At 39.5% G+C, this 233510-nt stretch overlaps 4 protein-coding genes across 10 annotated transcripts; 1 reads left to right on the forward strand and 3 right to left on the reverse strand.

The window, feature by feature from the left end:
• Positions 1–12328: 12328 nt before the first annotated feature.
• Positions 12329–142175, reverse strand: camkmt (calmodulin-lysine N-methyltransferase). Of its 4 annotated transcripts, XR_015927928.1 has the most exons (12): positions 141845–142175; positions 139390–139568; positions 138324–138388; positions 51822–51882; positions 48842–48896; positions 46493–46556; positions 40950–41016; positions 38262–38336; positions 28917–28980; positions 24481–24612; positions 23334–23512; positions 12329–13667 (listed from the first exon to the last, which is right to left on the reverse strand). XR_015927928.1 is itself a non-coding variant. In XM_088610081.1 (11 exons), the coding sequence occupies exons 1-11, from the start codon at positions 141998–142000 to the stop codon at positions 13575–13577; spliced, it is 1011 nt and encodes a 336-aa protein (XP_088466207.1). In that variant the 5' UTR covers positions 142001–142175; the 3' UTR covers positions 12329–13574. The 4 variants fall into 4 exon arrangements, 2 of the variants coding, with proteins under 2 accessions (XP_088466207.1, XP_088466206.1); XM_088610081.1 differs by lacking the exon at positions 23334–23512; XM_088610080.1 differs by lacking the exons at positions 12329–13667; positions 23334–23512 and adding an exon at positions 13674–21365.
• A 136-nt stretch (positions 142176–142311) lies between these two features.
• Positions 142312–152049, forward strand: prepl (prolyl endopeptidase like). The gene is made up of 14 exons (XM_088610074.1): positions 142312–142861; positions 143426–143554; positions 143820–143886; positions 144415–144630; positions 145025–145151; positions 145513–145729; positions 146383–146571; positions 147642–147845; positions 148471–148646; positions 148813–149029; positions 150090–150239; positions 150721–150844; positions 151475–151563; positions 151808–152049. The coding sequence occupies exons 1-14, from the start codon at positions 142679–142681 to the stop codon at positions 151862–151864; spliced, it is 2145 nt and encodes a 714-aa protein (XP_088466200.1). The 5' UTR covers positions 142312–142678; the 3' UTR covers positions 151865–152049.
• A 227-nt stretch (positions 152050–152276) lies between these two features.
• slc3a1 (solute carrier family 3 member 1) lies at positions 152277–160751 on the reverse strand. The gene is made up of 11 exons (XM_088610075.1): positions 160631–160751; positions 159523–159927; positions 158480–158659; positions 158131–158285; positions 157684–157809; positions 155847–155966; positions 154997–155121; positions 154080–154281; positions 153688–153870; positions 153266–153385; positions 152277–152886 (listed from the first exon to the last, which is right to left on the reverse strand). Exons 2-11 carry the CDS (start codon positions 159923–159925, stop codon positions 152446–152448), a joined length of 2055 nt encoding a protein of 684 aa, XP_088466201.1. The 5' UTR covers positions 159926–159927; positions 160631–160751; the 3' UTR covers positions 152277–152445.
• A 2757-nt stretch (positions 160752–163508) lies between these two features.
• On the reverse strand, positions 163509–216878 carry ppm1ba (protein phosphatase, Mg2+/Mn2+ dependent, 1Ba). 4 transcript variants are annotated; one of them, XM_088610078.1, is made up of 7 exons: positions 216497–216878; positions 184892–185752; positions 182557–182674; positions 176446–176557; positions 173058–173115; positions 167213–167260; positions 163509–165567 (listed from the first exon to the last, which is right to left on the reverse strand). In XM_088610078.1, exons 2-7 carry the CDS (start codon positions 185735–185737, stop codon positions 165538–165540), a joined length of 1212 nt encoding a protein of 403 aa, XP_088466204.1. In that variant the 5' UTR covers positions 185738–185752; positions 216497–216878; the 3' UTR covers positions 163509–165537. The 4 variants fall into 4 exon arrangements, with proteins under 4 accessions (XP_088466204.1, XP_088466205.1, XP_088466202.1 ...); XM_088610079.1 differs by lacking the exon at positions 167213–167260 and having other exon boundaries at positions 216497–216877; XM_088610076.1 differs by lacking the exons at positions 163509–165567; positions 167213–167260 and adding an exon at positions 168459–169903.
• Positions 216879–233510: the final 16632 nt, after the last annotated feature.

The following is a 233510-nucleotide window of genomic DNA, read 5'->3' on the forward strand; positions in this document are numbered from 1 at the left end:
AAATCCCTTTAGATTGGATGGATTAATGCAACTGATCCAAGCCTTTACTGTAACATCCTAGGAATCAGATTCTGCACTTCTAAGAATGAATATCAGTAAAATATTAAGCCAGTGAGTTAAAAGATTTTAGAATCACAACAATTCTGTATAGATACACAGTGAAAGCAACACTTTAATAATGCAACGAGACCAGATTTATCTGGTCCAGAATAAACTTGACAGCTTTAAAGTTTTCTGTGCTTTTTTTTTTGCTCAGCTAATCTTTCCTGAAGTACTGGCTTGTACTACAAAGTAGGGTGTGACAGTTTATCAGCAAGTTGAGTGACAAAAGCCAAGGTTTAATATTACGTTCTCAAACTTCTGAGGCTCCTCTTTGACACTCAGTGAAAGGTAGTGCTGTGTAGATTTAATGGCGAGAATCGCTATCCTCTCTAGTTAAACACCGCATGATACAATGGCAGATCTATGAAGTCAACTCTGCACAGCATGAAGCCAAGAAAGATAAGTAATACCATTAAAAAAAAGCAAGTATTATCAAACACAAGGTCTCAGCTAGTGATTCCTGCAATGCTTTTATCTAGTTCCCCTCTGTAATGCAGTGTATGGGAACATACCAGGAAATGGTTTCTTTTTATGATTTAATAGCATGTATAATTATCAAATATACACTATGAAAATGACCCAAATTCTTTTTTTCAAATTATTTTTACACCGAACAATACACTCTTTATACTTGCAATTAAATACTAAAAAAGGCTTTTATCTGTGTGCACATGCACACAGTGCAGCATTGCATATTGTGCATTTCCATATTGGCAGTGTACAATGTGTTCTAAATTTGTGTATGTCTGAACCAGATCTTTTAATCCTCTGCAAGTTAAAGGACTTGTATGTATTTTAATATCATTACTCACATCTCACTTTCCTTATTTGGTTCTATATCCTGTGCTGCTAGTTCTGAGTACTTCATAAATAAACAGACATGACAGCCTCAGCAAACAGCACAAACTGCACTCCTGCACTAATCCTGATCTCACTGGTGCAATTTCCACTGGAAGGTGTCTCTAGAACATGAAATGCACATCCTACTTCAGGCATGAGGATAAATGATCAAGGTGGGACATGATTACCCATGACCTTCCTCTCTATGTGGTACCATAAGACTATTAAATGTCTTAATATGAACTGAATTGACATTTTTAGTTTGGATTTCTTCACAGACTGCACGTGACTGGGATGTAACATCAAAGCTTGGCAGAGGAAGTGGGCGTCTCCACTTTGAAACAGGACGTGCTCCAGACACCACATTACACAGCTGGTGTGATAAGCTTTCATTAAAGAGCCTAGACTCAAGACTCACTTGATTGTAGCTCTGCGTCACAGCCCACCTTTCCACTACTGTCCACATCTCATCATCAAGTACTGTACCTGGGAATCGTGGAACTAAAACTGCATAAGGTAGAGATTGAGTTAAATAAGGCATGTCCTAAACATATACATGACCTGGATATACATAATAAGTATATTTATTTATATTTGTGAAATATTAATATTATAGCATATATATTGATTTCTACTTTATTTCAATATCATTTACATACTTTTTTCTGTTGGTAGTATTGTAACAGTGAACATGGACACACTATCTTGAGCTCTCAGGACCTTTGTCTATGCCAAATATGTTATAAACATAGGAAAAGCTAGGATGCAAGGCAGGATACTCCCTATGATGGGACAACAGTCATCACAAGGCAATAATGCAGACACACAAACCAAGGACCAACTTTCCCAGAAGGCAATTTACCAGCCTTAAATCAAGGCCAGTTGGTAAATCTGTTCAAGAGAAAATGATCAAATGAAATTACACGCTGGCCTGTTTAATGAAATGTAGTTCAAATTGGAGAAAATGCAGCTAAGAATGACGAGTTAAAAAAAAAACACATTGAAATCCCAACAGGAACAAACAGATCTAGAAGGCTCTGTGACTCTGCTTTTCCTAACCTCCATGAGCCGTTCATCTGTACAGGATAAGAAGCACCGTGTTTGAGAACAAGTAAAGGGGAAAGCTTATCTGCTGCAGGATAGTTTAAAAACAAGTGTTCAGACTCCCAGAGGAGAGCTGCATACAAGAGAAACTGTCCTATTTCTCCTGCATTAGGACAGGAGTGTCAAGACTTAGCACATTGCACCAGCAGATCTGTCTCCTCGGCCCAAGCTGCTTGTCAGTCTCCTACAGCCTAGCACTGTGCTCAGTCTCCCACGTGTTCTCTCTTACAGTACCAGGGCTGCTGAAACTGGCAGGAGTTGTCTTGTGAGCTGTACTCAAGCAAAAAAAGAAAAAAAGCGAGGTTAGCTGATTTTGTTTATATGATACCTGTGATGCACAGCACTGCTTTGCTTGAGATTGCAGTAGAAACCAATTTAAAATTATTAACAATAGTTATTAGTACTTTGCACTTAGAAGAGGACATCCCTTCACGTTATATACAATGATCTCCTCTTTTTCTCACTGTGACAAGGATGGCTGTGTGCTCAGTGCACTACATCCATCCAACCACTTTCTAAGGATTGAAGGGGAGCCAGAGCCTATCCCAGTAAGCAACAAGCACAAAGCAAGGTCCACCCTGGACAGGACAGCAGTCCATCACAGGACACACGCACACAGACAAACCTAGGGACAGGTTCCCCAGAAGTGAAATAACTCCCAGACGTGGGAGCACCTAGAAGATACATGAAGAGAAAATACCAACTTCTTACAGACAACAACCCAGGTCTGGAATTGAACCCAGGGCCCAAGTGCTACAAGGCAGTAACCACTGCACCACCAAGCCACCAGTGCACTATGGCCATGGCCTGGAGAAGCCTGGGGAAGTATACAGTATATTTGTTGGTTTATTTGTTTTATGCTTTTATCCAAAAAATACATCTTATCCAGCAACTTAAATTTCCATTCACCTATGCAGTTTATTTTACTAGAAAAAGACAGGTGAAGTACCTCGCTCAAGGGTGTAATGGGAGTGTCTAATCAGTGAGTTTAACCCCAAACCATACAGTTACAAGTCCAGACTCTTAACTACTGCTCTCCCAGTAGACTTAAATGTTCAGATGAACTGTTCTCATGTTTTGCCATATTCACCAATGGTAAATTATAGTAAACCTATAGAGCACAACAGTGAGTGTTGAATATGGTGGCAAAGTTGTGTCATAGCTAAAGTAAATGTGGTTAGTCTTAAAGAAAGTAATGCAAGAATGGGGGGGACAATGGTCTTCAGCTTCTATTAAAAAATTACATGGTTGTGGCTTTTGTAGTTGTGCTTTTCTTAGATGAAAGAAAAACCTACAATTCCAGCCTAGTAAATATTAAGCGGTTCAACGGACCTGTAAAGCTGTGTCAAGCAGATCCCAAGGGCGAGACAAGTGGGGTGGGAAAGGTCTGAGATCAGGAAGCAGCACAAGTGAAGCCTGGGTGGACTTGGCAGGTGGAGAGCAGGAACGCACGCATACTGCGGAAACTGTAACACACTGTTAGATTTGTTTTTATTCGGAAAACTTTTATCGTGGCCCGAGGTTACAGGTGGGCAGAACATAGGTTCATTCCTTCTCTCCCTGAACTCACGACAAGGAAAATGAGGGTAAAGTCATTGTTTTAGATGTTAAGAAGCTGGAACAAAGCTTGGACAGAGCACTGCTACAGCTGATGCGTGACTGTCAAGCGACTTTGAAGCTGGAATCCACTGTTCCACTGTAGCCTCCAGCCCAAGCTCAGTCCTCCATTAACAATATAATTTGGAAAGCTTGTGAATGGTGCTATAAAACAGGAAACATCAAGCCCTCTAGCAGGAAGACATTGTGATGTCTAGCTAAAACATGAAAAAAATGTTCTTCCCATTTTGGCAGAACAACACAATTTGGCATCATGTATTTTTACAGTAATTGACATCAAAGCGTTTTCTTTTCCTCTGTGTAGGTCATTTGAATTTCCTTATTGGTGAGTCGAAATTTATGAGACTAGGCAGCTGCTGTTAGGGGTGTTCATCTCAGGTCAGGTTCATCTATGGTTGAAATAAGCATGCACAGCTAATGGTTTTTACAAAGGTTTGCTAAAGGTTTGAGATCTTTCCTGATTTCTCAGTTCATACATCCATCCTTCCATTATTTGAAGACCATATATTTCTGGTTAGAGGTTTCAGCAACTTGGAGCCTATCCAACTCAGTGAATCAGTTTACATACAGTTTGTATTGTCTTTAGTCTGGATTGGAAGACTTGTCAAAGATAAGAAAAACACCCTAGTAAGAGCAAACAGCAGTATGAGTGATAGTAATCCTTGTTTTTCCAATTCCTTTTCATTAAACTTCCTTTTAAAATAAAATAATTTTTCACCTGCCTCATACAGTTCAATATTCTGACTTGCCTCTGGCGACACATGTAGTCCATGTGCTTTCTAAACTAATTTTCAGGAATCAACTTAAAAAGAAGCCTTAATGCACTTTAGAATGTAACCTTGATATTTATTCAATTTCTGTTATTTGAAAATGTATTTCAATATAATGAAAAGGGCACTGCTTGGACAAAATGAATGTTATTTGAACTACATTTACATGTACTCTACTCAAAAAAGTAAATAAATAATAATATATTATTATTATTATTATTATTATTATTATTATTTTCATGGCAATAATAATATAAACTCTTTTAAAGGTGAGTTCTACCATTTTGCTATCTCAGTTTCTTAGACAAATTCAGTTCATCATAGTAACAGATCCACTGAGACAGGGCAAGTGGCAGTGATGAAAACCTATAACCTGCAAGCTCTTGCACTGGTTACCTGAGAACTGAGCAAAGAATCAAAGCATCTTCAATCTCACACATGCGTGTACTGCATTACTCATTCATGAGAAACACATTCGGCTGAACACAGTTGTGCTGTTCAGACTCATTCAACTAAGTGAAGTGTGTCTGTTCAAAACAGTGGCAGACATGGGGTATAATCTGAAGATTACTGGGAAGAACCAGCACTTGCTGACCAGATGCTGTCATTTTCTTCAGCACCCTCTTAGGATGACAGTGATGTCTACATTGTGTACACATCTTCTCCTTTGACCCACAGAGCTCTGAAGGCTCATCCATTCATCAGGTAAAGCCTCTGCCCACGTATGACTGACATACAGTGTCCGTGTCATCCTGTCGTACTGTACGTATATGACTGGCCATCAGTGGCTAATGCTCGATAAGGTGCAGTTTAAATGCACGAATCAATGTATGATTAAATAAAACAGATCATTGTGGCAAATCATTCCTCAAAGACTTAGTAAAAATGTTGAAAGAGGAGGAACTCTGGACATGCAAGGTAGAAATCTGAGGGGTACATGGAACTCTGAGTAAAAAAAAAACTGCTAGAAGTAAATAAGTAAATACAAAACCCCATCCGAGACGCAGTTTAATGGGCAGTGCTCACCCCAGGAGTGGAAAGCCAAGTGCTGAGCGCCTGAAACACCGTGTGTGAGCCCTATTAGGCTGCATCCCACTTAAGGCTCTGCAAGCTCCATTTGTGAAGCGACTCAAGCTTCTGAGCAATTTATAAAGCCAACAGTTTAAAGTTTATTATGATGGAAGCACTTAATGATAGCCGTCACTGTGGGCTAAGGGCTTGCAGATTGTCTCAGAGTATTAGGCTTCTGGCGTGACCAGTAATTTCATGTCACCAGCGCTGCCATCAAAATGACCTTTGATGGTTTTACCCTATGAGGTGGACAGCTCTTTTTCACATTAGTGCACTGTAGCTTCTCCTGCAAGTCTATTACGCTGTCTCGGGCTTGTATGGCACAGCCATGAAGTTCAAGCGTTGTCATTAATGGGGAAGTGAGCTCACAAAAGCAGCACCCCACTGCCTTCACTCTCCCACAGCCCCACACACCACCCTGGCAGTGCGCCTGCCTGGAGGGTGCCAGAGCCATCCACTCCCCTCCACTCCCTTGTGTTAGAGCTACATTTTAGCCAAGGATGCACCCTCTCTCTTGAAGGCTGGATTATTGTTTGTGATTTTATTGCTGACAATGAGTCAGAACATACACTGATAAATAAAGCAAATACAAGAAAAAAACACAAGAATGAATTTCCTGCAGGGCAGCCAAGCTTACATTTCCAAGATTAAAGAGCCACTTTTTGTTGTTGTCATTTTGTGTGTGTGTAGAAAATTAGACCAACAGTAGGTGCCCAATTAACACGATCAAACAGTCAATTAGCAGACCTGTGTAGCTAAAGCAAAAAAGCAACGCTGCCTTTTTTAGACTATTGTTGATTCTCAAATCTGTTAAATAATGGTTGCTTGGCTCTCTACAAAGTCTTCTGTGGTATGTATGCAAAACAATTTCACAAATGATGGCATATACTGTGGTTTCGCTTTGAGAATATACTTAGAATTCTTCAAGACTGTCCTGGTAAAGGAGACTGGATCATCTTAATAAGAGAATACAAAACTGAATAACAGGCTAGACACATCTGTGCATTTGAAAAATATTACTTGAATATTTCCATTTCATTTTGTAATGTAATGTTGCTTTCATCAATAACATGTTGTTCCTAAATTACCTATAATGAAATTTACTCCCTGAAATGCTCACCTGGAGAGTGTTAGTTCAATAAAGATAAGAGAGCCCTTCTCCTCAATATTACAGAGAGAGGGCAAATGCAGGTTATTTTTTGTATACCTTATCTGAAGATCTGAATGACGGTGCTCTGAAAGCAGCAATCACTACTCTGTCTTAGCTGGGGTAAGAGCTTCCTTCTTCTCTTTTTCTACTTTTTATTAAAGAGTGCCAGCATTTATTAATCCCTTCAAAATCCCCCCATATATGTTAAAATGAATTTCAGTCTTTGTTCAGTTGTGTATTAAAATGAGCTGAATAAATCCAGCGATTAACTCAATTTTGGAGAGGGCCTATTTTTATTTACAATATATCTGGAAAGACAGCGTTTCTGTTGTGTAGAGGATGTGAATAGCCTTTATTCTGTAAAGTGAAACACTGGAGAACTAAAGCATTTAATCATCCTGTCTCTGTACAGGTGTCAGTAGTGTTAGATCTTAGTGTTTTCTGATTGTAAGCCTTTGTACTTGATGCTTAATAATACCCAGTTTATTTTGGTCTTTCTTACATTACTTGCTTAATATATTTTATGGCATATAGGATGATATATTGCTCTTAAAAGCCTTTGTTCATCATTTCCTAACTTATAGGACTAAATAAGCTACAATGATAGAAATCATTGTGTAGCCAGCTGTTTTCGTTTTTTTACAAAGAAAATATTTGGCACCATGTAGACAGATGTGTGTTTTCCTTTGGCTGTGCTTGCCCTGAGCAGTTTCCAGCAGCTTATGAAAATAAACTGGGCTTTAATTTTAGTCCCTGAAAAACTCTAATTGAGCCTTTTATTATTTTTTAAAGCCTTAAATATATGATTGATGTTTGCTACCTACTGTACAGGGATTTTACACAGAGGTTTCTCAATAAAGCAAATTGTTACTTGACAAACTCATCTGCCACTATTATCATCTGCTGTTTGTGTTGAACAACAGGAGTTCTGCACTGACAAAACTGTAGTAATGGCTGCTCAAATTACTCAGCTGAAAGCTTTTCACCAAAGCAAACAGTATTAATCAGCAGTTCTTATGAAGGTGCTAATTAAAAACAATTTTCCTTCTCTGTTTGCAACACTAAGCAACATTCATTTGCACTGTTTCCTGAATGTTAGAATGGTATGCAGTGTTTCAGCCTGGATTAACTGTTAAGCACGCACTATATCAATTAATTTGTAAAGAAAAAAAAACATTGTTTTTTTACACATACTGTACACACAAAAGCACATAAATATCAGCGACATTTTCTATTTTAATTTTGAAAACATTGTGGCTAATTGACTAAAAACATAACGTCCCAGTAATCAATAATAATGTTTTCTTCGAGGAGAGATCTGCTATCCATTTTCAGTTTCTATGGGATGAGAAAGCCAATAGCCTTGCCACAGAACCTTTTGTTTAAGATTTGCTGGTATGTCAAACAGGTCTGCTTTCAAGCCAGCTTTTATATTAGAATAATGTGCTTAAGCCATCAGTGAGTACCACTGGAACTGAACACTGAACACTGAAGAATAGGGAAGAAGGACAGTTTCACCCTGTTGTTTCTGTAATTATCTCAAGGTTAACAGACAAAGTGGAAGTGGTTCCTTTATTTCCAGACCTCTGCGGATTGTCTCACAGTATTAGACTTCTTCCCAACCAAATTCCAAAATGTTTGCGGTCCAAATAATGTTTTTTTTTATTTGTCATCACAATCGCAACCTGGCCCAAGTGTGCAAACAAACATACAAACGCAGGAGGAAGCAGGGAAATGAAACACCAGCCCACTTTCCCCTGGTGTTAGAAGTATGCTGCACTGAAATTAAACACCTTGGCAAGGAAAGTTCTGCCCACAGCTTCTGACTCCTCTTTTGTTCCTGTGTGCCGGGCAGCTCAGTGACAAGAGGAAGAAAAGCAGTGGCTGTGCTGAGGCTGTACAATGGGGGAGCGCTCAAGGTCAGAGGGAGCAGTGGGTCTTTCACAACAAGCTCTCCCTCCTCCCCTCGCCCCGCACTCCTCACCTCAGGGGCCCCTCTCCCTGTCTGCGCTCCACCCTGACACAATTACCCCCATTACAAGGGTGGTTGTGAAACACGGCCCCTGTGTCACCAGAACAAGGCCTGAGAGACCTCCTGAATTTACTCCACCACAGCTCCTTGTCCCTTCCCAAAACCTCTCACATTTCATGGACCTGAGCAGCAACTACAGGACAAGAGGCTGTCTCCAGATCTCAGGCTCTTGGCAACACATCTGAATTCCTTACACATGATTAAAAATAAGCAGCAGTGGGGTTACAAATATCTGAAAAACAAACACTATTTTATGCAACTAATATACTGTGCAACAACTGTGACTATAAATATATTAAATCCTTTTTAATACAATATCTAACAAGTTACAGTACCTGCAAGACCATACAGTTTCTAATTAAATGACGCCAGTCAGTCAGTTATAAGACCACTAAAACACATTTCTCCCATTTTAATTTGCGTTTGAAAAATGTTTTGAAAGGCCGCTCAGTGGGAAGCAGGTGTAGTACACTGGAGATAGTGTACAGAAAACACACCAGGCAGGGGGATTACCAGGCATGCTGAGATAAGAAATGGATAGAAGAAAAAGAAAAACTTTAAATTAAATTTCATTGCAAAAACACACAAAAGATGACGGTGATGAATAGAAGTCTCTAAGTCCATTTCTATGAAGAGTTTATCCATTTATGTTTTAACAACTTACCGCTGTTTATAAAGAGAGAATGAGTGAGGTTTATGTATACATCATTTTTTTTCCCCCTACTAAAAAACACACAGTAGAATGCACACACATTTATTCCTGGGAGATGCATCTCAGTTCTTCAGCCAACAACACCATCACCAGCGCTGATCGCTCTGAGTGGATTATATAAGCACTCCTTTCCCTTGCCTCCTCTCTAGCCCGTCTGGTTTTTAAGGAAGCAGGTGACTGAATGCTTTGAAACAAAGTAACACCCCAGACTCGGATTTCACATCGACAGAAGTGACAGGAGCATAACGGTCAAAAAGGCAGATCTGTGATCCTATCTGCTCTCTGGCACAAACACCACCACAAAACACCTGAGTGCTGTCTGGCACAGGTAACCACTGTGTGCAACTGAAAAGCAGCTCTGGGACAAAAATGTTGCACACTGTAGCCAAAGAAGGAAAAGCCCAGGCACTGCTTGTCAGCCAGGTAGAGGTAGGAAGAGGATAGCAGGTTCTCTCATATCTGGCCATATCATGTGTAGGGCTATATGGACTGTAAGTGCTGTACAACATAATTTTCCATTTAGATGTAGTTATTACTTCTTAAACATCATCTTCTACCTTATAAACATTACATTGTATAATGACTGATCTTCAGCTTTGAGCCATATCAAATGTTCTTTGGAAACAATGCAAATGTGTGTTTGTTATGATTTATCTATATTGCACCACATAAATGTGAGCTGTTTTCATATTATATCCAATACTTTGTTGGTCTTAAAGGGCTTTCCAAATGACACTATTTTTCAATGCATACCATGCACATTTCACGTCTTTAGTATTTCTAAGACATGCAATGGCAGAGTTACTATCACAACTGGGAACTGCATGGTGAGTAGTTTGTCTTTACATCCCATTTTCTTTACCATTGAGACACAACTTGTTTATTTGGTGATGTGCATTTTGCAGTGATTGTGCTGTGTGAACCGGCTGCGCCTCACTCATCTGACTGCTTGTGTGAGCCACTAATTTGGGTTTATCTGTAATGTGCCATGTTTGGCACTTGTATTTGGGTGCGTGCCCATGTTGTACTCTATAAACAAACACACTGTAATTAAAAACAGGATAAAAACCAAACCGTTTCCAGCTGACTATGTCATCAACTATTGCTCTGCAAAACCTGGATAGGTCTGAACAAACAACAACCAAAACTGATCCTCGCCATATTCTGTCTTCTCCTTTTTAATCAGATAACAACATCAAAAAGAAAAGCAGAATATATTTTAGCATTCCTACCACATGATGGCTAATATTTAGCTAAATATTTTCTATTCTCAACTTTCCTGATATATTTTCATTCTTGCACATAGCACAAGCACTCTTTTGTTTTTTTATAGCAGTCCTCTTGTATTTTGAACACCTTCAAAAAACAATTTATATTTATGCACAATTCTTTGTTTTATAGCCTAGTTAAAGGTACTGAAATCTTTTTAGAAAGTCCTGCAGTTCTTTGCATGGCTTTTGACAAAACAAGGGGATACAACAGCACAACTCCATTAACTTGCACAAAGCACAGCACACAATTAAAACAAGATCTCAGAAACACTCAGGAGCTGATTTAAAACATAAAATCTTTATTTAATATATGGACCGATGCATTTCAGCCATTATCATTGGCCAATGGAACTAAATAATCTGTTTTTTATTTAACATCTGTATCGAGTGTTATAGCCGTTGTCTTTGGCTAACGGCCCTGCATGATCTGTTTTTAATCAGCTCCTCAATGTGACTGAACTCCTCTTTTACATATCAAAATTGTGACAAGACACAATATAAGATATACTGTGTGGGATGTTTAAAGCAGAAAATGCTATCATAATGGAAAATCTATAATAGCATAAATTTATCTTATAAGTATTTTTCTCGTAAGACACAGTGCTGCAGCTGTTGTTCAAAATGCGGATGAAACACTTGCTGAATGGCCTGAGTCTAAGGCAAAAGCTTCTGTCCATCCACTCTGGTCACTGCGCATATTATTGTTTTCATGGACGCCGCCTGGCTAAAGACCCTGTGCCCATAAACTACGGCTGTCATTCCAAGCAGAAGCCTAAAAGTGCTGCTGTCCCTAAACAGATAATGTTCTTTCAGCACACTCCCTCATCTTGACACAGCGTACTGAGCCTAATCACACATAATTGGGTGGGAGGGGCAGGGGGCCGGGCAAGCCTTTGTGTTCAAAGGGCAAGTGGTCAAGTTAATGAGGCCCTTGTCTGACGCAGGGAGCGTACTCTGTAGTTGGAGGGGAGGAGAAAACCATCCTGTTTAAAATATCAAAAGATCGAGCCAGGCCCATATGTTTCCACTGTGCAGCCTGCCGCAGAATTGGGCAAGGATTAGCCACTTGTTTTTTTGAGGGGGGGTTGGTTTTGTTTTTCATTTTATAAAATGGAAAATGGCTCCACTTCAGCAGCAGGATACAGTATTCAACTGAAATCCCCGACCCAAGTAAACGCACATTTTTCCCCCTTGCTGTTTCACGCTGCACACGAACACCAAGAAATTAGTATGGCTCTCTGATCTGGACAGTTTCATGATCTGCTGATAGAACAAAACACTTCAAAATGTTTCATCCAAAACAAAATGGCAGAAAAAACATACTCCAGGTTCAAAAGGATTTCTCCATGATCAAATAACAAAATGCTTACAAACAATAATTGTGGTTGTATAGCGCTTGTCATTACAAATGATTATAAATAGTTTACATACAGTATAGGAGGGGACCCATCTACCACTCAACTGTAGTGCCTACCTGGGTGACATACATCAGCCAAAAAATGAGCATGTCAGAAAAACAACAGTAATAGGAATTAGTTTTTGCTCTGGCTCCATAAAATTATGAGCAGGGTATTTTATTCTGAATGCCACAATAACTGCATGTATCATTTTTGCTGTAGTTTTGATTTTATTTGATGAAAAAAACATTTAAAAAACAGCTTGGGATATTTCCATTTGTTTATTCAAGAGTTATTATAACCATATGATATGGCTAGCACACATAAAACATAATAAATGCCTTCTTAAAATTCTTTTCCATATACAGTACATCTGCATAGTAAAAAGCACAGGTTTTTCAAGATCTCTTGATGGAACAAAAACCACAGATAGTCTGGCTGACAAATAAAAGCTCATAAAGTGCCCTTGGCAATCTAATGGCATGGGATAAAAACAGTGCAGAAAGGTTTTTGGTTTTCCAGGATGGCAGTTTTTACAGCTTGAAACTTAGGGAACCCACTTGATCTCACAGTTAGAACACCAAAAGCAGAAGCTATGTCCTTTCAACTGACACATTATATTAAATGCAAGGGTTATTTTGTGCTAAATCGCACTAAGACGTGGTACCTTTTGGTGCAACTGCTGAGAATTAACTGCTTTTTTGAGAGAGATCAAAACTATGGAAAAAAAGGCAGAAAAGAAAAATGTACAAAGATGGAACTGTACTGAATGATTTCCATATGTTATTTTCTTGCATTGAGCAGTGCACAATTTAGAACTCGTGACACAAGCATCAAAGTATCTCGAGTGATACTTCAAGGCTTTTCTAGATAAATTGCATTACACTGTGTCAAATGGTAAAAATGGTGAAAAATGGCACAGAATTAAAATAATGTTTAGTGTTCCTTGATTTTACACTGTAGATGTGATATATTCCTGGTCCATAAGAAGTGGGCTCCATCTTGTTTTCAGGCCATTAGAGCAGTATGGAATATCCGAGGCTTACTCTGTTATACTGTAAATTAGCCTTATTAAATGTAACAAAAGTAAAAATGTTTGAACTTCTGCCGATGAATTGTCATCATTCTGCGTTGTCCATCATTGTCTTCACCTGCTTTGTGTCATTATTTTACACTTTGCACATTTAAACTGGACACACTTTCACGCTACAAAACCTTGTGAAAGTCCAGGCACACAATATAAAAAATAACAGTAACATCTTTAATACTGATTTTCACCACAATTTGTACTGAACGGTAGGGGAGGGAGAGGGGAACAAGGATAGGGTTTGACTTACAATAAAAAAAGTTTTGTTTTATAAAACACTGAATCAGCTTCTGAATAATAATTGCTAACAAAAATAAAGGAATATAGTACCATACGCAGGTTAACAGTGATCGCAGGGCTGAGGCATAGTGGCAGGTGAGGAGATGGAGGTACGCTGTTGTACCACTGCGAGGTCCTCTGGTCAGGTGTGCGTCTGAGGTTGGCTCCAGGTCAGAGTCAGCAACACAGGGTAGTGGAGATTCTCATCATACGACTGTGACGTCTCACTCTTCATCTGAAAAACGATGGCCAAATGAGGAGGACAGAGACACAGTCAGGAGCCCATTGCCGTAAACTTCCCTACTCAGAAGTAGATATTAAAATACACTTTACAAATCAGCAGCACAGAAATTCATAAATATATACTGTACATACCACACTGTATACACAGTATTTATATTGTAATATCACACGTACTGAACACTTCTATAGTTACACATTCATGTCCGTCTGCATTTTTCAAAAAGGCGAGACAAACCTGCTCTGCTTCAGAACTTGCTTTACAATTAAAGGAAACACACATAGGGTACACGTGCAATTTAAAGCCGTGATTTTTCAAAGTCTGTCCGCTGCTGTTGTAACAGTGTAATAGTGGCAGCCCACACCCACTCTGTCATGCAAGCTTTAAGAGCATTTATGCATCCAAAGACAAAGTATAGATGTCAGTGGCTTAGCTACATAATGCCCGCAATCTGAGGAGCCCAGTCTCAGGCTCAGAGCTTCCTGGACCCCCATTGTCTCCCCAGTGCCATCGACAGCAGAAGGGCCAACCAGTCTTCTCCCTGTTGGCAGAAATATCCACAACGACCTGTCTAATGAAATGAAGACAGACAGCCCTGGGCCCACAGGCTGGGAAACAGCTGCTGGGCTGAGGGACACATACTGCTTCTTGGTCTCTTACTGTCTCCCTGATGACTGCCAGAACCCTACCTGACGGCTGCCTGCCGGGGTCTCTCACCATTCTGCAACTAAGAGCACCGCAAAGCCAGTGGCTAATGGGACCAAACTGAGTGTCGCAACACGGGGCCGCAGTGCCGGAGTGGCTGGTCAAGGGACAAACAGTACAGGGTGGGGGGGGGGATGTTCTAGGATACACAAAGTCTGCGGAATAACAGCGTTTCACTTGGCTAGACTGGCTGCACTTCCTGGTCTAAGAAAGACTGCAAGAAAATAGATTTCACATTTTTCCCCAAGAGCTGTGTTGTAATTTTCTTAAGCACTTTGGGATGACTTACAAATCATGTACAAATACAAGTTCAAAGAAAACCTAATGAAATAAATCAACTAATATACAACACACAGTCTCAAGTTTACAAGTATTATAAAGTTACAGCATTCAGATTCTACAATCCTTCATCCGTTTCAACCAGCAGTTCAAATATATAGCTTAAATAACATTGTCCTTGATATCGACTGAACATTTCTCCATTTTGTAGTAAAAGTTATACTTAAATTGTTTCATAAATAAAATGCACTCTAAAAATTGCTTTATTTTAAGGACACTTACAGTACAAACATGTACATACAGTATCCATGTACATTTAGTGCATTAGTTCATACACCACATGTATTTGTTTGCAATGTGCAGGAAACTGCCAAATGCCATTCTGGGACCTCTACAGTGTCCCAGCCTGCTCCTGTAATGCAGCCTGCATGCCCTCCATAGAGCAGCTCTGGCCCTCACCATCACTGAGTGGCTACAGAGAGTTCACGCTGGGGATGTTTTTATGTCAGTCCATAAATGAGATCTTTAAAAGGCTGGTTCAAGTCTCAGGGGTCCTTACCTTTATGAGCCATTCAGAAAAGGCTGAGCAGGAGGAGGGCAGGAGTGGAGACTTGACTGGCAATTGCAAAAGCAATCTGGCAGTCTAACCCCCTTTTTTACTGTGTTCAGGGTAGACACCACAGACTTCTTGTCTCTGCCATAGGCAGGGCCACTAAAACAAGGACTGCTATCTTCCAAAACCTTCCCCTTGTAGGGGCTGCAGAAATACAGGGGTCGCACACCTAAATACCTTCAAAGAGTCTACTTCATATGCCTGTTTTCTTTTTTTCATATTCTGCATTTTATTTAGAAGTTAATCGGTCCCTGAAGTCATTGAAAGTTGCAAAATACTCCAAATGTTCTTTTCCTTCTAGTATCCTGCTGTTTTCCTCGATGGGTGCCACTGGGCAGGAATGAGATGATCTAGCAAAAAATCCAGCTGCCTCGCCTCCTACCAGCCAGACCCCAGAAGTACCATTTCTCTCTGATCAAGTCATTTTGGCTTGGTATTTTAAGGGCTTGGGGGTGGATTTGAACTTGGCATCTTTAAGCAATAAACTAAGAGAACTAAGAGACAACAAAACGTGTGGAAAGAAGCCATACTGCTCATGTTTACACAAGTAAGTGAGCACATCATTTGAAATCGGATTAGACAAATAAGACTCCTGTGATATCAACACGCAACAAAAGCATACCAGAGGAATATTCTAAATAATAACAATAATAGGATTTTTTCTAACCTTAACCATAACAGAAAATAAAGTGTAATCATGTTCTACATGTACATGGATCAGGCATTTGACCTAAAACAACAAATATACAAATTAATACTTAAAACAAAACCTGTCACGCACACAACTCAATGTAAATTCATTTGAAAAGATAATAAAAGTTTATATATCATCAACACATTACAGTCGCCCAGTCATTTAATTTTGATCGGCTTTCAGTAAGCTGATCACAGCAAAGACTGGGGTCAAGAATTAAACAATTAATAAGAACAACTAACATTACCTTAGTTCATGCAATTAACAGAGGAATGCTGAGAGACAGCACTGATACCAGCATAATATCACAGCTCTTCTGTTACCACCATTGCACACAGGATACCGGCTTATAGACCGCAAGGGCTGAGCTCTGAGGTTTGCAGTCCTGATTCAAGTAAGATAACCAGCATGATTTTCAAGTAAAATCCCCTTTCTTTTAAACGAAAAGATAAATAGACTCCCTCCACCCCTCGATATGTGTTATCTCCTTCCACACCACTCCATGTGCAGGCAGTATTTGAACCCTCGACCTGATTATCTGGAGGCCAGTTGCCCAACACTAAGCCAAGAGAAACCCAGCGGCCTATTCCAGACAGGGACACATTTACATTAAAAATTCACCCCATGCTTAGGAAAGGAAAAATTCAGAGCTAGCAGAGGTGAAAAGTTTAACAAGCAAAGCTGTTCCTCCTGATCACTCGCTGCTAATCGGCTTCATGGGTGGCTGGTTAAATCTGTATTATTTTTAATCGCAGCGCTGCCAAGATGGAAGTCATTTATTTTATTGCCACTCTCTTTTTCTTTGCAAAAAAAAACAGCTCAAGAAGGGGGAACAAGACCTAGGGTGAACGTCCCTGAAGAGGACAGATGCTGAGAAAGACAGACAGAAAGAGCAGGAGGGGTTCAGCAGGAGGCTGCGGAAGATGATCGACACAAGGGGTTAATGCACGGGGGCGAAATTAAAATTCATGAATCTCTTCACAACCATTTGTGTAACAAGATTAAGATGGGACGGCAGAAAATAGCTGCATTATCAGGCTTCTTACAGTTCTCCAGCTGGTTACGCTCTATTCCAAAACAGTGGGGATAAGAGGATAACATGCAGCCTTGAAAAAACGTGGCATCTCCCTGCTTGTCGAGAAGGGCTCATCCGAAAAAGAATAGGGAACGCTGGGCCTGCAGGAACAAACAAGGGGAGGAGCGCCAAGCCACAGGGAAGTCAGGGCTGAGAGCCTGCCAAGACATCCACACAGCCCCGGCTCGGTATCTACCCGGCAGAGAGCACAAACAAATTCAGTCCTTTCAGACAGCTTGAATTACAAACCTTTCAGATCCCAATATTTGTTGCTTTGTATTCAGGACATTTTAATCTAAGGGGAAAAAAAAAGTATGCCTGCATAATGGTATCTTGATTACAGCAAATATCACTGCTATAAATATTTTGAAATTGTTGCATTATTACTTCTGCCTTTTCCAAGAATTGCCCTGTAAAAGCTAAATCTTGTTTGCCTTTCACTCAAACTTAACTGAAAGGAAATGACACTAATTCTTTCTCAATCTGTTGATTTTTTTCCTGAACAAATTGTGCATTTTATTCCACCACAGGGCTGCAGTGGTGAAATCATACAACGGCAGAAGTACAGAGCACTAAAGACCCAACTGCGTCATGAACAGCAGCACTTGGGTATTCCTATTGATAACGTTCATCACAAAGGTGTGGCTTTACTTTTGTATCACTGTGTGTAAAAGGAGCTAAATGAATAAAAAAGGTTAATCAGCTCAGTATAATTAGTATGTAAGAAACATTAATAATTGAAGAAGACATGTAGCTTAACACTTGCAGTTTATTTAAGATTTACTGTATTTCAATGAATTTACAGATAGTTACATCCATCTGAATTACAGATTCTGATACAGTGATAATATAAGCACAACAAAGCTAGCGACTGGGCGTCCTGTCTAAGATGTATATTGCTTATGAAGAGAGATTCACAACATTTAACCAGCCAAACAACTCACAAACTATTGGGGCACAACACCTTGGTGTGTGAATGTTAATCAGAAGATAACACTGGATACCCACTTTAAGATAGTTTCATAGTAATAAAACAATTCTACCTAATTCTACCTAATGTGAGAGTGTGTGAGTGCTGCATAAGGAGGATAAGACTCGGATTCTCCTGTTTTCTGTACCTATCCCCTTCTGTAATTTTAGACTTCAACACAAATGACAGGTAAGAAAAGGTACTTTACTCAGGTTTCCCTTCCTCACAATTCAGAAAACATCATTATCTGAAATGGCAGTGTACCACAGTAGGTGGTCTGTCCTGAACAAAGACCCCACAAGCCTTCAGGTGCATCTCTGTGGGGGGGGTGGGGGTAGGGTGCCCTAAGACTGGTCAAGAGAGGTGTACTGTTCACAAAACTGCTGCCCCCATCAGCCCGATAGCCGATTGTTATGTATCAATCGAAATGTGAATGTTGTAGTGTTCAGCTGTGAACACTGTTTATGCCAGGGATAACTGAAAGAAAGAATCTCCAGTTTTATTCTGCATGCTGCCTGCCATTTGGTATACAGTACAAGGACAAAATGTCTGTCTTAGGATAGACACGGACAAAAAATAAAATAAAAAAAGCAACTGCAAAGGAGATGAGGGACCAGGAAAAGGAAGACAATGAAACAGCGAATGCTAATGAAGTCAACCACCCAGAGTGTTAACAGAAAGAACAAAGTGTCCCTGACTCCCCTGTGTGTTGGCCCTGTGCAGAAGGTGGAACTCTAGTGCACACCTGGGGATCTGGGTGCTAATTCGTATGAAATCCTACCCAACCTGCTAATCCTAGCACTAATGTACATTAAGAGCCACTTATTGTAAAGTGTCACTAAATTTCCATATTGAGCCAGGTATCAGGTGTCATTTCTTTGTGCTCCTAATACCTAGGAAGCAAGTGCTGAGCAACGGCTGCCCTGCACACTGGGCAGCACTCATGCATCAGAAATCAAATCATCCATTAGCACTGCTAAAGCCTGTTCATGGCATACCTGTGTGAAGGTGCAGAGAGGATGCAGAGCCCCTGCTCTGTTGGCAATGATACCTCACTGTGTCTGAGCGAGATAGCCTGTGACATGCCACGCTCGTGAAGGTGCAGTGTGCCTGTGGCACTCACGACAGCCTTCAATGTGGAGGTCAATTACTCTAAGGTCATGGGACAATGACAGCTTCACTCCAGCTTTTCATGATCACTGCCATATGCCCTATCACACTGTCAAAGGGACTTCACGTCAAATTGCTTGATAACATGTTTTTCAGGAGACTTGTCTGCATCGGAACAACCTATCAAGTTGCCCTATTACTTTTCTGTGCACCTGAAGCCGACAGAGCTTGTCTATTGGACTGCACGTGATACCAATCCTATATGAGAAAAAACATCTGATCAGCTATTTAGTAGGTAAAACATGCCATATCAACATGTTCACGATCATCATGTTCATCAATTTAACATTCCATTTCTCAGTATACTGGAATATTCAATATTCCAGTTTGGAAGCCTGTCTCACAGAACTATGATATACGCACTGACACTGTATTTCATATGCAATTATTTATTGGGGAATATATGCCTGGAAATTAGCAAGCATAACTAATATATTTGTACAATATGTTGCTGCCACATTAAATAAGGAACAAGTCATGATGCATTAAATGGGAAATAGTGTGCAAGAACAGTACAGTTACTACATAATTAAAAATACATTGCATTTACTCGTTTTTAGTCAGTGAACGAAAATGATGTGCATTTACCACCAATTTGTTTCAACCACTGCCACAGACAGGACTAACGGATACATCTTCGGTAAAGGGGGAAGCAAGTAGAAGGTCTCACACTTAATCTTCAATAACGCCTCAGAAGGACCTTCAGCCATATATGCCAGAAGACACGATTCACTTTGTGTCTGTGTGCATGAAAAGGGCAGTGTTGCGGCAAACCTCTTTTGCTGATTAGAAGCAGAGCTTTATTTATCCAGGTACATACAGACAGTGCAATCTTAGAACTTCTAATACCCGACTACACAGTTCCAACAGTCTGATACCGTGGCCTAAGTGACATAAGTAATCTTGTCTAGGGCATTTTTACTTACAACAGCATTGCCTTCTGTGCTCAGAAGGGGCTGCTTGGGAAGCACTTTGGAAAGTAAGTGACTTCAGATGCTTCCCGCTTCCAGTCCTGAAGAACTGGACTTTTTCTTTGTGGCTTCTTACACCAGAAAGACCTATGCTTTTCGAAAGGTCATTGAACACAGGGCATTGATTTTTTTTAAAAATAAAATCACATGACATACACACAAAATGCTATAGAAGGCAGTTAATACAAATTCACCACAATTGTTGCAGTTAACACTAGTAGGAAACTAGTATTTCTCAGGTCATATTCAAAGTCTATTGCATTATGTATTTAATAAGTAAAGCTTATAGGTAAGAGGGTAAATGGCAAGATCACTTAACTACTGGAACAGTGCTGACCTCTAGAGTCAAAGCTGGCCACTGGACATAGAGCTGACCACTGTACATAGAGCTGATTATATGAACACATATCTAACCACAGTGCACATAGCTAATCAAAGGTGACTACCGGACACAAAGCTGAATTAGCCAATGGAGTAGAGTACTATGCACTTTAGTAGATGATAGTCTGTGCAGCAGAAGGCAAAGCTGTGTGAACAGGATGGGACCTGCAGAATGGTTTTAGACAGCTTGTGATTCAGGTGCTCCAGCAGAATAAAAAGCCCTCCTCCTTCAGCACTGCTTTGTCTGATTAAGGTGTTTATGCATCACAGCTATAGCACCAGTGCAACAGCAATAGCTGAGATATGCTTGCAAATAAAATAAAAAACTACAATGAAGATAAAAAGGGTTTTATTATTATTTGTAGTAACACAGAATGGATAACTAAAGATCTCTTAAAAAAATGCCTTTTAGTCAGAAACATATCGTTCAGATAATATCAATTTATCAGGTGAGGAGGCAAGAATGTTCGGTGTAAAACGTTCAAAAACATTGAAAAACTAAAACCTTTAAATTTATTTTCTTTCACTGAAAGAATTGACTCAACCTCACCGATACCCTGATTCTGATAAACAATAATCAAAGAGGTTTAAACCTGAGAGTTAAAAAAAAAGATTAAAGACATTTTTTGACATTTCAAAGTGGCTCAGGGTATATTTTTTTTTATAAAGCCATCCACCCCCCCGTCCATTTTCTAACCCCTTCATCCAGTTCAGGGTCACTGAGGAGCTGAAGCCTATCTTGGCAAACCACGGGCACGAGGCAGGATGGGATGCCAGTCCATCACAGGGCACAGTATAGAAGTTCAGGTGGGTAGCTGCGTTAGCATGCGTAGGCTGCAAAGGAACAAGTAATAGGTTTATTCCATGCTGAAAAAAAGAAGAAAGAGAACACAACGTTTCAGCCGTGGAGCCTTCTTCAGGTGTCTTCTTTTCTTCTTTTTTTCAGCATGGAATAAACCTATTACTTGTTCCTTTACAGTATAGAAGTGTCATTCATTTACCTTTTTTGCCCCCTGGTGAGTTTGGGAGAGGTTTGTTACTTGAATATTCTTGCTGGTAATATGATACAAAAGGGAGACTTGAGGCCAGCTGTGCATTCACATACAGTCTGCCTCCGGTCCTGCAATTGCTGTCCTCGGGTCACATGAAAATGGTGGCCTAAATTTAGACATATTTGAAAAAAGCTGGCCTAGGGCCTTTCTAAAATGTAATAAAATGGGTCTGAGAAAAGGACTTTAGAATTGAGAGACCCGGTGAACCCTCTGCTTTCAAGGAAATAAAAATGTTAAAAATTAGATGAGGCTATTCAGCCCATACAGCCTATGTGGCATTTACTAGTTAATTGATCCCAGTATCTCATCCAGGTATTATTTGAAAGAATCCAGGATATTGGGTTCAACAACATGGCTTATTTCCAGCTCCTATACCCTGATGCTGCTACTGGCTGCCAGACATACAGGCACCTAACACACAACCAGTTTGAGCTCTGAAACATCTGAAGGTTAGGAACAGCATAGAAACTTTGAAATGAAACTGTATAGAAAGCAATTTAAGTTATCGTAGGCTTCTAAGGAGGTTCTGCAGTGGTCGTAAAGGAACATTTAAAGTGTTAAAAAATTAAAAGGATCTTTTGTTATAACTGTTTTATAACATAACCTCAAACATGAAAATAAATAAATTGATGTAGGAATGGTAGTCACTTAAGAGAAATTTGTTGTTCACACTATTTTTCCCATCACTGGAACTAATCAGAATATGTGGAAATGGAAATTAAAAGCTAAGTTTAACAACAAAATGATAGACGTGAAGAATCATAGAAAAGGCTTTCTTATCACTGACTTGCATGGGTGAATAAATAACACCGTTGTGCAGATTTACTGTGGTTATTTTTTGGCGTGAAACACTTCAAAATATTTACATTATGATTATGCTGAGTATAGTCAGCTATTCGTGACTGCTCAGCAAGCACCAACAGTTTGAAAGGTACTCCCCCATGCACGAGAAGGATAGCCTCTGATAACAATGAGATTCATCTTCAGTGAATGTCAACACAGACAGTGGACTCAGGCTTTACAAAGTGCTATTAGTAGCTGCCAGTAGGGGAGCTGCACTTTTGCATTGAAAGAACACAACTTCATTTGTTTCTCCAAACAGATATTGACTGCTGATTGTGTTAGGAAGAGCCTCCCTGTGAGGCACAGTGTGGAGAGAAGGAACCACGCTGACAAAACCTGATGTCTCAGTTGGCTGGATTCTTCTCCGGCCCTAAGGCTCCTGCACACATACCGCCATGTTTGTTTGCTTCCTTGCACCATCTGTGGTATCAAAGTCTAGTGAGCTCTGAACTACTTGCCTTCGAGCCAACACATCTTAAATAAGCGCCTCTTTCTATAGAATCCATCTGACTGTGTTCTGCTGCAGAGGATTTTAAATGAAGTCTAAAGACTTCAGGAAGAGAGCTCCAACATCGTTTTGGAAGGCTTGCCTAAAAACTAAATTAGAAAATGTCATCAGAAAACGCAGTCCAAAAAGTTCCGTTTACATCATCGCTGGTCCCACCACAGATGCCAAAGTGACTCAGAAACTAAACCTCTTTCCCACAGATTCACACTTTGCAGCGCAGCCTCAAGCTGCCATAAGAAACTGTTTCGCCTCCTCTGTCAGTTGTGTAAAGTGTGCACCAAAAAGGAAAGGGCAGAAAATCACAAGAAAATTTCCTTAAGCTTTTTAATAAATTTGAAATCACTTTTAAAGGCTTGAGAAGCAGGCAACGTCCTGCTGACAGAACAATTTCCCCCTTACCTGCCCTTCTGAATACTGACAGGCTAGCGCTGGTTAATGACTGCTTTCAAGCCTGCTGCTCTTCCTTCTCCTGCCTCCGTGAAGCTGGGAGCAGCTTGTATCTGCTGTTAAACAGCTGGAAACATCTGTTCTCTGCTGCTTTTAGGTGGTCATTTATGCAGCTGTTTTGAGCAAGAGCACTAAAGAAAAAATAACTAAAATGATTGGGCTGTTTGTTTTCCTCCAGCAGTAATATTTAAGGATGCCTGATAAGCCCGATTAGGTTTTTTTTTTATTTTCATTGTATGCTTTTGATTACTCGGCCTGATAGCTTTTAATCTCACCCGGTTTCTGAAATAAGAAAAACTGTCGACTTTGGAATCTACAGTAACATCTATATTGTTTCATATTTTATAGAAATATGTATAATATTGTTTTTGATTATTACATCTATGTGAGGTGTAACACCTTTATTTAATCAAAAATATATCCTCCTAGGCCAGACTTTAGTTGTCCAATGCATTTCTTTAAAAAATACAGTTTCTCTCATAGAATTGTTATTAAATAAAAAATAAAAATCAACAAAAAACACACGTCTGGATAATGAAATTGGCTGCTTACCTGTTGAAATTTTAGGCTTGCATTTGCTGCGCTCGGCAGCCCCTTCTAAGAATTCTAAGAATCTTTAATTTATAGATGTGGATGTGGAGAACAAACACAATACACATATGCTTATGTTTACATATGTACGAATGCACACATATATGTCATTCTATAAAATGGTGTTTACTGTATATATGAAAAACTGTACAGACAGAAATAATAAATATAAGAATATGTTAAGTGTGTGATGGCAATTCTCGGACCTCTGTATGTATATATGCTGTATATACACATGAAGTTCTTACATGAAAAACCTTGTGAGTGAGGAGAGAAATACAAGCAAGAAACTGCCACTTTAATAATCCGTTCACAAGACAGGGAGATTAGGAGAGGAATTAATCCACTCTGTGGCATAATTAATAAGCAGCAGAAATACCTGCTCGGATGGAGTGGGCTCAGGGAACGCTGTAATCGGACAGTTAAAGTGCCTGTCAGGAGGCCCCTGATCCTTCCCTGACTGGGAGCGGATTGAGGCTGTGTTATCTGGCGGAGGCAGTGCACTAACCTTTGAATGAAGGTTCCAAATGTGCTCGTCGTAATTTTCATATCTGCAAATGGAGAAGCCGGCTCTTTCGGCCAGGCTGCAGAACTGGCCGAGCGTGCCGCCTCGCCGCGGAGCCAACACAATGGCGCTCCCCTGCAGCGAGAGGAGAGAGGGGCTGAGAACGGCGTACAGCCTGCTGGGGACCGCATTCCTGCAGGCTTTCTTCCACAGCACAAAATCGACACCTACATGTTTGTGCACTCGATGTAGCATCTATAGTCCTACACTTCTGTGATATGAAATGGCAAGTACTTGTTGTACACCAGCATTGTTATGCTATAAAACACCATTTTTAATTAACTGAGTAATTTCACATTAGTAAGCCAAAATATGCAATTCTGTTTCACTTTACATATACAAAGGAAGCTGTGTATATTTTACAATTGTTTTTATTTCTTTTCAATTTAAACAAATTGTATTATTTCGTCCTCAACAGTCTTTCATTATAGACAATTTGGTGAACAAAATGCGGCCCTTCATCTTAAAGGGAGCATCTTGCTTTATGGTGTTTCATGCCTTAAGAGATGACTCAGACTCAATGCAATTTTAATGGAAAACATACAGGATGCTTTTAACATTTTAAACACTTCTGAATAACCCAGCGTCATGTTTTCCCCTTGAAAAATTGGCTGTATATTTTTCATTGCTTAACTGCATTGAATTGTATGTGAGGACAGTACTTGACTGATCTGTTGACATACAGTACAGTAGTTTCAAAATAAACGTATCACCTTTAACTGCAATAAATTCATAAACCAGAAACATGACAAACATTATCATGAAGCTAAATAAATATTTGTAATCAACAGAGCTGATCAACAGGAAGTCTACAGTATGAAGTCACAGGATAGTAGCATGTGTGGCCACTACTGTAGGAAATACTAGCTGTACGTCTTCAATGCATGGTTTGCACTAGGCTGAAGATGTTGTTTTGTGGGATTTGTTCCTTTTCTTCTTGTGTAGAGCCTGAACGAGCAGGTGCCTCTGAGTCCTAGATGACATACCTACTCTACACACCCTAGAGGCAGCAGTATAGAGGAGTGGGCAGGGCTGTGGACCATAATATTGTGGGACCTGCCATTGATGTCACAAGCAAAGTATTCAGTCATACTGCTTCAGTAAATTACCCAGCTGTATAAATATAAATCTAACACGCTTTGGTAAAAATCATCAGACAACTTAATTAATAATTTATCAACTCAGCTCATCTCAAAATCTTTGATGTCTTTAATGTTTGTCAAGAAGGGCATCCACTGACTACATGTTACATTCTTATTTCGGAAGAAAGTCAATTTATGACTATCTTCTGAATGCTTCGGTATGCTATCAGCTGAAATTTTATCATGCAGGGATGAGTGTACAGGAAAGTCATCAAGTGGGATCCCAAGACATGGTCAATTTAGCATTGTGCAATCAGGTTGCCATCAATTACTACAAGTGGAGTTCTGTGGTGACTAGACACTGCTGCCCAGACCATCAGGTTTGGCGATCTCCATCAATCTCGTCAAGGAGACCTTATTGGTGATCTCCCTGATCACTGATGGGCTGTGGTTGGTGGTAACGTTGCCGGGCTGACTGTGAACCCCCCCAGAGGGTGAGAACAGTGACTAATATGAGCTGACTTATATTAGCCTCCAACATTTTGATGGGATGAAGCCGATGTTCTCTTGATAAGTAGGGTGTTTTTGTTCATTTCTGTATTCTTGCTTGATTTTCACCTGGCTTGACATTTCACAAACTTAATCACCTCATTTCTTGTGTCTAATCAACTCTTTTCATCAAGGGATGAGTATTTTGGTCAGTATGTAAAGCGTGTTCAATTAATCAAAACGGCACCAAAATCATTTACACAATATCCTAATTCGGTACTTTTCTCTTGTAAAAATGTATACCTTAAATAGAGAAATGTTTCTTTTGATGTTCAGTAGAGATGCTAAGTGTTTTATCTGGGCAGCAGAAGTGATTCCTCTTCTTTGGAATCCCAGCGATCACCTCTGCGGACTGATGGCACTTGCCAAGTGCAATTCTAACCAGAAATATTACTACTGCATGCCTTTTGCCTCTCTAATGCTAAAAACACACACATGGTTTTAGCATGTGAGATGCATAGTAGTGATCTATTTGGTAAATCAGTCAGAGAACCTAATTACTCTGGCCCAACCCTGAAAGGCCACCTGTCTGCACCCCTACAGTTTCTCCTCATTCTAGGTCAGTGCCCTAAGAGTGGCCAGCCCAAGGTTTTTTCCAGGTATTATATTAGATAATAAACAAAAAGATTAAAGCTCACCTAATCCAATCAATACATGGAAACACATCCACACTTTATAGATAAACCAATGCATCCAGTCATGCAGTAAGAGGATTAGAAATAGGTTCAAAGTTTCTTGGGAATCATTTGGCTTTAAATATTATTTTATACCTTGATCATCTTATTGTTTTAATTAAATGGAAAATGGAAAAACAACAACAACCATGCACATGCAGACTGCTTCAACAACAAAAACATCAACTATGCCAATGCAGACGGTCTTATCATTTAATAATGTATTTATTTATTGAAGAAACCAAGTGATTCAGCTGTTCTTCACATATGAAAATGTAATTTTTCTCTGAAAGGTTTGTTACACACAAGTGTATAAAAGTAAATAATAAGAAAACCTAGGCAGAACAGCTGATTGTTTTGGAAGGTGGTAAGTCATTCATTACAGATAAGAGGTGTGTGCACTGATTCTGTTTTGTAATAAAGGATGATCTTTTCTAACAGCACAAAAGCTGTACTTTGCTCTCCCTTACAACACGCAGCAAGGAAGCAGCAAGACCGCTCACCTGACACCTGTCAGTGCTGTCAAACAGGTTTGTGGACAAAGGGTGGACAAAAAAAGTATGAGAAGATCTGCCTGTGGGATTCTGATCATATAAAGAGCTTGGGGGAATTCTGAATACCTGAAGGTCAGGCATGTAGTCCACCCACAAGTCATACTTCACAGGTTGATCAAACACAAGGTAACTGAGACAGTCCAGCAGTGGTGTCCAGCCCTGGTCCTAGAGGAACACTCATGTCTGCAAGTTTTCATTCCAAGTCAGCTCTTATTGAGCTACACCAGCGTGTTACTGACATGTCTAGACCAAGGCAACAGTTCTTTAAGTTCTTCAGGTGCTGTTGTTTCGTTTTGGTCCTGCAATGATAAAAGGCTGGAGGAACTGAACCTTTTTAGTCTTGAACAGAACAACTAAGTGGGGACCTATAACATTTTTTAAATCTTCAAAAGCCTGATAATGTCAATCCAGCAGATTCCTTCAGAATGTGCAATGAAACACAAAGGACAAAAGTGGAGACTATGCTAAAGAGAATTTGAACCAAGAATAGTAAGCACTTCTTTGGTTAGAAGACTGTGGGAGTTTGTAACACGGTACATACTCAATCATGTCCCCCACGACATACGTCAATCCATTCATGCTGTTGAAGCCCTGGCTTCTTTTAAGAAATTACAGGAGGAGATCCTTGAGTCAATGAGCTACAACTTAAAAAGGGACTAGATGGGTCGAATGGTTTCCTCTCATTTACAACTATTATTATTTTCCTACAAGTACCTTAGTCTAACTGGTTTGTACATGAATAAGACAGTGAGCAAAGTATGTTTAAGTAACAATTAAACTATTATAACCTAAATTGTCAGTGAAAAGAACAGTATAAAGTCATGATATTATATTTCTGAGTTATGAAAAACATGAGCTGTTCTCATACAGTACTAAACAGAAAATATACTGTATACTTTAAAAGCTAACAAAGGCCATGATTTCTATTAAAAGGATACACATAGCATTGTCATAGCTTTCATTTTATAGCATTTATTCCTGTAATTCATTTCTTGGATACAATCTTAGGCTGTTTCACTTTACTTGGCCTTTTTCCCACCTGGCTAGTGGGACAGACGGTGCTGTAACTATCTGGAAGTGAGAAAGGGGAAATGAGGGGAAAAAAAAAGAATTTTGAAAGAAGTGCTTAGATCAGGAAGGTTACTGCTGAGTGGATTACAAATGACAGAGGCCAACACAGCAAACCTTGAATGTATTCATTTTTTAATATAAAGACATTTTTATCAAAGCGAATACTTGAAAACCCAGGAGATAAACAGTAATCTCATACTATCTTTGAAGCTTTTTCATTTACTTTGCTTCACACGCCGTGGGTCTTATCAGAAGGCCAAATATAAGAAGTTCCCTAGTTTATGATTAGGAAAGCATCAGATAGATTAGAAGACTCAATTCGAGTTGGACATAATAAGTATTAAAGTATTACATGACATTAATCCTGCCATTCCATTACTGTCTCAATCATTGTATGCGGACTAATTATTCTGAGGCCAGTGCTTTAGAGAAAATTGAAACACACTTACATTTGGTTTGAGTAATCTCTTTATTGCATCAACGAGGCTGGCTCTGTACTGGTCCAGAAAGAGGCTGACATTGAGAGGGGAAGAGGAGAAGCCAGATTAAAATGCATTCCATTGATAGGGGCTAAAGATAAGCAGAAGGCTATTTATTTTCATTTGTTTACAAATAAAACCACAAAGAGAAGAAAAACAATTTGCATGAGTTAGAGTATTTTTTTCTTATCGTTTGTTCCCTTTCCTTCCACAACTGCACACACACACACATCCCGCCCGAGCTGCCCTGCCATCTACAGGAGGGCACGCAGAACAGCAGCCACTGAAACCACCAGCTGCTGCGAGAGGAATTAAATAAAATCAACACCATTTGAAAAGAACTGCCATTCACTCCAAAAATGAATCATGGAATACAAGGACATAAATGTAATTTTGACTGATCTGAAAAAAAAATCTGATCTGAAGAATTCCTGATCAAATTTTAGATTATGGTTGGAAAAATACCCTTATCAATGGATCATAAAACAACTGTTAATACATTTATTAAGTATTATAAATGGAAAAAATACCCCATGCAAATAACCCTAGTATTAAGGTTAGGTGTATTGTTCAGGCTATGGTCAACATTAGGGATTTGTTACAGTTAAGGAATTAATCTACAGCAGTGACTGGTTATGATCTCATTTATGTCACTCAATTCATACTTTACGTGTATGTATGTGTATTCTATTTATAAAATACCAAATTTAAAACCTTTCTTGCTCATATCCGTCTTTCTCAATTGCACGGCTTGAAAGTCAGCTTAGCAGTTATATCAAGAATCAGGGAATGTTAAAATGTATTCTGTGGTCCTGACTTCTGAATATGTTATTATTTGCGTCATCTGATTGGTATCTAAATAGAGGTGAGTGGCCCCAAGGGCTCATCGGAGATATGGGATGAATGTTAGAACAATATTGCCTGGTGTAAAAAGGTGAAGTTTGAAAGGGAAGCACTGCAAGGATGTGGACCAACTACCCAATCACACTCCATATGACTGCAGTGAGTGGCACACTGGTGTGACAGTTACAGTAGCACAGACAGTCCAGAGTGCAGTCCTGTCCATACGACTGAAATAGTGGACCATGTTCTATGAAGGACTGGCATCCTATCTAGAGTGCAGTCCTGTCTTGTACACTTTGTTTCCAGCATAGCCTCTGGGATGTTGCAGCTTTTATTAGGAATAATTGGATTTCAAATAATTCATGGATAACTGCATCCAAATAAAGCAATCCTATCCATGATTCTGTAACAACACATTTTCTTTTATTTTAATTTGTATCTTGCAATTTTACCTATGACAAATAAAAGTTCAAACCCTTATGTTTAATTTCATCCCGAAATTTCAAATTCAGCAGCCATCTCCTCACAAAACCAGCAGCGTTGTGCTTCTGGAGACTAAATTCCAAAGCTACTCTCTGAAACAGTCTTTCTTTCCGTGTCGAAGGGGCTTAAAAGCTCGACAAAAGAGAGAATGCCAACAGTAAAATTGTAATTCTAGGTTGAGAAGCACTCAGTCCTCCACAGAGCGCAAGTCGATGAGGAAATGAACAGGGTAAATATCATTGAAAGACATTACCTCTCACTTCATTGCACCCCATAAGCTACTGAAAATATACTTTGCATTAGCAATCAGATAAAACAACAAAATGGGCTCTATTTAATTCTAGTAATGCCAACACAAGCCCATTACATCCTACTGACGTGCGCTGGTGGTGTTACTCAAATTAAAATTGAAGTGCGTGGTGCACTCTTAATATTCCAATATTATAATAAATTAGTTCACAAGTAATTTCATTAAATGAAACAATACAAGCAGATCCAGATAATCCAAATCTCTACATACCTTCTGTGGAATCAGGGGAAAGTTTCCAGTCACATTAGTCAATGACCTTCCATATGCAAATGGTCTCAATGAGGAAATATCAGCAATAAATCCCTCTTTCCTTTTCTTCAATTTCATGAGAAGTTAACCTGATACATCTAGTATGTCAGAGTAGCTGAATTTGTAATGCAATTATTTTGAATAGTCTACAGTAACATAGGAAAGTTGCACAAGCCATTAATGTGCATATATCAGGAGTAATTTTCCCTACTACATCCTAGAAGCGATATGCATTCTTTATTTTAAAATAATGATTATTATACAAGGCAAGTGATGTATGAATGGCCAATTGGATAGCAAGCAATTTTAACTCAAGACCTAGTAATTATACTTCTCAGCTTTGAGCACAGAGTACTGGACAGGAACGGATGGGCTGAGAGACTCTATTTTTCACTTGCATGACGCACACAGAACGTAACTCCTCCATAGCTTACACATAATCTATGCTACTTTGAAGGACCATGTTTAAAGCTAAAGGATACCCATAATTTCAAAGAAGCTAGCCAACGTCTCTGTTGCCATTTAGAAGGCCTCTCTCTTATTAGCCTCTGCTTTTAACTCTTCTATTTTATAACTAACATGGTCACACTGAAAAAGCTGGAAGTAAGGGTCAGATAGATACAGTCCTTCTTGTTCTGAAAGATTTGTTTAAAAGACCAGCTTGACTTGACCTAAATCAGAGTCACTTGATTATCTTCATTATGACCAGAGTGCAAAGGGCAAAGGCAGAGGGTTACATGGAGATGTGTCACTAAAGAGGTCTATTAAGAATACGGTGTAGTCATCTGTGCAAGGCAATGGGCTCTGCCAGTCCTTATGAGTGACGTGAAGGGAAATAGGTACTGACATCTGAACACCCCTGTGGCAAGGAGTGTTGCAGAGAACCATGATGTTGAATTATTCTCTGCAGAATATGTTTAATTCAAACCAATGCCTTTACTTGTAAACAGGTCTTTACCAGATCCAATTAATTCAATCAAGTTGGACAGGGAAAGAGCTGCTGAGGTAGAATAGATTAGGGCACTAGGTAAAATACATCACGTTTCTCTGACCTCCACACAATGAAGGAAGAAAAAACACCTGCCAGGCCATGACAGTGCATGTTACAAAACTGCTGTATCACAGTCCCACTCATATAATGCCTCTCCAGTGCAATTTCCTAAATTACACATTCATTGAGTTATTACAGTTCATATAAACTGCTGTGACAGTGCAAGTGACGTATTGATTCCAGAGAATCTGGTCAATGTGACACACTACCCAGTTCGCATCCATAGAGCAGCATGAGAAGCTGCTCCCAGTATCTTTAACATAATTATAGCAATGTCGTCTCCATTAGTATCGTGGGCAGACACGTCAATCTAATTATATTACTACTGAACGTGTAATAAGGGTTTGTACAGCACAGAGGCCTCGGGCATTGTTGTGCATTGCTGTGGTATCTCTGCAGAAATAACGGTGTGGAAAAAAAGCTCAGATCAGGAAATCTTTGTTTGACATGCATGAACTGTTGCTCCTGTCATATTTGGAAGCTAAGCTGACTTGTCCTGAAACTGTAAGATATTAATATTACAACCACACTCTTTCTCTTGACACGGTATATTCAGCAGTAGCATTCTATAATCTTGAAATAATAATAGTGCACTCTATGTTTAACTATGTTTGAAATCTTTTCCTTTGTGGTTGTTGTGAATGTATACCACTGACAAAAAGTTAAGTAACCCATGAGTTTCAATGTTTTTTTCCACAAAAGGACTATTTAAGACAACTAACAATGCAGGTGGCAATAATAACATGAAGAAGTGTAGGTTTGAGAAATGGTTTAAAAATGTTGACATCAAAGTTGTGATAAACATTTTACATTGAAATGACATTTGAATAAATGACTCCCTAATCAATCCTGATCAATACATGGTGAAAAGAAAAGCATTTTAAAAGCTAAGGATAATTTCAAGTCTTTTGCAAAAAGAACATTTGAATTCATGGGACCTTTAATTGCCTTTGAAGAATCAGCAGAACATTTGGGGGTGAAGTTCTCCTCTGCCACCATTTTCATTTGTTTGAAAAAACTGCTTCCACTCACGTAAAATACGACGTGGAGAGCAAACTCCAAAGATAAATTTGGAAATGACCTCTTTAAATATTTTAAGGTCATAACTCTCCAAACACACAAGCCGTTTCTTTTTTCCCTTCCTTAATAGGCTCCTGTTTGGAAAGTGGAAGGTCACATTTTAACAATGGCGTTTCAACCAAAAAAGGTTGCAGACTGTGACTCTTCCTGCAGCACACTTGCTGTTCTACAGTGTCTCTGCACTTCGATTTCCTCCACTCCCTGGTCTCAACTCCACTTTGCCGCCCCTGTTAGAAAAACCACACCTCCACATGTAAAAAGAAAACCGGCAAGTGCTTTTTCTCCCCGAGCCCCATTTTTATGTGTCTCCTTTTTTTTTTTTTGATGGTAGTACCATTTTATGAATACTGACTGACACGCGTGGCATGGTGAGCAATCATGAATGTTTGAGAGAGTCGGGAACACAGCGAATGCCTGCTGAGAGGTTTGTAGCAGGGAGCATCACAGAGAACTCTTAAGCGATGTAAGTGATAAACCTGTGAGAACAAAATACAAAAAAAACTCAGAGGGGAAAAAAGGAACCTCCAACGACTTGCCAATCAACCACCTAACCCCAACACGAAAATTTCAGTGTCGGTGCTTTGAAATGAAAGGCTCTGCACCCCCTCTGGCGAAGTGTTCCTATTACCGAACCAAAAACAATACACAAGCACATCCTTCAGGGTGGTTAAGAGACTGCCTGTGTCATGCTGGTCTGGGAAAACAGGCTACTTAAGCCTTTATAAATAGCCAGGGTAGTGCATTACAAAAGTATATTAACGAAAACCTTCTTATGGAGTCTCCCCTCTGTTATCCTTCAAGTACAAAATAGGATGACATGGTGAGAATATCAACAATATGGTGGCAGTGGTGGAGGGGGGGTTGTAGGGAACCAATCTAAGTTATTCCACAATTTGTCTGAAGAGCAATATTTGACTCTAATTTTCTTGGCAGTACCTTGCCTCACCCGTATAATCTGGAGAGCATCCATATGTGAGGCTCATCTAAGCTACGGAGAAGCCCAGTGTCTCCCAATCTAATGGCTGCTGCTCTGACCTGACTTTCATACTTAATCTGGTCTAATCCGGCCCGCATTAACTTCATCTGTGCAATGAAACCTGAAGTATCCATTCTAATATTGGGTGAGGAAGGCATTTACTAAATTACTTGCCGAAATCATATGGTGTTGCTTAGCTGCTTATTTTAATCAGATGATTCATGTTATTGACGATTAGTGAGTAATACCTTCTTTTTTGTATGTGTCTCCATGGTTTGTTTGATTGTTTCGCTGTGATTTTTTTTTCCACAGTACTAATTCTTCTTTCTCCCCAATTGATGAAATGCTTTTTATCAAATGAAATGATTTCTAAAAATAAGCTCCCCCTGCCCCTCCAAGCTCCGGTGAAGGACAAAAGCAGGGTCTCCTTTATATTGAGTAAATAAACAATTAGATAAACGGTGCTCCCAGCTTATTGTGGATAACAACTGAGCGCCTGCGAGTTTGTGCGCACGTGTATTCATCAGAAGAGATGGCTGGGACCATCTGCAGATCAAGTGATTGAGTGAGTAGATTGGAGACTAAGAGATCTGTGCTTCACCGGTGATGCACAGTTGCAGTGACGGTCCTCACTTTGGCTGACTCCAGATTCCTAGCCAAGGAAACCCAGAAGAGCACTGTGGGGAAAGGACAGTGCCTTCCTTCAGTCCGATTAAGAAACTCCAGTGTGGCCTTCCAGGGACACAGACAAAGGGGTTTAACAGAATGCCCCCACATGGGCAGCTTAGACGACCTGACCAGACGTGCCAAAAGTGATATTAGCCAAGCAGACTTAGCTATATTGGAATTCAAGGTTTAAAATTAGAAAGATACTTAAGTAATGAAACTGAGCCAAATGGTTCCTTTGTGTGAGTTGTTTCAAGAGTTTCAACTATTTTATTTCATCTAGCCTACCTGTTTGGATGCAGAACTTTTTTTAATTTTTGTTTTTTAATTACTTGCTATTTAGTACCATGGAAAATGAAGTGTGCTTCGTTAAAAATGTAAATAAGTAAAAAATAATTAAAACTGCCCCGCTATTGCTCCTGTTTTCCTAAACAAAAGGATTATAGAGACCTATGAATTTTAAAAATGTAATTGTTTAATGCACATGTCCACAATACTGGCTTTATCAGACAGAAGGTGAGCAGATAAAGTGATTGTTAGGTATTATTCCAGTGCACCACAGTTGGTACACAAAAATGATCTTTAGCTCTCAAAAATCTCTATGCAACTGTTAGCTCTATGCAACTGTTCTCCCATAGTTAGTGAGGAATTCAGAAAATACTCAATAGCAGTAGAAAAATCTAACATACGTATTCCTCCCATTTAATAAACAGTAAATACAGTGTCAAATTCACCTATCCAATTAACCCTGAAGACTGCTACTATGGCTGTCCATTACAGTATATAAAATGCAAAATATATCAATATGCAAATTTTGTTATTCTTACTTTTAATTAATTCTTACTTTACTTTTAATATGGGCCACGTATGGCCAGAATACATTCCACTAAAAATGAGCTGTCCTCCTCTGGATTTGTTTGTCCGGAGCCTTGAACACAACCATATAAAAAAAAAGTACCAAAGAAAAAAGCATTATTCAGTCAGAAACATCAAATGTAGTTCTGCTCCGTGCCCCCTGCGTGACATTGAGTGCAAATTTAAACAGGAACCGGCTCGTCTGCCTCCACACTGTATTTTTTAGCAATATCATGTTGAGGCAATAAGAGCAACAGTTCCTGAAAGCAGGTTAAAACTGTCTCACTGTTGAACAGAGGGATAACAGGAATAACAGACAGTTTAATAATGCAGACTGACCATATGGTAGCTGAGTGAACATTTTTTAACTGTAAACTTAGGGAACCTTACTAATTACTCCATAAGCCTTATTAAATCATTTTCAGGGATTAAGCATCTGTTACATGCTTGTTATTCATAACATTATTAATCTCCATTTTTCTTTCTGTGTCTCCTCTCAGACACCAACCTAAACTCAGATAGTTTGTCGTTTCTGTGTTGGCATGACCCTTATAAAAATTCATGCTGCATTTCTACCATGGTTTTTCAAAATTGTGCTGTGGATTCCTACAGCTTCCAAATACTTCCGCCCTAGGAATACCATCATAAATGTTTCTAAGCAAAGTTTAGTGTAATGTACAATTGTTTCTGTGGTCTGCTCTGGTAAAAGCACAGTGGAGTCATTTTAAAACTTGGTAAAAAATTTAGCTAAAAATATAGCAAAACTATGGTAAAAGCACAAACAATGATACGTTTATAAAGGTATACTTTCACATGTGGTGCTCAAATCCCAGATCTGAGAATGAGTACCTCAGAAGGCAGGCACGCTCCTTTTGTGCCGCCACAGAATATGGCCAGAAAGTGGAGTGTTTCAATTGTGTAGGCAGGAACGTTTAGTTATTCCCACTTTAATACAAAGCGTGTACCTGGTTTTTTGTTGTTTTTCCCCCTCTGTGTAGTGTAAGTGCTCAATGCACTTAATACAACCTGAACCACTAAATGAAGTCTCTGCTGCCGTGTGCTGTCAGTCCCATGCAAACTGTCCCTACCGTGTGATTGCCTGAAAGACTATAATTAATAACAAGAGAAGTGTAGCTATTGACCTTTTCCAGGTAATCGTCAGCCCTACCGTTAATCACTGAGTGATCACTCTTCTCCTGGCAATTATCAGCTGCCTAGCACCAAGGACCGAAACAACACAGAATAAAACGCCATTGTGTGAATCACTGGATGAAATGTATTATGTGTACAAAATAAATCAAAGCACAATATATTTTTTATGATTGAAATCTGCAATATTTTTTAAAAACTGATTTTCGCCATTGTTATTGTTATTATCATGTTTTTATTACTATTATTATTAAACATGGGAAATTTCAGATCTGAGCAGGGAGAAACTCAAGCTGAAATAGCAGGGGAAATAAAATGACTGACCTCTCACAGAATGTCAGGTCAAGTGAAGGTATTGTTCTGATTGGTTTTGCTCTTCCTGTGTTCATGCAAACATGTAGCTCTGATTGTCTGACGGTGACGGACACACAAACGCAATTGGAGGATGGCAAGGCCTTCATTTGCTATTGAAAGATGACCGTTACACTCTCTGCTTTGTCACAAAAAGTTTAGAATAATGCCTAAATATTCTCCCTTTTTCCTTCAAAAATGATATTGTTGGGCTTCTCCTTAAGGTTCACTTGACTGGCCTGAACCTTTGCAAAGACTGTTAGTCCAATTGAACTTTTTTCAATGGGTTGAGTTGCAGACTAAAGTTTATTCCTCAGTTTCAGAACACAGAAAATCCATCAGTAGCACCCAACAAATCGTAACATGTTTGTGTTGGGAAGAATTTTTCACGCCACAAAGAGTTGGAAAGCACAGCAATACTTAATTAAGTCACATTCTGAGTCCAGGGTTGCAAAGGACAGTACTCAGATATAATCACAAGCAGGAGGTTCAAACTTTAACATACAATTGTAATATAATTAGTCTTTACACTGTGGTCACCTGTATCTGGGGTATCACGGATAATCAAAGTATAGGCTACAGATTTCAGTCCACCACAACATACTCACACCATAACCTTTCTTGTTTCTTTCTGTCTATTACATACAAGCCAATATACAGTAATATATATACACGGACCAATAGCTAGTTCCTCCAGCACAGTCATTATTGAGATTCAGGAAATAGAGAATATACCACTGCAGTCACATAGCAAGAACGAGGAAATTATCTCAAAGAAAAAAAGAGACAAAACAAGTAATGAGCAAATAGGCAATGAAACGAATTCACATTAACACATATGTAGAAGCCCCAGGAGAGAAAAAAGTATAGGATTTAAAAAAAAATACTATTCCTCTATCAGTAGGGAGATCTATGATAAGAATTCAGCTAATTGAGCTGTTTGTGTTGCTACACTCGTTTTCCCTGTACTCTGCTCCTCACTGAGCCATAATTATTTGCAATTTGCCTAAGTCATCCATTTGCTGGTACGTGAAGCATGAAAAAGAGGCAATTTCAGAAAAATGGAAATGCCTCTCAAACTCAGCCTTGGGGAAATAATGTGGTAGAAGTTACTGTCTGATAGAAGACTATCTGATAACTGTCACATGGAGAGGAATATTAATTTGTCAGTGTTAAGGTGGCTTTGTTCCATCTTGTTGACACTGTGGAGCCATCAGGCAGCAATAAGACCTTGGCGTCCAGTGCCCTGGATTCTTTTCATTCTCATCTCATCTCCTCTCCATCAGACCTGTGTGTACCTACCAGTCAGCACAGATTACAATATCAAAATGGCCTTCCAGTGCCGAGACATCAGACTCATCGTCCCATCGCACCACGCTGGGAAGCAAACACAAAAAAGGAATTAGCCACAGTTCTTCCTTATTTAAAGAGGTGTGCATTCCTGCTATTATTACATTTAATATAACTGCTTAAATAAAAAGGACAGTTGTGCTGATTTTTGTAGCCTTTATTTTACCTGCAAACAATAAAAGACATTTTTAAATAGTAAAACATGCACCCTGTACTCCCCCTAAGTGAATATTTAAAATACAGGGGAATACTAGTGCTGAAAAGGCTCAGAGGATAGCCCTTCTAGTATGGTAACAGCCAGAGACCTGTTTTTGAATAGAAATAAAATTTTACCACTAAGGGATCAAATGGATCTGAGTATATACTGCTGCGATACAACTCTTCTATATTAATAATCCCAAACGGCCATTATATAACACAGTAAACATAACTTTCATAAACCTGTCTGTAATGTTTTAAACCTGATGATCACACCGTGAAACACGGTGCACTGCCAGAACAAGCTTTTTTTCTTAGCAGAGAAAACAACACTCGTCACCCTAGGTTTGATTTGAGCAGTATTGCCACGTGCATTTACTTATCAGAACATGGACACTAATCCACCCAGAATTTTCAGTACATTATAACATGAAGACCAGAAATGAAAGGAAGTCTTTCACTCCATTGAGCTAATCTGTTTTTTTTTTCTCTATAGTCCCACAACTAGAACTGGTTATACTGAGAACATCCCTAGGTCTGAAATCCTCTAAGAAACCCCTCTGGGAACCCTAACCAGTATGCCTTTGGGAGGTGTGAAGAAAGTGGGTCACCTGGCGATAACCCTTGTCAACACAGAGAGAACATGCAAACTCCACACAGACACTTACTACAAGCAGGAATGAAATCTAGGGCCCGGAGCTATGAGGCTGAAGTTCTCAACCCCATGCCACTATGCAATACTGTGGGTTTTAAATTCTTCTTAGCAAGGAACTTAGAAGTCTGAAACTGGGGTAAAGCAGACTTTAAATTCTCCATAAAAAGCCTCTGATACATTTTGAGCTCAAGTTTTCTCATTACGCATAACAGTAAAATAAGAAGATAAAAAATCACGGAACCTATCAGGCATTTAACTTTTCTTAGCTAAATAAATTGTCAGTCTCAAAATAGTCTTATTTAATTCAAACCAATCATGTGGCAGTTTTTTTAACAAATGAAAAAAATGGAACAGAGGGCTCTGTTCACAAGGTACTACTCTGATCTTGAAGCAAGCGGCCTTTTCAGTGGGACATGTGTAAGGTTTGAAACAGAAAGCACTTCACACATTTCGTAGCCCGAGAGTTATTTACTGTACAACTCGTACAACTTGCATTATAATACTGGTTTTGTGCTTCTATAACAAGAAACCAGAAAACACAGCTCTGTACTAAGAGCTTCTGAATACACCACACTACATGAAGATAGAACACTGCAATGGCATTCAGGTCTTATTTCTGAACTACTCCTGCGTTCAGAGTGTGATCCAAACTGACCCAGCAATGCCTGGACCTGAGAAGGGAAATACTCTGAAAAGAACCTGGCTTTGGGAGCAGCCCAAGTATGGTACTCAATTAGTTAAAACACTTGACTTTCCTTAAAAGATGCCATATTTCAGACAACAAAATCTGATTATTAATTAGTAATTATTAACACTCAGTAAACAAAAATTATGTCTTGTGGAAACACAATCTTTCTTCCCAGCATGGGGTTGAAATCTATTATTCAGTGACTTCAGAAACAGAAACACCCTCATACAATCGCACATGACCTTCACCCTCCCCATCTCACGTTCTGACAGGAAGCTTAATCTATAAAAAAAACAACCAAAGTAATGCAGCCTAATTATATGTTTACTTTTTCAATTTGCCATCATGGCATAAATATAGGAGGAGGAGAAAAAATAACAACTAGTGATATCGTTTAACTTTAAAATGGCTTTTTGAGATAATTAATTTTATTTCCAGTTCCCTATCCCTACCCTACACTTATGAACAAGGAATCCAGTGCTGTATGTTTCCTTTATAATTATTTCTGGATGAAAGCTTTCAATCAAAAGTTTTCATTCAGCACAGCCATATTCCTGAACTTAAACATTAATTGTAAAGTAAGCCTGAAGATCTGTACTTGCACGGACAGGAATGTACACCTGTGCTCTACGTACTGTACACATTTTATGATGAAAGCTACATCAATGGTATATCAGCGAGAGAAAATAAAGCTTCACTATGAAGTCAGATCTCAGATCTCAGAGGCTAAGAAAAACTGGCCCTCCATAGAACTGGAATGAGTCACCTCTAAAGAGTTCAGTCATTATCATTACAAGATACTGTATAAAGACACAAAGTTCAATGCAACCCAGCCCTGACCCCAGATCAATCAGATCTACAAAAGCAAACAGACTTCCTGTTTAGTCTGATCTCCTAAAATGTAAAACGAATGCTTTGTGCAAATTAGATCTCTGCATTATAAAGCTATACATATTAAAATAAAATGAAAAAAAGTTTGTGGTCATCCTCTTCTTTTAAATTGTAATTAATGACATTGTATACTAGCAGCACTTGAGACAGCTGCATTCAGAGCTATTAAAACACTATGGAACAATTGGATTAAATACTGATGCCTTACCAGCTTGACACAGTGGATGTCTTGAAAACGCCAGCCTTTCTGTTCAGTTCAATGACTTTGCGCACATCTGATTGTCAGTTAAGAAAATATGGAAGTTTTACCCCACACATACACACACAGACAAAGTTGAGGTGAATCAAAAATGTCATGGCAGGGTAGGGCTAACTGTGGAAAACCAAGGCAAAGCACAGTTCTTGCATGCTACAGTACAAGCATTGCAAAACAGCATTTGTTGTTCATATTTACTGATGTGTTTCTTCACAAAAGTAACACACGATATTTACACTGAAATTTAGGCCTATGCTCAATGCTCTGACTAAAAGGCACTGCTCCAGACTGTTTTTATTTTTCTTGAATTGTAAGGTTCAATTCTATATAAACAAGAACAAGAAACAGAATTTAATTCACCTATTTAAAAGTGTATCTGATGTCCAATTACACTCAACAAAACACTCAGCCTGTTACAGAATATTCAGACAAACAAAACAGAAAAGGGTCGGTCCTGGAGAACTTTTATAATAACTATAATTGAGAACTTAGAAGCTAAGCAAGGCTGGGCCTGGTCAGGACAGGGATGGGGCACCTTTAAGGAAATCCAGGGTGCTGCTCTTAAGTCCTGGTGGAACAGTGGGTAGCAATCTTCCTTTGGATAGCATTTCTAAAGAAAGCCAATGCCTGAGTAATGCCTCAATGCCTCTTGTAAGTGGAACTCAAGCTGTAGGAGGTGCGATTTTTCAGAGAGATATGTCAAGGTCATGACTACTTGTTAAATAAAATTCCACAGTTACATTTATAAGAGAAGTGGTATTAATGCTGGTGTCCTGGCTAAAGTACCCTTGGGCCTATAAAGTCTGGCCTATCTAAAGTTCCTGCTTTGCTGTTATCTACCTGATCTGCCATGAAATGGGGCTGTTGGCACATAATGCCTCCTACCCAGGAGGGTGCAGCACCTTATTTTGGCTTCTGTCCCTATACGTAGATCACTTTGGGATCATTTGTAATGAAAAGGATGAAAATATGCCCATGTAAATCACATCAGCAACTTTGCAAAGGGATGTTCAATTTATAATAAAAAGGTATATTTGTTTGACAGACGCAACCCTATTCTATTTATAAAATGCTCTGTAGCTTTAAGGTAATTTAATTAGAACCAAAGAACCTGGACAAATCCTATATATGTATATATAACCAGAGTGGTTGCACAGATCCAATTCAAAGATCAAAGGCTGGAGTTTCTTCAATGTGCACCTTGTACCCTTTTAAAATGTATATAGCTCAGCTGAGCTGTCACTGCTGGAGAAGAGGGGCTTATCTTGTAATCCCATCACTAGCAGTGACCTGGGTGAAAGGTCAAAGAGACCAGAAGTCTCCCTGCTTTACTGTATCCTGCTAAAACAAAGCAGATTGCAGAACACAGACAGGAGACCAGGCAACAGGGCCAATAAAGGTGTTGCATATCTCCCCTACGGTGCTTTCTTCAAAATTAAGTCATATTCTAGACAGAGGAGAGTCTCTCCTCAGCTCCTGCCTGTGAGAAAGTGACGTGTATCAATTATACTTAATGGGAAAATATTGATTGATTTTTAACTATTGGACATTTCAGAATAAAAACATAAAATGTAACTCATAAAGCTGGGTTAAATCCTCAGATGCTTAAAATTTAAACTTTTACAGGTACAGTACAGTGAATCTAATTATGAAGTGTACCATGTGTATTGTTTTTTAGTAGGAAAAAACAAATATTTTTCTCTATTACAAAGGTCTTTGTCAAAAATTCATTTTCAATTGTATTTCTATATTTTTCTCTCCTCAGCCAGCCAAAGTAATGCAGCCTAATTATCATTTAATTTTTTTCTTTATTATTTCCAAGTAGCTTCACAAAAATAATTTCCTTTTGAAAAATATTCTTTTAAACTATTGATAGTCTTCACATATTTATGCATTTCTGAATGGATGTGCTGTTGGTGATGTAGATACTGATTCTCAGAACCGGTTTCAATGGTTGAGACAGAGCCTAGTTTTAGCGCTGAGAGTAACAAGGACAAGGGCTCACAGCATACAGATGCAGGGATGCCATCAGAGAAATAAACTCACCCTAGAGGTAGTTAAAGGGGAAGGATAAAATGTTACAGACCCCACAGCAAAACAAATCAGGTTAAACAGATGTGTTTCATTACGGCACCCAAATACTTTGTTTAGCATTGACAGAAGAGTGTAAGAAGTAGGCATGACTATCAAAACAGTTTTCTGTACCGACACTGTAAACTAGAGAAATGGAGACTGACTGAGAAGGCACAAAGCCCCAGTGGCATTTTCTGTGTTTACAGTCATAGAGATACAGTACAGTTCAGAAGTTTAGAATACCCTACATTTATATTTCCTAAGAATACACAAGTGTATCTTCCTCATCAGAGTTCCTGTGCCCTTTTAAATAAGAGGCAGTTATTTTTTCAGTGATGTCCTGGCAATTTCAGGGATTAGAGTGAGGAATTAGTCAAATTGTCTGGTTCCCCCACCACCTCTGTTACACGGTGTTTCCAATTGTTTGGCAATGGAATTCTAAATATCCAAAACATATTTCTAAACATCTACATCCTTTATTTAGCTACAAAATAAGACTTCACACCTTGAGTCTTCAATGTGTTAACGGACAACCTAAACTACCATTTGCTAGGATAAATGGTTCAGATGGAGGGGTAGTGGCATAGGGAACCGAGGGTTCCCAAATTTGTATTCGGCCCACCTAAGTATTTTAAAGATATTTTAAAAATGTTTCATCATTTGATATACGCGACATAATGGTCTCTCCCAACATCAACAAAAAAAAATCTTATTCAGGCCCTGGTGTTCAATAAGCTCATGAGAAATGTTAAACACTCACAACTGGTATGAAATTAGTGAACAACATTGCTGTAATAAATCACCTCCACAAAGACCTTGAAAATGATTACTGTCGTGCAAATATAGGTTAAGGCCAATGAAGCTTCAAAAGTTTACCTGTATTTTTATGTATGTGAGAATGTCCAGTTATATGTGATGCTTAAAAAATATAGTAATATGGAAAGACTTTAATATGCTTCTGAAGTATTTTAACATGACTTTTCACATTTCCACATCTAAAAGATGAAAAGCACAACTCCTCACATGACTAAAAAGAAAAACGGTTGCTATTTTAAAATAGCTCTTTCAGTTTAAAGATCCAATGACATTTCTTAAAGAGCCATTTATAATTGTTTACACATAATCTGAGATTGTATGACCATCCAAGTTTTTTTTTTAACTTTTTAAAATTCAGATTACTGCAATTCGAAGCATGTTGTCAAAATTTGTATTGTTCCTCTTTGAAAAAAAACTTGCATACTCCAACAATGCCAAATATATAAAATATTAGAGCAGACCTTCATTCGGATAATACAAGCTATAAGTTCAGAATGTATCACTGTTGCGAAGATAGAGTCAAGGACTCTACTCATCAAATTATTTATATGTGATAATCAAAACTCCTTTGTTCAGTTTTGAATGCAGAGCTGATCTCCCTAAATGTTTTTGTTCAATCTTATGCACAAAATATTTTTAATGGACAGTGCAGTTTCAAAGGCAAAGCTCAGTATAATGCTGCAATCATACACTACACAGAACAAAATAATTTCTCCCATTGAGCCTGAAAGTTAAAAATAAATAAATAAAACCAAACCATTATTTTCATGTTGAATGTCCAGTCTGTAATGGTCATACAAATAAAATATTTTTTTCTTTAGAGCACAAATTGAGAGCAAATTGTATATATTTTCAGTCAGTTATTCTATTGTTCACGTCTTTCTAATTTCAATATGAGGACTTACACTGGACCTAGTCATTCTACAAAAACCCACAGTCATTTCAGCACCTTTGTTAAACCCAAAACACTACAATATCTGCATTTTCCTGGTTCTTTCAGGCACTAAAAGCTTTCACTTTGTTTTTAACTAAGGAACTGGCGATGGTTGCAAAGTAATTAACATTTGAGAAGCTGCTATCAGCATTTTAATATGGTACTGTTTGTTAAGACCTTAACCTGAGCTCCCCGCATGTCACTGGAAAAAATACCGTACTGAACAATGGACAGGAAGTTAACATACAACTCAATTTGACAACTTTAATTTCTAGTGTTTGAAGTTAATAAATATTTATTATAAAAACCAGAACATTTGATGACTTCAGGTGTTTACTTTACTGGTAGATTAATCTAACTGAAGGAGGCTCAAATTAATGTGTGTAACGTCAAGGCGCATATTGGTAGATTTTTATGAGGCTGACTTGCAGAATACCATACCATGAGAAACTGTACAGTATCCTCTGATTTGTGTCTTAATTAGGGACATAGGGCATTTGCATAGATTAATGAAAATAGAATCATATGACTGGTAGGACCACAGTAATTTGTTCTAACTATGAATAATGGACTAAACCAAGGGACACAGAGGCAAAACAACTTTCTTTTTATCTTAAGAGACTGACTGATATTTCACAGCACAATTCCAGAGTCCTAGTTTTCTAAAGCATCCTTAATCTGCTGGTTACAATGAGGATTTATTCATTGCTTCCATTTTCAAATATGTTTTATTACCATATAGTTAGTTTTCATTTCTGTCACTAGGATGAGTTGGATGGGACAGGTCTTCCAGATTTCAGTCTAAACTGCAAATAGATTAGTCCTTTGGAAATTAAATTCTACTGTTTCAGATGACTGGCTAATTAAGTAAAAAAAGTCAACATAACCCCACACCCTCTAGAACGAATGAAGAATTTCCAGAAGGCAACAGATTTCTTCGCTGGCTCCCTGCAATGCTTCATGGGTATCAGCTAGCAGATTCCATTAAATTAGTCTACCAACAGTATATATTTACACAGGAGAGAACCGTGAAATATAACATTTCCACACAAGAAGTCAAATTGAGATATTTTGCAATGTTTAGGCAGGTTTTGTGGACCCAGCCTTTTCTGACACTTTGTTAGTGGGACATTCTCAGATGAACACTACAAAGGACATGAAACCATATGGCTGGTATAGCCAAAACTGCAGCGTGTGCACTGCTATTGCTATATAATCAAATGTCATTGAAAACCTCATCTATACAGCAATTGGAAAGCAAAATTATTGTAACATTAACATCTAATTTTCTCTTACATTAGGTCAAGTAAATACTGTAAACAGTACCAATGCAAGGTAGAATTTGGTTGCAGTAAATAAAATCATTTCCATTGAATCAAACAGATTAAAACAGACCAAGATGCAAAGCAACTTAAGTTGGTGGACTGCAGTTTTGTACGTACTGTATATTCCTACATGTACATATTCACATACTGTGGTTTAAACATAAAAATACTGCAAACCTTCTTACGGTTCCCCAAGTTCACAGGATGCAGTTATGCACTGCAGTATTGCATCATATGTAATGTAATACATTAACAGAAATAACCACTTGTGGGTCTGTAGTAATTATAGACAGTATATGAGCACATGAGCACGAAGCTCAGCTGATCCTAAAGCAGAACAAGGATACTCTGGATGGCCTTTTCATTTCCATCTGATAGCAAAACTTCTTTCGCATCAGCAGAAATAGCGATCTGAGAAAAAAAAAAGAGAGAGAGAGAGGGGAAATGAATGTAAGAATAAAAATACACGGCAGCCCCGAGGAGACACCAGCGCACCCCCAGCTCCCGGCTGCTGGCATTCTGCTGCTTCCTCACCTAGCTCTTTTGCAACAGTCTCCGGTCACTCTCCTTTTTTCCTTTCTTTCCTTCTTCTTTTTTTTTTTCATTTTATGTCTGCATTATTTTAATCATTCAATCAAATCAGTCAATACTTTTATCATTCCATTTGCGAGGAGCCTCTATCTTGCTATCATTCTGTTCGGTAATTGCATTGTGACAGCGGATGATGGTATTCTGAGAGGCTTTCATTTGTGGGTTTCTGTTTATCTGGCAGAGCCATCATACAAGCCTGTCACTCTGCCGCTCTGCTTGCTCTGTCTGCTTGCCTGATGCCCTTCATATAACTTTGCATTGCAGGCAGATGGCTTTGTAAGGCTATTTTTTTTTTGCGTTTTCTCTCTCTCTCTCCCTTTTCTTGTATGCATGGCTTTGTCTGTGTGTGTAAGTGAATGTGTGTGTGTGCGGTGTGTGTCTGTGCGTACTCTGACATGCTCCTGCACTGGGGCTGTAACATTGTATAATGCTGTATAGCACCGCGACAGGTTTGTCAAATGCCAATCAGACCCCAAACAATATGCTTTTATTCGTGGGACATAAAAAAAAAGAAAAAGAAACCGCTTTCCTGCCACATAAAATTGGTGCCTGCATAAAAAGTGAGTCACAGGGCTCAGAGAATGCCTGGTGACGGTTCCTCAATGGCTGACCGAAGTCAAAAGAATCTAATTAGAGCCGTGGATCAGTCTTGCTGGTATACAAATGCAGGAAACCATGATGGGCATCATCAGGAAAATTTGGCTGGCCGGTTCATTGGTCATTTATCATCTATCAACACGCACTGCTGTGTTGAGTTTGTATTGAGATGTTTTAATTGTGCAGTTATTTTTTTCCCTCTGCAGTGTACACTGTCACCCACATATGCACATTGCCTTGGACCTATGCAGAGTGACAGTAAGCAAGAGTAAAGGGGGTCGAGAGGTACAGTAGGGTATTCATTCAAGTCAGGCTCAATTTTAGCACAGGCCTCCTTACCAACACTGGCCACTGGACAGGAGAGAAACCTTGCAAATGATTTCAGCATTTAATCTTGCTGAGACCCCTTTTCACTGGTTGACGCTTGCAGCTCATGACAGACAAAGCGCTGCAGAGTTTTGCCCAGTAAACTGGATCAGTTAAAGATCATGACCTGGGGACAGCTCAGCTCAACTCCGGGTCAGACTCCTGTCCTGTCTGCACGTCTTCAGTGGGTTTCAAAGCAAAGGGCTAAAAACAAACACCCACAGAGGGCCTCTAAACATCACAACACCCTAATTACAATTAAAGCAAGAGAAATCTTAACAGCTGTTAATTGTTATATATTGTTTATCTAATGAAAGTTGACATTTCTACATTGTTCTGACACTGAATTTCCATTTGTGATAAAGGCTAGTGATCTTTTCCACGTGTCTGTAGTTCTACAGTATTTCTCCCTATTTACAGCATATATCCACATAGAATAAATATTATATTGCATTATTGAAATAGAATGTATACATTATAGTATAATGCATAAAGTAGATATATATGTCCAAGAAGAGATTGATATTTTAAAATACATACATTACAGAGTCCGTTATTCCAATTATATCAAATATTTTTCTCAATGTCAATTTCACTCTGATTGCCTGGTGGTCAGAGATGGGCTATGCAACAAAACAGCCCAGGGTTAATTGAAACAGATTTTGGTGCTGAAACATGGGCCAAAAAAAGGAGAGGAGGTGCTCCAGAGACAGAAAGAAAAAAGAGAGAGAAGGTGCTTGTACAAATGGCGGCAAGAGAAGAAAAGGTTCCACTGGCGGCCTGCAATGTCACAACAAGAGATATTGACTACACCGAGATAAAATGCTTTTGCTCATCTGAAGCAACCATCAAATCAATATGATTCGAAAGCCAGTCAATCTGGAGGGTCTCTTAAGACTCGGTAGCTTGACCTCGGCTGATGCAGTTGACAATCCCCAAACCTGTCACTTGGAAGTGGTACTTAGGGCTTTTTCTCTTCCAGCACCTTGTGAAATCGTTCAGTGTGTGTGTCAGTGCACGTGTCTTCTCATGTGTACCTGTGAGACAGCGTTGGTGAAATTATGGTGCTTTAGAGGGGCTTTTCTTTGTGTAAATTTATGTTATGATTCTTACTTCTTTTTTTTTTTAAAAGCAGAGCTTACCATAAGTCCAGCCAGACAGGTCATCCCTCCACCCAACTCACACACAGTGACATCCCTAAAATTACAGGAGAAGAAGAAATTAAATATCAGTACCTGTAACTGATCAGCTGCTTATGGAATATAAAGAAAACTGGAGGAAATGTTAATTCAGCTTGTGTGTTGTGCAACGCATGACAACGTACTACTCTGTCACACTAAATTAACGACCTGCCAATAACTCAATCTTCACAGTGGGGAGCCCAATGTTATTCCAGAGTGCCCAGTGATATATTTTTGTGTCTTTAACAGGAATCCCTGAAGGGAAAGTATTTTTCTTTATTTTTTAAAAAAGAGGACTGGCATTTGACATTTTTTCTTTTACACAACCATTTTACTTTTGAAAAATGTCAGATATAGATGGGTGTCCAAGCTTTCGGGCCCAATTGCATATCACTCACACACAAATACACCATCTGGCAGCTGAGGCACAACAGGAACATCCAGGAAGTGGGGAAGAATTGCCAGACCATCTTCTGCTGGCTGTCTTTATCAGAGTGAGAACGAGGAAGAAAAGTCACAAAGCAGTGGCGACAGGGGGGGGCTGCCTCATTAGCCCTTCCTGCAACATTTATACCACTAGGCTGACAGAAGCAGATAAAGCGAAATCTGACAAGGTGTCCTTTTTCTGCAGCTTTTGTTGCTCCTTCTTTTTATTAGTTGCAGGCAATGGGCTGGGCTGCCCTGCTCATGGGCCCAGGGGCAGATGCCTCTTGCACTCTGTCAGCACTGTACTAGTTCAATGGGAATCAATCAAATGCTAATTCATGCCTTGCAAATGATGCCCCTTTGAATGAGTAAAATTTAAAAAAGCACATTTAAAACAATAAAAAGGCAGAAAATACCAAGATAGAAAATACTATTTGGTTCCTTTATTTTACCACATAAGTCAATTGAAAGCAAATTCTGATTTACAGAGACAAACTGGGGACCCTTCTATAATGTATGACATTTACAAAAGCAATCTGAGCAAAGTACTTTGAACAACGGAACAACAGCTGTATCCAACCTGGGATTAGAACCCACGACCCTTAAGAATAGAGTCTAGAACCAACTAAAACAGCTGCTTAACAGCTAGAATATTGTACAGAGGACAGTGGAAAGGTCTCATGCCTTTATAAAATGTGATTTCTTTTTAAAAGCAAGCCTGACATACTATGCCAGCCAGTTGAAGACTGATTGTGACTCACAAGGGTAAATCATGTTCATTTTTGAGGGGAGTACAACTTTCACATCGCCAAAAATCTGGGCACAGTCCATCATTCCACTGTGGATGAGTTCCAGGACCAGTGGCCAGAGCAGCATTCAGGTAGCTCCAAAGTGAACTTGAAGAAACAAACTGAGGGCATTGGAATCGATTGTATTTAGTGTAGTTCTGACTTTCTTTGGCAATAAATTGTTAAATATGAGCAACAACAATTGTTCTTTTTATTGGAGCTGTGAGAGTTTATGATTCTAAACAGAAAAGGCAAATACTTTTAACAAAGTTTAAGGCCACTAATTTTCCAGGAATAGAGGAAACACAATTTTTTTATTTTCACACAAACCTTCAGGATAAAATTGTTTTTTTTATGGTTTAAGTAGAGTGCTTCATAAATATGCCTGTGGTTTAAGCAATGCATTCATCAGTGAAGCACGTTACACATGTTCTTTAGTGTATCCTTAATGTTAATAGACGACAATCCTGGTATTCTTTTTTTTTAAATATGGGAAACTCATTACAATATTGAACCTTCCATGAGCATAAGAAAAAATAACTCAACAATGAAGCCACATTGTTGTAAAATGAGCAATTAAAAATTAATGTGCACAATGGTTCTGGTATAAGCATCAGTTAGGACAAAGGGCTACTGACAGGTAGCTATTTGGCTGTACAGTCTCTTAAAGGGATAAAAAAAAATCCAGTGATATGTTGAAATCCTAGAGCTTTCAGTAAATCTGTTGCTTTTCTTGAGTGTCTCCAGCAAGTTTGAAGAGGGGGTTAGTGAAGACAAGTGACAGCAGCAGGGTGTACTGGTTGAAGCTAACATTATGAAATCCATCATTCCCAGAGGTGGCACATTGGAGCATGTCTCACACGCACACACACACACACACACACACACACACACACACACACACACACACACACACACACACACACACACACACACACACGTCTCTCGTATCCACAGCGCCCCGTGTTCCTGTTTCATGTCACTCTGCAGAGTGTTTCTTGCTGTTATGTTTTAAACACATTTTCCCTGCCCTGGCCATAACAGAACAGTACCCACAAACATTAATCTCATGCAGTGAAGCTCATCCTTTTCTGGCTTAAATCCTATCAACGGGACAAAAACTGTTCTTAATGCAATGCCCACAAATGTCAAATGAGAATTTCTGGGAGTACCCGAATCACTAGACTGGTAAAATAGAGTGTCAAGGGGGCTGAGAAAAAAGGGTTAAGAAGACAGGCAGTTCATCACTTACTGTACTTTATTTTTATATGATGTGTGCATGAAATGTACCTAGAAAGGTTAATGAGCACAGACAAAATACATTCCCCCCAAGGGCTAAGGTCCAACTCCCCTTGTCCCTAACCACCTTGCAGGTCTTTCTTAAAATGCTGTCTTATTTGCAAACCAGTGTTCGCCTGACCTTCAGAATGAAAACCAATCGATCCTCTTTTTCTTCACTCCTGCTTTCTGGAAAAAAAGGAAATCAAAGAGCAACATAACGCCTTGAGTGGAAATCAAAAGTCTCAGATGCCTTTCACCCCAGCCAGGAGCTTGCACTGCAGTATTTGCGCCCACAGGCAGCAGGACGACTGAAGCGGAGAGCAGGGAGTGGGGAGTTGGGGGGGCACCGAGAGCCCTTTGTACTAAACCTCAATCAACACAGTCAGTCAGCAGCTATCAATACAGCAGTGTGCAGGGGAGCACAGGCCAGGCACAGTGAGACTTACCTGAACATGTGGCGGTTCTTCAGGCAGTAATAGGCCAGTACTTCTTCTGATGGCCATACACCTGCAACAGATTAGCACCGAAGAATTTAAAAACTGATGGAAATGAGCAGGGGAAAAAGATGCTTAATCACGATGGAACGTTGTCTAGAGGTTACATTGCTGAAATGGGAGTCAAAATACTAAAAGATGTGTTAAACACCTTCAAACAATACTGCGTGTAATACCGTAATTTTAATATTCTGCTTATAAAGGCTATAAATATAAAATACACTTTAAAACTTTGACCAGATCGCATGTTTTCTTATATGTGCAATTGCCATTTATATTTTTGTAGGACACACAACAGCACCAACACAAGAACCAACGAATGAAGGATTAACACAGATTTCACCACAGGTCCCTGGCTAGTTTAAACCCACCCACCTCAGATGTGCCAGGCCAACAGTGGATTACTGCCTCTGGATTCCTAGTTGCAGTCTGCCAATGACACAGCCCTGACTCAAAATACAACTCCCTGGACTACAGGGCTCAGCCTACACTCTGAACAAGTGTCTGTACTTGTTGAACCACTTAGGAGGTTCTTTTTCAATTGGACAGAGCCTACAGCACACATCCACTGATTGCAGAGCACTGAGATTCAGTCTCTCCATCCTTCACTCCCACCATCCTGGCTAAGGATGAACTTATGTTTTAAAGTCCCAAGGATGATTTGATACAAAAAAGGAAAAGCTGATAAACAGTCAGAAGCCCTGTCGCACAGGCGGAAGTAAAGATATATATTGGACTTGAAAGATTGACGGTGACCAGTAGGTAATCGGTCTTTTCAACCACACTCCACAAGGTGTGAAAGGTGTACTAAAGTGTGCCCAATCCTAAACTACAGCTTCTTTTGTGGCATACAGGAGCTGTTATCAGGAAGTATATTGCTCTGTATGCAAAACTGAGTAACCATAAACATACTTTTAATATGCAACAGAAAGAAGGCACAAATTGTGCCTTGATAAGAGGTTGTATTTTGTTACATAGCTTAGGGAAGACAAAGAAATGTGGAGAAAAAAATAACGATACAACCTTGAGACCCTGCTGCTCTTGTGAATTTTAAATATTTACAGCCTGATTTTTTATGTGATTGATTTGTGGCATTCTGATCTTAAATCCCACATGCTGTTACTCCCTCAGAAAAAAAAAGCTTTTATATTTGCATGTTGAAAAACACAGGATACAAGAGAAGAATAAAAAATGGATGCAGAGCAAATAATCACAAAAGGATACCTCCAGCTCTACACAGTACCACAGCAGCTCTCTTACTAAGCTTCATGAGTATAATTTTGCTACTTAAACATACACCAAGCTCTGAAAAGTCAATATAACTATATATATATAAATATATGCTCAATTCCAGGGAACACCTATCAATTGTAACAGGCAGATGTGCTTATCAGTTACTGTCAGTTGTCCTCGTTTAGTTAAGTAATAAAGTGTTATAATTCCTCTATTGTTTTTTTTTGCATCGAATTTGGCACTGGAAGAAATAAACACTCATTTCTGGCTGTTGGTATCTTTGATGGAGGAGCTCAGCTGCTATTTTCTTGATATCATAGCAGAGAAGCCGAAATTTAAAAAAAAAACACAAGAGAAAAGCAGTCGATATAATAAGCAGCTTAAATGCACCCATCCGCAGTTCCCCATGTCCAGACACAGGGCCGTTCACAGCCAGCACCCACAGCTCCCTGAGTTCCGTGATGAGGTGAAGCAAAAGGGGATTTAATAAATACTTATTGATAATGCGTCAAAGTGTTTCATTCCCATTAAAAAAGGATGCCAGATTGTTTTCTTGTGAATTTATTCTGCGTTCCTGCATGAGTGAATGCGTGGGAGGAAGAGACATAGAAAGCTGTGGTATTTACTGGAAAAACACCTGACTAAGAAAAATTAACAGTAGTTACACTACAGTTAGGCATCAATCTTTTTTCTACAAAAGTTTTTAAGTATATTCTTACACAGAAACGTTATACAGTACATGCATGAATGTGCATCCATTATATTTATTATTTGTATATACAGTATGATGGCACCATACAGTATGTACAAATATAATATACAGGTATTCTACAGTGTATATATACTATGTAATATGTATACTGTACATGCAAACACAAATATTACATTCGTGTTATACACATGGAATTAATGAATAAAAATATAGCTATAAGTATACATACTTTGCACAAACAAAAATGTACACAAAAATTGCGTGTAGAAATATATTAATAGACAAAAGTGCTTGTGCATTAATACGCAGTAATATACAGATGAATACATATCTTCAAATGTGAAAAATAATGTTGAACTACAGCATTCAGCACATTTTTTCCAGTTTTTTTACTCCTTTGATAAAATTATATATTTTGTTTTGATACAACATGATTCTTCAAAATAACATGCCTTTACTTGAGAACTGGATAACAATATACACACAGGTGGAATTCAGAAATAAATTATAGGTACAGTTAGTGGAAAATGAGGGACTGCAGTTTCAGAGGGATGTACTGTAATACATCATCCCTTGAGATGAAACACTCAATTAATTTAGATAGGGTAGACCTGAAAATCAGGTCAGAGGAAGACATACTTCAGTTAACTGAGATGAACAAACGATTTCCGATCTGGACTTTAAACCATGAGATATATTTTCAGACTTATTGACAAACTTGCAGAACATTGTTTATGTTAATCTGTAAATTATGACCAACACAATCAGTTACAAGGAAAGATGAGAAAACAGAACCTTTTTTGAATATTTAAACAAATGTGTTGTTATCCACATGAAACTTGTGGTTTTGATGAAACAGGTTTTTCAGTTAGGCAAAAATAAAGACCTTTGACATACATCTCTTTTGAGGTAGAAACATAGCGGTACACAGTCACAGTACCCATACAATGAGGGTTTAAGTAAAAATTCCATCAAGAGAGTGACCACCTGAGTGGCTGAACTGGTAGTGGTGCTCATCCGAGTATAAATTGAGCTCTGTGATCACAAGTCATTACACTACAGCGACTAGGATTCCTGAAGAAATGGCTTAAACTTAGTGTCTCTGAAGGGAAAGTGACATTAGTTGACCAGGGCTGTTCTGGCTTTCAGAAACACAATGATGTGTGAAGGGACGACTGGCTTGAAGGTGGGTGGGTTGGAAGACACTGCTTGCAGTTCCTCATTCTTTCCCCGTGTGCGGTGGTGGGTTTTGTAACTGCAAGCATGAGACGTGAAAAACAGTTTTTTTAAAACCCACTCTCTTAAAATGGGAAACTTTGTTTCAGACTAAGTCCTGGTGATGCCAAGTGCAACACTAAAGTTAGGTTATTATAAAGAGACTGGCTGCTATAAAGAGATCCAAGGGCACTGCTTTTAGAGAACATAAGATTACAAGCGATCTTTCTCGTCTTCTTATCCATGAACAATACAAAGCAGCATAGCACAGAGCAGCAGAGTCCAGCCAAAAGAAGCATGAAAAAGCCAGTCCTTTCTTAGCGAGACGTGCAATTAAATATAGAAAGTGTACTACAAAGTTCCATTTGGGACACACCTTCCTCATGTTGGAAGATAAACACAAGGTTATATTTAGATGCTTTCAAAATGTTTTCAAAAACGTTCTGCACCAAGAATAAGGGGATACAAGCAGAAAATGTACAAAACAAACAAAAAAACATTCAGAAATGCTAAAAGAACCTTATTTCTTACACGGGCAGTTAAAGCTCAGAGCACTTTCCTTTCGTGTGTTGCTGAAACCAATTCAGTGGAATTTTAGAAAACATGTCAGTTATTCAATTTTTAAATGCAATTAGATAAGACATGAGAGATGTCTGGTTGTCCAGAGGACCTGTTCTTGTGCTGTCAAAGATGGTCTGAAGGCAAAGAAATATGAAGGCAAAAACAGTGTACTGCAAGGGTACCAATTAAAATGTAACAGAAGTGTGACAACACACAGTTAAATTTGGAATAAGCAATTCCAAATTTGCTACATGGTAGTTAACCTGCCCTTATAAGTCTTTGGTGTGGCTGTGCTAGTTTTAAGAGTTGACTCAAGATTATAATTTCAGAAAGAAAATCTTTTATTTTACTAATGTACACATACTTTTGTCACTAGCAACCTCCCTCGGAGTCATCATCCCAAGCTTTCCAGATGATCTGCACATTAACTGAGAAGTCAGATAATTCTTAAGCCTCCTCTGTTACAGATCCAATAATGGATAAGAGAGCATTTCAACATGATCAACTGGCAATCTGTCCAGGCTGCCCGGTACTTTGCTTCAAGTTGAGATTAGCGATTGAAATTCAACAAAACCTCTGCACAAACAAATGGCATTACGACAGCTGAGTCTAAAACCAAGCTGTAGGAAGGAGACCTGGTCCTGAATCTCAGGTCCTCATCCTAATCCAACTCATTAATTCACTCTCCACCATGGCACCAATTATTTCCCATTCTATGTTTTATAGCTCACATTTAAAAAATCTGTATTCATAAAATGGTGCTTACTTAAATGTCCTGTTTACATATTTTGTGAGTGTTTAGCAATGAGGTGCTTTCACTCCATCACAGGTAGAACAGAATTAGAAGAAATCTCCTACTGCATATACAGTACAATCTTCAAATATTTTAATTCTCAGTAGCTGTGCCTCTGAGAGGAATGGGATTAAGTGGAAAGTGGTGTGAGTTGACCAGCCCTATAGGTGGTACCATTCATTCGAAATTCCAAAGTAAGGCAATCGAGGGAGAAGAGTTAGGAAAGTTTGTCATTCAATAAGTTTAATTTTAAAAATGCTGGTCATGTGCTCATCTTAGGACAATGATTCTCAGATTCATACCTCAAAAAATGTTCTGTTTGTTTCTTCCAAGTGTTACTTAACTGATATTCTTATTATTGTTGTTGAAGTCAGTTGATGAGATTTATTGCTATTTAGATTGCAAGGTTTGACCTGTTGGGTTGTAGTAAAGGTAATTCCTTTTCATAATGTGCCAGTGTATGAAATAACACACTATACACAATACTAATGCAGACATCAGTATTAGTATCCTTCATCTGCAACTAGTTTAAACACAAATGTAAGCGTAATAAATATTGACAAACAATACCTATTTTATGATGTAAGTTAATCTAGGAGCTAAGATTTCTTATGAAGACACAGGATGTGAAAATCTGCAACTCCACTTATTTAGTTATATATATGTGCATATAATGATACAGCATATAACGACCTGAGATGTATACTGTGATAAACATTAAAAGTATGAGCAGAAAAATGAGCTCCAAATGAGCTGCATCCCGGAGACTTCTAAAATACAGAACCTGAACTGTGTACATGAGTGTTCTTAAATAAATAATGTGGTTCTTTCAGATAACGCAGCTTTCTCCCTCAGTAAACAACTTTTTGGATTAAGTCTTGTGGCCAGTATAATAAGGGGGCTATCTGTGCAGTGCTGTTGCATTGTCTTTGCTCTCAGGGAAGGCAGTGAAATCTTTACACTGCTATTTATCCCAGCCCCTGATAGCTTAGTTATCTGCCTTCAAATGCCAAGATAGAGGAATCTCATCATCCAGCAGGCCAGCTGCATGATGGGCAGTTAATAGATATATCAGACCTCGGGATATATGCTAAGCTGAGCAGATGAATGGTTGGTTGATACATTGATTGATTAGCATAGGGAGAATGGCTTTCTTTTTGACAACCTAAGATTACAGTTCAGCACAGCTTAAATTGCTTACTCCTCTTCTAGCAGGCTTTCAAATTACAGTCCTGTCACCTGGATTCTGTCTATTTGGGGAATGTTAATGTATATAAACAATTAAGAAAAAAAGGAGATGGGGGTGTTGTCGACTGTGCTTGTGGAGCAGAGGGGATGGGGGGCTGCAGGAGGGTGGGGGTAGGAGGGGGATGGTGACTGCTTGGCCGTTGCTGAAACAAAATGGCTTCATAACACGCAGGTCTTGTACTGTTGTCATTACTTGGTGAAAAATTAATTATGTTAATTTGTGCTGGCTAATTATGGGGGACATATTGGAAGTGGCAGGTTAACAGCACCCCCAGATCTGGTTAAAAAAAAAAGAACCGACAGCACAATACCGAGAGGTTAGCTGAATGATGCTTCCTTTATTTTAACTGGAGTGCTGTCTTCCATCCTTTGCTTTTACTGCACACTCTCAGTGCCCCATCAGGCCAAGCCAAAGCAGTTTTCCTAAAAGTTTCTTCACTGCCTCTCTTTGAAATCCCCTCCTCACCTGACTTCTCCTTTTTTCATGTCCCTCAGCAAAACCAAGGAAAACGAGCTTCTGCAGCTGAAAGGAGCAAGATGGATCTGAAAAGCTGCACACATGCTACGGGAAGGACAATTTACAGCTAGGAGAGTGTTATGAGGTAGATCATAAGTCCGCAAGTGAAGGCCACCCTCAGAGAAAGGAGTCTGAGCTACTTCCTTTTAACATGCAGCTCAGAGCAGTGGCCACCATCAGAACATTAGGCCCATTCTGAAGGTTTCATGAGGTTGCATGCTCATCCTTTTGGATTGATTATTACTGTCTAGATTTAAAACAATAATAAAATTATAATCAAAAGATACCATAGGATTTAATGTTAAATACTGCACCTGTATATTAAATGCAAACTGAGCAAGTGACATTTAACAAATACAACTGTTATTAAATGCTTCCTTAATATAGCCATGACATCACCTATGAAGCAGAGCCTTAATTCGCTAAGTGTAAGAAGTTTAGTTTCTTTTTTTAAAAAAACACAAACAAACAGCGGCCAATTTCACATTACAATTAATGTATTTCATTATGTTTCTCTATTAAGAGCATAAAAATAAAATAAGCTGGAAATAGGCGTAATATTATAATTTTGAAGGAAAGTGCCAGCTCACCAGTGCCTAACTCAAGATCTGCAGTCACGCAGACACATTTCTCCAGTTGTTCCACATATTAACCACCACTAACTTGGAATGTGGAGCTAGAATACAAAGTCTGCAGCTTCACTGCCATACTGGTAATACTGTGTGTGCAGAGAGCCTAACTTTCTCTACAAGACAGATCACAAAAAGCAGTGCACTGTAAGCACTAGATTTACCCAGGACTGCCAAAAAACTAACTTCTGTGTTCAACTCTGCAGTTATCTTTCTTATTATTACTAACTCAGAGGTTTAGAGTTTCAAATGATTAAACAGCATTAAAGAACTCAAAGACCTGGCCATTATCTGCAATTTGAGGACAGTAAAAGCAATTGAAGAACTCATAGTCTCATTCCCCTCGCTACTCCAATCTCAGCTAGCATACACTCCAAGTCCTCTTGATTGCCTCAATAAAACCCAGTGCAGGCACTGGCGCTGATGAGACAGCATGGTCATAATAATAATAACCCACTACAGCTGAAGGAACATTGGAACTGGCAATAATACAAAATCTCAAAGCTTCCTTTACAAAGTATAAATTCCAAAAAGACTTTGCTTTGGTGTAGTGTCCTGACATTTCACTTCACTGCATCTACTCTGTATTTCCTTCATTCAGAAATAACTACACTGTATATATACAGTACAGTACATATTCGGAAAGGAAACTGTGTCTACCAGATAAGGAGAATTACCTTGAATCTGCTTAATTTTTGTGATTCACACACTGTACACACTGCGACCAAACAGAGTTTTTATACGAAAACTATTTTCAAACAACTTCAGAATTTCCTCTAATTTCCATGTCCAAAGCATAGACTTGGTTGATTCATTAGAGTGTATGGTAACTATTCAGGGTTTAAGAAGTTGAGTCACCATTAATTCACAAGAAGAAAGCCTGTGCTCCATACACAGCAATGATCCAATGATCAAGCGTACTCATCTGTTGACGGTGCCTTCAATTGGAATGTCCCAACAGGCTGCTGGCAACAACTTCAGATCTCACAGCAGCACGTATTTTTCTGAGATGTTACATTACTGATCGTAATGCCCTGGTTCCCAGTCCTGGTGACCTTCACACCTGTCGCTTTTTGTTCCAGCCAAGCCCTTAGGTACACGATCAACCCTTCCTTAATAATTACTTAACTTAATACTTAATAATACTTAAAACGTGATAATACTAAAAGTAATTTGAACGGTTTGTTCCCAGCTCTTGAGCACGTTGGAGATTGTGACCGTTGTATTTGGTAAGTGAAAGAAAATCCCAAACTTGTGACTAGAGACAAAATGCAAACATTCAATTGAGAAACTCCTTAAAATCTAGTAAGGCTTCAATGATCTAATGAAGGTGGGGTGGAATGAAAACCAGCTGGACCTGGACCAGGATTGGGCACCACTGGCATCCAGATTAGGACACTTGACATCCTGAGGATGAGGATGTCTATGTACATTACCACTGGCACCAGACAGATGGTTAAAAGTCATGCATCTCCATAGTCACAGATAGAACATATTGATTGCCTCCATGAGCATCTTGCAGTCACTGAAGCTTATGGTTGCCATAGAACTACATTTACAACCCATTCGTGATATTATAGGCCAGGTGAACTCGAAGACAATGAGTGACCTGTATACACCATTTAAGGATGGCTGCATCCATCACTGATTCGGTAATGTTGTGGTACATTTTATACTTTGGCCACTTAGCTATTCCCCATACAGCTCCTGCTTTGCAGAAGTATATAAACACTGTATATGGTGCGTTCTTATTAAAATTAAGCAAACTCACCCATGAAAATAAAATGCAAGAAATAATTTGGAAGCAGCACAACATCCCTGAAAGTATGATTTATGTTAAATTACCCAATACAAGTCTCAAATTGAAAAGAAAGAAGTAAAAATAGAAAATCAATGAGAATCTTCACTCACGAGAATTTTAATTGTGGTTTCAATGCAGAAAAGAATCAAAGAAAATCCACTAAAAACAAAGAGCCTTTTTATTAGTGCCTGATATTTATATTGTAGATGGTAATGAATGTTAGCTCCATGGCTGTTTATTCATTTCATTATATGGTTTAATCCAGAAAGCATTAAATTCATAAAGAGGATTGCAACAATGATTGATGAAGGACCAAAGACTGACTGTATCATATAAACACACACACACACTCTCCACATAAACACTGAATGCACATCAAGTACACATCAAGGAAAATGTGAAGAAAGACTTTTTCCTTTTTACAATCCATTCACTTAAGTCCAATGTCTTAAACACTTCTGAGCATCACACTCCACCAAATAATTCAACTTCTAACACACATAGTATATACATTTGAGCAATACTTTTGGAATCCTGACGTTTGTGGAGAAGAATAATGTAAAGAATGTCAAATCTGAAAAGATACAGAAAATGAAATTGATGGTTGCAGTTCATTGTCAGATCTCGAACACTGACTGGAAAGTGTATGTTTTCATATTTCACTTACCATTTGCAATCCCACACAAAAAAGAAAGGATTTAAAAACAGCCGAAAGAAAATTCCAGACACTGCTGGTTTTATGCCTATATTTATGGAAGTAAACCAAAGTGTCAAAAATATTTCAAGACCCAAATACTGGTCACTTTTATTATGGAACAAATTAACGATTACCTTATTTTTCTTACACCAATCACAATATTTCTGAAATATTTCTGAATATTTCTGTAAGATAAATATCTTCACATGATGTTTAACAAGGTTTTAGGAGTGAAAGTTGCAAGAACAGAATTTGCAATGGACAATTCAGTGAAATCCCTAACTGTATAGGGTATTTCATCATTACTGTGCAGAACTTAAGCAGGCTTAGAAAATCTACAAGATTCACACTGCAGGTACCCGCCAGTGAACTCTGCACATTACACATACTAGTTTGCATGGCCTACTGTGGTGATATTAACATTATTACTGTTATTTGCACAGAAGAGATTCATGGCTTTTTTCCCCGCACACCCCTTTGGAAGTTACGCAGTGTGCCTCTGAACCCTCTGCTTCTTCAGACACGGATGACTTTGGCTAAGAGGTTCACAAAGAGGGTTAAAGCAGCATTACAGAACAGAACCCCCCCCCCAACACTCCATCACCACCCCCTCGCTGTTCCTTTCACATCAGTTAAATGTTGTAAGGGATCAGCTGTTCCTCAAATCCCCAGCTCTCCAGCCTGTGAGACTTGAGTGTGTGGGGTATAAACAAGGTCTGTTTATCGGTGTCTCCTCTACAAATAAAGGCGACCAGGCGTCTGTGCAGCATATGCTTGCTGTAAACTGGAATCTGATTCTCTTTATAAAAATAGATTTAATTCCCCCTACGGTGGCTAGGGCCGCCGTTTTGTTGTATACCAGTAGTGACTAACTTGAAACTGCCTTAAGGTTTTACTTGATGCTTTGGTTTTTTTTTTTAAAAATAAAGATGAACTGAATGATATCTTCAGGCTTATTCGGAGGAAATAAAATTAAACCTGAAATGATTTTAGCGCGCCGTTTGGTGCACTTCCCAGAAGCAATCTCTTGCAGTCCAGATTTTCCAGGAAAAAAAGGCAACACAGAAAAGACAACAAGAAGTTAAAAAGCTGAGCAGCGCAGGTCAGCTGTGACACAACGAGTTATCATTTTCTAGCACTTTCTCTCGGTGAGAAAAGGACTTTAAATTCAGGTGCAAAGATTAGTACTTCTTTCTCTCTCTCTTTCTCTTACCTCTTTTCACATCTTGATGCCTTTTAAATGTCACTTATTTTACATGAGGTACTTTGCCGAGACATGAATCAACAGCAATCAGAACTATTATCCCCCCATGGCGATCCCAGGTCCTAATGCATTACGACACCTTCTCTGGCTGGTCACTGATTTACCTTTTCCGCTTTGCAGAGAATTAAGTGGCATTATGTGAAAACGGTTGTGATCTGAACAGCATGGGCATAACTGGTATTAAATTTACCTCTCAGCCTAAGTGAATTTTCCTCACAACTGCCTAATCAAAGTGAAAGCTGTGGACAAAGCTTGCCCCGCCAGCACTTCTCTGCCCCTGGGGTAAGAGGCTATTTTGTTTTATCTCGTTGTGCCGCTCTCGCTACTAGCTGGAAGAAGTTTAAAGCGGAATGGGGATAATCCGGCGCGGGTGGCTTCTCTGAAATAACATCCTTTACATGAAGAGGCTTTTAGCTGTCTGTCGGAGCCATGCCTATCACAGAAAGTGTGACAATCTCATTGCACTGGGCGTCCCTCTTCTGAAAGGAGGAAATAATAGCCGTAACAGTTATGGCTATTACTGACCTTACATGATCCGTTTTCCACTAAACACTTTTAACACTGCATTTTTACATATGCATGGGGAAATTAAAAGACTATTATTATCGCTTCCCTGGGTATTGAAATCCTCTTCAACATGTGAAGTTTGGGCATTGATATGCTAAAGTCAAGGCAAGCATTCATTTTGTTCCAAGATCAGCCCACGATAAGCGCTGCTTGTTACACAGGCTTAGCGTTCGGAGAGGACTGAGGTACGGCACAGTCAAGGTGTAGGTCGATGCGGCCAAAATGGCATTTTCACGCAAGTCACATAATCTGATGAAATAACACTGTAGGAATGAAAAAAATAAGATAAACCTTTCTCATAACAGCACAATAAACCTGCAAAGGTAACTGATACACAGCTGCCTTAAACATTAAAAATGGCTAAATACTGTATATAATAACAATGCTGATCATTGCCAGGCCTGGCCAAAAATCAAATATTCAACGATTGGAATTAAAAACAAATCTGAAACAACTGTCATAATAATGCAAGTCCACTGAGTGGCCTAAAATTAGATTTTCCTTTTTGGTTATTAAAAACACAGTCTTTGCGCCAGTTTATCTCATCTGTTTTCACCATTCATATAGGCCTGCCCAGTCGTTGGTAACTAGGAATGACATCACACGTCAGCTACAATCATATCCACACCCTGCCATTACCTATCTTACAGAAAAACCCGTAACAAGACTTAAAGCGTTTAAAAAAGGCAATGTCCTAACTTTTATTTTCCACTTCACTCTCTCCTGTTACTAAACAGTCATAATGAACAGAACTGATGATAATTAAGCCCAAGGGTTATACGTTAAGTTTTAGCCCCGCTATAGAGAAAAATTAATTAAGTTTAAAAACGATTTTAGTGACTCACTCATCTCAAGATTGTCAGCTATTTCTTTTACTAAAGAAACCTTTTACCCTTTGAAAATGTTCTATGACTATTAAAAAAATTATGATGTTTTAACAATTTTTAAACAATATTCTGTGTTTGTCAGTTTACCCACAAGTTTCATCATGCCTTGCAAATATGTGTTTTATTCTTGCTTGATGCATTATAACTATTAGTCTTTTATTTCAGGATATGCATTTCAGAAGACACATCAGGAAATACTACAGCCTCATCTTTACTTTTTATACAAATTATTATATAAACCTGTTACACTGTCTCCAACGTTAAACTAAATTCTGATGGAGCTGACTCAATCAAATAAATTGAGCACCACAAAAAGGAAAAGCAAATGTAATATAAAATAACAATCTTAAATTATTACTGAAATTAATGTAAAAAATAAAATCAAGGATTCATTAAGCTAAAAAATAATTTGCAGGCAGCTATTGTGCCAAAGTAAGGCAATATGTATGACATTTACACAAGGCTCGCAAAAACCTTTTTAATTAAAATTATACTCAAGAAAAGAAATACTGATAAAAAAGAAGCAGGTATAGAAAATTAATGTATGTTCTCTAGGTTCTCATTCCTGAACGTTTACAGCCTTTTCCTCCACCCAAACAGTTCCCCTAGTCTTAAGTTTAGGGGAAGCCATTTAGAACACCTACCATTTACCATTATGAAACTGGCTGCAAACTGAAGCTCAGAAATACCACTGGTTCACGTAAGTGTCTTTTTAGCCAGCAGGAGAAACCGTGTTAGATAGCAGCAACCACTGAACCACAGTCACATGACCTTAGGGTCAGTGCTAAATTGGCTTGACAAATAAAAAAGCAGACAATAACTTGATTAACACGCTCTGGCCAAACTAATAGGAACTGTTATTTGCCTTTCTGGCCTTGGTTTCCACTATTTTGGCCTCTCCTTCTACTGATGCTTCCTCCTTTGCTCCAGGTCTGAGCTGGCATCCTACCCTCAGCTCAGTCAACACGTGTTCTACTCCCTACCTTTCGTTACTGCTGCCTGAATTGCAAAGTCACATCTCTGATTTTTCTTCTCTCTTCTCTCCTCTGTCTACCCTTCTACTACTGTTTATACATAATATGGGCCAGGTCTTTTATCCTCCAGTTTTCACTTTTTTGGCCCCTGCTGCTTCTGACATCATCTCTTTGACCCCAGGACTGGCCGGCATCCTACCCTTCGCTCAGTCACCAAGTGTCCTACAATCTCTCTGCTTCTTCATGTCCCCTGGCATTCAATACAGCTCAGTGTCTCTCCCTTCCTAAGACTGGAGATCCTACCTAAGCCCCAACAATGTTGCCTGTATTTTTGTCTTTTCCTCCTTGCCTGCTGGCCTGCTGGCAGTGCACTTGGTGTTGTGTCTGTCTCTGACTTTTTGTCCCTTTTTCAAGAATGGCATGACTAAATGCACATCATTCTGGACTTATTTTTTTATTTTTGCTTAAGACAAAGTATTCCTAATGGGAAGCCTTGGACACTGAACCTGGTGTCAGGTCTCTCTCCTCCAGCATTCGTTCTTCTCAATCTCATTATTCAAAACCTTTTCGCCCCCATTGAACAGCTGAGACTAAAGTAGAGGCAACAGAAACAAATCCCTTCTCCTTTGGCTCCAACTACTGTTGCTACCTCCTGAGCTCACCCGGTGGGCAACCTGTGACCCTTATTCTCTTCACTGACCCCTGGCATCCAACATGACTTATGGCAATGTCCACCTATCCCTAAATCTCAAATTTCATTTTCTGCTCAAAACCCTCAAGCTTTCCTTATACCTCAACACACTTCAGAACCCAAATATACTGTATATGACCTATCTTCCTCAATGTATAATCTAATATTTATAACCTCCCCAGCACTGGGACATACAGGGCCCTACCTCCAGCTCACTCAACAAGCCTCCTATAATGTCTCCTCTTTACATCCTCTGGCATCCAACACTGCTTAATGGGAGTCCCTATTCCCCAGACTCCACTACCTTGTCCAGTACAACTCTTCTAATCTCAATTACCCCAATGCCCTGATTTATCTCTTGACCTAACTCTTTATCTCTTCCATGTCAACTGCTAAAATCTTCAATTTGCTAAATTCGGGTCAACAGACCGCTTATTCATGGCTGAAGTCGGCAATGTTTTGTTTTTTTCACCCCTATGTTTCAACATATCATGCCTCTGAACCACCAGCTTAGTATCTCTTTGGTTGATGCTGCAAGGGAACATTTTACTTTGCAGTCAGGATACCTTTTGCATTACTAATGGATTTTCACTGCAAACCTTGACCTGGCTTCATGTATATATAACAATAGAAAATGGAGGCAGTAATGAAGCAGGACAGATGGCAGATCTTTATTCATCATGGTGCTTTTAATGAAAAAAGTATTTGCCTTTAACCTGGGAGACGGTGGAAACAAGTGAAACAAACTTCAGTCCAAGAGCAAATTTTACAAAGAAGGTATACCACTGTACTACTGCAAGGGAAGAGAACAGAAATCTACTAGCACAAGTACGAGCAAAATAAAACAAATAGACAAAAAGGGAGACTTTTAAGGAAAGCTTGCAAAGATACCAGCAGCAGGTGCAGCAGCAAGATGAGTTCCTGCAGGCTCTGTCATGAGTTGCAACACTTCTCCTTGCTGTGTCTCCTACTAAAACACAGCCTCCACAATGTCACAATAGCGCATGCTATTGATAATATACTGTCATGTTTTGCACAAGGTTGCACTCCACCTGCTTTCAACAAAGCCATACAGTTTAGCATGCCAGCCAAGGGAGGCATTAGCCCCCCTGTTCTCTAATTGTTCTCTGGCCCAAAGCCCCAAGCTTTCAGTCACTTAGAACAACAAGGAACAGCAATGTTGATTCCAGCAGAGCAGCTATTACGGGCTCATTCATGGCTTTACAATGGAGGATGCTGAAACCGCAATTGTTTTTTAGCAGAAAAATTGTGCTAATAGGTATATCTACAGATATGTTAATTGGATAAACATTGCTGCCATGTTGTGTACCTAAATAAGGTCAAATCCTGATTCATCTCTCCTTTTAAAGTCATTGTGTATCGACATGCAGAAATGGGAAAGAGACAGGATTCCAAATAACTTCTGCTGATAAATACAAAGCCAATTACCTTTTACAAAAAAACAATACTCTTTTAGCATATTATTGTTAATAACATACGCTTAATTATTGTCCCTAACACAGGAAACTTTATATACGTCTATTGGCAGTGTCTCATGAAAGAACAAGGAAAATCAGCTCATGGGATATACACAAGACTCCCTTCTGTGGCAGCTCAAGGCAAAGTGTGCAGATTTCTAATCCAAATCATTTTTCACAATACATCCTGAAGTAGAGTCTCTGTCTCTACTTATCTGTTGTGTCCTTTTTCCACTTTACAATTATTCTGTTGTATTCGTCTAGATCTAACTGTCTCTTTATCTTCATTCCATGCTGGGACTCATTACCTGTCTTTAAGAATACCCCTCTACGTATTCTGCATTACTATTTCTGTATTATTAAAGCCTGGGTACACAGCACAGCAGAGAAAAGGACCCAGCTGCATGGAACAAACATTGCAGCCCAGACATGCACGACACAAAGTAACTGGCTTGCACTACAGTGGCCTAAATGGATTCTGTTGGAAAACTTCTGGTGAGCAGAGCAATGTAGCAAAGTTGCTGAACTTCAACAATTAACGCAATTACGAGGGACAAGCACTAAGAGCTGTCTAGCCAGGCTGCCCATGGGACATGTGGCCCTTGCAGATAGGTGCCCTTTGAAATCCCCACTTGCCAAGTGCAGCGTTGTTGTCTGAGGGCTCTAGTTATTTAAAGTGACACTTTAGGGGCAATTTCCATGAACTTTGAAAGAGGGGATCACACCAAATTAGGCAAGAGAAGGAGTCTCACCAAAAATAGGCCAATATTTGAAAAAATCACACCTAATCAGCTGATTCAGGGAGTCTTGGTAGCACGCTGGGCGTCTTGAGGATAATTTGCTAACTAAGTCTAACCCAAAGCAGGGAGATCTTGTTAGTCAGGAAAATCATTTTCCTTCTCCCCCTAAGCTACTGAACTGTACACTGACCATACCCTACAGCAATGCTTGCCAAAGAAAGGCACACATGCACAAAAAAATAACAAAATCTATGTGAATTGTAGTCCAAACATTTTTTCATATTAGTCTTTTTTTCCTGTCTTTCCTGTGGGGATTTAAACACATCATTTTAATTTTTAGTCTTCAGGTTGCTAATATCCAAATGTAGAACTTACCTCAAATATCAGCTACATGGTGGGCTATATTGTAAGTTGCATGCATAAATAAATGTCCTTGCTTGTAAATGTATTTTAGGCAATTTTTCACTGTGCACCTATGCTTCACATGAGTTTGAAAGTCATACAGTACATATAGATATATCTTGCAGGTGCAATCTTACACATTCCACTTCTTGCTTCAGACAATAATCTCACAGTGTAAAAAAGCAGCAAAAAGCAGCCCATAGGTAAAGGATTTCTGTGACAAATGTGCATGTTTCAGAACAGACTTGATTCAAGAAGCTAAACAGACTGGTGTCTTTATCTAAATGAGAAACAAATGTTGCTCAAACCAGTTAGATACCATGGCTCTGAAAAGTATGAGGAGTGACCTAGTATAACACATTCCATTTGTCAGGCCACTTTATGTCATCTAACATTTTTGGAAAACTGAGGTTTTACTACAGAGCATTACCCTTCATCGCAAAGACATTTCAGAGAATGGCAAACTCCATTGCCGTTTCTGATATTAAATAAAGCTAACAGATGACATGTGGACATAATTGGGACCATACTGCTTTTTTAAATATCTCATCTTGCAAAACGATTTGAGAAGAGGTTGTAAATGGGTCCCAGGGGACTACAGCATTGTGTTACTTCTCTTTCCTTTTGTCATTCTTGTGGATTTAAAGTTACTTCGACTGACAGACAAGTCCCTCATTTTCCTGTACTCCGTATAAATTAATTCAAGAGATGCATTCCTAGGTGACAAAGAGTTTACTTTTTTATCTCTTGAATTCTAATTGGAAAAAGCAGTTTCTCCACAAACCCAGAGCACCTGACACAGTTATGATCATGGATAGCCCAGACATCCCTGTCATACAGTACCTCTCAACTCCTTTCCCAAATCTCTCCATAAAGCAAATTCCATATAGCTACTGCTTCAGTGGTGCAGGCACAAACGGCAGAATTGAAGGTAAATCATCTGCGACAGTGTTCTTGCTTTGATGACATTACTGCATGAGCTAAAGCCCCTATAAATTCTGTGATGGTCAGGAACACACAGATCTCTTATTAAATCTCCGTGGCCTCTATATTGATCAAAACACAGAGTAAACACTGCCTATGAGTGACAGCATAATAAAACAAATCCAATCCACTGAATAATACTTCTTTTTTTTTAAGTGTAAGAGTTTATAATTAAGTTGTTCCTTTTTTATTTCCCTATGCCCCGGTGAAAGACAAACGTACAAGTACCACAGTAAGCAATTACCATTGTCGGGGGCCAACCCATATGAGCTGTCAAGCAAAGTTTTGTGCAGTTAGTCTCACACCATCAATGAACCTCAGAATCTCCATATGCATCTCTAGTTTTCATATGGAATCACCAATTGTTCCTCTTCTTATTTTTCTCCCAAACTTCAGTCATCAGTTGTTAACTGATTCAGCTCATCTCTTCATGTCTTGCACCAGCATGAAGGGAATGCAGGTGGATGCTTGTTACCACAACATATGCTTTTCATTTGTCATTTTGCACACTGTGCATCCCAAAGTACCTTATGGGTGAGTTGGCATTGACTGGAGAAGAGATGCAGCTGCCGCCAACAATAGATCAGTCTCAAGTCACTGCCTGGCGGGATATAAACGATACAGTGGCTGACTCAAGCTCACCCAACACTGGCAGGACATGGCCCATTGTGTACCACCTCCTGTAGAACCTCAGTCATGTCCTCCTAATGGGTGTAGCCCAGGCTCAAGACAGCTCTGTCCAGACTGCAGCCTCTGAACAAGCCCCAACCATGTCACTTGTAAAAAAATCTTTGGTGCAAACTTTAAATGTAAAAATGGGCATCAGATTTGTACTCGTTCTTCGTTTTTGTATGCGTTTTACTTTAAAGAAAGGAATTTGGGTGAATTTTATAGTTACACTTGGTATGTTTAATGCTGTATTCTATTCAGTCAAAAGATGTCACAGCTGAATAGCTGAATTGACTCAACTATGGATTTAGTTTGTGATGTATTAAGAAGTACAAGAAACATGTTTATCTAAGGAGTTTAAATTGAGATTACTCTTTGGAACCCATGGCATCTGGATACACAAAGAAGGCCAAACTTTATGTCAATGGGTTTCCCAGATTGACACTTGCTTGCAGCACAGGTTCAGCACTACAGCCAAGACACTGGTAATTTGAGCCTGAGTCACGTCACTAGCCTCCTAGGTAGGGATTCAACAAACAGTGGCGCACAAAGGGCAGGGCTGTGACTGGTCAGCCAGGGTCCTCTTGACATGCCAGCTGCCTGCAAACTTATAGTGATGCCAGTGAGAGATGAGCTTGTCCCCCAGCCAGTGCTAACCCCACTGTTTTACAGGGTGCAGTAAAAACTGAAACGTGCCAAATGAGAAATGAAATGTGCATGTTTACAGTACATACCTCATTCTCTCCTGAGAGAATGACACAATTCACACTTGTCTGAAAGAGTCAAGTCTTAAATAACGGAATATCCATTATTTTAATAATAATAGTACACACAAAAATTGACAATTATAAAAAATATTTAAAACCAAAATGACTGACTTTGCAATCATTACCTTTTGCCAATACACTAGTATATTATTTCCCCAGAAGCTCTGCTGACTGTTGAAAGCACATTATCTCAGTATGGTGGTCTGATTCTAACACCCAAGAAACCTTACACAGTTGCCCACAGACAAGAAGGCCTGTCTCATGCAAAATGATGAACCCTCCTCTTAGCATGTGCTAAAACACACTGACTTGCATTCTAGGACAAGAGGTATATCTCTGTACATGAACAATTATAACCTCTGTTCCAACACTCTATTATAGTCAAGGGTTACTTCTGATTTGGATTTTCAAAGAGTGTCCATTTCATACCCAGGAATACTAAACCGAATAATGAAATGTAATTTACGACCTTTCTTTAATTAAGCACTGTAATACAAAACACTTTCTTACAAAGCAAAATAGCTTATTACAATATAACAATAACAATAGGAGCATTCCATTTACCTTCGAGTGGTATGCTCAAACATTTAAATGAAGATTTTCATTTTAAAACAAAATTGGAGCATAAAAATTACATAATGATGCACTGTATGCTAAGATAATATGCATCTCTCATGATACAAGAGTACCTTCTCGTAAGCTCTTTGGGTAGCAGAAGCACAGATACTTCACTCTGCTGTTCTCTCAACTGCCCATAGAGCTGAGAGAGAAGACACTCTTCTCCAGTGAGGGACAACTCTGTGCTACATACTGACTTATATCACAGGGCTATATATCGCAAGGGCTCTTCTACTGTGTGACACTGGACTGTGAGAGAAGATGGGATGAAATGGAGAGCTCATCCCATGAAGTTTCCCTCCCACTCAATTACTGACCTTGACAACTTGCCATTGTCTGTTCAGCCGTATCATTAGTGTCACTTATGAACTACCACTGCATTTATATATAGAACAATCCCACAGCCAGCCCCAGCCACAGAGCCTTTCATACTGACACACACACACAAATCGAAGGCCCTATAGAACGAGAATTCTTCGTCAGTGAAGCAAACAAATAATAAAAACAATAATAATCGCTTCATATGGTAAGCACAGAGACAGAGATGGAAATGCAGGAGCTGAGAATGAAATGATACTGCCTAGATATTTTCTAATATTTACTTGAAGTGATTGAAAAAAACAAAATGGCACTGTGCATCATTTTCTGTTTGCATGCACATAGTTTTACTCCTGATGACTGCAATACCAGCAGAGGATTTAGAAACAACATTATTATTCAGTAAAACAGTATTTTACTGAGCATTGAACACTGATGAAGATGGCTAAAGATTTCTATTGGGAAACCTTTGTTTCTATGTGTCTGAAAGGGCACTCCACCTGTATATACACATACATGTGTGTATACTGTACAGTATATACAATACATGCATGATACCAAGAGACACTGTAGTTATGCTGCCGGAGACTGGCTTTTATCTCACTCTACAATGTATCTCACTGACTGTCAAGTGACCAGTTATAGATGTGCTACTGCATACAAAAACACAGAAACAGATACCTAAACACACGGTAAAATATGTATAATCCGATAAAAAGCACAGTCTTACAATCTGAGTTCACACAATAAATCCTGGTCCTCAGCTATTGTTAATACATTGATGTTACTTGCAATGCAGTGCAACTTCAGCAAGGACACCGACTTCAAACATATGGAATCACAGGGCAAGTATTCAGAATCCAAAGGAAGGCTCTTTCACTACAGAAATTGAGAAAAATGAGACAAGGGAAAACAGAAAGCGATTTCCTGCACTGCATAGCTAGGAGTCTTTATGCACCACGTAAGAAAATCCTTGATTATACTCTTAGTGTTTGCCTCAGTTTTAGATGGTTACATAATGCTTGCTAATGTGATTTCTTAGCACTTAATAGAAACCTTTGTCTTCAAAATAGTAAAGCTTTTGTTTTCCTTTGGTGCAAAACACACAGAAAAATGGAATGTGGCTATAAGTGAGCAATGGACAAATTCTAAAAAATGGTCTTAAAAAATAAAAATAATACATAAAATCAGTGAAGATGTGCAGTGAAAAACTGTGCAGGTGTTAAACTGAATGACAAATTCAGTCACTGATGCGATTTTCTTTTAAACATGATGGAGGTACATTACTTTGTGTGGAAAGTTATTTTTAGCCATACATATTGATATACCTACATGCATTAATATACCATATTTTACCATCAGTCTCCGAACCGTTCTTCTCAGAACAGCGATGTTGAATTGTAATTTAAGTCAACAGCTAAGAATTACTGCTTGTAGAAGCAAAACCAGCGGGAGGAAGCATTGAGAGGCTCGTCTCTGAACTCTGCTGAAGGAGCCTTCAAATGAATATTTTAAATCTCCATATGAATATTTTAAGCATGACAACCGCATGTAAACACACAGCCAAAGTGCTCAAATCCACTCAAGAAAGACTATTAAGTCATCAGCCAGCTTCTGACAGAATCCTCTGAATATGGCAACAGTGAGAAGTCAAGAGACAGTTGGAATCATTTCAAGACTGCTAATTTAACTTGTCTTAAACCCAACCAATGCGCAATGTGTCATCATCAATGTCATCTCCCCGCAGTCTGAAAAGCCTGCAACCTTACGCAGAGAGGTCCACGGCAGCCGCCCTGCTTGTCTACTGGTTGGAAATCTAATTGGTTCGGCTGACAGGCTTGGGAATTGGTAGAAAAGGCTGCTCAGTTCATCTCCGACGATGCAACACACAGCTCGGGATCCATCTCTGAGCTTTGCTCCCAGCCTGTCGGAGAGGGGCTCCGACGCTGATGTGTGCCGGCTCTTCTGCTCCAGCAAACTGCGACTTTCCACAAGTCAGATTCAATAAAGTTTGTCACTCAATAATCTGAGTGCCACCTTGGAAAAAAAAAAACACTGTTATCTTTGATCAATAGCCCACTTGTGAAGGTGACCTGCTGTAGCCGCGATTAGAACCTGCCTCTTTAAATGTATTTCTCTTCCTGCTATACTGTCAGATGCCTTTCACCTTAAAAAAAGAGAGAACGTTGGAGTGAAAACAAAACCTTTTACAAAGCAGAGCCTCTGTTTCAATAGTGGATAGCTATTCCATAAGACCCGTTTCATTATCTGAGCTGCTGCTTGCTTGGCTGCTGCGCGCTGTAAGTTCTCTCCCCTTTACATTTGTTTTTTATTATTTCAGCTATACGCCAACTCTTTATGCAATAACCTTGGAGAGATGTACCACTTTGCACAACAGGACAGTTGGACTGTAACTGAGAAATGTGTCTATTTGTAAAGGGAGGCTTTTTTTCTCGTTTTTTATTATGCTGCAACTTCATTACAAAAATTGTACAATACTATATTCATTTTCTTGGAATGGAAGGTTAGCATTAAAGCTAACAGAGTGTCACTGCATTGTGCAGAGTGGGTGGCATTTAATGAAAATTGTGTGCTAATTTAGAATTGTATCCAGTCTATTTTAATATAGATTTTGACATAAAGCAGGGCTTAGCACCTGTGACTTCATTTAAAGTCACATAGCACAATAACTTGACACCACAGATCAGAACTGGGACTGCTTCACTTTCACTTGCCACATGTTTTGTACTGTTCTGGGTGGAGAGTACTTACAATTTGATTGGCTACTTCAGCCATATTTTCTCTGGACTAAACCGATGCTCCAAGACTCACTCCATCCCTGGTTAGGGCTCTAGACTCACAGCTGAAAGGCTGTGGCTTCAGATTCCAGGTGTGATACTGCCTTTGCTCCCTCAAGCTCTGCACTTGTTTTCCAAATTCCTTCGGTAATTTGACAACATGTACTGCATAAACGGGTCTAAAGATGTATTGGTTTTGAAAAAAGATTCAGCAAAATAATTTAAACGAATAAATAAGATGATTGATCATCATCATGTGACTCTACTTCTAGGAACTTTCTAAACAAACAAGTATCCAAGTCATGTGGCAATTACCGATTTTGCTCCATGCGTTATGTTCTATAAAAACTGTTCTTTACAGCCAATACTACAGAAATGACCACATTTTTATCAACTTTATCACCACTGTAGGTCTTCCAATGCAAAGTCCCGAACCACAGCTCACGTCACTAGTCATTTGCACACCAGATTACCGCCTTGCCTGCAGTTAATGTGACTGAAACAGATGCAAGTTAAGTGCTTTATTAAAAGTTTATAAGCAAAATGCGCCACAATGAGAAGATGGCTCCACAGAGTGTGGGTGACAGTGTGGAGACCAGCCTCTAGCAAAATGAGACAAAAGCCAGCTGTTTATGGGCCCCGTGAGACCATCTGTGTAGAGACAGAGTAGAGTAAGAAACCCTTTACACAGGAGGGCAGGATTCTGAAATCAATTTGCAAACCTAATGGGAGCCATCATATCTGCCTGATGGGAAGGCACTGCTGCCCACTGCTGTGAACATACAGGGTCTTAATTTCATGATGTAATCCAACAGGCAAAGCCTACCTCTCTCTAAAAGTCCTAAAACCTGTGCCTAAGGAAAAAGAGCACCCCCTGTTGAGCTAAAAATGCAATTTCTTGTTTCAGGGTCACCTAAAACTCTTTGGGATCCTTTGGGATGAGAAGAGCTATAACATTACTTTATTAACCCCTTACAATTTCTTGCATTAGGAATTATCTTTTCGCATACCCAAGGTCGCTCTCCATGAGACACATAGACACACAGATAGGGAGAGAGCCTGGGGTCAGAGCGCAGGGTCTGCCATTGTACAGCGCCCCTGGAGCAGTTGGAGTTAAGGGCCTTGCTCAGGAGCCCAACGGAGTAGGATTCCTCTGCCGGCTGCGGGATTTGAACCTTCCAGCCACAGGCGCAGATCCTTAGCCACAGTGCCACCGCTCCCCCCCAGCTATATAAATTAACAGTATTATTACTACTAGCCAACCCAAACACATTCTCTGGATGTAGGTGTAGGGCACTGAATTGCCAACTGTCCAGAAAGGACACATCTACAATGACTGTAGCTGATCAAAACATACGAAGATTAACCTGCATACTCAAATGCTACCACCTAGGGCTGGCAATAAGACTCCCATTGTATTCACATGCCAATGGCTCTTGCATGAAAGTCATTGCTAAATTGTGAATATTTCATGCTTTTTAATCTAGAGTGAATTTTGTCATACGTACTCGATTTGTGGGAAAGTACCATTTCTGATGTCTTGGTTCACTGGTTTCATACCCCACAGCCTCACCAGGAGAGGATAAAGTGTTGTCAGGCTTCTCCAACCCACCCACAGGCCTTTTAAAACATCACAGGTAACACAGGCTCATTCTGGAGGTTCAGCACTGACTGGAGGGGAGGCGCCAGGGAGGCTGTAGAGTTCACTGGAATTGCTAAAAGAGCCCTATTCTAATTTCTCATCTGAAATGTACATAAAAAGAAAAAAAAAACACACTTGAGTTTCTGCTGAACCAGTACCATTTTACCCAAGAGCCAAAAGTTTCCACAAGTTGAAATAGATCATAATAAATGCTTTAATAAGCATTAATCCCATCCCTTGACACAATTGGAAAGTTGCTGTTTTTTTTTTCTTTTAATGGACACAAACAACTAGCTGAAGGTAAAAGGGTTGCAAAGTGACCTATCCAGGTCCTAGTCCGTTCTGCTTCAGCACTGTGGATGTTTTGATAATAGCGCCTTGCCTTGATGAATAAATATGTTCAGTGAGAAGCTGGATTCTCAGTTCTTTTGAAGGCCAACAGGAAAAGTTTCCTTTATGCTAATTTAAATGGTGGGATACTGCTTTTGATACCATAAAGTTATATTCTTATCTACCTTGGAATAGTCCTTGGTAGTGAAGTGTCTTGAATGAATATTTCAAGGCCATTCTTGACATAATTGCTTTCTTGGTGTATGCATTACATGAAGAGGAAACACACTCCAATGAGACATGTAGTACCTAGGACTTACTCTGATTGTGTTAACTATGAAAAAGCCCTTGCAAAATGTCTGTGAGTTTTTTTTCTTTGTATCTTGTTTTATAAATTGTTTAGAGGATTTTCTTTTAAGAGCCCCAATTAAAAGCTACTTCACTTTTGTATATTTGTTTTTTTTACAATAGTGTCTTCAGACTCCACGGTAAATTTTCAGATTCTCACTCGCAGTTCCCATGGTCATAATTCATAAAGAAGTTATAATCCTTCACAAATTGCATAGGAGTTTACAGGGTTTTCAATGGTACTGAGCACAAGAAAGCCCAATTACAGGTGGAATTCAAACCTAGTCAGTTGGTAACATTTCTAATCATTCACTGGGTTTGTACAACGTTTCTGCCCAGTAGGAAGATAAAGAGAGCACTTATCAGATGTAACAGATGAAAACACACCATTCACAGTATGTTATTCTCTTCATAACGGTGAACAAATAATTTCAGGAGCAAATGTATGTAGTAAAAACTGTCATCTCAGAATGCCGGAATCTCACTTCTTCTTGCAATAGTTTATTGCAGTTTGATATGTATACATAAAAAACAACAAAAGGCTCCCACATGATGCTATGTATACATGCTCCCCCATGTATACATAGGATGTGTATACAGTACATTAAATATAATTTAACAATGTATATAATAATTACTTTTATTGGATAAAATAATGGTGTGCCTACAGTAATAAAAACAATAATGTGGAAACCTCATATAATCAAGTGACTATGAAATATGTCTATGACTATGAGTTTCAAGCCACAAAATTTCACTGTTAATGCACAGTGAGAAGGGGCAGCTTGCTGGGGTTTCAGCCTGAGTGAGTGGCTGTTTGTGTGCTGAAGCAGGGCTCTGGTGCTTTCGCAGGATAGTATTCATCTTGCATAATGATAGGAAGTCCTCCGACTCCAAGCAGGGTCAGGGGAACGCGTAATCACGGCTTCCAGCGAGCTAGGTGTGAGCAAAGAGGTCCGGGTCAACAGGCAAGCAGCCAATAATTTGCCCAACAACACCAAATTTCATCTGTCTACAGCCTCTATCTACTGATTATGCGATCAATACACCTCGGATGACAGGAGCTAACAATTGACCAGGGCAGATCAATGCCAACTAATAAGCATTTCACAAAAAAAAAACAGAGAAAAAAAAGTTTGATACAATTCAGCAGCTCGAGTAAATGGTGTTTCAATTGAAGCTGTATTCATGGTGTTAGTGCTATGATTGGGCTGTTATTACAGGTTTAATGTTAGGCAATCAAGCTATAGTGGTCTAGATATCAACAAACAGCCTAAACCCAACACATCAAATTGTCCTCTTTCTTTTGATACCTTCTGCTTTGACATTCCTTACGCAGACAGTCTCAAATGAACAATACGTAAACAATTCAGCGAAGAATGTGGCATTTAAAACCCGAGGGGAGAAGAGAAAGTAATAGAAACAAAAACAGAATGCACGCAACCAGGAAGATAAATTGATCCATGCTTGTTGCTTTTTTCCCTGTTTTTTTTTCTTTCATTCTTATCCCCTCTTTAATGCATCTACAACAACATGGAAGCCCGCTCGCAGGATAATAACACAGTCAGGATTGCCTTGGCAGCATTGCGTGATTTGATTTTGCGTAAATTACCATGTTTTTACCAGTGTCATTTTCTTTTTCTCAGATTACCTTTCCCATCGCCCTCCGGATCATACAATGGGAAGTGCTCCATGGATACTGATTGCCCGTTGAGGCTCTCGCTGGCGTCAACACATCCAGAGGTGTTAAACGCAGCACTTTTATTATATGTTATTATGTCTGGATTGCAAAAAGCTTGTATGTGAATGAGGATACAGTTCCGTAGAAAGCCACCCGCCTACTTTGCACATTAATAGTGGGAACATCTGAAATTGCAAGGGGCTCCACTAAGTCACAACCCCACATAGTACAGAGGGGATCATATCAGCTCAAAGCCTTCATAAACTCTTCTTCTGATATAACCCTCAGCAATTCAGTCAGTGAAATTTGCTGGTTTCTAAAAACTTCTTGGTTCTGAAGTCTCCCTCATATTTATTTATTTTTAATATTGCCCATCACCTGCCTTTGGAGTCTCCAGTCAAAACTGGAGACCTCTACCTCAAGATCTTGGTTACTTTATGTAAGCTCTATTTAAACACACAATGGGTATAGGATTTATTAGTCATTTTGGATACAGGATTTGCATTAACTTTGTGCTTCCTGAGAATCTGGGCAGTACTCAGTGTTTCAGTACTAGAAAGTACCACATTATGCAGGCCAGGCCTGAGACAGGTAGGCCTGAAAATCATATTTCTATTGCTCTTCTTTCATAATTCCTAAATAAAAGTCACTGCTTATCATTACTTTACCAGGAGTTTGACCAGGTTTTTGCTTTTAAACAGTACCTTGTTAACCTTGATCATGTATTATTTTTCCCTTTTGTACTAAAAAATAAAAAATACTATTTGATGTACAGTATAGGAATCTCTTTGTGGTTATTGGCCTTTACGAGAGGTATTGACAAAAGTGTTTTTTTTCCTGTTGCTATTTGCATTCTTTGTTGTGCAAAAACAATTTCCTGTAAATTGTACTTGTCAACATTCAAAGGAACAAGTGAAGGGTTAAGTGGATTCTACTCGGTGCTCTGCTGTCTCTGATGTCCCCAAGCTCTTGTTGTCACTTAGACCTACGGATTGTTTAAAAATGTAAACAGCTCATGGCTTTGGAATTAACATTTTTATAGTCATGGCCTCACCACCTGGCTCTGTGGGATGAAGAAAGGAGCAGAGTACTTTCCCCGAGTAGTGAGAGAGGAACTTTGGGAGACTTTGTGGAAATAACTCCAATTATACAGCCCAGCAGCTCTGTGACAGCAGCCAAGGCTAGAAAAATGACTGGAGTGGTATCTACATTTAGAGGCAATTTATTCTCCACTCGCCCTGCGCTTCATTGTCACCATGGAAGGAAGCTAGACATGGCACCACGAGGAAATTGGTGCTGTGAAAAGCAAGCACCCTGCCATGTGTCACTTAAAATATCACTTACTGTATTTTTAAAAACTGTATTAAATTTGAGAAAGCTCCCTGAGCTTTTTTTCATTATTATTATTCCACACTAGTGGAGAAGTAACAAAGAAAACAAGTTGCTTTTTAAAGAGACAGAAAACACATGCCAGTGAAATACTAATATCACACCTATTCACAAACAGAGGACTGTACAATCATAGCACAACACCCTCCACTGCCTTCACAGTAGCTGTGTCTTATATTTTGTTGGTGCATTTAAAAAAGACCTTCAATATTTCTGCACATTAATACTTTAATACAATCAGACTCACCTGAAGAGGGCAACAAAGTGGTCAACCTGTGAATTAGTTCATTCAGGGTGAAGGTCCTACTGTCTGAACTTCTTCAAATAATGCTGACTATAGGATTGTCCAAGCAGCAATGCACAACTCACCAACTGATGCTGGCTTTGGGTGGGCTTGAGTTGACTAGAGTCTCCTTGCAAGGCTGATGATCCAGGTGATATCTCTATGAGTCTGAATTACTTTTTTCAGTGAGAGTGTATCACTCCTCCATCTGATGCGAATTCAGCTGTGTGCATGGTGTGAAACATGGTTCAAGCTGTTGTAAGAAAAGTGTGCATTGTCCTGGTAGAAAGACTATCATGGTAAAGCTGAGTTGGTTAAAAATGGATAATACCAGCTTGATAAAGGTTAAACAAAGAAAAACAGAACATTCTGTACAGTATACAGATTATGAAACTTATGGTTAACGTGTGCGATACCACATTTTTACAGAAAAAATATTTATAGGTACAGCAGTGTTCGTTCAATAATTCCTGCAACACTGTTTAGGCAGGGGACAGAAAAATCTACACACTCATTACTTTTATTTTTAATACAGCCTCCATTTAACCAGCTAGGCACCCAGTAAGAGAGACCGCTGTAGAATCTGGATATACAGTAGAATGTACATTATAGGACAGAAGTGGACAGAAGAAATTTTGTTGCAAACTATGTGCACAAACATCTCACTAATACTTGGAACAGCAATTAAGGAGCTTACAGTACCAAGACCTATTGTATTGCTGTTGTATTTATCTACCCCTGCAGTGCAGTTTTCTGTTGCCTTGCAAACTAAAGGAATGAGGCACAACATTGAGTACAGTATACTTAGAGGACCTGATTTAGCAGCAGGAGTATTTGCACTTTAGTTAAAGGAATTTCTCAATTAGAATTCTGGTAAATTGTATCCCTGAACAGCATCTTTACACTTGAATGGAAAAGACAGGGGTATTTCTTGCAGGAGAAGACCCAGTACAAATAGACTGTACATTCTAATCCATTGCCAAACAGATGCAGTATGCGCTATGCTCTACAGTGACATCATCATGCACAAACAGAAAGCTTCAACAACTAAGTGGCATAAAGAATAAAAAAAAGTATACTGATGTAAAATTAAAGGTGCATGCATTTTATTGTGATGGTATGACTGCAAGTTTAAACTATTTACTTTGGCTTGTTAGTGTTGGTGATGTTTTTGTTCTTCAAATTCAAATGTCAAAATGAATTATGGGATGGCAAAAATGTGACAACAGTAGTAATTTTCTCCAGTCATACTGGAATACTTGTTTTACACTTGTGACTGACTGTCACAATATAACCTCAGTTTCCTAGTGGGCAAGAGGATACTTTCTGGAATATGTCTAGTAGCATTTGCCCAATAAAAGGATACTGGAATGCATCATCATGTCTTCTTGTTTGGAATATGTGTTCTAGAAGTAGGGCATGTAGTGCCTGATCCATCAGGTTAGGGAGTCTCTCATCTCTACTAATAGTAAGGGATGTTCTTTTTGTTGTACCTTCCAAGGAGTCATATCCTTGTCTTTCAGCACATCCGTCTTCCTCTGTTGCTCTGCTTCATGCTGCTACCCACCTCAGCCAACACCCTGCCCAGAACCATTTACATCAAAATCCACCTTCTCTTTTCTCCCCCTCTCAAGACAGACCCCAGTTTTGTTATTCAGTGGCAATCTTTCAGATTGACAGGTAAGTGCTCGGTGCTGAAATTGGACCCACACAAGAGCTTTGCATTTCATTTGCTCCATTTCACAGCAATATGAATTGCTGGGCATTCTCTGAGACATCCCTCTATTTGTTTCAAATATTTGACACAAGAAAAAAAACCAAATGACTCCACACCTGACATTTGTGTAACAAATTCCCCAGCCTTAAGAACAAGACCTGATTATATACTATTATATCTGTGAGTAACACAACCTTTTAGCCTAGTCCGGCCAGCAGCTGAGATTGTATAAGCGATCAAATGTCATAGAAACTGTGAATGACAACTCCAACACATACTAAAACATCACGACAAGCAGAGCAGAGATTTGCAAAAGTCTGCATCAGCATTACAACTCATATATTTACTACATATCCAGATCATGGAGGAATGGTGCTCTGGGAGAATTTAGAATTTGGTAAAAATGGTAAATAAAACTTAGATCTAAGAGAACAGGAAAATTGTTTGTGCTATTATCTGACAAATTAAGGAGTTGACAGTATCCTGACATATTCAAGCTAATGTGAACTTCACAGCTGTTTGTGTGGGGACTGAAAGTCTCTTTAAATGGAAATTACATTCCATTGCAAAATTATTTCTTGGATTCAATGCCTGTGTTTTCATACCAAGGGCCAGAAGGCAAATTGACTTTTTCAATATTCAGTAAGGTTTAAGAGGCAAGTGACAAACCTTAATATGATCATCTGTGGCACACAATCTGCAAACTCCAAAATCATTTTAATAGACTTCTTGACTTTTTAACCTTAGCAAAGTTCTATAGAAAGGGGGCCTTGAAAAGCATGTTACATCTAAAAGCATGTCTCACATTATGCTAACAGGGATAGATATATATAACCACTACATATTGAAACTTTAGCCCAGTGAGTATTCTGGGTGCTGGAAACTGCTGTTCATCCCTATGTACTGTACACATCTGAACCTGAAATGGAACATGCAGCCTGATACACTTACAGAGCAGATCACACCATAGTATAGAAGCAAAACAAAGTGTTTTTTACATTTCCATTTCCAGGCACAACACAGCCACATAACAACTGCATTGCTAGGATATCTGTCTCCGTTCCTCACCATCATATATGGTGATCAAGTGATGATCAGATCATTATCAGATCTCACCATTATATTTTATGATATGTTGGGAAACTTATTGATGTAAGTCTTATTGTTCTGCCAAACAGTTTCGCTTTTGCTTGTTAACCTGAACTCATTCATAAAGTTCTATTCATACTAAACACATATAATGTATAAGCAAACAGCCTAGAAATGGGAACATAAAACCATGACATTAAAGAAGTAGGCCTATGCCAACTACCTGGATCAGGAGGTCTGCCCTCTGTACTTCTCACAGAAAAACAAAGATAAGTTCCAGAATTTCAAAGGCACCTCATGAGGCAGTGTGGCAGAAAGTATTTATTATCAGGAACCAGTCTCACTGAGGCTCAGGTTTGTTAACCCCCTTAATAAAAACAGCAGTTTTCTCAGCCAGACACAGTGCTGGGATTCAGGTACTGCTACCTGTATTAAAGATGCTTATGCAAACAACATTTCATTATCTACACTTGGAACTTCACAGGTATACACACAAGTATGGGCATCTATTGCTATATTCTCTATATGTTTTTACACAAACTACTAAGCAAAGAATGACTGGTATCTAATTTTTCTTTGTCTGGCACTACTTTGTTACGTATTATCCTAATCGAAGCCCCCTCATTTCTCTCTCTCTCTCTGGTTTTGTCAGACTGTCTGTGATTTGCATTGGGCACTGCCTTGCCTGTCATTCCCCCCTTGGAAATAAAAGAGCCAAGAATATCCACAAATCACAGAGGAAAAAAAGAACAAATTGACATTTAATTAGGCATAATTTTTCCTTATTTTCCACTCATTACTTTATTTCAGTTGTCACTCTTCACTCTGAGCGGAGGGCGAGAGGTCAGATAAAAAACAGTTTTTTCTGGGATTTTAAGTGGAGCACAGATGTCTTCAAACTGTTTAAAACTGTCATGCAGTGTGACACCTGGACAGTGCACATCTTATTCCTTAACTGCCTCCATTATTTCCTCTGTCATGGTGGAGACACACTCGATGTGTCAATGTCTGCCTAGTGGTCAGCTCTCCTCCCCCTGCCTTCTTCTTTCTGTTATTTTTACCCGAGTTATATTTTTAAGGCAGAAATTCTCTTGGAGACAGAGAAAAAAAACCAAAAGCAACAGTGTAAACAATCCAAACTCTTTTTCCGCTTCGGAGGCAATTTAGCCAACTGCTCTCGGAGAACCTTTAAGGGTTAATAGGTCTGAACTGAAGGCTCCAAAAGAGTATCAGTCAACACGCATACAGTACATCATGTGTCCTTGTGCAGTTGAAAAGGATCCTGTATTAGTGCCCATCAAGGCACTTAATCAAAATCTGCTGAATCCTTTCAATGGTGATTGTCTCCACCATGCAAACACAAGAGAGGCATCTTGACTGTCTGTCCATCTAACAAATCCCACAGCCAGATTTTGTTCCTCACAGTTTATCATTTAACAAACTAACCTGTGAGCATTACAGAACGAAATGATAATGACTCATTACTTAAGATCTTTTTATAAGCATGCTGAAAGATGTCAATGGGTAGTGTGTGAAAAGCATGCAACTTCAAGCACGTTAAGGGCCAGAGGACAGCGAGAGGTTCGACCACAGGGCCTTTCCAGTTCTATTAAATTCTGAATCACCTGAGCCCTGGGCCTCTGCACTGGGAGCTAAGAGATTGTTTAGGGCCAATTCACACAAGCCTAACTTAATGCCTTCTGAATAACACCTTATGACTTATGCAGCTAAGGCTTTTAAGCAGCAGATAACTTTTAATTATAGCAGCATGCATGTTTCAGAGACATACATCTCTCCACCTAATTAAGGTACAAAGCCTGCAGTGCCCTGAAACAAATTATGTAGCAACACAGACAAAGTGTAACAGACATTTCCCATATTCACCCTTAACACTTCCTTTGAATTCTGTTTGGTGTTGCCAGCTTACTGCTTATTTGGTTACCACTGTTCTGATGGTTTCTTTTACATACACACTGTTCCAAGGGGCTATATCAGCAGCCTTACAAGAGTAGTGTCACCACTTAACTCAACTGCAATAGTTCTTGCTTAGTATTTCAGCTCTAAATGCTCTTTAGCTCTCTGCCTTTCCCTTAACCCGACACCTTTCAAAACAGTACTATGATATCTTTGTCTTTTCTAATCATTTCTTATTTCTCTTCCAATTAGCCACACGTTCATTTTTGTATTGCAATTCTGCCAAATGTCTTGTAGTTCACAGGTTTTGTGTAAACACTTCAATTGTGGTGCTCTTTAAGTCCAGGGCCAATGTAATTATTTTGAAAAGTGATGACAAACTGCTTGTACTTTTGATCATGTGTTAGCCCTTAGTAGGACTGCCACTCGGCTCTCCTGTCAAAAGACTTAGCATGTTCACATAGTGGCAGCCATTATATTAATGTGCTAAAAAAATGAAGAAATTAGGGTGAAAAAAAATATCTTTAATTCAAAATTTCTGCTTTTTTGAAGTAGACACAAAGAAGTGCAAAACCAAGAAGCTTTAAGTAAAAATAAAATGTTACAAAAACTTGAAAATGCCTCTGATCTATCGCAAAAAAACAATAATTTAGAAGGTCTCAAGTATGTAAATGTACCATAATGCCTCCAGTAGGCATTGGCATGGGTTTATCTGTGCACTATCCAGCGAGTCACTGGTTTCTTGAATCAAGTACTGCAGGACTGCACTGAGTTGGAATCTTCAAGGCCCTAATCCTCAGATCAGGCATTTTACTTCTTAAATGGCGTCAGTGCTTCTGGTCCTGACCCATAAGTGGCTTAGGACCTCTCATGTTTCCGGAACAGATTGTGCTTCATGTTTAGCCATCGAGAAAACTACATAAAAGTCAGCAGGTTTGGCTTTTTCCAGGGTCATGAACTTGTGAACTTCTGACCCCAGTGCTTTCTTACCCACCAACGCACGTGAAAATAATAGCTGGGACTATACCATAAATGTTTTCATTTGGACTGGGTTCCCCTATGGCAAAAAAGATTACCGCACTAAGGAATGCAGGTCAGTTCTGTGGAGCGCATGAGCTCTGGAAGGTGGCAGCTGTTTCAGGAGAGGTGGCAACTGGTTCAAGCGATGAAGGCAGTAGGCGATATGGAAGAGGGGTGCCAGATTGCACAGACCATGAGGCACAAGGGGAAGTAAAAGCTGATGGCCCTCAATTAGGGAGTAAGGATGGTGTGTCTGAATCTTTTCAACAGGAAAGTGAAACTGAAGGGGCGTGTTTCTTTGTGAGATACCACTGTGGAAGAAGGTAATGTGCGAAACACAGAAACCATCACAGATCACTGATCTCCAATGACTTTACGTGCCCTCTGGCTCACTGCTGGCCCATCATTAACACTCCGTAAGGGGATAAAAAAGTGCTTCAGCTGTAAAATTGTCTAACTGTAAGAATATGCTCTGATAATAATGGCTATTATCCTTACTTTTAGTGCTTAAAACATTAGCATCCAGGAATTCTTAGATTTACACAAACATGATGCCTGAAAGAACAGCTGCATATCAATATAAAAAGCATTTCCTCTCATAGGGGTTTACTGTACCAATAACATGTAGGTGATACAATACAAGTTGTCATGTTAGACAGGTACTATAAAACATAGAGACCACAATTATCAGTTCATCAACGAACACACAGCTGTGCATGGTAGAAATATCTTTGTTAAAAAGAATTTGTATCCCATGAGTTTTCCATTTTCTCGGTGCATGTTTATTCACTTACGCTGCTTGCAGCAAGACATACGCTGTAGGCCAATTTTTGGTATATACTGTACAGTACTTTCAAGAAAACATTTTTTAATTCATAAAGCACCTTTTCATGGCAAGCAACAACATCAGAGCAATTAATATTAAACACTGCGCCAAAAGAGTAAATGTAACAAAAAATAAATGATGAAGGTCCCCATTTCCATTTGTTTGACTCCTTCTAAATGTTATCTTGTGAAGAATTATTTCAGGACGCTTTCTGCCTCTTTTTCAATCGTATCAACACCATTCTACCTTGCAACTCTGCTGCAGAGGTCCTGGGGTACTACTATCTGTGTGGAGTTTGTCCATTTTCCCCACTTTCACGCAAGAAAATGGATATATGGACGTCTGGCATTGACAAAAAAAACTTAGAATCAGGAGTGCAGTCAGCTGAAGAATAGATCTATATCATATAAAATGATTTAAGTTTCTACAGGAAATATTGGTTGAGTAAACATTATTTTTAATAGATCAAAGCAGGGGAATGTTTAATTGATTTTGATGTGACAATTTAATTAGCGACCAGCTCTCTGTTGAAAAAGATAATATTGGTATTACATATTTTAAGGAAAGAGACAGTTCTGTGCTTTAGTCATACCAGTAGCCATGAGAAGCCCTTATAAAGCATGTCAACTCTAAATCTACATAATGTAGAAACAGATTTGTGGCTTCAATTTTATAGTCTCTTCTTAATAAATAGCATGTTTCCATTAGACTCCCATCATTAATTTAAGGCTGATAAGGTTTTGCAGTATGAGGGGCAAAACCGCCCGATTAAAATATCATATTGCAAAAGATCATCAGCTCCATGTCATTGGCTATTTTATTCATGGATCATCTGAACAACCTTTTCTCTCTGCCTCTCTGTTCCTCCTTCTCCTGCTTTCTCTTTTCCCAAACATACCAGCCAAATAATAACAACTGGATAATTACTCAACCTTTTCTTGAACTGCACTTGGGCAACAGCAATTTAGAGCGACATTGAAAGCCTTTTTATTTCGACAGAGATAAAAGCGAAACGGAATCACAGGACTTTGATCAGAAAATCAGACACAACCTTGGCACTAATAGGATTAAAAACACGGAATATAACGGTTCAATAATATGTTGCTATTGGGTACAGAACAGATCATGTTAGACAGCTTTTTTTAAAACAAAATATATAGTAAATTCTGATATTATAAGCAAGCTTATGCAGTGCTTGGCGTGTACAGTAGCACTTCCAACTGAGATGGTAGTCACATTTTTTAATGTCCTCATTCCACTCAAATCTCCTGCTAAACCTACAATTTAATGCTTTTTCTCAAGGGCAGAAAATGTATGATATTTCAATTGCAAAAGAACAGCATGGAATGAAATGCGCTGATTGGAAAATAGAAACACTTTCTGTGTTATTTTACCAACATTTTAACGCATTCAGCCTTGGAGCAAGGCTGAATGTTCTCAGTGCAAAAGCACAGCTGACGTAAAATAACATACTGTAGTGTGGCAGAAAGATTAAATAAATAAATATCATGATCTCAATATAACAATACAGTCACGTCACTGAAAAAACGAAACCAGCAAAAGACAGAAACGCAGGGCAGTCTGGGGATGTGAAAACGACACCTGGGGTCGTACCTCAGCAGTCTAGCCATTAATTGCAAGGGACGTTCTGTAGCAAAGACACTCCTACCCAAATAATCACATTTGGACCTTCCCAATCAGTCTTGGCGAGGTGTTGTAATTCGTTATCATTGTGATCACCTAGTTCACGGCCTGGGTGATCACATTCCATCCCTCCTGTACGTTATTTACAGACAGTGTTTCCTTGTCATTTCATGCAAGTACCCCAGTGACGGTCCACTGACCTAGTCCAGCCTCATACAATACCGATGGCACCAAGGCGCTGTTCTCTGGAGTTCCAGGCCATGTGGGTTTCTGTCTGCGTTGTTGCTTCCTGATTCCTGACAGGCTTACAACTCCTTTACAAATGAGCTGCTTTTAATGCATTGCGATCAGTCGTAAAAGATATGTTAATCAAAATATTGAATCAATATTTTAAATCTGTATACATTATTTTCCCAAAACACGCATCTATAAAAGTGACATGTGTAATATCAATATGACATATTGAACATAACCAGCTGCCGTTGGCTGATTGCACGTGATGCTGTACATTGATTGGTGGTAGAAGGACAGGAGCCATGTAAGCTCGGTATCAGAGGCACGGGTTAGCGTGTTCGGGGTTAGAGTTCTAGAATAAAGCGTTTGTTCTTGAACAACACGTTGTCATCCTGTATCCTCTGTTCAAACACAAAGCGTGTGAAAGAAAACAAGACAATCTTTTTTTTTGGCTCAGAGTGCAGTATATATCACTTTAGTACTAGACTAGAACTGAAAGGAACAATAGAGAAGAGTAAGTTTTAGAATAGACAGGTCCCCTTTGTTTTTATTGTCCAAAGCTACACAGAGACAGGTCATCTGATGTGTGTATAAAACAGACGTATGATTTATTATAAGGCATTGATTTTGTACATCCATTTTCTCTTTCCCTCAGGACCTTCCATCTACTGTACCCCACAGTTGAGAACTCCTGTCTTACATTACATGATAAAATACAATCTGCATTTCTGCCTCCAAGACCCCAAAACATGCCATAATCATAAGCTGTACTTATTTCCAAAGCAATTAAAATATGTTAGAGATGTAATTTATAACAGAATGCTAATGTGTTTCAGTTGGGAAATATGTGACTGCAAAGTATTTAAAAACAGGTGTTGACAGCACACATGTAATTATCCTTTAACCTTGAAAATGACCCTTGATTTCCTTTTAATGGCATAAAACATCCAGCCTCCAAATCAATAGCAGTTAACCTTGACCCTTGACCTCCTTCAAACCATGGGGACCTCCTCTTACTGTAATACTTCGTAATAATTATACTGCCCCCGCAATTACTGCCCGTAGCACAACTCCACAAAAGCTGTAATTTCTGCATCTAAAACAGGTCTCCTTATAATCAAGTTTACAAACATTTATTTCAAATCATCTCACCGAACAGCGAAGTCAGTCTCTGTGCACCGATTATCTGAGTGACACAAATTCAATATGCTATAACATCTGAAAGTGAAGTAATGTCAGTGCTACACTGCACAGCATTCATTAAGATTCAGGGATACTTTATAATAACGCAAAAATAAATAAAAAAGTGTAATTACAGGTATGAAAATGGTATGAAATGAGTTTGGAGAGCACCAGGAAAGCGTTGGGGAGCGTGTCTCCTGATCAAGAAAAGCCAAATGAAAAGGCGGCGAATAGGAGTCTGAAGATTTAAGAACAGAAGCTGAGTGGGACTCACCATTTATACCATTTACCCTTTAGGACAAACAGACCATTATTCACGCAAATGCTACTTTAATGCACTGTAAGATGGAGTGTGATGGTAGATTACCCAAGATTAACACACATCATACAGTGCACTCAGTCATCTGTGACCAACGAGACACAGGGGCCGGCCTTTGTGACTGGATGGACAGATGAATGAAAGGACCTCTATCTGTTGCCTGCATTTCAGATCAATAAGGCACATCTCTCTTTCTCCCTCTCTGCACTGTAACTGCCTCTCATATACTGCTCCTTTTTACACGGGATCTGTGGTATGACCCCAGCCAGACAGGGAAGTGCAGTGTGGCACTGGGGTGCAGGCTGTACAGCTGCCGATGTGTCCATTAGAAGGGTGATGGCCAAGAAGAACAGCCCTGCTTCAGGGGGCAGGAATGGCTCCCCCGAGGCTGAGACCGGGTTATCCAAACCCTGTAGCCGGGATTTATTAGCTGAAGCTTCAATCCCAAAAAGCACAAGAAAGCTTGAAAGACAATTCACTACTGAAGCAACATTTTGGGAAATGACAGGTCCATTCTGGCATTTATTGAGCCACGCACTATGTATACTCCAGTGGGATATACAGCAGCATCTGGTTAGCAAGAATCAACCATGTAAGATCAAAGTCATAGGACACCGAGCTAATTGAGGAGACCTCACCTTCTCAGGCAGAAAAAATGCCACTAGTCTTATGATTCACTGGGCTTCTTCAAAAGGGATTTTGTATTTGTGTTTGGCTGCTATTATGTGGAAACATTTTTCTTTTGTATGCTTTTTGAATGATCTATGCTCTTGAGTGAAGTGACAAAATGCAGGCTTTATGTTATTGTAAGAGTGAAAAAAACTATTTGAATGATGACAAAAATCTCCACAAGATCATCATGCAAACTCCTGAAAACGAAGATGCAATAAGCCACCGAGCCCACAAAGTGACATTGAATAGATTTATTTTTTCAATGACAACTTTTAGGTTTGATGCACCAGAGGGATATCAACTTTTTACTGTATATAGAAAATCCCTGGAGCCGCGTGATCTCTGCCTAGCCAGGATTCCAACTCTCCATCGTGCTCCTGACCCGCAGTGCCTTTGCTAAATGTTGGCACAATCCTCTGCACCAAAAGGGTGGCCTCTTGTCACAGGAGCAGCCAAAAATACTGGCTCTACCAGGGGAACGCCACTATAACATCCACTGAATGCTTTGAGTGAGCCTTGTTATACAGATCATGATCTGTGGCAAAAAAAAAACATACTGGCTTCCGAAAACAGGACTGAGCGGTGATTTTTAAAACACAGTGAATGAGGGAATAAGATAAAGAAGGCTCCTCTGCATGCCAAGATGTCACAGGCAAAAGAGAGAGGATTGAGTAAAAAGGTAGAATAAATCCACACAGTTTAAAAAAAGATTACACATATTGTCGAAGCTATTATTTTATGTATGAGACATCATTACTTTGTAATCTAGAAATCAGAGGGAAAAGGAGAATGTAGTGTTTCTGCTTCTGCATTCTCAGTTTTCAGAGGTGTTTATATACAGATATATTATTTCACAGATGGTGCAACCCAGCACAGGTTTTTGACCTGTAGCTAAAAGCAAAGCCTGCCATGGATCTCCAGTGCATCTTATCAAACTGTCGAGCTTCCTGCAGCTGACAGATAAGTCTGACAATTTAGCTAGAGAATAGAGAATTTGTGCCCAAAAATTGGAACCTTTCACGAAAAAAAAAACAAAGGGGAAAACGAAGGCTTTTCAGAGCACTTAGTTCTAGAAGATTTGCCCTTCCATATCACAGTAATTCTGGTCCAACACACAAGCAGGGAAATAGGCTTGTGAGCATTCTATACGCAGTGACCTCCAGGGTCGGACAGTCAACCGAGGATTTCATCTCCACTATTGGTCAATTACAAGCACAAGAATAGGCCTGGAGAAGCAGCAAATGTGCTCCCAGCAATTCTGTAGTAAAAGCTTCAATGTGTGGCACAGAGCCTGAATAGCAAGGTCTTTCGATTCCACCTTTTATTCTCCTGTGAAGAATGGGTGATGCAGGTCTGGCAGCAAATGAGAAAAAAATAAAAATACAAATAAAACACAAATCGTTCAGATGTTGGACCAGATTAATCACAGCTCAGGCAGGAGGGAGTGTTTGGGGTCGCAACGGACAAGCTGGAATCCCAAGAACTCTCATCAATACCTCCTTACCCACCACTCCTCTAAAATGTATAAACAGTGCAATATAGCATAGTTCTCCAGGCAAAGGACCCCATGCTGACGGATTTCTGCAAACACACATACTAACAGCACATCTGACACATCCTCTACATGTGAACATGGGGTACAACACATTATCAATGGAAAGTACACATTAAAGATGATGGTGATGGTGATATTGACACACACAAAGAATTATTTACCACTACATTCAGCTTTTTTAAACATTCCCTTTGCTAGCCAATATTATTACGTGTTTTAATGTACAAAAAGCCTCAATGTCTTTGGGTCATGAACTATCATGGACTATTTTCAGCCCCCTATTTTATTCCAAATTACTAAGCAAAGCACAGTCCACCTGTGTTTATTAATCCATGTGCTATCTGTGGAAGGCAAGAGCTGCCTTGTTCTTTACAGTAACCCAGGCAAGCACACTGGCATTGTGACCAGCAGGCAGATAAAAGCATAACAAATTAAACTAATAGCCACCACCAGCAAGGGCCATCAGGAAGAGGAGATGGGAAGAAAGGAGCTCTGCGAGGAATGAAATGTCAGGCCCTTGGTGCCAGCCTGGCGCAATTTGACAGCAGGCGTGAAACGACACCGAGTTCTGGCAACTCTTTCCCCTCTGTCTCTCCTCCTTCTTCCTCTGCTTCTATGGTCAGCATCATGGAGCACAGAGCACAGCGAAAATTAACATTACAACTGCCTTGGGACACTTCTACCTAAATTTTGTGATTACACTTAAGTGCTCCCTGTCACAGATATCATAAACTGATTAAATCATTTCATGGCTGACCCCCACTGACTATGCTAAGTGAAAAGGAGGGAGACAGAGAGAGAGAGAAAGAGGGAGGGGAGACAGACTATTAATAACTATCCATTTGTGACAGCTGCCCAGGGGCTATGCAATGCAGCTTTTTTTTTTTACAGCTACAGAATGTCTCTTTCTCTCTGTCTCTTTCCATGCTAACGGAAGAGGCCCAGTATTGATCCATATTATGAGTGTTGTCAAACACTGAGCAGCAGCCCTGGAAGCTGCTGAAAGAGATGGGGAGTGGCAGCTTGAGCAGATGTCAGTTCCTAGCTGCTGCCATCTCCTGGGTGTGGGCAAAGTCGGAATTCGTCACAATTCCCTAAAACAAGAAACTGAGCCAGAAGCCAGTGTAGGGGGCCAGGCGTAACAGTGCAGAGCAGACCGCATCTTACCTCACAGGAAACACAAATGGAGGTGTACCCTGGTAAATGTACAAGGCGAATTTGCAATGTACTGTTCTCTCCACGAGTGGTTGATAATCAGAATCAATTTTCAGTGCCCTCCCCTCAATCTTAAATTGCACAATCATGTTGCTTTAAGTCCCCTGTTGGCTGAAAATTGCATTCTATTGGTTTTTCACAGTGTTGTTAGTTGCAGTATCTCTAGAATTGCCAAAAGCACAGTCTCAACATTCTATATATCCAAATAAAACAATGGTGGCAGGAAGAAATCTGCTTTCCTAATCTGTAGAGCACTGTTTTAGAGAGAGATGTGTTGCAGCACTCCCTCACCAGAGCTGGGGTCAGGGGCTGTTTTGTGTCAAGTGAATCGATACTATCCACTCACCAGACCTTTCTGTGCTACAGAGTCACACCTGCACAGAGGCGGCACAAGTACTGTACAACTCCCAGAAGACTACCTCTGTAACTGAGAATCACATTGTGTGGTTTTACACAGAAAGCATTACTGCTCTCTGAACAATGAGTGGTCCACAGGGCCTCATCAGTTTAAATAATGTATTTTTTTTTCATTTATTGAAGTGATAAACGGTCAGGATAGTTCAGCAACCTTCTTGCTGATGCAAACCTTACAGGGAAAGACAAGCTGTCAGGGGACCATTCCCTGGATTTGCCTGCTAGATAAACTGGGGAGAAAGGGTGGCGGCATTTGCTAAATCCTAACGTATTAGCGTATGAAATTAATAACATTAAAAAAGAAATCAAATAAATCAATAAATATGTTTTTTTAATTTGGAAAGCGTCCGCTTCTTTCCAGGCAGTGACCCGTACAAGGGCGAGCAGTAACCCATTCAGCAGGAAACAAAGCAATTCATCAACAGCGTGTTACATCAGAAGAAGAGCCATGGTAATACCTCACAATAAGCAGCTACAATACCCAGATAATCACATAATCCACAAGAATTATTTAGAACACCTTTAAATTATGATTGCACTGCTAGAAAGGCTCGGAACAAATGAGTTGATGGAGTCAGATTCAAAGCCCTCGGGGTCAGGGGTGGGTGCAGTGACAGACGTCATGCTCTGCAGTTAGTGAGACCAGCATGGACTCATGTTCACTCCTTACAGTGGGCTTCCCACAGAAGACAACAGAAGAAATGTTCATCACCTACAGAAAATTCATAGTCTATTATGTTCAGGAGTTTTCTTCCTGAACTGGCCTCCCTTGCGCCTATCACCTCTTAAGAACACGTTCCTTTAATCCTGAGTCTCCTTGTGCACAACTACTACTAAACTACTGAGTTGAAACAACTTGAATACTAGTTCAATACAATCTTTAATACACAGACCTATACAAAGGACAGACAAATGAGAGAATTAATTAACCGTATTTATGAGAAACTCAGCACGAAACAAATATATTATTTGATAATAACAAGGCTTAAGCCCATCATGTCTTTAAGTGACTTTTAAGTTAAACATTTTAAAAAGATCTGTTATATACAGTATACCATTCACTGCAACCTACTCTATCAACACATTAGTATATACAGTATGTAAAGGAAAGAAGTTTAATAGAAACGAATTTCTTACTTCTGAGGAAGAGGACAACGACTTTTCAGACTGGAGGAAATAAGTACAGATTACTACTGTTAGTGTACTTCAGAAAGTATGATCACTAGTAATATTTTTAGGAATCTGTACTTCCTAAAAATGTATATATAATGTATATATCTGTACAAGATATATTTTCCAAGTATAAATGAAGTGTAACTTTCTTCTGCAGCAAAAAGGTCAATGTCTTGAATTTCAGATAAGCCACTGTCTTTCAATTATTACTTCTAGCAGCAGATGGGCTGATTAACTTCGGCACACCTGAACAATCTGTATATTGCTGTAGTTAAAAAAACACCCAATAAGGTTCAAAAGTACAGTATTTACCAAAATCTGAACATAAAATATTTTTTACTAATGTTGCACAACTAAGATAAAAAACTGACTCCATATTGGCAAGCATACAAAACAAAACAAAAGAGTAAAAACAGCTCATTCTATTAAAAATGACTTCTTGTAAGAAGTATACATAAATGTGAAGAGGTTATTTTCACATTAAAAGTATCTCTTCTTGCACAAATCCTTTAAAAAAAATGAAAATAAAGAACTTCACACAATACTTTAAATGGAAAACCATTCCCGCCTTAGTTTGATAAAATGCTGGGATCTAAAACATGCAAATGTACAGCACCAGAGTTCACAACTAATTCTAATTTTTATAAATCAGATAGCCACAAGAGGGGGATTTCAGTAGTACTATAAACAGCGACTTCAGTCAGATAAGACCAAGAATTAAGGTTTCAATTGCGCCTTGATCCAAAATATCCCATTACTGAAGAACAGTTTCAAGATGAAAGTCTTCTTCTTCACATATTTCCAATATAAAGGCGTGTTATGTGAACAAATACAAACACGAAAATTGTTATTATGGGTCTTAAAAACATGCAATCTGCTTCTTTAAAGATGAGCAGATAGTGCAATGCATTTTATTCCAGCAATACCTGACACAGTAGCCTTTTTTACTAACCTTTACAAAGAAAACACTGTCAGTGACATGGTGTGCATTAGACACTGTCCCTACACATTTTATTCTGGTAGTGCTTGATTAGCTGTCACTTATTCAGGAGGGTCAAGCAGTGTCTTTTAACAGGAGTCTCATTACATTAGCCATGGGTCCTGGCTATCTTTTTTAACCAAGATTAATCTGCCTATTGTTTTAAAGGCAGCATGGTCTATTTACCACAGCAGTATAATTTTGTGAATGATTTCCTTTTCTAAATCTCCAATCACCCTCACCATTCAGGGGGGCCTTGACTTAGAAGCTTAGCCTGGATTGTGTCTGCGCTCTGGTGCAAATAAACAGGTGCTGTATCCTTCTCAAGTGGAGTAATGGTTTACCAGGGGATTTGCAAGTTCTACACCTGTTCTGTCAATAGGCCTTTAGTGCAATGCAAGCGCTAGATAATGGCTTACAGTAGGAGAGAGCGTGGTGACATTAACCTCACGCTGGGATTCCCTATGTCCCCACCAGCCACGGTGCACTGCCAAATGACACCCCACCAGCACAGGGCCCCAAGGGGAGAGGGGGAGGACTTTCCCCAAAAAAACACAGGCACAGCAGTCGGCTCCAACACAGGCCACCGATTCCAGACAGAACATTTTGCAACAAATGTGGAAAAAAAAAACAAAGCGAAGGGAGAGAAAAATAATCAGCTGCATTCAATTTTAAAACCCAGGCATTCAGGAAAATGAGAAAGGCTGCAAATGAGAGAAGGTCATTTGTCCATCTAGCCTGTTTGGTAGTTTGGTACCTAACTGGTTTAAGGATAATCACCCAACCATCTCCAGAGTACCAGCTTCAACAACATGGATGACTGTCTTGTCGATATTCCCACAACTATTAGTTTAAATAGTCCCTGCCAAGAAATATAATGCAGACTTTGGTTGTTGTTTTTGTTGTTGTTCTCCTTGACAGACACATTGTAAAACAAGCTGTGAAACGTACATCATCAGGCTCACAGATGTTTTGGCCTTGCTTCTGCCAGCGTGAAAAAAAAACTTGGATTATAAAATGTTTCAGCTGTTGGTGACCCTAAGGATGTTATTGGTAGTTTCCCATTATAAAGTCAGTTGCTTTTATTTTCTACTTAACTAAGACATGCAGAGGTGAACTTTACATAAAATGATAACATATCAGTCAACAATGAACGTTCATCATATTAAGCTCCTAAAGAACCAGAGCTTAGCAAGTGGTTAAATACCAGCAGAGTGATCGGAACAGCCTAAGACCTCAGTTGCCTCTCCTAACTGCTGCAAATGAAGGAAAATTTCATAATGAACCAATAAAACTACAGAGCTTCACGACAAACACAGCCATCTGGTTCATCTGTGCTTGACCTCTGCCATTAGATTCTCTAATACACATGGTTAAAAAGTTCAAACGTTTTGGAATTATTTGCCTTCTTGACAGCGACATCATATCAAATGACAGGAAGAAAGTGTGACGAAAGAAGAAAGACACCTGCATAAAACAAATTGTAACAGCACCCAAAATGCAGTCATCTTGGTGAGGTGCCATAATTTGCTGGCCAAAGAAACAAAACCTGAGTTCCAGCCTCTTTCATGCAAATTAAAATGCAAAGCAGGTAACGGCACTGTACCACCCCCAGCGTGATGCAGAATAAAACACAGCGCAAAACAAACAAGGAGAAGAATTGTTTTCAGAGAGGCATTTCAGCCAGTCCTTTGTGTTGTTAACCCCTGAGAAAGTGTTAATGTTACACATCTGTTATAATACCTTTTTTGTTGATTGCCACCTACAAATTCCGACACACCCAAAAGAAAAAAAAGCTGGGGTGATCTCACTAAATGTTCCCTTTTCCAGGATTAATAGACAACAACGCCTCCATTGGGAGAGCGAGGTTTGTAATTAATGATCTGTTCAACAGCCACTATCCCTGAATCAATAATGTGAGGGGAGGAAATTAGCAACCAATGGAGAGCACTTGTTAAGGGTTTTTTCTCTCTCTCTTTTTGTGAAAACACCTTTCCACACAGCTCCAGGGGTTAATGACAATTAAGGAGATTAATGTAAAATGTTTATTCTCTGACAATGGCTGCATTTGCATACTTCTCTCCCGCTCTGAATGGGATCTTTTCTCTGGTGGGCTTTGTGGGAGGAGGTGTTGGTGTGTGTATGTACATGTGTGGGTGGAGGCAGTTACCATCTGAAAAGTTCAACAGATTCCACCTACTTGAAAACTGTCCATTAGGTTGGGGTCTTGCCTGCTCTGTAAAAGGCTTGGCATGATGGGGGATGCCAAGCTTCCTGTGCCTAACATGGGTCAGGTATTACTAAAGGACATCAAGGTTTATACATTTATGGGAATATGCATGGTACTGTACATATACAGTATATATATGGTACATGTGCACAACACTAGGGAAAGTTCCTGAAATTGGCAATGTTAGGTAAAAAATTTAAAACATGATCAATCACATTAATTAATGTAGTGTGTGTGTCTTGACCATGCAAAATATTATGTTGCCTCAAAAGCAATTTATCCCAATTGCTTCTGAATTTAAAAACATAGCCTATAAAACTAAGGAACAAACAAGGGTAAATACTGCCCTACAAAAGAGAAAGAAGAAACACAATGCTTCAGCTGTAGAGCCTGCTTCAGGTGTCCACATGTTTCTCCTTTCTATTTTTCAGGGCAGAATTACAGCACATGCTGACACAGCTTCCCCTTGTCTATTAAACGTGTAGCTTCAAACTAATGGATTACCTTGTGAAAGTCATTTTCCTCAGCACTGTGCGTGGTTACACATATATGGATGGACAGAGACAGAGAGATAAACATAAGCCTATGATTGCATGTTTTTAAATGATCAAAATGCTTAATGCCAGCTCCGCAATTATGCAATTATTACATTTTCTATGCAATTCCTGGATGACGGAACATAATTGTGTTAACAAGAACTACACTCAAGACAATCACAGGTGACAGAGTGTATGAAATAGGACAGTTTAACACTCCTCTGTGACTCCTCATATTGAAGGCAGCACTGCAGCAAATCCCCTCTTCATGCGAGTTAGGTTAGGGATTAAGGTGAGGATAGAGTTTCATATGAGGCAGACTGCACCTCTGTGAAACGAGCTTTAGAACTCATCACATATACATTGAAAAGCCTTCCTCACTGCAATTATTCAGGAACTCGCTGTGATATTGCGAAGCACCGTAACACACCAGGACTGCAGAGGAGATTAACGTACCACCGTTGTTCTAGGCCACCTTCTCACTTACCCTTTTGGTGCCCTATTCTAAAAGCTTTAAGTCATAAGTAATTTAAAGACTGATGTTTTTATTTCAAAGCCTATGTGCACTGGCTAAATCATACTTCATGCTGGAGATAATTCTGCACTGTTGTTAGTTTCTTTAAGCACTTTATTAAAAAGCATGTTCATAAAACCTGACATATAAAAACAGAAAAAGTGAACTTCAAATATCTCGCTATAGAAAGCAAAGAGAGTGATTATTTTTATGTGATCTTGGTAAAACAAAAAGTGCTTTTGCTAGCGTCATCAGACAAAGCTTAATTCTGAAGCCAGGCTGAGAAAGGAGATCTTTAATTAGCAATGGCATTATACTAAACTATTAGAGTGCAATTGTAAATTTTACAAAACTGACATCATTTTGCCTACCTATTTCTTCCCCTTGAAAAGGAGCATATTCTTATTCTGCTGCCCCAAGTGTTAGGAAAGGAGCTAGGTTTAAGGCAGGCCCCTGCAGAAAGCCAGATCTGAAACACGGAGGAGAATATTTAGTCAGTGATTACATTTCAACATCCCACACTGTAAGTTCAAATGCCAGCACAGAATGTGTGCAATTGTGGAAGGGAAAAGGAAATTTAAAGCTACTGTTTGCACCACTCCTCAACTACCTCAACCGTCGCGGTCTACTCTAGAATGTGTCGTCTGTCACGTTTCCTGGCTTTTTACAGTTCACAGCCAGGAGAGGCCAGTCCAGCTACTGTACCAGCGAGATGCTGCCCGTTTTTGGGTGCCATGCATCTTCTCCCTGTCCCTTGTGGCAAAGCTGACGCAGGTGCAGCCCTGGGCACTCATTTCTAATCGTTTTAACAGGCTGGCAGCTTTGGAGTTTCAAAATAATTGAGTCTTATTTTTCTGTCCGTGTCCATTACCCTGGCCTATCTGATTATGATATTCACATCACAAGGATTAATCTCGATGCCTGTATCAAATCAAATCAAACAGGTTGTAATTGGACTAAGGAGAGGCTGGTAGAACAGCCCCCTCCTCTGCCCGGCGGATCCAGGTCAATCCAGCCCCATTGTTAGCGAGCCCCACCCCGGACTTCGCTCGAGAAAGGCAGGACAGGAAATGTTGCACACTCACACTCCATGAGGTTTAAAGCCTTTACTTTCAGAATAGCACAATGAGGTTATGAAAAGGGTATCCTGGATTCACTTTTAACCAAACTGTTCAAACTTTCCAAATAAACCCGGTATTTATGGATAACATTAGCTATTCCCCGCTCATGAGCCCTTATATACTATTTTCAGCTGCTGTCTTTGGCTTTATAAACACAAAGTGGAACAGAAAATCTATTTAGATAGTTCATAGAGTTGTGAAACAGGTAAAGCTGATTAATACTCACATTTCCATATAATATATATATATATATTCCCACATAGTTTATATATAGTTTTTTTAACAATCCAGAAATTAATCTAACCACAACTAACCTACAAATTTTACCTTGATTTGCACAGTAAAGATGTATTTCATTTTTCATATCAATATCAGACAGATATTTAATGGATAGATTCAAATAACAGTAATTTTACAGTTATGATGAGTAGTGGGAGAAAACAAACAAGTGCAAAATAATTGTGTATTTTTCAGCCATCTGTGAATTATTTCAAGAGGAATGAATACGCATTTTCAAAAGCCACAAAATCCAGTACAGCCAAATGCATTGAGATCCAACGACAGCTAATTAGCTCTCAGAGTCCAGTTTTTAAACATACATAAGGCAAAGGTGTGTGACCTCTTGGAACTCCGGAAAGCAAGCCGTGCAGGTCAATGGGAAGGGACATGTTTCTGACCTGCCTGTTGTTCGGCTCTGCACCTCCTTGTCCACTCTCTCAATGGAAATGTCTCAGACAGAAGAAAACAGTGAGGAATCACCGCCAAGACAACAAATGGCATTGTGAAAAAAACACAAAGAAATAACTTGCACTTAAGCCGACACATTTCTCTAAAATATAAAAATATGCTATCATGATGGCACAATTAAGGCACCTTTGGTTTTTCCTAAATTCCACTGCTACATACACAAAAACTGGATAATAGCTTTCCGTGTGCAGAAAAGAAACAAGACATAGCGCGTTATTATAGTTTATAATATAAGCCCTCACTTGCCCCAGATTCTGAGCAGGGCTCCTTTGAAAATTGCCAGTGTCAGCACCCTGTACAATAAATTAATCAATAAATCTCTAATCAAAGCTCCCCATAAAGAGGTGCAGCTGAGGCTTTTTATGGCTCACCAGGTACAGTACATGGTGACTGGGGCATTGCGGCATCAATATCAGAGAGCTGGACAGGAGATGCTTGCTGGCGTGTGGGATGAGGTGCCCGCCTTCAGTGGGACTGCCACACTGCTAGTAATCTGCCATGCACTAGGAGGAGGACAAGGATAACTTCCACAACCCCATGACAGAGAAAACATACCAGAGAGAATGTGAAAGTCAGTGCAGTCCCTGAGAAGGTTTAAGGAAAGGTGCACTCACTACTCTGTCAAAACAACATTTCATCCTGGAATAACCTCTGCTAAAATAAAAGTGCTATGAACAACAATCCATTTTGTCCATTAATGCTTGTCGAATTCCTTATTCCGAGTACTTTAAATACAGTACAGTCTACCAGAACTCTAAAAAGGCCTAACAAATACTCTTAGCTAAGGGCACATAGAGAAGCACTTGGTTTAAGAGTGTACCTTGCCAAGAATCCACATTTGGCTATTTTAGCCATTCTGTGACTTTCAGAAAATCTTAATTTCAGATAATGGTTTGAGTGCGAAACAGGAATCGTACTCTTAGCAGAAATCAAAAATAAATATCCAGGTTCAAAGTAGAGACAGCACCTAACTAACATAACAGTGATGGCTGTTCCTTGTAGTTAGTCTGCAGGTTAACTCTGGCTAGCACCGAGCAACAGCAACGTTGAGAGACATGTTGGAAGCTACTATGTGCATACAGTTCATCTATGCTCCTGAAAAGAGTAGTGCGAATGGACTGGGCTACATAAATAAATAAAGCATGTTGCTCCTCTTACAAGAAGACAGAAATTGGAATCCATAAAGCTGCAGGTTATGCCACAGTCAGATCGTTAATTATTTTACTCAATTACCTGCCACTAATAAGGAAAATAACAATCTTCCGCTAGAATGGCATTAGAATGCTCTTGTGTAGTATCGAAGAGAGCGCTACTGGCATCTCCCAGTGCCTGCTGGGATAGGCCTGGTCCACACATCCAGTACAGCAGCTCTCCCACAAAACCTTTAGCTTTTTGGCAATGTGGATTCCCATAGCTTCAGGTTCTTGTCGACTTAAAAAAAGTTATTTCAAAGAACACATCTCTTACAGTATTTGTAAAATTTAAGTCCTTGGACTGGAGAACATACAGTACATGGCTGGTTGGAAGGAGCCATGATCTCTCAAAATGCTGGAAGGAAAGAAGAGTTTTGGCAATGTGCTGTTTGAGGCCCAGATAGAAACTCAGCATGTACTGTATGTGGTGGCTTTAAACAGCAATCTTAACAAATGCTGCAAGTTGCGTCACCTATTATGTGAAAAATCACTCATTGTACTTAGGTTTAATGCTTAGAACATGTTCCGAGATTCATCAGGCTCCCTTTTAAAAAATCTTTCTTATTTGCAGCAGAGATTGCTATTGCTTTAGGGCGCCCTGAAAACATATAGAGCTTGGCTCTAAAAGCTTAAATTAAAGGTCTTGAATATTGCATGTTTATAATGCATTTTAAGGATTGTTAAGACTTTCAAACACCTTCCCAGCCCCTAGAGTCATATTATTATGAGCATACTGGGTATCTGCTAATTAGCCAAGGAAATCTCATGAGTACACCGCTTCTACAAGCCATTTACTGTATGTCCTTCTCTTTCTCTCTCTCCATTTTCCCCAGCACATTCACATGTACTTGTCAGCATTTGAAAAGCTGTCTTCCCCCCTTTCACAAACACAGACTTCCTATTCATTTCTCTAGATTATTTGGGGATTTTTCTGTGTGCAATGCAGAAAGTTTAAACAAAATCTTTACACTTAACACAAATCAAATATGCACTGATTATTAAAAAAAAACTTTGCTTGACATCTAACACACTGATTGATATGAGGAATTTATCAGCTGCTCAAAGAAGATGTCATAATTCTGAACATTCCCCTGTATCGAGTAGTGACAGCAAGATTTACAGAGACATAAACACAGGGCAAGAGTCATCAAGGACTTCACACCACAGAAAATGTTGTCTCTATTTTTTTATTTTTGCAAAAGATAAATCCAATCAGCTGATTGAAGACAGCAGCCAGTCAGCTATTTCTGGGACCCTCTGATGATGAATAAATACTGTACGTCCTTCCCCCCAGGAAATGTCACAAATCAGGGATAATTTTACAACAACTATACTTTTAAAACCTTCTTTTATAAGCTTTATCCATCAAGTATTTTCTTTATTCATGAGCCTTAAGGTTTTCCTCAGAAACACTTTTTTTCTAGTAGTGGTGGTAAACCAACAAGCAAAGAATTATTTCAGCTTTATACTATAAAGGAACAAGTGGAGGCTAATTTCACACTGAAAAGTGAAAAGAACAAAGAAAAACATAACGCTTGAGCTATGGAGCATTCTTCAGGGGTACGGAGAAGCAAAGAGGCTCCATTTTCTCCTTTATCTTTACTGTTCAACATGGAATTAACCTCTATGTCTTCCATTTCAGTTTGCATACTGATACAGATCCCTACTTTAACCTCTTCACAGAATAAATAGACAAATACATGTTTTCCACATGTATATAAGATTTTTAAAAAACACTGTAGACATTTGGAACAAGAGCTGTTGTGAAGGGTGATGTCCTGGAATCTTTAAATAAAAGTCTGTAAAATTCTTGACACCAACAGCTACAAGCAATGTGACAAAGTAGATTGACCAAATGACCTTGTCTTGTGTGTTTTCTTAAGTCCTTACTTATGTTAGACATAAATACATAGAAGTCTGGGCAATTTATTGCTGTAGAATTTCACGCTTGATTCACAAGACCCCAACCCACGGGCGTTATTCATCTCTGTATCTCTTAAATCAGTCGACTGAAGGGTTTAAGACTTCTGTTTTCTGAAAGAGTTTCCACTAGGAAACAGATTCAAAATAAGATTCAGAATAAAGAAAGCTTCTTAGATATAATAAATATAAATACAGCTTTAGATAGTATTAACTCATATGTAATTCTGAGCTTAGGTCAGAGAGAAACCAGAGAGGAGAACTACAAGCACTATACTAAAAAACGCAAGCTTTCAAGATCCCTGTATGCTCATGAGTTAAAAATGAGTAACAAGATCATGAGTTACAAATTACTGCTGATAAAGTGTTAAAGCTTTTGCAAATGAGAATGACGTGAGAATGCATCCATTGCATGTCCTCAGATAGTTTAAAAACAATACCTCGGCTATGGGTGCAACAGCAGGTTAAGGATTTCAGTACCTGCAAAGGCAGCAGTGTTGTTGCACAGGCCTGTCCAGCCTTCCTCCTGTTACCTATGGTGAGCAACACTTCCATCCAAAGTGTGATTATGGTGCAGGTCAGCCCAATGGTCTATTCTCTGGAGGGTGCACTGTCTCTCTGTCTACACTGAAGGAGGACAATGGCCAACATTGCAATACAGTGTTGAACAGGTATGCTCTAGAGATCCAGTGGCAGCACTGGTGCTCCTCCATGGTCAGACGCTCTGCCTTGGTCCCCAGATACACACACAATGCATTTATCTCTATCTGCAAATCATGTGATGATGCAATAAATTGTTGCTGGTTCTAGGAGACCTCCCACCAATCGGAAAACCCAACCCAAAGGTAGGGGAGAGAGACTTGTGTGAGAATGGTGCAGGCCCCGATTCAGAAACCAAAAGGTATATTTTAATTGCAATTAACAATAATGGACGTAAGCCAAAATTTGAAGTAATGCTGTTGTAATAATAAAAACATTAAATAAAGAGTACAAAAATAATTAAAATAAAAATATTTTTTAAATGATCTAAAATAAGACTACTACTGTATGCATGTGTCTCTTAATATTCATTTGGCTATTTCCTCCAAGAAGCTTTTTGTTGACGTCATATACAACAGCTCGGGTTCTGCAGTGGATGAACATGTGAACCCCCCCTGCTCAGGGTTTGGGCTTTTGTGTTAAAGGGATGGGACTCGGCCAGACCCAGACTTGGAATCTAGCTGGCTGTGATGAATCAGTGAATAAATAAATCCTTACATTTACATAGTGCTTTTCTGGACACTCCACTCAAACATATTTACAGATCATAGGGACTCTCCTCCACCACCAGCAATGTGAAGCCCCCATGTGGATGATGTGTCAGCAGCCATAGCGCACCAGTACGATAAAGAACAGAGCAATGAAGTCAATTCACAGATGGGGATTATTGATAGATATAGATAGATGGGGAAATCATGATTGATGAAGGCCCCCGGAAAAATGTGGCCAGGACACTTGGATGACACCCCTACTCTTTTCGAGAAACACAAGGAGTGACAGCTCAGCTCCCAGTCAAAATAACAGGGCTTCTCACACCTCAGCTTGGTCTTCTTTTTTTACATCTCAGAAACTATGTGTGTCACCAGGACCACTTTGTAAAGTGTTACCACCTGAAAGAACTTCTTAACTTTCATTTCTATTGTGAAATGAGAGTCAGAACTGATGTCACTCAAATTAATGACTTTAGACTCCTTGGCAGTTTCACTGAGATTAGATTTAGAAGGCTTATATATAACACAGAATCAAAAGGGTATGCTATTTTTAATTGAGATGGATGAAAAAGAGGCTTTGGTCAGATAACCATAGTCTGCCACCTTCCACCATCAAGACAGTGTTGCCTAGTGGCTGGGCTACTTGCAGGAACTTGATGCAAGCTTGGATGCAATTAAACCTGATTACAGAAAGCATTCAGGGTTCATTTTTTATCTTTCCAAATGAAGCGACAGCCACTATGATCTCTCTCAAATGATGTGAAGCCATGTGGCATTTCATATCTGCACAAGCAAACGTTTGGGGTGGAGAAAACTAGGAAAGTGGGAGCAGGAGGCTGGACATTTAATTCGGATGTTTCTGCCAATTTGTCAAAATGCTTCTTCGCCGATAAGCTGCAGATGTCATCTGTCAAATAAGAAGCAAACAGGCATTAAAAACATGCAGCATTAACCTTACGTTTAACACGATTAAAGGTGTGTTGTGCATAGTGTCATGGCAACTGTTAAACAAATGGTTAAGATGTATGTTTCTTCCACAAAAAGTCTTTTTAATCTCCAGTCAGTTAGGTTCTTTTCTGTTATTACGGTTAACTTTTCTTCCCTCTGTCGCAGTTCTTTTCCACACACGACAACACGCCTGAACAGGGAGCTTGGCTTTCCCTGGTGTCGGGGAGCTCTGCCGATCAAGACTGTGACCAAAGATAACTGCACTCTTTTCAGGGGCGGGGGGCTGCTGCAATCTGTGTGGCTTTTGTAGACTGAGAAGCCTGGCGATCGCACGGGAGAATGGGTTATAAACATGACTTATAAACAGGAGCAATCCCAATTTCCCTTATACCTCACTTTTTGTTTCTTCCCGCACTGTTGCGTTTCGCTCTTTTCCCCTGGATTTCCAGTGAAATGCATTACTCTGAAAAAGCGAGCCAGTGCCGTGCCTCCCTATGACCACTTTAATGCTCTAAGATGTTGTATAGCAGGAATATTATTGATGTTTCTGTGGCAACACAGGCCTAAGCAGAGGATTATACCAGAAACATTCTTGGATCCAGCCCAGTAAAAAAAAAATATATTAGGTTGGGTATGAGGGGAAAAAAAGGGTTTAAAAAAAACTCTGCAGCAGATCACGCTTCAGCTAAGAGCAAAATAGCATGGGAGTAAAGTGTCTTTCTACAGAGGGAAGGCTGGGGATGGGTGGGGGATCGGGCTGCTGATGCAGCACTGTAGTGTGCAGCATTCTGGATCTTACAGAACAGAGCCGCAGTTTTAGAAATCTTTCTCTAAATCCTGACTCCGCGCTGTCTAATATCAATCACATCCTGAAACACAAGTGATCATCTAATTCAAGATTAAGATGTTCTCTGCCAAAACACCCATCTATCGAACTGCAATCTTACTCATTTCAAAATTCTCCTCCACTAGCACTGGACATATATTCTTGGACATATCCCTAGGTTTTCTTGCATGCCTTCTGAGGGAAGGAGAGAAATCACTTCAGAATAAAGTACATGGAGTAAAACAAAGAGCACCTCTAGCTCCTCCATCCTCATTGCCCCTTGTTAACTGCAGTGTCTTACCGAATTCGGAGAAGTCTTTCATAGCCTGTCCAAATGCATAACGGAGGTTCATTTCCTAAAGTGACTGATGTACATGAAAATGGCAACAAACGAAGTAAAATTAAAAAATAATTTTAATTACACACTGCACATACTTGTACTGAAATAAATAGGCTTCCATACTGTGTTTCTCAGCAAAAGAATTAAACTCTGAATTATTCAAATCAACCATACATAAGAAGTGCAAAAGTATAGGTGTGCAACTCAGCCTAAAGAGAGCAGAATTTCTAGAATTCACAAAGTTAGCCTTGAATTAGCCTCCTTGAACAAAGCATGCAAAGCATGGGAAATAGTGTAATGACTTCTTTTAGGTAGTCTGTGTTAATGAATGGCTAAGGTCATTCAAGAGATAAAGAGAAATACTGACCACTAATCAAAATAATTAGTTACATTAACACAAATGTAAAAAATAAGAAAATCACAACATATTTTACGACCCTTAGGGTTTTGACACAACTAGCAGCCTTTGTGATTATTAATAATCCCAACAGTTCAATTTCATTTTATCTGAAACACAATTGCACAGGGTTTCTCTTAAAAGAAAAGACCTCCATAGACACAGGAAGACAGACAATGTGCAATATTCTTTGTTAGAAACTACAGAGAAAAATGACATTGTGATGATGACTTAATAAATGTCTCAGAGTTGTGGATTTACTGTAGCAGCCAGAATTTGATGCACAAATGCCAGTAATCAATAGGCTATTTTTTTTACTACAAAGGATCTCTGATATTGACCCACTCTGATGGAAATATCCACAATGCTTTAACAGAAATCAATCAATTTTTAGCACAAAAAAGAAGTTTACATGTTTAAGTGACACAATATATAATAAACACAGCTTTATTCTACTGCAGTAGGGGTTTGTTGTCTTCTCTAAGAATCTAACAGTTGCATATGAACACTTTACAGACAGCCACATGTTAAATGCATATGTGTAATGGCTTCTTGTTCCTAAATCATGTTAACAGATTAAAATAACCTTGCAATCAGATTGTAAGCACAACATATTCTGATTCATTTTCGGTTAAAAAATCCACAACAATAAATCATAATTAAAAGGTTTTGTTCCTCTTTTTTTAGGAACTTTCCAAAAAGTAGTAACTGCTGCCACCTCCAGGACAGAGACGGTAGTGCCTCACCGTGCGGGGAGCACTAGGTCCCTCTGCTGGGTTTCTCTTGGACTCCCAAGCACCTATTTTTCCAAACAGCAGGTGTCCCCACCATTGTTCACTTCCATCCCCAGGAGCAGTCGCTTTCAAAGACAAACAAGCAGGCCACTACACAAAGTTTAGTTTAAAAGCAATTGCTCAGAATCAAGAAAACTGCGATTTCCACAGAGCTATACACTAGGGAGAACACAATACTGTGGCCCATGCCTAATTTACAGACAACATTTGACCTCAATGCTCATCACATCTGCTGCTCCAGCCTCTCATTCTTTAAAAGGCTTATTTTCTGCTTTTGGGTTAAACATGAAGAATGGAAAACAAAGGCAGAAAATTCTGATAGTGACCCAAATACAGGCTGCTGATTAATAAAACAAATACTCATGTGCAGAGTAATGGGCTCCCTGGGTGTTTCAGATAATCAATTAAACAGCTGTCTACATGCACGGCACTTTGATTAGACAAGCAAATGAAGAAGGAAAACACTTTCACCTCATGCACAAAACGAAGCCTTAGCAGTAAAGAGGTTGGTAAAAACACAATATGCTAAAGGCTCATATTTATATATTGCATCGATTATTTTTTGATAGAAGAACACTCGGCACAGTCCCAGAGTCAAGAGACAAGATTGTACTGCATCATGTTTTTCACACTGTATTCATTATCCACCTTTGTCAAGGCACACATGACACCGTTTGACAGCTTGGAAAGCTGCAAGAACAAATGGATTTAGAGATGAAATGCTGTGCAGAAACAGAAGAGCAGAGCTATAAACCAGTTTAAGAGAGCCCCTGAACTCCATGGCACTTTTCACTGCTTTGTAGGAGAAAAATGTTAACACTGGGAGAACAGGAAATCAAAACTGTCTGATTTAAAAATCTTTGAAGGAGTCAAAATAAAAAGCTCCCACCTCTATCATTATTAAAGCTCTGCTGCGCCGTCTTCAAAATAAAGATGCAAAAGACGTCTGCCATAAATCTATGTTGTGGGGCCCCGATAGGCATAAGCTGGAATGGAAAATATGCAAAGCTCTCTCAGAGGTTTGAAATAATCAGCAGATACAGTATGTTGTACTCACTAGAAAGCACTGAGGAAAAGTTCCCAACTAAAATGCCAAGAACGATAAGACAGCAGTGCTAAGGTCCACTCTACCATCCCTGTCTGCATACACATATATATATAAGTCATATAAATACTCATCTTTTTAATTTTAGGCCAAATGGGCAGATGTAAGATGTGTTACATCCTGCAAAAGATTCCCAGAATAGGCTGTCAGTTTATACTGGAACGTGAAATGATAGGATTATGTCAGGTAGTGTAGTATGATACTGCACACAACCCATGCCAAAGATATTTAAATGTAACAGTACTGGCAATACGGCATAGTCATAGTAGTGGCTCATTCTAGATATCTGCCCTCCTGCATATCAGTAAGAACAAACCAATGCCCAGGAGAGGAGTAGCACGCTGATGAAATCAGAGGTTTCCCAGGTCTCTTAATCTCGGATTCCAGGTGCACTTTCTAAAAACACACCCCAGCACTCCACAAGTATTACAGCACCAGATTACCGCAATCATTTATTTATCTGTGTGGCACTTTACGGGTTAGTCAAAGAGCTTCACAATTGCACTAATATGGAGCAATGCACGTAAAAATAGCAGTTGACAATACAAGAGCTTAATGACTTACGCTATATAAAGGCAAGCAGCTAGAGCCATAATAAATAGGTCATCATGAGAGCACAGGCAAATGCTTGTTGAAAAGGTAGGATTTTCAATCAGACATAATCAGGAAAAAAAGGTGGAGGGCCTTTTGAAACTAAATGATGACAAACACAAATGTCCAACTTTGCTCCCCTGTACTTCCCAATTTTCTCTTCAGTTACTGGAGGAACAAATTATTCTGAACCGCAAAGGAGCAGCACAACCATACAGTGAGTAATTTTAGGGATGAGGAATTATTGGAAATACCAATTATACTTTATAACTTTGACCCTTTTTAAGAGGCAACCAGAGAAGCCCACATTTAAGAGACACTGACAATCATGCAGCTCACAGTTACAGAAGGCAGCTTGTTTCAGGCACTGGAAAGGTCAAATAAACTTTACAGATGACCACAAACAACAAGACATGACAAAAACGACAAAAAATCAGGAATTTAGTGGCCATTTAAATTTATCTGTGAGCAAAACAGAAATCACATAAAGAAGATCTCCTGTAGAAGTTGGGAAAAACTCTTATCCATGACTCACACTGCTTTTCTGCCTGGGTCCAGAGACACATCTTCTTTAGAGGTTTTCAAACCTTTATTTAACCAGATGAGTCAATAATGAAAAACTTTGCAATTGCTAGAAAAATCAGAAGGAGGTATCTTTCTCGTTAGTAAAACATTAGCAACCCACCTGGGATTTGAACCCACAACCCATCAGTATAGAGAGTCCAACCACTCCCCCATAATGCTGCTCACAACACCATAATGTAAAATGCAAAACTAAAGTGAAAGTTCAGAGAAAAAAAGACAATTTTCAGCTGCCGAATTCCATTCCTGGCTCATACACTGATATCTGACTTTGTGGTATTGCCACAATTATGCTTACCAGCCCCATACCCACCAATATAATTGAAATCACATCACATGAAAAATTTTAAAATAAAAAAGGCTTCAATTCTTGTGGAGAGCAGTCACAGCTCTTGAGCCGACATCACCCAGCGCACAGTGAATGAAAAAGATATGCAGGCCAGGCTGCACTGTGACCAGTGTTGCTTCAAGGTGATAGGAAGGGCATCTCGCAGGTTAATGACCACTTGTGAATTCCAAGTGGCCATTAGCCACATGTGATTTAGCCTTTAGTGGCCTTGGAGCTGAGCAATGCAGGTTTCTGAGCTTTTCTTTGAGTGTATAACAGATATTCCAGCATTACCTATGGGGAGGGTAAGCATGGAAAGAATGAAAGGCTGTACAGGCAATTTACAGTTTCTGCAAGCACAGTATAAAGACAGAGAGAGTCTTGTGGATTTTGGCAGGCTGTGCTTAACCACTTACTGAAATAAATTTGGCTTCCAGGTTATATAGTAAGGAAGGTGATAAAAATGGTACACTGTGCTTTCAAAAAGACCCAAGGTCACTTTAATTTAAATGCATAAGCACCTTTATTAAAATGGACCCATATGTTCAGAAAGTGTCCAAGAGCCAGACCTGCTGTTTCACTGGATCTCTCCACTATCGGCATTGCAAATAATCTAGAAGTACTATTACCTGTGGAGAAATAAGGTTTTATTTCCAATGATCTTTAAAATCTAAGATTTATGTTATCAGTAACAAAAACGATTTCTTCAACAGTTCAGACACATAGAAAGCAGCAAATAAAGCTCTAAAGACAAAAACTGCTTGATAATTCTGGTCCCCATATTTCTCCTCTTGCAATAGCTCTTGATTTGAAAGGTATTTTACATGCACTGTACTTACAAATGGTGTCCATGACACTGGGACAATGCTACCTTTCACTACAGACAGCCAGCAAAGCACAAAAAATACACTGCCTGTCCCTCCATCACTTATTTTAAAATTTGGCGCTAGTAAGAGCAGAAAGATGGTTTCAGTCCATACAAAAAACATTAAAATATCCACATAACGATGAACTATGCTGCATTCCAGAGTTAATACAAAACAAACTCTGAATTCTCCAGCCAATAAAGTTTATGCTTCAGTACAGATCGCTTACCCACACTATGACTGCATTTAGAACTGCGGCTCACAAAAAAATATTTCTGGTGCAATATAAGGCATCCCTAACTTTGTGTTTGCCAGTAAATTATTTGTAAATTAAAGATGTTTTTTAGCCATGGTAAGGCTGTGTCTGCTAATCTAGCAATTGGGGAAGAGTTATCTATTCTACACTGCCGGCATATTGCAAACTGGGGTGAAACAGATCCGTTACCATGCTGGGGACAACCTTTATTGTTGATGTGTGACAAAGCGGAGCCAATAAACTCTTCCCAGCTTATTGAGTGATGATTCCGCCTTTTCCAGACATGCCCTGACACAAGGCATAGTACACTGCCCCTTTCCTTTAAGATATTAACTTTAACACTTGTTAACTGAAGTACCTCAGACAGAGGCGAGGGAGTGCAGAGGAGGTCCCTTGTGACCAATGTCCCTGATTGCCAGTAAGACTTAGGAGAGAAGCTGCATCTTACTTTGCTTAATGGATGAGCAATCATCTTTCTGTTTAGATTGGCTGAAGGACGTGCTGCCACCTGAGAAAGGGTTCAGACGGCATGTACGTGTACAGGCATATGTGACCTTTAATCTCCGTTCCAGGAAAAAGTACAGTAGGACAGTCTTTACAGACTCCTGTGCACAGTTGCAGCATTTGTTTGTGAACAGTTCTGCATACTTGATAAGAAGCCAGCCAATCAATGCCAATTCAAAATATAAAAAATACTATTTAAAATTAAAATCAAGCCTGTGATGGACTGGCGCCCGTCCTGAGTGTGCCCTATTTTGCATGCCAGGATAGGCTCCAACTCCCCTGTTACTCGATATCAGATAAAGTGGTTAGGAGATGGATAGATAAAACTAAAGCAAAGGGTGGTATGATGGAGCAGTGGGCGGAGCAGTGGCTCTGTGGCTCAGGATCTGCGCCTGTGACTGGAAGGTTGCCGGTTCAAATCCCGCGGCTGGCAGAGGAATCCTACTCCGCTGGGCCCCTGAGCAAGGCCCTTAACCCTAACTGCTCCTGGGGCGCCGTACAATGGCAGACCCTGTGCTCTGACCCCCAGCTTCTCTCCCTGACTGTGTGTCTGTGTCTCCATGGAGAAAAGCTGGGGTATGCGAAAAGATGAATTCCTAATGCAAGAAATTGTATAGGGCTAATAAAGAACTAATTAACATTAACAGTGGTTAGAATTGCTGCCTTGTAGCACTGGGGCACTGGTTCCTAGGCTGCTATCTGTAAGGAGTTTGTATGTTCTCCCCATGTTCATCTGGGTTTCCTCCCACAGTCCAAAGACATACTGGCGGGTTAATTGGCATCTATGAAACTGGCCTTGGTATGAGTGATTTGTGTATCTGTGTCTGTGTTTGTTCCGTGATAAACCTGTGTCCCATCCAGGGTGTATCCTGCCTTGCACCCGTTGCTGCAGGGATAGGCACCGGCTCTCCCACAACCCTGTATTGGATAAAGCAATTAGAAGATGGATGGATAAATAAAGTATGCAACAAAACTGGACACTACAAGGGTATCTGGTATCTGACATCTGACACCAAAGAAGCAGCTGCCATTGGAGTGAATGCATATTGAACTGGAAGACAGACCGAGAGTGCAAAATATATTAATTCGTTTAGCAGCTGACTGCCATTGGGTCAAGATGGAAGAGTTTCAGACACTGCGGGATATAAAGAAAGAACCTACAAATCCCACCATTTCACCAGCAGCTTACATGTCTGTTACTAGTGGGAGCCCCAGTCGCGAGGAAAAGCCATTCAATCTCAGCCCAGGACAATCCTTCTAAACTCAGCACACGGCCCCGCAAAGGAATATAAATCCCTGTCTCTCTGCTGATGCAATTTATCTCAAGAGCCTGATGTTCCAGGGGAATTAAAATGGATATGAATTTACTTTTTTTGTCAAGTGTAGTCATGTTCTATTAAGTGGATTCTTACTGAAGCCTGATATGTTATCTCTGCAGATTTGCCCTCTGGGCACGGGGAGAAGCCAAATGAAAAGACAGCTCAAGTTTATGTCAGGGCATTTCTTCTTTTGTTTGTTTGTGTTCGTGAAGAGCGGTGCTGCAGAAAGTGTAAAAGATTCTTCAGTTGTCTGTTGCCCCCCCCCCGGCTCACATACAGACCCACCCTCCCACCCTCTCGCCTCTCTAACCGAGCACAGGCTGTAATTTCTGTGGGTTCCACAATGGCAGAGTTAGGCACAGTGCAAATGTCTCTGTGGTTCTTTACCGGTCCAGATCTCAAATGCTACAGTTACGCCACAGCTGCAACAAATCAATACAATGTGAAAACGAGCGCCTGTTATACAGAACGAACAAAGAGAGAGAAAAAGCAGAAACAAATCATTTTGTTGTAAGAGCTAAATCTGTATCTACAACTCTCACATTGGCACGCAACACAGCAGCTTTCTAAAATGTATGAAGCATAGGGAGCCTTGCACCTTTAAGAGTTGCCAAAAAAACAAAAACAATGTTTTTATCTCTTCAGTTATTACTTGCAGTTGATTACTTCGGCCCAGTAATTAATATGTAAATGAATAATGAAAAATTAAAAAGGCGCGTTGTGAGTTTTTGTCTAAAAATCATTCTGCTGAGGAACACGGGAGATTACAACTAGCATTTCAAGAGTGCTTAAAAACGATGATTTTATTTGCCATCTGACTTGCACTTGATAATTTTGGTAATTAGTATGTAAATCAGGAATGATACTGCTGCCGAGAGGAAACATACCCCCTACCTCTCCTGATTCTGTCAGTCAACAAACAGAGGTATATAATCAATACAGAAAGGAAGCAAAACATCAAAAGGAGTGCTTGTATACACTACAGACACTACATTCCACAAACCCTGCCAAAATGCTAAATATTAAGCGGCAATCCAATTTTATCATAAAATAAGACCCTGAGTTGCAGTGCAGCTTAGAAAGAATGCTGTAACCAAACAAGGACTTGTCAAGCCCTGAAAAAATGTACGTATCTGAACATTAACCTTCTGGGCAGTTATAGTTCAATTTTGTTCATGGTTCTGTTTCTTTTTCTACTTTTTTTTTGGTAACACAAGTTATGTTTTCCACTGCACACCTCGCAAGGCGACATTGGCAGACAGTTTGTGTGTCCCAAGGGTTTTAAAACTGTTCTCAGAACCAAACGCAACATTTATATGACCTCTGCCCCCATAAACTATACATTGCATGACCCTTCTCTCATATATAACACACACGCATGACCTCACTCACCAGACATAACATTGTTAGCTATCTATGTTGTCATTTACCTCTTCTGTTTTCTGCTATTTGACATGTCCTGAAATGCAAAGTTTAAATGTGCATGTATTCTAACACCAACAGAGTAAATATTAACTTGCTGATGAGACTTAAAAGGACAACATGAAGTTTAAGGTTTAACACAATAAAATCCTTTTCTTTAGAATGTATTACTTGCAGTAAACAGTGTGGCCTTGTATATAGTGGGTATAGTCTACAAAAACAGTTCATTGAACAGCTATAGGGACTATGCTTGATCTTTGGAAGGTTATCAATTTAGAATAAAGATGACACCCAGATTTGCAATCAGTGAGAGGACTCTCTCCAGCTGCTGTTCTGAGCTCTCTGCTGCAATAAGTGATATACAGTACAAGGTGAACTTACTGCTTATAGTCCTGTATTTAAGGCCATTTCAGGAGTGCTGACTATTTAAAATTTAAAAGACAGAAAGACAGGAAAATAGATTAAATCCAACCCAACACCTTTTAATAAATGAATTTAAAAAGACTGGATACATAACTCAAGTTTATTAAGGAACAAAAAAATAAAGCACACTACGGCTTATGCTTGGTACATACACATTTAATATAGTTTTCAGATGTTGACATGACTATTTGTTTTTTTACTTTTTTATCTTCATTTTGTAATGCTGTTTTTGGTAAAATCATTGTGCATTTTCTTATGTTTATCAAACCTAATTTGAACTAACCAGCATTATTGGCATATATCCGGTGTAAATTACACAGAAAAACAAGTTTCAGTGGCTTTTCTTTTTATCGATTAAAAAGTGTTTTGGAAGCTGGTCGCTTTACATAAAAACTATTCATAACAATGTTACGCCTAACAGTATGTCCTTATTTCATGATAAAAAATCTTCATGTGGCTTCCAAACAAGAACATTTTTTTAATGTATTGTGTTTGAAGAGCACATCTCTTTTCAGTTTATGTGACATACACATTGACAGCTCACTAATGTGTGGTCCAAAGTTTTAACTCTTAAATATTTTCTGTAGAACAGACTGCTTAGATACATGTTACAGAGCAATTTGTAGCATATGTCTAGAACAGCATACTGTTTTCATAAAAGTAATTGTTTTAATGCCTTTTGTAATGGGATAAAGCACATGGATATTCTTTCTCTGGTTCTGCCAATGTTCTAAAGTGAAAAATGCTCCACTTTTGCTACTGACATCTCCTTGTAAGTCTAGCTTTCTAACTGCTGACCAATTAGCTGAGGTTTCAATTCAAGGCTGGAGTTTCTATGGTCACTCAGATACCAGGAAAATATTTCAAGCCTTGACCTGAAATGGATTAAAAACATCAAAAAAATTGCAGCCTAGCCTTTGAGACAGACGAATAATAATTTGTACTTGTCCACCTTCAGCACTTACCAGGGCCTTTCTATGTTCAAAGTACAGAAAGGAAAAAGAAAAAAAAGCTCTGTAAATCACACCACTCCATCACTGTGGATGTCAAGGCGAGACTGTGCTGCTAATTCTGAAGCAATTGCTTGTAAATTGTGTGAATGTCATCTTGCTATTAGAGGTGTGCTATGAGGATCTGGTCCAGCACTAAAATTAGTACAAAGATAATCTTCACAAGTTCTAAAGCGTTGCAGAGCAGTGTGCTATTGATTACGAATCATGCTGTCATCCCCAGCCAATCACACTAATGCATTTTGCACCACAAAAAGAGCTGTATTGCACTTTATATGTGATACTGGATGGAGAAAAAGATCCCGCTGTTCTAGAACAAAACATTACAAAACAGATTCTTACTAACAAAGAATCAATGACATACTGCAAGACAATTTATTTTCACATTGTAATCCTCTTTTTGACATCAGATAACTTCAAAAGCAGTTAAATCTATTTTCTCACATCTCCGTTGTTGTTAAATTATAGCTGAAAGATCTTTTAACTATTTTGTATCAGACTGGTCAAACCATCTTCTGCTGGCATAAAGCCGTAACTGTCAAGAAATAACATTTTTTCCCCAAAAAGAGCTGATAAATAATGCATGTCCACAAATGTCCACTTTCTGTTAAAAACAACTTCAAATATTTTTCCTTTTACTGTTATTTGATGGTGTTCAAGAGGTTATGAGAACACAGAGAGGTCTTATGTTGTCTTTAATATGACTTTAACTTTGACTTTAATTATATTGGTCATAGGAGTTAAAAATTATTATTATTATTATTATTATTATTATTATTATTATTATTATTAAAAATTATGATGTCACTGTTATTCCTTATTCCATGAAGTTAATTCATGAAGCTGTCAATTTATTCATAAGATGCTAGTGAAAATCCATGAACTTTTCCTATAGTTATTATGGTGCAGATGACTAATAGCAATAATTCCTCTACACTCCCACCTATCTGTACTGCAGTACACAGTCCTGTCATCTCTCCGATAGCTTCTGTCATTGTTTCCATCACATCATACCCTCCTGTCCAATAAACAAATTCCTCTTGAGGAAACAAACTGCACAACCAGTACCTTATTCATGAGAAACTTTATTTTCAGACACAATAAGGAAAACTGGACAAAAATGCCTCTGTTGCAATAAATATGACTTGGATTGTAACAACCTGAAACAAAAAGAAAAGAAAAGACATGATCAAGGGCATTAGCAACTTATAAGTTTTGAAACAATATTGTTTTTAAAACTGGCACCAAAGTAAAGGAAAACAAACACTGATGTGCATGTTAAAGGTTTAATACAACACTTAAAAAGCCCTTTTTACTACAAAACCTAAAGCTAGAGTTCCTTGGGTATACCGGCCCGGTGTTCAATGGCACACTTGAGTATAGCAATTTTCCTCATCTCAATAAAAATGAAAGAAAAATGCACAACCACGGATAAAGAGATACATATTTATTGTGCATGGCTCTTGATTTACAGCATTTCCATTTCTTTTAAAGCCAGGGAATCAGAAGAATTATGGATCAATTAAAACATTTGGATCAATTAAAATCCCTGTCCATTGTAGCACAGCGGAAGCACAGCATTGTTCGGCTCCCCAGCTGCTCTCACTCGGCGGTTAAATAACCCTTCTGCTTTGGAAGCACTCGAGGCTCACTTAAGGCTCAGAAAACTTTCACAAAATTCATTTTGCAGACAAGCAGGAAAAAAACTACAAAACCAGCAGCAGTGAAGAATGCATACCAACTTTGCAGCAGCACAGAGAGGATTAGAGCTGGTTAACTGTTATTGGGGATTGTCGGGTTAGTCTGTCTCACTGTATCAGCTCGACCCAGCTTCCACACACTAATGGTCCTCTAGGCTAAAAGCGAAAGCTGATCCATCAGGCTAACATTAGCATAGAATAACACTCAATGCTTATTGATGTGCACTCATCGTAACTACAACCCCCGGCACCCGGCTTAGTCCATTATTTTCATTTTAACTCAAGTCAGTTGTATGCTTGTCTGCCTCAGTTATTGCACTGGCAAGACGGGCGGACTTCAATGAGTTTCTGAGAAAGGAGACTATGACCTTTGAACTTCAGGCACTTTCTATATCATTGCCACTTTCAAACGAAGCTCTTATTAGCATCACAGCCATGATCGATTTCAGAGCGACACCAGGACATCACTTAACGTTCTAACGCTGCCAAGTCAGAAACCATCCTCGCAAATGCACCAGAGCAACAGCCTCTCTCTCACTCTCTTTCACTCTCTGTCTCTCTTACTTTCTCTAGTCTATTCCTCCCTTGCTGGCTCTCTCCCTTGCCCATTAAGGGGGCTCACTTGCAAGGCATAATTAGTGCCGACTGTTCATCAAGTTAAATTTCCATCCCAGTCCTTTCCAGCTGTACTTTCTAATGGGTGACAGGTTACATGATGTCCCCTGACTGCACAGGCTCAGAGCCCTTCTTTTAATAGTGAAGGCACAAACTTCACTTAACCAGCAATAACATCATTGTGAACAAACAAAAGCACTCTGGGACTGCCCCCCCTGGTCTCACATTGCTTCGGTAGAAATGAACAACAAGAGTAGCCTCGTACAAAGCAGGTTCTAAACATAGACTATCCTTTTATGTGAATAAAAGTACAGATTTTGACCAGTCGACTGACTGCTCACTGACTTATTCCTATGCAATCTTTGAGTCACACGACAAATTGGCCCTGACTTTCCAGAAATTTCAAATGTACAATATACAATGTGCAACGCATTGTGAAGACAGTACAGTATACTGTGTGCAGTGTGTCCGTCCCAGGCAGCTCATATGATGAGTCTAATTTCCCTCATGTTATTCCAATTGCTAAAGCTGCTTCTAGTGTTTGGAAGACTTAAGTTAAATGTTTGGTGCCAGGCTAGTTTTAAAAACATAATAATAACTCTGGATGGGTGGAAGACATTCATGCCCTGTAACTCTTCAAAGAGGGCAACAAGAAGCTACTGGGGTGAGGGTTATTTATATTAGTTTTTATTTTGAGATTTGTTACAATTATTTCTGTATTTCAGGCACAACACAAGCAGCAACAGGCAAGCAGTCCCCTAGCTTCAAGCCTGCCTGTGTACACTAGCACTAAAGACAGAAAAGCTGCGGACCCACACTCCAATTTATCAAGTTATACCATCAATTGAACAGCAGAAGCTTATGAATATGAGCCTTATTTTCCCTGTTCAGTATCATCTAAACGAGATATAAAAAATGTCCTTTTTTAAGAGGACTCATTAAGAATGCTCTGATGCAGCTGCACAACTGCGGCTAATACAATTTATCTAAGATATGCTCGTTCCATCAAGGCCATAAACCATATAACTCGGAAAAGCGAGAATGTAAACCCTATTTACCTATCAAATAAGACAAACATTATGCCACTAGCTGAATTTCATTGCCAAGCTGTCACCACGAATATTTTCTGTTTAAAAAATAGCTGTTCATTATATTCTGTAATAGCCTGTCAAAGCACTGCAGTTACTGAACCTAAATAATGCACATACGCAATTGGGCAATGTGCATTATACGTTTAGATTGTAAGTATTCTTTATGGAACCCCAAGGCTAATTTCTAAATGAGATGGTTCACTTGAACTGAATCAAAACCATTTTTATCTTTCTGACCTTGTTCTTTTTTTATTTTTTCATTTTGGAAGAGAGGTCGGGGGAGGGGTGTACCAGTTGGTTGGTTGATTGTATAAAGTTTGCATGAGACATTGCTGAAAAGAGCTTTTTCTCCCTCTTTCTCCGAGGTCACTTATTACAACCCAAAGAGCTGTAGTTCTCAAGGTCTTCTACGATCATTTGGATCCATAATCTGTTCTCAGAAAGGTTACTATCAATAATATATTCCAGATGTTTTCTTATTTAGCTGCAGCATACGCGCTGATGTGAAGACTGGTTGCTTCTGCTCTCCTGTGCAGAGCAGAGTGCTATAACCAATATGACTGTTGCCTTTGTTCATTTCTTCTGCCTCTCCCCATTGGCAAAGTGAATGACACTTATTTTAAATTGATTAGCAAATGCTGGATTTCGTCAGCTTATACTGAATGGGCTAAATGCTTCCAATTGATTTGCGATGCCCCACTTTGGAGCAACACAGTGCAGAAGAGCACATGTGCTTCCAATATTGTAGTTTTAAAGGGACGGTAATAATAGGTCTTGTGTTGACAGCGATGTGTATCTTAGAGAATATTATAATGGATGTATAATGCTGCAAAAAATAACACAGAGCTGTTTTGCCAGATAAGATTTTTGAAAAGGTAACATTTGAAAACTTAAAAAGCAGCTATCAAAAGGGTTATGTAGATCCAACCAATAGTAAAAGTGCTATTTTATCAGTGATTCAGTGGTATTTAAGTGAAAATCTGACAACTGTTGGTAATATTTTAGTATAGAAGAACTCTAGATTGCATGTGCTAGTTATATGTGAATGATATCCTAGAATTTAACACATGGACATCCCATGTGAAAAGTACTGTTACTTCTAGCAGTAATAAATGAATAACAGTAAGTAAATAACTAATACTAACTGTTCACTTATCGCTAATAAGACATGGATCATACTTTTACAAGCACTCGAAAAGCTGTGTCAGTAATAAAGTAGTAGCCTATCACATGCCCTAAAGGCTTCTGCAAGTCTGAAGAGTTCCCTAAGTGTCAGTACAAGTCTGAGGTAAAATCAGGTAAGGTAGTATTTGTGGCAGGATATACTGCCTATTAATCCCTAAACTTGTAAAAATGTCTTTATCCCCTCAGCTGAAGTATGAGAGCCCCCGGCATACTATAAGCCAAAGAAAACAAGGATTCTCTTTACAGCATTGCGGAAGGATGCAGGTATTTTCACCACAACCTAGGAGGCACAATGTCCATCGCTGCCTCCCAGACCGTTACAACAGCTGAAACTCCAAATGGCGACAGGATCTCAAACTGGCACAAATGAGGCTCACCTCGCCAGCAGCCAGGCTGTCAGACACACAGACTGTGCCGTGCACTAGTTCAACCCAAGTCCAGCCGCTAAGGTGGTGGTGACAAACATAATAAAGACGAGGAAGCCAGTTTTGGGGGTTTTTTTCCTCTTTTGGCATTGAATAATATGGACTCCAGCTTTTTTTCTCCAGAACCTTATTATTACTCTTACATGAGTGTGATCGAGCGCAGTGTTTCTCAGCCTTTTGTGTAACAGGACCCATCTCCCCAAGGTCCTCCTCCTTCGAGGAAGCAGTCCATAGCAAGAAGGCAATTTCAACAGTAATGCTACTTAAGGTCATGGAACGGACCGTGAGTTAAGAGTGGAGGAACTAGTACATGCGTTCATATACTGTCCGTACATGTGAAACACCACTCATGCACAAGCCCCCTCTGAAAGCCTGACAGTGGAAGACCCTGCTGCAGCAGAGGATCTGGTCTAGGGAGTGGCGCTGTGCATGCCCGGAGCCTATGAGTGATCGGGTTCGAATCCCCGCAGAGCAGGGAGAGCTGCACTCTTCACACTTGCCAACAGCAGAATAACTCTTGAGGTGGAGAGATGACGAAAATGTAAATCACAGATGGGATTCTTTATCTTTTGCAGCAGGATCTTAGATTAGATCGACAAGCAGTGAGGCTACTGAACATTTACTGAAGATAATGGAATTACCTCTGTGATATCAGTTAATTTATGTGGACTGAAAATATATAAATGTATGTACTTTTTACACAATTTGTCAAAATGCAGAGGAGGCATTTGAAATGTACCCCTACCAATGTTTCTGAACAGCAAAGTAAGAAGAGACCCAATTAGGACATTATACCGATCAATTAACCAGCTCTCCAAACAAAAAAGTAATTAGTATTTCTATTGTGAACAGTTGCGAAAAGCCACTTACAAAGCTGCAAAAACACCTACAGCCGTCAGCACAAGAGAACTGAATAATAGAGGGGGAGACACCTCAGCACTTCTGCACTGGCACGCTGTCAGCCTGCAGGGCTTGAGTGAGGGAGAGAGGGAAAGGGAAAAAAAAATTAAAAAGGCTTGACAAAGGCTATCATTGATAGGCCCCAGAATCCCACAAATAAAATCTGAAAATCTTAACCCAATTCTCTGTCATCCAGCACAACCTACTGCTAGCAGTTTAAAACCCAACTTGTGTCTTCCCCCGGCCTTGTTCATTAAAGAAAACTCCCCAGTCTGCTCCAGCTGATGAAAAGCACAGTTGGAAGGCCTTCAAACTTTAAGTCAGAAGCCTGTTTCAACATAAAGCCCCTGATAATCCGTTCCAGAGCAGCCGAAGAAAAAAAACCTCCTCTAATTCCAAGCTGTGATTATTATATTTAATTCAATACATTTTCTGAAGCATAAAACTCGATGTTGTAATAAATGACTTTTTCTTTCGTAGAAGATTACTTCTAACAGACCAGCTAGTATGGGATCAAATCTGCCTAGTTTCTTCAAAACAAAAGACAAAACGAGCTCAAAAGAGGCACAGAGAAAGACATTAAGAGCATATGTTGGCTGCTCCATGTGCTACTTTAAAAGGCTAGAGTGGATTTTAAAACTCAAGAGTGCTCAACACCGAAATGATCCTAAAAATCAAACATGAAAAACATATGGCTTCTCTATCTATCTCTCTTCTAACTGCTAAAACATGTTCAACTTCAGATAGGCCACTGTGAGTACCACAGAGAAATCAGGTTGGGGATTATTGAAAAATCAGACTCAGATGTTTAGCAAATACCAATTATAAACAATTTTTAGAAATTACAGGGTTCCTGAAATAAAATAAATTAATTTCCGCAAGAGTAAATCTGACAACATTTCACTGTTTTAGAAATAATATCCAATATCAGATTAAAATATAGACTAACATAAATTTCATAATTAATTCTAAGCCAAATAATTAAAAAAAATGAAACCATTCTAAAACATTCTCAAAATTTCAGACACGTTTATGAAAACATAAATTACAAAACATTTGTAAAGCCATCAAGTCCATTTTTGAATTCTAAGTTATCATTGAGATTTGTTTCCAGTTAATGCCATGAGAGAACAAACCATGGGTATAAATGTTTAGGATATAAAAAAAGAAAAAAAAAACAGATAAATATCAACTGGGAGAGAAATTTAAAAGCAGGAAATCCTGTAAATGAAATTAAAATATGTGTTGCTCTCTGTAGCAATGTAGCGGCAGGAAAACATTTTAGATCTAAATGTGAAGCATCACAAATATTTGGAAATAAATAAATTAGAAGATTGTGTCCATAAAGTGTTAATACAACATTCCGGAAGAGAAATGGATTGTAATCTTGTTTCTTATGCTACAAGACTCACAGCTTAGGTGTCATGTTCCAAGCGGGTTTTATAAACATTCCTACTTTTTCAGTTGAATTGGCAGTGTTTGTAGCAAGGCCGTAATTAACACTGAGATCTTCAGAACTCAATGACTGAAAATAATTACTTCTTTTTTTTTCTTTCACTCTTTCTCTTGCTCCGTCTCTCTCTGCGAGGGCTCAAGCCAAGAATGCAGAGTTGACTGGACAAACACAAAGGCCTTGCGGAACAGTGCCCGCTGACATCCCCATTCAAGACGCAGGGAAGAAAGTTCAGGCTTGAATGGCTCTAACCTGCACGCTGGTAAGATCAGCTATCATTGAGACACTGCGTAAGTCAGCACTATTCACTGAGCTCGCTATGACCTTAAAATGGTTGCTCCGGGGGCATGTTCATCCACCAATTAGTCTGTGTGTGTAGAGCTGGCTGACTGGTCGGCTGGCTGGCAGTCCTTTCTCTCCCTTCCACACACACATAGGACACACAAAGACATGCAGAAATGCACAAACGCACGCACACAGAACAACCTATCATGCAATGGAGACATTTTTTTTTTCTTTACAGGTCACTTTCGGGGAATGAGCAACATCTAAAATAGCAGTCATACAATAGGGCCAATAGCGTGCAGAATAAGAGCTCAAACACAAAAGGTGCACATTGCACAGAAAGCATGATCTGTGCAAAGGTGCACATTGCACAAAAAGCATGATCCGTGCAAAGGTGCACATTGCACATAATGTACGATCAAGCAATCAATCAAAATGTTTAAGGTACTTACAAACAGTATGATATTAATCTTTGTTATTACACACCTTTAAACATTTCTCGTTATTTTTTTTGGCAGCTTTCCCTCACAGATTTCTTATGCCTCAACCTGTTATTGTGCAATTATTTTCATTATTGTTTTGCAGATCATCTCAGTTCAGTCAAGCTGTGGTCACTGGAAAATGGAAAGAGGAAAAGAAGGAGGTTTTAGCCCAGAGGTCTGACGAGCTGTTAATTAAATGAAATTATCTACTTTTTGGAGTCTCTGGCGAACGGCAGCCCTGGCGCCTCACCTGAGCCCCACGCAGCTCTCTCCCTGTAGCACACCTCAGTCAAGCACAGAGCACAACAACTAGAACAACCTGCTCTGCGCTCCACAGTATCTGCTGCAAAATTACTCATTTTTGCAAAGACAATTAAGAAAAAGTAAAAATATGTAACACGAGGCAATTAAAGCTGTTCCTCCTTGAATGCTTGCTTTAGTCGAGTATCTCTGAGAGTTTTCCACTCCTCATCTTCAGTCGTTACTATACTTCAACTTACATTACAGCAGTTCTTTAAGTTCATTCTAAATAATTAAAGAAAAATCGAAAATGTGTTTAAGACATGACACTGGAATCGGGTTGCAAATCTACCTGCTATATTTTTATTGGTTGAAGGCGAAGCTGTTTTGTAAGATGAGCTGCAGCACAGATATAAATTTGATAACTAATACTGAATCACTTCAGTTCATTTTCCACTTCAATCGCAGAGTCAGAAAAGGCCCTGGCTGAGACGGTCTCTCTGTGGAGTGTAAGTGCCTGCAGAAGGGTAGTAATCAGAAAGCGAACACATCACAAACAGCGGAGAGACAATCCTTCCTTCTCGAGAAAGTGGTTCACAAATGACACTTTAACCTTTATCACTTTCACCTTTCAAGCTGGTACTTCTACAAACCGCATCATAAGATTCTGATTTAAAAACAGCACAATCAACCTGGAGGTCTCTGATAAATCTTTGATCAAATTTATCATACGCAAGAATTGTGATTAAAAAAAGCCGAGTTTTTCAAAACGGAAAATATGCAAAGTTTCAATTAGAAAAACACAATAACTGAACTTGCTTTGAATTTTTTCTTCAGTATTCTTTTGGAGTTAAAAAAAGGCAGATCTGGGATTCCCGAGTGACTTAATCTGTACAAATTATTGTAATATGGACTGAATTTATAGCAAAAAAGTAAATGCATAAATAGTTATAACATTATAATGTTTATAGGAACAGTTATTTGATAAAAAGCCACTTAAGACAAGTTACATTCTACATTAATGGAAGCATGCTGAAAAATGTGTCAGAGTTTTGATTTTTAAAATTAGAATGGTAAAAACACAACACGGTTCCTTTAAAAGCAACATAATAAGATTAATGTACATGTGCAGTCCAAGTGCTTTTCAAGCACTCTGGTGTAGTAATACCCAATTGTCAACAAAAAGTGTTATTAAAGAGCATTAAAGAAACTACTTACAAAAACAGCCCAGAACAAAAGCAATTTAGTGCAATTTCAACAGCTAGAAATGTAGGAATGCCTACACTCCTCAAAACAAAACAGACTTTCGTTGAGCTTTTTCACATTCTTTATAACATCAATACAGATAGTTCTTAACTTCTAGTTAGTAAAATATGGCATAGTCTTAATAAAGTCATTACACTGTTTCAACAGTGCATTTGTGATATTCTGAAATAAATGAAAAAACATGATAGCATACGAGTTTTTAAGAGAATATTATTGAAGTGCTTTTGAAAGTGAGAAAAACATATGGTTGTATTGCTAAAAGTATTAGAGTCAATCATTAAACACCACCAACATAAAAATCAATAATCAGAAATAAAGAAATAAGAAAAACGAATAAAGAGAAAGGATAAAAAATATAATTACAAATGAGCCCACAGGTGAAAATTACAAACTCAATGCTTGATTTTGATGTTGACTTTCCTGAGGTTTTTAAACTGCACTCAATGGGGAACTGCCATAAGGCGCTAGGCATGTAATTTGCAATTCGGAAGTCTGTCCACCTGCAGTTTAGTCTAGTCCTGAAAGTGCTGAATCACAATTACATTCTGAAAGAGATGTCTTTTCCAGATTTGATCCTCTTCAATCTTGTCAGAAGGTCTAATCACCAGGATTGCCTGATCCATATGGTATCCTTAGTAGTGGGCCTAGTTCCACTTTCCAAGGCTAATGATCCCATTCTAACAAGAGGCACAGGGTTTCTTCTTTCAGAGTGTCCTAGCCCACATTCACTAACGTAAGCCTGCATCAAATCTATGTACAGAAGTGTGAGCATGAGTGTACAAAATCGGCAGTATTACCATACACAATGTGTATGCATATATATACACACCACTGCACAAACAGCATCCGGATGCACCCATGCATTAAACACGAAGCAGAATGGTTAAAACTGATCGCTAATGTGATGTGTCATCTGACTCCCCTTGTGAAAGGTCAGTAAATACGGCACACCTTGCGTGCAGCAATGTGTAAATCACACTTATTCTTCTGCCGAAACCGCAGTGAAACAGGATCACAAAAGACAGTAAACACAATACACAGCCCCTCATATTGATATAATATAGAAACCAACCCGTTCTGCGCCGGAACAATGCAAATGATGTAAATAAATATCTATTTGTTACCAGAAAGCCATGGGGAGTTTCGCAGCAACCCGGAGCCAATCCCGGAATCAGAAGCAAGCGCCAGTTCACTGCAGGGCGCACACACACACAGACACACACACACACAGACACACAGACACACAGACACACAGACACACAGACACACAGACACACAGACACACAGACACACAGACACACAGACACACAGACACACAGACACACAGACACACAGACACACAGACACACAGACACACAGACACACAGACACACAGACACACAGACACACAGACACACAGACACAGACACAGACACAGACACAGACACAGACACAGACACAGACACAGACACAGACACAGACACAGACACAGACACAGACACAGACACAGACACAGACACACAGACACACAGACACACAGACACACAGACACACAGACACAGACACAGACACAGACACAGACACAGACACAGACACAGACACAGACACAGACACAGACACAGACACAGACACAGACACAGACACAGACACAGACACACACACACCAATCAACCCACAACCAGTGTGTCTTTCCACCTAACTCCACACAGAAGAGGATCCCAACTGGAATCGAACTTGGGATGCTGTGAGGCAGCGCCGCTCACCTCCTGTAAACATGCACTTTTTGTGAGGCAGTTTTTACATTGCAGGCTAAATGGGTTTGTTCTTTCACCTTAAATTGCTTTATTTTGGTTCCTTTTGTCTTCACCCTGATATTTTTTGTTACCTCTTTCAGGCTGCTGAAAAACAATCATTTGAACACGAAGTAAACAAAGTACAGCTTCAAGCCAGACAAGAAATGTTGTGTTTTTGATCAGGCTGATTACACACCAAATTGTCATATATCAGTGTTCTAAACAAACCATGAGTTGCGCTTCCAATAAACAAAGAGCTTTGGCATTGTCAATACCCTCCTTGATTTTTTGTTTGGCTACATGCCTAACATCAAATGGTACACAATGATTTGGGGGCTGTGTTCCTGTCCAAGAATTTAATCAGATTAATGATGTATTTATTTTAAAATATCATGAAACACATTAAGCTTCAGAACACCTAATATGGATGCACTGCGGTTGCTAGGCAAGCAGTGCCTCGGTTTTGGCAACAATTAGGAAAAGGGTAAAAATCTTCATTATACAGCCAGTAAAACAAGTTCACCCATCTCCAACACATGGTGCACTGTGATCAGCACATGCCCATTAAAACAACACAGGCTGAAGAGCTACTCTGCTGACAAGCACTTTTCTTAATATATAAAAGCACTTAATTCGACACTTATATTGAGCTATCATGATATGTCTGTTCATCTCTCTTTCTGAGATAGCATTCCCAACACTAGTGAGGCAAGCATAAAACTACATCTAAAGTCAAGACGATGTCCTGCTGGCCATCAGGGTGACACCAGTGCATACTGGCACAATCAGAAAGCACAAAGATCAGCTTCACCATTACAATAACTATCAATACTGTCTGAAATGCAATTCTGAAAATCTGCCACAATTTCATTTTGCATAAAAACGTTCATTAAAAGCAGCACAGATTGGAAATTGTTCGGAGCAATAAAAACTAGATATGAGCCCCCAAAACATCAAGATCCTTTCCTTAATTTTCCAATTCTTTCTTTAAAAAACAAAAATAGAATGTGTGCATTCTTCATGATGTGATGCTTAAAAAAATCAATTTCAAGTAAGGATTATAAATGCTAATACAGGGAGAAAGGGCTCCTGGGGTATGAAACGCTTGCAGGTTGGGAGGTCTTCTTTGTGGGATTTTTTGTTCGAACAGGAAGCAAACTCTTCACCCAAAGAAAAGAAGGAGAGAACAACTACTCGCTCAAATATGGCTTTCTCATTACCCTGTTATTACCCAGCTCTTAATAATCTCTGCTCCCTGCCTATCCCTTGAAAATTTCTCCCAACTTCATTTCCTCTCCTAATCCCAGCTCATTTGCTGTAGCTAATTTCTTGCTGCTGGGTATGCGGTGTTTTGCCGCCCATGTGAGGGTTTTTTTTTTACCGGTCATTTACTTTTCACAGTGTAACCAAAGTATTTGGAGGGGAATGATCGGCGCACAAACCCAGCCCGATGTGGCACTGCGAGGACGGAGCGGGGGGAGGTGGAGGGGGAAACCGGGCCGCTGTTTGTCCTGCATCTTTGGGTCCCTGAATTGAAGCTTTAGAGAGCAGAGTAAGCAATAAACAAAACCCCCTCAGGGACTGGGGAGGAGCAACAGAACCAATTACGTTTAATTAAATCAAAAGACAGGATCCCCAAAGGCTGCTTTTGAGCTGGAGAACAAATCTGCATTAACACCTTCCCAGCCAAACAACAACAGGCAGGGCTCAGAGAGGGAGATTATCGCCTTGCGTTCACTGCATTCTTCAACACAGCACAATCCTCACCCTGACAAATTTAATCCCGGAGCAGCTGTAGCACTAAATCAGCAGTAGCAAGAGTTACACACATTTACATCTGTGCAGTGGTCTCTGACACAAATGAAACACTGCAATCTCCAAGTTCACGGATACAGACAATATGTTTTCTGCATCAGACCGAAATAAACACAGACAGTGTTTTACACTAGAAGTAGGGTTGAAGTACAAATAGGATGTGATTGGCCACATTATACCTCTATATGTACAACATCATTTTACAGAAACTGCATATGGAATTGGGGACAAATGGAACCAACAGATAAACGATCCAGGAAGACCAAGCTTTTCCAAGTGCTCAGAAGTATTAGAACACAGATGTGTGTCTGTCATGTGACATCAACAGGACAAGAACCAATCAAACAGACCCTAAAGGATGGATTTACTGTTTCACTCAATCCCATAAGAGATGCCAACAAAAATCCCCAAAAGTGCCGACATCTGCTCAATCAGGTCACCACCCACATGAAGATGCCTTTGAAAGACAAGTGGAAAACACACTGAGCAATTTTATTTATTTTACCCTTTATTTCTTTCCAGACGGAACATAGTCATGGGATCAAGTCAAGCAAGAGCCAAAAGACAAAATCAGAAAAAAAGGCTTTAAGTCCTCCTTATCCTTTTCCATTAGCCCACACTGCCACCTGTGCACTCCACATATTGACACTGGGCCATTGTTCCACAATACCGGGGCACTCCAGACACTGACACTTGCTTTCACTCCGATAAAACACAAACAACTACTCCAAATGTCTGACTGGGAAAAGCACTTGATTCTCTTATCCAATTAGCATCTACAGTTTTGGTAATTTTGAAATGTTAAATACACATGGGAAGTTCATGAAGATATCATGGCCAAAAGAAAATAAAACTTTAAATAAATGCGTTGAGTCACTCATTTTTAGCTTTAATACTTTAATTTAAATTTAGACAGAAGAAAATTAAAGTGAAGAACCTCTTTTAAAAAAACAGCAGCTCAGAAAAATACATACCAGATACAGACTTGGGTTTCCTGCACAAAGTGACACACGTCAGCTAAATTTCTGGAGGTTTGGTTAGCAGTGCAGCGTACTGGCCAGCGACTGTAGTAGAGTTGGGGGGTGAGATGCTTTTTTAAGTAAATGGTTTGATTTGTGTTCCTTCAGATACTTTCTTTGTAAACATAAAAAGGTAAACAAACATATATGTTATAAATCTGAAGATAAGTTGAAAATATTGATTAGAAAGTACAGAGTAACCAAATAAAATAACAGCCCATTTTTTACAACATCAGGTTTGACTATCCCTGAAACAAAATCATAAAAAATAAGCAGAGTAACAGTTTGACCTACATGGCCTCCACAGATTCATCTTTTCGTCCAACAAAAATCTCTCGTATTTTCCTTTTTGTCAAAAACAGCTGGTGTTCCCAAGTAATATAAATTAATTCATGTACATTGTGTAATTTGTGTATTAATTTGTGTGTTTAACTTTTTTTATACTTTCAACAAACGGATTCCAGCACATCACATTTGCTGCTTGTTAGTATTACTTAAAATGCATTCATTAATATTGCAGATAGTGTAGTGTGAGTGGGCTTCATTACAGACCCAACAATGTTTAAACAGCAGTGTGTAGCTTGCTAATTAATTGTTACCAATACAAAGTTTGTGTCAACAGAGAATGACAGTGTTTCAGCAAAGAACCTTAATGTGATCCGGGTGTAAAGCTATTGTCCAACAGGATATAATTAGTATTATGTGAGTTTAAGATTAGCATAATGATGCGAACAGGAGGCAGAGAGAGGGCCACAGGGGGTACCTCTCCACACAAATCCACCTCCTGCTGCACTCCGGAATGAACTGGCCCCACAGGTCTGCCTTGTTTCCTCACTAAACAAACCACCCAGCTGCCTGCTGGAACACTGCTGGTGCTACAGCTCCCCTACAGGCGGAGGCTGGAGCTGCATCGCAACTAAAGCACAGCGGGAGCCCCCGAAAAGCAAAGGCACTTCTAGCTGGAATGAAAAACTTTTTATATTGACCTTTCTTCTGCTGATAAGAAAATTAAAACGGAGCAGTAACAGGCTTTTTTTAAACAATAACAAAGGGTGGATAAAACTAAAGAGAAAAAGAGGCTGTGTAACTTGCTTCATAGATTTCTTTTTTCAGATATGGAGTCATTTGAGTTGAATATGATACATGTTACCTGAAAATATATCTCATGCTACTACTGCATGAGATGTTTAATTAAAAAGTATTCAGATGAAAAAACTAAATTAACTAGTTAGCGGGCTTCAGAGTTATGTTATAAGCTTTTCACTGTCTCTCACTTATTGAGAAAGGCTCATACTGTCAGACCGCGTTATGATCATCTACATATGTGGACATTATAATCCAAGTGGGGTTTCATTCTAGTACTTTGTGTGGAGTTCACACGATCCCTCCATATCCGTGCACGTTTTCATTAGCTGCTCCAGTTTCTTCTCACCTTCCAAAAACGTGATTGTTTGCGGTCTCCAAATCGTTTGTCATGTGCTTGTCTGTGCGTGTCTTATCACACCATCCAAGTGCAGACCAGCATTGCTTCAAGCATAGGGTCCACATTGCCACATCCCTTAAGAGGAATAAATCACTTTCTGATATTGGACTGATGAATCCAAGGGTGTCCTATTATCATATGACACAGGAATTCAATACCTTTTTAAAAAATGTTCAGTAATGGTGAAAAGCTTTTTTCCCCATTACAACAAGTAGCAACGCTTCACTGACAATCAGCTTTAATATTCCAGCAAATCACAAACATTCTACAATAGATTAGAGCACAGGTGTGTATTTTTGTCATTCCCATGCTCCCAGTTCTGCAAAGAAGACAAGTTAAGTCTACAAACTTCTACATAACTAAGAAACTGTGTTCATGATGGGACTCCCACTGAACCTCTGGAGTGTGGATTACCTTAATCCACACATTTGGTGCACTAATCTGCTATGAGCATTTGTCCATTATTTATGAATAGCTCAAGAAGAATGGAACACATAGGCTTTTAGCTTGTACCATCATTAGGGGGATTTACTATGCAAACGGAGGGGGCAGGTAGTGCAGAAGACCATTTCTTTTAGACAATGAGAGCTTTGCCTATCTGCAGAGTACCTTTTGAGATATTTAGGCCTATTAATGCGTGAGATCAATTAAGTGCTTGAAAGGATGGCTTGAAAAAGTTTGGCGCTGACCCTGCAGCCAGGCGCAGGGCATGCAGAGTGACCCCTCTCGCTGCATAATCCGCTGCAGGACCGAGATATTTATCTCTCCTGTTATCTGAAACCCAAGTTGTATTTGCACAGGCATGTTAAGTTGAGAGTCAAAGGCTGGTCAAGCATTATATAGGGTCAAAGGAGGAAGTGTAAAAAGACTGGAATCCCAGCCAAGCAATAGGCTACTTGAAGATCCTGCACTTGCTTCAAAAGCACATAAAGCTGAGAGAGAGAACACAGTCTGTCCCCTTAAAACGCGTTCCATTGAGCGCTGGCTTCTCTCGCCCGTCTTCACCAATCTTTGCATTTGTACCTTGCAAAACTGACAAATTAGACATTATTTTGTTGGGCTACCGAGCCACAGAAATACTGCCTAAAAGTACACTCTGTTACAATATCTCTTAAAGATACTAAATTATTAAAGAGGAGCCTAATGTAAGAAGAGTTAGCAATAGGCGTTACAAGTATATAGGTGTTTGATAATATTGACGAGCATGGGTGGTTCAAGCCCCACAGAATTACAGAGCTCTGTGCAAAATCACAACAATTAAACAATTACATTCTGCCAATTTATCTGAACATTGCAGCATCAGAAAAATTTTAAATGTGAGGAGGCCAATCAACCCATCAAGCAGATTGCTAGTATTGAAGTGGTCCAACGTGCATCCACCCTTTTTTAAAAGGAACCCTGTGTATCGCCTTTGACATTTATATATGGGGAAACATGTAATATATACACAGTCACAACCCAACACACCTTTGGAAGGATTTGGGTACCTATCTCTACAGTATATGCTGCCTTTAGCAGATACTAATAGAAAGCCTTGGTCCTTTGCATGAATGTCCACATTAAAGCAGTTTTAACCTTGAGAATTCATTGGACTTTCCCAACCGAGTATCATGGATTTTTGAATAAGGAGTTACAGAAGGCATGTATAATAGAGAGGAAGAGCACTCTCCTAAGAAAGAGCTAAAGTCTGCTCTTTACAAAACTTCAGCCATGCGTTAAGAGGTAGTCACCCTACTTAATATTTCTGATTTTAAAAGTACACTTGCATATTTCAGTACTAAATCAATCTCTCACCCAACCAATCTGTTTCATTTCCAACTGAAAAAAAAAGGTTATATAAATAGGTGTACAAATGTGTTGAATCTGGGGAAGGGAGGGGAGCTGGTGTGTGGGAGAAATACCAACACAGATAAGTGAGAAAGAGACAGGAAGACTGACAGAAAGGAAGGAATAAAGAAAACAATCAAATGTATGTTACACAAAAAGATCAATTTTTTCCCCTCTATACACCAGAACAGAACACAACGGAAACCAGATGGCTCGTTATTTTCCACAATCCTTCAATGCCCCCCTCATGCCCCCACAGTGTATTCTGGCTGTGCCACCCCTGGATGCCCTGGAGGTGTCAGCCTGAGGGCTGTAGTTCAGAAGTGCTCTATGGCCGAGGTCTGGCAGGGCTGTGTTTCCGCTCTGTGCCGGTATCAAGCTGCAAGGCTGTCAGATGTTTACGAGAAAATGGGCACAGCAACTCAATTACCCTTTGTGTTTGCTGAAAGGCAAAATGCTTGGAGATGATTTTGGTGACAAGAAGTTTCATTCCATTCCTAAGACGGCATTTTAGCGAGCAGCGGGGGCTCGTGTGGAGATGAAAGCAACGACTCCTATCTCTGACATTAACACCATTCAGGCTGAACGAGCAGATAGCTCAGAGAAAAGAAGCTGTCCCTTTGCTTTGGAAAACCAATGCGAATTCAAAGCTAAAAAAAACAGACTTATTTGTACAGTAAAATATTTACTAAAATGGCTTCCTTACTACAAACAAAATACAAACTACTTATTTCTAGGTCATTAGGTGCTGATTTTAAAACATGTACTGTGCCACACAGATGTACATACAAAAATAAGAAAGTCTGTCTTGTAGAAGCCCCCTGCATGATGCATGTAGAAAATTATTTGAAATCCACAGAATACTACTGAAATACTAGTGTTATTAATAGGGATGCCACCCTATTAATAGGCAGGATCAAACTCAGCAAAATGGGACACTTCTACCACACCAACATTTCCACTCTTGTGCCCCAGTATGGTGACTGGGGACAACATGCCATCTTTCGGGAGAGATAATAAACCAAAGTTCTAACTAAGATCCTGTGAGAACATATTTCATTGTGAGGTCCCAGCTAAATTCCACTCTGGTTTTGCACAATTCGGCCTCCCTAAAATGTATTCATTTCCAATTTCATTCAATTAGTGATGCAAATTCTCACTACTCGATATACTATATAGTGAGGGTGTTGATAGAAAAAGCTTGTCACACAGGTGAATTCTACACTTCAGTCGCGGAAGAAGTGGGTCCCGTCCTATTTTCAAGGTTCTTTGGCAGCCTTTGGCATGAAATATTTATAAATTGTACATTAAATATATGAATACAATTAACTAAGAACTAACTTTTGGATTTGCTAAGAATGTTATGTTGTGACACAATGAGTGAGACACTGCCCTTCACATTCAGAGGGCTTACATTACAGGTTTCAACCACCAGGGGGTGACACACAATTTAGTACTGTACCTCAGAAACAGCAGGAAACAGTAACAAGGCACAGGGGAGGGAGACCTAAGGAACACAGCAAGTATCTCACCAAAAAATCCACTACTGTCTACTGGATTGCATTTTTACATGGACACAGTACTGTTTTCCTTCTATGAACAACATCACAACCTCAACACCGTCTTTGCATCAATCAGAGATGCAAGCTGTATCTGCCTTCAGCCTGAAATCTCTTTTGTTCTTTTTGTTTTGTCACATTTCTTATTTAAATTGACATCTACTCATTGTAATCCCTGAAATAGCAAAACATGAGCTAATGCCTACTCTTGACTGGAGGGGTTTTATTTAAGGCCACCTCTCTCCCTGAAAGCCACAAGGAGGCTCCATTAACAAGCTCTTGCTCAGGACTGGGCAGACATTCCTTTTAAGCGGTCTCTATTATACACTGAGTGCCATATAAGCACAGGGTTATTTACTGCACTTTGATGTAAATATTATGTAAGGTTCATACCTGTAAATATCTGGGTCATACATGTTACTGGGTAGCTGTGACATGCTATTTCACTAAAGAAAACTCTCAGTATGTTTGCTCTTGTGGAAAAAAAAACAAACCATCAAATGTTTATGTGAAAGACTGTGCATGATAAAGAAAAAAAATGTTTTCTGAAACACATAAAGGGAATATAAACTGCTCGCGAACAGGTCTGATGTGAAAGGAGTACTTTAACAATGAATTAGACTGACAATTCCCTTAGGATACAGTGACATAAAAACTTTGCTTTTCAGCCATATATATATAAATGGACATGTATAACAACTAAGCTGTGTGTGTGTGGCTTTACAAGTAGGAGACTAAAACACTCCCCCTTTAGTAACACTAACACCTCTAAAAACACTGATGTAATGTTAAGCAAGGGATATTTTATCACCACAGAGAAACGTTGTTGATCCACTTTTGCTTCCTCTTGTGCGCCAAGGTGCCAAGCAGAAATAATATCTACACCTATTTACAGAGTAATGTTTAACCAGTGAAGTCAAGAATTTAAAGTGTGATGCTGCTGGATCTGTTTATGTAGCCAGCATGTAGAAAGTGTGGGGATTCAGTTTACTGACCCATGCAATACACACACCTTACTCCTTATAATCACACAAAACAGTCGAAAAGTTACAGTTATTGCAGTCTAAAACCAAGAATTATACTTGACATGTAACTTGGTATCAAATGTTGGAACATGAAAGGAAGTGTTGGGAATGTCCAGAGCTCTGGGGTCAGCATTTCATCAGGTACTACTATCTTCCATAAGACAAGTCTACAGCACTTTATTCCAGGTAGCTCTCCCTTATAACACTTATTTCTGGAAAGTGAAGTATTACATTTTCCTCATACAAATTATAAAAATTCTGTGCTGCTATGACACTCTTTATTACACTCTACCCTTTACAGATTTGTATTTCATCCAGCGTATTCTGCTGAAATGTAAATTGTAGATTATTTTAAATAGAATAATATAGACAGAGGGTAACCGCGATAATGTAATGTTCAGCTCAGTTCAGTGCTGCCAGCTAGTGGCATACAATGAGGAAAGGCTAGCTTTATCTATTCACAGCTATCCTATCCCGATGGCCAGATCCTCTCTCTAGTCCAGGGATACAAAACAATTGTGAAATTCGAGATTTCTTCAACAAGGAAAATACATATCCAAAGCATACACCAGAGGGATCCTCACAAAGAAGCAGCTTATACTGCATACACAGAGGAATAGCAGAATGACAAAAAACAGCCTTAACTGTCTTATGTGCAAAATAATAATTACGTCACAAAATAATGTTTAATCTTTAAATTAAAACTTACAACCTTGTGAAAATGTTTCTTTGAAAACAAAACACTTCAAAGTACTCACAGAAATGTAAGCGTTCAGAGAAACATACCCATTTTTAACGGGCCAAGCAAATTGCTAACAGTGTTAAGCAAGTCATTTGTTTTCCTCTCTGAAATTCGTATTCAATAAATACATGAGACCAAAAAAGGAACATTTGAACTTACAGACATTTCCGGTGTTGTCGAAACTGTTGAGCACCTCATTGACTTTGATAGGTCCAAGGTTATCCCTGGAAAGACCAGATTGTAAAAAACTAAGTAAATATCCTCAAAAATACTAATCAAGGAAAACACAAAGTACCATGAAGCACAAAACAGCCATGGTAAATCATAGAGAAGCTTGGTAAAGCTTTAAAAAGGTTGGAAACTATAGTAAAACTCAGTCAAAACATAATATAAGCTTGTTAAAATCATATGAAACCCCAAATGCACCATAAAAGTCTGCTAAATATTAATATACTCTACTGTACATTTAGTTGTCTGACATTTATACAAATCAACTTACATTTAAACCCATTTATATAGTTTAGTATTGTACTGGAACAATTTGGGTGATGTACCTTGCTCAACTGCACAATAACTGTCTCACCAGCATTTGAACTCACACCCTTCCAGCTATGACTCATGAGCTCTCACCACTGCTCCACACTGACCCCATGTTTAATTCCACACAAATTCACTGTCCTGTGTGACGAAAGCAACTGTGCATTATTGTTTAAATGCCTAAAACTCCTTCACCAGCAGCTGCCCTGTGAGAAATAACTCAGCGTTCATTGAGCTCTTGCTAAATTCATCATATATAAAAAAACACTTTAAGTTGATGTAGTGCGTGCACAGAGGCAGGCCGCCACCAGAGGGAGTGGGTGCAGAGGAACTCACAGTGTGGAATTCTGAGTGGGAAAACCCACCTGTAGGGCACAGGGAAACAGCAGCTGACAGACTCCCTAATTCACAACTACTCAACCAGCAACCCCTCTGGTCCTGTCCAGTGCAGAGTGTACCTCTGACCAGCACTGCAATTAAAACTGGTAATCACTAGGATCAATATAACAACGAAGGTGCTAGCTACAAGAAACATCTGCAGTGGAGTGAATCAGAAGGACCACAGGGTGAGTAGGCCTGCACTAAGCCCTTCACAGCAGAATCCTCTCCTCATTACAGGATACCAGTCTGGGAAGAAAACAACTGCGCTGCTTTAAGTTCACAGATATTTCTGTTCCAGAGGGCTCACCTTAAGAAGGCACGGAATTGTGGGAAAGTAGCACTTCTGTATTCAAACCACATCTCATCTCCAGGCTCCTCTATCTCCAGGTCCCTTACTCTGGTTCTGGTGAAAAGATTGAAAGAGGAAAACCTCCTCACAGACACTTGCTGCACCTCTATGTTGTCCAGTTGTTTGTGCTTCAACACCTGGGGACAGAGCAGGAGTTAAGAAGTTAGAATACGTGCAAGGACAGGGATACCTATAATGAGAGGACCTCTGTCTGAGGACAGTGTAGTGTCAAGCATCAGTTTGGAAGAAAGGACTTCTGCTCCAAATTGAAAACTTTCCTGTATCATTCTTTATAATGAAAGCAGAAGCAGGAAAGTAAAGAGGAATGTAAAATATACAGACTGTCAAACAAATAAAACTTACACAAAATACTGAGGAGATAATTATCTAGTGGAAACCAAAGCTTCATGGGAGTAATAATAATTCAGTAACCATTGGGGAAGCAGAAGAACTGTATACCAACAGGGGACAAAAAAGTAAGATCTCTACTCTGTTCACTCCATTGTAGGAAGTGACAGAGGAGATTTCAATTCCAATCTGAATTAAGGTCAGTGCATTAAAACCAAAAGTGACTTTTTTAAAAAGTTTTAGAAACTATGCAGATACTAACAGGAAAAATTTGAAATGAAAGTGTATTCAATGAATATTTCACACCAGATGATTTATTCTTTGGTAAATTACATGCCTATGTTAAGTTAGTTACACAACATGTCTGACTCTTCTATGCTAATGTAATAATAGCATAAAGGAGTCAGAAGTGTTACAGGTACTAGAAGCACTTGCGATAAACAAATCTCCAGGGCCTTCTGGTATTCTATCGATTATATATTAAAGGAGACAAGAGATGCTATTCATAGGACTTTAACAAAACTCTTCCAACATTCGTTCAAGACAGGAATATTACTTATAGACTGAAAAATCTCTAATATAGTGCCCACCCAGACAAACAAATTTGAAACAAGTAATTATAGACAAATAAGTCTTCAGTTACCTGCAAACTTATGGAATGGTTTAATTAGAATTACACTAGATGAAAATTCGATCCTAGGAGATAGTTAGCATGGGTTTGGAAAAGTAAGTCTTGATCAACTGCTGTTAGAACTAGCAACAACAATCACACAAATCACATAACATGGTAAATTTAGATTCTCAGAAGTTTTTTTGATATTCCTCCTCGTTAAAGGATTAGTTTTCAAATTGCAGATAGGATGCATTCAAGGTAATGCTTGGATTGAGAACTAGTTAAGGAATTAGTATTAATATTTAGTCTATAAAGGAACAAGTAAAGGTTTATTCCCTGCAGTAAAGACAAGAAAGGAAACACAACGTTTCGGTCACACACGAAGAAGGCTCCACAGACGAAACGTTGTGTTTCCATTCTTCTCTTTTCAACCGGGAATAAACCTTTACTTGTTCATTTGCAGCCTACACAAGCTGACACAGCAACCTACTGGAACATATTTAGTCTATTACTATCCACGTGGGGACAGAAGGGAAAAAATACTCCCACAAACATAAAAGCTGGCTAACATAAGTTATTTGACATGGAAGGTGCATTTCTAAACCAAAGAGCATCGTCGTTTAACTCGAAAAAGCAAAATTAATTCAGTCTCAAGTAAACCGCAGTGGCTTTTGGAAAACTAAAGGTAGAATAAAAGACAGTGGAATGTCACCACAGATACAGGAATTTCCTATCTATCCATTTATGGGCAGGTTGTGGGTAAATAAAAACTCGGATGCTGCATTATCTGACCCGAGCCAGCAGCCCGCCCTGAGCGTGACGCCCCCCCGCACCGCGCGCTGTGCTGGCGTCACTTCTCCCCTGAAATGAGTGGAATCTGGGACACGGCAGGTGCGCTGTGCTTCGGCTGTACAACAGGTAGCGCGAAAAGAGTTGCAAGAGATGCACAGCTGTTGCTGTACTTTAACTTTATATCCCATTACTTTTTCTTCTTACTGCACTGCAGCTATATTATTTTTACAGCTCAGGGTGTGCACATGTAATTGTTTATCTTTAGGCAAAAAGGCTCTACAGATTTATTAGCTAAAAAGCCATTGGTGTTTTATGCATTTTCCAAGCAGGCATTTTTAGACAATATTTCTTGTTAAAGTAAACACACCCCTCATGTTTTAGGTCGAGAACTGGGCTCTAAGAATGTAAGCTGTACCTTAGCTGTAATCTGCACAAACGCTTCCGAATTCTGACTTGCTTTCCCTTCTGTTCAGCTAAAACACGCAACCGAAGCTGGCAGCTAAAATGAAGGGGCGCAAATGATCATTTGGTTACATAAGAGCAGCTCAGACACCGTGTGTCGAATCAATCACGTTGTCTCACATCTCTACAGTTGCACTGGCTATAATTAACTTATAGCCTATTGTGAAGATCGTGTTAAAATAGTAGAGATTACTTCACCTGACTCAGCAGACTCCAGCGCGCTCTGGCTACGTCAGGTCTGCAAACAGGGTGTTTGTCACTCTGACGGCTAGTGTCTTTTTCTCCTGACATTGCTTGACCCGACAATTCTTCATTTTTGCACAGACCAGAACCACCTGTTGGATTCCCCTCCATAGTCTAACAAACTGAATCGTAAAATTATGGAATGCTTTATTTTTTTGCCTTATCACTGTATTTTTATTTTTTATTTCCATTCATATTAGAAAAGAACAGTACTGCGCACTCCTACCCAACCCACCAACACTCAATGGACACTATCGCAAGCTCAGTGATCTATTGAAAAGCATGCTACTTCCGTACACTTCCTGTTTCTCGTGGAGTCAAGGAAAAGCAATAGATCATTAAGTTCGTCGAGCTCCAACTTAGACCGTGCCGTGCTTCTCCTAAGGGTTTGATTACTGTTGCCTTCACATACGCCATCCAGCAGCGCCGGGTGACTAAAAAACATGGAAATAGCAAAGGCATGACAAAAATGCTTTGCAGAATTATAGCGTGGTTGTATTATGAATTCCATGTTTTAAGCATTCTTTTTTTCCTCTGTATGTGTCAGTTAAACATAAAGTCTTTTTTCTTGAATATTTGATAGATTTGTCCAGTTTAGGCTTAAATAAGTTTAGTAGCTACTTGACAGTTTACTCAACTATTGATAACTTCTTGATACATTTAACCGCGGCAGGTTATCTCGATTGTGTTGCTTTACTGTTTCTCTGATTGCCAAAAGTAGTTACTAAGAAATCTGGAAGGGACCGGGTAACACAAATGGCAGTATTATTGAGGTGATATTATTGCGAGATGTTATTATATGAATTCTGTAATACCACAGCAATGGCTAAATTGACTTCGTTGCTGTTCCACGTTGGCCGGTCGCCTTGCGGGGCTCCGTTGGAAAGTGCAGGGAAAGTTGGGGGGCTCTTGGGTCTGCAGAAACTTGGGTTTGCTGCACCGCGTCGCCAGGCTGCTCGGTTCTATAGGCGGGTGAGAATGATTTCACATTTTTTTGTATGCGTGTCTGCAAATATTAAATTAAAGTTATCGTGCTTACTTAACATTTAACCTGCGCTAAACACTGGTTACATATCGCTTATTGTCTGGAGCCTGATTTTAGCCAGCATAAAATAATCGGAATCAGATGATTTGACGATTTACACTATGACTCTGCAGTTAAACACTGTAACATGCAATAAACCCTTGAGGTAACTTGAAACTACATGGTTCAGTGATTGTAAGAAACTTGCAGTTTATATATGCAGTCTACGATTTACAGGGAGCCAATGCAGTTCACATACGATGAGTTATATACTGAGGTTGAGTAGGTATAGCCCTAGACACAGATATTTGGACATAACGAAGCCGGTTCAGTAAATTAGTAGGTAATCCATAGAGTAAAGCATCGTAGTCATTTAATTTTGATAAAAGACATGTATCAACATTTCAGCATCATAAGACCATTTGTGAGCCCATATCAAAGTATTTGGCCATGTTTATAGTGGCATTTTATTCCCAAGTTATGAAGAAACCATATTTCCTTCTTCCCCACAGGGCATTGTGAAATCTACTCAAGAAGACTCTAAAGTCGAGCTGCGGAAGCTCAGAACCACAGAGCTGCACTTCAAGAGAAGATTAAGAGCAATATACAAGAGGTTTTCAGATTACCCAGACACAACAGTGGTGGGTACAGCTCTAAGAGTGTGTGTCCTCGACACAACTAGCGTTACAATAGAGTAAGAGTCTGCATAATCCTTTATGTGTTTGAGTGTCATGAAATTTAAGAAAATGTTAGCCAGGCTATTGCCATCCACAAGTATCGGACAGCTGTCAGATCACATTGAATAGTTATAGCTCAGTAGGCATCGTTTTGCTGAGACAGGAGCTCAATGAATAAACCTCCCGTGTCAAAAGGAAGAGATATTGCATGTAAACATTTGCCTTGCAGATCCATGGCAGAAACCATGTCTATTTTGAGGAGGGCGGCAACATATACAGAATGAGTCTGATCAATGGTAAGACCTTAGACTAGACCCTACAGTGACTCTGGGGAGAACTGTGCTGCTACACAATCCACCGTCAAAATGTGGTAGTCAGTGGAACATGCACAGTTTTGCTCATTTTGTAACAAAAGATGTGCTAACACTGTCTACAGCTACTTTATACCAAAACTGTAAAAGATGTACTTGTATGATTTTAGCCATTTGAGGATACAGTGAAACGCAAGTTAAATGACTCTTGTATATGCTTACCTGTTACCTAAAACTAATGTTTTTTCCTAATTTAATGTAAATCTTGTGCAGCCATGGAGGACTGTTTACAGACCCACATTAGGCTGTAAAAGAGGCTGTAGTTTTAGTCAGTTCTCTGCAATAACTTGCAGGGCTTGCCGACCATTTTCCTGTTAACATAACAAGTATTTTTGAAAATGCTCTTTTTAGAATTTCGCCCACCTCCCACCCTTTCTTGCAGTCCCTGCGCAACAGGCGTTGTGTATTGCCGCAGCGGAGCAGGGTGTGCCAGTGTGTGACTGTCTGTTGCAGATGCGAGGGGAGCTGAGCCTGTGCTGTGTGTGGATGGCTTGGTGCAGAGGCTAGGCTCCTCTGGCTGGACAGTGCAGCGGGTCCGACTCTCTCCAGGGGAGGCACTCCTGGCCGCGGCGGTGAAGAGCCCCGACATCGAGGAGGCCGTCTGTGTGATTGTACGACTGGGGGTAACACCCCAGCTTCTTCACACAGAGCCCAAAGTCTTCAGTTTTGGTGAGGGTGGATCGATGCAAAAATCTTCCTGCTCGACCAGCGTTGCAAGGTTACAAATGAAAAGAGGCCGTTTGATCATCTGTTGTGTTTAGTTGCTTATTGATCTATGGCTAACCAGCCATGACTTGAAGGACTCTTTGGAATGTGTTGTTCAAAAACAATGCAGCTGGGCTAAAGTACACTTCATGAATGGAAGAATTTGGTTTTGTTCCTGCTGGAATTCCTGAGAAAGAATGAAAAGTGTGCAGTTTTTAAATGCTTCTGAGACATCACATTTTTACCATCTCATTTGTTAATGAAACTTCAATCATACATAATCCTGATTTGTTTTGAAATACATCACTGCTGTTGGGCATAAGCTTGTGTAACTTTAGGATTCTCTCTGTCTTTGAAGAATGGGCCACAGACGGCATCCTTTTTTACACCAGTCAAGAAAATCTGCAGTGCCGTCAAGTTTACCGTCTTGTCCTGAGTGCAGAAGGGATTCAGAGGACCTTGGTCTACGAGGAGAAGGACCCAGCGTAAGACTGTTGTAACTCATCACTGGCTGTGCCCGCCCTATGGGTTACTTTGTCACTTGTTACTTGGAAGAGTGTGCAAGTATGAATTAATTTGTTGTAGTTCTCTTTAGCTGTTCCTGATTTCCTGCTTAGGCAAATCAAAGCAGATGCTAGGTTTTGTGATTTTGTCAAATTGAATTGTAAAATTTCAGAATAGGTCTTTGTTAGATGTTCAGTTCAGTCTACAGTGTGAGTGTGGGTTAAGAGCAAATGTTGACATGATACTTGCATAACAATGTGCTGTCTTGTGAAAGTGCCAACCCCACCAACGTGTGATTTCCACTGCACTGTGCAGAAGAGCCTTTCCTTGTGGATTTTCCAGGTTCTTTGTGGAGGTGAGCAGCTCCATGGACAGGCAGCTCCTGACCATTAACTGCAGCAGTAAACGCAGCTCAGAGGTGCGTGTAACACACTGCAGGTCCCCGCTCCTCTCCCCTGTTCTGGTGCAGCCGCGCCTCCCAGGCCTGCTGTACTATGCAGAGCATGCAGGCTCCCAGCTGTACCTCCTGGCCAACACAGCTCCTGATAATGAGTACCAGGTGAGCTGTCACAGATCCAGATCACTGTATTCGCTTGCCTTTTGTGCATTTTGTTAACATTTCAAAATGATGACTGCAATTTCATTATGAATTCTAATTGCATAATATAGGAATATATGACCCCTTTTCTGATTGTTCGTTCCATGTGTACATTTTACTAACTTTAGCCTTTATGCAAATGGTAGTTTTAAGGCACTATGCATTAATCAATGCTGGAAAATTTTGGAATCCAGATTATTGGTCACCCAATAGTAGCTGATCTCCTGTCTATAGCTTGTGGATATTGATTAGATGTTTTTGGCCCCCATTAGTTAATCACTATTCAACTATGATGCTTTCTAGTCAATTTGACTGTTGCATACTATAAGCATTAAACCACCTCAGTGAGCGATTTAGACTGGACACAGGTGATAGGGTGTCTCCAGTCATCCTGTTGAATGTCAAGTCAGGTGACAATAAAGAAGGAAATCATGTGCCCTGCATGTCAGGAGAACAGTGCCTATAAACTATATGTTTCTTTGAAGTAATCCAAATGTCTGCTCATTAGTTCGCATACATTTTGCAACTGAAGGGTTCCTATCAAAAACAGATTTTTCTCACTGTCATATTATGAACAGTGGCATTTTTTATTTAATTCTTTCAATTTAATTCAGCTACTGCGAGCTCCGCTGACTGCGCCCCGGATGGAGAACTGGCATGTGGTGCACAGGCCCACCCGTGGGACTGGGCTGATAGACTTGATGATGTTGGAGAACTGCAGTGTGATGGCCATGAGAGCCTGCCAGCAGCTCTGCCTGAACATCATTCCCCTCCCGGATCCTACACACATCACCACTGTCAGGGTGGGTGACCAGCACGCCTGTGTACAGTGTATAAGGAGACAGTCTTCCATACTTCTGTCATTGAAACAATTTCAGTGCTCGATTCCCTGCTTCACCTTGTCTGCGTCTTTGTCCAGAAAGCCTGCGAGAGCAGCTTGATTTGTTCAGCAGGTGCAGTATTTCTGTAATGTAAGTAGTCTAGAGAGAAAGGCAACCCAGGCCTGTTTGTCTGGAAGGACTGTGTGATGCATTTCAGTAAAACCTGAAATGCTTTTTGATGGCAATTTAAAGTCAAACACCGATGCAAAGATAAGTATTGCTCTGTGTAAGTGCCATGTTTTTGTCTTGGAGTAACTAGTAATTTTGTTAAATTACATTCTTTGTCATTAACCACATTCAGTGTTAAATTCTAGTGTTTGTCCTTGGCTTTTGTGACACCCAGGAATTATATTCCATCACATCGCCATTATGAGCTGTCATTATGACCTTCCATTTGTAGGTTTTGTATCATTGTCCATGATAAACACTTTCTTCTGGCTTTAAGAACATATTTTCGGCACCTGTTTTGATGGACAAATGATGCAAAATTCTGCACAGAATGTGGTCAGCTGAAGAATCACCAAGTGTCCTTCAGTTAAATGGGATTTTGCTTTTTTCTTATGTAATAATGTCTCACCAGCTGGGAAAGCTGCAGTAGAACAAAAGCTCTGAACATTAATTGTTACAAAGTTTCCAAATCACTGTCTATGGGCCTAGCAGCCAGTGCAGGAAACTCAGATCTGTGCCATTTATAGTGGATGCAGTGGGAGAAATTTGTTTTATCTGGACACAGTACAAGTCTTTCAGATGTTACAGAGTTCTATATGATATGTACACCACACTTTTTTCATGTTACGCTTGAAACTCCTTAGTAGACATAGTAATTTTAAGTATCCTGTAACTGTAATTAGCTCAGTAATTTGAAGTGATGAGAGTAGTGTTTAGTCACAGCACTGATGTTTGTCTATATACAGCATTTGTGAAATACCTCAGTGGATATTACTATTGGAGGGTGGTGCCATGCATTATTAATAAGTATGACCTGCCTGCAGCTCCCTCCCTGGGCCTGTGCTTTCGAGCACGGGGCTAGCAGAGTGATGGACAACCAGACCTTCCAGTTTGTCCTCTCCTCCCCTGTTCATCCTCCCGCACGCTTTCTGTACTCTCTGGGGAAATGCCAGCTCTACTCAGAAGACGAAAACCTGATACCACACCACGCTGCCTACAGTACTACACGAGTGGAGGCCACAAGCAAGGTACTTCAATGAATTATGCATTGACAGGCCGAAGGAGTGAAGGAGTGAAACAAAGGTCAGACTCATGTACTGTTTAGAGTATGTCATGCGAAACCGTCTGTACAAGTAGGTGTTGTCTTGTGTCAAGTGGCTTGAATGGCTGGCTTTGTCTTGGGGTGCCAGTCCACCCCTCCCCCCCATCCCGTAGATGTTTTCCTGAACAAGTGACTGCATGCCTGCCCTTTGGACATGTGGCTCTTTGTGCTACTGTTCAATGCTACGAGCTTGGCTGCAGGAAGGTGACTCCTACATAGTTTTTACAGTCAGGTCCTGGTTGATCTGTGTTATTAATATTATGCTAATTTGACAGATGAAGATGTTCACATTTCAGTTTAACTCCAAATCCTATCCTGGGGAAAAAGAGTTTGAGTTTAGACTTGCTATTGCAGTTAGACATGTCAGAGATGCATTAAGTGATTGAAATGTTCTTTAACTGTCAGCTGGTGGAGGAGTAGGAAAAAAAAACTAAAGGGAACTGAATTCTGATTTTTTTTCATCTACAAAAGAATGGTAACCTAAGATGGGTAATCTCAAATCTTGAGGCATGTCTGAAAATCCTCTTGATAAAGTTCTTCTGTGATTCCAGGACGGGACACTGGTTCCAATGACTGTCTTTCACAGGCATGCCAAGGATCGCCTGGGCAGTGCACCGCTGCTGGTTCACGTGTATGGTGCTTATGGGGTGGACATCAACATGGCTTTCAAACCAGAGAAGAGGATGCTGTTGGACCAAGGCTGGACTTTGGCCTACTGTCATGTCAGGTACTTCAGTGCTTATCTGCTCTTGGGCGCTGCAGATCACAATCTCAGCATAATGTCAAAAAGAAAGAAACAGCATCATTTTCATACTGTATCTCTGGAAAGCAGTGGTGTTCAGGGCTGGGAGCAATACAGCTCTCTGTAAGCCTCTGTGTGCTGTGCTCTGCAGGGGAGGTGGGGAGCTGGGGCTGAGCTGGCACAGGGCAGGGTGTTTGGAGAGGAAGCACCGCGGAGTGGAAGATCTGGAGGCCTGTATCAAGAAGCTGTTTGACCAGGGTATCTCCCAGCCCGCTTTGACTGCCATTACTGCACACAGTGCTGGAGCTATCTTGGTGGGGGCACTGTGCAATGAACAGCCTCAGCTGCTCAGAGCTGTCACACTACAGGTGAGAGAAACCTCTCAGCCACAGATAACATGTCTCTGACCATGTATTAGAAACTTGAACATCTGTATCTTTCTGGAGTAACTGGCAGTCTCAACTTCCACCTCTAGCAGAGCCCTTAAAACATTATACACTTTATAGCCATCTTCATTTTTGCTCCTGTAAATCATATACAGTATGATATATGGAAAGTTCTATTATTTATAATTTCAGTTAATACTGTACGTGTTGTATGCAAGCTAGAATAAGTCACACTAGCAACAAATAATACATTTTACAGAACAGAGAGTACTGCAGCAAGCCTTACATGTCATGCTTCTATTTATGCCCTGTCTGTGGATTCAGAAAAGCACACATTAATGATTTAATTAAACTAAAAACCTCAGTAATAGTGTGTACAACAGTGAAGGAAGGCAGAATGAACAAGCGCTCACAGGATGTGCAGAGCAGTGGGTTCTAACAGTAATATCTCAGAGAAGACAGAAACCCTACAATTGTGATGAATTATATCTGCTGTCTTTGACAACTCATTGAATCACTGTTGAAAATGGTGTGCAGCATGGTGAAACATGTTTGATGAGATCCAAAGGAGATGCATTGTAATAGTTTTTGAGGACGGAGTAATTTTACCCCACTTCTTGTTCATCAATTGCCATCAGCAGCCTCCCACTATACCATACTGTGCTTAAATAACTACGTGATCTTAACTTCGTGATCCCCTGTGTTTTATAGTAGATTATTGTTACGGAATTACTCACTACATACTCAACCTCATCTCTTAGACAAGTTACTATACACATCCATCCAGGATTAGCTGAATGTCTGAGATGAGACATGTCCGGCCTTTGTCTGCTGAAAAAGTGACAGTTTACAGGCCACTGTAAGCTGCTACTCAAACAGATGTTTGAGTCGTGAGACGCGCACCTTTTTGTACTAATGAGATTTGATTTTGTCACTCGAGGTTGTCTAGTGTCAATGTTCTGAATTGTTTTCCATTCTGTGTTTCTTCAACTCCTTTGGATTTTCCCCTTCCCTCATGCCTGCCCCTCCCCCACCCCCACAGGCTCCTTTCCTGGATGTCCTGGGCACAATGCAGGATGCCTCTCTGCCCCTAACAGTCGAGGAACGGGAAGAGTGGGGTGACCCCCTGGCTGACCCCTGCCACTGGGACAGCATCGCCAGCTACTGCCCCTGCCACAACATCACTCCACAGGTCAGCTCACAGCTCACCTCGGCCCCCTCGTGCGAGAGCACAGAACGCTGCCAGACTGCAGCGCCCTGCGCTCCGCGTACACAGCTGTACGGCGCCGATCTCAGGTTTCATGGTGAAAGACTGTGTAGTTCCCAGCTGAACGCTGTAGTGGGAAGTGTAATCCTCAGTGTAGCAATGAGTTGGCTAATCCAGCAGAGGAGACAAAAGTTGATTCTTTCAAGGTTCTTCCTGTGTAGGACCTTTGATAGATGAAGTAATTGAATCCTGTCCTCCCTTCTAATTTCTTGCGAGTAACCCATTTTATTATCCTGTTTAGAAAGATGACAGATGATCAAATCTCTTACTATTGTTAAACATATCAAGCTTTTGATGTTCTTTTATTCTATTTCTTACCACTGTTATGGAGTTTGCACAGATCATTTCATTGTTCTGCTTGCCTGAGAATTAACACTGAACATTGTCAAATGCAATTCTGTTTCAGAGATACCCCTCCATGCTGATCACAGCTTATGAAAGGGATCAGAGAGTACCACTGGCAGGAGTGCTAAGATACATTGAGAGGCTGAGAGCAGCAGTGCAAACACATAGTGGTCACAATAAAACTGGTAAGCAGGCTTGCCCATTAACCTTTGAAACCATATTACAAGGGAAACAAACAAGCCATTTAAAAAAATTGATCTACCCAGACAAGGACATATGCCTATTTATTTTCAGTATTATACTGTAGGAAGCATCTTTTTCATTAATTGTGCCTTTGATTCATCTTTTTATAAATGGCAGAAAGTAAGGCTTGGAGTCAGACCTGGTGTTCTGATTTTGCTCTCCAGATCACTATTGCTAAAAAGCTGATCCCTGTTTCTACATGCTCTAATTTAAGCCTTTCAAGCAAGCATTTCTTACAATTTCTGCAGCCTTACGGAAAAGCCTTACGGAAAATTTCCCCCTGGTTCCTTCTGCTAATGTACTTTCTGTAGTGGTTAAACAGCCACCATCAAATATGAAGTTTACCATTTGTCTGTTCCAGTGTGTCAGGAAAATGGTGACATTGTCATACAGCACAGTAGAGCATCAGCATGACTTCAGATTGTACAGGGTGATTACTCAAGCTCTTGTCCTGACTGAAATAACACGTATCAGACCAATTTCAGAATGCAAGTGTACATGTACACAATGATCTCTGAAACTGAGTTTATTTAAATCTTTAAGGGCTTTTCCATGCTCTGCTCTTATTTTAGAAGCAGAATCTTTGCCGTCAGTTGTTTTAGATGTTCAGCCAGGGAGCGATCACTTTGGCCCTGAAGACCTTGACAAGTCTCTGAATGAGGTAAGAGCGCTGTGATGATTAAATCATACTTAGGGTCCCAATTTACAAAGCTTTACCTGTCCCACATCTCTGAGTTTTACAGTAAAAGTAAAAAAAGTCCAAGGACCTTATTTAGTTCTCCATCATCACTGGTATGGGTTTGTCAACACAAAATAATAAAAAATAACCTTTGTGCTCTGAAATGGGCTATACTGTGCCTGACTCAAGAATGATTTGCTTATTTTCTTTTTGCCCTTCTCCTTAGATTGCCAGGCAGTATGCATTCCTGTACAGAGAGCTGGGGATTGACTGGCAGTATTGAAGAAAGAAGAACAGACGATGCCAAAAACCTGCTTCACGGTGGAAACTGGCCAGACAATGAACGTGGAGGGGGAAATGTTAACCTAAGAGTAATGTTTGAAGTCTGGCAATGACGTGTGTGAACAGACTAGTCAAGCTCAGGGCCACATGAATTAATCACACCTGCAGAAGGCTCCACAGCCCAAACGTGTTTTTTCTGCCTTTTTTAGTACCTATTAACATTTAAACCTATTACTTGTTCCTCCACATTAACTAATGTCATGCAAGTAAGAGTCCCCAGGTCATGTAAAAAACAGCCTTCTCCTGTTTGACACGTTTTAACCTCCTTGTGAGAATTTTGTATAATTTCCCTACGCTCCAGAAGCCCAATAATATCCTTTGAAAACAAGTTACACAACAGAGGAAAAGAAGGATTTTTTTTACTTGCACCTATTTAATTGTAAAGCGAACAGATTGTAAAGCATTGTTCTAAAAACAATCTGATCAAAGAGGCAGAAAAACTGTTATGCTTAGCAAATCCTTCAAGACTCTGTGATTGTCAAACCCCGTCCGTATGACTTTCCACACAAGTCATACGTTGTGTCAGCAGTTCTTGTACAGGATGCCCAGTGTGCTTTGGTAGCAGGCTTTCTCCGAGACAAAGCACTTGTCCTGGAAGGCGGGGCTGTTGTGGACGAGGCGGGTGGCCGTGTACTCCAGCACCAGCCCCTCCCCCCGCTCCGTTTCAAGACGGGCTGCTTGCCGACTCTGGCCGGCGCCCGAGTCGCGGGTGCTCATCCGCACGCTGAGCTGCGCTGGGAGATCCGGCAGCACGGAGGCCAGGTCCGTGGTGGTGCGGTTGGCGAGGTTGAGCACGATGAGGAAGGCTCGGGGGTAGCCGTCCAGCTCCCTGACGAAGGCGAAGATGTCTTGGCTGCTCAGCACAAAGCAGGTCCAGCCCCGGTGCAAGGGGAGCTCGCTCTCGCGCAGGAAGCTCAGGGCACGGTACTGCTGCAGGACGGACCAGCTCTCCGCCTTCTGCGCCTGGTCGTGGAAGAGCAGCAAGGCTCTAATAATACCCCAGCATCCCCATCATCATGGACAGGCAAGAAAGCAAAGCCTTCTGAGCAATGGGGGACATGATCCTCACTGGAGCAGTGATGCTGTACAGGTGTTGAGACCCCATCAGTGTGATGACAGCTCTTGGGAGTAAATGGCAACTAAAGGCATTGCAAAAATTATCAAGGACGACTGGAGACTATTTATGTTGGCTCTATTCCACACTGATGTGTGTTAACACTTTGACTACAGGCTTGCCCATTAATGCCTGCGTCTATTTTATTTTTTATGTGCCATTCTAACACACTCTCCTCATAAAAACCACATGGGGGACACTTTCAAGCCTTTGAACAGCCAGCCTTACCTCTACATTTACAGTCACGTAGTCCGGGTGAACTGAAAGCCAGGTTTTGTTCTTGCTGAACCCAGCATTCTCAGTGCTGTCCCACTGCATCGGTGACCTCGCTGGGTCGCGGTTCTCACTCTTTGAGGAGAAACAAGATCACAAGACAAGTTAATCTCCACCATTTAACTGCTAGTGTATAGGCATCTGAGTTTGTCTCCCACCACATTCAAGAGATCCTGCAAAATGATGTGAGAAATTACTTCTACCTCTATTGTTAGAATGAGATGTGAATAGTGACCAGAACAGCTGTCAAACTACTGAGATATAAGTGGAAAGACTTCTGAGATTTAATTCTGACATAGTTCTGTGTCATAAAAATATATTCAACACTGGCAGGACCTGTATGAATACACTAGAGCCTGCAATTTGCAGATACTTACTATATTGAACTTCCCTAATGGGTCTTGAATCTCACTGACAGACACGTTGATGTTTTCCATACCAATCTCCTCACCATAATATGTAGTGGGAGTACCAGGCAGAGTGAGGAGGAGCATATTGATAACATTGATGTATTCCTTCCCTGTGCGTGATAATATTCGACTCTTATCATGATTTCCAACCTAAAGAAAAAAGATATTATCAGTAATACAGACAGAAACAGTTGAACACTGGACTTTTCTAATCCAATGTTCCTTATTTATAATTGACATGCATTTTTCAGTTTTATAATTCAGTTATTACCAGCAAACTAGAAAAACCTTTCTAGTCTATTTTAAATGTCCTAAATAATACACAATGTACATTTTTAATAGATATAAGAAAGACATACCACCCAGTTTGGCCATTTTCCTTTTGGCATATTAGACATCCATAAATCCACGAGTTTGAAGGCACCATTACCAGACAGGTTGTCAGGAAGATCAATGAGGTAGAAGTTAAAAGGGAAATCGGCTTCTTTTACAAGAGGGGTTCCATAGTACATCATAGACTTGTCAATCTCTCCTTCATCATAGGACTCTGTCACCATAAACCTTGGACACAAGAGTCATTGGTTAGTGTGGGAGGAAGCACAAGATAAAGTACTGGCATCCTTCATTTTTTATTGCTTTCACACATTTCATTAATGGAAGGAAATTTAATCAATTATTCTCTTCTTAATTAAATTTGTTTTTAGTTTTTTCATTGTTTTGTTTTGCATGGAAGAAAATGTGATATACACTTTAAATCCAGACTAAAACTAAACTAAGAAGACTAAGAACTGAGAGATCTCAGTTCTGGAAATTAAGATTCATGAATAGACTCAACATTTCCTGTATGGCTGACATTGGCAGAAAGGTCCAACATTGCCTCATAGCTGCAAGTGTAGCATCATCTTGTAAGCAAACACAATTACCGGGGAGATCCTATTCTATCCAGTATGCTTTTTAAATAAGAGATAATAAATCCACTATTTAGGGCATAAATATTGAGAATGACCATTGATTATCAGCAGTGGGATGCATAGAAGTGCTTGAAGATAATGTGAAAATTAAATGTAGTTAGTACAATTAGGACAACATGATGAAGAGTAAACCTTATTTGTAACTCTTAGTTTTATTCTACAGCCATAGAATTTCCAAGGCATAAAAAGCCCAAGTAGGAGTAGGAGAGTTCATGGGTGCATTCACATCATGCTGTATGCAAATGAACAGAGTGGTTGGTAGGTTGAAGGAGATCAGATAAGGAAAGCTGTGACGGGGGATATACCTGTAGCGGCCTGGCTCTCTGCTGTACTCATCCATCAAGGCACGCCACTCTTGCAGGATGGTATGCAGCCCCAGCTGAGTCGTTGTATAGTCATGATAAAGCTCAACGTGTGAGCTGATGTTCTCCTGACCAGGAAAGCGAAAATTAGTGCTGTCATTGGCCCCTCCAATTACCTTAGTCTCACCTACTCAGACTGGCACAGCGCAGTTCTGTCCTGCTTGATTTACAAGGATTAAACATCAGAAATAGAACCTTCAAATCAAAATTTTAAATCAAATTTGCGCGAGTATTTTTTTTGGCTCTAATGTTTGGAATTACAACAGGAAACAGCCTATCCAGCTAGTAGGTAAACAAAATATTTTTTTTCTGTAAAACCTAGATAAATAGATAACATCAACTTGTGCCAGTCATAAATTTAAATTTAATTTAAATTAAAGGTGATAAAACTTATAAGAAGACCTGAAACAGCACCCACTGCCTTTCCACTTTCATAGGCCTTCCACTAACTTCCTAAACTGCCCAGGCTTTTCACTGACTGCCATTATTCTCCCTTCCTTGTACAGAATTTTGCCAAGAACAATGAGTCTGTTTCTAATTGGATCTGTGACGTGTACCCTTGGTACAGTTTCTACCTGGGCATGAACAAATGAAGGATGTTGAATTGAGTCGCAACTCTAACTTAGTGTACTTAAGAAGCTTAAGTTCTCTGTCACTTCTTATTGCAATGTCATTTAAAGCATCATAAGCCAAGGCTAAGCTTCTTGATTTTAAAGATTCTGTGTCCCTAAATGCACAGATGTCAAAGGAACACAGCTGTTAGCACTTCTGTCTCATTAAGACCAAGACTTACAGGGGGTTGATCCGAGTTCACCTGAGGTTCATTCCTCAAGTGTTGAGCTTCCAGCAGGTGCTTCACGGCGTCCACTCGGAATCCATCCACCCCTTTTTCCAGCCAAAACCGGATCACATCCTGAAAAATGTAATAGAAGTCTGGAGAAAAATGACAGTTCAAAGACTTCAGCAGCCCACAGTAAAAAAAAAGGTTTTCTGTTGCATTTAAATTGTTAAATGAGATTTATGTTCCTCCTGTTTTGACAAAGGAGTCCGTATAACCCCTCCAAAAAAACCCTGGATTCACAAGATCCCAAACCTCCAAACCTCAGTCTGAACAGAAAAGCGATGGTAGCAATATATAACTGCCGTCCTAACTATATCATTATACATTTGCATTCCTTTTATTCAGCAGATTCTTTGTCGTTATGATTAACAGTATATGTTCTTTGGACTTGGAGATGTCTGAATAAGTACAGGTAAACTCTGTACATTCAGCTAAGAGAAAGGTAAAGCTCATAGTTAAAGATTAAGTGCTAGGAAGACAGACTAACAATAATGTAGTAAAAATGTATTAATAACCTGCTGAGGTAACACCACTGAGCTTGCAGCTGAGAGGCATTCCTGTCGTTTAAAGATTAGTTTTCCAAGACTTTATCCAGGATCAATTTGAGAAAAAATGGTTAACTTTACAGACAATATTTCTGGTAGCTAGTGTAAGTTTAAGCTTAAAACATGTAATTGTGAAATATTCACTTTGTCCATTCAGCAGCTTCCATGTCACTGTGCCGAGGGGTTGCTTGACGAATGTGTTAATGGTATGGAGAAAGCGATCTGTGGTTTGACAGTAACAGAAGTGGCCGGGGAGCAATCGCTGCTCAGCTTGTTCCCAGGGACAAGGCAGCTGGAAAGGGTCCACCTTGCCATGAACTTCCTGTGAGCTTGCTGTAGCCCTGGCTAGGATTACTGTGCCACCTGATCAGACATAAAGAGTACTCTGTGATGACTCCCTTGGGGAGAGCACACAGTGAGATCTGTACTCAACCCTGAAAATCGGAAAAAAAATGGCACTCCTCGAAGAGACAAAAACATCCAGAAACACAACCCCACTGAATGAGACAGAGTGTGATCCAAAACTCGTGGGCATCAACATAGAATTGCTGTACGTGGTTCAAGGGAAGTCAATGAAGGAACTGATGGTGGGATAACCAGTTTTTACCGGTACTGCATCTATGATTCTCTACCCATGATTAAAATTCTCGCAGTAATTATACGAGTTGTGAGTAAAGCTTTGATATGAATGTGTGGAAAGATTTGCGACGCTCTCCTCTACAATCTGAGGGCTTTTTTCTTGGTGACCCGGTACAAATGAAAACACTAAATTACTGGCAGCCTGTTGTAATATTCTGTCCTAAGGTTGTTGTCGGGTAAAACGTTTTGAAGAAGTTATGTTTAAAGCAAGAGTTAGAATCAGAGGTTAGAACACATCTGAGGGTGCGCAGAAAAAAATTGGAAAGCTTTCACTTAACACTCTCACATGATGCTGTTTTTCACCTTTCATAGTTAATTGTAGCATTATTCATAAAAGCTAGAAAACTCAGTTTGAATTTATGTTTGAATTAGGGGTGGTAATTGAGTTGGAGTTTATGAAAAAGGGTTCATCAGTCAGAACATATTGCAAAGCCTTCTGCCTTACAGAAACAGTTCTACCCTACCAGTGGTACTGGAAACACAAACAGTACTATTACATGATCATACTGGAAAGAGAAACATCCCTCATTTTGGTGGAGTTAAGCCATAAGAGTCTACAGTATGGAGAAAGCTGGGAGTCACCCAGGGAAGCTCTGAATACTTACCATCATTTCTTTCATCACCTCAGGGTTCCGATAGTTCAGATCCGGTTGCTCTTTCAGGAACTGATGGAGATAGCACTGGTTCCGCATTGGATCGTACTCCCATGCTGAGTTTCCAAACACGCTCACCTGGAATAACATCTCACAGTTCTCATTGCAATCCAGGGAACGCTCCTTACTGTTTTACTAGTTCTCTGCTTGAAGCTGAGAAATGGTCAGACCTGTCAGGAGCTATCATTGGTTCTGAGAATGATGTGAAAAACCTTCAGCTCAATTTAGAATCTGGATTTACTTCTTAGAATGGGTTAAAGCTTTAACACATCATTACAGGCCTATGTGGTTGATTTGCATTCATGGCCATCTAACGTACTGCACTAAATATTGCATTTTGAGGAAGTATGCCATCATTCTACTTTCTTACAAAGCAGTTGCTGCATTCATAAGGCTCACCCAGTTGTTAGGATAAATAGTTCCATTGGTTGTGTTCTGACAGTCGTGCCAGATATAGTAATCCTTGTACTTCTCTGTCCCATTTCGACTCATCTGAAACCAAATATGCTTGTCGCTGGTGTGGTTGGGAATGAAGTCCATGATCAGTTTTAGGCCTGAAGAAGAGAAATTACACAATATGAAACCACAAGGTACTGGAAGCAACTTTTAACATATAAATGATGTTACACATAATGCCACATTCCATTTCAGACACTGTTGGCTGCCTGTATTTATTTTTCTAAAATACAGTACATGCTATATAGCTAGATCTGATCTCCTCTAAACTAGGTGGTGTGCTTTGCAGTACCCTTGTCATGCATTGAAGCAAGCAGATCTTCAAAATCTTCCATGTTCCCAAAAATGGGGTCGATGGCCCTGAAGTCCTCCACATCATAACCGAAGTCCTTCATGGGGGACTTGTAGAACGGGCTGATCCAGATTGCCTTCACATTGAGGTACTGGAAGTAGTCCAGTCTGCTCTGAATACCTACCAAAGAAGTGGAATGAGTTTTACATTCAGAGTGAGACGCGCAGAAAGAAACAGAGTGGAGTCTGGCTCAAGGGAGTCACAACTGAAGTACTGTGCATGGAGACATTCCTAACACTATGTATTACAATGTACTAATATTTAGTACTATATACTGAAATTGGGGGCATCAATACATAAACAATGTTTTCAGAGTGAGGGATAAGGTTAACATTGAAATATTTCAGTCGAGTACAAATCAGGGACACAGCTATTGTGTCAGATAATTACCCTTTGAGCATAAGTATATTCCTTCCCCAGAGCAGTGTCTGAAGCCATGTGCTAATGTCTGTAACATGTTTATGAACTACAAAGCATGTGAGTCACCTATCTCAACCAGTACACTTGGATTTTTAAAAGCAAAAAATGAAAATACTTTCTTTTCATTTAAAAAAATAATTTGACTGTGGTTTATGTTTTCCTTCTGGATGCTGCCTATGGTTTTTTGGATACAAAGTTTTACTACCACCCATAAAGGAGGCCTATAAAAGCAGGGGAGTGTTAAATGTGCAGTATTTAAAAGCAATTTATAATGCCAGTCATTAAGGTTTGGAAAAAGTAGCTTCACGGCTTAAGATAAGGATCTGCATTTACTTGGCACAGCATTTGCTAACAATAAAAGTTCACTTACTCCTAATCTTGAAATGACATTCTTTTAAAATTATTCAAATGAATTATTATGAGGAAGACCACGTCAGATAAAAACTTAAGTTTTGTTTGTGCCTGTTGCTTGAATTATAACACCTGGAAAAAGAAAAATAAGTCTGGTAAAGTCTGGTACATCCTGTAAATACAACACAAAAGAATGCCTCATCGTACAGCACCTTTCAGGTCTCCGACGCCGTCGTTGTCCGAGTCTTGGAAGGACCGCGGGTAGATCTGGTACACGGGCGACAGCTGCCACCAGCTCAGGCACCGTGGGGACAGCGCGACGACAGTGACGGTGAGCGTCACCAGCGCCACTGTGCACAGCACGCTCAGCCAGAACAGGAGCTCGCGGGGCAGGCGGTAGCGCGCCTGGCTCGAGTACCGCAGCAGGACCTCCTTGGGCATGCCTGCGTAAGGTCTGATCTGGGTATAGTCACCCTCTTGCACCCCCGGCGACAACGCGATAGCCGGCGCGCTGGGGTCCTGCTGTTGGCTCCCTTCCCCATACTCTTCGAACCCAGCATTTTCGAGTCCTTCTTTCAGCTCTATAACGCTGCCGTTCAGGTCCTCTTTAGACATAGCTGTGAAAATCAACGTGCAAGAAGCTCCGGTTCTTAGAAGTGCCTCGAAACTCACATGCAGTTAATACTACTTCACCCTTGACCGCTCTTGTGGACTGCAGAGTCCAGAGTGCAGACCAGCCCTCGCATAAGGTATAAAAGGATTATAAAATGCTGTTTCAAGTACTAAACTGAAAGGCGGGGTTTTCCTATGTACCAAGCACAAGAAAATCAATTCCTTATCAGTCATGTGCGCATAAGCAGAAAGCCACAATAACGTACTGTTAGTAAGTACCTCGTAACAAAGCACATTCACCAAATGTAATTACAAACTCTGGAAAAGAATGCTCCTTGTTCTTCGATATGTGAATAACCTACTTAATAATCTTACAATGGCTGTATGTTGTCTTACGTATGGTTTGTTACAAAAATAGTTTAAATGTACCTTTCGTCTTCGAATAGGATACATTTAAACTGGACAAATTTAAGGAATTCAAAGATGCTTCAACACGAGTCAGACATTTTCAACTCGGAACACTTCATAATCGCCAGCATTCTGGGTTCAGGAATGTGGTGTAATTCTATCAAATATGCGAGAGTAAAGAAGATGCAACGAGTCTTCGTAGACAAGGTTGACATGACCGATCTTGCACCACATATTTCCCCCACTTTGTAATTAATATTCTCCGGAGCGAAGCAGGAATTTTACTCTGTAAAGGCATACCTGGCGTCGACCGAACATGACAATTAGGGTATCAGCACGACAATCGTTTGACACCTCTGACGGGTTCGCAGAAAATGCAGCTTGTGTAAGTATCTGCGCATGGGGTGCTAATTAGTCACAGGGCTCGGGTTTCTGATAACATGTTGAGGAATCATTTACGCACACGCAAGATGCATGCAGAGTGGCGTTTGATTGAAGGAGTTAATCCCCTCATTGTCAAGCCTGCTACCAACAGACCACAACAACCTGTAGGACCGGGTCTCTTCCCAGGCTCATCATTGCCAAAACACCCCGGTCTTACGCAGGCTGCAAATTCTCACTTCCATTAGTTTACGGCTAACAAAAGCGGTTAATCTTAGGTGTAAAAACGACAGCTTAAATTGCCAATTTACAACGGCTCCTGTTCATGTCCGCTCCACAGGTGTAGATTCTTATCGGAAAGTATGCGAGTACACTGTGTACAGATCATTTGGAGGTCACAAACTAGGAGCTGTCTCCTGAACAGAACCCTACGCATTCAAATAAGCAGACTTGACAAAGAGATATTGCTGTATGAAACGGACAGTGCAAAGCATAAAGTGGAGCAATATCAAACATATTAGCACTTTTCTCCGTGTGTATCATGCAGGTGGTAGTGCAGGCTATCGCACAGAAGGTTGGGGTGTGCAATTTCACATACAGTGTTATCGTAGGGAAATCAGAAGATCTCCCTTTTTGAGTTTGTATTATACCCCCAGTACCCCCAGTGCCTCCTGGTGGCCAAACTTGGGCTCAGCAAGATTTGAAAAACGAATAAAGTCAATGAATAACGCTGTGGACCAAAGAACAGAACAATCAGTCTTATGGATTGATAAACTGGCTGTGGAGAAAGAACAGTAAGGTAAATACAGCCTGTAGTGGTCAAGTCTGCGATGTTCTTTCTCTAAAGGATGTAATTTGCACAGTAAGGCCCTGCTCATATGGCTCGGTAACTGACAAGTGTGTACATAAAGAGGTGAAAGAAGGCAATGTTTAAACCAGACGTCATCTTAAAAATTACCCCAAATGTGCCCACGGTGGCAAAATTTTTAAAAGCACCCCAGATATTTCCATGGCTGTATTGTAATACTCTATATATTGCAATGAGAATCAAGAAGACGGAAAATAGCTTTAGAACAGAGTAATCCCATAAAATGTTGAGGGAGGTTCACCAATCAAGTTTCCAACCAACTGCATCCATAGGTTGTGGACAAAAAAATGAATCACCTGGGAAAATGAGAGAGACCAAGGACATTGAAAGCAAGGGCTTCAACAGAGATGGGACCCATGTGGTTATGAAACAAATAACATCCCAGCATGCCTAAATACTGGACAGGCCTGGTTGACTATAATTATGGCCACAAGAGACCTCAGTGACTTTGAAACAGGGCTGCTTGTTGTGGAACATTTGGAAGAAGCTTCAGTGACCAAGACAGCTCAACCTGCTAATGTTTCACAAGCAACAGTGTGTAAGGTGATGTCAGCATGGAACACGGAGGGAAATATGTTGCCAACCTGGGGTGTGAGCTAGGGGTGATCGTCTTAATTCAAACTTGTCCACCAAGAACACCACAGAGCAGGATACCACAGCTGGGTTGCAGCACACAAACTGCTCATCACACTGGTACTGCATGTTTTCAAGTCCACCAATACGAAGAGCACAGTCAATGGACTATGGAGCAATGGCAAGATATGATCTGGTGAGATGAATCATCCTTCACCATGTTCTTAACGGACGAGTTCACAAGCAGCACCAGCCTAAACTCTACAGCCCTGAGTGCTTGATTTAAACGGTGAAGGTTCCTGGCATGGTCCTGCAGTGTACATTCCCATGGAGTTCAAAGGTTAATGTTAATCACTACTAAATGGCACTTGGTAATCTTCCTCACCCAATGTTACATTTTTTTTGCTGCCTTGAGGTGTGTCCCCTCAAGTAACATCCAACAACGTCCCCATCCACAGATCATGTGTAGTCATCGGATGGATTGATGAGCATGGCACCATTATCCTCATGTCCTGGCTTTCCCAGTTTCCAGATCTGAAATTAATCTATATTTTATGGGAAATGAGAAATTATAGAAACTGCATTTTCCACAGCCATCAACCTGGTGTGTGCTTATTGGCTTTCTCGTGAAAGAATGGCACCACATCCTCCTGCAGAATTCCACATGCTGGTAGAATCTATGCCATACAGTCACATATAAGCCATACTGGCTACACGAGGTGGCCCAACTCCATATTAAGTGATTTTACATTGGCATTTCAATTTTTCTGTCCACCACCTATATATCTTCTGCATGGACTCCCTCTTGTGTCAAAGCATAGTCATTACAATTACACAGGACAATCGGCAGACAAGCACAATGCACAACACTTAAAACAACCCCCATCTCTCCTAAGAATGATTAACTTTTCTGGACTGTATCATTCTGGGGTAGCTACTGCCTCTCAGCTGTTGGATCTTGAGTTTGAATCCAGGCTGGTGTCCCTTCTGTGTGAAGTACGCATTTGTCTCACAGGTTCACACCAGTTTTTGCTGAGCCAATTTTTTTTTTAGTTTTCTATTTAAATCCAGTGAGGCTACTTGCTGCAAAAGGTCTCCCCTGGCAAGGTTCATGCAGTGCTTTGTTTGTCCATTTGCTTTAAAACATTCAAGGCCAAAACCCACACTTTTATTAGAAGATGAGAACTGGTGGCAACAAAAGTATTCTGGCACTAACGGCTGCATGCAACATTAGGAAACATTAAAAAGAGGACATACACATAAATAATAAAACATAATAGAATTAAACAGTTATTTTTCATCTCTCCAACCAGATGAGCCCTGGATTAGTGCTGAAAGAATGAATAACAGCAATGATAATGCCCACCATCTTTAGCAATCCTTTATTGAAGATAACAAGGTGGTTATGTTCACTGTATTGTATGAAACATCACAATATCATCATACTGGGAACTATCAGTACAAGGAAGGATAAGAGTGGACATTCAGTGACCTCACCTTCCTCCATCCTCCAGCTTTGAACACACCCAGCACAGGGAGATAGAACACACTTTTTAACATTATTTCATCCCATTCTCTTTACAACATTTCTCATTTACAAGGCTAAAATCTATGAATAAATAAAATATATTGTGGCAATAATTATTCTATATACCAATAATTGTAGATACACACAAAAAAATCTCAGGATAGGTGACCGTGGACACCAGAGCGCACATTTTTTTCAGTTTTTTTATTTTTAATTTAGGCAGCGTTCTAGCACACGCCTACAGTTAATGCATGTTGGATGGAGAGGAACTGGAAAAAAAATGAATTCCTTTTTGATCCAATTAAAGATACTCATTCTACACAAGAGGGGAACTCACATCAAATAACAGGATGAACACGAAAAAAATACAAGGCATCCACAGCATGTATATAGTTGTGTATAGATGAATTACATTCATTGATCTCCCTAACCCCAGCTTCTGTTTGATAAATATTTCCCTTTCCCTTGAACATCATTACCTCAACTCAGTACATGCACAGCTCAAAATCATTTAATAAAAATCAAGGTTATTGCAAAAATAGAATCACACAGAATATTCAAGTACCTAATAATCATTTGACAGCCATTCTTGTACCATGTAGTTAGCAGAGTAAAACCAAAGATCACTGAGCCACAGGCAGCCCATCTTTCGCTTTTTATGTCATATAAAGAATTAGAGAAAGAACTTTTTGAGTTTTCTGTATTTTTATTTTAGAGTACTCTGATAACTTTTGTTTGTAGTAAATGCAAACAATACCCATATTACACAATACTCTGTATCTGAAAGCAAAAAAAAATAAAAAAATGAAGCTGTTATATAGAAAAATCCACATCGAACAAAACCACAATTTTACAATATCATAAGAGAAAGGCAAAGATGGATGCGAGAATTGTATTCTGCACGAGAATGGGTGAGAAGAAAGAAAAGAATAAGTATTGAGGTTCTGATGAAAACAAATCCATTTAGTTTGCGGAAAAAGCTCAGTTTACCAAGAGCTTCAATACCTACTGTTCTGTGCACATGCTTGGAAAAATCCTACAGAAAATGTATACCTTTACATGTGGTGTACAATTAGAATTTTTGTCAGATGCATTTTTTGTTTTTTAAAACAAGCACAGTAGGCAACATCTGACAGTAGAAAAAAAAAAACAAAAAAGGAACTTTAAAATATATACTTTTCTTGTCTTTTTAACAGCAGGATTAAAAGCGCGTGACCAACAGAAGAAGAGAGTGAGACAGAAAGATACACAAGGAGGATCAGTGTCAATGCAAGTTCCCTCCGAGTCAGAAAAAAAGGTGCAAAAAGCTCTCAACCTTGAAACCTTAAAAACACGTAATGCCTTATGAAGCCACTTCTAACATTGTACATGCGCTTGTCCATTGAGCTATTCTGCAGGTAAAAGAATGCGATCTCTTCTGGGTAGAAATCACCTTCAATGCACTCTGGCTTACTTTGCACTGCATTGTGCCATAGATTTCAATCTGTCCTGAACGGTGTGAATCTGACACCTGAACTTTCAGCATCGAAGAGTCCAAGACGGCCAACAAAACACTGTGCTCTGTATGTTACAGGCAAATGTTAAGATTCGCCAAGTCCTCATAAGGAGTTTGTGTCATCTTGAATCAGGAAACGAAACAACAAAAATGGTGTAAAAACCCTTTTTATATATATTTTCTAATGTAAGTTCCTCTTCTGACCACCTTCCAAAATGTTTACCATCCTTTGGGATTTGTATTTTTTCTTTTTTTTTTTTAATTTTTGTCTTGGTATCGAAGAAAAAAAAGTGTGAATAAAGGTTTCTTCTGCGTTAATTCAGGACATTCTTTACTGAGGATGTGACTTTGTTCTCCTTCGGCTACCAGGGATCCTCCAGGTCTCCACCACTCTGAGGAACAAGAGAAAGAAGACATTTTGAATCAGAGAGACCAACGGCAGAACTGCTCTGCAGCCACACTGAGCTACAAGAGTGGGCCGACTCAACACTTGTGACAGCGGAAAGAGCTTGGGGTTTTTTTCTTGAAGCATAACCACGAACTCCCTGCAAATGTTCAATACGACCAAAAAACAGTTATTTTCAGTGATGAAACTGAAACTCTTAATACATTTGAAAAAGAATGTTTTCTATTAACATTAGTTGGTCTGCCCTTTATCCATTACTGACTTTGGAGTACTGTATTATTCACAATATACTGTGCAGTCCAACATTATTAGAAGTGACAGAAGATCAAGTACAGTACTTAAATACGTCTGAAAGATTTAAAAGTATCTTTCTCTAAAATTACAAAATGAAATAGCTTTTATAAACAGAAATGACAAATTTAAAAGTGCTCTACTGTGAAACATTTTTCATGGGAATTGTAATTGTCACACATTAAAAGCACATGGTTTAAATACTATGGGAATGTCTAATTAGGTTTGTTCCAGTTTGACCACACATTCAAACTGACACATAAAAAAACACAGCTGTACACTTTCACTTTTGAAACAGCAGAAAAATACAGTTAACTACTAACTCACAACAGAAATAAAAAGATCTAGAAAAAAAGATGAAGCAATCTACACACAGACACCTCTTGGAGACAATGGCAGATTGAAAGTCTTTGATAATCCTGTATCAGAAAATACAGCAGTCTAAAGTGCTCATCTGCTCTACCTACCTTCAGAACGAAGCTACACAAAGTGTTAAATTAACTCATGAAGCTTTTAATTAGACATTAGTATCTTAGTATTTAAACCATGCACTTTTAATGTGTGACACTTACAAATACAATGCATAAGGGCACAAAAACATCATTGAACCTGAAAAAATACAAGTGTCATATAGTAAACCCACTTTAGAACTGGCTAGATGCATATGACCGGATAGGCAGATCAGTTAAGGTATCAAAGCTGTTACATTTGCTTTTTTACATGCAACAAAGCACACAAAAATCTCATGGATGTACACAGAAGCTGTTATTCTGTTTACCTCAACCACTAAAAGAATATACATAACATGCGTACAAAAAGCACCGAATCAGTGCATTTATGATCATTACATTTATACAAGAATAGATGGCCAAGTCAGCAGGTTGACACAGACAACAAATTACACCATTTACTCTGTCTTCACTGTCATGAAATACTGGCAAAAAACACTTTTCTGTCACTTAATATTTCAGACAGAAGGAGGACAACAAAAGAGGTTCAAAATTTTATAGTTATCTTTATTTGTATTTTGTTTAAAAAATGACACAGGCAGCATAAAATAAAAGGCAAAAACATAGTAACATTTTCTGAGGGTCTAAGCTGAAAAAGCCCAAAGTGCTGCTTGGAAGATTTAGGGTAGAATCCCATGAAAAACGTTTAAAAAATGCATACTGGCAAAAGCAGTCCAAAGCTCCACTGTAAATCCAACATGTTTCATTAACAGAGGTAATTCAGCACCAAAAGAGAACAGAAGTGTAGCCAGAGAAGAAAGCCCTGCGTTTGCGTCAACAGGAATGATACTGTTTTATTAACATTAGTGGAACATGTTACTGATGACATACAGAAGATCCTGCTTTGGTTGCAGCTTGTATCACTTCATCTCTCTGCCTCTATAAGAAAAGATAGGGTTCATCGCAAAACTTCTTTATACTCCCACACATTCAAAGAAATAAACAGGAGTAGGTATTAATGTCTCCATCTTCTAAACCAACTTTTTACCTCTCACTAGCAATGGATTCTGCTACTTACTGCCCAGTGACCGTTTCCAACTGCATCATTCCCCAAATTTCAACGCTTTAGTCTTCACCCATCACCCTGCTCCTCTTGCTTCACTCCCCACATCTAATGTTGAGCCAGGAGGTCAATAACAGGTTACTGTAAGGGCCTTGTCGTATTTGTCTTTAAGTAAAAACTGCTGATCTAATTGTGCACCCCTGTTGACAGAAGAGGCTATTCGACCCCCACGGATGAGGTAATGGCAGCAGCTGCATCTCCAGAGCGGTGCTGCACGGACACGGTTAGTGCCAGCTCCTTGCCCGCATGTGAACTAGCAACATGCCTTTTCATACAAGTGCCGACAAGGTTCTACAAGAGAGGAAGCCATTTGCGTTATCTTGCTCATTCCATTTCAAACATTTTTAATATGTAAAGTCTTTAACATTTCATATATTTCACATCAAATGGCAGCTGCAGTGAACTACTGCCTAGGCTAATTTAAAATTATGAGCCCATTTTTCTATGACATTCACAAGTCAGACTTTGGTTAACATATTATACATGCAGGTACTTATGCTTACCCATTAGCATAACCATTATGCATTGGAATCAACTCTTACAATAAAGACAATTTTAAGAAGGTTGAAACCTGCATCATCACACAGACTGCTCCTGTCTGATAAGACCCAAAAGCCACAGGATGCAGCCCAGCTCTCCCACCTCAGTAACCAGCATTCACAACTTCTTTCTCAACGGGATATGACCTGTCTGAACAATATCACATTTTAAACTCTCTCCCACTCTCTAGACTATAAATTAGCACAGAAAGAAGGCATGCATTGTCATTTTATATAATTGAATTAATCAAACATTTTCAGGAAGGCTACCTTGAACTTATGCTGACTTAAAAAAAACCTCTGGAAATGTTACAGTATACTTTGAACTTCAGTGTGCTTCATGGATAGAGAGGGATATTCTATTCTGGTGTCCTGCAGCTTCGACAACATACATCACCTCAAACAGACAGTTGTAACGGGGTGATTATGAACTGTGAGGCTCTCGGAAACAGGGGAATGAAACGAACACAAGGTATTTCTCAATTAAAGAAAGGTTTTATTCTGCACATTTGGTTTCAGACACAGATGTGAGTGGATTCCAAAGGACAGGCGCACCAGGGAGAGACTGTGGGCAGAGTGACAGAGGACACTCCAAACCATGATAAATGTCACTAGCACCTGTTCCTAATCATGCATTCATTTCCACAGACAGGGTAACAGCAGACAGACACACAGGCAGGGAGGTTCCAACTGCTACAGACATTAATGGATGTTATTTTCTGTTGCTACAGCAACAAGACAACAATAACACAAAATGCACAACACACATGCATGACATGCCAAAAGCATGCCTAGCAGGGCTAAAATCTCTAACATACTGAAGACCACTTAAAAGGTCTAGGACTTTCTGAGCAGTCATGAAGTAAACCCAAGTTCACAATCCATGCCTTTTTATTTAAGAAAAAGACTTACACTATGTGCCTTTAACAGAAGTTATGCATAAACCAATCCAGTGTATACATTAGCTCTTCTGTTGTGAAACGTGTTAACATTGAGTAACAGTCTTAAAATATTAAAAATTGGCTCATTCTAGTTTCCTTTCCTTAAGGCTATAGAGTGTACATTCTATTGGTGAAATCTACAAAGTAGCAAAATGAAAGTGGAATTCAGTTCAAGAAAATCAAAAGTCTGTCCTTGTTACCTTCCAAATATAGGTTTCTACTACAAAGAGTCAAACTATCCACATCAACGTACAACACCACTACTTATACACTGCCATACAATTATGCTTATCTGTACTGACATCAGCTAGTCTTCCACTTTTTGGTTAAGGTTAGAAAATAACTCTGAGCATGACACTCAAACATGAAGTGAAGACAATCGGGGTTTTTCTGGCGGACTAAGACCCTAACCCTGCTTTCCCCGCAGCCAGGGAAATACTAGCTGGATGGCAAGTACTTCATATTTCCCCACTTCAAAAAAAGGAAAAGTAGAGACACCGACCCATCTGCTCAGCTGAGTTATCCTAGCATTAGACGGGACTGTTGAATTTGCCATGCTCTGAAGAAGCAGAATCTAATTAAACAATTCAAACAAAATCCTGTACTCTAGCTGGGTCACAAGGGAGTGTTTTAGTCCAGAAGTCCAGACTAGAGCCCCAGAGGTGGGCAGTGGGGGGGGGGGGGGGGGGGGTCACGGATTGGCCAGGTCTTTGTGGTGAGCCTGGGGGTCCTCCTCGGGGGCTGGCGCTTCGCTCGGGCGTCTCTCTGCGTCCTCGGGCGCCCCAGCTGGCGAGGGTGGCGGAGAGGAAGGGAGCTCAGCTTGAGAGGAGGGCTCAGCGCCTGGCTCTTTAGCCAGCCTGACAGTGGACAGCACCTCCTCCAGGGTGTGGCGGCAGTCACCCCTGTGATTAATACGGAACTGCCGGAGAGCCTCCAGCATCTTGGCCGTGGTCCCGCCCTCCGCAGCTCCAGGGAAGTCCTTGTCAAGATGCAAGACCCCAGTATCAGTAGGCAGGCTAGACTTGCGAAGCGCTCAAGACTAGAGGGGTTCCAACAACAATGAAACAGCCATTCACATATGTCCAAGGAAAACCATTTTTGGGGGAGGTGTTCTAGCAAGAATGGAGCAACCCTCACAAATTTATAAAGTTACAAATTGCAGGAAAACCCTTACAAGATGTTGGTCAAAAGCCAGTGCCGAGATTAGGTGATGGAATAAAAATACCCTAGCATGTTCAGAACTGTTCACACCTAAGACAATAGCACGGGCTACTCCACTCTCACAGGAACACCCTAACACACACACAATAAATCTAGAACCATATGGCTGAAGAACAACTGAAGCAAAAAGACAGTTGTGCTTTCCTTTGAAGTGAACCATAACCCTCCATCTGCCTTTGAACTCGCTGCACACCTGTGCTGCAAAATAAAGCACTGCATCTCATCACCACCAATTGCAGCATGTGCTAAAGCTGCTTAAAGCAGCTATTAAAACAAACCTTTTTAATAAACGGGGGGGAAAGTGCTATTCATAGATCAACAACCCCTACAAAAAAAAAAAACATCAAAAGAGCTCCAAACATCTCAGCAGAGTTTATTTGTAAGTCTTATTCTTCAAACTGAAAACATAGGGCAACTAATGCTCACATAGTTTCTCCTCTCTGAGTTGTTGACATTGCTAGTTTTTGGCCATCAAGAGTACTGCACATGCTCAACTGCCCGCTTCCTCACTCCTACCCAGGAATAGTTAACTCTGCCCTGTTCTTACTGTGCAAAGAAGACCAACATTGAGCCTGTTATCATTAGTTCCCCTTGGTGCTGCAGCACATGAACTGCAGTTCTACCTGACAAAACTGGTGACACTTACTATTCATTTCCAGTTTAGAAGGTACCAGATACTACCTACTAGGGACCTAAATGTCTCTCACTACTACTTTCATTGCTTGAATGGAAAATGACAATGTCACCATCAAGAGCTCCACAGGTAGAAGAAATTAGAGCCCTCCAACACCCAGAAAACCACTGCTCACTTAGACCAACACTGAGCAATGTCTTCTACACTTATGGTACAGTATGTCCAAAAGTGTTCTACAAAAACTAAAGTTAAATTAAGTAAAAAGTTGAACTATTTTAAAATAAAAAAAGGTATAGATAAGTTTCTTACCTTTCCTTCCTTATTTTATACACCTTATTTTCCAATGAAAGAATGGACTATGAAGTCTACAAGTAAGGTACTATGGAAATTAAAAGTCAGAAATGATAAGTCCGTATTCAGAGCAACTTCATATCCTAATATCTTAATATTTTATTTATTATAAAATAAGAAAAAGGACTTTATTTGACTGCACCAACAGATCCAAGACCTTATGTTCGTATTAAATGTACCATTCAGCAATTTTTCCTTCACTCAGAAGAGAACTAAAACTGCTCCCCTCTTCAGCACAGAAAAACCAAGCTTGTGAAACAAGCTGTTACTGTACAATCAAAACCTACATTCAGAAGATAAACAACACGCTCCTTTTGTCAGGAAAACAAATGGAATTTTTACACAAATATGCGTTGTCTGAAAAAGAGCAAGTAACCATTAAATACAATAAGAGAGGCACATTGAATGTATGCACACACTTACCAAATTACACAGGAAGGCTGCAGTAATAAGGAAGCCAAACATGTGATTAGCCAAGTGGTGTGCCAGGAACCTATGGGTATCTGCTTTAGAGTGGTACCACTATTAAGCACGCCTCTGGTTGACAGTAAACATGTTCTCAAAGAAACCCCAAGATATCAAAGCATAGAGACATGTTTTGCTGATGCATCAGGAGATAACTACTTCTTTACCAGTACACCCATTTTTCATCTGGTCCAGTCATCTGTGCAGAGAGTAATAAACCCCAGCGGTTCAAAGCTTCACATATTCAGATGTACATTACCTTTAAACCGTATGAGGGTCACCTACACTTTCATAGATCCATTTCACAAAATAGAGTCATATCAAGGAGTCTTTTGGATCATAATGACGACACTGGACAGATTGGAAGAAACCCAAGGGCTATACAGAATAATCAAGATGTTTTTGCACTGCCCACTTATCAGGCAATGCAACATCAAGATCAAGACTCCTGGGTTTTGGAACTGCTGAAACTGTACCATGCTTCAACACCAGAAGGAAGATTAGACACCAGCACACAGATATATATATCCCCTTGGACCAAGTACTTGCCACTTCATACAAACTGTCATCCACAACAGCAGGCTCCAGACATCCAGTACTACCCTATAAACCCATAACTTAACTAAAACAGGAACCACATTTGATCAAGACAGTAAAGAGTTTAGATAGATAGATAATACTTTAGTAATCCCGTAGGGAAATTGATGATTGATGAGTTTGTGTCTTACAGATACACAAAACCCTTTTTTATTACTTTCAATTGGAGTGTTCTTACAAATAAGACAAAAGGCGAGTGAGAGGAGAGGAGAAATTCAGCCAAAATCAAAGAATGCCACTCATTTCTACAAGATGTAACGTATTGTGGTCCCTGATACCTATGGACACTGAAATCCCCACTGTCAAACAACAACCCAATCGTGTCCTCATTCCAAAAAGCAGGTCATCTTTCTAATTCCCCGTACTTGCATTGGTCCACAGATTCACTCCACAATACATTGTAAAATATACAACAGGGTTCCCAAAGCAGGCTAGTACACACTGCAGCCACTGTGGGCTTCAATGATTCAGCCCCAGCTTGTATTGCACATTACCGTGTTGTATATTCTTTCATATATATATAAGTTCATATACATGAGTCACTCCAGGTATTCCTACTTTTGATAAGCATTTAAGGTTTTGAAAATATTTTTTGACTCAGAAATGCTCAATAAAGTTATACAAAGAAAACTAAAGTGCAAAACATACATCACAAAAAAAAATCTTCGTGACTGTCAGTGTGTGGCAAATGCTGAAATACACCCACTCTTTGCAGCTGGATGTACTGAAAAAGTTGTCTTTGCATAAAGGAGTGTCTCATAAACTGCAAGGGATTTTGTAGGACTGCACTGACCCTAAAATAAAGGAGCTGCAAGCCTACATGGGAATTCAGTTCAGAGGAATTGTCACAAAACCCCCCACTCACCCCGTCCTCCTCCCGATGGGGATTCAGCCTGTTGTACACTGCTTCAATCACACTGCGCCTGCAAACGAGACAACCAGCACCGCGTTAGGAATCCAGCCATTTTAAGTCCGGGATGGTCACTAAAATGGTTCTACCTGCAAAACTAAGAATGTTTTTTTTAATTAAATTAAGATGTTATTAAAGCAATAACATTGTTAGCATACTACAACATGAAAAGGCAGTATTCCAGCCTAAAACTGCTTCAAACCTTGAGCCTGGTTTACTTCAGTGTATTTGTCTCAAATGGTACAAGTGAAATCGCACACAAGGATTTGAAAATGAAACCTCAAAAGCCCTTATCATGCCATTGTGTGGACTACTGCGTTATAACAAAAATGCTGAACCTATCTAGAATCTACGTTCCTGGTAACACACATAAACCCTCCCAGTGCTAAATATCAGAAATCTATCTGGATGCAGTAGATCAAAACCCAACCGTCTGAACAGTGAATTAAATAGATTACTGATAGATTTGGAAAATTATAAGCAGTTTCCTTGGTGTGAGTGCATTAGCTCACAGCTGTTGAACTTTATTTAAATTTACTCCACAGTACCATCCAACCTGTGTGACTCAGAGTGTCAGCTAGGTCTTGGGCTGTCAAAAAACAAATTGCATTCAGTACTGCTCACTCTCACACTAAACCTTTCAAATACACACAGGAACCTGTCAGTACACACTGCTGCACAGTTTAGACAACAGCATATGTAATCCATTTAACAGAAGATTAAAGGAGACTAGTTTGTAATAAATGCTATTATTTCTCACTACCCGGGAAGTTGTTTGTCTGAGGGTTTCATAACCTTTCCGCTCAATTTATCATGAATACAACTAAGAACATGCTGTTCTCTACACTTGATGACAGAGTGGAGAGCTGTAGCCAAAGGTTTTGCATTATGCTTGTTAATGTTAGAGTGAAGCATACATTCTGGCCATGATCATAGTGGTGAAAACCTGCTGGACCTCTGGGTTAGACTGGTGCCAACACTAGTATAGGCAGGCTGTGTAAAGAGCACTTAAAGAAAGGAAAAAAGCAAACATTAAGGACAGAAGATATTGCATGGAATTACTGAACCAAATTGATTAACTCCCCAATATCAACCAGGTCTCTTTGCTACCAGGTATAATGCCTCTGTAACAGTACTATGCCTGAGCCTAAATCACTCAGTTGCAAAACTAGGATTCTGGGTTTGAATTATTTTCTATTGCTACGAACAGAACATACAGAGTGTTCAAAAAAAGATTTGTCTTTAGAAATTAAGCTGCTCCCCAGTGAATTTGTTTTCTTTTATGAAAATGTGTCACTAATTTACAGTTCACATAAAAGAAATGGAACAGAGCAGACAGTGTGGAGGATCTGTGAGCGAGGTGACCTTCATTCTACAAGTCCAATGTAGATGGGACACATGAATGCTGCCAAAAGATGGCAAGAGTCTATTCGCTGATCAGTCACCAAGAAGACTTCCGTACAGTGAGATTCTTGGGAAAGAAAAGGGCTCATTACAACTCAGCTAATACAAGAGCTGACGGGGTAATTCCATATCCAGACATTCAACGTGATTAAAAGCAACCAAATATTTAATTATTATTAGTTGAGGTGCTATGTATTTGGAACATGACCGGCAGTATTCCAACATGAAAGAAATAGTCAATTAGCTTAATATTCCATATCAGACAGTTTATGTGAATACTCATTTGAGAATATGTGCTATCCCTTAAATGCTCACATTTATGATTTTCATGTGGATTCCTCCAGTTGACATTTTGGCTTCAGAAAGCCAGTGAAGCCAGCGAAGCGGGTATGCAGTTTGGTCTGAAAATGAGCCTGCCTAGGTTTAAATAAATATAAAACATCAGGCCTTAATATTCTAAAGGGCTAAAATGGCCTTTTCTGAAGATGCTAGTGCTATGACTACTCCCAAATGGGTATTTTAAGGTCTTTAACATTTTTCAAAAACTAACATAATAGAAAACTAATTCTGGTGTGCTAAACTGCAGTTAACTTTCAACATTTCATGTACTTTAGACACTGATGTTGTTTTATCAAAAATTCCACAACAGCCTGTTAAGAGAGAAAATTCACTGGCAGATACACAGCATGTATGTCTGAAAAAACATACAGGTAGTGCACAAGAAATGGAAGCACTAACGCAGATAGATATGGATGTGGTCTGTATGCACAAAATGTACCAGTGTTTAAAACTATGCCAGAGGGATGTCAATCAACTCACACCAGATTGATGGAAGTGGAAAATCTAAGGCGCAGTTCCAAAGTATCCAGTAAATGCTCAACTTGTGTCAGATGTGATGACTGATATGATAAATGGGTAACATCAATTTGTAATGCTGATCAAACCACCAAGCAACCAGACATCCATGAATAATGGCACTGTCAACCTGGAAGACACCCCTTCCAGCAGAAAAAAAAAAGTTACAACTGAGTTAAGATCACTCAGTACAATTCAGTAGTAACTAGCATGGCCTTTTGCCTTTAACGGAATGAGAGCACCCAAAGAGTAATGCACCACACAGACGTTCATAACCACTAGAACCCTTCACTGCTACAACACAGTGAATGACGATTCATCAGACCACACCATATTTCTCCACTGCTCAGCAGACTATTGCATGCGCTCTTTGCACCACTGGACTCCCAGGCATGCATTGCTGGTGTGATGAGTGCATTGTGCAATGCAATCCAACTATAGAATCATGCTCTGTGGAGTTCTCAGTAAACTGCTTGCGCCCCAGGGTCGAAATTTGCAGTCAAATGCAGCTGCTTCTATGTTTTGCCATACATCTGAATTTATGGACAAACATCACTATCTTGTGCACTGTCGTGTGTACTTCCTCCCACTGTTGCTCTTTGCCGATGAGTTCAATGCTGACATCACTTGGAAACTGCTGCTCATGAAGCATCAGCAGGTTGAGCTATCTTGGTCACTGAAGCTATTGCCAAAATACCCCAACAATCCCCCCCCTCTTTCAAAGTCCCCAAGATCTCCTGTTGCAGTCATGCTAGCCTAATTTTCGCGAAACCACCACATATGAAAAAATTCTGATTTGCACATATTTCTACGGTTAAATATATGCAAGTGGGAACTACTTACAGCAATATAGTTGCAATAATATATAGCAATAATATACATCCACTATTAAATCCATGAGTTTGTATTATTTCTACATTTAATTATTTTCCTTTGTTTTATTGCAGAACAAAGTGTGTCATTATATTACAAATTGTGTTCACATGAGCTAAGCTGACTAAAGTATGAAAAGCTAAATGTGTGAATGACTCGAAGAAAAGGGAAGCCAAAGGGTTCTCAGGTGTGAGGGAATGGAGGTTCATACTTGCTGGCCAGGCCTCCTCCAGGGGGCAGGTTGGGGATGTTTTCAGTCGACAAGTTGCGCATCACATGGACCAAATCAGGAACACCCTCCTCACCAGACGTCTCCATGATCTCTGCAAGAGGACCGACACACAGACAAAAAAGATCAAAACAACCAGCATGTTACCACTTTGTGTAAAAGCACTGGATGTAAACAAGAAATGGACGCATGTTCCAGCTGAACATACATATGATACACAGAAAATACAAAAAATAAAACTGCTAATAATTCCAGTCTGCATGAGATCAAGTGCCAGGCAGCTCAGACAAGAGTCTTACAACACCAAAAGGAAGATAAAACAAGGTATATGCATCAATTGAACTGCTCATACTTCATAAGTGAGCACAATATTTGAACGTACAGTTCACTGCATATTTATATTTAAGAATATCAAAAAACAAAAAAATAACCTTGTGATATTTTCAATAATCTTTAGACAATTATAAATTCATATGCAATCTGGTTCACTATTTTAGTTCAACTTTTGGCTGAAGTCTTTCCTCAGCTGAAACAGGACACAGCAACCCCTGGCTGTGCAGACAGAGTGAGAAGGCCTGTCTCGTCTGGGTGTGTTCTACATTACAGGCCTAAGAGACTCACTGGAGAGCTCCAGCAGCAGTTTCCAAATGCTGGATTTTTCTTCAAGGCCAGTCCCAGGGAGACCAGCATATGCAGAAGGCCTAGTGAGGAGTGACCTGCTTTTCAGACACTGAGGAACACGTATGAGAACAGGAAGAACAGAGCGAGTTTTAGAGCAGAGAATATCAAACTCGCTGCACACAGACAGCCACACTGTGCTGAAGAGGAGAATAAAACACTCCTATGAGCACCAACTGTGCAATATAGGAAACAGAAAGTCACCTATCCACATACAAAGATCATACTATGGAAACCAACATTACCACACTGATTTTAACATTTTTTTTTCTTTCTTTAAGCAGAAAAAAACAATTTTGATAACAGTAAGTGTTATTTCCACAGGTTTATTGAAAACCTAGGCTTTTTTCAACGAGACATCAAAAGAAGAAGGAACAAGTACATGTGACTCCATGTTGAAAAGCAGAAAAAATGTTTGCTGTGGAGTCTTCTTGTAGTGTGAGGAAAAACAGTCCTCATCAATGCGTTTTAATTCCTCCTGCAAAGAATCTAACCCTTATATGTTCTTTTGCAGCTCACACACCAACAGAGTCCCCACTCAAAGCTCTCCAAAAGAAGATAATTCTTAAGACTCAAAAAAGCAGTTCATGTACTTAAAGGTGGTGCAAAGTAAACTATTAAACAACTGCTAGGAAATAGGTGATCATTAGCAAGTAATCTTTTCGATATGTAAGTTGTATAAAAGAAAGCAGCAAAAACCACCTTTGAGTTTGAAAGCAGTTTATTGCGTCTGACAGCTGCAGTAATCCAGGTGCAAATCATGAACCTGCCTGCAGGAGGCAAGGCAGACGGGAGGGAAGGTACTGTAGGGCAGCAGGGAAGGCCAGACAGAGGTGGGGGTGTGGCTACAGGTAGACAAATGAGAAAAGAAGGCTGCACTGACTATCAGCAAGCAAAGAACCAGATTCCAACTGCCCTCAAACAGAGAAGAAACAGACTCTTCTGGCTATCAAGAAAAGGGATTCTTTCAATAAATAGGGGATAGAAAAGATCAGACAAACATGGAAAGGAAAAAGAGATGCTATGGTTGGGGGGTGGGGGTGCCATAGCCATCACCTGGCCATAGCCAAAGAGAGCAAAAGACAAAAGACAAAGAGAGGAGACAGAAGGAGAATAAACTAGTTATAGAACTGGGCCGGCTGTAAGAACTGCAGGGAGGAGAACAGGCTGTTCAGCTCTGACTCACACTGGCATCACAGCATCTTGCAGCTCCCAGAGCACAACCCGTTACCCAGCAACAACCAGTCTCATCACATCCTAGTTTCTCCATTCTGCTTCCTTCACATCCTTCGCCCCTGCAGCCATCTCATTCACAGGACTCGCAATGAAACCCATCAGATCTGAATGAAGGCTCAGCCCCTGAATTCAGAGCTACCCACAGGCTCAGTGCAAGACCCATACCGCATATAGCTTAATAAATTACCCTGGTAAAAAAATATGGTAGCATCTTTTTTAATTCGAGTCCTGTTGTGCCACTGTTCCAAATTCTGCTCAAGACCATTTTTAATCTCTGTACACTAATGGATGTAATGACATCCATGCAAATAAAATCAAATTCTATTTTGTAACACCCAAGGAGACTGTCACAATGGACAGTCTTGGAATAATACACTAAATAATAAAGAAATGCATCAGTATTAACCGAGACCAACAATTCCTTCATTTTCTCCAACATAAATACTTGACGGCTGTGAAATTTTAAAAGCATGTTCTTTGCCTGCTTTTAATCCCTTTCCTTAAGGCAAACAATCAAAAATGTTTATGGACCAGTGCATTTTCACTAAATTCTTATCACAGCATAATCACTGCTACAAGGGCGCACAATTTCAAAGAAAAGTGCTTCAGCGTGAGCTGATGCAATTATAGCCCTGTGCAAAAGCCTAGACAGTGCGTGTCTTCACTGAAGCAAAATACATAATTTCTGAGGTAGCACTTTCCTTTAAAAAGCAGTTACGAAAACCAGTTCTGGTACAAAAAATTGGTTGCACGCATTTTGTTTAAATACATGGTAAATTAAATTATATGGCCGATTTGTTTACTGGAATCCAATGGAAAACAAAAGTATTTTAAATGAAATTTGAGAATTAAATAAAAGGATGTGTACATACACTTTATTTTGTTAACTGTTAAAAGCTAGGGCAACAGTAAGGTATGGTAATTACAGAAGTTTTTGTTGGTGTAATAAGGAAAGTCAACTTAAAAAGCATTTTTCTGTCGATGACCCCAGTACAGACATCTCACTCTGGATTATCTTTTTCCTGCACTATATTTCTGTATCCCAGTGATGATAATATCCAAAAAGTCTTAGCAGAGATGACCTCATGCTCCTTTTGTCACCATGCATTCATGAAACCAACGTCTGTATGTAGTTCTTTCACATGTTGGGTCTTGCTAAAAAAAATGACTGTTTTGTTATTATTACAAATATTAATCCTGATTAATATGTAAGCATCAAATCTTGAGAGTTAAATATGCACCTAGGGGCTCTGGCTGTCTTGAAGACACCTGCGCTTCCCGAAGCATCACCTCAGTTGGCCTGTTGTGCAGTGTGAGGAGAGTTCTCGAGTGTTTGGGCAAACAGTGTGACCATGGCTGACCATGAGGCTACTCCGTGCGGTGCAGCAGATGACTTGTGAGCCCAGGGTCAGAGAGCATCTGGTGTCCCTTCAGTGAGTGATGACAGGGAGGAGCTTCTGACATGCCAGCAGTATGAGCCTCATTCCATAAGCACAGGGAAGGCAGAAATAACTGACCTCATTGTGTACATTTTATGCTACGAGCGACAGAACTTACCAACATCATCAGAACTATTAGGCTATCTTATTGTTTTTATTGTTTCAACTTTTAGAATCACATATTACCGTTTTGCCCACCTTTTGGACATGCTAATGGAGTTTTTTTACTCATTGTTTACATTAGTCTCACAGCACAGTTACAAACCTTGCAACTGCACACTGGAAAGAACAAAGAAGTGTAGGCAGACTCCTCTGTTCCATCAATCTGCAAGCCAACTGTGTTTTGAATACGTCACAGGCTACACAGCCCCATGCAGGAGATTCAGTTGTGAGTGAAGGAGGCGCACATCCTTCGCAAGAGCAATGCAACCTTGTAAGTTCCCAAGGAGGTTACAGTGAGCCAAGAGAGCCCTGCACACTAATTGCAACCATTCGTTTGATGATGCTCAGCCAACTGTTTTGCACACCTTGGGTAATCCCGGTCACAGCCAGATAGTGACCAGGCTCGAACCCATAACTCCTGTATCAAAGAGTTCAACTTGTGTTCTGGAGAGAACCTTGACTGGATCATGCAAATTCAGGTTAATATAAAATAAACAACACTTTTTTCAATAAGGATTCATGAATTCCTCATGCAGTCTTCCAAGCCTTATTGTATACCTTAATTTATCCATATACATAATAGCATACTACAGCATACTATGATGCTAATGCATTTTTATGGTGCTTAAGAAAACCTAAATGCATTACAGCTGAAGCAACAGAGTATAAATTCTCATTTTTCTTTAAATTATTTCCACACAACCTTAAGATTTACTATATGGAAAGCACTATCTGAGGATTGACTTGTCTCATTCCCCCTGTACACAGCAATAAGCAGCCTTATGTTAGTGCTGCAGACTCTGAGCCAAGTCTCAAAAGTGAAACCAGAGATGTAAACAAGAACAAAAAAGTCAAACAAAAACAAGCCCGCTTCTCAATTCCAAGGCCTACGAAACAAGCTCTGACCTCTCTTGCTGACTCAAACAAGCAGCCGTTTGTTTGAACAACATCTTGACCCCCCCCCCCCCCGCAAGCTTTGTGGGACTTTCTTGTGAATTAAAAACTAAAGTGCAGATCAGCAGTGTGCTCGGAGGGGGCTCCTTGGGCAGTGCCCCTGCAGGCTCCGTCAATGCCAGGGCTGCTGCCCAGTGTGGGCTGGGGAGGAAGCCCAGGAACACAGGCTGAGGTGGCAGGCAGGCAGCCAGCTCCATGTTCAGCCAAAACATTTTTAACCAAAGCAGGAGACATAGCTCTTTCTGGTATTTTCAGTGTTCAGGCTACTTTATTCCACAGCTCTCATCCAACTCAAAAGAAGAGTTTACATAACCCCAGACTTTTTAATTTTTAAAATTCTTGCCAAAAACTTTAAATGGCACAGAAAAAACGCATATTATGAGAAAACAATTTTAAAAGTACTATAGGAAACAAATGGAATCGAAGTCACAACAACCACCAAATCAATTCATGCCATTCATATGCTTAGTTTTTAAGAAAAATAAAAACATTCAGGTAAGCATTAATTAATATATTCATCTCTTCATTTATAACATCTTACTAACATGGTCTGAAAGGTCTCATCAAGTGAGAAGAATCTGGCTTTATGAACAGATTTCAAAATAGTTTTTGATCAGTGATGCTCTATCAACAAATACTACCATGAAAACATGGTATGAAATTAATTTAAATGACAGAGAAAATACTGAGTGGGTATACACCAGTGTTCAATGTGAGTGATGTGGGTTATAACACAGATTGCCTGGTGTCTTTGAAAAATACAGAAACCTCTGTTTTTAGTACAGTATATGTATTTTTAATAGCAGCACAGACATATTCCACTGTCTTAAAAACAAGAGGCGTCAGAGAAAAGAAAGCAGTCTGTTTTTAATTGCCTTTCCTCTGCTTTATACCATGCAGATGCTTTTGCTATGAGTACACCCAACCAAAATTTCCTTTGCATTGTCATTTATCATTTGATGTGGCTGTAGACTCAGTTACGTTACAGTTCAGTTATTTATATAGTCAGCAGAGCTTCAAACCTTTCAGTGACATTTCTAGAATGAGACTCTACCACATGGTTAACCTTATACTCAACATTACACTCCCATAAAGGTTAAGCCAACTATTTACTGAAAAAAACAGTAAGTTAATCATGTCATCCCAAAAGACAGTCTGATTAAACCTACTTTGGATCACAGCAAGCTTTCACACCTATCCAACATTGTACTTTCCTAATGGAGAAAAATCAAACAATTCACACATTCACATTCCCCTAAAATTACTGAGGTACTACAGGTGGGGAAATGACAGAATCACATATGTTACTTACAGTAGTTCAATGGCTTATGCCATTGTGAGCACAGGCTTAAAGCATTTTGATTTAAGTCAAGCAGTAAAATCACTGCACAGAGAAAAGTGTGCACTTGCCTTCAGCTGGATTCGTTTGACAAGTTAAAGACTTTGATCTGTAAATGTTCTATATGTGTGGTGAACTGAGCACTTCTACCTGTTGCTTTGCTGGTGTAAGAACAAGACAGCAGGTAGACACACTGCCTGTCCAAGCTATTTGCTATAGTGGTTTGTACAATGTTTTGTATTTGCCATAGTGATTTCCAGATGAAGTGACCAGCTCTATTCTTACCTTCCACTCGTGACTCCAAGTACTTGTCCAGCTCAGCATCTTGCTTCACTGCCTCTTCCGACACCTTGGGAGCATTCATGAAACATACTAGCACAACACTCATGTTATCACGACTCCCCTGCAACAGAAAGACAGGACTAATCACACACTGCTCTTTTGCAAAGGAATGAAGCCCACAGAAAACATCCCTCTGAAACACTTTTCCTTAACAGCTGTTCTAATCTTATTACCAGATTGAGAGATATGCGATAATAATCTAGTCACAAAAGAGTTTATAAAGTTACTTGTTCATCTTTTTAAAAAGGAATTCTGCATTATTTTATTTCTTCATAAACCCAGAGCTACAAAATGCCTAGCCTTGGCACGAGTCCATACAGTGTGTTAAAAGAAAGCTCCTTGTTTATCTTTGGGAAGAATTCACCATATGCACTAAAATGAAAAGACACAAGTTCCCATCTTTTTTCCACACCACAAGACGTAATACACAAGACATTATAAACACTGGCAGAGAACAGCAGACAGATGAAACACTGCACTTCCCTCTGCTGTAGTTTCAGAATGACATAATTGGGAGACAATATTATTTTACACACTGGAAAACAGGATGTTGAATGTATTACATGTCCAGTAGTAAATCAGATTTTTGTATTCAGTATTGCATACAGCATTTTTGTACACTGAGATTCTTAATGTAAAGGAAAGGGCCTTTTCACACTGTCAGAGCTCTTCACTTTAGAACACTAGACAAATCGCTCTAGACCTGACTGTTACAGAAAATGAACAAGCCAATGAACCCAAACTTCCAGCTTAAATGACCTCTGATTAATGAAGGCTGTGACAAGCACATGCCTACAGGCGCTTTGCAAAGCATGCTTTCTGCCTGCCACAGTTCTAATAATAAACAGTTAGAGAACTGTTTCTGATCTTCACTGCCCGGGTCAGAAGTGCCTTCTTTTTAATGAAAGCAACAGTACCAAAATGGGTAATACTTAACATAATGAAGGCTGAAAATAAATCTTATGGTCAGAATCTATTTTAATAAACTCACAATTATAATCCACAAGCAGTGCATTGTCATGTTTTGTAGCCAAGGTAAAGTTGTTTAGGATTTCAGGTTTGTTCCCAGGCCTCCTGCTGTACCAGATCTCCTCAGGACAGCAGTGTCAATATACTCACAATGTCAAGGGTGTGGCTGGGCCTGAATGCACTCCTGTGCCACAAACGAAAGGTTTAACCCCCTTCTTTATTAACTTAAAGCAAATTTCAAAAAGCCCCAAAGTAAAACTTTGAAAATTATTTAACATGAATAAAAGGTAGTAAATCAAAGGCTTCTGTACAATGAAATTAACCCCATGTTGGGCCACTGCCAAAGCTGACCCCTGAGGAACCTCTGGTTCAACAAAATCGAAACCAACAAAAGCACTTACGGCTCCTACTTGGCTACACTGGGAAAGTAACTAAATATTATGAAGGGGAACTGGGACAGATGACACAAGATTCCATATTCAACACGCCATCACTGTTAAATCGGCAGGGCAAATGACAGTCACTCTCTGAAACTGAAAATAAATGTTACATTCTTTGTTGAAAGGATTCATTTATAAAGTGGCACCATGCTGCTGTATCAGTGAATCTGTGGTCATGAGAGTCAGGAAAAGTTAATACATTACTTTCCTCAGATTAGCACAGAGTCAGTATCTTATCTCTGTAGGGAATGGACTCAGCAGGAGCTTTACAGCTGGGCTGGATATTAAGAAGCCTTGTGACCTCATCTGGGTAATGCAGAGTCAGCAGGCCAGATTTACCCAGCTTCAATGCATGCTTTCTTATTCGTTTTTGAACTTCCCATAAAAAAGCTAGTTGTTTCAAGTTAAGAAAGGGCAAGACACATATAAATCTGAAACACAATGAGCCAGGCATGTAACATTTGCAAAAAAAGCATTAAAATAACTAAAATTAGGAGTGGCTGAATCACATTCACCTGAATGTTAAAACAGAACAAACAGAACCATCAGACAAGCAGTCTGATACTGTCAAGACCCTGTGGCCAGTACATAAATGATCACTTACAAGGAAAACAGAACTATTTGCACTGCTTGAAAGCTGAGAAAAAAAAGAACGTTATTTTCATCCAATTTCTACCACAAGGCTTTCTGCACTGCTACAGTTGATTTTTTTTTTGCAATTTTTAGTCTTGATTCTTCTAATATTTTCCCATCCTTGATGTACGCTTAATGAGTTTTTAGAAACACACATACACATTACCTACAAAAGACTGACCAGAACAGCTGTTGTGTATAGGCATAACAACCAAGCACGGTGCGATCCCACATACCTTGTGTAGACAGGTGTCCACCACAGAGTTGCACACCTTCTCCAGGTCGTCTGTGACCTCCAGCCGGGACTTGACAAACTCGCAGAGCTCCTCGTTGCTCATGACGTCCCAGATCCCATCGCAGGCTAGCACCACAAACTCATCCTCCTCGGCCCGCGGGATCTCGTACACCTCCGGCTCGGGCGACACCAGCTGCTCCGTGGGGCCCTTGCCGTCCACGCACTTGTAGTCGTAGTCCCCGAGGGCGCGGGAGACGGCCAGCGAGCCGTTCACCCTCTGGATCATCACGCTGCCGCCGGCGTTCTGGATGCGCTCCTTTTCCCGCGGGTTGCAGGGCTTGTGGTCCTGCGTGGAGAAGCAGACCTGGGAGCTGCGGTACAGCACCGCCCGCGAGTCGCCGCAGTTGATGAAGTAGAGGTGCTCCGGGGACGCGAGCACGGCCACCGCCGTGGAGCCGCTGCGGTCCATGCCGTTGCGCAGGTCGGAGAAGTTGCGCATGTACTCGTCGATCTTCAAGAAGCCGGCCCGGATCCCGCTCTTCACGCTCTCGACGGTGAGATCCGGGGACGAGCCGGGCTTCTCTGTGCCGCGGAAGTTCTCGTTGCCCGTGATGTGCTCTAGGAGGTGTTTGGAGCAGTAATTGGCTACTCGGGAGCCAGCGTGCCCGTCGTACACGGCGAAGAAGGACCAGTCCTCCAGGCCATGTGGGATTCCCACCACCGCTGTGTGGGCGTCCTCCATCTCCACGCGCCAGCCCTGCATGCTGCTCAGCCCATAGCGCAGACCGTTGCCTGCACCATGAGCGTTGTGTTTCTCCGTCTTCGGTTTGTCCAGAAATGCACCCATTGCTCAGTGCGCCACCTGGGAAACAAACCGATAAAACGTTTATGGCTACAAATAAACTGGTCCCTCTCGACCCCCTTTTAAAAACTTCATAGATCTTGGTTTCCACAAGGGCTTTTGCCTCTTCGTTTATACATCCTTAATAAAACAAAAGCTGCCCTAAAAAACATCACCTCAGGTTCATTTCTTTACATTAAAAACAGGTTTGTATCACCACCCTAAAGCAGTGTATAACAATTTGGAGAACAGGAGTGGTCAGAGTTCAAAGGAGGGCAAAAAGATAAGGTGGCACTTTTTGTAACCAGGTTCATAAGAAAGCTTCAGCAATAACCCAGATGGTTACATGATAAAAATGGCACAGACAAGCAGTCTGTAATGGTGAAAAAGAGTTACCAAAATTAATTTGTTAAACAGAGATCAAAGGACAAGCGGGTTCCACTGCACAAGGCTACTCAAATACACTGAAGTTTGATCATACTGAGTCACTGCCTGAAACCATCAAGGCATCTCCCCTGAGCATCCTTAACTGATACATCTGTACAGTAAATGGTCAAAAACAGACGTGTACAGTAAATAGCCAAAAACAGGTGTACAGTAAATTGTTTGCACTCTCCAGATATTCATTCATCTATAACTGCTTGTAGTTCATGATAGCATGTATGTTGAAGTCTGATGTAAATTAGAACGACAGCTGCAATGCATACAGAAAGTAAAAACAATTCAGCCACTTGACTACTGTAAATGAATACCAGTGGCAAAAAGGGCACATGACTAAGTTCATCCACCATGTCAATATGAAAACACCTGCCTTTAATCCTCCATAATCCTCATATTTATGTTAAAAGAGAAATGTATGATTTATGACTCAGATGGAGATAAGACTTTTTTCCTTAGGTAACAGATCACTACTGAATGCATGCTCCTCTCTAAATGATTACTCATATTGCTGCAGTAACTACAAAGCCATAATAAGCATATTTCTATTGCTGGTTAGATATCGCAACTGAAAATTCATAAGTATTGTATTTACATGAAAGGAGCAGTTTTAAATAATCCAAACAATACCGATGCCAAAATGGGACGATGGCATATTTGACCATTCCTTCTTGCAGAATCTCTCCAGCTTCTCCGGATTCCTGACTTCTGCTAGTGATCAGCTGATATCTTAAATTGTGTACTAGAGGCTCTAACAACATACCCATCATTGCCTGGTCTGTATGGTTTTCCTCCTATGAATCCCACGTGTGACCAAGCTTTAGCTTCATGATAGAAGGAACCAGTTTCTAGCCAAAACATCCTAATCAACTTTGTAATTCATCTGTTCCTCAGTTCTAACTAGGATACGAAAACAGTGGATGCAAACTGTATCTACTCTTCACAGAATGGATACCATTCCTTTTCAAAATGATCTCTACCTTCATCACTTACATTCCTGATGAAACTACCAAAAACTTCATTTGTGATTCCAAGCACACACCATGTGCTCCCATGTGACCTGGAAATTGATCAGCTGCTGTCTGTCAAATTCATTTTTTCTTTGAATATTGCCTTGAAACTCAGTCACTGACCCCAGAGTCACCCAAAGGACACACACCCCAGAGACACACAAAGCTGTCCCAAAGTTCGCACTTTCAAACTGAAGACTACTTATGATTAGGACCTACTGGGCTGAGGTCTGAGTCCATGAAAGAAGGCAGTGCAATCTAACACTAACACATTATACAGGCATTTACTGCTAATTCCCTTCTCCCACTAAGTGCCTGACAGAAGATACATCAACTAGTTTGGCAACGGGTGTCCCAAATGAACGTTTAATAGACAGGGCTGACTGTGTGTCTATCTTAACGACCACAAATGACCCAGATAACAGAAATAGAAAATCATTATAGACTCAGCAGGTCTGAAACAGCAGCATCTACCGGGCACTGGAAATCGGAGGGGAACATCACAAGCTGGAAAATCGGTGTCCCTGAGTTTAAGTGAGAAGTCAGGAATGGATTTTTTCAGAACTCTGTAAAACATGCATGTTTGATGTTGCCACAGCAGAAAGTATTTCCATCACTAAGATGGTGATGGTAGCTACATCCCAACCACCTCAAAAGGAGTCAAATGTCTATTATGACATTTATATTATATATAAAGTCTACATAAATAAAAATCTATTCCTAAATATAAGAATATATTTGAGTCTTGCCTCTTGAGTAAAAGGCTGCTTTGATATGAATTAATGAGGAAAATGCCCTATTGTATTTAAAACCAATAATTAACTGTATACTCTGGCTGATGTATCTTGCCTGTACAAACTACCAACAGAGTAATAGCAGTAACCTGAACGTGAAGAAGGTCTACAGCATGGTGAATGACCTTGTAGGCTGGTCCAGTCCCCAGGACAACCCGGGGATCACATGCGCACTACTGCCCTGAAGCAGGCATTTAAAAGAACAGACTGCAAAGGCTTGTTTTTGATTATGAGCCTCTGAGAACAGAGGAAAACAGCTCACAGACGATAATGCAAGGTCTTCGTTCTGTTGCACTTGTCAAGAGGTGAGAGGTGAAAACGTTCTGTGCCGTACTGCAAGTGTGTCATGTATGGCATACATATAAACAGTTCTAAGAAAAGTGTTCACGGGCTCGTGCGTGGTCAAGGGCTGGACATCCAGCCAGCTGTTAAAACATTATCACACCTAAATCACAGAAATCACAACATGCAATATTTAGATGTCATCAATGATATATTTTTTCAATCTCTCTACCTGAAGACAGCTCACTTCCCTTCCTTTTAATATTAAATTTCAAACATTCCAGGAGTTAACACTAAGTTTTATTTTAAAGCAAACCAAAACGTTAACTCTCTAAACCATAGACTCATAAGGTTTTCAGTTAAGGCACGAGATAAAAGGTTCAAGTTTCAACAGAAGAGGGAACTGTTTTAACAAGAGCCATTACCAACACTGCAGGATTATTTGTCACAAAGCTCTCAAGCAACAATTTGCAGTGTGTGACTGTGATGAGCAGCTTGATAGCTCACCTGGCATTTATCCATTCGCAGTGGGGCTGTCACCCACTTCACTTGACAAAGGTGTGGGGAAGGAAAGCACTGGCACCTTGTCTGCCCACATACATAAAACAGAAGGGGGAATGTCTATCTAGAACTTCCGTAAACTTTTGTTCTGCCCGTGGCAATGACTGAGCACAAGCTGAAAAGTCCTTTTTTGTTTCAAAATCTGCAATCAATAGATTTATGCTCACTAAATATAACTTTACATCTAACCACTGTTCTATCAAATGAACTGCGAACAGTCTCATTAAAAAAAACTGAAAGTCAGGATTAACCTAGTGTTTGACAACCTCCGGCAGGGTGTCCGTTATAGTCTAGCCCATCATTTCCCCACTGCTTCTGGAATGTAAACGCAGTATGAGGCAGCTAGGGAAATTCTAAACTATTTTGAGACCAAGGAAAATACACAAGTCCACACTTCAGGATTTAGAAGTTAACACAAAATAATTCCAACACACCAATCTAGATTATATTTTGATTGTGATGATAACCTTCTTAGGCTATGGCAAAAACAACAAAATTCATGTAGTCTAGCTGGATGAAGCCATCTTTCTGGAAAGTGACTCAGTATAAAGTATGTTATTTGTAAATCAAACTCACACAGTAGACAGAAGTCTTGACACACAGCAGGATGTAGAACATGTTAACCTGGTGGAAGATTATTACTGCATCCCACTGCCAAATGAAGCCAAATACCAAATGACATGTAGATAACGTTTTGAAAAGGCTAAAGATTGGACTTGTTCGTTCAATTACTTTTATAAAAAAAATCTAAAATTGTAATATTCAAACCTGTAAAAATCTTGAACCCCATACCTCACCTCCTCAAGTATATAACTACAGACATCTATACCACACGGGACTATTACCCAGCAGTGGCTTTCCTAATTTAACTATCTCTAAGAACACCTGTCTCACATTTTTCTGTGCTTACCAATCTATAGCCACCCCTGCTGTGTAAAGTTGCCAATCAGAACACCAATTACACAAAAGCTTTTCTGCCATCCTGTGAGTCACTTGCTTAGGTGTTACATCAACGCAGTTTCAGCTCAGCTAACTTAGCTGTACAGTCACAGCCTTGAAAGTAAACTCTCCCGTTTCCTTTAATTCTCCCAAGCTATTGCGAACAATCTCCAGTCTGGGCGACAGGACTGGAAAGCAGCAGCTGGAGCAGCACAGCAGCCTGTGTGGGGCATGTTTGGGCACAGTAGTTTAAAATAAGCCAGGGAGGGACTGACGTACCTACACAAACATCAGTAGTTTTAGAGCAACAAATCTCTTCGAGAAGTGTAAAGTTTAATATTCCTTTCAACACACTGGCTGGTTATTTTGAACCCAAAGGCAGACAGGGCTATGAAGACTGGTTTCTTTTTGTGCCTCTGAGGTAACGATTGCTGGGTTGACTGCTGAAGGTGACAGTGTGATGAGCACAGAGCTCAGTGAAGCCTCTCCCTGGAGCCCCAGGCCACCGAAAGGTTTTCCAGTTCTGCAGGAAGATGTCAAGGGTGCACAAGCCCCAGACAAGGCTGCAAGGAAGCGTGGGTGTTGCAATACTGGTTTACAATGTCAGCTGTCTCTCATACCCATCATACCCACAGCGTGCAGGAATTAGAATGCAGAACAGTTAAACCGGTTTTGTTAAATTCAAGAAAAATTATAATAAAATACTTTTTCACAATATGTTCTTCATCCAGGAACCCTTTACAGGACTGGTACTGCCATACAAAAAAAAACTGACTCAGACTTTACATTAGACATCTGGACATCATTATTATTAGATTTTGTTTTTCAAGACAGCTTCATCAAATCACAGTCATAGTGGCCGTGGAGGCAGCTGCAGGGCCAGCAAAGGTATAACCCAGAACAGACTGAATAGAGAAAACCTTTTTGCTGAATGGTACAATTACACATACTCATTTCAGTATTGATTTCAACAGGTATAGACATGAGATTCCACATCAGCGTAATAGTCATGAAGCCCATGTCGATCTGGTCAGTCCAGCCTTGAACACCGTTTAAACAAGAAATTATGTGCACCAAAATGGACTGTACCTAAGGCTACTGGATTAGTTCCATAACAAAATGAAACAAAATGAACAATATTAAGTTGTACAAATATTTTAAGTGCTCTTTTTATTCTCCTAAAATATTTATGTATTATGCATAATACAAGAAGGCTTATGATTCCTAACCACACTGCGAGATAAAGCACCACAGCATGTCTACTCAGAAAATGCACAACCCTGCATGTCACTGAGGTTTCCCTTAGTTGTATCGATTTAGGGCAATAATGAATTCACCGAATAAAATAAACACATTAAAGCACATTTTATTAAGCCTATGTAAACTCTAAACAATGCATCACTGAAGCAATGTTCTGCTACAATCTGACTGGGCAATTAAATAATTAAATGAAGACAAATGTGACAGTGGATGTTGTGGAGAATGTGAAAATTGAAATCATACTGGAGTTATTTTCATGAATTACTTTGCTTTACATGCTTGAAAACAGATCAGAAACATTTTGAAAGTAATTAAAACAAAGTTTCTTATTTACTTACTTTCTTAATATGTTTACTTAAATGCATAACATTGCAGTATAATTAATACTTATTTCCATTTTACTGACAAAAATGTAAAAAGATGTCCATTCAAATACTCATATTTTTGTGAACCTTAAGTGTCCAAGAAAAACGAATCAGAATAAACCTCAGACGGACCTGCAAACTGCAGCAAATGTCTAAGTAGAAATGACAAAATGCCATATTTCCGTACAGTATTCTTCGATATGTGTCTTATTAATAGATCACAAGTGTATCCTAACCTTGGGTTCCAAAGAATTTAGAAGCTTTAAGCTCCTTTGACCAAACCTCACCCTTAAGAACATTACACATTACAAAAATAGAGGTATAAATGTATTACTGTTCTAAATCAGGCACTAACAAAATCCAGCTTGGATAAACCAAAGAATTAGCGGTGAGATCACTTTCTGTAGTTCAGGAATTATAAAGAAACTGCCTCCAACTGAAAGCACAATTTTAAAAATTATGAACAGAAAAAGATTATAGAGAAAAACTTTTTCCAGACCTATTGTCTCTACTATCCAGCTAGGACTAGAGGCGAAATAAGTCATGTTACAGAATACACTGCAACCATGCGCGGGGCTAGGACGGCCGTCTCACAGGCAACCTATGTGGCACTAAAAATAAGGTGCCCTGCTTTGCTTGATGTACCATTCCAGCTCTCGTGTGGGTCCAGCGCACAGAGCAGAAATAAAAAGCATGTTTCCAAAAAAGGCCTATGGCACCGGAGCAGGCAGCCCTGTCAGGTGGCTTGTTCTGCAGTGTCATGGCCCAAGTTGCCCAGCTGTCCAGCACTCCAAAAATGCTACACACGGAGTCTATTTATACTGAGCGGGTTGGGTTTCAAAATCTTGGGGCAGAGCAGGGCAACACCATCCCACCCCATTCATTCGAAGGGACTCCGGCGAGCACAAGGAAGTCCCCAGCCTTGAGAGAGAATGGGGCAAGGAGGAAGGGACAGACCTGTGAACTGTAGGCTTTCCACACAAACCCCTGCCCTTCAGAACGGCGTTCCTTCAACTCTAGAAGCCAGGCCACACATGGATCAGCCTGTGGTGCTCATGTGTATTATAGAGCTGTCTAACAAACCTGCTCCTCCTCACATCAGATTATGCGCCAACATTACGGAATATTCTTTTATAAGACAAAAGAAATGATTGCCGACTAGAATGCCCTAAATTATGGTTATAAAAGAACAGTTCTCTAGAGGAAAGTATTAATATTTTCTCTCCCCCTGGACCAAAACACTTAACATGTTAAAAGAAATTTTAAAAAAAGAAAAAGAGGGACCTCTCTGTATAATTCAGGAACACCTGTTCCACAGATCAGTCCTTCACTGAACTATAATCGCTGTTTTCTCCTCCTTTGATCATTTTATAGTATTAGCATTTGTGAACAGACACGACCTAAAAATAATGGTTCATTACTTATGGATGGCTCATGCTTTTGAATGCATAACCCCAGGCATGAGACACTTGAAAAAATAAATCAATCAATAAATAGCAGCAGGAAATGAGGCTAGCACTTTGATGTGTTTTCTTTGGCAATTCAAATTGAGACCTAAACAGCTGAGTTGTAAATCTGTGATCCTAGTCACCAAACTCCTCTGTTCTTTCTCCAACAGTGTCTTCTTGTATTTGATTTAAGTTCACCCATTGAAATGTGCAATCTTTGTAATATTTCTATACCTACTGCTACCTCAGCATCTCTACCAGACTTTCTATATTTATCTACACAAAGTAAGAATACAGATCTAGCTTTATAATGGTATATTATCAGAAAACTCAAAAGACAAAAGAACACCATTTAGTGAACATTCGTTTTTAAACAAGATTTCTGCTCGATAGGTCTGAATGACATACCAATCAAATGGCCTCCTCCTTTAACATGCCTTCATAAAGAACACACTATGAAATGTTGCCTGTTATTGCAGACAGTATGCAGTGATGTAACCAGGCTGCTGTGAGGTGCTCCATTTCCATAGTTACCCTAGTGGAGTGGCAGCTACATGGTTTCTATAGTGACCGAAGAGCATGGGCTCTGCTGGGAAGAGATCATCACCAGGCTGCAAGACTCAGAGGACAGCATCCCTTTATATAGCTCAGGCAACACGGCTTCCAGACAAGAAATTTCAACACTTCTAGTGTACTTCAGCAGATGTGCATTTGTGTGGTCGATTTGTTAAGATTTACGAATCAAGATCTCTCTGCTTCCTAAAGCTTCATAGAGATTTTACTTAGAGATGAACAAAACAACATACATTTCAGCATATCTGACTATATACTAAGCTTCCTCTTCTAAAGAGGATGCAAAACAGCAATCCAGCTCCAGCCATTTAGGATGATCTGAAAAACAAGGACCCCTGGCTACATTAATATTGCCATACACAAATAAAATTTAAAAATGACCTCTTACGAACACCTCACAAAAATCAGAAATGAATAAAAGAATCAAAGATGAACCAATGAAAACATGTTTGATGTAACAATAAGGTTGCTTGTGAAGGACAGTGCATTAACTCACAGCGGGGGAATATTTCCCTTTTCTGAAAATATATAAATATTCCACACAAATGAGAAAAATATAAACACTTACGTTATATAAACCAAGATAGTTAGCAACATAAGACAGACTTTAGACACTAATAGGTCCTAAGTAATATATAGAGCAATATTTTTAATGTTGATTGACATACAGACGATGAAGTGTTTCAGCACGATGTGAAGTTTCTCACCTGAGAGAAATACTGACATATCAGCAGAGGCTGCAGCTTAGCCCTAGCTGGTCAATTAATTGAGGGGCACTTTTAACATGGTGTGCTTTGCCTGTGGATAGTTTGGTATGCTTGTGTGCTGTCCTGAAAGCATGGAGACATAGAAAGACATAAGGCTACTGGACTGCTGAAGATGTCTAGAATGTAACTATAGCACTCTTTTGGTTAATAATACAAAGCATCATCAGCACACTGGAGTTGAGCACATGCTGTTGTATCTCTATAACCCAGCAGCCAGAAGTTTGCAGGATCCTATTGCCATAGTGAGTTGCATGAAGGCATGAAAGGGATGCAGCCTTGCCACCCTTTTCGAGACAATGCGGAAAAGCAGAGCGTCGTTACAGGGAACGGGGTGTATCTGGGGCTCGACGGCATGAGGACAGGGAATTCAGTGCTAACTGCACCTAAATATATGGGTCTCCACGGTGGGAATTCTGACTAACTCACACAAGCTGACAAATTAGCGTTTTGGGGGTGGGATAACTAGAGATTTGCCTGCATACCCAATCAACTCATTTAAAGACCAGAAGAGAATCAGTACTGTCCGATTTCACCTGTGCAACTGAGAAGAGCATGAATTTAAACATAACGTTCTGAATATAAAAACTATAACAAATATAGAAACAGCATCTTGTTCAAATCGGACATCTTTCACCTATAATTAGGGTCATACAAGCCTGTTTTTCTGCCAAAAATTCAATATAAAAAATAATGGAAAAAGAGGAGAAGGTACTGTATGCTCATCATGCCTGTGTGTTATCTGCTGCAACTTGGCGAAAGAGGAAAAGCCTCAGAAAACACAGGATCATCAGAAAGACATAAAAAGGAACTACAAATAACAGGAATTTCACTTGAACATGCCAATAACTATTCAGCTGGGTTTATGAAACATTCCACCTGTTCCATACAGTACACAGAAAAATCAAATACAGTACTTAAGTCAATAAATCCCATGTAACAATTGTAAAAATACCATTTAGGAACTCCAAATTAACGTTAGAATGATAAAGATTAATTACATACACTTGAAAACATACTTCTAATCTGTTGCTTAAAAACTATATTTAATATTTCAATAGTAAGTGAAATCCCCTGAGCACTGATAATCTCTTGCCCAGCGTCCTGTTTACACTTTAGGAAATACAGTCACCCTGCCTAGCATAGTTAAAACTGCAGTTGCATGCATTGTATAATTTCTTGTTTTATTCACCGTCATAAAGCCAGTAAGACTGAAGAACAAGGATTATGATGAGCTCATTATGATTAATAAAATCACTGACAAAATGGGAAAATGTATTACACTGGACCCTAAAAACCCTGGAGCCCCTTTTGTTTTTTCCATCCATTTTCTAACTGCTTTATTCAATCCAGAGCCTATCCCAGCAAGCAACAGGCAAAAGACTGGCTATACTCTGGATGGGACAAGAGTCCAGCCATCACAGGGCACACACAGACACAAACAAGCACACAGGGCCAATTTTCCCAAAAGCCAATTTCCTTGCAGCATGTCTTAAGACTGTAGGAGTAGACAGAAACAACCAGAGAAAACCCACGCATACAAACACCACCCAGACAGCACCTCAGGAATTGAACCCAGGTCCCCAGCACTGTGTGGTAGCAGTGCTAACCACAGCACCACCACCAACCTCCCTTTTGATTTTTGAAAATGCTCATCTCCTAGAAACCTTATGTTAGTTACACAAGAGGAAATGTGTAATAGTGCACTCGAACCTCCATTTTCATTCTGTGCAGAAGAAAGGTATGTGCAGAAAGAAAAAATGCTTGTCGTGTACGTTTACCATACAGCATCATGCACAGCTGGGTCTCTTCATCATCAATTAATGATCTTAGGAGCTGTTTAGTCACATTACAGCAAGAAACGTTAGGAGAAGCAGTGTACATTCCTGCATTCCGACAATGCTGGAAACTGCTCCCTTGAAGTAGGCCATTTTTAACACTCAGGACTGACCAAAGATAGAAGTTAAACAAAACTCTGAACAAGCAAGCAGTTCAATTAAATCATTCATTAGCACGTTAAACTGAGGGCTCTGCTGGAATAAGAAACAGAAGACAATGTTCTTCCAGGAGCAGGGTTCAGATCTTTTGTGCTAAGGTACACTACAAACAGAAACTAAATCCCCATCCCAATTCATTTGGTTTTAACTTTAAGTAAGCTTTCCATTTCAGAAATACACAACAATCCCAGAGCCATTTTCACTTCTGATTTCCATATATCCCTAATTTAAAAAATGTCGTGTTGCTGACTTTGTTCTAAAACCAGGCAACTGAATGGACCTTCACACCCCAGTGACTTTCAAAGGGTCAAGATAAAACACAGCCACAGCATCACCCATCAATTAGGCACAATATTAAAATGAATCTCAAAATGTAAAGTAACCTGCATCTAATGAAACTCGGGGTCACCTTTTTAGAGTTGTTCATAGAGCTTACAGTGATAACTTGTTGGCTTTTTAAACTGTTAGGCTAAAACCAAACATCAAAGCATTTCAATCTAGAGCCCTTTTGTTATTTTTTAAAGCAAATTCACCCGAAGTCTCATTAAGGCCTTTAATGGTCCTTAACAGGGTCTGTTCTGATGCACAACTGGAAATTCTTCTTTGCTCTGGAAACCACTGTACTGAATGCAAATCCTTATCCCTATTCCCTATTGCAAGCTCTTTGCAACTGCTTTTTGTATCCAATGCAAATAAAACAAATATTTTGAATCAATACAAACCCAAATGTGATCCAATTCAGATGGTTCGCAACAGCACAGGGAAAGCTGGGGAAGACTATGGTTTGTGAAGCTACAAACTAACCCTCCACTTAGAGGAAACTCAGTGCAGGTTCTCAAGGGACAGAAGGCCGAGTTGCAGGTAAATGTGGTCAGGCTGCTTGAACTTACACTTCGCAGCCCAGAGTGCTGAGCTGTGCTGGATCGTTCAGGTTCAATCCCCAAGTTCCTTACTCTGCATCTACTTCTCCCAGATAAGAGCACCGATGTGGGCCTGGGACTTCTGAGTCCTATTTACCCCAAAGAGCAGATCTGTACGATTTAGCGTTCATGTTTCATTTTCCAAACTGCTTACATTTATTATACCCCTTTTTATCTTGCATGCCAAGGAGACAACACAATTCTAAAAATAAAGTCAACAGGACAACGTTGCCAGGCTACCCCAAGTACTTCTATCTAAACACAAGTTTACTTCATTTAGCATTCCAGCAGGCTACCCTGAACTGGGGTGCATTGAAAATAACTTGATCCCATTCTATTTTCAGCCAACAAAGCCATAAAAGGGAAAAGTTTACAACAGGCGCACTTTCTACATGTGAAAACAGAGACTTATAACAACCATTTTTGTATTCATTTTAATATTCCCATTGTATGGTCACTTTGTTTATCATATATATACAAACTGTTTTTTCATTTCAAATTACTATTGTACAACCCCCGCTCCGCCCATAAACCTGTGCATTTTGGCTGAACTTTTGAAGAAACTCAGAAAACTGACGTAAAAGATTCAGCGCATGTGGGACCACTTAGTATTCTCAACTATCGCCTTTCACTACCATCAACATCATGTGCTTTCTGCTCAGATTAGGGGTTACAGGAGAGGCAAATCCATTCATTCATATTCTCGTGAAATTACAACTAAAAAAAAACATGTGGGCTGTACTCTAGAAACAGCATGATTAAAGAAGGCTAAACACTGGCAATCAAACATTTCCTCTCTGCTTTGTAGCCCGCAAAACAATTATCACTACTAAGCTGTTTGACATCAAGTTTAAGGCTTCATTTTAAGAATCTGTAAACACATTACAGCAGTTTGCAATTAACAACAAAATTGTTTTTCTTCCACATTAACGTATAAAGGAAAGATTAAAGCAGCAGAAAACACATTTTCTTACAATTCTGTGAATACTTTCCAACACTATCAGATAGCTTTTTTATCTAGTGTTCTGTAACATTCTCCAAGTACTTATTTAGTTCTAAACTTTTAAGTAAAAGTCCACCAACTATGGCAATCACTTCAGGGTACAAAAAAAAAGGAACAAAGATGAGGTATACCACTCACATCGAGTTCTGAGATAACCTGCAGAGAACGCGGTTATGTGTCACTTAAACAGACTTTAAAATGCTACATCAGTAACGCTGACCGTTTCTTTCAACCACAGCGGTCTGGAGCACTAGCAGCTGAAGACGGTGTGGCTGTCTAGTTCACAGAAAGAAAGCCTGCTCCCGCAGTCCAGTGGAAGAGCATCCTAGCATCCTGGAACTGGGTTGTTATTCTGTGCTCATCGTTTTGTAGCCTGGCTGTGCCACGAGCAAGCTCTCCCAACTTCTCCGAGTCTGCTGATATACTCGCTTTCCCTGTCACAATGAAGCTTTTTGTTAGGAGAGCACTAGAAACTGCTGTGGGTAGTCGAAACAATAAATTAAAAAATAAAAATAACAAACAAAAGGTTCTGTCTTCCTTCGTGTCCTCTCTGTGTGGCCAAATCGGGCACTCCCTCAGTAGTCCTTGGATACAGGGCTTAAATAATCCTTTGGTCAGCAGCTTCGACAGCTCCCTTTCTGCACTGAAACGGGCTTATGACCTTTTCAAAGGAGGAAACTGGCTTCTTAAACCTTCAGGGTTTACATAATTTAGAACTATCAGAACAGCATGGCTCCCACACAAAGTCTTTTGAATGGATAAAGAAGCAGCTTTTATTATCATGGTAGTATGTTTTTGTTAGTAATTCTTAGAGAAGCATAACTCTGTATAAATATCTCCAAAAGATCACAGCATTAGAATACACTTTTGGACCACTTTTAAATTATTGCCTTCTTGCTACAAGTAAACATGATGTCATTGTTATAGATCACAAAACGAGAGAAATTACTCAAAAAGAGGAAGAAATCCAAATCAAGAAAGGAATGCCAGATTAAACTGGAGGTCGCTGCTCACAACCCAATCAGAAATCGTACTGAATACCTGTGTCAGAGCTTCACACCATCATTATAAACGATTGCGTCACCCAGGCATCAAAACAAAGGATGAGCAACAATCCCTTTATGGTAAGAAGCTAATTATGGCTAGCTCCACCCTGCTGTACAAACAGTGCAATTTCATCTCCAGGCTGTGCTGACCTGCACTCCAGCAGGATTAGTTTCAGTACATTCCTCACAACACTGTCTCATATTCAGCAGGACACACATTTTGGTTTTTTAAAAGTAATTTGTGTAACTGGCCTGCAAACTATAAGGCCTTAACACAGGCAGCCCAGAGCATCGAAGCTTGACAGTCCCACAACAGTGTGATCTCCTGCATGTAGCTTCATGTGTCAAAATAACATTACGTAGTGCAAAGCTACTAGTTTTCAGACATCAGCTGAGGTGCAAAACCAAAGGAAATCTGGAAAGCACAAGAACTCTCTTAACTGAATATTGCTATTTGTGTTTTCTCTGTGACAGATCACAGTATTTTTTAATTAATATGCCTATCACGTTCAAGAACAGTTAGTACACAACTGAAAATAGACTGAGTGGGCTGCCTACTAGCTTACTATTTGTTGATGATTCCACTGTGCTCTCTCTCTCTCTACTGAAACACCTACATACACAGGAATGATGAAGTCACCCTTGTGCTCTGTATTACAGCATCGCTCCTCTCGCAGCAATCCACTGGATGAAAGTGAATATCCCTCAGGGATAATAACAGGTCCCTGCAAACACACCCACTCCACACCTGCACGTATGATCAAGTGATGCTTAACCAGCAGCAGCAGAGGCTGGGTTACTGCTTTTATGAAGGCAGGGCAAGTGAACAGGCTGGATGTGAATGATAAACCACCCCTTCAATATTTACACGTGACTTTGTGACATCATGCAGGGGACAATATTAATCAGTATCAGAATTATGGTGTAGCTTCACAGCCAGTTACCCTGAATGCTTACACACCATTAAATGCATTTATTACTCTGGAATATAAGCAATATTTGACCAAACAACAGTAAAAAATAGATTTAAAGCCTGAAAAATACTGGATGAGTTCCCCTGAACAAGTGTCTTTCCGGTTTATTACAGCCACAAATGCCTGCAAATGAAAATAAATCTGTTATGAACAGAACCTGTTATAAAGTTCATACCCAGGAATGAAATCAGAATGTGAGCCAATTCACGTGAAAACATGAGCACGTTTTTGAATATCAGTTCATTGCTTACGTTAATTTTGAAGCGTAACTGAATGCAAGTGCTTATTTAGAAACTTTACTCGCATTTGCAATAATTAATTGTTTAACATTATTAACAAATTGAATGTTACTAATGTAATTACAATGGTAAGAGATGAGCTACTGCACATACAAACTAATATTTTGCATGGGTGTGGTTCTCATTAAATCATTTTGCTAATTAAGATTAAATCACTGATCACTACAAACTGCAAATGTAGTCAAATACATGCAGGCTACTACTGGGAAGAAACATAAGAATTTCTTGTCCCAAGACAGCAATGACCCAAATACTCAAATTAGTATTGTTTCATTTAAGACATGTGTGCACAGTTTAGTAATTAGAGAAGTAGGATAAAAGTGTGCATCAAAGATCATCACTGAGTAAATGACAAAGTTCTATATATACACACAATATAGCTTAAAGAAACAGCATGCTGGCTAAGCACTTCGTACTGAGACAGATGCCTGAAGACTTTTCACACCTTTGCTGGGTAGAATTTTATTTTTGCTTATTAATTAAAAGGTTTCGCAAAGCAAGTAACTTTAATTTTAACTAAAGAGATTCTATTTTGTTAGTTTGTGTATTTTTATTGCAAATTACAAGTTAAAGGTGTAACTGTAATAGCTAAAATTAAACGAATCCATAGCCCAATAAAACAGGAACTAAGAGAAAAAGCCTTACCCAAAAGTCACTATCAACTACAAAATGTCTATTTTACAAAGTGATCAGGCTGAAAAAAATGTATGTATACCCTATTCTATAGCTTTGATTTAGTTAATAACCCAATTCTGAAAAGGATATCACTTACTGGTAAAACTGATTAGACCTACATTATTACAAGAAAAGCAGGCCATTTTCTTATACATCCACCAGTTTTACTTCAAGATGTAAACAATTTAATTTCAAAACGTAAAGCTGTATTTTGAAACATGAGATTCACATAACACAGGACAGAGGTAGACTGCCGATGTCAGACTACAGACTGCAATGCAACACTTAGCTCTTAAAAGAAACCTCTGGAAATAGTCAATCTGGAAGTGAACACACAAAGGAACTTAAAAAAAACCTATCAGACCCACACATATGCCTAGCAGATATTGGGCTGAACTTAATCAAAAGGAGCAATATGCTTGCATCTCGTCAGAAAAGCGGAAGAATGCTTCATCAGGTTCTCAAAAAGCCTGACTAGTATTTGCTGCAGTACTGAAGTTAAAGAATCCCACCTCCGTCCACATAATCTGTTTAATAAGAGTCTTCTAGCAGAAATCGGCTTCGATTCGACAGTACATTGAACACAAAAGACAAGGATACAGCTGTCTCAGAAGGCATAGCATGAAACCTTTACCAACTGTGTGCTTTTACACACCAGCGCAAATCCTCAAAGCCATCCCCTATGGGCAAGAGCCTTTCCAACATTATGTATTGCTTCCTTTTTGTCCCCTTGACAATGCACATCTGAATGAAGAGCACCGTTCAAGACACAGCTCCAGCATTAAGAAACTGCGTGTAGGCAAGTGGACTGCTTACAGAAACTCGGTCACAGATTTTCTTCTGCAGAGCTGAACTCAGTTAGATGGCCCAATATAAAAAATGACAAGGCAACAGCACCAAGAGCCTGAAAACAAAACGCAAAGTGAGCAAGCCCTTATGAACCAGTTAATCACATTGTATGCAGGTAGTTACTGACTTACATTGCCAATGCTTTCCTGAAAAAAATAATATAAAATATAAAATAATATAGGGGGTCATACATTCCAAATCCACTCTCCTATAACAATAATAACACATACATATTCATGGGAGATGTTTATACAGTTGTACAAAAGGTCGTTTTTAAACTGAATGTTTCAATATCAAGCCATAGAGAAGGGAGGACTGCTGGCAGGGCTGGCTACTGAACAGTGTGGAAAATGCAGGAGTCATGTGCTCAGAGATGCAACTGAGCTGCATGGTTATTTTTAGTTCTTTTACTCTCAGTGAGCCTTTTAATTGCCAGTCTCGTTAGTAACATTACAAATCATTTTTTCCTTATTTAGGTACTTGGTTGATTTTTTTTTTTTATCGTAGATGGTTTTGTATAATCATTTATTGATTGTTGAGGTTTACTCTTTGGTTTCTATTACTTTAAATCAATGGTTATATTCAAAGATTTATTTGAATTTTGTTTTAATTTTTTCACAGTAGCTTCATTATGTTTATTTATTTTATTCTAGATATTATACAATATAAGAAAGCTACGGACTAAGACAGACATTTTCTAGATGTATTTAGTAAGTGCAAGATGAAGGGTGATGAACAGTGGCAGGAGACCCTCAGAGACAAAGATCACCCAGCTGTCCTTCATCCAAAACATTCAATTCATCCCTGCTTGGACTAGCACACACTGTGAATATTGTCACAAGAAATTCTGCTCTTACTTAAGCTAAATGTTTCTATGATATATACACTTTGACTGTTGGGTCTCACTAAAGCAATGAAAAAGCTTAATTGCTGTTTTAACAGTAAGAATTTCACTGTACATATGATGGTACAGGAAATATCACCAGTGTCATCTACACAAACAAGCATTCATGACAGAGAGTAAGGCAGAAACTCTGATACAAAGTCACGACCCTGATCCAACTATCAGAACCAACTGAAAACCCAGTGTAGTAAAATCCAATCAAAACCAGACTGCCATACTAAAACATACTAGGGGAACAAACCACAGAGAAAAGTTCAATACCACACACAGAAACAAATGTTAACCTGTAACCAGTGTTAAAAAAGCCTTCATTCCCTTTTATTCAAAAGAACTGCTACAACAGTAATGCACAATCCTTCGCAAAACAGGCTTCAACTACTGCATACACCAGAACCTACCCGACTGTGACCGTCACAATATTCTGTTCCCAAAAGATGCTGGATAAAATCTGGTCTCAGACCCTGGATTCCATCTTGACTCTTGAAAACATTTATGATACCGTATCAAATTCTAATGTGACTCATCCTTGGAGGGTTTCTAATAGCGGGGTCAGTCACAGGATTGTAATTTAACTTATTCAAATCAACAGTTTCTGAAGCAGTGCAAAGCACCTTAATGTAAAATCCCAATTTGGTGCGACTGTCCACACCCAGAAACAACCTTATCAGCAATCAACACATACACGAAGATTGACTGGAGGGGACTGATAACGCAGGGGCATTGAGTAGCACTAATTTAACCCAAGTCAGACATTGTCCAAGTGAACTATAGAGATTTCCCACTGGATCTTTGTTTAAGGACACAGCATGCCAGTCCTAAGGATGTAAGACAGAAAAATTAACTCCTATGCGTATTTGTAAAATAGCAGCAGGCAAGGCATGTGTAGCACTATATTAGGCAGCTACTGCACCAGAGAGATCCCGTTCAGAATTTTACAAGAACTTTCTCATTCTGATGCTTCAAAAAGGCTCATCACATACAGCTGATTAAAAAATAACTCTGTACAAAAATCACTGAGCATTACAGCAGTCAGCTGTAATGTACATTTCTAGGGTACCAATCTGAGGGATAAGGTATTGTTTTTGAAATCCACTAACTCAAATTTACCAACCTCGAGTCTGGAGAACTGGACCAAACCACCTAGTCACGTGCTTAGATTTGACTACCCTGCATTTCTGCCCTTGAATGTCCATGACCTACAAGAAATGCTACACTCCTGGAAGGGTTTAAAGCATTTAAAAACATGCTTCCTGGTAATATTTTAAGAGTAAAATTCTTTTTTTTTTTAGCTTTGGCAGAATGTTAATGTTTTTTGGTTTCTAATAACTTAGCCTGACTAGGAATTTCAGATTAGGTATTTAAAATTAAAATGTCAAATAATCAAATATCTAATCAGTAATAATATAAGCTCTTAAATATATTAGAAGCAATCCATCTTCTAATAGTACATGTGTACAAGATGCACATAATACTGCATTTTTATCTTAACTAACAGACCATTACAAAAAAACATGAATTTTTAAGTTTTCACCATTGCAGAACTTAAATCAGATAACTATCTTCATTCCAAAAGACCAAAAAAGTGCCACCTTTTGCATCCTATGTTTTTGAGAACGTGCTTTATTTTGTAAATCATTCATCAGCAAGAGCAGAACAACAGCTAGTAGTGAAAAAGTCCTTATTTGCATTTTCCACTTTTAAAATTGTCATGCAAGTAACAGATCCTTATGTTTAAAGTCAATAAGCGTTAAACTATTGCTTCTACAGAGACTGCACTGTATAGTGCTTTGGTTTATCCTGTCAAAGTATTTCTATGCTTTATTTTGCTGCAAGGACACCATCTTGCTCTTTGCTGCACATAATGCTTCCCTAGCCAATCCTCCAAGTCCTACTGACCTAGGAAATGAAACGAGCCCACCTCCCCATCAATCACTGTGGTTTTGCCACAGAAGTGGATTTGTTTTTCATTTGTTCTTCACTTAAAGCACCTTGCACATTTTGTCTGCTTGAAATTAGTAACTACGAATACTCGGGCATTTGGACACAACTACCCCAGGCAGACTGTTATTGAGGGGCTGTTAACTCTACAGTTCAGGCAGTCAGTAAAGGGATTGCTGTAAGAGGCTGGGAGACATTGAGCTACAAGAGATCGCTTCCTCCTTGCCAGTAGAAGACATATAAGAAATTTACACTTAGTGCCCTTTGAGAAGTGTTTCACTCTCACCACCAGGTCTTCTTCTTCGCCTGCGCTTAAAATACTGACAATTTCAGGTAATTGCTGTATATTTGTTTTGTGGCGAGGAACGTCTGATTTTCACGACGGTTTGAACAGTTTCCTCTTATTTGAAGCCGTTCTTCTGTCCTTCGGTATTAGGCTTGAAGTACCAGAAAGTGAGAAAAATAATGTTTGCCTAGAAAGGTTTTTGACAATGGTTTAGAATTTGACCAGCACGTGAACTGAACACAATAATGATGAAATAACATATGAAAAAGGAACATCAGACAAAACAAAAAAGAGCAAAATGGGGCTTTTTACACAGGTTTTAGGACAAGAGAAAACACCTGACCATGCCGATACAATTTTTGCATTTGATTACATCAAAACGTCAGCTAGATATATCCATAAGAATAATTTCTGAAAACAAAGTGCAATGTATGGGTCTCAGTTTTCACCCAGCCTTGGAACTGATTTCTAGGACTGCTTATACCGTAAACCTTAAATCATAATGTTGATGCAGTGGACAGTGGCAGCTGATGCAACAAGCACAGTGAAAACAATATCCTGCTGAGCTGTATTTCCTATATTTAGAGTCTTCAGCAATAGCTTTACCTCTCCCTGACAGAATGCATATTGAGCATATGGACGCAGATGGGAGTTAAATAAATAAAAAGTAGGCCTCTGATAGATATCCGTGCTGCTGGTCAAGCATCAGAAACTGTAAAAGGGCAATCTAGTGTTATTCCTATGAGACAACCCTCAAGAGCAAAGGCAGACACTGAAAAGGCACAAGCTAGATTTCATTTCTTTGAATGAAGAGCAGATGCAGAACATACAGAAGAGTGTAGAGTCTAAAACAAGTCCAAAAATGCTGACTGTTAAGCAACACGCATCTATAACTGTCCTATATAGTGGTCTCTCTTGTACTGGAAGGGTCCAGGCCTGGTATCCTGCCAAGGAAAAGAAGCACCTAAAAGGATTAACAAAATTCCGTGGGGATATCTGCAACATTCCAATGACAGGGAAGTTCAAGCCAGACAAGGGTTTGCAGTATGCCAGCTAAATACACACATGTAGCTCCAGCCCCAACAGGTCTGGGGTTTAGGGGTGACTCAGCCTTGTTCAGCAATCAACCCGCCTCAGTGGTTTTGTGTACATTGCACATGTTAAGCTGTGACTGCCAAAACAAGTAATGTGCTTTATTGCTACAATCCCTAGAAAGGCAAAGTGCAGTCCTGATTTAGTTTTTTGTCAAACACGCATTTTCTAGCATGCTTCACTGTGAACGCACAATGGATGGCCACTTTGTTGACGAAAAGTATTTTTTCTGCCTGCCAGAAGGTAGTCTAATGCAGAAAAACAAAAAAACTCAGGCTGTTTCACTCTTGACCAAGACTCTTGACACAGACAGCCATGGCTGAGCTTGTCATCACTATATTTCTGCACAGGACTTCCATTCCAAGGTGGGCATAGGATTACTATTGCCCAAGGAGGCAAGAACAACCTACCCTGACAACAACAAGGCTGAGTACTCATATAAAACAGATTAGATAAAGTACATAACAGAAGCATAAAAGTTCAGACTGCTTGCTTTTGATAGCTGTAGGGACAAATATTAATAAGACTGGTCTAAACTGTAGCCGCCAGTGTCCAGGAAACTAGGAGTTGTCCTGCCAAGGCTACATCACATGACAGAGTGTGAACTGTTTATTCAAACTGCAAGCCAAAATGCCCTCGTCCTAGACCGTGGCTTGAAAAAAGGGCTATGAAGGTCAGAAGTACTAGAAAGAAAGCAACTGAAAAGCTCTCAACTGTTATGACAAGGCTCCAGTTCTAAAGCATTAAACGTAAGGAGGTCAGTTAAAGGGATTGTCCTAAAAGTATGATAACCAAGGTAGAAAAGATGATGGATCATTCAGTTATTTCAGGACATCATTTCATCCTTTTTAAAATTTGGAAACCTCAATCTTTTTCTTTCATATCTATCGTTTGAAGCTATTAATTGTTAACTCAGTTGTTTTATAACCCATGTGCCAGTGTGGAAGAGGTGGGAGTGGGTGAGGGCCTTGTAGATGCCATTTGCCATTATTTATTTCACAATGCTTACGAGGGTGTCAGCTTTACCTGGAGTGACACAGCTCTCACTGACAGCACTGCAGACCTCACAGATGTCCAGCAAGTCCCAGTGATCGATGCTGCATAAACTGATTCTTGAGGCACACGAGTTGAGCTGGCCTGCTTTAGGAAAATCAGTTTTAATACTAGACTTATCTCTAGACCTTCTAAAGCATAGAAAAATAAGCAGCAATGATCAAAGCTATAAAATTAAAGACAGAAGAGAAATGTTTATCAAAAACCTGATTCTTTTTTAAATCTAATTGAATTACTTACAAAACAGCACAAAAAAAACACAAAATACATTTAATAGTTTCTTGTCCAAGAATGGCACTCGGAATCAACCATTCTATATTGTTGACTCCTGAGAGACTAGGAACTGAAATCCATCCTGCTCCACCATTCTGTTCATTAAGCAAGAAAAATAGCTGTTAACCCACAAGTTATCTCTTCCTGTTCTTACAGATGCTAACTGCTTTTTTCAAAGAGTCTGACCAATGATTCAGATACAAGAAGATTTTAAAGGCCTGTTACACCATTCTCCCTTAACCACATCACAAATGGTTGCAAAAAGCCTGCTAATTAGTTCAGCAATAAAAATATCCAAGCTCAAAGTTAAATTGATTTAGCTTTGGATAGGGAGAGCATAACAAAATGAGAACTGCTGTCTTTTTCTGTTCCTCTAGTACTTTAATGAACATTGACTGAAGATTCCATATAATCTATAATATTGTTATAAAGGCTTCCAGTTACAGAAGAACCTTCTTTGCTCTAGAGAGAGATTCAGGTCTAGGTTCATGCAAGTGTACTGACCTTTAGCTAAAAAAGCTAACTGCATTCTTAGAATGTAATCTTAATCCCAATTTTGTAAATGAGTGCGTTGCAAAAACCAAGAAATACATTTAGAGGTTACACAGACCTTTGCAGAAATGCGTTTTAAATGCCAATGATCTTAAACTTCGCATTTAAACACTTCTTTGCTTGCTACACTTTCAATGTGGCCTTTTCCCAGATTAAACATTTACATGTGAACAGTTTACCACAACTGTGAAGAAAAACAAACTTCTCATACAATGTAATCATCTGACAAGAACACTTCAGCAAACAGTCTTTGTGGTTTGCTACAGTTTTAATATTGCTGTAAAGGTCACAAGTGAAATATGTAAAATAGTTATTGCCATTCAGTAAGTCATTTACATTCCAAATATTAACTAGTGATGAAGTAAAGAAAATTAAATAACTGAAATTCAGAACTTCTTTAAAACAGTATCTGTTCAATTTTAATAGCAAACCTAAACCATTTTAATGCTGGTTTTTATCATAAATACAGAAATGTCTGGAAATGTTTCCGTATGAATTTCAGTCTTTTAGTTTAACTTCAAACTAGATTTAGAGACGAGCTAACTTTAAAACCAGACAATCCACTAGCACCAAGATATTACTAAAAGAGAAACATTAGAAATTTGACATTGTTTCAAATGAGCAAGATTCTGCTAGTGCAGATCACAAACAATGCTTTCTTATCAAGGATAAACCACATTAGTCGATACACAAAGCAGTATGTACTTGATGCTTACTGCAATTAATATTATAAAGCTTTCAGATATCTTTGAAGTCAATGACAATGAAACTGTCAAATGCATGAAAAGCATGATCCACATATTCTAGCAACACAACGTATTAGATAGAAGAAGAAAGTACCATACCCTTTTGAGGAATTTCTAAAACATTTTAATCAATCCTTAATTTTTTTTTTGCAATAAACACTTTTTTTATTTGAACAAAACAAAGCTGACATTACATAAAAGTGAACTTTTTAACTTGTAAAGGTACAGATTCAGATTTTTTTCAATCTTCTTGCATAGTCTGAGGCTCTTGCATAAAAATGGTCTCCCAGGGACTTGTAGCTTTTTATATAATTACCTGCACATGGTCGAGTACATGGCTTGAGGCTTGAGGACCATTTGTACAGGGCTACAATGCAGAAGGCTAGCCATTCCTTTTTTAAACATTAACAACTTAAGAGCTCTGCAGAAATGTTAAATTGGACCCATTTCATCATGCTCTCAGAGTACAGCTGTTCATAATGTTAGGAGACATAGAAAACATGGCCCCGAGATGCAGAACTGTACAGTGGACAGTATGACCTTCATTACTTCAGAAGGGCAGAGAAACCATTTTACACCTCGTTTTGAACAAATATGACCAGGTAATTCCAATTCATTTACTTGATGGGGCTCATGTTTTCCTGTTAACAGACCATTCAGAAAAACTGAAGCTTCTGTTAATATTGACAAACACACCAACCATGAGTGTAACAAGAGGAGTGTAAGCATATCTTGATACACACTAGCTAGATCTGCTACCAGTAGGTCTGGTTTGTCTCCTTTAGGAAGATTCAGACTTGGATTTGGGATCAAATGAGACAAGTTGGGGCTCTCAGCCAGGGTAAAATAAGACAAGTCTACCTGGTTCAGTGACCTCCACAGAAGGATGTGTGATGACAATAATAATAATAATAACAACAACATTACTTTATTAACCCTTTACAATTTCTTGCATTAGGAATTATCTTTTCGCATACCCCAGCTTACTCTCCATGAGACACACAGATAGGGAGAGAGCCTGGGGTCAGAGCGCAGGGTCTGCCATTGTACAGCGTCCCTGGAGCAGTTGGGGTTAAGGGCCTCGCTCAGGAGCCCAACTGAGTAGGATTCCTCTGCTGGCTGCGGGATTCGAACCGGCAACCTTCCAGCCACAGGCGCAGATCCTTAGCCACAGAGCCACCACTCCGCCCCATAAGAGCAACCAGCCACAGTCTCCCAAATGTATCTATTCCCGACTGATTACTCTGTCTGTTTTTAAAGGAAAGTAAAAGGCACCATTCCATAATGCCAGGGGATCCACAGGATTCAACTTGATGTTAGTCTCCCAAATCCAAGTGATCCAGTTGAAACTAGACTGAAAAGCCAAACTTCAATTGAATTGTTCTTGCCATTTACTCCAAGTAGGGGTGGAACATTGAAAAACAATAATCCAAATGTTTATACAAATTAAGGAAAGGTAAATATTCCAGACTCTGAAAGAAGAAACTCTAGAACCAGCCAATATGTGAAATGTAGAAATCTTTAATTAAAAGAATTAAATGAATGATTCATTTGTTGTTCTGTAAAGAAGCAAAAGTTTGTCCTGCCCTTATCTAACTCTGGAGAGTACACACTCAATGCCAAGCTCACCATGCTCCTTGAGCTTTTAAGAATGTTAACAAATGACCGCACAGCCGCCTTCAGCGCATACATATTATATCATCTCAGCCGGTTCACTAACACAGGAGATTTTTATAATCTACCTAAACTTGCGTTCAATATGTGGATGTGGATTCCTATCTCTAGTGAAGTAAATCTAGCAAAAGGGACAACAGATCACAAATGGAAAGCAAACTGGACCAGTTCATATATCAGAAAGGCAGAAGTTGAAGTTCATGTACTACATACAGAAAATCATTTAATGGGGTTTCCAAACCAATCAATGAGTTTAGTGCAGACATACAGTATTTCACTCTATAGTAAAATATATTATATAATTCATCCTCTAACTAGAATTTAATTTTTCTGCTTGCAAATACAGAAAAATAACACCAAGATATGAAATTAATCATACATATCCTGTACCCTGATGTTATCCATACACTAAGAAAACATTCTACATATTTGTCAAAAAAGACACAACAGTCACAGCAGCAAACAGCTTGTTACAAATTTAGATGTGACTAGATAAACCTAAAATAAGTATCAGCACTGTTCTAGATTTCAAAATAGCAAACATTTAAACAGAAAAAGTAAAGACAACATAGTGTAAAACAGAATTAATGAACATTCATGCAATAAGGATGATGCTGTCTTACACATTCAGTGTTATGGAGCCTAAAGGACAAATGCCTTCTATGTTGAATTCAATGCACAGTCTGCTGTACAAATCATCCAATACTAAGTCAAACTCATTAACCTGAACACTGAAAAAGACATTTAGATCTTAGAAAAAACTGGTTGTTATCAACTAAATAAACACTTTGTGCCCAAATACAATTCTCAGTTCATAACTCCTTTTACACGCATGTGTCTTAATAGCACAGCAGAAGAGCGTATAAACTAAATAACTGCAAATAAATCAAAAATCAGCAAATGAATCCCTCAGAAAACTGCAATCAACTCAGAAATGGAAAACCAAGAATTACAAAGCAGGATAAAGCACACATTGGCAATAAAACAAAAATATTTTGTATTTGATGTTTTTGTACATACAGAGCACTCTTCATAATCTCTCAAAGGCCAGGGTTACATTCTGGTAAAGCCAAAATTGGATTTGAGGCGAACTACCCATGGTCATTGCAGAATCATTTGGGAAGCATTTACCACAGTCACAGTACACCCGCTGTTTCAACAACAGCCAGGATCTCAAGTGTTAATGGAGCATCAGAGAAGAAAAGGCCCGACCCACTCAAGGACATATTGGGTGAAAAGAAAAAGTCCTATTACAGCCACAAACAGGAAACAAACAGATAGATTTTGTTCTGAAATTCAGAATTGACTTATTTTGTAAAAGCCAAAGACGTGCCTTTCAAGTCTCAGCTCATAGCGACGAGCCCTGTGACCACACAGCACACAGGAGAGAATGAGGAAGTGCAGGCAGGCTGCGCCCACCCACCCGCCTTCAAGCCACTCGTCTCTCAACACGTCCCGGGCCCGAATACAGAATTTGTGTGTAAGTCTTATTTTATATCATGTTGTGTATCACTGAAGACAAAAGGTCTGTTTTTGCTATTTCCTGGTGCATTTTCAACCAAGATGGCACATTTGAAGAAACTATGAAATGGGAAAATGGGAAATTCAGTCCATTTCAGTTGACACTGGGGACACAATCCTTACCTCTGTAATTGACAACAGAAACTCCACGTAATCTTTGTAGCATGTGTCCTTCAGTAATGCATAAAGGCCTTATGTAATGTTTATGGCTATAACAATATTTTCAAACTTCATCACAGCTACTGTTTAAAAAGCCTTGTGTATATGAAACTAAGTTTTATTTTTGTCAACCAACACAGAAAGGCCTTTAGTGGACAGTAAAGATGTGGCTATATAAATCAGTATAATGCATTATGCTTTATGACCGCAGTGCATAAAAATTTCTCAGGTTTCCCATAAACAACAAAGCTACAACTTTAAAGGATAAGATGAGTTACATAAGCAGACATAGCTGTGTTTGTAATAAAATTAGTTAGCAAATAATAAAGCCAGAATCTTTTTCTGCCATGTAGTAGTTGACATCCAGAGTAGGTAGAGCATTGTTACAGACAAGTCTTTTAGTTTCTATCACCACAGTGCATCTCAGTTAAAACTCTATGCCAACAAAGAACTGTATGGCCTTATAAAATTAAGTACCAACTCCATTCATGACTAAAAGAGATATGCATCAATCATTCTCTCGCTATAATACATACAAAGGATCTTAATGAAGTAAAAGGTTACACCTAGCTTCTAAAACTACTACATTAACAATATTCAACATTTCTGATTATCATTACTTCGTTATACCCTGTCTGATCTTCAAGACAGCTCTGAATCTAACATTATGATCAGAGGTACTACACAATCTCACATACTTCTCACAGAATGGCATGACCAACTTCAATTTATTTGGGGTTTTTTTGCTTTTCATTTAAAAAAAGAAAATACACGTAATCCTTTTATACCAGGAGCAGGAATGGGAATCCCTAGAGACACACACACCTGCTGTTTTTTGTTCCACCTTCTGACCATTCAAATAATTACCCCTAAAAGACCCAATAATACTTTTAATCTGAACTCTGTTTCCAGCTCCTAAACATGCAGGAGGCTGCCTTGTAAAGTAAAGGTTCTAACCAAGCAACTCAGAGGTTGAATTAAAAGATTCATTTAAGTCAGGGGCTCCCAATCCTGGTCCCAGAGGCCCAGACATCTGCTGGTTTCTGCTCTCAGGTGCACAACTGTAGTACTGATTTAATGTATTTGTAATAGAATTAATAGCACTGTTTTCATCTCTTAAATTTGTTTGATATTACTTTTTAATGATCGCAATACATAGGTAAAATCCCAATTGCAAATCGGTTAAGGCTTTGACTAAACATTTAAGGTGGGGTGGAATGAAAACCAGCCGGTGTGTGGTCCTCTAGGACTGGGATTTGGGATGGAACCCCTGATTTAAGGAAAGAGCTCAGAAGCAGTGAAAACCAGGAACTCTGTGAGTATGACCAAGATTGGAAACCCTCTCTTTATGTTAATGGAACCCTAAATGAAAGTACTTGATTGGATCCTCTACAAGTGAATTATCAACTCAAATGCTCAAGATGTCCCATGAAATGCAAGTGAAATGGTACACCATTAGGAAACTGAAAATAAAGAGTTCAAATACACGCCATTATGCCAATTAAAGATTCAATGATGTAACTGAGAATCTGGGTGTGTGGATCTCCAAGACCAGGGGTATGAACCACAGCTTTCTCACTTGTTCCACCATCCTTCTGAACTCCTTCTGTTTTCACTCCAAAGGGCACAGCTGAACATCCATCCCACATCCATCCCACAGCAACACCACAAGCCCAGTGTGGCAGCAAGAACACAGCAGGCCACGCTCCACCCTGAAGAGAACATAACTGCCCAGACCCTCAAGAATCCTTTTACCCCCAACCTCTCTCCTTACCTCTAAACTTAGTGTTTAGTAGGACTAAACAATAAACGTCAAAATTAAAGGGCATTTTATTAATCAGTTGAAAGTAGATACATGACATCTATTTAAAGATCAACTGTCTCATCTGATTTCAGCCACACCCCTCCTTTACTAGTTATTTTCGTTCCCACACGTGGTCTCGTCTCTTCTTTTAAGCTGCCACTTTCAATCACCAATCATCAATGTTCTCTCAAACAACTGAACAACTACAAGTCAAGACCACCAGGAGAAAGCCCGCTTCCTATTTTTGGTGGCCAAAGATGCCTGCCTACAGTCACTGCCACTGCTGAGAGCTGAGGTTCTCAGTCCTGGCCCTGGAGGAACAAGGTCGGACGGCTTTCTCCCCAGCTGAGCTCTCCATCTTCTCTGCGTGTAGATGACTTAACTGATCTGCGTGCCTGTTCAAACTGATTGAGCCTGTTTTTTGGTCAACCCCGAGTGATAAAAATACCCTACTTCAAGGGTACCGTTCCCAGCAACGCCTGCGTACAGAACTTGGCGCCGCATCTCCTCGACATGCTTGCCGTTATTTGTGACTAAACAGCTTTTATTAATGGACTAAGGATGAACAGACACAGGTGGGGATGACACCATCAGACACTCCCACCATGAACATTTTTTTTCCTTAATATCTTTAGATGCCTAAATGAAGACTATTCTGAAATGCAAAAACAAAAAACTGGCGCATGATCGCTACCCATTACAAATCAAATCTGAACTTTTAAGAGCTTTAAGAAAATTGCGAATATGTTCCAAAAAGAAAATGGCTGGAGAAAAAGCCAGAAGGGACAGTGTTCCTTCGGGACCAGAATTAGGGACCACTGGCCGAGAGCACCTTTGATTCTAGTATTCACACCAAGAAAGAAAAAGGAAATGACAGCAGGAACTTTCAGTTTCTCTTGTGGTGTGTTTGGGAAAAGCCCCTAAAGATGCACTTCATTAGCAAGCCATCATCAATGTGCAAAATAGAGAGCCAAACAAAAACACTGTGAATTACTAAGAGGACAGAAAACGCAGCAAATGAAAACTGGTGTGATAACGATCATTCTTTTTCTGCTGTCTATCATGTCCTGACGTAATTATTAAAATTATGAGTACAACAAATACTGAAGACCATACACTAGCAATTTTAATAAATTAAACTTAATGAAGAGAATGAGAAGAGAATGGAGGATAAAAGCACTACAGGCCCTAATATCTGTTGCAGTAGCTCGGATCACAATTTTCATAGTAAACATATTAAAACCTTCGGGAATATATTAAGAATAATATCCAATCATCAAAAAGAAAATTATACAATGGTATACTGTTGTTGTTCCAGAAAAAAAAATCTAAAATCTAAATAAGGTGTTAGATTTGACAAGTGTTTGGTATCCAAAATACAAATATCTCTTGAAGGAAATGCAATATGTGCCTGTTTCTTGGACTTCACAAACCAAAAAACGTGCTCATATTATACTATTTAATCCACTTACTATGATATAGATAAAGCATTGTGGTTGATCTGATTGGACAATGAAGAAATATGTCCTTCAAAACACACAGAATCTAAACGCATACACTTCAAAAGTCATCTCCAAATAACGTACCTAGTAAATTCTCAGTAAAACAATACTATTTACACTAGATTTGAGTGTGGTAAAGACTGGAATTTTTCTTGTTACGTTCAAGACACTGACATATACAGTATATATATATAATCTACTGTACCACTTGAATGAAAGCCATACAAATCTGCCTTTTAATTTAATCGGTAGGCCCGCCACCTTTAACACGCCTCCTAAAGCACACCCATCAGCTGGTATAAAATAATATTAAAAACATGAAAGAGAAACCTGATACAATCTTGAATCAACCCAACCTTAAAGACTGTCGCGGCCTTGCTTTTTATTCACTAAAGCAGTGATTTATTTTCAAGCCACGACCAAAGCTGCCAGTCAATTAAACAAATAAATATGAGCAAATGGAAGACTTCAGCTCATCTAGGAAGCTTAAGCCTTGAGTGGTTTAAATATAGAGAGCGGGAGAGGGGGGCTGAGGCTCGAAACGGTGAGAAAGATTTGGACTCGGCCAGTGTGTTGTTGTGGTGTGACGTTTTTGCAACGCTAACATATACAGACATACACCAGCACCCCGCTCGACCCAAATATAGCGCCACCCCATCGCAAACAGAGAGTCAAGAACCGAGTGCGGGTCAGTGGTGTGCCGTCTTCACGGCACTGCTCATTCCGACAGATAACCTTTCAACTGAGGTTGTAAACACAAAAGCCTCCGCGTCAGTAATATAGAAGATTACATAACAAACCTGGTATTACCGCGCCAGGTCCGACTTGTTTGTCTGTGGCGTGTGTGCTGATCTTGTGAGTTCACCACTTGAAAACGAGCAGGAAGAACAATGATACAAATAACCGCAGACTGGCCCCTCTTTCAAACACGAATAACGCGCATGTTTGAGGCTAAAACGGGGGCAAGACCGTTTTCAGTTATTAGCCTGCAAATTAAATATCACTGAAATCGCTTTTGGCTGAAAATTATTAACAATACCCACATAAAAAAAAACAATACTTACGTTCTCGGGAACAGAGTAGATACACTTCCAAAAACAAACTCCAGGCTGCCGCTTAGTTTTAATGTAATTTTACGTATGGGCTTTTCTTGCTGTTGTTGTTTTTTTTTCCTAATGCAATCAAGATTCAATTTCACACGAGTAATTCCTTTTTCAACGGTTCTCTGCTCTGGTTGTGTGGAGTTTTAAACATTTTGAAACGCTCGATCGGTCAGCCACTGCAGTCTAATTAATTCATAAGTAAAAGACGCGGGAGCACGAAACCAAACAAAAATAAACAGACGTCAAACAACTAAGTTGAATTAAATGCTAGAAGCAGATGACGTTCTTTCCTCCATTGAAGAGCTGTTCTCTACAGGCTCTGCTGTCCCCGTCGAGGGGAGGGTTGCGTTCCGTCATTCTCGTTGCCCATTGGCTATAGTCTTTCGTATATTCGAGTGTTCATTGGTAAATGTGAATGCCAGTCATGACGTAATTAAACCTATTCTCCACTCTTCTCTGATAGGGCAGGCTGTTGTCAAATAGGGTAAATTCCTTTGGTCCAACTATATGTCAATCATTTATTGTTGATGACGCCTCTGTCCCGCCTACATACTCTACCGTGTTTGACCAGATCAGTAACTCCTTCCCTTATGACGATGCATTGTTCTTGTTTTTTTATTGGCTGTTCTTCTTGCCTGTTAGTCGTTCAGTCGTCCTTACCCCAAGCAACCAAACTTTATATGGTCTTTTAACGCAAAGTAAACGACGGCAGAAAAGTGGTGATTATGAAACGATCGCCATTGTGGCTCAAACTTTGAGAATGCTTCGCATCTTTAATTGAAGAAATGCAAGAGCCAACATGGTGAACGGTAGCGCGTTAGTTTCATAACCTTAACCCCCAAATTAAGGGTTTTAATGTGAAGATGTGATTTATTTAGCAATTTTTGTTTTTTGAGTAATTTGTTTTTTGGGGGTGTGGGAATTATTAACGAGTGAAATACAAATCGTTGCCCTCCAAAATACGACTCGGGGGTTGTACTGAAAACATCTTGTTTCAGTCAGCGGAGATCGAATAGGGGGGAGCGATAATCACAAGCCTTCCCCCAGAATCCCCTGTGTCTTTTTCTGTGAAATCACCACCAGCCAATCAGCGCGACCCATTACGTCATCTTCTAAACCAAAACAAGGTTCTTCAGGTCTGTCAATCAAGGTTCTCAGTCCACGCCGAATAGAACAAATATTTGCATGAAGTTTTTCCAGATCCAGATTTATTCCTTGCTTTTTCTTTCAGCAAGAGTTATGAGAAGGAAAGAATGCCCTCTGTTTAATGTTCGGAGTTATATCTAATGTGAATTGTTTACACAGCCTTCCTAATATTTGTTCATTTAAAAATGGGTCCAATTTTGTTTGTACTTTGCTTGAAAAGATTACAGGTGGATACTTAAATACATCTTGCCACCCATCTTTCCTGGGGCCAGGATTTATACTTTTTTATATATAAACAAATATTGTGTAATATATGGTAAATTGCCATAAATGATCTCTATAAGACAACTTTCTAAGCTACAGTTGTGATCAATGTAACCTTTTGTTTAGACAGCAGATTTTTGTTTTCACAACGTATACAGTTAAGTTTCTCTTTCTATATATTCTACTGCTCTTCAAATCCAAGTATGCCTGTGTAATGCTAAATAATCACAAGTGTGTTTTGATCTAAGAATATATTTTTCATCTCATCAACCACATCAAAAATGTGTGGTAAGGCAGGATACGTACGCAGGGGTTCGTAGACTGCATATCAAGCACAGGATGCTAATTTAAATATGCTTCAGATAAGGTCTCTGACTAAAAATGTGCAGTTTATATTTTTTAGAAAGATGATTACAAAATATACCTTCACTACTGTGCAGTTAGAGTTCAAGTGAATGCAATGCAAATACTTCATAAAGGTTATTCTATATAAATGATTACAAATACTTAACAAATGAATACCAAAATTACAAATTTCATTTGTTTTTCTAAGTAAGTACTGTAGCTTATTTCTTCAGCATAAATACAAACTGTATTCAAGTGCAGATCATTTAGTTAAAAAGTCACATCCCTGGTCTGGAACTTATCTTTCGAAACCAAAGCTGATTTTTAATGCTGAAAGCTGTAACGGCCCAAAAAACCCTAAATGCTGAACTGTCTTAGAATTTGTGATTTTATACTCCCGTGTACTTTGCCGTGCTTAGTTTGGGATGGCCTAGACAGATGTAAACATGCTTCATGCTTAAAGAAAACCTCAGCCTTGTTCTGCAGCACTGTCCTCATTACATCACTGACTCTGATGTGTATCCATGCCTCCACCAAGCTCTTAGTTGTAAATAAAAATCCTTTTTCTCCCTGACTTAGAATGGGAACATGGTATTACTGCACAGATAAGCCATGGAGCTGAATTACAAATAAAGAATTGAAATGATTATACTATTTTTATACCATATAATGACTGTGAAAGACAGAGAAACTTAACTGTACAGTGCAATAAAATAAATACCATCTTATTTCTGGAGAATAACATTTTGTAATGAGGTCTGTATCCAACAGACCATATGGTGTGAAAGACATAGCTTCATAACATCTGAGAAATCTTCGAACATATCTAGTTTGAAATATAAAGCATTTCAAATTATACACAATATCTGAAGACGATTCTACACAACGCTAAATTTATCACACATTATCAAAGATTACAGAACAACCTTCTAGTGTTGTAAAACTCAAAACAAACATTTAAATATCGGAAAGTTAGTGCTAAAGGAACATCCTGAAAGATTTCTGTGATGATTTAGAACTTATTTACGAACAGGTGGTTTCTAAAGAGGGGAAATATAACTATTATGTTGTTTGAAATGGTAATGGATTTGGCCCTCTGTCATATTTCTCTAGAGCTGAGGGACGGGGTAACAAATTTAAAGCATAATTCATTTCTAAAGACTTTCTATGCCCTCATTCTGTTCAAACACCCCTATGTCAAAGACTGTGTGCTACAAAGCACTGAGATGTTGTGCATAAATGGGACTCTGGGAACATGGGACCAAGCACAACATTGGTACACACTAGGGTCCTGCTTCAGCTCAGTGTAGAAGGCAGCAGTAAGCTGTGATGTTACCACCAGTCAACACAGAGACCTACCTGGTACACTAAGCTGCATCTACAGTACACTGTCTGAATAAGCCAACTAAATTAATAAACACCCTGCACATAATTGTTTACACTGCCTGTCAGCCAATTCTACAGTCATAACAGCATGATTTCCAATCTTAAAACCTATTATTATTATTATTATTATTATTATTATTATTATTGCTAAATAATATTTGCTAAAGTGCTAAAGGAAATATCATGACAACACTTTAAAGTTAGGAAGCCATCTGACTGAGCGTAGGGCTGTTTTATTTCATGAAGTAGAGCACTGTGTTAAAGGAGTAAAGTATACAAAAAACAGGGTTACATCTCCTTCCATACTGGCTTAATGCCTCTGTGTCTCCCCGTTTTGATTCCACAGTGTGAACAAGCAAAGCATCTTTATCTGTACCTGGTGAACTAAATCTGAGGATTCCCTGACACCATGAATTTGCACTGAATTTGAATGAAGCATTGCGAAGACGTGAGCAAAAGACCTTCGCACAGAAGCTGAATTGCACAATGGCCTGTTCTGCTTGTGAATGTATGGAAGATTTTGCAGAGGCCGGCGGTTTCTGAAACGGCATTCTTCTGATAGCAATTAGTGCAAAGATAGGTACTATTCACAGCTGATGAGTCACTCTGAGTCACAGGCAGGACAGTGTCCCTGCTGCACTGTACAATTGCCTGGTAATTTTTAGACTGTAATGGTACAAGTCGTAGCAGCGATGAGAATAGTAATATTAAGTACAGTACTCTGTCTTTTTATGTAGTGCTTTTCATTCCCAACGATCCCAAAGGTTCTTTGCACATACAGTAGGAAGGGACACACTTCATCACTTCACCCACCTGGGTGACACAATGCAGCCATTCAGCACCAGCAGCCCTGCTACAGTACTTGACAGACCTGGTGAAAAAGTGAGAAAATGTTTCTGATATTATATATTATTTTATAAAAGTTGTAATAAATTATATAATTCATAAAACTGTTTTTTTATGTTTTATTCAGTATTTTTACAGCATCTTATTACAGTATATGAACTGCACCGAGTTCTTTAATTTTAATGTTGTGTTCTTTCATTATTGTTTTTGGTAAATACATTATTCATTCATTATTTGGTCATTATTATTGTATTATTATTTATAATAATGTTTCCCATTGGTACGTACATTGTTCAATGCTGGCTACATAATGGTGTATGTGCTTATAAAAATCATCTGAGAATGCACAACATATTACATTATTTTTAATGTTTATGAAACGTTGTGTAGAAAAACATCATGTCTAATTTTAAGAAAATATTATTTAATTACTGTTGACCTAAAAAGTGTAAGTTGTTTCAAAGAGGAGCGTTTAATCAGCTGTGGGATGCGGTCAGCATCTACTGTATCTGCTCAGTCAAGGAAATGACGTCAGTCCTGCAGAGGAACTTTGGTCTTGTTAATCTCAGCATCCCACCTTGTAGTGTCTTAGGGTCTCACTACTGCTCCGGCTCAGCTGGAGTTACTGGCTACTTTTTTCTAAATGTGCAGCTAATGTCTTTGAAATTTCCTATAGAAAACTCACTGATTTGTATTTCATTTTACTGGAGCATTTATAGATGTGGTTCAAGCATAATGATATAATTAGTGATAACTAATTATTATTAAGATATTTAAATATTTCTGTGTCTCTTCCCTGTGTTTCTATTTATTCCATGTTCTGATGTTTTCATTGGAGAACAGGTATATGTACTAGAAGACACTTGTGGGTCTTCCCATATCAAAACAATTAAAATGCAGAAAATCACAGTTTCTTTTATCTATATTTTAAAATGCCTTGCTGTTATTGAGAAAATTTAATATCCATACTAATGGGAGCTGGTTTCTCTCACTGCTCTTGTGGCTTGCTTCTGTGATGAGATTGCTCAATATCACTCTGTTAGAATAAAGGTTTGAGCAATGTATTTACCTACAGTTCACAGAGAAGTCAGTAATGAAATTGTTCACTTGCATTATATTTCTACATCATCTAGGAGATAGAAAACCCTTTATACGTAAGCCATTACATAGCATTACATAGAATATAATAAATACACAAATCAATACTGAATTCCAGCAAATGCAGTCAATCATGTAATATACTGTATATTCTTTCTGGAAGATGGAAGCATATTCCGTTTATGAAAACAATGAAAACACCATTCCTGATTGCTGGGTCTGCAAATTTTCAACAATAGAAAGTTACATGTTAGAATGTGATTTGTGATATATTGCAATAATATAAACCACATAATCATTTATTACACATATTAAAAGTTAAATTACAAATATTTTTTAAATATAACAGATGTAGCAGTATGATCAAATTGACTAGTTGACTAGATAAGCATCCGTTTGGTCTTCTCTCAAGTTCTTGCTTCTTAAGACCATTAACAAGGGACCATAAAACGTTACAAGTAACACGAGTATTTATCTCCTTGTTAACACCATGCTTAGACTTTTTTACCCTTTATAGGAAGGTGGATTCAGTTTCAACCTCATATCACTGCAGAGAAGTTAGATGCAGTGCGCAAAATTGTTCTATTTTTGAAGAGGTATAATTGTAGCTCCCCACAACCAAGACCTGTAAAGTATAGTATCACAGATATGAATCTGCACGCTAATAAATGTACCAAGTGCAGATCTGTTTCACATATCTGAGGCGTGGGGTTTACAGTCTGTATAAAAACTCAAACCATTAAGAAATCAAGCAGGGAAGTGTGTTTTGTGCGCACCCAGCTCGATCAAGCTCAGCTGGCTAAGGCCAAAAAAGGGGCCAGCAGGGCTTTGAAAGGAGCAGGCCTGAACCTAGTGCCAGTCCTGAGCCAGAGCGGCGGGGTGGGGAGTGACGCTGCCTGTAAGCCGCCTCAAAGGGATTCTCGTGGCCCACATTGCTGGGCCCAGGTGGGATGCCCTCCCTGAGATGGCACTAAGCTTTCATTAAATGTCACCATGCTAGAGGTGCACAGGGGAGGTCGGATGGGAGAAAGCTAACTAAAATAGCCCTCTTTTGAAGTGAGGAAGTAGAAAAAAATAAACCCAGACACAAGGTTTATTTTTTGTTCTCTGCCAGTACCTGGATATCAAGCAATTAAACAGGAGGTAATATTCGATGATGCCCAGATTTTATATTTATACTGTATGTGTGCTTATATATAAGAAACTGAAGAGGTTTAAACAGCTTATACAGCTGAAATATTCTTTTTGCTTTTTGCTTTTCCACAGCATGGAAGTTACCTCTACTTCTTCTTATATATACTGTGTAGGTTGCACATGAAACAGTCTGCATTTAGCATAAATAGCTCATTGGGCACATTCACAATGTTAATTCAAGTAGCAACAACCTAGGTTTGTTTTTTGAGTTGTATTCTTCTTAAATACTTAAAATTGGTGATTCCAGCTCTTTGGTTTTTGAATCAAAATAGGCTGAATTTGTAAAAGCAGACATTTGAAAGCACAAAATTGTATTTAACATACAGTAATAACAGCCAAGATATGACTGTTCTGCTTGAATAATAAAGATCACCTGGTTGGTAATGGCATGATTGAATCTGGTCTGTGAGAGGTGTCACCCAAATAATTAGATGCTCAATTTTAACAATCAGCAGGCCAAAACCAGGGAAATCACATCCTGGAAGGCAAAGGGTCACCACACCAGACAAAATCCATCCCATCCATCAGATTCATTACTGTAGTAATTGGTACAGACAGCAGTGGCTACAGCCCAAGGAATTGAGGAAATAACCTGTGTATCAATAAATTGACTACAGCTAATGGCCTGCTTGAGACTCCTCTGTATGCTCAAAGGCCATTCCAATTATTTAACAGCTAAGAGATGAATGAAATAGTCATCTTCAGTGGGACAGAGGACATGTGAGACAAAGTGTGTGTAGATACGTCAAACATTGCTGTTTGAGTCAGACGGAGAGTTGTAAGCACAGTGAAAAGTGGAGGACTCTCCTTTAACACAAGAATATCAGATTGAAAGGAACTGTTCAGAGATACATTGAAAAAGCCAACAGTTTCTCCATTCATTTTAGACAATTTGAAGGTGTTGATTTTCTAGCAGAGCAGATCAAGAATGTGGCACAAGCAAGATATGGGATGGTACTGTCTAAAGAAAGCAATGCCAAGATCTTGCCATTGCTAGCTTTTTATCCCAAATTGAATCCATCATGACATTGTAGGCCCAGCCTGCTGATGGCATCAACAAAAGACACCATTTATGAGTGACTTACTGCAAGGTGGCTGCTGTTGCACAGTAATAGTGGTGAAACAGCCATCAGCAAACTGTCCAGAGGCTGATCAGGTCTGTGTGCCAACACTGTCACAGATGTGTCAATGCTCAGGGAGGTCATAGCTAATACTTATTTTGTAATTTGTCATGGTTTATACTGAAAACGTATTATGATTCCTTGATTTGTTTTTACTGTATTTTTGGTGGTTTTAAATTGACATCTATGTTTAATATACTTGAGACTTAATATTTCAAATTAATTAAATCTGAGTGCAACATATCATTTGTCCATAAATACATATAGTGCCAAAAAAAAAGATTACAAAACAGGAAAGAGCTTAGCTTTCATTTTTAAATATACTACAGGGAAATAGTTTAATCCCTTTAAGTGGTTTCAATACCTGCTGTTTTGTCAAACAGATAAATGTTCAGGGACCTCTTCACTCCTGAGGGAGATAAGAAACCTTGGAGTTTAGTGCTGTTGGTTTATTTTCTATTCTGAAAAACTGTGGCAAAATGAGATTTATCCATTTTCAGTAACCACCTTATCCTTAGAGGGTCCCATCGAGTTAGAGCCTAATCCAGGTTGGACTTCACCCTGGACAGAACATCATTGCATCTCAGCAAAATTAGATTTATCAGAATACATATGAATTTCTTGACCTGGATCTAGAGTTGCAGTGAAAGGCTTCAATATACAATAGCGAAAAATCTTGTTTGAAGTTCCAGAAGTTCTAAAAGTAATTGGCATTAGACAATAAGGTAAATAAACAGCATTCAACTTAAAAAATAATGCATAACGAACTTTTTCCCAGTGTATTTACATTTTTAACCCATGGATTGTACAGATTTGCATTATAACCCTTTCTATTGTTCAGCTTTAACTTCATGGGTTTTGGGAGGATTTCGCTGGCTGTAAGGGAAGTTGAATAGGCTAATTTAGCATGCCTGTATTTAGTGACTGCTACTAAACAGCCATCTCTATGACAACGACAGAGCAAGTGCTTTTCATTGCCATGGCAACTAGAGAGTACGATCTGGACATCACCCTCCTATTTTATGATCTCTAAACTTTTCTGTCCCACTGTTTCAGCTAACAGAAATATTAGCATCACATGCTTCACATACCTGACGAGATCCCACAGCTGAAACATTGTGCTTTTTCATCTTTCTACTTTGCAGTGTGAAATGAACTTCTACTTCTTCCTTTGCAGCTTATATACTGACACAGCTTCCAAACTGAGCATTTTTTAATAGTGTACTTATTAGGTATTTGAAAGACACACTTGTTTTTGTATTAGAAAATGTGAGCCCTTTCAGTAAGAATCAAGAGTGAGGACTAAATAATGAATTGGCTTGTTTTCTTTTCCTGTACACTGATTTGAAAAGGGGGTAGGCTACTTTTTAAAACCCAAATCTGAATACTTAATCTGTGTTGTCTGCAAGCATTCATAATAGATTGAGGAAATATGTTGTGCTTTAATTTTTAAAAAGTGCTCTTTTTTAACCCTAATTTTATGTGCTGGGGCTGGCTGGATTATACAACTGATATTTATATTGTCTCTGTATTTTTCAGTTACTTTGTATGCCATCATCTCTGTCTGACTTTTTCAGATTCAACTCAAAAAAGTTTGAAACCACGGGTTTACTGTCATTGACCATAATTTCCAAAAGTGATAACAGTGTATATCATGTACATATGTAGTCAATATTTAATAAAAATCAATATTAAATCATATTTATCATGTTTTATATGAATCATTTTAAGTTAACAAATATTAACTTCTTTTGTGGCCATTAACTTAAGTTTCTTATCCTGTGCACCAAGCCATTTGCTCAGCAAGACTTTGGCTTTGTCATATACTGTACATTTCATTAATGTCAGTTCAGTTTTGTAATGACATTCTGATCCAGCTAGTTTGCTTTGAAGCTGTCCAGTATGTGTTAAACTGCAGTTCTGAAAATTGATGTACCACTCTTTTTAGAGTATGAAGTTCCTACATTTTCCTTGCCTTTGCTGGACATTGGCTTTACAGTAAGATAATGGACATGACAATTGCCAACCATCAGCCTCAGTTTCAGCAATTCCCACTTCTGAGTTTTATTATTATATGTGCTACACCAGGCACTCATACTTTAGTGTTTTATAAATGACCCATCTACCTTCCTGAATGCACTGTGTGTCAGATCTACAGTGCTTCTGAGTCTCCACAGGAGTCTATTAACTGCTTAATGTGTTCAATTGTTTTCATACTGTGACTCTAATAAGCCTGGCTGTTCTTAGAGAAGACAGATAGAAGGTAAGCAAGTTACAAAGATCACAGCCCTCTCTTAATAACTGCCATTTTATACAAACACTAAATTAATGCTGCTTGTCTTGATTATTTTATCAATGTTGGAATGTTTTTACTATACTTGCAGACAGAATTTCTCTTATTGTGAAAAAGGCTGCAAATACTCAAAAATCAATATTGACAAACTGGAAGGTAATACTTTGCAGATACCTTGCAGAAGTGTCATAAACAACTTGGTACTGCATTCTTTAATCGTTTTCAGACACGTTTACAGTTTTGAGTTTTCAAAGTGGAAAATATCCACAATTATACCTATACCTAAAAAACAGAACCTGTTGAATTAAAGGGTTTCCTTATGGTAGCACTAACTTCAGTCTCAATTAAATGTTTTGAACAAATTATTTTGTTCCATCTTCATTCTGCAACCAGTGCATTTTACATACTTGTGTTTCGAGCAAAACAAGGAATTGGAGATGTGACTGTGACCTTGTTAAAACAAGTGTACAAGCATTTACAAAATCCATCATCCGTTGTGGGCTTACTTTTTGCTGACTTGTCACCGGTACTTAATTCTATCCAGTCAAGCAGGTTGGTAGGGAAGCTTTAGTTATGAGAGTATACAATGTATACCCACTTAGTAAAATAGATACACAACTTTATTATTGATCGGTTGCAAGATGTGCAAGTGAGCCTGGGGAAGGCTCTTACCATCATGACCAGTGTGCTGTCCCCATAGCTATTCACATTGTACACGAATTATTGTGTAAGCCACTAAGACAACTGTTCCATTATTAAGTTTGCAGATGATGTTGCCTCGTTTGGACTTTTGAACGATTAAGAAAACAAATACAGATAGGAGACACAACTGTTGTAAAGATAATTCACTGTTTTTAAACATAAACAAAACAAAGAAAATGCTAACTGATTTTTAGAATGAAATTTTCCATTAATATGGTCCTTGTAACTGTTAATGGAACTGATTGAAACAGTATCAATACCTTGGTACTATTATTGATTATAAATGTTAAGGAAATTAAGGAGTTTTAATGTAGAATGCACAATGAAGACACTTTTTGTAAGATTTCTGTTCACAGCATTCTAACTTTTTGCATACCGAGCTGGCAAAGTGCCTTGTCCTTGCAGAGCAAAAATAGGTTGAACAGAGTGATCAGGACTGCTGGCAAGATTACTGGCGTATCCTTGGACTCAATAACATGTCCAATGGAGCGACTCAATATTAATCTTGCACATACAACCTTGCAGATAAACCCTCTCATCCACTCTTTTTAGATATACCCTCCTACCCCCTGGTAGAAGCTACCAGAGCTACTCCCCTGTATAAAGACTAAGACAGCATTTACTTCCTTTATACCTAAAAGCATTCAGATGTTGAATAATGAAAAAAATGTTTGAAAGTAGTTATTTTATTTTTTGTCTTTTTTGTGGTATGTTAAACCACACAGACAAAAAAAAATTGTGGCATGTTGAAAACAATCTTCTAAGTAGGGTCTTGCTAATGCACTGTGAAGCTTTTTTGTCATAGACCCAAGGAGTGAGTTTGCCTTTTTGATTGCTTCCATGCATTACCTCAATCCACAGGATGAGGGTAATCTCCCACAGAATGTACCTGAGCTGTTGACAGCTATATCAGTGATGTATAATAAAGCAGGTCAGCCACAGGTCACACACCTTAGTCTCACAGTAAACTGCGATTGGCTGTAAGGACCTGACCACAAATACGAAACCTATAGTTCAGAATGAACTGCTTCCCTGTGAGTGCTGGCAGGCTGTGATTTGGCAGCTGAGGCCTCTAGCAGAGTGGAGCACATCTCATCCTCTAACAAAATACCAACACTGGGTGCAGCCAAGCATGTAGAGTCTGGCCTGGTGTTGCTGGACAGATGTGAAGAACTTCCTTTGCTGTAACGAACGCTTATAAAAGTTTTCTGTGGATGATTATGAAAGTTGAGTACAAATTATTAAAGCATACTGAAATCAGAATAAACACATGAAATATCATGAGGTAAGACTCAGCACAAGCTGTGTGACAACTCACGAAAAGAAATAGATGTTCTAAGCATTGGAAAACTTAGGGAAAATGGCAAAATACTGTGGTAAACTTTCATAAGGGCACAACAATGATTAAAGCAGTACCCAAGGTATAAAACAGAAGAAAAATTAAATTTGGTTCAGTTAATACGTTATATATTCTAAAAATATAAAACAAATCCAAAAGTCTTTTTTTGTGGTGTTGTTCAAGTAAGTGGAAACATGGTCCCTAGTGTGTTTTGGTGTTGAACTAAAAAAAATCATTCATTATTTTACAGAAAATCAACATCATCAAAGCAGATATAAATGTGCCAGACCAAATTTGTTTTAAAGAAATGTAACATAATATTCAAATAGCAATTTACACTATATTTATGGAGTGAGTCTGCACTTGGATCCTTGACTCAATTGGATCAATTAGCTTCTATCTACCAAATGACCTCCTCTCATTCAAAACCTTCCTTATGTTCGAATGTCCTTGTTTTTGTGGAGCTCAGGCAGAGACATAACTAACATGTCCCAGTCTTCTTTGGTAGCTTTTCTCTAAAGCTAAGGAAGTACAGACTAGATTAACCCTGTTTAGTGCAATCCTCTCCCTGAAACAGCGGTCCAGAGTCCAGAGCTTGACGTATCAGCATGACGCTCTTGTGACCTCTGCCCCTCTGCTCCCTGCCCACTGTGTCCCGTGTCACTCTGTCCGAGCTGCACTCACGTCTGTCTGTAATTCCCTGACACACAGCATTAACACAACCATTACTGTTGCCTCCCCAAATGGGATTAAGCTCATTATCAGCCATATTTTAACTCCTCAGATGTTTGTGCTATTTCTGGCTTTTTGTCTCCATAATTGGAGGAGTTGTGATGTCATCCCTGACTGTGCAGAGAGAATGAAGGGAATGGCAACGTTGGATTACCACTTTCAAATAATGAAGTCCTCATCACCGAGGGGCCCGGAGCAGGCAGAGGTATCTTGAGCAGCATGGGCAATGACTGTTGCTATTGCATTACCGATAAATGATAGTAACCCCCTTCACACTCTCCGGGGGAACCTGGACTACTGCTTTTATGTCCATCTCAAGCCAGGGCTCAGCCTGTCTATACAAGAATAAGAGCAATTGTTAGGCAATTACACGCTCACAATTTTTGTTTCACCAAAATAGTTCAATTAAAAGTGGCACAAGCAACCAATGTCGCAAAATTACTATGTATTCAAACTACAATGGACAGGTGACACAGTGGCCCCAGTTTCTTAATAATAAGACCCATCTCTCGCAGTACAGTCCAATAAAACAATACAACATAACAGCCATTACCAGCAAAGAGGTCCTGTTTTGCCTCCGCAAATACACACTTAAAACAAGACAGCATGTCCTTAAACGTACAGTGGCTTGGAAAAGTATTAAGCCCCCATTCCCCTTTTCAAATTTAACAATCTCATAACCTGGAATTTTTTATTTTTTTTTTATCATGGGAACTTTTATTTGTGAGTCACACACTCATCTTCACTGAGTCCCCCCCCCCCCCCCCCACCCACAAAAAAAAAGAAAGATAATAGTAAAGCATAAATGAATTTAAAAAGTGAAATATCATAATTTAATAAGCATTCACCCCCCCCCCCCCCTTGGTCAATACATATTTACCTCTGGCAGCTGTTACAGCCAGTAGTCTTTTTGTATAAGTCTCCCTCCCTCCTTGCCAATTTGCTCAAGCTGGGCCAGATTGGTTAGGTCTTACCACAGAATTATGATGGTTTTGAGGTCAGGACTCTGACTGTACCACTCAAGGACATTTATTTTCTTCATTTTAATTAATCCACATGGGTGTTGCTCTTGCAGTGTGCTTTGGATCATTGTCCCGTTGAAGGGCAAACATCCTCCCCAGTTTGAGCTTTTTGGCAGAGGGTAGCAGGTTTTTGTCCAGGATCTGTCTGTAATGTGCATCATCCATCTTCCCATTGATCATGACAAGATTGCCAGTCCCTGCCACTGAAAAGCATCCCCATAACATGATGTTACCACTGCCACACTTCACGGTGTTACCTGGCTGGTGTGCCATACAAGCATCTTTCACACCAATTTCAGATCATATCACCCATTGATATAAAACTGGTAGGTTGTGTGTTCATTTATACGTGTCCAGTGACAGGGAAATGAAAAGTAAATAAGTATGACCAAAACATTTAATTTCATTGACCAATTTGCATTTTTGCAAAGCTAACTCTGCAGCTCAGATCAGTTTCTCTTTAAAGCCAGCGAATAGATTATGTCAGCTAATGTCATAAAAGCCCTTTGGAATGTACGGTACCTGTATCGGTAGCTCCAGACCACCATCTAGTGGCCGCATGAAATTCTGCACCCCTTCCCGAATCCCCGTCGCACCTCTGCCACTTCTTATTTGCTTATTCATGAATGAGCTTTAAGCGCTTTGTAGGTCAGCCTCAGCAAGCCCGTGAATTATAAAAATAATTTATTTAAAGGATAGGCTATGACAGCTGTTAGGCTGCGAGGGTGCATGCAAAACTTGAACGGAAGTTCACCTCTGCAGTTTCATATGACTATTATTGGAACCACAAGCGGGCTGTGGAAACGTGCGGCAGAAGCTGTCCCTCCGAACCCTGAACAGGGGACGTTAAACACATCTAGAGTTTGTTAAAGGAGTCCTGGTTAAAAATGCCCGTGTTTTACGTAGAGAGGGATCGAAGGAGAACCCTGTGAGGGAACAGACACTATCAAAATGCAGAAACAGAGGTATAAGATACATACTTTAGGCAGATTTTAGTGTGCACTTCAAAAGAATTTAAACTACTTTAGTAAACTATATAGAAATGTGGTTAATTACAGTCAAAGAATGTGGGAGTCAATAACAGCTGTTCCCCGCCGGTAAACCTACAGTAGAAGAGTTTTATGTAGTCTTTTCAGAAAGATCCAGGTGTTCATTTAGAATGAATTCCAAGTGTTTGTTCTCTGTGCTCTTTAAAATGTTTGATGCATGGTGGACTGATCATGTAACTGTCACATTTCATACAGACCTACTGCATGTATTGACGTTTCTATTTTGTTTTCGTTGCCTCCAGTGACCCCTGGGAAAGAATGGTGAACAGGACAATAATGAAGGTGCCCTCCAGACTGAGCCTTCCCCTCTCCTGCCCTTTCCTCTCGGTTCGGAGGTGACTGGCGGGATGAACCGCAGGAGGGAGTGCGGACAGTCTGTCGCTCTCCGAAGGAACGTCTCTTTCGGAGGGCGCTTGGCGCAGGCTATCTGCAGCTCCCAGCAGAGATGTGAGAATAATGAGGCAGAATTAGGAGCAGCAGCCCCCCTCCTTTCATGCGCCAAATCATTTCATGTGTGGTGTGTCTTTATATAGACATAAAGATAAAGGGGTCTCACAGTGTTCACCGGAGTGGACTGCATTAGGGTATTCACTTTTAGTCCTCATTAAAGTGTTCACAAAGTGTACACTCAATATACTGTACTTAAAAAGATCTTATAATCTGAAAACTGGGACTTTGAAAAGCTTTTTGACTGATGATGACTTAAGTCTTATTCATCTATAGGCCTTTGCCTATCGCTCACAGCTTTCTTTTGCTTAGTTTGCTGAAAATGCTTAATGAGGATTCATTTTATTGACCACAGAATGTACATATTTGGAGTCCGGTGTACAGATTTGTGTGGCAGCTGTGCCCCTGTGGTGTACAAGTGTGAGCTCTTGTAGGTCAGTTTGGCTGGTATGCTATATGTTTCCACATTCCATTTATGCTTGTGGTGTGAACCTGTATGTGCCAGTCAGGTGTGTGAGAGTGCAGTGGTGTGTAATGAGTGCTCCTGGGGAGTGTGTGTCCTCGGACTGTCTTACCTCTGAGGAGACGGAGGCTCAGTGTGTGGTGAAGTGCTCCCAGCATGCCAAGACAGAAGGTGATGAAGGGTCAGCCTGCAAGCAGGCTTTCTGACTGTCCACTGCGGCCAGTCAAACTCAGACAGACTGGCCTGCAGCTCTGGGGACATGATGGGATTGTCACAGCTGCCTTCACGTAGGTTGATGCCACCAAAAGAAAAAAACTGCAATTTCCATTTTGCTGCACAGGAGAGGTTCTCCACAGATACATCAGAAAGATCTACATGAAGAATCTATGTGGAATGCTTTTTTGCTCCTATCCAGAAAAGTATGTGCATTCCTTAACAAATAAAAAACAAGGTTTGCCTTGACCAGTACAAAGGACAATATGGGTATTTTTGCACTGGATTAATCAAGACAAAGTAATAATATTGACAGGATTATTTAATATTTTGCATTTAACTCTACATCATGCACCCTTTTAAGATTTTCTGACTCTCTGATGCTGAATTTCTGGACCACATAGTGCACTTGTGTGCTTTCTCTGTGTTGCTGTTATTAGGGAGAGAAGCAGATAATTAGAAAAAACAAAAGATATGCTCAGAGGGAAAATACAAACAAAAACAGTGAATAAAAAAGTAGAGGTTTATAGGCTTTATAACAGAGAGAAATTACTGTATTTTAAACCACCTTAAATCCAAGGAGGCATTGGTATTTTTTTGTCAAGGTGACCCAGGACTGTCTGTAATTTGCCGTATCAACCTTCAGGTCCTCCGATTCTATCAAATTAAGCAATTCATCTGGAAAAATCATTTAATGAACAGAGGTTCTTTTCCCAAGCCCTGCAAGAGGTGACCTTTACTGAACATGACATTTGGTGCCTATTGATTTCCATAAGAATATACCCTGGATTGATTTAAATATCCAGAGAAACTGAGGGGTGACAGGGCTCGATACCATTGTTCAGAAAAGTAGATAAAGGAATAAAAAATCCAGCTGGATATAATTTAGTAGCTGCTGAAACTTGTCAATGAAGATGCATCTTGAGCAGTATTTCAATTCCAACAACGAGTACTTGACGGAGAAGAAGCTTTCTTTTCAACAGGCTTATTTTCCTTTGAAAGGACGAGGCAACACTGAAAAACACAACAGCACACCAGTGATAGGATAAATGAATCCTTTGTGATCATTCAGACATTTCCACATTCTCGCTTTACATAAACATTGAAAAGACAGAATTCTTATGGTGTGGTTTTAAACTGTAGTACAGTGAGTAGACATTACGAGACAACAGAACCAGAGAGTAGAAGGCGGGAATGTATGGTGTAAGGGTGTGATTTGTGTAGTTAATAAAACAGTCAAAAGAATATAAGAACGGCTCTTTATTAAGATACACAACATTGGAATTGTATTGATATTTTGCCTTTTGGTCTTTCT

This window comes from Lepisosteus platostomus, chromosome 17, assembly GCF_059453375.1.
Source record: "Lepisosteus platostomus isolate fLepPlt1 chromosome 17, fLepPlt1.hap1, whole genome shotgun sequence".
Taxonomy (NCBI): Eukaryota; Metazoa; Chordata; class Actinopteri; order Semionotiformes; family Lepisosteidae; genus Lepisosteus; species Lepisosteus platostomus.

What these genes read in the sequence shown, in the direction of transcription:
- camkmt (XM_088610080.1), bottom strand. Translation starts at nt 142,000, where the DNA reads ATGGAGGGGAATCCAACAGGTGGTTCTGGTCTGTGCAAAAATGAAGAA. An exon ending in CAATTCCGTGCCTTCTTAAG is followed by an intron (nt 138,389 to 139,389) that starts GTGAGCCCTCTG and finishes TGGTCTTTCCAG; the next exon opens with GGATAACCTTGGACCTATCA. An exon ending in ACATCCACTGTGTCAAGCTG is followed by an intron (nt 38,337 to 40,949) that starts GTAAGGCATCAG and finishes TTTGCTTCCCAG; the next exon opens with CGTGGTGCGATGGGACGATG.
- prepl (XM_088610074.1), top strand. Translation starts at nt 142,679, where the DNA reads ATGTTATTATATGAATTCTGTAATACCACAGCAATGGCTAAATTGACT. An exon ending in GCCCAAAGTCTTCAGTTTTG is followed by an intron (nt 144,631 to 145,024) that starts GTGAGGGTGGAT and finishes CTGTCTTTGAAG; the next exon opens with AATGGGCCACAGACGGCATC. An exon ending in GAGTGGAGGCCACAAGCAAG is followed by an intron (nt 147,846 to 148,470) that starts GTACTTCAATGA and finishes CTGTGATTCCAG; the next exon opens with GACGGGACACTGGTTCCAAT.
- slc3a1 (XM_088610075.1), bottom strand. Translation starts at nt 159,925, where the DNA reads ATGTCTAAAGAGGACCTGAACGGCAGCGTTATAGAGCTGAAAGAAGGA. An exon ending in CTATTTATCCTAACAACTGG is followed by an intron (nt 157,810 to 158,130) that starts GTGAGCCTTATG and finishes ATGTTATTCCAG; the next exon opens with GTGAGCGTGTTTGGAAACTC. An exon ending in CATTAGGGAAGTTCAATATA is followed by an intron (nt 153,386 to 153,687) that starts GTAAGTATCTGC and finishes TTCTCCTCAAAG; the next exon opens with AGTGAGAACCGCGACCCAGC.
- ppm1ba (XM_088610076.1), bottom strand. Translation starts at nt 185,737, where the DNA reads ATGGGTGCATTTCTGGACAAACCGAAGACGGAGAAACACAACGCTCAT. An exon ending in TGGACACCTGTCTACACAAG is followed by an intron (nt 182,675 to 184,891) that starts GTATGTGGGATC and finishes TTTCTGTTGCAG; the next exon opens with GGGAGTCGTGATAACATGAG. An exon ending in CTTGGAGTCACGAGTGGAAG is followed by an intron (nt 176,558 to 182,556) that starts GTAAGAATAGAG and finishes GTCCTCTTGCAG; the next exon opens with AGATCATGGAGACGTCTGGT.